This window comes from Peromyscus californicus, unplaced genomic scaffold, assembly GCF_007827085.1.
Source record: "Peromyscus californicus insignis strain IS unplaced genomic scaffold, ASM782708v3 Scaffold_14__1_contigs__length_90479793_seg_2, whole genome shotgun sequence".
In the NCBI taxonomy this organism is placed as follows: Eukaryota; Metazoa; Chordata; class Mammalia; order Rodentia; family Cricetidae; genus Peromyscus; species Peromyscus californicus.
In genome coordinates, this window is record NW_026294436.1 from 37,241,427 (window position 1) to 37,529,784 (window position 288,358).

Genomic DNA, 288,358 nt, shown 5'->3' on the forward strand with positions numbered 1-288,358 from the left:
AGTGAGCAAAGGCTTGCCTAATCTTTCTGAGGCCCTTGATATCTGAGACTCATGACAGGGCTTCTTAATGCAATCATCTATAGATACCCCCCCTTCTGTCTCTGTGTGAAACTGTGCTATAAGAAATCAAAATTCTTGTTATCTCACACTCATCAGAGAGTTTTCATAATTGAGTCTTTTTTTTAAAATGGTGTTTCTTCCAAAAATCATGGTTGTGAACGTAATGGACCAAATATCTGCCTTCATCAAGTTTATTCAATCGAGGGAGACAGACACTAAGCACAAGAAAGGAGTAATCCAGGGTCTGGAAGGAAAGGAAAATGCGGGGGCCGGAGAGCTGACTCGTGACGAGCATTTGCTGCTCTTGCAGAGGATCTGGGTTTGGTTTTCAGCACCCACATCAGGTGGCTCACAGCTTCCTGAGACTCCACTTCCGGGGGACTCAAAGCTTTCTTTTGACCTCCTTGGGCACCTGTGCAGATGAGGTGTACAAGTACACACTCAGGTGTGCACTCGGGCACACACACACACACACACACACACACATGCACACACACACAAAACAAACAAACAAAGCAATAATACAGTGGAGGGTTGGTTATAAAGGAGTGTAAAGGGAGCAATGCAATGTGGTCACAGGAAGGCGGGGCAGCATGGTTCTGGAGGGCAGCATGATTCTGGAGGGGCCGCATGGTTCTGGAGGGGCAGCATGGTTCTGGAGGCATCGTTTGAACAGAAAGGCAAAGACTGGACAATTTCACGATATGGACAAGTGCCGTGGCAGGCATTAAATGGCAGAACAGAGGCACAGGCGGGCTTCTGTGTAAGGGTTCATACGACAGATCACTGAGTTCTAGAGGTTTGGAAAAACCATCTCCATTTGTGTACTTCTATTAATAAAGAGCAGGTAGCTTCCAATGTCTGCTGTTTGGCCCGGCTGTTTCCAGAAAGCCAAATTCAGCATCTCCTGTCCTCCCCGAGGAGGTCACCAGTCTGTCTCAGGGGCTGGGAGAGGTTGCACCTGACTTCTTCTAGCAGATGAGTGAGAGAGTACATTCCTGAGGACATTCCCATTTACCCTAGACCTTCCCACATACGCTGTGCTGTTCCCCCTGCACCACCTTGAACCGACCTGCAGTGCCTGTGAGCACTAAGCTTTTACTGTTCCCCAAGGCAGATTTTGTCAGCTGCTAAATGCCCAGCAGATTCTGGGCATGAGGCCGGAGGCTGTGTAGAAAGATCCTGCCCTCAATGTGTTTCCTCACACTCCGTGACGCAGCACACATTTTTTTTTGTTTTTTTCCAAGACAGGGTTTCTCTGTGTAGTTTTGGTGCCTGTCCTGGATCTCCCTCTGTGGACCAGGCTGACCTCGAACTCACAGAGATCCGCCTGGCGTGTGCCACCACCGCCCAGCACAGCAGCACGCATTTTTAAAAAGCAAACAATCACAGAAGAATGGTGTAAACTGCCCAGAGTGTGGCAGCCCCTCCCAGGAAGGTTTTGACGGAGGAGGTGGGGAATAACCCACAGGGTCCCTTCCCATCCTCCTGATAGGACAACAGGCACATGGCCTCATTGAGAAGGATGGTGACCAGCCGAAGAGCTGGGCCCCTGCACCTCCCAGAATCAGTCCCAGGCCCCAGGAAAGCGAGAGCTGTTCTGACAGGGAAAAAAAAAAAAAGATGAAAGATGCCTCAGCCCCACATGTCCTATTTTTAATTGATTTGGACACAGACTCTTCAATCAAGGTATTAATATTTAATTGTTCTGTCAGGACAGATCCTTCCCAGCCCGACAGTTAAAAATGGCCTGGGACAGAGGAGGAGATGAGGCAGTGGGGTCTCAGGAAATGAGAAAGTGAGGCGCTGGCCCCGAAGGGTGTATGATCTTAGAGACAAGGAGGAGCAGACGCTGGCATTGGGGTCCTGGGGGGCAGACACCCACTCTTTCTTTGTCTCTGTCCGTTCCTTTTCTACATGTGTGTGGAAGAACACAGTGCTTCTTATTTATTTATTCCCTGCTCCCCAATCCATGAAGGAACTATGTTGGAATTTAGGCAGATAGGGGTCTTCAATGAAATGTCCGCAGGGGAGCTCTGGGAAAGAAGGCTGCTGGTTCATTCAACTTTGGACACAAATGGTGTCCTACTAACTTCCACCTGTTGAGTTACAACAACAACAACAACAACAACAACAACAACAACAACAACAAAAAGAAGCAGCAGCAGCAAATGATGTATTAGGTAAGTTTATGGATTTGTGTTAGGTTGCATTCACAGCTGCTACTGCTGCTGCTGCTGCTGCTGCTGCTGCTGCTGCTGCTGCTGCTGTGTGTGTGTGTGTGTGTGTGTGTGTGTGTGTGTGTGTGTGTGTGTGTGTGTGTGTGTAGCCCCCAGGCCACAGGTGCAATGTTTCCAGCAGTGGACAATGCACTCGTGCCTCTTGGTTTCTAAATTTGTGAAGAGGTCAGTGGTGGTTTGATTCCGGGTTCCAAGCAGCCCATCAGTCCCAGTGAAACCTGATTTTATATGCATGTTTCTTTGGAAACCGTGCCCACCATCTTGGCTGCCCAGTGTCAGAGTAGCAAAGAAAAATGGCTGGGGAGCTATTTTAGGTAAAAGCACTTGCAGGGGCCGCTCATAAATATTTCATTGTGACTCATTCATATGCTATTAATAGGCAGGAAATGAAAGGGGCAGGGCTAAATTCCATTCATTTTCGGTTTCTCCCTTTATTCTTCGTGTGTGTGTGTGTGTGTGTGTGTGTGTGTGTGTGTGTGTGTGTGTGTGAGAGAGAGAGAGAGAGAGAGAGAGAGAGAGAGAGAGAGAGAGAGAGAGTCACCACGTATATGTGTGCAGGTGCCCATGCATGTGCGTGGAGGCCAAAGGAAAGCCTTGGGTGTCACGCATCAGGTGCAGTTCACCTTAACACAACAACAAGGACATACCACTGGTCTCTCACAGGCCTGGAGTCCACAGCAAGCCCCAGGGATTCTCCTTTCCGGTCTCCTTGTCCTCAGTGCTACCACACCTGGCTTTTTAACATGGGTTTTTGCAATCCAGCTCAGATCTTTGTCTTGTCAAACGGATCTGTCTCCCTAGCTCTCATTCCTCCTTTTAAAAACCAGAAACCAAGAGGTAAAGTCAGTCTTGCTAGGTTCCAGTGGAGCAAAGGGCGCTGTCCTCTGAACAGTCATGCCCAGACCCTTCCTCCACAGCCCACTCACTTCTGATCTCCGCTGAACAAAATCCCATGAAGCCTGTTAGTAACAGGAAATCACACTGAGGGGTTCCTTCATTTTCACAGTGCCCTGAAGAAACAGAGCTGATTCTAATATGGCCTTCATCTCTCCAAGTCTGCAAGCTTGGGGGCATTGGTTCTCTCTTCAGTGGAGTTTGGAGATCCTGGTACAGCTGGTTGTCTGATCGGCTGGGTTGGGATGGTCCCAGCATTTAATGGGGAAAGAGGGGACTGCTCCCGAAGACCCGGTAGTGACCTCTGGGAGAACGCCTCTTCCCATCTGACAGCATGCTCCATTTGGATTCTTGATAAAATAAACTTGAACTCCACTTTGCTCACGAACATGGAGGATCTATAGCACATTTTTAAATGTAGGAAGTTTTCCAGGAATGAGCCTGTTGTGGAATCAGGGAGGGACTGCATTTTGTGTGGCTCGGAACTTTACCAAGATTTGTTTCCCCTTTGGAAAACACACACACACACACACACACACACACACTTGAGTTACTAAAAATCATGAACACCTGTGCCAAGCTTCATTTCACAGCTGTCAGGTTCTCCAAGATCCTATTTCTGCAAGCATCCAGCTGCTCCCCACTGACTCCGACTGTCACCAGGTGAGACCTTTCCACGCTGAAACATATGGCGGTTATGTCATCTTAAGTGGCGTCCTTTTATAAGTCTCTACCAACTTATTCTCTCTCTCTCTCTCTCTCTCTCTCTCTCTCTCTCTCTCTCTCTCTCTCTCTCTGTCTCTCTCTCTGTCTCTGTGTGTGTATGTCTGTGTCTGTGTCTGTGACAATTCCAGGAATATAAAGAGGGGCTTTGCAGACTCTATGTTAAGGGCAAAGCATTGGGTCCAATCCAGATCCTAAACTGGGACTTAAATCAGTTATACAATCCAAAATAGCACAAATTCCCAGAGCTGCAGAGTTGACTCATGGATTGAAAGTGCATACAGAGGACCCAGGTTTGGTTCCCAGCACCTATTTTGGGCAGCCTACAATCACCTGCAACTCCAGGGGATACCATGCTCTCTTCTGGATCCCAGCAGAACCTGTACGAGCGTGCATACTCATACCAACACACAGAAACACACATAATTTTAGAAACTGAACAGTAAAAAGTAAAACGGTACGAATTCCCCATGGGTTGTCAGCAATTAGATTTCTGAGCTCAGGGGTTCAGAACTTGAACAAGACTCAGGATAGTTCTGACAATGCAATTGTCTGCAAAAATCAAGCAGACTGGGGAGAGGGATGAAGGATCAGAAAAGCAATAATGTAAGGGGGGGGGCAGTTGCAGTGGCTCTCAGGCTCGCGGGGAATCATGGGACCCGTGACAGCCTCTTCCCTGCAGGACAGGTGCAGTGATACAAAGTCTCCTAGTGTGTCAGTGGATGCTGAAGTTCGGGGACCCTGTTAGCTGAGACCAGACTGATGCTTTGCCCAAGTCCAGTGGCTTAAGGGATTCTGGTGCACCAAATTCCTTTGCATGTCTTCACCATAATAAGAAAGGTCATGATCAGAGCAGGCTCATCACCTTGTTTGCATGTCAGTTAGGAAAGGAGGGAAAGAGCAGCCACGTGAGCACATGTGCATTGATAAAGTCACCAGTTTGGAAGTGATGATGTACCGTGACTGGAGGGGGCAAGGTCGTCTTGAGCCAGCTGCTGTCAACAGGCCACAGCTCTGACAGTTTCTACCAGGGCACCCAATTCAAACATTCAAAGTGCATCACATGGACCAGTTCTGTGCAGTCTATGGGGCTGGACTCAATACAAGGGCTGCCCATCCTGTTCACTGAATTTAAGTTCCTTGTGTGGAGAAATAATTCAGAATAGAGGCGTGCGATGGCTAATCTTGGTTATCAGCTGGACAGCTGGGAAGAGGGACCCTCCATGGAAGCACTGCCTCCCAGATTGGCCTATAGCCACGTCAGTGAGGTACTTTATTAGTTGTTAGTTGATACAGGAGAACCCAGCCTGCTGTGGGTGGTGCCATTACTGGGCAGGCAGGCCTGGGCTGTATGCAGAAGCTAGCTGAGCATGTCAGAGGACCAGGCCGGTAAGCAGCACTGCTCTGTTTGTGCTCTACGTTCCTGCTGTGAGTTCTTTCCTCATTGGTGGCCTGTAACCAGTAAGCCCAATAAACTCTTTCATTCCCATGATGCTTTGGTCCTGGGGTTTTATCACAGCAACAGAAAGCAAACTGGAACACGGTGGACAGCTATTAACATATCTCTGCACAGAAACGCTTGTAGGACTTGTTGCTTGCTTTAAGCTAGTTTGATCAAAGTAGCTCTCTTAAAAACAAAGGTATAGTGAAAGTATGATGACTTTGTTATTCTGAAACAGATAAACTGACAGTAGACGGGTGTGACAATTAGTTTTGTCAACTTGACATAACCTAGAGTCACCTGGGAAGAGAGTCTCAATAAATTGCTTGGGTCATGTTGGCTTGTGAGCATGTCTGTGGGGATTTTCTTGTTAATTTATGTGGGAGGACCCAGCCCACTGTGGGTAGCACCATGCCCTAACAAGAGTCCCTGAGTTACACAGGAGCAATCAAGTGAGCATCTGTTGACCGAAAATTCGGTTCTCTCTGCTCTTGACTGTGGATGTGATGTGACTGGCTGTCTGAAGTTCCTGCCCTGACTTCTCCACAGTTACCAACTAGATCCCACTTTCTCCCCTCAGCTGCATTGGGCAGGCATTTAATCACAGCAACGGAAATGAATCGAAAAGGAAAAGAAGGGAGAAAACCTAGATGGTCTTCTGACATTTTCTTGTAAATCTTTACAATAATTTCAGGTGAAATTGTGGACCATTTTCAACAAGCCATGTTTCCTGGAAGCTTCATACTTTGGTAAACGCCACTCCATGTTTTTTTTTTTGGAGCTCCTGGATTTCTCCTTTTCTGTCTCTTGTCTGGACAACCCCATTCAACATTGCTTCATTCCTTTTTTCTTCTTTTAGTCTTCAGTAATCGCCAAGTGTTGAGTTAGGAGCTGGAGAATGTGATACAGGGCATGCCATCCACCATTTATTCGGCAGGTATGTATGTATGTATGTATGTATGTATGTATGTATGTATGCATGTATGTATGTATGTATGTATGTATGTATGTATGTATGTATTGACTTTTTTTGTGTTCCAGTCACAGCATTACGTGGAGGGAACCCACTGGTAACAAAAATGAAATGGCACAAGTTCGCCGTGGGTCCTCAGCAATTAGACATTCCAGCCATGCTCTACTCAGGGCTTCAGGTATGTGGGCAAGACTCAGGGTGGTTTTGAACAAGACAGCATTCTTTCCCTCAGAGAATTGTCTCTTACCTGAGTTTCCCACCAGCTTGTGATTGGAATGAGAGGGGAGTGACGTCATCCTTCACCTCCTACCTCCACATGTGGAAGTATTCCAAGGACATGGTGCCTCAGTCATGGAAGACGCTGTCCGGTTGCCCAGGAAGGAAACACAGCCAGTGGGAGAAGTGACCGGGCTTCCCTAAAGCCCACTGGGATGTCTCCAGCAGAGGATATGAAGAGGATTGGAATGAAGATCCAAATACGCAGCCACCTAGACTTCAGCTATTGGGAAAGAAAGCCTGGCTTGGGAAACAGCTGTAGAGGTGGGATCCAAGGCAGGGCGGTTGTCACAGTCAGTGACGCTGTCATAAGCTTTTCCAACAAGGGGTTGGGGAGGTTGGAAACCAGTAGGACAGCTCAGGGAAGGCCAAGTGCTGGAGGCCCTGGGTGGGAGCCTCTGGGAGGTGAGGTTCCCATGCTGGGTTCCCATGAGGCTTACCTGGTGAACCAAGCTGACCACATGAATGAAAAAAATTAGCTCTCTAAGGCAGGCTAGGGAAACCCTGGCTGTTATGTCATCATGTATAGACATTTTTTAGGCTCGTTTTTCATTTTTCTTTTCCTCTCTCCCTCCCCTCTACTTCCCTCCGTTCTTCTCTCTGTCTGCACATCCCTGCACTTCTCAAGTAGAACTTACTGTCCTTCTGCCCTGGGGACTTGGATAAGTGCAGGGGATTGAGGTGAGGCCCCTAGGGTGGCTGCCACCCACGAAACTACAGGCAGGAAGATGAAAACTCTCAGGTAATTGCAGGTCAGTGTGGTCAGGCGGAACATATATGAGATCTAAGGGAACCCCCTGCCACAATTTCATTTTAGAAGAGTAGTGATGTGAAGGGTAGGGCTTTTCTCTTGTCTGTTATACCCTGAGTAACTGGGAGGACTCTACTGGTCTGTAGAGGCACCATGACAAGATACCACAGGGTAAGGGGTTCATACAGAAAACTGGTTCTTGTGTGTGTGTGTGTGTGTGTGTGTGTGTGTGTGTGTGTGTGTGTGTGTATTGAGACAGTCTCATTTGGTAGTCCATGCTAGCTTGGAATTCTGTTATCTAGGCTGACCTTGAATGTATGGCAATCCTCCTGTTTCAGGACCCCAGTAGCGTGCTGAGGTAACAATTGTGAGCTACCTAGCTTCAAGAGAGTAAATGTAACATCTGTCCCTTGTAGGTATAAATTGTCACTAATTATAAATAAAAGGATCTGAGTTTATGAGTTCCTACAAGCCAAGTTGGTCTTGAAGATTCACTTTTCAGTTAGATTTATTAAGGTATAATTAAATAACAAAATTACCTCTTAAAAATGCTTGGCATACCATTATTCTAAGAAATGGCTTTGTATCCCTTTGTAAATCCCTCACCCCAGATTCCCTGTACCACTGATCTGTTTTCTGTCATAGAAGGGGAATTGGTGACTGACACCCTTCACTTAGCCAAATGCTGTGGGTATTCTTTTTTATTGCCTCTATGAGTAGCCACCCCACCCCCACTTATCACTTTTGTTACATTATATGGCTCTACCATGACTGTTAAGCCATTTGTCAGTTGATGGACATTTGAGTAGGGTATACCTTTTGGCGATCATGAGTAGAGTTGCCATGGATATTAATATATAAGTCTTGGGTGGGTTGGTTTCTTTCTCTTGGATAACTACTTTAGTGTGGGAGTTTTGGGTAACATGCTAAGTGGATGTCCCCAATTCTGGGGTTACAGACAATTGTGGCCACATCCAGATTTTATGTGGGTGCTGGGGTTCAAACTCAGGTCCTTCTGCTTGCTCAGCAAATGTTCCTACCCACTGACCCATCTCCCCAGCCCATGATTTTATTTTTGGAGACAGGGTTTTATGTAATCCTTGCTAGATGGCTGAGGATGACTTCCGGTCTCTACCTTCTGTGTCGGGAGTCCAGGTGTGGAGCCACCACATCCAGCATCAGCACCACTTATTTAAAAGACAATCCAAACTGGATGTGGAAGCATTCACGTGTGATTTTAGCATTCCAGAGGCTGAGGCAGGAGAATCATGAGTTAGAGGACAGCCCACCCACGCTGTTAGTGAGTTTCCCCAATCACTTCAGAAACAATAGTTACTTTGTCTCAACACAAAGAACAGAGGCAATGCTTTCCCGGAATTACCTCGACACCTTTGTTTGAAAGCAATCCATCATGAATGGGTGGGTCTGTTTCTGGACTCTTATTCCTAATTACGGTAATCTTAGAAACAAGCTTTTGTTATTTCAGCCAACTGTTCAGGTCTTAAATAGACTGAACATTTAGGAACCCGCTGTGGTCAGTCTCTTGGGGTCTCAGGATTCAGTGCAAGCATGTTTTCTGGTGATGGAAACACGGAGGCGGGCATGCCAGGCTCCAGGGGCTCCCATTTTGTTCGGAGGAGAAAGCTAATGTTTGCCCCCAGGTGAGCACACATCTGTGATGGGGAGGTCAAAAAGCGAACCATTCCCACCCAGGCAAAGCAGCCTGAGGCTTTCTCCAACAGGTACCCTCCACTGTACAAAGTCCATCGGGTTCAGAAGCATTCTAACTCACAGTGAAAGAACAACTGTAGACCCCTGGACCAGAGTGTCTTCTCGGAAGAGGCTGAGGGGTGGAGAGAAAGCCAGGGTAAAGGCACAATATTCTGGAAGTTTCGCCACGGTTAGGGCAGGGTCCTCCAGCTGGACTAACAAGAGCAGAGGCCATGATTGCCACACGGCTAGCTCCCCTGGGGCTTCCCTCCAAAAGGCCGACCTTTCAGCTACAGAGCCTCCTCCTGTTCTTGGGCTTGGATTGTTAGCAGACTCTAAACAGACCATTCATTTTCTTTTTCCGTCTAGCACAGAAGGGTCTCACAACTCCAAATACCACCAGGGACTCGAGTGTTTCAAGTCAAAACATTTCCCAGACCACAGCCCTCTGGTAAGAGGAAGGGCTTTGGAGGGAAAATAACCACCCAGCAGCCTGGAGACCAGACAGCACACGGGAGACAGGGGCCTCTTGCTCTTAAATGCTAGGGGGCCTGCTGCCATTGATGCATGAACGTTATCTTCCCAGTCAACCTCTGCCTTCTCTAGGCCTCAAGAAATAGCTCTGTCTGCTAGGTGGGGGGAGTATTGATTGGCTATTAATTGTTATGCGCTCTCAGATGCTGCCGGTCACAGCCCATCGAGCAGAAGGAACCGAGCACTGGTGAGCTTGGCAGAGATGGCCCTGTGGGGAGTGGGTGCCATTCTTCAGTGTCCTTAGTACAATAAAGCATCCAGCAAATTCAAATTCACATGTGTTCCTTGGGCAGAAGGGATCGTGTGTGGCTGGGAGGAGCTACCAGAGACCTTGGGCAGACAGGGAGGGCCCCGTGGATGACAGTGGCTTTGTTATGGGACGAGTTCTCAGGAATGATCTGGGGAGAACCATGCAGAATGCCCGAGAGAGGAGATGATACTTGCAGGTCACCATCGTTTCTGTTAAGTTTCAAACCCGGGACAAATGGCTGAGGTGCCTATTTAACACACCAAAGTGGACCTGCCGCCAGGTCCTCCCAACATCCCTCAGTCCCTGTTACAGGGTATGGCTGGCATACTCTGTCCTCTACCCTGAACTTTTCAGCCCAGGGACTGCGCTGCCCTTTACCCAGAGGCTCTTCCCTATATAATCCAGAAGACACTTCGGTTACCTGCCCCTTTTTGGACCTTTGGCCTCACGGTTGCTGCACCTGGTTCCCCTCTCTCCCCTCCCCCATCTCCTCACATGGCCCAGCTCAGTCTGGTCATGTTCACTCTGGACTCTCCCAGATGTTCCTGCCTCTGGCTATGCTCTCCCACATAGCTACGATAAACTTTCTCCTCCACCACACCTAGGAGCAGTCATGTCCTGTCCTTTCCTTTCCTTTTTCAGTTCATTTTTTTTTTCCATTCAGTTTCCCATTCATCAAGCACACGAGCCTAAAAGGTGAGAAGAGAGCAGTGGGTTTAGGGAAGGCAGCGAGGGAGAAATAAAGCGAAGAAAGATGATAGACAGTAGCTGTTCTGAGGAGGGCCGCTGGAGGGTCGAACTGGCCGGGGGACAGAAACTTGGTGGTCCCGTATCTACGCCTCAAGGCAGTGTCGCTCTGCCAGCGGAGGGTTGCTGGTGGGCTGCAGGATAGGAGAGACACATTTAAGACATTCGATGCCGTGGTCCTGCGTGGCTCTGGCAAAGACTGGAGCCAAAGTGATGCCAGTGGCGTGCCATCCTGAGGTGCAGGCATGAAGGACGCTAGGAGCTGAAAGGTTCTAGGCCAAGCCTCTGAGTGGGACCGAGCATTTCCACCACTCACCGCTGTGTGACTCTGGGCAAGTCCATCTCTTTGAGGCTTAGTTTCTGTAACTATTAAACAAAGGGTCAGTAGCCGTTTCCAGGAGTTATTAGGTGGATTATCTGAGTGTCTGTTAGGAGGATCGGTCAGGGGATGGCTCTGCTGCCTGTGTGATGTGGACGTGGCCAATGTTCAAGCTTCTGCTAAGGACATCAACCGGAGACCATGTGTCATCGAGTGAGGACATTTCAGTCTTCTTCTCAGTCCTTACTCTGCATATTTACATTTTGGAGGTTCCTCAAGCTCTTCCCTTCCAGTTGTGCATGGGGGTGGGGAGAGCCCATGCACCCCTGTACCCTGTACATTTGAGGTGAGCCCTGTACCCCTTAGCAATGCCCTCTGAAGGGTCTGACACACCAGAACACCATTGTGTCAGCAGAAACACAAATGCCACCATCTCTCATTTCAAGGGTAAAGGAGGCCTCGGGAAGACTCGATTTAAAGCTTCGATTGTTTCTTGAGGCAAAGCCTGTGAGTAGAGGGTGGGAACTAAAATCAGACATGGCCAAGTTGGTGACTTCAGGTCCACTCTTCGTACAATGGAACTTGGGAAGAAGATTTCATGGTCCCGCTCCTCACATACTACCCAATCATGTCTTTAAATCGCATTTACGTTCCAGTCTGATCATGGGGCACTAGCATCCCTGTGGGCACAAGCCTGGATTTATGGTTGGCAAGAAGCATCCCTTGGAGTTTTGAGCTGACATGCAACTCTGAGGGGTCAGCCAGGATCCATCCTGCACCCCCCCACCCCCACCTCCCACCTCCCCACCCCACCCCCGTTTTCAGCGGCCCCTCACACCAGGAGGGGAAAGGTTGCTGTTGATTGGATCTTCTCTGTGCTCTTGTATCCAAGGCTCTCAGTTCTCACTAGGCTAGCAGGCTGCAGAACCCAGCATCAGACTCATGGCCAAAGGCCGAGCATACCAACAACCAGCGATCTGCAAACACCTGGAGCAAGTGCTTGACATTCCAGCCACCAGCCTGGCTCTTCTGTTCTGGGTCATACATCGGTGGCAGGCAATTCCCAAACTTACCAGATGGGCTTCCTTTGCCGGGAACTCAACCATTGCAGCCACGGTATTCGTCATGACAGCCCCTTTCACTGAAAGGCACTGGGTGTGAAAGTCCTGCTTCTCTGTGCAGTTAGCTGAGGAGACCCGGCAGGGAGTCTGAGTGGCTTCTGCCCTCAGTCCCTTGAAAACCATGATCCTTCTTCACACGGAGGCTTTTCCGAGAGTGCGGATTTGCTTGCCCTGGTTTGATGACAGCAGGATGTAAAGTCCATCTTTCTGGGTTCTGAGCTCTCGCCTCCCAGTTAGGCTTGCTGTAGGTAGCAGGGCTAGCTGGGTCGACGCAGGGATGGAGCAGGCTTAGGCTATATTGCATGAAGTTGGCTAGTAGAGTGCTATCCTGTACAGCGGTTGCCAGGAGAGGCAACAGGCTGTCATTGGATAGTCACAGAAACCCTTTCTTTACCATGGCATGAACAAAAGCATGCCTAGACACCAGGTAAGCCCTGGAGGTCTGTCCTTGTGCTGAGCTCTTGGTCATGTGGGAATTGCCCCTTATCCACAGGAGAAACTCTTCACTTGCTTCTCTAAGCCCACTGGGTCGTCTCCATCCAAGGCCTAGCCATCTCTGCTCTATCCCTTAGAGATGTTTCTGAGAAGAGCTGTTTCCCTATAGGGTCTTCACAGCCCCTTGGAGTGTACTCACCAGCCTGTACCGTTCTTCCCAGGATCCTCAGGGGTGGGCCTTTCTGGTTAGCTGTTTGCTAGTGTCCAGTCCAATAGCGGGAGAGGTGCACACCTGGATCTCCTCCAATCCCTCACCTCATAATTGTCTAGGAAGATACATGAAAATCCTAGGTAGAGTTCCACCCTCCCTCTCTGCAAGGACACTGATCGACTTGACCTGCGGTCTGGACATGGGTATTAAGGAGCGTCCCCAGTTATCCTAATGTATGGACATGGTGGAGACCCATCAGTGTGTACTGCTCATGGACCAATGAGGAAGCTCTGCCAAAGTGACACCATGTTTGCTCGTTTATTTATTTATTTGATGTGTATGACATGACAGATTCTCAACCCCTATCTACTGGAAGGAAAGCTCCTGGCAGGTATTTCTCCTCTGGTGTTTGGAAGCACTGAGTAACTCCTCACTAAGACTTAAGGAATTCCTGCCTCCATAGACTGGCGATTCCCCGTTCCCCAGCTGCTAAACTCTGTCCTCAATGTGTTCTCACCTACACGCTCTGGTCCCCCATAGTTGTCAGGCACCAATCCTGAATCTGTACATCAGTTTTGGAGGGGTCAGATGGCATAACCAATATGCATACCCATCTGTCTACCATCTATGGCTCTGCCCAGCACCGCTGCATAGTTTTTAAGCCCCCAGGTGACTCCTCTCATGCATTTGTGGTATTACTCACTGGATAGCTCATTCTACCTGACTATCCACATTGGCCAAAGTTCAGGGCCTCTTCCGCACTGAGGGTTTCTGACATTGTGGAAAGCAGTCATGGGTAAGTCTGCGGATGCCCTGTGTGAGGTTCCAGACAGCTTTTCAGCAGGCAGATGAGACGTTTTAGACCAAACTATCCACCAAATACCAATGACAGGATTAAAGTCTCATCCAAGGCAAAAGCAGCCCTGCACAGAATTTGATCTTAAAGCATCGGTCAAGGTTCAGTTCCTTTCCCAGGTCACAGGAGCTGTGAGACTTCAGGGGATCTGCCACCTCTATGGAGAAACTAGAGGAGAGGTTATAGAAACATGGTGTGAAGCAGAGATCTGACCCGAGTGCTGTCTATGTTTCCTGGTGAGAAAGCAGGGGTGACTGAAGGCTGTTCATCCTGTACCCATAACCACCAGGGAACCTGGGCAGGAAGTACAATTACACAGACTTCTGCTTGCAGAGGGAGGGGAGCGGCCTTTGTGAGGCTAAGTGGGTCTGTGCTGGAAGAAACAGGTTTGTTTCTGAAAGATCCAGCTGGGGCTCAGGATCACTCTGGGCTTGTGCTCTGGCTTTGTCTGACAGCTCATAAAACTCAGCAGTGATTCTGAACTTCTAACTTTATGGCTTGGAGGAAAATGCCAGGGGCTGGTTATCAGTGCCTTTCTCCCCCACAGCTTTCCCTCACCGCCACACCATCAGGAAATCATGAAGATACCTTATTTCTGTGAGCCAAAGGATGAGGGCCAACTGATCAGACCAGTGCTTGTAGGAGTCGGATGGACAGCGGGGGCCATGGAGACTTCAAAGCCAGTTGGGTAGCTGCAGGGTTGAGCTGGGCATGTGGGGACTGTTTGGTACAGGGCTCATTATTCATGCTGCCCCTTTGGCATGCCAGACTTTGGAGATGCAAATTCCTTAAGCCCTCCCCACACCGCTGTCCATCCTTGGGTGACTCCAGAGCTTAGCATATAGTGAACAAATAACATGTGTCAGCTAGCAGAATGAGTAGGGCAAATATCCCCTCCAGTCAAATGTATGAGGAAACTGTTGTTTTTCACCGCACTCAAAAGGGTTAAGTAAGGTCCAAGGTCTCACAGGTAAAACCTTGTGTGTGTGTGTGTGTGTGTGTGTGTGTGTGTGTGTGTGTGTGTGTGTGTGTGTGTGTGTTATAGGGCGTACATACCATACGAGATAAAGCTCAAGGTCTCATTTTGTATCATTTCTCATGTGTGCATTATCAGGTCTGTGGATTTATAAATTTTCTGAAGTGGATGGGAAAGACCGGAGATGGCAAGAGGGTCGGAGCTTCTAATGGGTATCTGATAAAATACGTGCCCTGTGGAAACAGAGGTATGTGGAAGAAAGGACACACCCTCACCAATGCGGAACCAAGACGAGAGAAAGGGAGGGGAAGGATATCAACTGGGTCTCCCATAGACATTTCTACCCCCGCCCACCCGGACCCAGGTAGGAAGAAAGGACAGAGCCAGGGAAACTGTTAAAAATTATTTAATAGAAACTCCAATGTCAAAATGTTAACAATAAACAAAAATACACATGTATAAATATGTATATATATAATTAGACCTGTATATTTTCTCAGACCTTTTTCAAAATGGAACAGAATCATCAGAACATCTCGATAGTCAAATCAAAAATAATATTCAAGCCACAGTCCACGGGTGCCATGGGATTGGTACTGCTGAAGCACTCTGAGGGTTCAAGGAATTCCATTCAGGAGAGAGTTGGGGTTTTGACAATGTCCTTTTTGGGAGACACGGGAAGAAAGGGGAAGAGCGCCCGACCCTGTACGGTGTACCTGTTCTTAGCACCGGTAGCCACGACTGTCTAGAGGCAGCTCTCCCGTCAGGGGCTCAGCTTCTTAAATCTATACTGTGTGGGTCTGCCTGCCTCAGATTCCCCAGACTCAAAGCTCTTGGGGGAGTCCCTTGTGACCTTTTCCTTCTACAGGCTGAGTGCCAAACAGTGGTTTGGGATGCCATCATGGTATACTGATTTGCACCAAAGCAGTGGTGTTCCAGTGTCCAACATACCAGGAGATCTCCATGGTCACACTTAAGAGTTCAGAGAGAAAATAATACAACCCTTGAACTGTTTTATGTATCATTGCCTTTTCTTTTCTTGCATGTCTCTTACTATAAAGTACATGGACATACATGTCAGTGGATTGATGTACAGGAGCGGATACCTCACATGGTAGCCATGTGGAGAGGTAACAGGCCCTGACTGCCTCACAGGTCCATGTGCAGGCAGCACAACCCCTCTGTGTTCCCAGGCCCCCAAGCTGATTTCTTAGGTGCTCAGGAGAGCCAACGAGGCTGAGGTTGAATGCTCCGCCAGGAGCTTTCCCTTGAATCAAGGCCATGTTCGTAAATAAACACTAATATCTATGGGAGGAGCCATTAGGCAGCCTTTGACAACTGGCGTGGAGGCTGTTTGACCATCTCTTGGCAATGTGATGGAGAGGACTGGGAAATGACCCAGCTCAGAAAACGACCAGAGGGAGCCTTCATTTTCAAGTGGGTGAGTGAGAGGCCACATGTTCCATTGGCTTCCAGCATCAGCATCAATACAGGCTAGAGGTAGGCTTGGGGGATACTACAGTGGGAACCAGAAGACACAGAACTAGAAATCCTTGGGTAAGGAGCCAGAGGACTATCTGGGAAAAGAGTGGGCATTTGAACAACAACAAGAAAAACTCCCTTCCCTCCAGTCTAGAAGGTGGGTGTGGATGTCAGGCATGTCTGGCTGCACCCAGGAGGGCCGGTGTAGGCAGCCTGAAGCTGCAAACTGGGAGAGTGGCAAGGGAGGGCTTCCTGGAGTCCCCAAGCTGAGGCCCAGCGCCATGCGGCTAGAAAAACTGCCCTCGGCCTCAAAGCCCACCAGCCTCTCGGGAACTTCACCCCGCGAGTCTTGACTTGGTTTTCCAGCCATGCTGACTAATTGCTAATATTCGAATGCATCTAATGCTGCTTCTTCTGCCTAAAATTTCATTTTTTTGTGTGTGGAGGGGGGGGGGGGGGGGAGAGAGAGAGAGAGAGAGAGAGAGAGAGAGAGAGAGAGAGAGAGAGAGAGAGAGACCAATGCTGCAAACCCTGAACAGGTTCTTTGGAAACCTAGGGCACTGCAAACAGTCAGATTCTGCTTATCTGGGGCCTTCCACGACTCACTCCAGGGGAGCTCCCCCGCAATGAAAGTCCTCACAAGGTCCTCAGTCACTGTGTGGTTTTGTGGATATTCTGCATTTGCACACAATTTATCTGTACTTTATGATTAAAAAAACAAAAAACAAACCAAAACAACGTCCACCCAAGATCCCCAACTCCTCTGTCCTTGGCAAGACTCAGGAATGTTCTTGTGACCTAGGAGAGGCCTGGCTGCTTCCCTGGGTCTGTGCAGGTGAACTAACCCTGGGAAAGGCTATGCAAAAGGTTATGCCTCTGGTTTGAACCAGACACTAAATAGGGAAGCTCTCACCACTTCCTAAATACTTATTTTAGGGTACACTCTGATCTCTGGGTCTAGGCCAACCTAGTCCCAAGAGGTATTTTTAGCCACCATGTCTCTAAAGACAGATCAGGATGAACTAGCTCTGTCTTCCACGGATCTCTAAACCAGACCCAGCCCAAGCTAAAGCCCTTGAACTCCAACAGCTTTTAGAGACAGGAAGAGAAGTTAGAGGAGGAGAAAGGATGGGTGGGCATAGACCCTTCTAGACAGCAGCTGAGTGTTTCCAAAGGAAGGCAATCCCCACTCTGATCACATCTAGCTCCCAGGGACGACACTGAGTGGAGAGTGCAGAGAAACTCTCCTTCATCTCCACGGAATCCGCAGCAAAGCCCCAGAGCCCAGTCTGCCCCCCTGTTCTCATCCTCTGTTCTTCTCTCTGCTCCTCCTAAGCTCAACCCTTTCCCTGCACGCAGGCCCCAGATGGCCCTCTCCACCCATGAGAAGTCCCATGCTGTCCTCTCAGCATGGATGACTCTTCTGGTACTTGCCCTCTGTGCCCAGACAAATATGGATTTTGCCGTTACTATCTGCAAGCTTCTATGCCCAAATCTGGTTGGCTACCGCTGCCACCTGACCCCACAGTATCCTTGATTTCCCTAAGGGAGTCCTTCGAGATTGTTCCCCTTTCATGGTAGGCTCCTGGAGGGTGGCAGCTGTGTCTGGCTCACCTCTGTATTGCTTGGCCATTGGCTCAGGGCCTGGAGCCTACCAGGTGTCCAAATAATCTGGGGAATGAACACGTCCTTAGGACTGGGAATGAGAGAGCGAAATATGCTACACCCAGGACAACCGGAAAGGGACTCTAACTCACACATCGTTAACAGACTGTCCCAGGGGAGTTGCTGCGATGTCACAGTCAAGGCCACACGGACGAATGGGAATGTATGAGCAATGCTAGGGCTGGACCTGGCATGTGTCTTCAGTTCCACTGTGGGCTGAGAAAGGACGTGAGTCAAAACACCCACCCAGAGGCCCAGAGTCATCAGGCACAGACGGGCGCAGGGTGAGAAGACCGCGCCCACACCTTGGTGCTCCCACTGGAGCTGACGCAAATTTATGCAAACGCAGTCGCTAGGGTTTCGGGTTTAAGCATCCTTACAGTTACATGGATATTCCCCCAGACATTATTGTTGTGATTACAGAAGGGTCAAACATAGCTTTTACCTCCTCCCCCAGCCTGTCTATGATTAAACATTTACGTTTTGTTTATCCGTCTATCTTTGTGTATGTGTTAAAAGAATAGATCCAAATTTAAAACCCTAATAAGGCAACTGCCTGAGTCTACTCCAGGAATTTTTAACAAATTTACGTCTTTCTTTGGATGGAAAAATATGGCTTGGAATCTCTGGCAAAACTTCCTTTGCTCACTAGCCTGTCAAAGGAGAAGAGTCCCTGAAGGTCTGGACTGAAATGCCAGGCCAGGGGCTGCCTTTTTTTTTTTTTGTTCTTTTTTTTAAACTCCTGGGTCTGAGCCAAGTGGCCTCAAGGTCTAATTTTCAACTCTGGAGAGCTGAAGGCAGGCCTGGCTAAGTTTCTGCTGTTCTTTTTACTTTAAATCTTAGTCAAATCTAAGAGCTTGGTCTAAAAATAACCCTTGGGAAGAGAAGATTCAGGGCAAAGAGACAATGTCATACAGGAGACTTCAGCCGAGTGGGACTTTCCTGACTTAAGGAATTTCTCTGACTTCCAAGAGATAAGAGCCATTCCCACATCATCTACAAGGAATCTGAAAGCTGCTCGGTTAGAAGCGATCGGGATCCTGAGACCTATTTCACAAGGAACTTGGACAGGAAATTCTTTTGAATCTTACAAGGTGAGTTAATGAGGGTGGCTGTGGGACCCCTTAAGTAACACCCTCACCAGCTGCTGTGGAGATGAGTCATCTTTTACCCCACACATTTTATGGAGCAAAAAGAGATGAACTCTGTGGAGTTCCTGAGCGGGCCTGACCTTGGACCACAGCGGCTCTCTCTAGGCCACCATTGAGAGTCCTATCAAGGTGTGGTGCTTAAACTAGCCTGGAAAATCCAGACTCCTAGCCCAGCAATCAAAGAGAAACATCCAACTGTAGCCCATGGAAGTCAGTGGTCCAGGCATTGTCTCTCCTCCTCAGAGTTTCTCAGCTCTCTCTGCAAAGGTGAGGCTTCTAGCCTTCAAAAGGCAAACCTCTGAAGAGACAAGGCTAGGAGACCCAAAGAAACCACAGCATCTCAAACGTGGTATAGATTGCATCCTTTCTCAGAAGCTGAAGGGACATGTCTAAATCACCCCAAGTCTTTTCCCTCTGTCACCAGTGGCCTCTTGGGTTTCTGTACAGCTTGTAGGATGAGGGAAAGCCAAGTAAAACTCCCCATGAGGAAAGCAAGCTGGCAAGGAGCCAAAGACAGACTCTAGAAGGTGGATGCCCCCAAAGGCTTTTTTCACAGTGTTGCAAGGTGTGTAGTAATAATAGTAATAACACACTTGGGTGACATCTTCCCTTCTTTCCACGCGAGCATTTTCATTGGACAGATGAATTCAACATGTAAGACACGCGACTCAGAACATAGAGGGTAAAAAGACCGTTTTGAAGACTACGTGAGATAAAGACAGAATGTTAAGGGCAGCATCTGGCCCAGAGTGAGCAGAAAGAATGACTGTTAGTTCCCTTGCCTCTTCCCACCCAAGATGAAATCAGATCTCAGATGTGAGAGAGGACCTTCTGAAAACCATAGCATCACTAATGGGTCCCAGGGTTTGTCACAAGGGACAGATTTTTCTCTCATAGATTTGTGATTTGTTTTCCTGGAGACATAAGAATAGAAAAGGTGACTGTGGAAATCCAAGGCGTCGTCCCCATTAGAAGAATGCATCTGTTTGTCTGCAAAAGTGATTCGCAGACCTCATTCAAGGAATTCCAGCGGTTCATCCCAGAGCAACTGTAGAGGGCTCACACAGCTTTGCGGAGGCACACGGGTGCCTGCCAATCCACCCATGACATCCTGAAGTCCACTTTCAGTCACCTTTCCATTATGCCTTTTAAACACATACTCCTTTACCCACCGACCGTACCTTATTTTTCTACTGGAGTTTTAAGCAACTTAACAAAGAGATCAACTTGTAAAGAGGTATAAAGAAATACAGCTCAGAGATAGCCTTCTGGTGGAAAAGTCAGGCCCCTCATCCCTTATTTTTGAGAGAAGGGAGAGGATTTCAATAACAATTGTTATGTCTTTTATAATGAAAATATCTGGATTTTAAAGTCTAGATTCTTTATATTGTCTTGGATTAAGAAGGTGATATTTTCTCTTATTATAAAACAAACATGTTTAATAAAGTTTCTTTTCCTGGGACCAGTAGAGACGGAACAACTTTTAAATTCTCACCCAGTGTCTAAACGGGACTTATCACCATGTCAAACTGCACTGTAGGTGAATGAGGTAAAATTCAGAAGAGGTATCATCTGTTTTAGCCGGGTTACAGGACTACTCCTGCCAAAAGAGAAACGAAAGGGTGGTGATGAGGCTGGGTGGCGGACAAAGTTACAACTCAATGTTGGAGGCCATCCGCCTGGGATCAAGGTGTGGGGCTTACCATCCCCAGGTTGTTATCTCTCCCATACGGTCACTTGAGTGCTTGAGTACACCCAAGACACAGAGAGCCTTTATACCTTACAGCGGAGGAACAGGCGGCGCCGGGCGGGGGCTGGGAACCAAGGCTATTCCTGGGGACGTATTTCTTGAGTCATCCTAGGCACAGCAGACAGGCAGAGACCAGTCACTGTGTGGCTGTTTCTGGGGGCTGACCTACTTTTCTCATCTCCGGACTTTGTACCTTCTTTGTCCCTAAATAGACCATAATGTCACTCTATGCTCCCACTTAAGCCTGAGGCTAGGAGGCCTCATGGAGGTAAAAGCTTCTTTTGAGTTTGTCTGCCAGCAAGAAACACGGATTCAATTATGAGAGCGGTACTCTGTGAGCCTGAATCTCTGCCAAGCCGAAGAAAGCTGCGCACACACTGCTGAACCTCTACAACTCTACAGAGATCTACAAAGAGGACACGAGGCATGTGTAACCCGGCTGCGGATTTCACCAGCAGACCCACTCCACCCACTGGCCACTAGACCAACTGCCTTAGCATACAGCCACACTAAAAGCTTTTCAAAATATCCTCTGTCCATTTTTCAACAATTTCCTTCCTTCCCTTCTTCCCTCCTTCCAACTCCCAAGTTCTACAGACATGCTAACTAGCAAGATATACCAGCATATATACTGGATAATTCTTTTCTTTATACCTGAGACAAACTGCTTAATGTCCTGATGTGGGGGAGGGGTAGATACTTTTAATTTAGATTCTTCCAGAAGGCATAGAAAAATAAAGTACAAACACAAATCACTTGACAACTTTATGATTCAAACCAACAAATGGAAAACAGACAGTTTTGAGTGTTGCTAACACAGTTAAGCATTTCATGCCAACCCACTCAACCATCCCATTGCATGGACCTATTTCTAGAGGTACCAAATGTGTCTGAGATGAAATCACTTCTGTTCAGCAAAGAGGTATCCAGTGTGAAACAGGGGAGACAGAACCGTGAAACACTGCCGTTTCCTGAACAGCAGTTAGGATTTTATTAACACTTAAAAGTCAGGCTCCCAAGAAACATGTGGAACACCCGAAATGCTAAACGTGACTGAGGAAAAGGACATGGGTATCATCTTTGGGTAGAGGGTGGTGATTTTCTGGGAAGACACTGTCTTAGACACCAAGGAGAGGAGTCAAATGGAAGACATCAACATTCGCTTCATTCTCGATGGACAGGAACATGAGATTCCGGAAAAGGCCATCCACAGAACAGTGTGCAACGTCTCCAGTGAACAAGCCGAGGTGGGGTTTAGCAGTTCATTTACAGTTGAGGGAAACTATTTTCATCCTTTGGCCAAAAACCATACTAGGGGAGGGAACTTAAAACCCTGGACTACTCGACTCTCCCTGCATTTTTCTGCTTGAAGCTGGATAAAAAAGCCTTAGCTTTTGGCTGCAACTCTATTTACGTAACAACCACAGCTGCTCCCCAAAATAGCTGCTGCTGGCTGCAAGAATTATGGGATTTTGTTGCTTACACTCGAGTCCATTTTCTAGAGCACTTGACTGCATTTTCTTTCCCTCACGTCTGTGGCCTTGGGCCTGACAGGGGATGAAGAGTTTTGCCATTTTGTGGACGGATTTGAAAGTCAAGGCTCATTTTGGCAAGAACCAATTTAGCTTTCTATTTTATTCTATGGTAGACAATCTTTTGACAACTGGGAACATCTTAACGATCTCCTCTGTAACTATTCCACCTTCCAAAGGTGGCAGTGGGGCTGATAGTGAGGCCCTTGAAACTCACAACCCTCAAAGAGAAAAACACAGCATTCCTGTGTGTGTGTGTGTGTGTGTGTGTAGGACAAACCCAACCCTGGACTGCTGGCATGGCATTTAATAGGGTGCCCTTCCCTGAAAGTAACAAAGAGAACCCTCGTCAAAGCTATCAAACATGATAAAAAAATACAAAAGTTATTTTCTCCTTTTGATTGCTATTTACTTGTGACAATATTTGTTAAAAATATTACTTCTGTCTTTGAGAAGAGATCATTCTCTTCATATAGTATGGAAAAATAAACTCTACTGAACACACACTCAGCACTCCCCACCACCAGGGGCTTTTGGCTTTCACAACTCCAAATAACGTCACCTGTGTCCATGTCCCGTTTTCCAGTAGGCAGACACCTTTTACCCACACTACCGGTGCTGGAAACACAATGGGAGGGAGTGGCGAGGCTCATGGAACATTTTGAAGGGGAGAATTAACAACGTGCTTTAATACCTAACAAAACCAAAGGTCACGGTGGTTTCCAGCCCTCCTAAGAAGTCACAGGGTGTCCTCTCATCACGGCCCTTCCAAACCATGGTCGATATCAACAGGAGGGTGGGGAGCCATTGAGGCCAATCGTCAGAGTCACTATGAGGAAACATTTATCTTCCACACCTAGGGTCATCTTAAAATGCTGAACTGGATGAATGGGAGAAGACAAGGATACATAAAAACAGTAAAATGTTTATTTTTTAGAAAAAAAAAAGGTGAGGAAGAGGGATTCAAAATGATTGTGGTCACACTTCCATCTGCAATCTGAGCAAAGCCAACGCTACAAGCTTAATCCTGCACTAAGAGTCCTGGTAAGTGGAACCACCTACTGCCCGCTCGTCTGTCACTTCCGGGGAGTCAGGTCACAACATGCTTTTAACCAACTGTGGCTCTTCTACAGAGAGCAGAGAAACAAGGCTCACCACGGCCACCATCCCATCTTCAAAGACCCACATTACCAGTGAGAAGCAAGGCTCAGGCCATCTCTGGACCACGCGGAAGAGATGGATAAGGAGGAAAGAGGGGAGGAGAAGCTTGACTTCAAAGCAGAACCGGGCTAGAAGTGAAGTCTGTATCAGAGTTCGTCACTACCTCATCTTATAGAAAACAGGCTGGAGAGCATCGGAAAACCAATAGGATCTTTAAGGTGAACTGCAGAATTTTGCTGCATACTTGGACACAAGAGAAGTGAAAAGTTGCAACAAGTTTTAACTAGCAGCAACAAAGAAAGTTCCAGAACAGTTTTTTTTTTTTTGTATGTGTGTGTGTGTATGTGTGTTTGTGTTTAGCAATATTCCTTTGCAGGTTCATTAAGAAACACTGTAATTTAATGGGGCATACGATATGGAACGGTCTTCGTTTGTTATAGTGCTGTTCAGTGAAGAGAACCAACCTTTGCAAAGGTTTCAACTGGGGTGTAACCTATTTACACAGTAGTAGCTCCTGGTCTGAGACGGAGAAGTGATGCTATGTGATGTCCTCTTCTTCAGAACAATAATCCCGACCCTGGGGAGAAAAAAGAAAAAGGACACATGAGTAAAAATCTCCAGCCAGGGCCTGAAACAGTTACTGGTGATCCATTGCTTCCAGCTTCAGTCTGCTTTGTAAAGGAATCTAGCCTTCACCAGCAGACATGCGCTGGGTGATTTTTAAGTTCCACTTATCTCAAGGCATGGCATTCCAAGCCTGTAATAAGCTCTTTTGAAATGCTGGCAAGAATTTATGTCAACTTATATTACAGGTGTGCACGAGATGTTGCTTACATGAAGAAGTTACGGAGATGAAGCAGCCAGGAGTCTTCTCTCTCATCAGGGAAATTCAACACTCACTTTCTGCTGTTCACATTCTACAGATCCAGCCCCACACTTGGAACTTAAAATGTCAAGGAAGGAGGAAGTGTAATCAAGGGATGCCTGAGTTTTAACTCACTCGAAAATGGTTTAAAGGAAAAGCAAACAAGGGTTTTATGAACATGTGTGACAGATCTGGGGCTGGGCCTGGTCCTCACGAATGACTTACAAGGACAAGAGGTTTTTGATGTGCCTGCCAGCAAGCAGGTTCTTGGCAGGCTTAGGGACAGTAGGGAATGGCTGCTTTGGAGCATCTTTTATCCCCTTTCCACTATGAAGACACAGCTGGGGCCAGGATTGGAGGCTCCTGGATCTGACCTGGCGGGGTTGTCTTGATCAAAGGACGTAGCTTTCCAAGGACAAGTCTCCACAAATAGCACAGGACAAAAGTACCGTCCTGTTTCATCACAATGTGGCGAAAGGTCAAGTTGGGTTATTCTGTTCGTACCCTTCACGTATTTTTCCTTTCAAATACCAACTAGATGCTCTATATTTGGGGACAGACACTCCTTTAAAAACAGAAATGTTGGCTCTATAACATATGAAAATAAGAACCTCAAATGATGTGACTAAAAGTTGTATACGCCAATGGATGCTCCTATAGCTTATCTTACTTAGATAAGCCAGCCACTTCTCCACACTATTTTCCTGTGAACTGCTTCCCAGGACATTTATTTCAGGCAAGTTCCACTGACATTTTGTTGCTTCTTTGATTTTTGTTTAGTCTATCTCATTTTTGTAGTTGAGGTGCGTGAAGTATTGGTAGCAAACAAGTCTTTGTTTACTGTGTATATACTCCTTTGATTTCAGGCTGAATTTTTAATAAGTCATAATGTATTATATTAAAAAACTAGCATTTTTGGCTATTGAAGGTACTTTTCTAACCCCTCAGCCTACTGCTACTTCCAGCATGTTCAGTAAACTTAATTTCTTTCAAACAAATAAACCCAGAATTTTCTAAATAATTGGAATAATTCTTAAAAGCACCAATGCTTACATTTTTAATGTAACTCTTCCTGAAATATATAACATGCTTATATATTTCTTTGTTATGCATCTGCATATTGGGAATATTTCCCATTTCCCTAATGCTTAAGTGTCACTATAATGAATTATTAAACACATGTCTGGATGCCAATCCTGGTTGTATTTTTTTTTTTTTTTTTTACTAATTTTGGTACTTTGTTCAAGTTACCTCTTTGAGTCTCAGTTTTCTTATTGATGAAGTAAAAATAATCACAGTCATCTGGCATGGCTGTTAAAGATTGGTATTAATAGGGTCTAAATGGTGATTGATAAATTAATTTGTTCATGATGTGTACGTACATCAAAAACGAAACAAGCAAGCAAGCAAACGCACACTGCTCTGCAATGACGCCTTGGGATCTGTACAAGCTGGGATGGTCATCCATTCCTCGCCAAACAGCCCCAGACTGCTTGTTCTGTCAGAGTGAGTCATTACATAGCCTGACTTAGTTTCTTCCATCATCAGATTGCAGGCCCATGTGCCTTACAGTGTGGAAGTCCACTGTCCCCCGAGGTTTGACTCACTGGTGACATAAAACCTCTCGAGGACAGAGAAACTGGGTAGCCAATGCTCCCAAGGAGAATATGCAAGTAGTAGTCACTCCCACGACAGCCTTCCCTGTGACATGGCCCAGACTGACACCATCCCTAGCTGTCCCAACCCAGGCAGGAGTCACTCTCTCAGCCAACAGCTGGAGAGTTATAAAGGAGACCGCCGCCCCTGACCACTGCGAGTTTATTCTCCAGCATGGGAAACAGGACACACACAAATCCGGCAGCATGAGGTTACAATCATCAAGTGATGTTCTCCTCTGTGTGGCTTCAACTTGAGGAGGCTCAGACTGGATTTGCAGATGGATGCTGGGTACACAGCTGGGCAGGATAGGCTGGGGGCAGATTCTTCACGGAGATTTTATTAGCATCGAAAAGTGGACCTGGATAAAATGGCAGGCTTTGGTTTCTTGGGCACAGCCATTTTCTCTATGCAATAGGGCTGTGATCAGGGTTATGTGCAGAAGAACACCTCATTCTGTCAGAGCGTCGATAGACTGCAGCTGTTGGCACCTACATTCTGTTGCCATCATTATAAACATTGGGTTGGTTTAGGCTCCTGGCAGGGGCAAAAAGCCTCATTTGTGAATGAGGGCTGTGATCATAAGGTGAGACCTGACAGGAGCCAGAGAACTTCCCTCCCTCCTCAGCAGTATGTCCCAGGCAGATCTGAACCCCAATCCTTGTACATAGAATACAAGTTCTATGGCAAAAACTAAAGTCCCTTCCCATCTTATGTCAAAGTTAAGGGCTCCCATCTAAGCAAAGGTTCAGATAGCTCAGGTGAGGTTGAGAGCGCCCCTCCACCATGAGGAAGCGATCACACACACACACACACACACACACACACACACACACACACACACACACACGAGACACACATTAAAAACAAAACAGAAAACCTAAAGGACCATTTCAGGCCCTCCAGCTTTACTGCCAACACACAAAGGCCCTCTCTCACACCCCGGAGGGGCAAAGCTGGATAAACCCTCTATCACACCCCTGAGGGGCAAAGCTGGATAAACCCTCTATCACACCCCTTGAGGGACGAAGCTGGATAAACCCTCTATCTAAGCCAGACCCTGAAACTTGCATTTCCCCAAGAATTTGTTCCCCTAAATTTTTCTAATTATTATGAGAAGGAGGAAAAAACCCACATGAGTTGCTTTGCAGACATCATTTCATTTATTATTCATATCAACCCTGCAGGGTAGGAGTTGAGCCTCGTGGCTTGTAAGCAAATCTCGGAGAAGCCCAAGATCCCAGAGCTAATCTCTGCCTTTCGTGGGAGGCCGCAGTGACTTGATAAGAAAATTCCAATCCCAGTCAGTTTCATTTTCCTTATCACCTGACGGCAGCTCAGAGAACCAAATACTTTGGGAACAAAGACTTCTGAGATCAGAACATACCGCAGCTAAGAGGTACCACATGGCATGCAGTCTAAGTGACCCTGAGACCTGCTGGAAGGGCTCCATTCCCCATATCCCATGAGAGTCTCCATTTGCACACTGGTCCTCCTGGGCAGGCCAGGGAACCAGCTTCTGCTAACAGGACGTCATGTCTCATTTAAATTGTTAAAGAACTTCTAAAAACAGAATCATCAAACTTTCAGCTGTCAGGGAGACAGGAAGTGGGATTGAACAGGCTGGGAGACACACAGTAAGTCTCTTGGCCAAAGCATCCCCCCCACCCCCCCCCCCCCCCCCCCCCACCCCCCCCCCCCCCCCCCCCCCCCCCCCGCATAAAGGGACCCACAGCGAGAGTCTCTGTGAAGACCTTTTATACAATTGTATGTTGGTCACACTTCCAGCCATGTGCAAAGGACCCACCCAAAGGTTCCCAGGAGGCCTCAGCACATAACAAGAATGGGAACGCCAAATGATGCTGACGAGGAAGGATTATTTCAAAGAGTCATAGGGCTATTTTGGTACAGATTCAAATGACAGGAAAAGCTGGGTCTGGTGGCACAGACCTGTCATTTTTAGCCATTTGGGAGGCTGAGGCTGGAGGTTTCCAAGTTCAAAGCCAGCCTGGGCAACTTAACAAAACCCTAAACCCAAACAGACAATAACAAAACGGGGTACATCTTAGGGGTAAAGTGTCTCTTCAGTGTGGGCCAGACCATTCACCAAACCCAAAACCAAACAAAGAGTACATACGTTGGAACAGTGCAGCGAAGTCCTGCCTTCCTGCAGCCCCCAGAGAAGGTATGCTCTTGGCTTCTGGACCCAGGGCATGTCTCTGCAGTCTGATAGCAACCTTGGTTCCGTTTCCTGAGTCTAACCTGTTTCTATATACTTCAAGTCTCCTTTAATTCCAAATCAATTTCCTCCTCCTCCTCCTCCTCCTCTTCTTCCTTTTCCCTCCTTTCCTTTCTTCTTCCTCTTCTTCTTTCTTCTTCTCCTGCTCCCCTCCTCTTTTGTTTTTTGTTTTTGTTTTTTTGAGACAGGGTTTCTCTGTGTAGTTTTGGACTCTGTCTTGGATCTCACTCTGTAGCCCAGGCTGGCCTCGAACTTGCAGAGATCCACCTGCCTCTGCCTCCCGAGTGCTGGGATTAAAGGTGTGTGCCACCGCCCAGCTCCCCCCTACCTTTTAAGAAACATCCAAGCCGGGTGGTGGTGGTGCATGCCTTTAATCCCAGCACTTTGGGAGGCAGAGGCAGGCGGATCTCTGAGAGTTCAAGGCCAGCCTGGGCTACAGAGTGAGATCCAGGACAGACACCAAAACTGCACAGAGAAACCCTGTCTCAAAAAACCAAAAAAAAAAAAAAAAAGGCACATCCAAAGCAAGCAAACACCAAGAACCCCACAGCCCAAATACAGAATGTCATATCCCAGAAATACACCTTAAGCTGCATGGAAATTAAGTATCTGACAGTGTACTAATCTTAAAAACTTACCAGAGCATAACACTGAACCTTTGTTAATTTGAGGACATGTTAACTAAACAGTTAAATATTTGTTTGTTTATTTGTTTTGGTGTGTATTTGAACATGTTAAAAACAAACCTTTTAGTGTAGGAGTTAAAACAAAGAAAAATATAAAAGCAACTTCAGGCAGAGGAAACAGTTTAATCTGTAATGCCCCTGCCTCGCAAGCAGGATTCAACCCCCAGAATCCACGTAAAAGCTGGGTGCTGGTGCTGCAGAGATGGTTCAGAGGATAAAGCCCTTGCTGCCTGAGTGTGAGGACCAGAGTTTGGATCTCCAGAACTCACTTAAAAAGCTGGGAAGGGATGATGGTCCACCTGTGACCCCAGCATTCAGCAGGCAGGCATGGGGCCTCTGGAGCAAGCTGGCTAGCCAGATTAGCCAATTTGGCAAGCTCCAGATTCAGAAAGACCGTCTCAATAAATAGAAAATGACCACGGAAGACACTGACGGCAACTTCAAGCCTCTACCTGTATGTGTGTGCGCGCACGCGCGCGCACACACACACACACACACACACACACACACACACACACACACACACACCCCTTTGTATCTGCACACACCTATACTCACACATTAAAAAAGGGAAAACTTCACACTAGCAAAAATAGCCAAAGGATTGTTGAGAAAAATTCATACAATTTTTTTTTTTTAAAAAATGAAGCCACAGAGGATCCTAAAGAGAGGTAAAGCAGAGAGTGAAAACTCATTCAAGACACAATACAAGCAAAAAGCAAACAAAGAGAAAAATAGTCTGCTTCTAGTAATTAAAAAAAACAAATAAAAATAATTAGAAATCAAACACTCGTGGCATCCAGTTCTTGAGGGGCCAGTGGGATGCAGCTCTCAGTCGGTGCTAGCCGTGAGTGACAAGTGGCCGCTTGAAAGAGGACTGCCAGTCTCTATGAAGCCAAGTGAAGATTTGCATCCCCCTTTAGAGAAACCAGAGAAATAAAACCCAGAGATACATGACTAGAGGTGGGAATGGAGACTGACTCTAAGCAAGTAGGGAAGTTATTAATCATGCAACAGAAATGTTTTAAAACTGGAGTATGCTGGTAGCCCTGCAGTTGGGCAAACTTACTAAAAACCATCGGCCCGTGCATGTAAAATCAGTTTGCTTTATGGTGCATAAATTATACCTCGATGAAGTTGTCATGTTTATAATTACAAATATTTATCTTGCAGCATTTTTATTTTTAAAAGGCATAGGAAAAAGTATTGGAAAACAGGTTACTATGACATGTTTATATAGCCAGGTGGTGGTGGCACACGCCTTTAATCCCAACGCTTAGGCGGCAGAGGTAGGCAGATCTCTGTGAGTTTGAGGCTAGCCTGGTCTACAGAGGGAGTTCCAGGACAGCCAGGGCTACATAGAGAAACCCTGTCTCGGGGAAAAAAAAAAAAAGCTATATTCATGGACTGCCTACCACTAGACAGACAGACAACTCCAGCAATGCCATGCCTCCTCTGTGCCCGAAACAGTCATTTATTCCATACACTTACTACTCTCTTCCTTCATACTTCTTCTCTAGCATTCCCTGCCTGGCTCCTTGAGTCTGTGTGACCTGGGTCTGATGTGATGTCTTCCGGTCACTCTGTGCCCAGATGCTCCAAGGAGAACCCATCTCTTCTGTTACTCCAACAGGCTGGACAGTGGTTCTGTCTACAGTGTTGGCCTCCCTTACATGAGAGGACAGGCAATGGTCATCTCTGTCCTCTGGTGTCTAATGGAGCCCTGTGTGTCACATCACTTGTGAACACTCCGCCTGGAGAGGAGGCTGGTGAGTGTCAATGATCAGAAAGTGCCCTGGCATCCTGATAGGAGAAGGAAGCTGTCAACGTATTTCAGATCCCACTGCAGGAAGCCTCGCCCCCTTTAACAATGAAACGGCATCAGCTGTAGCTCCAGCATGAGTACAGGTCAGGCCGGCTTGTGTTGCTAGAACAGTATGGAAATGAAGAAAGGGTGGGGGGTGATGAAGGAGGGGGTTAGAAGTTGATACCAGAACCCCACTGTTCACTGGTCACCATTTTTATTTATTTAAGTAATTTCTTCGTGAAGCATATGTGGAATCATGCCCAGCTGGTCTGTTTTCTTCGTCAGTCCTGAGGCAGAATCTACAGTTTCACGCACACTAGGCATGTGCTCTGCCCCAGCCACACACTCAGGTTTGAATGACTGTTACTCTTCTGTAACAGCCTCTCCCGGGCACCGTGGGACTGCACTGCTTTCCGAGTGGCAAGGAGCATTTTGATGAATACAGTGTGATTGCCCCCTCTGAATGTCTGTACAGCCACTCAATGGGAATGTCCCTTCCCTGCCGCTTGGTCACAAACTGTTCCTTCTAGGTATGGCCATTCCTGAGGCAATGGCATCCAAGTCTCTGTGGAATGCGGACATTCAGCCTTGAACCAGGAGCACGGGGCAGGAGGACCGTGCTCTACAGCATCAGCACCTAAGAACCACTAACTACCCAGAATGGGGAGGGGAGGGGAGGGGCCTGACAGTTCCCTGCAGGGCTATGGGCTGGAAGCAGACCCCTTCCTCAGGGCTGAAAATGTCGGAACCACTTCAGTCACACAGCACTTTCAGCTCTGTTTTTGTTTTTAGGCCAGTGACAGCTTACAACGACAGTTTCAATGCAGAAGAAATGCTGAGGAAAACGAAAAATAATTAGCTGCCCTGTTAAAGTCTCCTCCCCCGGCTTATTTCATTAGAAAAATCAATGGAGGCATTAATGGCTGTCTCTGTCTCTAATGAGCTTTATTCTAATTAGACTCACACATTATCATTTCAGTTGGGAAAAGGCCTGGCTGGTGAGGAGCGGCAGAGCGAGGCAGGCAGACTCTGAGTGCTGCGGTGACCGTGTTCAGGAAGGGTCACCATGATAACGTAAGCGATGACAATCCTGGTGTATAGGACTTTCCATTTTCAAGGCACAACACAAATTAAGTACCTCCCGCCCCCTTCATGGTATCCACACCACCATCCACCAACAGCAAGGACCGTTCAGGAGCTTGAAAGCTCCCATTTCCCAAGCTTAGTCTGACACTGGTACATGCAACACTTTAGTGATGCCCTTCCCACAAGGAGCAGCCACAGCCACGAGAAGGCAGGGATAAAGAACCTGGGATGTCTACGTTCTCCAGGCCATACTGAACCCATGATCTTTTGGCAGGGCCAGTGAGTAGATAGCTGAGGCTCTGTTCCATCTGGCCCCTGCTACAGCTTCTCAAGTACAGCCAAGTCCCCTTAAAACATCCGTGAGGCCGGCGGGCATGGTGGTGTGTCAATTATCCCAGCACTCAGGAGGCAGAGGCAGGAGGACTGTGAGTTTGAGGCCAGCCTGGTCTACACAGTGTGGCACTGTTTTTAAACAGCATCAACCCCCAACCCCCCCCCCCCCATCCCCCAAATGATCTGTGGCTACCAAAAATTGAATTTCATGTAATATGTCAAATACTGCAAAATCTTCTTTTGTCCCTCCATCACATAAAGACCATTCTCATCTTGTGGGCCAGATGTGGCCTGGGGGTTGTAGTTTGTCTGTTCCGGTCCCAGAAAGCACACCAATGATCCGACCCCACACCGAGAGGCCAACACTGCGTTGCTCAAGGGTTTTGCTCTTTCCCTAAGGATCAGACACCAGAGCTGATTTCTCCTCCAAGAGCTTTCCATTTCTTCCGGGATGAGCTGAGTTCTGCAAGACGCCCACTTGGAAAACATCTTCAAGATGGCAACTTATAAAACATGGTTCACAATCCACCAGGGAGAAGGTGGCAGCAATCAGAATTAAATTTAACAATTCACTTATAACCTCATCTCCCGGTTACATCTGAATTTTCAAGTTTCATCTGCATCTTCCTCCATCTGTATGTCATTCTCTTGGGGTTTCTCTTTTGTGACAGGCATGACTTTTTATGTCACTCCCCCACACCCCAACTGGACATTACCTTTCTTAAAATTTCCCTTTTGTGATTATTTGTGTGTGACGATAAATAGATGTGCCATAAATTTTTGTGGAAGATTTCCAGGCTACCTGGATGAACTTAATTCTAAGGGAGCCGTAGAGTTTTGTCAGATAGTTTCTCAGCCCAAGCCAGGAATCTAGAGCAACCGACTTGGCGCGTGGGGCTTTGTAGGTCTCCCTGAAGTTCATTCTCTTTTGTACAACTGGCAGATCTAGATTTGAATGTGTTTGCCTCTTGACAGAGATGCGATTCCAAATTCTCTAGGGCCTTTATAACCTGATGGGATGTCGTTTACCCTAGAATTGATAGTGAGGATGGATGCTTGGGAAGACAATCACATCTTTTTTTCCTTACAGATGTCACCAGCAAGAGTCCTGGGACCATCAGCTGGTTGTTGGCTTACGGATACCTCCCCTCTTCTCCCAAAGCCACGAAGGCTCTCTAGATGATGACTGGCCTAGGTCGTCACAGTGGAGAAATGGAGGCGGTTGCTTACCACTCACACTGCTCCCCAGGCTAGGCCCACTGAGGATGGTCAGTTTTTAACATGGTAGTTTTCCTTCCTCCCCTCAAGGGGTGTGTCACTGCTGGCTGGATTAGGAGGCTCAGCTTCCCTTCCGTTCTCTTGGCTTTCAAAACAGGAAGCACAGGGGACATTATGAACCGTGAAAGGTAGACTATGAGCTAACCAAGTAGGAAGTAGAGAGGCCTCTTAAATTCTGGGTTAGGAGAACTCTTCCATTCGGCTTCCTTTTCTTCCAGGGCATGGCTAAGGTGGCCAACATGCCCACATTCTAGAAAGGAAGAGGTGCAGGGTCCCCTGTATTTCACTGTATGGCTGCTGGCTAGCTTAACTGTTGCAGATTTCCTAAGGACATGCATGTTGGGAGGATGGCGACCCAGTGGATTTCAGACAAACCGTAAGAGGTTGAGCTGGCAGAATCAATTGTGTATGTGGAGACTGTTCGGTTCAATGGGTTATGAATGCTGATTAAATTAAGAGTGGCCAGACATCTGATCAACCGGCCAACAACAACAGGACTTCATAGAGGCCAGGCAATTCAGTTTTATCTGTGATTATGACTATAGGAGGCCTTGGGAATATGAGTTTCAACTGAAATCTAAAATAGGAATGTTTCAGGTGACCTAGTGCATGGCCCACTGACTGGATGTTAATGTTCCCTGGAAAGTTCCTTCCAGACAGCTGCACATACTGGGTGCAGTGGAAGATGTGAGCAAGGCCAGTGACCATTGCGTCATCTGCTTTTTTTCCACTTGACATCTTGTCATAAATATATCCCTCTTTTCAGGAACTTCTCTTGACTTTGAGAAATGTTAAGTTTCAGAACAGAACAAAGAATGGAGAGAGCACTGTATAGCTACCGCTCAGACGCAAGAACTCCTCATATTTTGTATCATGTTTCTATCTTTCACCCTCCTGCCTAGGAAACGAAATCACAATGGCCACAGGCCTGGTATTCATCCCCTCAGCTTTTTTTTTCTCTTTCTGATGCTGCACCTTGCATTCGGGCACAGGTATGTACTCAACCACCGAGCTATAGTCCCACATCAAGCTTACTGTAGAGACTTTCGTATTCCTACCATATTGACAATGTGTTAGTTATACTATATCAAATAACTTACGTGTGTCTGAACACTTAAGTACGTAGCATATAAATACTTACTACTTATAAATACTTCACAAAGAAAATCCCATACTAATGTGAATGCATGCACATGCATTTATCACATGCCTGTCAATACCTGACAGATGACTGGTATCTATTTGTTGAATGTAAGCATAAAAATATATCATAGTAATTTTTTTACAATATACTTTATACAATGACTGTATCATTTAATAATAATATTTGAAGACTGTAACCGTGCCATCTATGTATCTGGCTCATTTCTTTTGACTGCTGTGTGATCCTGGGATACACAAGATTTAACTTCTTCCCCGGAGGCTGCATGCCCAGCTCTTTCCAGCTTCTTAAATTTCCACTTTTGCTATTTAACACAGACTGCTAGAGTGAACTTTATTGTATTATGTAAGAGAATTTCAAGGGTATATACCTAGTAATGCACAAGCTTTTAATAGTTTGAATTACACATATTTCCTATTACATATGTGCACATTATATAATTTGACAACAAACCTTTTGGTGTTTTAAATCTTACAAATATATTCCAAACTAGTTCTGGATCTGTGTCTGGGAGTCACTCAGCTTATTAGTAAGGTGGATGCTGAAGGATGTTTCCCTGCTCCTTGTGTCTGTCGTCACTCATTGGTACCCAGAGAGGAGGCAGCTGTGATTGCCCAGCTCCAAACTTCCAAAAATCAAGATGGAAAATATGAGTGTAAAGCGTTGTAAAGTAGACCTGAAGTGAGAGCAGTCCAGAAGAGGCAGATTCCTCTAGACAGAGCAGACTACGTCTCGATACACTAGGTTTTCCCAGGACTAACAAGAGGCCTCAGACTAAATACTTAAGAATTATGGGAGCACAGGATGCCTCACAATTCTCTCCTGACTGACGGACACTGGCCAGCTTCACTCTTTGCCGGAGAGGAAGATGAAGTGGGAGGGCTGGGTAAGACATTCTCCAGAGTTCCTTGCACAGTTATGACTCTGGATTAGAATCGTCCAAAAGAAAGCAAGCTCTATTCTAATGCTTCACTTTGTACCTCCCTTGGTGCTGGTCCCTTCTGGTCCAGGGAACCGAGTCATGATGCTTACCTCAGAACTGAGGCTTATTAAAGGAATCCAAGAAGCCAGCCCGAGTGTCTCTTTGATGTTGACAGAGGCTGCTTTCCTCAACTTTTTTTTTTTGTCGCTATTATTGTTACAAGCATTCTGGGGGTGGTATTAGTGCACATGTTTAAAAGTCTCATAAAAGCAAGTTGCAAAAAACCTACAGGAGTTAAAAGAAGCCTCAAACAGAAAAATGTCGATGAGGATTCAGATGTACCCTGCCACTGACTGACACATTCTGCAGTCACAGTAGCACTATATGTTTTCCCAGGACTCTTAACTCCAGGACAAGGTTATGCCACAGAGCAAGATGGCCAGTGTGCTGGAGATGGCCTATTCTAATATTTTCTCTCCATGGAGAGATGCTCGCCACAGGAAGGATTGGCTTAGGCAAGATTTGAGCTCAATTCTTCATTTTCAGTTTCTACCACAGACCTCTTAAACGTTCGGTGACGCACGCGCTCAACTTCAAAAGAAAACCCGCGGAACACGGGAAATCTATGCCACAGCCATAGCTCTGTGTATGTATTTTCTTGAATTTCCCAAGTTAGTATTATGATACAAATCTCATCTGTGTGGAAATGAAGGATCAGAGAGTTTAAGTGATTAGCCAGTTCCTAGATGTGGCTCAGGTTTGAAGCTTCCTCTTGGGTCATGATCCTCCTTCCTTAGACCCAGTGGACTGTGCTCCCTGGCAATGGACCTGCTGTGTGCTCTCACGCTGCTCCACACTGCTAAAAGGATCTCCTACCCAGACTGGTCAGGGGCATCTTCCCAGCCATGTCTCCACCTCTGACAACCTTCTGCCTGTTGAAGCCCTGTGGTCTACCTGTATCGCTCACTAATCCAGCAGGTGGCCCATGTCTTACACTACCTTCTAGGGAAACAAAGACAAGGGAGACCCAGTTTTTAAGCTTAGAGATCTGCTGACTGCTTCCAATATTTTTTTACTTTTTTAAGTCCAGTACTGGCATTGACCCCCGGGCTTGGAAAATGCTAGGCCAAGTGCTCTACCCCTGGGCTACATTTCTAGCCTTCAGACTTCTGAGCAGCTGAGATTTTTTTGGTGTGTGCTACCACACCTTGCTAGGTATTCTTAAGTAATAGAGCCAAGTAGCTGCCAGGCTTGACACGCTATCCCAGAGTACTTGCTGTGAGGTGACAGTAATGCTCGGAGATGCCAGATTCAAACAGCAGAAGGGCTGCTGGGGGAGGGGGGGGGGAGCAGACAGGCAGCGGAAGAACCATGGAGGGTAGGAAGGCAATGGGACCACGACCAAGCTGTACAAGCATCCGAGTGCTACTTTGGGGCCCCCCGCCTGGTCTAGTGGCAAGATGAAGCTGTTTACTGAGGGCTTAACTGCTCTGAGACCACAGGGCTGTCAGCCATAGATTCCTCATAGCAACAGCGTGGCTTTCCTTTCATTCATCACACCATTGCTTCAGAACCCAAATGCCTCTCCTGCTACTCCCTAAGGAACCTGGCTGACAGCACCTAAGAACTCTGTGAGATTCCAACCCTGCACAGAAAAGAGAGCAGATGCTTAAGGCCTTGAAGTTTTTTCAGTCCCATTCATTCCCCTTGACTGTCCCCTTGAAGTCCCATTCATTCCCCTTGAGTCTCCCCTTGAAGTCCCATTCACTCCCCTTGAGTCTCCCCTTGAAGTCCCATTCATTCCCCTTGACTGTATAAACAGTTCCTACCAGCTAGAGGGGAATGCTGGGATTCTTAAAGGCCAGAGTGTGTTCACACATCACGAGTGGTTTCTATACCAGGGTCACTGTCATAACAATTATTAAGTCATCTGCATAAAGCTATGCAGCAGGAATAAAAACAAGACAGGCCTGAGTCATCTCCTTGCCTCTTGTAACCACAGCTTTCATTTGGCTATGCACGTGGGAGAGAGGGATGGCAAGGCAAGGTGGTGAAGGGAGGGATGCAAAGGATGATCTCTGCAGTTTTAGGACATGTTCACCATGGAGCAAGAAACTGCTGTGTGTGTGTGTGTGTGTGTGTGTGTGTGTGTGTGTGTGTGTGTGTGTGTGTGTGTATGTGCTCATGCATGCACACATGTGTAAATATGAGCAAGATACAATGATATGTCTATGTGTGAGTTTGTAATGTCATAACGAAGCCCATATTTTGAAGACTAACTATAAAAATAATTTAAAAGGAAGTGAAGACAAACCCTCAAAGCAACCTTTCCACCCTTGGGAGGTGGGTGTAACATAAAACATAGAAGAAATGAGGCTGAGGGCTAAGCTAAGGGGAAGGGAGGGGTTTTAAAACTGAAGCTTGCACGTGCTGAATCACTCTTTGAACTGTATGGGGAGGGGAGCACTAGTCAGTTCTTAGAAGGCCGGGCTCCTAACAGAGTATGAAGGTCAGCTGTGGTCCTGCTGAGCCACTCAGGGTGAGGGCAGTTCAGACACTCCACAGGGAGTTTTCTATACAGATAAATTGGGAGGCCTAGGTCTACCATACACACTGGTGTTCTTTTACATCTGTTTTGAGGGGCAGAGAGTGGAAGTTTTTGTTTGGCATCCAGAGAGTAGGATAAGGAGGAGAATTTCAACCCATGCCTTACACAATCTAGGAAATGCAACAGATGAGCCAAGGGATGACAGACTCTACCTCCCCAGGGCTGGCTTTGTGAAATTGAGAGAGACGAACTCTCAAAACTCAGCATGACTCTTAGCACAAAGCTCCAGGTGAAAGCGTATTGAATACACTCTAAAAAAAACCTTAAAGATGATTGGAGCTGGCTTATAGTTGTCTCCATGCTTGCACTGGCCACAGAGATACTTAGCAATGTTCTAAAAACCCAGGAAAATTACACGGAAGGATCCAGCTTCAATTTTGGCTACATAAATGATAGCAAGGATCGCACCAAGCCAAACACATATACTAAGAAGGAGCATTTTGGGTTTTGGATGCTTAATGCTTCAATAGTACCTAGAACAGCATACACAGAAGGATGAATTTCAGAGAGGCGAGGAGGAACAGAAAGACACAGCCTACAGGCCAGGGGATTATCTGTACAAAGCAAGCGGGTGTATGGCAGATGGAGCAACAGCTTTCTTTTACATTTAAACATCTGGGCTTGGGGCACAGCACAGAAGCAGGGCACTAACCCAGCAGGCACCATGAACGAGGCTCTGGGTTTGATTTCAGAACCAAACACAAAAGAAGAAAAAGGAAAAGACAAGGTGTCCAACAGTGGGGACATTGTTCATGTTGAATCTAAAATACTCCTTGTCTAGGGAAGGTTCTACCCAGCGCATGGTTAAGTCAGAAACGGTGTTTTGGTTGGTGCCCAACAGGTCATGCTTGATCCTAGGTGCAAGAGGAAATCTTGCTTTACACAGCAACAATGAACTTGGTTCTGAGTAAAAGGAGACAGAGTGCCAGTCATGGGAACTTGCTGGGAAGGGACGAGATCATCTTAATGCCTTGTCAGAGCTCAGAACTGTTGAAAACCTAACTTAAAATGCAGGTTTCAGATTTTCCAGTCCACCCTGAACCACTGAGCAATCTTTCTTTATTGCCAAAAGAGAGCTAGGAGTGGAAAAAGCCAAATAAACAGAAATAGAAAAGATCTTTATCATTACAGTGGGAACAATTTTTTTTTTTTTGCTATTCTTTACTAAACAAAACGGTATCAGCATGCTGAACATCTTTTGAACCAATATGTGAGACTTGGTAATTGATCTGAAATGAAGTTTTCAATGTCAAGTCAGGCATATGCCAATATTTTACTAAAAATAAAAAAACACAAAATATTTCTATACAGGCAGGGAACTCTACAGAGTACCATTTAAAATCATTATCCACCTCTAGCTTTTACATTGGTGGCAGCTGCTGGTCTTCCTTTTAAAAATTTAATTGATTTATTTATTTTACATCCCAACCCCAGTTTCCCCTCCCTCCTCTTCTCCGATTCCCTTCCCCCACTTCCCCTCCGTCACCTCCCCCACATCACTCCTCCTCTGTTTCTGTTTAGAAAGGGGCAGGCCTCCCATGGGTGTCAACAAAGTGTGGCCTATCAAGTTGCAGTAAGACTAAGCACCTCCCCTTCCATTCAGGCTGGGCAAGGCAACCCAGTATGGGGAACAGGTTCCCAACAGCCAGCCAAAGCATTAGGGACAGCCCCTGCTCCCAGTGTTAGGACCCACAAATTGACCAAGCTACACAAGTGTTGCATATATAGAGAGGGCTTAGGCAGTTCCATGCAGGCTCCCTGGCTGTTGGTTCAGACTCCGTGAGCTCCTCTGAGTAGGTTAGTTGTTTCTGTGGGTTTTCTTGTGATGTCCTTGACATTGCTGGTCTTTCAATGAGAGAGAAGACTATGAACTTACTCTTTCATAGTTCTACTTCCAAACTGGATCTACTCTGAAATCCTTATGAATTTAAGATCATCTCCATCTTGCACTAAATAGTGTAACCATAAGGCAGGATTTTAGGAAGAGCTGTCCAGATAAAACACCCACAAAAAGTAAAAGAAAACCACGTATTCTCTCTCATGAGTATCCTTGCTTCAGATCTTTGTGTTTAGCATGAGGAAATTACAAACTGCATTAGCTGGGACATGAATCTAGGAAGGGAAAATAGTCAAATGGACTCTACCTATTTGACTCACTTGAATGAGCCGGAATAGCCTACGACTCTGAGGTCTAACACATCATTTTCATATATACTCTTTTTTGTTATTGTTTTAACTTCTTGTCCAATCCTTTGCCAGAAGTTTTAGCACACAGGGGTAAAAGTATCATTATCCCAACTTAAAAATTAGTAAGATTTATCTTGAAACAATGTAGTTTATTTATTTATTTTGATATCTTACCTTTTCAATTTTCTCATCCAGCATTCTGAAGAATTCTTGTTGGCTTTCAGAGATGTGCATGCTGGAAAACAAAGAAGAGTTAGCATGTATTTCAATGCTCCCTTGAACCTCACCTTCTCAAGTTAGTGATGGTGAACCTGTAAGCTCTGAGGCAGACAGTTATTCACTGCAGACTTTCCCACCAAATACCCCCAATGCTGCTTTAGAAGATGCCATTGCCCTGATCTTGCAGACAACCCCTAAGTCTACAAGCGCTCAGGACTTAAGGAATATAACTCTCACATAAAGTGTAGGGGTCACTTATATTGATGTTCCTGGGTGGAGCCTGCCAATTTTCTTTTCTTCCAAAACACATTTGGGATTTTAAAAGAACAAAGACAAGACATGAAACATGTGGCATTGTCAGTCCTGTGTGTGACAGAGAAAATGATTCTCGGTACACTGAAGCACGTCTCCTACAGATGCTGTAGCGCCGACACAGCCAGCTGATTATATGAGTACGTAAGTACACAGGACGGGACAACTGCCTGAACCCGCCCCTGACCAGTTCCTGCACCTTTAGCAACTGAAATTCCACTGGAATACCGGGTAAATTAAGAAGTGCCTTCAAGTCACCCTCACCCCATGTATGCTTGTCCAGCTTAGTTATTTGTTGTTGGGGTTACCACAGAAGAAGTCAAAGAGGGCAGGGATCATAGTTGGGAAATGGGCCTCAAGTGCTAACGTGGTCCTTCTAGCCTGATGATACTCATTGGTACTCCATGGAGGTGAAGGGCCCTGGGTGAGAGACACACATACTACATTGGTTGCAGTGTCTGGGGACAAGGGTGGAGGGCAGGCCTAGAACAGTTTCTTTATGCTCAGTGTGGGGAGAGGCCCACCTATGTGCCCTGAGCATGACGCCTCACACCTTCGAGGCCACAGGAGGACACAAGTGTCCTGAAACCCTTCAGGCTTTCCATGAACTGGGCTCCCACGAGCAGCTCTCCTCTGGGTGTAAGGCCACGACTGGAAATCTGTGAGTACGCGCCGTCAGCCTTGCTATGAAACAAAAACAACGCACACCTGTGACGCCACTAATCGGTTCACAGTTGACAAAGTGCTTTCACACATAGCGTCTTAATTTTGCCAGCCTTTACGAAATCGCGCGAACAGGGGAAATGTTCTATTCGGGAACTGGACCCTCTCTGGGAGGCAGATTTGAAAGGCAGGGCAAGCGGCTGGGATGAAGTGAGCAAACAGTCTTCGCTCTGCAGAATCGTGAGCAGAAAAAGCCAGCGTGTGCACGGAGTTTTCCCAGCTCCCTCACGGCTTTACCTGCTTAAGTGTCAAAGCGTTTTGTTCAGCTGAGCTACTCCGGGGGCAGACCTGTCCTGCTGTACGCTCTTTCAATGGAGGGCCCACTATAACCATCGCCAGGGTTCCCTCGCTGACGAGAGGCCATTCCTGGAGTCTTCAATCACCACACTCTCCTGCCAATACTGTGACACTCAGGGCCATGAGCACGGGCAGGGCTGGCTGGCTGTCCACGAAGCGCCCGGTGCTTTAGTTCTGTACCTGATCTTGACACTGTTCTCTCGCTGTCTCTTGTGGGAGTGCTGTTGGTCTTCCCTCTGCTATGGTCCTGGATGTTACTTTACGGCAGGCTTCAGATCAGCACAGCCAGGCTCAAACTCACACAGATCCGCCTGCCTCTGCCTCCCAAGTGCTTTGATTAAAGGCGTGTGCTACCACCGCCCGGCATGAGTCTATTTTTTTATATATCTCTAAGAGCTGTAGTCCAGTCTCTCCCTGCAGACCGAGTAGCTTCCAGGTGTCAAGGTTAAATAAAGTGTTCTCTCTAGCACAGTGGTTCTCAACCTTCCTAATGTTGTAAACTTTTAATACAGTTCCTCATGTTGTGGTGACCCCCAACCATAAAATTACTTTTGTTGCTACATCGTAACTGTAATTTTGCTACTGTTACGAATCGTAATGTAATTACCTGTTTTCTGATGGTCTTGGGAGATCCCTGTGAAAGGGTCATATGACCCCAAAGGGGTCACAACCCACAGGTTGAGAACTACTGCTCTAGCAGGCTTGAGCAGCATCCATCAATGCAGTCATCCCCTAAAACTCAGAGCTAAGGGATGCTTTTTAAAAGAAGAGCCCATTTCAGGGTGCTTGCATGGAAAAGTGATTGGCTGTGTTATCAGGTGTCTTGTGGTTTCCAAAGACAAAGTGCACCTCAGTGACTAGGATCAGAGAGGCTGCCTGGGGAGGGCCTAGTGGCCAGCAGCATGGGTCTAAGTGGGAGATAATCAGCTGCACCATTACTCTGACACAGTCAACCTTAAGTGGATTTATTTATTTTCAATTAAAAAAATTTAACTTTATTTTATGTGCATTGGTATACAGGTGTCAGATCCCCTGGAGCTGCAGTTACAGACACGTTGTGAGCTGCCATGTGGGTGCTGAAAACTGAACCTGGGTCCTCTGGAAGAGCAGCCAGTGCTCTTAATGGCTCAGCCATCTCTCCAGTCCCTTAAGTGGATTTGTAAGTATTCATTTTTCTTTGAAGTGAGCATCGAATCTCTTAGTCCTTTCCCCACATGCTGAAGAGTCCTAACTGCCACCATATGGGTCTAGGCCCTAGCAACTCACAGACACTGGGCTGGGACAAAGTGATCGTATTAGTAAGGCTTCTCTAAGGAACAGAACTTATAAAATGAGTATCTATATCTATCTATCTATCGTCTGTCTATTATCTATCTATCTATCTATCTATCTATCTATCTATCTATCTACCTACCTACCTACCTACCTACCTACCTACCTATATATCTATCTATCTAAAGGGGTTTTGTTAGAATGGTTTACAGGCTGTGGTCTAGCTAATCCAACAATGCCTGCCTATGAACGGAAAGTCCAAGAATCCAGTAGTTGTTCAGTCCACAAGGCTGGATGTCTCTGCTGGTCTTCAGTATACACTGGAATCCGAAAACATAGGCTCTAATGCCCGTGGGGGAATGGACTTGCTAGCAAGGTTGAGAGCCAAGCAGACAGAGCCAAAGCTTTCTTCTTCTATGCCCTTTATACAGGCTTCCAGCAGAAGGTATGGCCCAGATTAGAGGTGTGTATTCCCAGCTCAAAGATCCAGATTAAAAGTGCGTCTTCATACTTCAAATGATTTGATCAAGAAAAAAGGCCTCACAGGTGTGTCCAGTCATTTGGGTTTTAGTTAATTCCGGATGTAGTTACATTAACAACCAAGAATAGCCATCACAGTGATCATGAAGCAGGTGGTTTACATCTCAGTTTTCCAGGAAGGCCCAGCAATAATATGTTGCTTCTTCTGCTATGGTCTTGATGTAACAGTCAGAACAGGGAGAAGATGACATATGCCAAATATGCTTGCATCCCTAGGAATTTACTCCGTCTTAAGCAGAGCACCACAGTAAAGATTAACAGCCTCTCTTAAGAAATATAACGATAGTTTCATGGTCACAAAGGGAATTTTATCATCAATATGGAGTTGGCCCTAGAACAATCTAGAAAGACAGTCAATGTTTATTTATTTATTTATTTATTTATTTTAAAAAAGATTTATTTATTTATTTATTACGTATACAGCATGTATGACTGCAGGCCAGAAGAGGGCACCAGATCTCGTTACAGATGGTTGTGAGCCACCATGTGGTTGCTGGGAATCGAACTCAGGACCTCTGGAAGAACAGTCAGTGCTCTTAACCTCTGAGCTATCTCTCCAGCCCCAATGTTTATTTTTTTTAATACACTATTTTATTTACTGCCTTTTTTTTTTTTTTAATGACAGCTTCTTGCTTTGTAGTCTGGTTTGCCTGGAAGTCACTTAGCCGACTGGCCAGGAATGTGCTGCAATCCTCCTGCCTCTGTCTCCTAAGTGCTAGGATTACACTCATGCACCACCATGCCCAGGATATTAGCTATTTTATTAAAACGATTAATGAGTGTTCATCTGTTGGAAGCCATGATAGTATCAAAATATCTTCAAGCACCCACGCCACAAGGAGACGTACTAGATACAACATATATTTAAAGATCTCTTATAATTATGTACAATCATGTAATTACCACTCAGATTAGGAGAGAGAGAGCCTCTGGGTCCAGCTGTGTCTCATCCAGTCAGGAGCCACCATTTTTGACTTATTGCTTTTCTACTTCTTGGCTCGTCTTTGTTATTTTTGCTACATACTTATACGCAAAATATTGCTTATTTATGTCTTTGATTTTAAAGGACCATCCTCCTACTTACTGTTCTGAGGATGCCCGCCCTGATGTGTGTAACATGTCCCTACCTCATTTATTTTCACTGACTGACATGTAGCACTCCCATCAGAAGAACACGCCACAGCATTGTTACCCATTATATTACTGATAGACACTTGGTTTTACTTCTAAAAGCTTATCTAAACTGCTGTTAATGAAGTTTCCAAAATGTCTCCCAGCACAAATGTGAACTGTTTCTCAAGGGCACACACCTGCCCCTGGAGTTGCTGGAAGGTAAAGTTTGCTTAGCTTCAACTTTCCTAGATAGCAAAACTGCACCCCCCCTGCCCCCGCCCCCCAGTTACACTGCTGTGTAACCCACCAGCAGGGGGTTACAGGGGATCTGGTATTCGTAGTCTGGCCAACTTCTACGTTGTCAGATTTAGACATTTTTGAGAATCTGATGGAATTAAATAACATGATTTTCAAACAGACCAGCCACTCAGGTTTCCTCTTTGGCCAAATGGCTGTTCATGTGTTAGCCTAGTCTCTGGATTTTGCAATTTTATTTTTAGAATTATTTTCTATATTCTGGAAAATCTACACTGTCATTTATACATCATTCTCTTTTTTGCAACCTCTACTGTCTTACTGTGTATTATAATGAGGATATGTTCATAATTTTAAGTATTTTCTAATGAAGATATGGTCATAATTTTAATGCAGCCATCAATTAGCAAATTTCCTTAAGGTTTGTATATGTTTTATATCTTAATGAAGCTCTCCCCATCTGAGAGCCATAAAGCTATCCCTCTTACTTATTTATTTTACTAAACGGCCTGACAGTGTCAGCTTGGAATATGCACTGAGGATGTTCTGAGAGTATGTTTTGTTTACTCTCTCAATTACTAAAGCTTTATAATAAACCTTGATTACCTGATGGGCAAAAATGGAGTTTTAAGGAAAACAGAAGGCAGAACTTACTTTGCTCTGGGTTGATGGACCAATCCAGGGATTTCTTTATTAGGTTTAAGCCTTGCATTTGAGCTGGCACTTTTTTCCTGAAACACAAGCACATATGTGAAAGACAAGATGAGAACCCGTGGTTAGGTGATAGCGAGCAATTTCATCCTGAACTTCTCTGATCTGCTGGAGCCCCTCAACTGAAGCTGGAAACGTCACAAACACAAAGGTCCTTGTAAAGATGTTACACAATACAGGCAGAACCCACCAGACACTGGAACAGGAAGTACTGTAATGAAAAGAGTTGGCTTTCTAACAGGTACCACTGTGTTTAGAAAACAGCATGTGGCTATCGGTTAAATACCCATTTGTAGTAGTAAAAAACTGGACAAGAGGTCCCCAGTGTCAGAGAGAGGAGGACAGGACAATCGCAGGCACTGTCTGCCTGTCCAGGTGAACTGGCTGTAGTGCAGAGGCGAAGACACAGAGTGTGAATAAGGCCCTCGCTGGGACAAGGACAAGGGCCTGGCTACAAATGACTAATAGTTCCACTTCACAGTAAACTTTGGGACTAGATTCTACTGGATTAATAAAAGTCATTGGCTTGTAGTGTGACATGATTTTGTATTTCCAGCACAGCAGCCACATGGGAAAGAAATACTCAGGTGTTAAAGTGTTGGTCTATCAGAAAATGTACTATCTCAAAAGGACTACCATCTCATGCTGTTAGAGACATACACAAGGTCTTTATGCGTAGCTTCAAGAACATACCCTTAAAGTGGAAGGAAAGAACATTCATTAACAGGAGGCTGTTCATCCTTGAGGAACCTGAATTGTGGCCCAAACTGAAGAGACCACTATGTAATATAGTTAAATACCACAGTGGACTAGCTTACCAGCTTCAGCACATGCAGAGTAGCCTGGATGCCATGAAACAAATGGACCCCAAATGGACTCTTTGGTGTCCCTGTTTCTCTGAAGAGAGTCGACACCATTTGAGTCAGTGAAATCCCAGCAACTTTTACATGCTCTGGCTGGTTGTTATTTACTATCAAACACGAGCGGGTCTGCATAATATCAGCGCTCTAAAAATATAGTAATTTCATAGGAAAGGAAAACAATTACCATTCTCCTACAGGCTACCTTACCTTCTTTATACCAAAATAACGTATTCACGAGCATTTAAGAAGTATAAAATACGGCTGGTGAGATGGTTCAGTGAGTAAAAGTACTGATTCCACAAGCCTGATGCCTTGAGGTGCACCCCAGAGCCCATGGTGCCAGGAGAGGACTAACTCCAAAAGCTCTCTCCACATGCGTGCTGTATTGGCCATGCTCCCCAACGATGAACAAAACACATTTAGAAAGAAGTATGGACGGTATACTGTTTGCTCTGCTGGGGCAGACAGGGATCAACAGATGGTTACTAGACCTTTCACAAGGCAGGTGGGAGAATCAGCACACTACCACAGCAGCTCCAGGAGCCCAGGCCCAATGGCCACTGTTTCCCATTGGGATTGTGCTGCCTGACAAGGGCCTCAAGCATCACACAGGGTGTTCTGCACAAGGAAGCAGAGCACCCGAACAGGGCAGTGAAGGACTCGCCTCTCTGTACATCTTAGAGAAGAAAACAGCTTAAAGGAAGCCTCCCGGCAGGGTTGAGCACACAGGTTTCTCCCAAGCGGTCACTTTCTCCTGGAAGCTGTACATTTTCTTAGACACTGAAAGTGGGCAGGTATGATCTGCCCCTCTGGTCACATAATCTCCCAAATTCCTAGAGCTCAAATGATACACCATAATTCCCAACAAACACCACAGAGGCAGGGAACTGAAATGTCACATAACTGTAACCTATTTATATTACCTCTTCAAATCTCACTTATAAAACCTATTATGCATACTTGTTAAGAACAAACTCCTATATGACAGAGACTCAATGGCAAAACTTTCTACTATGCACTTATGTCTTCATTTATTTTACAAATTATAATTCATCAAGACTAACAGTAACAACTCATTGATTACTTAAGACAGTATTTTAATTTACGTATATTGACTGACTTAGTGTTCATAAATATTTGCATACATTAACTCATTTTTACACCTACAGCATCTGAGTTAGGTACCATTTTATTTCTCTCTCTCTCTGTCTCTCTCTCTCTGTCTCTCTCTCTCTTTCTCGAGACAGTGTTGGTCTTGCAGTCTCGAGCCTCATTCCTTAGCTTTACCATGCTGTGATTACAGTGTATACCACCAGGCCTAGTCACTCAATTCCCATTTTACAGATCAGCAATCTGAAGCACTGAGAGATGAAGAACTTAACGGAGGTTATATAAGTAATGAGTGGTGATATTGGGATCCGAACCCAGGTAGCCAGACTCTAGAGTTCATACTATTAGTTACTAGGTCACAGTTCTCAAATGTTTAGGACCAATACTTCTATCTATATTCTCCAAAACTTGACATTTCATTCACATTATTTAAAAAAATGCATTTGTTGAACCCTCCACCCATACCACCAGAAATCTCTTGACTGTTGTCAAGTTCATAATTGTAGACACAAAGCTTTCCAACATTACAGTTTTTGGTTAAGGTTTGAATTTTATCACTGGCAAAACAAAAACCAAATCCCTGCCAATGATTTTCCTTGAAGTGACAATCTCTCTCATTCATTTTTTTGAGGAAATGATGTGTCAAACTCCCAGGTTTGAGCATCCAGGATCTTTGCTCTAAAGGAGCTATGCTATCCCATTTAAAGAAAGGGCTGCTAATTCTGCTAACAACTCTATCAACTGCGCAAGTGCTTTTCTTCAGGAAGACACCGTCCTTGGGTAGGCAAGGGAAATGCTTTATGCACATCTCTTACTGCCTTGCAAGGCTGTCAAAAAGAGATGCCTCCAAGCACCAGACGCAATGAAATTTAATTTATATTGCTTCATTGAGGGCAATCTTAAGTGAAAATGGAAATTAGTTTTCTACTGTGAGTCATGATGGGGTGGCCAGTACACGCTGACTACTGATCATTGTTTTCTGTTGCTATGATGAAATACCGGAAGCTCGGTAATTTGTTACAAAAGAAAACGAGGCTTATTTAGCTCAGTTTGGGGAGTAAAAGTCCAAGATCAGGCAGTCTCATCTATTTGCTCCTGGGGACTCAAGGGTTGTGCAGACCACCCTGCGAGCACACAGAAAAGGAGCTTACTGCACTGATTATGGTGCACACCGTGTAAAAAAGATGATCAGCCTCACAGGGTAAAGTCACATTCCATAAAACTCCCCTTGTATAACTGTAATGGAGTATACAGATTACCACAGTCCAGTTTGAACACTTCCAGCCTCCTTAAAACCATTTGTAGTCAACTGGATTGTAGATCCCGACAACCATAGCTCTGCTGTCTCCAAACCTGCATTTTCTAGATTCATATAGATGGAATGACACAAGGTGAGCTTTTTGTCTCAGCATCTTCACTGAGTATATTTTTAAGGTTTGTTCACATGCAGCATATATCAGAACTTCATTTTTCAATTTAAAATTACATTTCCAGTGTATGACTATACCATGTTTTGCTCACCTAGCCATCACCTAATGGACAATTTAGATTGTTTTTCAGTTTGTAGCTATTATAAAGAATAATGCCACCAACATCCACATGTGAGCTTGTGTGTACAAGTATGTCTTCATTTCTCTTGGGCAGATTCCTGGTAGTACAACTGTTAGGCTGTACAGTAAGTTTTGTTCCTCTATTGAAAATATGAACACACTATAAAGTGGCTGCATGATTTTACATTCCCATCTGCAATGCATGATGGGTCCAGTTTCTCCACATTCCACCATTAACGCTTCGAAGTTTCTCAATGCTGCTATTTCGGTGGCCATATAGTGGTATCTCACTGGGAACTTTATTATTAAAATTTGACTTTTAAGGATTTGTTCTTATTTTTTCCTATATACTTACTGGTTGCCTACATTTATCAAAGAAAGCCAGTTTGATATTTGTTTATAAACATAATTAACTTGTACCTCAGGATTTGTTTGTTGGAGTGATGAGATATGTGAAATGATTGGCCTTTTTTAAAAAGAGGGGATAGGACAGGAAACCAAAAGGGCTGGAAGAGGTTGGTGGGAGTGGTGGAGACCCATGGTCACAGCTGGTTGAGTCACTGACAGGGGGCTGAGAGCCACAAGACGCCTGCTCCAGCACTGACATTGAGAGGAGGGAGAGACCACCAGGATGCTGTTTCTCTTAAAGACAAAACCCCGCTTCAACGCTATTTCACCCTTCCACAAGGATCCCACCCAAATGAGCTGGGGACAACATGGACTGAGCAGAAGCCACGGGTCTCGCTCTCTCCACACCGGTATCCGAACCCTCTGGGAAGCTTGCTAGGACACAGACTCCGTCCGGGCCTACTCAGGACACCCTGAATAAAGTCTCTGCAGGCCAAGGCAGCTGTAACTGAAAAAGAAGTCCTCGGCGATTCTTTAACAAATCAGAGCACTTCACTTCGGAGACAAGATGCCTCCATCTCGGATTTCCCCATTTGCCCTTCACAGAGCAGTTCCTGGGGTTCTGTGCAGACAACACCTCAGGGTCATCACAGAGACCCGCCAGGGCAGCCACCCCTTCAACCTTTCTGCTCAGTGGCTCCACAGGCTGGAAGAAACATCCATTTTCCAAAAATGCTTGCAAACAACTGTCAGGTAGTGACAAGCTTAATTAAATAACTGAGTTTTCCTTTGCTTGGAATGATTTCTTTCTTTAGGAGCAGAGCATGCTTATGTCAGAGTAAACTTATCATTCCCTTCTTAGTGGCTGAAGACAGCCACAGCAACTGTATTAATGTGGCCGCCAGGAGCTCCCCTACCCCCCTGGCAACTCCCAGAGGGGAGCCAATGGTTTCCTTAAAACATTCTCTCTATCCTCCCCTCCTAGGTGCCGACAGGGGCAGCATCTGTTCAGGATGCTGACGGAAATCACCCTGCTCTGGGCTGGGATGCAGAAGAACGGGACATCTCTTCTCCATCCCCTCTTGGTCTCATACTGGGCTGACAGCAGCAGCCGTGAGGGTCTCTTTTCTAGTTGGGCCTAAAGCATAGCGAGAAGCCCTCCTGTTCTCTCCTGTCCAGCATCGGGGAGTTCTCCCTTACTTAGAAATCCCAACGGTCAGAACGTGAGATCCGAGTTCAGTACCAGCTCCTGGGACTGCCACAGTGTCCTGTACGGAGAAATGACACTGAATAAGAAGGTCCAAAGGGTCTGCCCCACCTCGTCTGTCTGTCTTTCTCCCTCCATATCTGAACCACTTTTTTTCACTTCATTTCCATTTTTGGAAACTAGGGGGAAAAACACTTTGCCAAAATCCTATAATCAAGAAGTTTTAGGGCACACCTGCACATCTGAAAACTAGGACCATATTCAGATACAAAATAATCATTTCACCTCAGAGGGATGTATTTCATAGAATGTAAACTCCTTGAAAACCATCTCAGTTGACATCGACTATTTTATTTCTCACATAACATCAAGATGATAAAGGACGCCATCTATTTTAAATAGCTTGTCTTCTGCATGATTATGATCAGCTAAACCTCATTTACTTCCCCAGCATTAGTGCATGTTTACCTATGGGGATGCCCACTCCATCAGCTGCAGCTATTAAACTCAGCCAGCCAGCATCAGAACAATAACGCGAAGCCCAAATGTCCATTATCATTACTTAGGTACAGAGATTTCTAAATTTAAATAGTATTTTGTTAAAGTCATTTACTGGTGACAAGGTTGAAATGTGAAGTCTCAGCTTTGGAGGAATTCTTTCCCCTTAAATGAAAACACTGTCCTGCATTTCATTTTACAACACAGCAATGTGAAAGGGCCAAGTCAACTTCAGAGCACCTAATGCTTTTTATGCAGTTGCTCGGTAAGGCAGACCGGAAACATTGAAAATAATCCTGTAAGTTAAACAGCCACAGGAAACAGCTCGGAACAGATTTAATTGTGTATCAACAAATTTAGAACACAGTCATTAAGTCAAGATGTTGGTAATTAAAAGATACAAGCTACAGTGTCACCAAATCCTGCTGACAGTTCTAAGTTAAGGACATTTTAAAGAGAGGATGCTTCTCTGGGTTTTTCAAGGCACACACGTACAGGGCGCCACCCGCTTTGGAACTATATTCAATATTTGCCCATGATGCTTCTATCAGCTAGGGAAAGGTAGCTTGTGCTGTGTAACAAGCGGCCTCCAGTATCAGGAGCTTAACAGAATGAAAGTTTACTTCGAGTGCATGCTACTTATCTGGTGCAGGGTGCAGAAGTCAGATACTCAGGCTAACTGAGCCCCCGTATCAATCTAACTTTCAAACTCATCATGGCTAGAGGTCAACAAGGGTTAAATCCTCATATTTACTTGGCCATATGTTACAGAACATGTAAGTCAAAAGCAGAGACAACAGGAGACCAGACAGGTCTACAATGTGAGTTCCAGGCCAGCCAGGGCTATAAAGTGAGACCTTGTCTTAAAAAAAATGTGTTGTGTGTGTGTGTGTGTGTATGTTGTATGTTTTGTGTGTGTGTGTGTGTGTGTGTGTGTGTGTGTGTGTGTGTATGAGAGAAAGAGAGGACACATTTATCAGGAGAACTGAATTATTTCCAGATAGCCCAATAACTACCACACTTCTAGTTTTTCTAAATGTACATATTCTCAGTCATGTACTACCTAATGTTAATGACAGAGTTCTCCTTTTCTGAGCAGTCTGATGCATAACAAATACCATTATTTATATTAAAAAGTGAAATTTTACCAAGTGAGTTCCAGGAGAGGCGCAAAGCTACACAGAGAAACCCTGTCTCGAAAAACCAAAAAAAAAAAAAAAAAAAAAAAGTGAAATTTTTATAGAAATACAGAAACACATTATTGAAAATTTAAACTGAATGAAAATGCCATTCAGGATTCAGAACAGGCTTAAGCTCTTGGGGGGGGGGGGGTGACCACAGTGGCTAGCATTGGTAAATGACACTACACACAATCTGGAAGTAGTTCATGCCTTCCAGAAAAAATACATGAAAAGCACACCCGATCACACCAGCTTCTCCATTGCTTCTTTTCTTCCCAACCATCAAACAAAACAAAACGCCTAGGAGTGGGAATCCCATTCACTGTGATCTTCATCAGTAAGACCAATGGTCTTAGGAATTCAACTATCTACTCTATCCCCTGTCATCCTTGTTCACAGCTGGTGTGGTGCTCAGGGTGGGATGGAAGGAAACAGGAACTGAACTTCTGCCATATTCCTCCAGGCTTGGAAGAGAAATGAAAGATTTTGGATTTTATTCTAGACATAATGGGGAATCCAGCAGAGTTTTAAGCAGGGCAGTCACATGACTAGATATAAGTTCTAGAAACATCACAGTAGAGTATGAGAAGCAGAGGCAGGCTGTCTCCTGAGGAGTGGGCTATAGTAATCCTGTGGTCTTTTGACAGACAGTATAGGGTGAGCCTGACAGCAGAGAGGATAGATTGTGGAGTGAGGAAAGATTTCAGCTCTCTAGGGCAGTCCAGTGGGAGGTGTGAATGGAGAGACTGGAGGGAAGGAGTGGAGCCAGGAGATGCTGAGAGGCCAGGGTGCTTGAGAATGTTCCCCATTACCAAGGACTCCTTCAGACACAAGTGCCAGAAAGTCCATTTGATTCCCTTCAAGCCAGTAAGGAATGTATTGGATTTACTTAAGAGGAATGATGGGTGATATCATTCTGATGCTGTGAATATGTGTTGCTCTGATTGGTTGATAAATAAAACTGTTTGGCCAATGGTGAGGCAGAATAAGGTTAGGCAGGACATTCTAAAGAGAGAGAAAGGAAGGAGAAAGAGAGCTGAGGAGACGCTTCTAGCCGCCGCCAGGAAAAACAAGATGTAAAGCACCGGTAAGCCACAAGCCATGTGGCAAAGTATAGATTTATAGAAATGGGTTAATTTAAGATATAAGAACTAGCTAGCAAGAATCCTGCCATGGCCATAGTTTAAAAGTAATATAAGCCTCTGTGTGTTTATTTGAGTCTGAGTGGCTGTGGACCAGGCAGGACACAGGAAAACTTTCAGCTACAGAGGACTGGATCTGATCTCACCCAGTTTCAGGCAGGTAGTAAAACTATGTCTACCTGTCTGTCTTTGCTTATCATCTTGGTTTAATTTATTTCATGACCCTGCCAGCTCCAGAGTCAATCCTCTCAACTCTGCTGGTTCATAGGCAAAGACTCTTTCCTTCTGGTTTCAGTTACAAGAAAGGAGGAAGACAATGAAATCAGCTGGAGAAGGAGCCAGGTGGCCACTTCTGTGGTGGTGGTGGGGTCACAGGAGGACAGAGGCCTCTGTTGGGAAAAGAGGATGCAATGGCCACCAGAACATTTGTTATTCATCTGCCTATGGGCTCTCTGTATTACAAATATTTTCTATTAGGACACATATGTGTATGTTTATGCAAAAAATACACTATTAAAATGATAATCTATGCAACACAGACCATACAGTGAGTGTATATACTCACATTTAAGAGTGTTAAGTTTTGGACTGGTAAACGAAGATTTCTCTTTTTCATTTCCTTTTCTCCCAGCCACTCTTAAATTTATTTTAACAGATAGATAAAAACATAAAACTGTGCACATTTATGAGGCGCCATTTTCTAGTACCTCTACAAAGAGATTTAGCTACTTTTCAATTTAGTTCCCCCTTCGCACATTTTCTCTATCAGAATTCTAAGCAAATGAAAAGTCCCGGTTTTAACAGCACCCTCCCTTTCTGGCTTTCTAGTTCATATAAACGTCAGGTCTGCTCTGCTGTAATTGTTTTACAGAGTGGATGGAGTCTGCCACTAGATTCCCATACAGTCCTGCACTCAATAATCAAATCTGGCATTGTTCCACTATGTAAGTACTCCAAGGCTTTAGGTAAAGACTGGTGGTAGCCTCGGTCTGGGCTGAAAAGGCTCTTCATGATTAAAATTTAGAGTGCTCAGGCCATAAAGAGCAAGCGTGACTCTTTCCCCTTTTCTTCCTTTAGAGAAGCATGCGGCCAGAAATAGCAGCATTGATCTTGACATGCTTAAAAGGTATGCTTAGCCTTGAGTTTCTTCATTAGTTTAGCTGCTCAGTCTTCTAGACGCCTTCTAGCAAAGCTTCCATATTGTCTTTTTCTATAATCACCCCTGAACTTGGTGTACATTCCCTTAAGTCTTAAGGAGGGCATTTACAGAGGGTGGAGGAACAGTGATGGGTCTATGAAGCATGGCATGGTGGCCTGTCAGGGAGAAGTCTACCACGTCTGCTGCTCACCTGAGGGTCAGTGTAGGAGAAAAACTGAGACCAGGCTTACTAAGCCAACTCCCCTGAAAAGGCTTTGGAACATCTGATCACACTGTCCTCTTCATTCTTTCTGTATGCCCTCTAGGTTCAGCTGAGGGAGGCTAGATAAGCAGAGGAAACTAATACACCAGATGAATGGTGTCAGATGGTTAATGAGATCCAGAGGCATATGACCAATGTTACCAACACGACAGACTTTGACGGTGGCTTACTGTCCTTTGCTATAATGGCACCTTCCTATCATTACCCTTGCTAACTTGCTTGTTCCCATCATGCAGCTGATTCATGACATATTTAGAAACCTTGTATAAGAATTACCCTATTTTGGGAAATCCTGACCATTCCTGGACTGTTCCCTAAAACTCATGAATATTCTCCTCCATTAGAGTTGGACCACAAATAAGCTATCCACAATCCCACCCATGCACCTGATGATGTCATTCTCTGTCCAAAACCACACTTTCCTCAAGTGTATTCTACCTTCTATCCTCCGCTCAGGTAACACCTCTCTCTCAGGGCTGGTGCTTAAGTCTTAATGTATAATAATATCTTTTTCCTTCCTTCTTTTGCGAGTGCACAGGTGCATGTGTGCATTTGTGCTAGAAGCCCAAGGTTGGCCTGGGAGTGTTCTTTAATCTTTTTCTACCTTATTTATTAAGGCAGGGCCTCTCATTTGAGCCCAGAACTCATCAATATGGCTAGTCTGGCTAGCCCAGCTTGTTCCAGGGAGCCCTGGTCTCTACCTTCCAAGTCCTGGGATTATAGGTGGGCCACCATGTATGTTTCCTTGGGTTCTGGAGACCCAAACTTTAGTTCTCATACTTGCATTGCAAGCACTTGACCTACCAAACTATCTCCTTGGCACCCTATCAAAGACTATTGAGGTCCAGCCCCTTAAGAGCCTTTTCCCAGGTGGAAGAATCTATAACCAGCTGAGGAATCTAGTCTTAAAGATATCAAATAAATCTACATACATGATACTCTTTAGTTCATACTCTTTACTCTTCTGAGTTTAAATCTATCTACACAGCTTCAATTCTGTTCTCATACTTAGCTCCTTTCTTGCCTGATACATTTCTTTTTTTTTTTTTTTTAAAGATTTTATTTATTTATTATGTATATAGTGTTCTACCTACAGGCCAGAAGAAGGCACCCGGATCTCATTACAGATGGCTGTGAGCCACCATGTGGTTGCTGGGAATTGAACTCAGGACCTCTGGAAGAGCAGCCAGTGCTCTTAACCTCTGAGCCATCTCTCCAGCCCTACAGAAACTTTTTGTTTGTTTGTTTTTTGTTTTTCAAGACAGGGTTTCTCTGTGTAGCTTTGCTCCTTTCCTAGAACTTACTCTGTAGCCCAGGCTGGCCTCGAACTCACAGAGAACCACCTGGCTCTGCCTCCCAAGTGCTGGGATTAAAGGCACCACCACCACCCAGCGCCTGATACATTTCTACATTTTTCTTCTGTACTTTCTAAATTCTGTCTTAATTCTTCCATCTCATTCTTCCCCATCCTCCATCTCATTCCTCTAGTCCTCTCAAGTCTCTGAGGTTTTCAGTTATATACCCACACCAAGCAGCAATTCTCTGGCCAAGGCAAGGTCACCCAGGCTTGAATTCTTACCGGGTCATAAAGGCAGGTAAAAGTTTACCTCAGGCAGTGACTGTCAGGCTTTCTTTTACAACCCAAAAGGGGAGTGGTTAAAGGAGGAGATCAACTAAGAGCTAAAATTGGTTAATATATCAGAAAAAGGGAATTTATGTGCTCAAACTACATTCCTAGAAGTGGTTAGGTAAAATGTTAGGAGTCTATAATGTTAGTATAAATCATGAGTAAAATAAAACTGCCTATGTTTCTTTAGGAGTCGTAACTGTCTCTGTAAAACTTGGCTGCATCATTTTCTGGCAGCATGGGGGTAGCTAGGCAGCCTGTGTCACAGCTTGAAGTACCTGGTATATAAAAGCTCCTTTGTTCTGAGTAATTGTTAAAGGGGAAGTCTAGAGAAACCATCAGGGTTAATGGGAGAAAGTGTGTGTGTGGGGGGTTAAGTTTAATTTGCACAAGAAACAAAACCTTGTACCTAACATCTGCCTGACCTTGGCAGTTGTCTCTGTATGGATATTTACCTTATTTCAGGAGACTAGCATGTGGTCTGGAATGTTTATCTGTCTGTAGTCTGTCCTTGGGATTGAGAAATATCTCAGATAAAATGCTTTTGTCTGGAGATGGCCCTGACCCTGGATACTTGCTTATGGAGATAATTACAGAAGGCAGATATTTGAGTTTAATGTTAAAAAGGGAAGACAAAAGCCTGGAAAAAGGAAGTCTTGCCTGTGTGACTGTTGGGGGAAGTATCCAAATACCTTAATAGTATGGGGAAAAATTGTGCCCAATGAATGATCAAACACACTGCAAGAAGTTCTTAGGAAAAAAAAATGAATTGGGGAAGCTATAATATCACATATGAAATTCATTGCAGGAAACGGCTGGTATTTACCAGGCTGTATCTCCTACTGCCCATGACACCAGAGAAAAATCAGTTTTCAGAGTCACTGTGCTGATTCCTCATTCTTTATCTCTAGAACTCAGCAAGAATTTCCTCCCACTTGAGTAAAAAGCAAAATTAAAATTAAAGTGCAGGCTTCTGAGCTTCAATTAACTATGTGGACTGAAGATAAGCTTGCTTGTTTTCCAAAGCATGTCCAGGCAAGCCTAACTATGCCATCCTTTGGTGTGACTGGACCTCTAGATTTCAATATAGTTTATTAATTCAGATGTACCTACAAGCATTTACAGTCACATAATATGGAAAGCCCATCTTAATTTGAAATATTTTCAATATTCAATTTCATGAAATAAACTGTTCTGGTGCCTCTGACATGGATGTTTTCAATCACTTAGTATCACAAGCATTTTCAGTGCATCTCATTTTCAGGTATATTATCCTCCCCTTAAGTATGTGAAATAAGATGCACTTTGACCTTTTATTGCTAAGCTACCAGTGTGGCAGTTTGCCACTCACCAGTACAAGCCTTTCAAAGTAACTGACAAAAAGCTGCTCGAGCCAGGTGTGGTGGTGGCTCATGAGGATAATCTGAGCACTCAGGACAGGGAGGCAAGAGGATCAGAAGTTCAAGACCTTTCTTAACTATATTTCAACTTCCAGGCCAGCCTGTGTTACATGAGACCTTACATCAGTCCCAAGACCCCCTGGGAAGGTGGTTTACGAAGACATACCAAAGTCATTACTAAATTAGAATTTTTTTTTAGGAAAAAAAAAAACAAAAAACAAAAGACCATGACCATGACACGCTGGAAAAGCTTTCCAAACTCCCAAATGAAGCACAGACATGTCAGTCTTTTAAGTTGTATCCCCCACAAACTCTGGGTTCAAAATAAATGAGTGCACCTTCCTCTGAGACTCAGAGTGGCATCCATTTTTTTCCAAACAAACATAAATCATGATGTAAAAGGAACTTACCATATAAAAGATGGCTGCAAGGATATATTTGATAAAATCCAAGGTTTTATGATAAAATTTAATTGATATGTTGGAGACCTTATGCCACTTTGCAAAATCTCATGTCAGTAATTTAATGACATGAAAGCTCACAAATAGGATTATGTCTGCTGTCTACCAGTCACTTGTCACACTGGGGGCACCCAAAGAAAACATGTATGTTGGGGTCTCTGTGCCTACTGCATGTTCTCCCTTTCCCCTCTCCTGCTCTCTCTTCCATTTCACATTACAAAAGACGAACTCCTAGATAATACTTCATTTGCCTCTGACACGACAGCATACATAGTTAACTGATGTTCCCATGAAAACTCAACAATGGAGAAACAGAGACATCGATTCTGCGTTATTGAAGGTTTCTTACAATTACAAAGGCAGTAATAAGAATAAAAAATAACAGCTAGTGTTGATGGCGTCTTCCCCTTGTTAGACATCACATTATTAGCCTGTGGGCTACAATTGATTTAGATAGAGATAAAATCCAACCACAGGCCCCAGTGGTATTAGCTCAGTAAATGTCAGCCATTATTCTTACTGCTATTATTGTTTACTTAATATGTATCAGTTAACTCTGACAGCAACTACATAAGGTGAGAATAAGGAGGAGGCCATTAAAGAAATGGAGATTCTAAGATAACTGTCATCCAGGGTGAAGGAGTGGCCGCAAATGGACATCTCCTTCAATATACCTTTGCACCATTTAAAAAGCCCACTCTACATAAATGAACGAGGATGTGGGAATTTCAAAGCTCTCTTTTATGTCCTAATATCTAAAGATGAGACCAAGGCCTGGATGGAAGGCACATGTTTAAGGACACAGTCCTGAACGCAGTGCTGTCCCTATGCCCCTGCTTAGAAACTAACTGCCCTTCCAGGCCAAAACAAGTCATGGCCCAGAACATACAGGATCAATGAGCCCCAAGGAACGAACAAGGAATGGGGACCAGGGTTCATCATAAGAGCATGCCCTCTTCAGAGACACTCAATTGAAACATTTCAAAAGTGTAACTTATGACAACCAAATACCACATAAATTATACATCTCTCCTGGGGTGTATTAGAGCTAGTTCCTAAATGTTTAGGGGTTTTGTGAGCCAACTATAGTACATAAATTGACTGACATTATAATCAATGCCTGTCTCCTCCCTCTAAGCTGTTTCATCAGCTCTTGTCATAGACATTATTTCATATATAAGATATATTTGCTCTTATTTGCCACCTAAGTTGGTGTTCTATAGTCACCAGGGAAGAGTGACTTTAAATAATTATGTGGTAATGTTTCTCTCAAGTATCCTTTCTATGTGGTCAAGAGGAAATGAAAGACGTGGCATTGGGAACTGCCTACTCTTGTCCAAATAAGGACCCACAATACTGCAGCTTCAGAATCACACAATGGTTCCACAACCTTCAGAGATTGTGAACAGTTACTGTAGAAGTGAGGCACAGTAGTCTAATCTAATGCCCCAGGCTATGAAGAAAGGTAAGAAAGACAGCAAGATGACAACGTCACCCTCCTGGGAGAACTTCTACCTCCATTATTGTCTTGGGGGCCAGCCGTCACTCTAAATTTATACATCCGTCTCCTCTTAGGGCCTGGGTTAAATGCCTGCACCCAATAAAACACAAACCCTTTAAAACAGCGATTGCATCCTTGTTTATATACAGCTGTGCCAGACTTCTGATGCTGTGACAGTTATCTGGAGGAAAGAACGTAAAGAGGAAAGATCTGTTTTGGCCCATAGTCCTAGAACCTTTAGAGCAAGGTCAGCTGAATTCATTGCTTTAGGCCGGAGGTGAGATAGAACATCATGGCAGCTGGAGTTTATGACAGAGGAAGCCAGTCGTCTCACAGGAACCAGAAAGTAGACAGGCAGGAAGGGGCAGGGACAAGGTACCTTTCAAAGACACACTCCTACTGACTACTTCCTCCCCCTAGTTCCCATCACCCACCATCTTCCATTAATACCATAAAATTAAGATCCATCATAGATAAATCCACTGGTTAGCTCAGGGTCCTGATGACCCAGTCCCCTCTCAGTGACTGGATCCACTGACTAGCTCAGGGTCCTGCTGATCCAGTTGCCTCTCAATGACTGGATCCACTGATTAGCTCAGAGTCCTGATGATCTAGTTGCCTATCAATGACTGGATCCACTGATTAACTCAGGGTCCTGATGACCCAGTCTCCTCTCAATGACTGGATCCAGCAGCTGGGAGCCAGGCTTTCAAAACATGAGCCTCTGGGAGCCAGTTCATATCCAAACCATATAGTAGACAATATCGGTAGTTACTCAGTAAGTGTTTGTTGAATGAATAAATGAATGTTTGCCTTCCTTTTTTGCTACACTGTTCAGTGACAATAATTCACTCAAAATAAAGTTGGACACAGAGAAGGCTGGAGGATCTTAAGAATGAACCTGAGAACCGAGACACAAGGGCTGGCATCTTTATTGTAGCCTTGACTAAAGCTGGGACTAAGGAGGGCAGGGTAAAAGAAAAGCCAACAAGAAACAGCATTTACCAAAACTCATGGCACCATCACTTAAAGCTGGGTTATAAGAAGTTCATGGTGGTCTTCTCCTTAAAAACACATTTTAGGTTATTTCAGGGATGGAAAAAGAACTTAATTTCACCCAAATACCTGTGAAGTATTCTCACCACAAATCTTTGGATCATATTGGTAACAAATGTCAGTTGTTACTCACTCTTTGTAGTAATAATAATCATTTGTGTAAGAGCTATAAAGCTTACAACATCGATGGAGAGGTAGAATGGCAGTGGTCAGAGGCTGGGAAGAATGGGGAGTGAGTGATTCATGGGAACAGAGTTGGAGCTTTGCAAGATGAAAAAGTTCTGGAGAGGATGCTGTGCTGGTGTGGAGCAAGTCTGATATGATGTATTAGTGTACTATACACTTAAAAATTGTTAAATGATGAGGCCTCACCCTTCTTGAGGGACTGCTGGTTCCTGGGAAGGGAGGGTCATTTTCTCCAGTGGGGTAGTCACTGATTAAGTAGCTCATGTGCTAGTAAATATGCTTTGTAAATGCTCTTGGAGGCAAGTCTAAACTCGGCGGGATGGATGGACATACACACATACACACTTGACATGAGAGTAGGAGGGTGATAAGAGAGGGTAATAGGAGTGAAAAACTACAATTCACGACACACACACACACATACACATACACACACACACACACACACACACACACACACACACACACACAAAGACTATCAAAGAATAAAAGAATTAAAAATGTCCATATGGCAAATCTCATGATATATATCTATATCTATATTCCTACATAATTTTAAAATACAGAATTTTAAAAAATACCACATTTTAAAATTCTTGATCAAATCTATTAAATGTGCTTTTTTTGTATATTTCAAAACCAACATTAAACAGAAAACATACTACATACACAGATACATACTACATACACAGATCTGTTAAAGCACTTACTCACGTCCTTACACGGTGTAATTTCAAAGGACCACTTTTGTGTCACAAAATCCACTGAACAATAGTGACCTCCAAGTCTGGCTGTGCTGGACAAACTGTTCATGCCATAAAGGCTGACATGCGAGGCATTGACAAAGTGCCATCTCACACCTTTGAGAATTCGGAGCGACGAACGTTGAGAGCAACAATGTGCGAGAAACATGGCGCGGGGTCTGTGTATGACTCCAATGCCCGACGGAGAAAAACCCCATGCAGTTTTCTAGAGCGTGGTGGCAACAGAAACCGAAAGCAGCAGAAGGAGGCAGCACAGCTCACAGCGTGCCTGGAGCTGAACCAGTGTGCAAAGGAAGCCCAGAGAGAAGCCTTGAAAGCCAGGGCTCTGAAGATCAGCTTTGGGACAGAGCTGCTGTCCGTAGTTCCCAGCCTCTGTTTGTGCACCGTGGTAAAGGATGTCTGGATAGACTAAAGGACTTGACGAATTCTGGCTCTGTGTGTCTGCCTGGTACACAGAAGAGGAATATGAGAAGGCTCATCTCACCTCTTCATCATCTCATTTCATCTCCTGGGAGTATTTACTCCTCCTTGCTAGCATTCTGGGCATCAAACTGGGGACCGACAACCACAGGTCTTGGCACTAAGAATGTAGACTTCCCCACAAGAGCTGTGATTTTAGTTTGGTATTCCTCCCTTAGAGTGCCTGCCTGCAGAAAATGAGCATGGTGACCTAGGATTTGGTGTGTCTGTGTGTGCTACTGGGTATGGATGGGTGTTGGGGTGGGGTTGAGCATGGAGGCCAGAGGTCATATTCCTCATATGCTCTTAAGCTTAGTTGTTGAGACAGGGTCTCTCACTGAGCCTGGAGCTCCAGAGACTGACAGGATCTTCTTGTCTCTTCCACCCCTCCCGAAGAGCTGGGATTACCGGGGCATGCCTGCTCTTCCATGGATGCTGGGGATCTGAACTCAGGTCCTCATACTTGCATGCCAAAGCGCTTTCCTCAGAGCTGTCTCCCCATCTTCAAATGGCTTTTAAAAATGGAATCTCAATCAACACTGTTGGTTCTAGTCCATCTTCCTTTTGGTATCTAGAGATAATCTGGCGTCAGCAATTCCTGGGCCTTTCGTCATCTGTACGGTTTAACTGGCTTCCCTGGGTTTGCTGGGTCAGTTTCTACTCTCTGCTTCTGGTTACAGAACACTGACTTTGCTGTCTCCTCGTCTTGGAGTCGCCGATGATTAATGCTGCTGTTATTCTGAAAAGCCCACCAGCTGCGTTCCGCTCGTTGTACCTGCTGCCGCTGTCTGGGCACTTTGCAGGAGTTTTCTACCTGCACCACTGTACCCAGCAGTTGTTACTACTCCACTCAGAGATGAGGAAACTGAGTTTGAAGAACCTGCCCCAAGAATTTCAGGTCGGAAATAGAAGTCCCAACGGCTGCTGCTGCTGTTCACATCCAAGCGCTCCTGGTGGAGTGACGGTAATGATAACCGATGGCCGACATGGAGCGTTTCCTCTGTGACCATTAGCTTTCAGCCGCTTAACGACATTTACACTAGTGCTGTTGCCCACTTCACGGAGGAACACAGCCTGCTGCACAGTAGTGAAGGGCTTCCCCCAAGACCACAACACCCAGAGATGGTGGCTTCCGGAGACCGTATCTCAGACATCCTCCAAAGACATTATATATGAAGCTTTCCTGCTGTGGATATCGCTCTACATAAATAAAGCACTGATTGGCCAGTGACCAGGCAGGAAGTATAAGCGGGACAAGGGGAGAGGAGAATTGAGGAAGGAGGAAGAAAAGAGGGACCGGCTGGAGCCACCGCCAAGACAAGGATGATGTAAAGTACCGGTAAGCCACGAGCCACGTGGCAAAGTAAAGATTAATAGAAATGGGCGGAATATAAGAGTGAGCGCTAGACAATGATAGGCCTGAGCTAATGGCCAAGCAGTTTAAGTAATGTAAGAGTCTGTGTGTTTATTTTATAAATGGGCTCCAGGACTGGCGGGACTTGGCGGTGGGAGCTGGAGAAAAATTCTCCAGCTACACTTTCCCTAGTCTACTTTAGGAACCTTTCCCATGCCTGGTACTTCTCTTTCCTCAATGAATGACCAAGGTAAAAACAAACACTCGCTAAGCCAGTCAATCAAAGCAGAAGTAAGGGAGAGAGGACACCCAGAGTGACAGTGATATCATTTTGAAAATATTTTAACAGGAAGTAATTTTGCTAGGTAATGCCATCCACTCTGATAGCTATCTTTGACATGCAGATTGGGAACTATGTCCAGAATTGCCCATTTAATTAGACATGGAAAAATTACACATGCTTTAGAGAGAAAATGGCAACTAGGATTTGCTTCCTATTTGCTTGTCTAGGATTACATATGCTAGGGGGTGCTGCTGAACAGTTTTGCAGGTTTAGTTCATTTGGTTCTTTGAGTTGTACACTGTGTTAGAAAATGGAGAATGTGTAGTGTTTTTTTTTTTTTTATATATAATTAAAATTTGCTTAGCTCCAGTCTGGTAAGTGTTAATTAACATGGTATTTTTACTACAGAAGACATTTAAAAATAGTTTCATTCACTATATTTACAGTGACTTCTTATTCATGCTGAAGCATTAATCACCATTTCTGTCTTTCTTCTTGTATGTCCGAGAACTTAAGGAAAAGAAAATGGCATGTAGGTGGTAAACTGAGGGCACAAAGACTTGCATCTTAAAGTAGGTTGTAGCCTGAGTTTTCTCTCTGGGTCCTGCCAAGCCCCGGCAGTCCGACAGCCCACTTATAAAATAAACATACAGACGCTTATATTATTTACAAACTGTATGGCCGTGGCAGGCTTCTTGCTAACTGTTCTTACAGCTTAAATTAACCCATTTCTATAAATCTATACCTTGCCACATGGCTCGTGGCTTACCAGCATCTTCACATGCTGCTTGTCATGGCGGTTGCTGGCAGTGTCCCCCTGACTCAGCCTTTCACTTCCCAGAATTCTCCTCTCTCCTTGTCTCGCCTATACTTCCTGCCTGGCTATTTGCCAATCAGTGTTTTATTTATACAGAACGATATCCACAGCAGTAGGTAATAGAATGTACGACATAAAAGATGAAAAGAAAATCAAATTAGTGGCACGAAAATATTAGCTGTCGGGAAATCTTGCCCTGGCCTCCTGCACAGTTGTTACTAAGTCATGAAGACGGAAATGCATGGATAAGGAGAGTAGCATGGACAGTGTGCATATGCTGAGCCTCCAGCCGGCTCTTCAAAACTGCTTTTGCCAACAAGGTCAAACGAGGCAGCCTACAACCTGGCATTCTTACACAAACCTAACCTTCTGCGTCCCTCTTTAGGGCTGAAGACCCTAGGATCAGAGTAACCCTGGTGTCTTAACCATCAGCTTTCACAGTATCCTTTTCTAGATTCCCAAAAAGATGCCAACGATTTTGAGTTGTCCTAAATTTGCAGTTACCCAGGATTCCAGGAGCAACACAGCCAGGAAAGACAGCCCTCTCCTGCAGATAAGGGTAATTACCTACTAAGAATGTGACTGGTTATCTTCTGAGAACCATCCTGTCCCTTCTTTGGACCACCGCATAGAACTAGCATGAAAACAAGGACCAGCCAGACTACATCTTGATATAACATACTGGCTAATTATGGACATTTTCTGACCTCCTGTCTGCATTCTTCCAGTTGAAACCTAACGCTCATGCCAGTATCCTGAAGATGAGTTTAGACACATTTGTGCCCTTTATCTGTCCTCTTCCCCAGGTGCACTGATTAAATCCCCACTCTGTGTTTCATATTACCTCAGTGGCTATCAAGACGGCTGAGTCTAGTCCTACAAAACCCCTAAAGCTGGTGTTGCCTTAAAACTTTGGTTACAAATGACACAAGTTTAATTACATGGCCTCATTCTTAATTGGAAAACATCCTGCACACATCGGAGGCTGAACAAGGAGTGCGATTACCATGAAGACCAAACAGCTAGGAATTACGCACACATACGAACTCACATCTGTCTCTGAAGTTTCACTGGTGGTATAAGGAATTATTTGTTGTAGAACTGAAAGTTCCAGGTAAAATAATTTTAGTAGCTCATGCTTAGTGTTTTTTCTTAATTAGCAAAGATAATTGATTCCATAGTTATATATTTTTAGCACTTCCTCAAAAGTAAATGAGGAAGGATCACTGGTGTACTCAAAGGCACTGTGTGACAGATAAATGACGGCATCCTATGGCATTGTCAGGTGCAAAGGAAACTCCATTTCCCCAAATTCCCAAAGGCAGAAGGGACACAGGGCTAGCCTGTGGTGCTTATTAGCATATCAAAGCACATGCTGACCTCCAGGCTCCCTCAGTATCACAAGTACCTGTTGCACAAAAATTGTAAAGTCCAGGTTAGCATCCTAGCTCTTCTCACCTCCTCCTCCCCTACCCTAAAGTTCCCCAGCTCACGGGCTTCCCTACCCCAGCTACTCATTCTCCTATAACCCTGAGAGTTGGGCCATGCTCACTCGCTCTATCTCCCTCTTCCCCTCCACTCACTCTCCCCAAGCTCTCCTCTCCTTCTCTCTAACCTCCCCCTCCACCCAGCTTCTCTCATGGCCAGGTCCAGTCTGCAGGCCATGTTCACTCTACTATTTTCTCTCTGTGCTCTGGACTCTTCCAGATGCCTCTGGCTGTTCTCTGTCTCATATCATCTTCCTCCTCCTCCTCCTCCTCCTCCTCCTCCTCCTCCTCCTCCTCCTCCACCACCTTCTCCTTAACTAGACCATGGAGTGGTCACATCATCAGTTTACACAGGTTTCACTATCATACCTTAGTGGAAGTAATGTCCTTCCACGCATTATTACTTTATGTAGTTGGTAAAGCGGTGCTGGGCAAAAGGCGCCCAGTGAACATGTGTTGGTGGATACCCTGTCTAGACAGATTCAGATACTTCCAAGTTCACAGAGACATGCCTCTGTAGTGCAGGAGAGCTGTTATTAGATCACTCTGACTAAGGTGGGAGTGACAGCAATACTTTATCTCTTTTACTTTCCATTCATGAAGTCCGAGATCATTTTTGCTGAGATCCACGGCTTCTGGAACACGGAGGCACAGTGGGCCTCCGCCCTATGCTCCAGGACACCTCGGAGCCACTTCCTGTACGGCTTTGTGTGGAATGCTTCAGTTTGTTCTTGGAAATGGTTTTCCCCAGCATACGCAACACACAGTCCTTTTTCAGAGGGCAATAATAACACTTCTATTTTTTTTTTTTTTTTTTTTGGTTTTTTCGAGACAGGGTTTCTCTGTGTAGCTTTGCGCCTTTCCTGGAACTTTGGAGACCAGGCTGGCCTCGAACTCACAGAGATCCACCTGCCTCTGCCTCCCGAGTGCTGGGATTAAAGGCGTGTGCCACCACCGCCTGGCTAACATTTCTATTTTGAAGGGTATACTAAAAAATGGGAGGACTTTAGAAGGGTTGTGGTGTGTAAAAGCTGCTCCTAGACGATTAAAGAAAGAAAAAGTAAGAAAAATAGAAAGGAAGAAAAAAAGAAAGAAGGAAAGATAGAAAGGAGGAAAGAAAGGAAGGAAGAGAAAGAGGGGGGAACTGTAGGGGGAAATCTCCCAGAAAAGGGTCATATTTCAAGAAATTCTGAAAAATATAGCTACTCAATAGACAAAATTAGAATTTTTAGAACCTGAAGTGACTTTTAAGGGAGTTGCTTAGAAAATTTAGGAGAGAAGTAACTGGATGGGGACTGGGAAGAGGGCTTGTGGTAAGATTACGCCTGTGACCAAATCATAAAAGAGTTGATCCTAAAATGCCAAGTGGTATTGCCTCCATACTGCCACTGGGAGTATTTGCCATCCAGGTTACAGCTGGCCAGACACTGGGTGTCCTCTCATTCCCCACTCTGAGGGCATCAAATTAGGGGCAGGGCCGTGCTCATGGTGTGTTTCTCAGCTGGGCACAGGGATGGGTATCAGAACTCTGTGGGCTAAGCAAAGCCGGTATGCCACAGTTTATTCTATCTTATAATTAGCAACAATTATTGTTGTTATTTGTGGTGTGTGTGTGTGTGTGTGTGTGTGCACATTTATATGTATAAATGTCAGGGCATGTGTGTCATGGCTCATGTGTATGGGTCACAGGATAAGTATGGGTCACAGGATAACTTTGGGTGTTGGTCCTTGTCCTCCACCTTGTTTGACAAAAGATCTCTGCTGTTTTCCACAGCTAGGGGCTGGTAAACTTCTGGGGATTGTCTCCACCTCCCGTCTTCTCCTAGGAAGAATGGGTTTACAGACTCCTTTCTGCATGTCCAGCTTTTACATGGGAGCTAGGGCTTTGAACTCAGGATCCCATGCTTGCATGGCAAGCACTTTTACCCACTGAACCATCTCCTCAGCCCCACAATTTATTTTAAATCTGGCAGACGCCTCTGTCAAAGCAACCTCCAGGACAATCAGAGATTTCTCAAAAGGCTGGAAGTGTATCTCTCCTTATCAAGGGTTCTCACAGAGAACACTGGAAATCTGAGAGCTCAAAAATGCTTGCTTAGCAGAAGTAAGGGAAAAAAAAGTGTTTTCAAAAGGCCCCTAAGCACACCAGAGGTTGACATTCACACACAGATAATTGGAGAGCACTAATTAAAAACAATTCCCATCTATGCTTTAAAACGGCAATTTAGGAGCTGCCTTTCACCACCAGCTCTTCCATCCATGATCAAAGGGTCATTCAGGGTGAAGAAAAGGATTCATTTCATAGTGGCTCTATGCCAGCGAGAGATAGCCTGTTAGGGACTGTGTCTTCTGGAGGTGGTGTGCTAGAGATTGTACTGGTTACACTGTGTGTGCGTGTGCGTGCGTGTGATGCTGGAGAGAATGGGAACTTTCTGTTAAGTGTCGGGGTCACAGGCTGCAAGGAAGCAGCCTCCCTTTCCTCAATCCTGACCCCACCCTCTCTCCACCTTCTTCATCTGCAGGAAAGACACTGCACTAGGATTCTTTGGACCCACTGGCTTTTCAGGAACCGGAAGGGAAGTTATATCCAAATGAAAAACTGAAGAACGCGTGAGTTTCTTTGAAATGATTCTGATGTGTCATTCCCCCCGCCCCTGCCCCGTCCCCCACCACCGCCCTTTCTGGATCAACAGACCGAGAGATGTTTGCTAGCAGTCAAGTTTATACAAACCATCTTATTTATTCTAGAAGGTTAGTGTAAAATGTTGGCTCTCCAGGCTTATGAAAAGCTCACAGGGTCCTTTCTTTGGTTCCTAGAAATCCCAAATCTGAAATAACTTCCAAGTTAATGTACTAAGGATGTCATGTGCAAAGCAAAGCAAGTAGACCCTTCTGTTTTTGTCTTTCTACTGAACCAAGAGCGAAATGTGGCTAATCACAACTGTCCCGTGCCCTCCTGCTTGAAAGCAGGCATCTGCTGTGAGTTCTTGCTAGCCCAAATGACCTGGCATTTTACCGACTGCCTTCCCCAGCAAGTGCTCCCTGAGGGTGAAATCTTTACCCACGTTTTATGGAAAGGGAAACTTGAACTTGGACAAGAGTAAGTAACCTACCTCACTGTCACGTCTCGGTGTAATATTGGCACATGGTAGATTTTTACTGAGTAGGCCCAACTCAGCCCCAGCCTCTTGCTCTGCAATTCCACGAACAGAGCGTTTAATAGAGTCCAAAGGACTTAGCATGTCATGTATTAACTGATTTAACACTTGCAACTTGTCTGCGAGGAAGTAATGATATATTACTGCCAACACCATTTAGGAGGAAGAAATGGAGCCTAACTTCACACTAAGGATTTGACTCCTGATGTGCAGCTAGCCGGGTGGAGAGCCTAATGACCCAGGAGACGTCTTCTCACATGGGATGTGCTGACAGTCATTGGACCTTGTGCTGGGAGGCTAGAGAAGGACAGACAGCTGTACTCGATTTCTTACTTTATTCTTAACGGTTTCTTAATACTTCTTGTTCGTAACTGAATGGTTTATGCATACTTTAACTTTGGAATTTCTGTTAAAAAGTTGAGTATTTAAAAAAAAAATCCCAAGAATGACTACTCTGAGAAACAAAAGAAATGCACGACTTGCCAAGGCCAAGTTCTGAAAGCCCTGTGAGTGAAATTAGCAGTTGACTCACACAAATGGGGCCACAGAAATCATCAGCGTTGTTATTTACCGATGCACACTGACGGTTTATACGCCGTAACACACACGGCGAAGCCTTCTCAAGGGTGAGTGTTAGGACAGACCTGAGAGGGAGTGGGAAAACACAGCTAAGACCACCTCTACTTTAAGGGCTGCTAATGAGTCCACGAGAAGTGGGGAGAAAGGGGAGCCGGGAAATGACTGGAGTAACCCTGTCCTTGGAAAGCTGCCTGTGGACACTGGTGCAGCTGCCCTTTCCTCTTATCATTTTGAATGCCAAACAGATAAAGCAGGGCACACAGGAGGCTTTGTATGCAGATGCATGCCTGAATTCCTATCAAACAAAGGGCTCAACTCAAGGAAGCCTAAGGACAATTGCATTCTGGGAAGTTCCCTGAAGTCCCCCACATCGAACAGGTGTGTCCAATCGCTCATCTGATTTAGAGAAAAGGCTCCACCAGCTAATCGGAAGCAGAACTGCCAAGCTATTTTAAGTTAAAATAGTTAAAAATTAATACATATTCAAAAAGCACCCAAATAATATAAATACTTTAAAAACAGAAATTAAATCACGAAGGGAATATTTTCAAGTTGAGTTCCTCAGACCAACCCAACACACTAAGAACAATAATGATTAATTCATGATTCCCTCATTGGTATTCATGAGTCAGGAGGCTTAGATGCTTACACTGTGGTTTCCAATCTGAGAGAGCACGGGAAGAGAGGGCAGCTGATACGCATGCAAACAAATCAGAGATAATTCCTAAGTCCGTGTAATGCCTGCCAGTGCGGAGAAAATGCACATTGTTTAGAGCAAGATAAAAACCGATAGGGGGGAAAAAGCCATTTCAGGAAGAGAGTGGGAGGGAGAATGACATAAAGGTTAGTAAGTCTTGTGATGCCCAGGGCTGCTTTTATCACAGAGTGATTCAGCTGGACAAAAAATAGAAGTGGATCCTTTAAGCCAAGACGGTCTTCCATTCATTGTTTCCTTTCTAAAATTATAACAACCTTCTGTAACAAGAAGGCTCGGGCATTTAAGAAGGGAGTGTGGCGTATGTGTCCCCCCCTGGCCTGGTGGCATGCAGCCCAGCCACTCTTGCAGGTATCACCTTCCCAGGATCCGTAAATCCACGTCCGTTTGTCTTTGCGTTCAACACCCCCAACTACAGTGGTTTTAAGAATTCCTGGCTGAAATCATTACATGACCACACAAACCTGACAAGTCAATGAGCAGCCATTCCAGAGGCCCTGCCCTGAACCAGAAGCAGCCTGCCTTCCTGTTGTGTTTACAAACGCAGAAGGGGCGGTCCCTGGGACTTCTCTGGCCTTCTGGAACAAAAGGTTCCTCCCACAGAGGCCGGGGCTCTCCTGAGCTCTGGAGCAGGAGGGAGCTGCTGGATAGAGGGTCAACGTGTCAGGAGCTTGCAGTGAGGGAGTGGGCCCCTCGGGGGCTCATCTGAGGGGGGCTCATCTGAGGGGGGCTCACCAGTGGGACGACTGCTGCTGACCACCCGACTTCAGCTAGCATTTACTTCTGCAGTGCGTAGGGCCAGCACCCCAAAGTGAGAGGTGATAACCTCGAACACTGTGAAAACACCGTGTGTGTGTGTGTGTGTGTGTGTGTGTGTGTGTGTGTGTGTGTGTGTGTGTGTGTGTGTGTGTGTGTAGGTGTGTAGGTGTGTGTGCGTGTGTTCCTGGGGTGGGGAGGGCAAGGACCCCAAGAAAGAGAAAAGGCAATTACTGATTAGGATAATGTTTCTTACAGATCCAGAGTCCAGTTGGGAACAAAGCCAAATGAAACAGCAAAGCTTTGTTCTTTGCAGGGGTCCTCTCTGGGTCTACAACAAGTCTCCCTGGGGGCCCAGGGGTCTTTCCTGGGTCCACAGTTAGTCCCCTGAGGAGTCCATGGAGGACCAGTGGGCTGCTCCACACAGTGCCAATTTGTGTGAGGCTCCCGTTGCTCAGCAGCAAGATGAAAATTATTCTTCCCGCCAGAGGCACACTTAGCTAAGCCAGAAGAATGTCTCTGTGGTGGAGGGAAGTCCTCCTGAGTCTGGACTTCTGACTCGGCCAAGCCTTCCCTCTTGTCTTAATGTCACCCTCTGGACTGAGGGTAAAGCCAGAAAGCGAGGTTTTACGGAAAAGAACAATTTAGGAGCACTGGAGGTCTGACTAGGAAGCTAACAGGTGTTGGTGCACGCTTGAGTGTGTGCTCACACGTGTGTACACTGGCCTGCAATGCCAAAATTCAGCTTTTCACTCAAAAAGGAAAAGAGATAATTTATTCTGGAGGCAAATCTGAGTGACCATGGCCTAGAAACAAGGACTTAGGTTACCCCAGGTTCCACTGCTCCAACACGGACGTTTTTATGGTAACAGAACATAGAAAGCTATGAATCAAGGCATTTCTAAAATATGTTGAGTGTGGTGGCGCGCGCCTTTAATTCCAGCACTTGGGAGGCAGAGGCAGGAGAATCTTTGAGTTCAAGGCCAGCCTGGTCTACAGAGTTCTAGGACATCCAGGACTACATAGAGAGACCCTGTCTCAAAAAAGTAAACAAAGTAAAACACAGTGGTGGAAACATTTGAAGAATAGCTTGGTCAGCAGGCGCAATCTGAGCTATAAACCTCAGATGCTGGCGAACAGTACTGAGTCCTGGGGTTGGTGGAGAATGGGGTTTTGTTAGGTTAATACATTCCAAAGGATTTTACCTGTTTATCAGGATGGTAAATTTATCTGACGTGGATGTGGGCAAGGAATGGCTCTTGAGGGGGCTGAAGACCAAGGCCAATTGTAATTAGTCCCTGGAACTGTGACATTCTAATCGCTCCACTGTCACCGACGTTTGAATCAGCCTTTGCAGACACAGCTTTTATGTCAGGAATTCTCCTTCAGGCCCTAAGTGTGAGTCCAAGAGCCCATTCCCACATCACACCAAAGTTCTACAGAAGGGTGGGCTCCGGTGAGCAGTCTTCCATGTCACAAGCGGTGGCATATGGACACTCATCTCCCTCAGCAGGGACCCTGAGGGGCTGCCTTGGTGAGGACATCAGCAGCCTCTGACACAGCCTCTGCTTGGCATCAATGGCTACTTGGGTAAAGAAAGCCCAGACACAGATCCCATGGAAGGGGAAGAGCTGGGTGGGGGAGGGGCTGAGGGAGCAGAGGGCCACCCGACAGTGTGTGCGAGGTATGTATCTTTGGCACAAAGAGCAGATATGTGGCTACTGATGTTGTTTTGATAGTCAAAGTAATATTTTCACTGTAGTAAAGAAATCAACTATTATTATATTATTAAGTGCTGTTAAAACGCAGACTATTGTCTGTAAAAGTTTTGCTTCTCTGCCTCCTACCCATTTGCGAAGTTGGAATTATGAAATTAGACATCTTTGTTTGAATGATTTTTAGTGGCAGATGCCATTTCAATACCTGGACATCCTGCTTATTAGTCACTGAAGTAATGCTGGCTGCTCCCAGTTTTCACCATTACTGACCCCCAAAAAGGTATACCCTTCCATGGCTGTGTTCTTTGACTTTCCTTCTTAGAACTGCTGGCCAATTTGAACAGGATCATCTCTTTGGCTTGCGATATCTTTACCCAGAAAGTGTGTACTTATTTATATTCTCAACAGCAGAATATGAGGGTGACTCACTTTTTGCCAAAATTAACAGTATGATTTTAAAAACAAACAAAAACAAAAAGCCCCACAAAAGTGCTGCCGACTCCCTAAGCAAAAGCATCCCTTTGTTTTTTATTAAATCTGTGTCTTTTATACCTCTGCTGAAGCCAAACTTCTCTATTCTCTCCTTCCATGCATCTCATTTCCTCCTGCAAACTGTCCATCATCCCCTTTGCCCACTTACAGGCTGTTCCGAGCTAGGTATTTTGCGACTGTCAAAACTGTCTTCTTTGTTAGAGGTATCCATCATTTTTGCATGACACTTGCCATAAATATTTTTCTCAGGCAGTATTTGCCTTTTTAAGTGTTTGTGTGTTATCCAATCTATGACATTTCAAATTCACACACACTCGGCATGAATCACTCTTGCCTTGCCCAGAGCCGCTTTCTGTCCAATGCACTCCTGCCCAGAGGAGGCAGCGGGCTCACCCTCCCACCAGGTAACAGACTGCAACAGGAAGAGCAGCTAGCCAGAAGGAGAACCAACCCAGTTAAGCAACTGAGTGTCATTAATGATGAGCCCAGCAGGGGGGCAGCTGCAGATACAGCGCTCAGGTCCTTCCAGAATCTAGAACTACTTCCCTTTGGACCCTGGGAAGGTCTGCCCCAGCCCTGGCCCTGCCCTTGGGGTAACCTGAGATCTGGCTAGGTGATGTCTTGGTTTATTTATGGTAATTTGAGTTGGTTTTGTTCCTCATAATTAGGGCTTTCTTTACTAAGGCAGGATGGAGCATAACTGTGGTTTCTTCTGCTTTTTATTCCAAACACTACCCCATTCCAATATGGGCTAAAGACTTACCAATTGTTAAGTTGTAGATTTGAATAACATGATTAAAAATGACGATTCTCTAACTCATCTGTATTCACTGGGATGTGACCATCAATCCATCTCCCCCCACTGGGTTGCGGGGTGCTCAGACACTGGCGCAACAGTATCTGTGTGTGCGTCTCGGGGCTCTTGGGTCAGTTCCACTTGATCCCATGTCTGTTCTCATATTCACTTCGTTGTATTGTTTTTTAGGGTTTGCGATCGCACGTTCCCCTTTATTGCTCTTTAAATTATTTTGCAGCTCTCTTCTGCAAAGCATGTTATTAATTTCTTCTATCATGTCACCAGCCTCGAGCTATGGTTCAGATCCATCCAGTAAATCCGTCCCACCAAAGCAGCGGGAACTAAACTCCTGGAGGGCAGACTGCCTGCCTGAACTCCTGCTTATCTGCCCTGCCTGGCTATGTAAGTAAGGCAGCTAAGAGAATTTGATAAATAAGTTCTATGTGGCACTATAATTTGCCTTTAAAAAGTGGGTAAAGAAAACCGGGCAGCCTACAAAATTGCAGCAAATTCATTTACTCTCCTTTCAAAATACTTTTCTAAAGCAAGCAATCCCACCTAGCACTGTGCTTTGCTATTTGTTTTTAGAATGTAATATTTAGTACTTCTAGGGACCTCAAGGAAGGTCATTTTAAAAATCTTAGTCAACCGTTGGTTACATTGTGCCCTTTAGTCACAATTCTGAAGGCACCTTCTGCAGACATGTGGTACTTTGGTGAAATAGAAAGGATTTATACACTTACCTAAATTAGCACCATTTGTGAACATAACGGTAAACACAGAAACGAATTATTTTGGTACCTCAGTGGTATTTTCCATTAATTTGACAAGTGATGGCTCAGGGTGAGAACACCAGACCGGACCATTCCAGGACCGTGCGGTGGGTTCCCTTTCTTACCTACCTGTAAATTTTCACACACCACGAAAGCAAGAAGACAACAGCAAACCTCTCGGTGAATCAGCACAGCTACTGCGGAAATCTTCAGGAAGTCGCTCAGAAAACTAAAATAGAATTACTACATGGAGCAGCAAAATGGCTCAGTGAGTGAGGCTCTTGTCAAGACTTACAACCCGAGTTCCGCCCCCGTGGAACCACACAGTGGGAGGAGACAAGAACTCTGGAAGCTGACCTCTGATCTCAAGAATTCACAACAAATAAAGGCAATAGAACTACTGTACAATCCAATTACCTCTCATTTGGGCATCTGCCTAAAAGATGCGACATCAGTTTGTCAAAGGGTCTCCTGGACACTCATGCTCATGGTGAACATTCCTATCAATGGATGAACAGATAAAGAAAATGTGGCACATGTACACCATGGAATACAATTCAGCCTTTTACAAAGAATGATGTTGTGGGGGACAACACAGATGTGGAGATCATTAAGCTAAGTGAAATAAATTAAACACCGAAAGATGTGGAATCTAAAACTATCAAACGCACATCAGCAATCACTACCAGGACCTGAAAGGTGGGAGGGATGCAGACATGATATTCAAAGGGCACCAGGCCACAGTTAGACGTGAGGAGTATGGATTCTTTACATCTGTACCGCACATTGTACTGAACATAGCTTGTTGTTAGTACTGCAGATTTCAGTATCATATGTTCACCACAAAAATACCAAATACTTGAAGTAACGGGTAGGCTAGCCAGCTTCATTTTAGTCTTCTGTGCTTTATTAAAAATCGTAACATCCGTTCGTATCTCATAAGTGACACCCCTGTGATAACTCTGATTTGTCATTACATAATTTAAAAAGAAGACACACGCACAGAAATGCTACCTCACAGGCAAAGAATGTATAGAGAACACACTGTTTTATGAACAGAAAACAGGAGAAAAAACATTTAAGTCCAACAACTAAAAAGAGGTGTAACTGTTGTATCCGACATTCCTTCATTTTGCAGATTCAAGTATAGACTTCTTATATTTTAATACACTGCCATTAACAGAGACGCAAACTGCAAAGAACAAGGCCTCATACTTTTATGTATAAAACTAAAGGGTGAAGAGTGAGTCCCTCCACTGAGATTCCTAGTCGTGATTAAACTGTTTCACAAGTGGGGAAACTGAGTCCCAGTTTAGTGTTCTAAAGTTACACAGTGGGGTGGCTGTCTATCCCATCAGGCGTGCCTTACTTGTGCATGTATATGTGTGTGTGTGTGTGAGTGTGAACACTAATATTTCAACAACTTTAATATTATATGGAAATATTTGTGACTTACAGAGCTCCAAGTGCATAGGCCCTGTTACCATATCACACCCATGTTCATAATCAGGGTGTTTGCAGGGCACTGTATTCCTTCCTCTAAAGAGAGGTGTCCTGAAATGGGTCAAAATTAGAAGCCGAAATTCTGCTACAGGTTAGTAAAAGTCTAGTTTTTTGGGTTTTTTTGAGTACAATGCATTTCATATTCAAGTTCACAGACTTCCTGAAAGTTCACAGACTTCCTGAGCAGTGTCTAAAGACCCTGTGGGTTTACAGTGCGACACCAGGACGCTAAGGACTCAGTGTACACTGCTAAGTGTACAGTGCAATACTTGCTAAGGACTTAGTCTTCTCTAATGAGTCTGGGAGGAGTGTGGATCAAATGAATAATTAAAGGGAAGTTCCCACTCAACCCTGATCTGAATCACTTATAGGTTAACTGTATACTTCCTCTTTTTCTGAGACAGGATCTCATTTTGTAGACCAGGCTGGCCTTGAACTCACAGAGATCTGTTTGCCTCTGTCTCCCAAGTGCCGGGATTAAAGGTGTGTGCCACTAGGCCTGGCCTAATTCATGTCCTCTATTAGGACCAATTTAACCTGCCCAGGTCCTCACGTTCATTCAGCAAGCACTTTACTGTGGGATCTATCTCCCTGGCCCAACTCTGTTGACTCTCACTGTCCTTCGCCTGAAAGGCTATAGATGGCCGCCTTCACCACCCCCTCTAACGACTACCAGTTCATCCTGAGGTCTTCTCTTAGGCCTGCTTTGGTCCTCCAGGTTAGCCAGTGCCCAGAGCCTGGGCTGGCAGCGGGGTGGAAACTGTCGTCAAGGTACCGGGGTGGGGAGGCTGATCTGCCAGCTAAGGGTGGAGTGCTGGGGCTGGGCTGTGTCCAGCTGGCAAAAAGAAAGCCTTTGTGAGAACCAGAAAAGGGGCCCATCAACCTGCCAGACTATGCCAGCAAGTCTGCATGTACCTGGAGGCTGCCTTTCAATTTGTCCACACAGAGGGCATTTTTCTCGCTAATTTGCACAAAGGCAATACATAATCTTTCACTGATCCTGCAGGTTGAGCCTTGCACATACAACAGTCCTTTTCATTCCCAGCACTTAAGGCAGTATGGAGTCATTTATGCTTAACTGGGTAGCATCAGGCCTGCCTACTGGACAGCAAGAGCCTCCACAGCAGGAACCGGGCTTTTTGCCACTGCTAAAGAAAATGCTAAAATGTATATTTAAGGAACGCATTAATGAAAAGGACAGCCGTGGAGATGTTATACTGAAGGAAACGCTCAACTTGGGGCATGAAGGCAATGCCTAGAAGATTTACATACACAACACCGTCTGTGGGATCCTCATTTTTTGGCAGACTAAAAGATGGATTCATCCGTTCAAAATCGGAAGGAGGATTTTCATTGAAACATTTTCCTCTAGGGCTGGAAAGAAACACGCTGCTTCTAGAAAACAGCAGAGTCAGGCTGGCTGTGCCTCAAGGCCAGCTTGGAGCTGAAGGGGCTTTGAGACAGCATCCTCGCGCTGGCAGCCTGCTCAGCAAAGACAGCGCTCCAGTGACTCAGGAGATTCCAGACAGACCAGGCATCTCGGGACTTGAAGTCCTCGTTGATACAAAAATTGCTGCCCAGTTATCTGAGGACACACAGGCAATTCACCTACCTGTGACTCAGGCTGCAAACCGAGTGACAGGAACCCTGCAAATGAGAAGCTGAGGTGGGGCAGGAACAGTTACAGCCCGAGCAGTAGCTGCCAGCAGACTCTGCACTGGAAAAGGAGAGATGTGTGTGGGAAGGAGCGAAATGCTCAGAGTAGACAGGGGATAGTCACCCCTGCAGACAGAGGTGTCTCAGCTCTGAAGTTCTAAAAATTCCCAACCAGAGAAAGGAAGGGAAAGAAAGAGGTGGAGGAGTTAATCGCTGGTAAGAGTTTTCCATTCTTATAAAAAGAGTAGTATACCAGATTGTATGCACATCTAATTTTAAATTTACGTAAAATACAGGCAGTGATACATCACTTCCTATCACAATTCCTTACTTACTATTATATAATTTAGATATTTTCATGTCTGCATATAGAGATCTTCTTAACAGCTTGTAACACAGTCTACAATATAATGCATCATCATACCACGGGCAGATGGCCAGGTAGCTCGGTGGCGCTTCCCTGGGGTTTGTATTGAGAGCAACCTAATGAGGCTGGTAACCTCTAAGGTGGCCTCCTGGAATCCCAGCCTCCAGAGTTCACACCTTTTGGTAGTCTCTCCCTACGGGATTGGCCTATGTAAGCAATGGTCTGTGGCAGAAGCGTGGGCATGTCACTTCGAAGATTAGATTATAAAAGATGGATGCTTTTCACTCAGTAGCCCTCTGGCTTGCTGGCTCTGTCTCTGGGAGTATACTCTGACAGAAGCCAGCAGCTTTGTTGTGAGAACATATAGGCTGCCTATGGAAGGCCTCTATACAGCCATGAAGGAGCTCGGAAATGAACCCTCTAGTTCCAGCTGTATCTTGAGACAATGGAAACCTTTGGTCAACAGCAATCTCATGAAATACCCGGAACCTGCACCTCCAGCTAAACTGCCCTGATTCTGAACTCAGAAACTGTGACAGGAGTTAAGTACTTGTTTTAAGGTAACTTCTGTGGCAATTCCTAACGCTGGTGTAATAAACAACTAGTATACCACATATGATAAAGGCCTAATGGTGAATTACCAAGATCAAAAGAGTCCATATAAGCCAGACATGGTAATACATGCCTAGGAGCTCAGTACTTGAGAGGTAGAGGCAGAAGAATCAGGGGTTAAAGGGCAGCTTTGGCTATGGAGGGAGTTTTAGGCAGCCCTGACTAGGCTAGACCCGATCTCAACCACCTCCACCCCGCCCCTGCCCCACCCTGCTGCAAGTAATATGCGGTAAAATTCGAAAAGATTTGGCCCAAACTTTGGCCAAGGAATGTGATACCAATACAGCAGGAGAGCTCTGATTTCCCCCGAGTCCTCAGACAAGCGTGTTCAACAAGTGGGGGAGACACCATCCAGTTGCTTTGACTAGGGTTTCTTTTAACTCACAAGTTCTTAGGACACACCCAGGACATCGTCGGGGATGTGGAAGGAAAGGTTCTTCGTAAGGAGCCAAACGGCTTATTACTAGAGACTGGAAGCTAGCATGCACGCCTCAACCTCCACACCACCACCACGACACTTAAAATCTGCCCGCCACAATCAATGCTGCAAAATAATACCTGCTGAAGTTGGGTTTGACCATAGACAGAGCTCCTTCTGAATGCACTCTACACAGAACAGTAAGTGGTCACCCGAGGCTGACGTGCGAACATCCTGCTATGAACATCTGAAGTGACCTATATATCCAAACACTGATTTCCTCCACTCCTACCCCACCAGAAGTTTCACAAGGAAGAGAGAGAGGAGGGGGGGTCAGACAAGAACTCAATGTCTTGTGTTTTAAAACGCCGCAGAACTTGAGGGAACCATCACAATAGTCAAATACAACCCAACAGTTCTTGGGGAGAGTAAATGGATCTCGGGGGAGAAAATACTTTATCTTTTATGAAAAGTCATAAAAAGACTGGAACTCAGTTACATTCCAGAGAAGCAAGAGTACCTGAAATCATGAAAAAACCCCACCCCCACCTAGCCCTAGAACCACACTCATGACAATAAATGGGTGCTTACTGCTTTAAAACAATTATTCTCAAGGATATTTCACTAAATTGTCCATCACATGTATTAATACTGTCAGAAGTCATTGAAAACATTCTTTTAAATGAAAACAAATATACCTGATGCAGTAGACACACCACATCAGGGAAATTGTAGTTTCAGAAAGCATTTTCTAAACATCTAGGGTTCCAAACCAATGGGTTGTATGGTGTGAAATGATCACTTTAATCTCTTAAAGGAGCAAGCGAGAAGGCCTTGTCTGGCTGCTAGACTGACTTGCTGATTCTTCACTTAGTACACCATGAACAAGTAACAGTCTAATCCAAGAGTCACTGTTACTTTCCCAGACTGGTCTGTGGTGGGAAAATCAAAGAGCATTTGGGGGATGAGTGTAAGGTGATGCTCTCCAAGGCTTAGGAAGGTGTTTCACTTGCACTCATCCCCCAAAGAGAGTTCTCCTTTCTTTCCAAGGACAAAGATGGCTTCGGATGAAGCCATGGGCTATTTCCACCCCCACCCTCGTCCCTTTGCCCCAAGGAATGCTGTACTCTTGGGAGGCGGGACATCTTTGAGAAATGCAATTGTGAGCTTTGGGCCCATCAATGTGAACCTCCCTCCCACCCAAAGCTCTCCTGAGTCCTCAGGCAGACACCAAGGGTATGGCCTCTCTCTTGTTACTGGTACTTGCTCCACACATACTGTGCCACACACATGCATTTCCTCCTACTCTATCTGGGAGCAGGCGCTGCCTCTTACTGTACTTAGGATCTGCGTCCTTGTCTAAGCAGGGAGGGTTAATGGTTTCTCCTATGAGGAGATCTCTCCTCCGGTTAAACAGCTCAGAATTCTGACATGCTGGTCACAAGTATCGCCCGGAACTTCCCATAATAAAAAGCAATGACGTATTTTGCTACAACATGCATTCCTTCTTCGAAACCACTATTCATCCTGTAATTTACTATCCTGAGTGAATACTACTGTGGACTATGCTCAAGTCATGCCAGTCCCTCCTGCCAGGCTGCTCACCTCCATGATCCCAGACAAGCTGCCTAAGTACTTAAGAGTTCTTCCTCCGTGAGGTAGGAATACTGCAAACACAGTCATTTGTAGTCAGTGAATAGAGGCATGTAAAGTGCTTGGCCTGTGGCAGGTACACAGTGTTTGCTCTTGGGTTTTATTCTATGAATTCCCTGGTCCTATTCCTCAGTATCTCCACACCCACCAGAGATCCAGCAGAAGGGCTGGGGTTTCTGCTCAGTTAAGCAGCTGCAAGTGGCAAAGGCACTGACTGAGCCTCCCGACAAGTTGTGACAACATCATGACAGGCTAAATACGACTGCACCCTGTGTCGGGGAGGAATCTGCCTGAGGACAGAAACAAGAACATGGTTTGTGCAATTAATCACATTCGTCTCTCTCCACAACATTCAACTCTGGAAAGTCAGGAACTCCATCCTTACAAAAGTGTAAATGGAGAGCTGGCCAAGGTGCTATAGCCCTTACACTTGAAAACACATTATAGGCCCTCATCATCCCACTGAAGTTCAGAGGATTCATCTTGAGCATCTCCGCACAAACTGTCCACGATGCCACTGGGTCCCACTCCCGGGCACACCTTTTCCAAAGAGCAAGTCAAGAGGAGCAACTCACTGGCACTTCCATGTCTACTCCACTTGCCATGCAGGAGCATGCCAGGGCACTGCTGTTAACATTTCAGGCTCTTGGCATTGTCCGGGGACCACCATGAGCTCTCTGGGTAAATATGTCATGGTCAGATGACATTCTGCAGGGTCTGGGAGAAAAGGTTCTGCACCCTTTTCTGTTACCTTAAGACACCCAGATAGATACTTGTAAACAGTCCTAGCCTGGGACCAAAAGAAGAGATGAGGTCATGATTGTTGTGTTAGGAGGGAAAAGAGGAGGGCGGACAGGCAATCATCAACTAGGTGGTCCACTGGGGTTCTTCTGACCATCACAGAAAACTCGGTCGGTTAATAGGATGCTTGAAGTGGAAACTAATGACGTTTGCCAAACAGACAAAACAAACCCTTGTGTCTCCTGAGTTTAAAAAAGTATCACATGCTAACTGTGGTAGGAAACACACACAATTTATATTCTATCTGTGCTGCCACCACTGCCCACTCGGGCATAAACTTCAGAGGACACGGTAATCTGGGGCTCCCACTCAAGTGGGAGTTGAGTACAGATAGAGGCTCAGGCCGGACAACATGGTTTCAAACCCCACTTCTTCCATTCTCCAGTGACGAATGTCTTAGCAAACTTCGTGATTTTCCTACTCCCGTTTGCTTATGCATAAGATGATTGTTATGAAGATTTTATGAGCTAATTTATGTGCATCACTTAGAATATGTAACAGATAGGAGCACATAAGTAATGTTATTTATTCTTGTAATTGGCTTTCAGATGGATGGATTTATCCTTTAAAAAAAGTCTTTTTTAAAAAAAATGAACCAATATAGTTTTAAATAGTCAGACATGATAAATTCTTGGAGTGGAAAGTTGGTATGATGGCATTTAACACGTGACCATTTACAGTTTACAGAACAGAAAGTCACTTATTATGAGACTACATATGGAATGTTCTAGCACATTGGACTTTTCTCAAAGTTAATTTAGAAACTGCTACATCCCCAAATAGTAACAACTGCCACATTCAAGAATACACTATGTCTGTCAATTTCTTTTAGAATCTTGATACACCTCTAAGATGCTCAAAACATAAGATGTTCAGGGACACACATTCACTTAAAAACTAGTGAGAATACTTAGGAATAACTGCTAGGAAAAGACAGCAAATAAGACAAGAAAGTAATTAGAGCACTACTGATTAGCATTTGGATAAAAGTGTTTTAGACAGTACAGAAGGATACATACACTGTATACAAGATTTATTGGTACTTATTAACCACAATGGACACTGCAGAGTGACTACCTCAACTCCCATTGCTTACCATTCATGGGGAGGGGTATCTGTTTCTCTCAGAGGGAGCTTAAGTTGTGCTAACACATTCCTAAACTCAATAGTTTCAAACAACAACTCAGTTTTCATGTCCATCATCACTGGGGACACTGCTGCAAAAGTCATGTTCTCACTCAGAGGCACAGACGAAGAGACTAACAATCCAGACCTTTATCGGTCATGACACTAAGCAGGAGAAATCTGTAGAATTTTGCATTGGCTCAAGGGATTTCCTGGGATGTAACACATGTCACCTCCACTGTCATTCCCGGTAAAAGAAGCATATAGTGACAGGGGCAAAGAAGTTCCCATGAGCCCCGTGGGAGAAGACTGAGAATGCTAGTAGTGAGCATCCCCAGTGACTGCAATACTGTACAAGGAGCTTTTCACTGTAATTTAAAGGGCAAAATATAGTGTGTGAAATGTCACAGGCCCGAGGCTTTGCTGGTGAATTCAAACAAACAGAGAAGGATGAATGCCGGTCTTAATCAAACTTTTCCAAAAAATTAAAAAAAGGAACACTTTCTAACTCATTCTGTAAGACTAAAACGACTCTAATTCCAAAGCTACACAAAAGCAAATTACAGACTAGTATCTTTTACCAACAGTGACATCAAATTTTTAACAAAATATTAGCAAACTTAATTTAATGCCATCGAGGGAGAAAGGATTACACACTGTAACCAAGTTGGGTTGACTCCTAGAATACAAGGATGGTTTGTTCAGCCATGTATGGATGATGAGTAAGAGAGCGTCAGCTATGACAACACGTATTAACAGAAGGAAGGAACCAGCCTCGTATTGTCAGCTTAGCCAATGCAGAAAAAGCACCTGGCAAAATCCAACACTGACTCATGATTTAAAGGTCAACAAATTAGGAAAAGAAGATAAAACACGATAAAAGCTACATATAAACCCCACAGCAAACATCAGACTCAATGGCCGATAACTCTTCTCTAATATTCAGAACAAAGAACAAAGAATAAAATAAATGTCAGCTTTCACCACTTCTATTTGGCACAGAACTTGAAGTTCTAGCCAGGGCAACAACGTAAGGAAGAGAAAGAAGAAAAAGTATCAAAATTGTAAAATGATCTGTTTGCAGATGACATAACCTAATATGTACAAAAACCTGGAAAAACATCACAAAATAAATTGTTAAAACTAATAAGTTATTTCAAAAACAAAAACAAAAAAACACTACCAGCACAGTATGACATAAAGAAAGACCCAGAGAACAATGCAATGGAACGGAAGGCCCGGAAATAAGCTCTTGCGTGTTCAGTCGAGCGGTTTTTGGCGAAGGTGCCGAGGCGGTTCAACAAGGACTTGTATTTTCTTTGAACAGCTGCTGCTAGGAAAGCTGGATATCTGCATGCAAAAAGATGCCACTGGGCCTTGATACCACACACAAACTTCAGTCGAACGGACGAGGGTTGTAAGGCCTAGAGCTACAGACCTCTTAGGAGGCAGCCGAAGAAAACCCCAAACGCAGCACGCAGGCACACCAGAGCCACACAGAACACTGAGGCTCCAAGGACCAGCGGCTCCCACTTGCCGCTCGTCTCCGCATTGCCACAGCTGTCCTCTGGGCAGCTGTCAGTGATATCTGTTCTGCACTTGACCTCAGACACAACTGGGATCTGGCTTTGACTGTGAAAACAAGCAGCTTTTGGTGAACATAGAGAAAACTCAGCCTCACCTAAGGTCGAGTCCAGCCGAGAGGCGAGGGGCCACATTTGTTTTGGGTTAACGTTTTCATCAGAACGGAGATTTCACCGTTTCTTTGGTTTGCTCGCTTGTTTGGAAGTGACATTCCACAGGAAAAGGTCCTGCCTGCTGTCTCTCCTGCATCTGAGGCTGTGTGTGTAAGAAGTTGTGAAATGGCTGGGAACTGCTTCTGGAGGTAACTCACCTACCCACTTACTACACTCTGGACCCAGCCTATGGAAGCAGGGACAAGCAGGGCTTCTTTCTCCCTGCTGGAACATTTCTTTGGAGGTTGTTCTTGGGAGCTCCTTGTGGAGAGAGCGAATTCCAAATCACCTGACAGCTGAAGTCACAGCTTTCCCTGTCTTTCCATGTCCTCTCAGAGCTGTCCCGAGTCATTTCCATGCGAGCAGGAATGAAGGACGGCAGGAATGAAGGACGGCATTGGGAGCGGGGCTTACTTTCCTATGACACATTGCTGTTCTGCTTCACTGAACTGTGGAGGGCTCAGACTCTTCAGTCTCGTTACCGTTTCAAAGCTGATGTCACGTACTGGATTTCAACCGCCGCCCCCCCCCCCCCCCCCCCCCGGGGGTTTCTGTCGCCTGACAAATCCTGAGCTTTTACTTTGTAAGACTCCCCCCTCCCCCAAGCCAATCTTTCTAGATTCTTCGCCCCCACAGCTCCCTTTGTTGGCCAACCTAGGCCTACCCTCCCTTCCGGAGGTATCTCTCTTCATCCTTCTGTGCACATGCTCTCACTATCTCCCCAGGGCCTCTTGAGTGTCCTCGCCCGCTCGCTCCCTGACTCTGAGGGAAAATACTCTGTATCGAGGATCTCCACAGCATCGTCTGTTTAACCATATTTTAGTTTTCCATGTTTCCAAACCATCCCGACGAGCTGTAAGCATCTTGGGGGAAATGGGCTTCTCCCCTCACTTTACTCCTCACGCATGGGGGCCGTTCTAATTGGAAGCTGTTCTATTAATATATATGCTTCATGAATGACTAAGGAAGGAAAATGAGCCCTGAAATACAGTGTAAAAAATGAATTAAACGGAGAAGTCATGGTTTGTAATAACGTCGTTTGCTCCATCTTCTGTGCTGAGACAGAAACAAAACATTTATAATGGAGAAAAGCTGAGAGAGAGGCCTACACCTGGGCTCCGGAGACCCGGCAGGGCCACCGTCCATCTCCTTAAAGCTGTGCGACCGACATTCAGGAAATTCAGACAGAAATTCCACTTCACTCCAGAGTAAATTGCAGGTGCTAGCTGGCAAGGAACACTCCTCTATGCTTCTTGTCGAAAGTCATTCAAAGCTACATGACAATACCCAGGCATGGACTTCCTAATGCATGCCACTCCAAGGAGCCTGTGGCTAGGAATGTGCTGCATAAACTAAGGTGACCAGCAGTGAAAGGCTATGCTAGGAGAGAGGGTGAAGAGGGATTCTCTTGAGATTGCTTACCATGGGCCAGGCAAGTGGCTCAGGGATTCAAAGAAAACCTCAGGGCTCAGAGAGGGTGGACCAAGGCCCAAAGACGGGCTCACCTGATCAAGGATAAGACAATAGCCACAAGAAACCACTGTCTTTGCTCAAGGCATGTTCAGCTCTGCATTAAGACACAGCTCTAATACCCAGGGCAGTGGTAGCAATGGAGCAGGCAGGGTGGGACAGAGGAGTGGTCATCACAGAGGGCCAGCGAAGAGCCACATGGTCCCCATCTAGTGTTTTATATTCTTTTTTTTTTTTTTGGTTTTTTCGAGACAGGGTTTCTCTGTGTAGTTTTGCGCCTTTTCCTGGAACTCACTTGGTAGCCCAGGCTGGCCTCGAACTCACAGAGATCCGCCTGCCTCTGCCTCCCGAGTGCTGGGATTAAAGGCGTGTGCCACCACCGCCCGGCTGTGTTTTATATTCTTAATGATAACAACCTTGCCCATGAGCTCTCCCTAGGTCTGACTCAGATCTGCACTGTAGAACTGGCTTTGCTTTCCAACCACTTGGAGTTCAATGACACTGAGAACAGCAGCCATCATTTCCTAGGAGCCTGTGAGGGGCAGCACCTTAGATGTTTCTGTCTAATCTTTGTAGCCCTCTTGGAAGACTTACAGCATGACCGCTTCTGTCTTACAGCTGAGAAACTGAGGCTCACGTTGACGTTTTTGACTTGTCTGAGGCCAGACAGGCAACGCCGTGGTATCAAGTCCACTCCCTCTGTCTCTAACCTTCCCCACTCCACCAGAACTCACTCGAGACTTTTGTCATCATCAGAGGCAAAACTCAGTTTGTTGAGGAAAATGAGAAGAAGAGAGACTTTTCTCTAAACACAAAAACCCCACATAAAATTATCTGAGTATTAATTCAATCAGTTACACACATGCTCACAAAGAATAAGTCAAGACAAGAAAATTTTTATTTCTAAACTAACACACTGACGACACGAAATGTGAACCGTGCCCATGCATCTGCTGTTGTGAAGATAAACACTGGCGCTGATCAGCTGGCTTGGGAAAGATCAACATGTTCCCTGAAATTGCCCTGAACTACAACCTCAGCTGTGCCCTGCTGACTCCCGGGCAGGGCTGGGAAAAGACCTGCTCTTAGCCCCCATGCTGGCGGACGTGGACCTGAAACTCCATTCTCTTATAACTGACACTCAAAACCTAAGAGAGAAGAGGGAGGAATCTGGCCCTAATGAGACAGCTATGTAGCACTAATGAAAAAGAAAAGCTTGGAAGATCTGAGAAGCAATTATAAATCCCTTGAAGTAAACAGAGCACATCATGTGAAAAATACCCAGGAAGCAGACGTTATTCATTCTCCGGGGACGGGAAGACACACTCTCATTAAGAGGCGACCAGAGCAGGACGGACGCACTTACTCTGTAACAGCAGCAGGATGGATGCTCATGGCCTAGTCAACAGTAAGGTCAGTGCTGCAGGCTGGAGGGCTAGCGAGGAAGACACAGGCATGAGAGACAGACACAGAACAGTGAGAAATCAGCAGACATTGGGAAGGGGTGATCATGGCAGACACAGACAACACAGCACCGAGAGATGAGTGAAGGGCGAGGGACGGACAGTCGGTGTCTAAAACTCAAGGCCAAAGGCAAATACAACACCGACAAGAACCTCTGTTGTGTTATGTGTGGCAACAAAAAACATTCTTAAGTCTCAAACCAGGTAGACAATTGTATAGGCCCAGTTATTCCCACTGTAGGCAACGTTGAGAGGAAATGAGAAGGGATGGAGGAGGAGTTAGGGTCTGGAGGGAGAAAGTCTACAGAATATTTAAGTGTCTGCATGTGTCCCGTCAGCCTTCTGTGCACACCAATATTACCCCCACACCAGATCTACAAAAATCAGACCGTTTGCCCCCAATACCAGGGACGGAAGGAGAGAGGAATATCCTTGTGGGGAGATGCTGATTGTGACAGGGCTGGGTGACCACAGAATCACTCCTGCCTGAGGAACACGTAAGTATGACAAGTGATACGATCTCTGATTTAAGAGAAGGCAGTAACTATTACAAAGGACATATGGGTAGGTATGGTGGCATTTGACTGTAATCCTAGCACTCGGGAAGCAGAAGCAGGAGTGTCCAAAGTTCAAGGTCAGCTTAGGCTACTGTGTGAGTCTGAGATCAGGTCAGGCTGTATGGGGAGACCCTGTATTTAAAAAAAAAAAAGTTATTTAGCATTGACCATGATGGATCAAATAGCCTGACTGGGACAAAAGGAGCAGAAGATTAAATACAAGTGAACCCCGAAAAAGAAAGAGAATTTAAGACCCCTAAGGACAAAGTAATGAAGTAATGGGTAACGGAGGGATTGAAATGTCAGAAGCCATAGAATTAGTTTATGCTGAAAGGGGAATGAAACGACTTTATCCAGAGGCAGTTACTACGGTCAACACCATCATTATAAAGACCATCATCTTCTTCATCCTTGTCAAAGCCGTCTCCAGTCGCCAATGCTACCAATGATTCGGCACTTATTATGAGGTCCGTACCATTCCTGTTTTAAACTTCAAAAGGAATCTATGTGCTGGGTGTTAATTATTGTCTCCATTTCCCAGATGTGGAAACTGAGATCTAGGGTGATCAAGTTAATCACCAAAGACCCATAGTTAAGTAGTTAGGTCCTTAACTGCTTCGCTTCCCTGTCTCTATGACTAGCTGTGACCAGAAGAAAAGGGTATGTATATAATACATCTTTTAAAAAAAATCACGGCCGGGCGGTGGTGGCGCACACCTTTAATCCCAGCACTCGGGAGGCAGAGGCAGGCGGATCTCTGTAAGTTCGAGGCCAGTCTGGGCTACCAAGTGAGTTCCAGGAAAGGCACAAAGCTACACAGAGAAACCCTGTCTCAAAAAACCAAAAAAAAAAAAAAAAAAAAAAAAAAAAATCACTATTATATCTATGAACATATAAATTCTTTTACTTATAAAGTTGCTAGGGATGGAACTCAGGGCCTCATTCATGTTAGAAAAAAAATGCTCTACCTCTGGGCAATCTACACTGAATGTATATCCCCTATACAAGGAATAGTAACCATCACAGCAGCTGCTATATACAAAGGATCCACATGTGCTAGGCATTGCATTAAGCATCTTGTATCTGACCATTCCATTCTAACAGCTCCACAAAATACGAAGGTGAAGGTACAGAAACTGTAACTCTTAAGATGGCATTAGCATTGCACAGAGTCACCGAACTAGCAGGCTGCAGAGCCCGATGTGAAGAGTGTCTATTTGGCTCTGACACACAGACCACTGCTCTGCCATGCTGCCCTTCTGCACTAGAAACACAAGAGCATGGGGTTGGCTTTAGTTTTGACAAGACCCAGGGACTGCTTCAGCCAACTTTACTGAGGACCTCCAGGAGGGAGCCCAACTGAGCAAATGCCTCCCCAGGCACCTGAGAGGCTAACTCTTTCTGTAACCTCCTTCATGCTGTGTCTTCCAACGCTCCGCTCCTCCATGACTGACTTGTTCTTTTCATTCCCTTTTGCTGGGCTAGGTCCTTCCATCTCTTTCCTGGGAGGTGCTCTTATCTTATGACAAGCATTCTTCTTGCCATACCATACCATGATAATGAGTAATTACTATAAATTCACAGCTATTAAAAACACTCACACATACATCTATGCATGCATATGCATACCTCAATAACATCTTTGGAGATGGTTCAGCAGCTGTTTTATTCGATAAGCACCTGTTATTCCTGCCTCTGGTGTCTTATTCAGACCACACGTGGACACTTCTTGGGAAGCTAAAACTGTGTATGCATTCACACACCATCACTAGCAAAGTATAAAACCCCACGTCTTTCACTCCTTTCTGCATCTAAAGACTTATGTCTGGCAAAGAGTAGGTACTCAAGCCACACTTGGTAACTGAGTAAGAACAAGGAGATCAGGGAGAAAAGAGAGGGGTTATTAAATTAGGTGAAAACGTATTTCAAAGCGTTAGTAATCAAAACATGCAGAGCAAAATGGCCTTGAGGTATCACTTGCATTTATCATGAAATCTGTAAAAGTTATTTAAAACATAAACTACTCATCTTCCATCAGTGTTGAAACGGGCAGTCTCCCAACCAGTGGAAGAGTCTAGGCAGTGAATGTCAAAAACAATAAAACTGTTCATGACCATCAAGTCAGTGATCCCACTTCTGAAAACGTATCTAAGGAAATAAAAGTCAACAGAAGAGGTTGGCTGTATCTGGGGACATGCTTATAGAAACACTATGAACTACGAATGATGAATAACAGGAAGTAGACTAATACTCAGGATAAAAGCGAAGGAAAATCAATTTGAAGTACTTTTACACCCATTAAAATTTAACATGATGATGAGAAAGGAAAATGGAAAATGATATAATGCTAAAAAAAAAAGCCTGAAATGCAAAATTCATGCCAGCCATGACTGTGCATCTACAAAAGCTATTACTCGAATCTAATCAAGATTGACAGCATTCTCCCCGAATGAAAAATGTATTATGATGACAGGACTACAGATGTTCTTTAAATCAAATTTTAAGATGTAGTTGCCTCCAAAATGGAGTCGGACATCTACTGAATACTCATTTACATTTTATTAAATGAACCACCTCAGGCAAGAAGCTCTGCTTCTCTGAATTTACCCAATTCATTGCCAAGTAAAGAAACGTTTTCTATTCCTTCACATACTTCATTAAATATATGTACACACATGTACCCAGCACGTCACATGCACCTAGCCGTGATGCATAATGTTCCTCATTAACATGACTGGATTTAGAGAATAACCAAGGAAACACACTTGCCGTTGGGCCTATTGGGACGCTTTCATAAAGGTTTAACCGAGGGAGGAAAGCCGGCCCTAGTATGTGCAGTACCATCTCATAGGCTGGGGTCCCCCAGAGAAAGAGGAGGGAGCGAGCTGAGCATTGGCGTTCATCTCTCCCTCCGTCCTGACTTCAGATGTGACAGGAACAAGTGTCTCATGGTCCTCCAGCTGCTCTCCACTACCCTTTCCCCTGTGGTGACAGATAGTACCCTCTACCAGGAGCCCAAATAAAGCCTCCCTTCCTTAATTAAGCTGCTTTTGCCAGGTTAGTCTGACCAATGAGAAAAGTGACTAATACACCGGCAGTTAGAAACCCTTCACACAGGTTGATCTTGCTGAACCCTCAAAATAACCCTTGAAGATAATGTATAGTGGTTCGGCAGGCTGGAGTAGCTATAGCAAGACAATGACTTTCAAAGGCTCCCAAATGGCCATGGGATACAAAGAGTCAGCAACAGCAACGGTAACAGTCACTCCCCATCTGCTACTTCAGGCTTTCCTGGCACTCTCTCATGGAGCCATCACAACAGCCCTGTTAGCAAGACCTTGTGATCATGTCCTCAAGGAACTCAGGCTCAGAGAGGTAAGTACACACGAGTAAGGGGGTGCAGAGGTCTGAACCTGGGTATCTGAAGTCACAGGCAGGTATTCCACCATCACGTGACAATGTGTCCAGTTTTGTCAGGGTGTGCTCAAAGCCCTTCAGATACTGAATCTTATACTCCGTCATGTCAGGCCCCAGAGGCTCTGATTGGCCACCATGATTTAAGTCCTTGGCCTTTGCTCCTGCTATCCCTCACCTGACGTTTTCAACACTGCCCTGCAGCCTTCCCACAGCTCCTCACACATAACTGACTGTCCCCATGACCTGCTGCTCATGTAGTCTGTAGTTAGAGCTTTAACATTAGTAGGTTCTTTACCAGTCTGTTTCTTCTGGGATACAGGCATCACACAGAGGTCATATTTCTTACAACTTTGCAAACCCTTTTATGGCTACTCTAGGCATAATTCCTATACATGATTACTTGTAGAATAAACAAAATAACCCAGCGCAGAGGCGACTCCCATGAATGAGGCCAACACTGCAGCATCACTCATCATACATAGAATGACAGGGGCATGTGGCTCTCCACAGTGGTTTCCACAGGACTCTTGAGACTCAAGCTCAATGAAAACAGTGGAGAGGGGGTGTCTCTCTCCCATGAAGGCTTCCTTAATGTACTGTTAAGAGTCAGGTGCACACAGTGCCATATGCTCACACTTTAGACCCATCAGGAGGTCCCATGGAAACAGGTTGCTCATGGGTTTGCCTCCCAGGAGCAGACAGAGGACTCTGGGTATTCCTGATCACACCCAAAACCATGCCAGGAACTGAGATGTAATCTGTGATTCATGAATACTTACTCTGCGAGCGAGGGAAAGAATGGATAGATGGATGGGGCTGGGGCTTTCTTTTTTTCTGGGTCTGTGTTCCATTTGTTTGTGTGTTTTAGATTTACTGTGGTGTATGTGTGTGAGTGAGTGTGTGTGTGTGTGTGTGTGTGTGTGTGTGTGTGCGTGTGTGTGTGTGTGTGTGTGTTTTGCCTACATGTGTATATGTGCACCACAAGTATGCCTGGTGGTCAGAAGCACACCTGCAGAGGTCTGAAGAGGGCATTGATCCCCTGGAATAGAAGTTATGGATGGCTGTGATAACCAGGAAGATGTTGGAAACCAAACCCAGGTCCTACTCAAGAGCAACAAGCGGCTTCAGCACTGAGCCATCTCTCCAGCCCCTGATACCTCCGTTGGTAACATGCTACATCACATCAGTCTCAGACTGTGGGATTTCTCAATTTCATGAAACTCTTTGAATTTTTGTGTAAAAAAAAAAAAAATGAAGTTTGAACAATGGGGTCAACCACTGGTCCCTTAATCTTTCTCTTTCTTGTCAAAGACTGAGGCGTTACCAAGAGCTTTAACCCTGGAGAGATTTCCCCTCCCCCCCAAAAAAAAAACAGAAATTGTACTTTTGAGAAAGTGAAAGGCTATCTGTAACTTAAGGGTTCTTTCAAAGTGTGAAAAGTGTGATAAACTTGGTGAACCCACTCTCTCTGCTCATCTCGGGAGCGAACCACTACCATGAAACAGCTCAGTGGATGAGGATGCCTTCAAAAGCAGAGATAAGACATGGAAGACTGTTGAGTTCAAAGCTGACTTTAATTATCCGGGCCACCAGGGTGACAGAGATATGCCAAACATTTAGCTAATTAGCAGACTCTTGAGACAAGAGCACTGCCTAAAGATAGACACAGCTTTTCCTCATTAATGCGTGATGGCACATTCTAGTAAAACAAGCAGTATCGTTCACTACAAACTCTCTGAATCTGTTCTTTCTCCAATTTCAGATGCAACATGGGCTAATCTACACTTGAAGGTTGGGGGTTAAGATGTGCAGTCTTCCACTTTAAACCCAACAACTCAACAATGACCACCGTATTAGGATTCTTAGAAGACTAAACAATTATTAATACTGGTTACAGTACTGTATCTATGTTAACAGACTAAAATTGGAATTAGAAACCTTAGTTTTAAGAGTCTACGGGCTATGTTCAACAAAACTGTAAAACTGTGAGTCACAAGCATATAAATGCCTGGAATTTTTCTAGAAACTTTTGAAGGCATATGCTGTCGATGGAAATCAAAAAATAAAGATGGAGTAATAACCACTACCTTTTATTAAGAACTTACTGTGGCCAGGCAGTGGTGGCGCACACCTTTAACCCCAGCACTCAGGAGGCAGAGGCAGGCAGATCTCACTGAGTTTGAGGCCAGCCCGGTCTAAAAAGCGAGTTTCAGGACAGCCAGGACTGTCTATTACACAGAGAAACCCTGTCTCAAAAACCAAATAAAAACAACAACAACAACAACAAAAACCCCAAACCAAAACAAAAACTTACTGCGTTGTTGACTAGGTGTTTACAAAGAACATGGAGCTTATTCCTCAAAATAACCCAGACCTGTGATAATCATTCCTGTTATAGGTAGAGCGGCAAGGGTTGGAGTTTGCGGAGTTAGAAGCAAGGTTAATGTTTTTCTCAGGATCACTGTGTCTGACTTGATGGACAACAGGACTTGTCCCCTGGGGTAGATAGTGTGCTGTGGGTACCTAAGGGGTAGATAGTGTGCCTGTGAGTACCTAAGGGGTAGATAGTATGCCTGTGGGTACCTAAAGGGTAGATAGTGTGCTGTGGGTACCTAATGGGTAGATAGTATGCCTGTGGGTACCTAAGGGGTAGATAGTGTGCCTGTGGGTACCTAAGGGGTAGATAGTGTGCTGTGGGTACCTAAGGGGTAGATAGTGTGCCTGTGAGTACCTAAGGGGTAGATAGTGTGCTGTGGGTACCTAAGGGGTAGATAGTGTGCTGTGGGTACCTAAGGGGTAGATAGTGTGCCTGTGAGTACCTAAGGGGTAGATAGTGTGCCTGTGGTACCCAATGCTTACAAGAGTATTTCCTTCGGGACAGAAGCTCAAGGTTGTTTTTCTTGGTCAGCTTTTGTTTTTGAACAGGAATTAGATCGAAGGGCTCCATCCAGATGTCTACAGTCAGTGAGGTTTCCTGCAATGTTTTCCCCATAGAGCACTCCTTAACTACCCAGAAACCTGAGCGAGTTGTGATTATAGTTCCCAAAGGTGGCTGGGGCATTCTCCCCCATCCCCTGGGTTCCTTTGCCATGAAGAGGTGGGGTCTATTTTCTACTTCTTTACATCTGGGTAGGCTCTGTGACAATTACAGGAAGCGTCACCACTGCCTGTACAAAGCCAATTATCAGGAGATACATGTGAGTATCACTAGCCTACCAGCTGCAAGAATCCTGTAACATGTAGAGAAGTCCCGTGTGGACACTTTGGTCGTCCACCTGAGCTCACAGCCTCTATAGACTGCCATCTTGGTCATCTAGTCAAGCACAGCCCATACCCATCCTAAGCAGGTGCCCTTGGGATCTCAGCAGAATCGTGTGTCAAGCAATCTGCAGAAGCTTCCAAACATAAGGAGGGCAGGAAACAGTGCAGAGGTCCTGCTATATCATAACAGTTCATCAGAAGGATGCCAATGGCGAAGCCTTCCAGGCTGAAACAACTGTACTTTTCTGAAGCAACTAGAACTTTATCTTGGGGACAGGGTGCACACACTAAAATACCATATGTACTTCAAGTGGTGGCTAAGCTGTAGGCCTCACACTCTCTTATTGAGAATTAACTTCTTAAAAATTCGGGGGACTACAAAAATGTCCCCATGTAAGCATTTTACTTACTGTTTGGGCTACTTATCAACGAAGAGAGGTAGGATCTTGCAAAGTGTTTGCCTTTATTTTTAATCCAGAAACAAGAGTAGGGCTTACAAAATGATTAAATACACTGGGAGTTAGTTTATCTCAGAACAGCAAACAATTCTGATTTTCTTTCTTTTTTCTTAAATATTTTTTAAGCCGGGCGGTGGTGGCGCACGCCTTAAATCCCAGCACTCGGGAGGCAGAGCCAGGCGGATCTCTGTGAGTTCGAGGCCAGCCTGGGCTACCAAGTGAGTTCCAGGAAAGGCGCAAAGCTACACAGAGAAACCCTGTCTCGAAAAAACAAAAACAAAAAAAAAATTTAAACTTTTATTGTTTTATTTTATGGGTGTTTTGCTTGCTTGTATATCTATGCACTATGTGTGTGCAGTGTCTGTGGAAGCCAGAAGAGGGTGTCAGATACCCTGGAACTGGAGTTGCAGATGGCTGTGCTGGGATCGAACCCAGGTCCTCTTTAAGAGTAGCCAGTGCTCTTAACCCCTAAGCCGTCTTTCCAGCCCCACAATTCTTATTTTCTAAAGCAACAGTCCCAATGTAAGTCTGTCCATGGTGAGCTTTAGAATAGTAATAGCTGGATTTATTTTTATATTCCATGTCAAGTTCTACCCAAGACAGCAAGAGAGAATTCAAATCACTAATGATCCCAAGTAAAAGCCCAGCTAATTTAAAGAGTTAGCAATATGAATATGAATTTACGATTCATTAAAATTTCCTGTTGCCTGGCAGCTCATTCATTTTCATCACTGAGTAATATTCTACTGTACGGATATGCCATAGTTTGTCCATTCATCTACCAAGGACATCTTGGCTTCTTCCAGTTTTGGATGATTATGAATGGAACTGCTATCAGGAGTCACATGGTTTCTGTATGGTCACAGGTTTTTCAATCAGTTCGGAAAAGAACCTAGAAGCATGATTGCTGGACATATGGTTAGACTATATTTAGCCTTGTAAAGTCTATTTTTTGCTTGGGAATGTTACATTTCTGTGCCTATGAGGTATAAAAACATAAATGGTTCTCGTGGGACTTGTAAATGATTTTATTTATTTTTATTCACTTCTTTCTTTTGCCAAGTGTGTTTTAAAGTAATTCAAGTAAGTAGTACATTTATGAAGAAGGAAAAGTTAATTTTGGAAGCACAGCTAAACACCAGGAGTGAACACGTGGCACTTGCTACATGTTGGCTCAGCCCCTCTCCCTGGCTGGCCAACAAGGATCCTGGATAAGGAACTGAAGCATTATGGGGGTTAAGGTGCCATGGCAGGGCACTGACCGGAGCACGCTTTCCCCTTCTGGTCTCCAGCTGCTGTCTCCTGCTGTCCTTTGCATGTTAGCATGCTGCAGACTCCAGAGGAATACGGAGCCCCTGGGCAGCATTTGGGAGACCCAGAATCATGTCAGTCTTGTGGTGTCTCTGTTCTCATAGTGAGCCTTCTGCTTCATTTCTGGGACTAATCCTTTCTTCATATGCCAGTTCCCTTCCGCAGAATACCATCTCATGTCTGGTTAAGTTCCCTTAACCATAAAGATCCACCAAAGAAGTATTTATCTGGGATTAACCAAGCCCTTAAATTACTGCGTTATGGGAAGTGTGTCCACGAATTAAAATCTGTTAGGTAACTGCCCACTCAGACAGAAAACAGAAAACCAAGACAACTGACTGAGTTTGGAAAAATATTGTTGTCACTATCAATTGTTTTATTTTTCAAAGAAGGAGGAAATCTGGCATCAACTATCATACAGAACACAGAGTAAATAAATCAAATTAGCCCTATTAAGCATGTAAGGCAGGCTGTTAGAGCAGTATTTTCACATGCCTATTATGATATTGACAGGTTAAGCAACACACCCCCCTCGCTCTTAAAGGAGATGGATGAATATTTTATGCCTTGTTCGTTTATTCTTTCTACTCCCTCGCTTCCTTGCTCCCTCCCTCCCTCTTCTGAAAGATCACACATTTGCAGGATTACCAAGAACCCTTTGAAGATAAAAACTATGAAGCCAGTGAATCCTTCGTCTCTGCAAATTCTGGATATCATCTTCTCACAAATGAAGGAGAGATGCTGACCAGAGCCCAGCTTTGGGAAACATCATGGCTTCTTTGGATACTCTCCCTTCCATGGCATACATTATTAAACTGAGGTGAGGCCAGCTCACTGAGTTCATCAACAGACGAATGAAACTTATACACTCTGGTTTTATTTTTAGCCTCTCATAGGTTATAGGAGAGAAATCTGAAGAGCCCACAGAACAGGCACACCACTATACTATGGCTTGACACGCTCTAACGATGGCGGCCATCTCAGCTGTCACTCATTTCCCAGAATGCACTGGTGTAACTCAGCCACTTGCACGCACAATGTCCATGTGTTAGAGATGAAAAGATACCCAAAGTGACACGGGCAGAATTTTGCCTTGAAGATGGCGCCTGTCGACTTCTACTTAAAACATTGGGGTTACAGTTGGAAAAGAGACCAGAAATCTAAATCTAAGCATTGCTTGTGTGCACTCTATCATTTCCGGGGCTAGTCCAGAGGCTGTCCACTACTGCGTAGAAGGAGACCGAGAGCAGACTTGTCTAAGACCATTCAAGGAAAGCATCTTGAAAAGTGATCACACTGCTAACAATGCTGGGAACAGGAAGTCACCAACACCCTCCATCATTAACTTCGACCAGTGGGGTCTGCCTTGTTTAGTCTGTAGATACAAATGCTGTGGGAGACTACACAAGGTGACTCCTAGTAAACCAGGAACTAATGTGTCACCATGGGAAAAAGATAAAAGCTAAAACATAAAACTAGTTGCTATGTCAACTCGTCACGGAAAAACGTCCTAATGTACCCCATCAGCCTCCCAAGGCACTAATCATTCCTGCCACGCTCCCACAATTGTCTCACACGTTCCCTTCTGCTGAAAATCTTTCCAGTCTCCTTTGCTAGTGACAAGCTGGCCTCACTCAGGCCTTGCTACAACGCTGGCCCACTGTGACTCTTCCTAAGATCCCCAGCGAGGGCCCACCGCTTCACCCTAGTTCTCCCCAGTCTTCTCAAGGTCTCACTAAGAGGCTTCATCACTTCTCTTTGCACTGTGCACATCTGTCTCCCTTTAAGTTTCCTGAGAGGTACCACTTGACCTTGTCAAACCTCCTATTCCTTCGGTGTGCCTCAAGTGCCTAACTGATGGTCAGAACGGAGTTCATTGAAATGGGATATATTCAAGAGGGTTCTGGGACCCAAACACGATGCTCACTCTCACCTTGTTAGTGTATGTATCAGGATGGGAGAGAGAAAAAGTCCCCTGAAACAGGACTTCAGTCACGTTCCTCTACGCTTTCCTTTTGGTATGGTCTTGCTGTTGTTTCAGAAACATTTTTGAGGAACTGGGGTGTGGATCAGTGGTATAGCACCTGTCTTACATGTGTGGGGCTCTGGGCCCAATACCCAGCACCCCTGTTCCCCAGCACCATTTAAGTCATTGATTTCTGTGTATGGTGTGTGCAGTGTTGTATATAACTGACCCTTTGTTTCCTGGAAGCACACCACAATAAGAGGTCTTTCTTCAAGGGTAGTGGGTAAAATGCTTACTTAGAACCTACCTTTGTTTCTGCCATAAAATACCAACAATGGCAATGGATCCCGGTGACTGTTTAACTAGGCATGGCAGTGATGGTCTGTGATGGTCTGTAGGGTACAGAACACCTGTCAGTACTGTTTTAATCTCATAACATGCTGTTCCCAAATCAGGAGCCAGCCTTCTGCTAATCACAGGACACTCAGAAGGCTGAGTCAACAAATCCCTCCTCCTTAGAAATTAAACTCCACTTCTGTTCTACTGGAAAACAAATGATCACAGTGCTAGAATCATCTGTAAGAGCTTGAATGTGCTTGGCTCACGTGACACAAAAAATACCAGCTGGGAAAAGGAAGTCTTCCAGGATCGACGAAGAGGGTCTGTCCTTCCAGCCACTCTTTCTCCATAAAACAGAGTGGGAGAGAAGGCTGCCAAAGCCTCTGCTCACACATTCTGCTCTCCTCTGGCTGACAATTACCTGAAAGAACTTTAGGCTGATGTCAACCCATATGACGAAGAAGGAAGAGGATTCCTCATCCTTAGAATACTTAAACTCTGTATGGCCTTGGACTAAGTCTAATGACAAAGCAATAACTACGTTATAGGAAAGTCTGTATCCTGCTGTTGTGGTTGAAATGTGAAATCTCCTCCACAGGTTCACGTGTTTGAACGCTTCAATCCTTAACTGGTGGTGCTGCTCCGGAAGGTTGTGGAACATTCAGGGGGTGAGATACTGCTGAAGGAAGTAGGTCACTGGAGGGCAGGCCCTAAGGTTTGATAGCCTGCCCACTTCCTGTCTGATCTCTGCTTCCTGTTGTACCAAGTGTGCAGGAGTCTCAGTGGGGCACTCCTGTCACCCTGGAACTGCCCAGTGTCTTTCTTCCTCTCCGTGATGGACACGATCCCCGCAAACTGTGAACCAGAATGAACTCTCCTTCCCTTATGTGGCCTTCTCTTGGGTAGTTGGTTACATCAAGACAGGTAACTCATTTCCTCATGGAAATAAGCTACCAAGCATGTCTTCTTTTGCTTCGTTGTGGTAATTTTTCAGTCTCTATAGGTCCTTAAGCCAGGAAGCAAGTCCCTCCAAGTTCAGACCTCAGCTATCCCCAACAACTCACCTAAGCCCCAACCTGAGGGCAATCCGAGCTGCAGCTGGAGCAGAGGTGGTCCATACGGTGCCCCACTTCTCTATCAGTACCACCTTAGCCACGGGCAGTTCACGTACCCCCTTCTAAAATGTACTAGCGATGTTGGAACACGGGACAATTCAAAGTCGGAGCGTTTTACATTATTTGGTTTCTAAAAAGAATGATCTAACATTGCCTTTGAGGACAAGCGGTCGAAAACAGTCATCTCTAAGATCAGCAGGCCAAACTTTAAGCAGAAAAGTCAGTTTGCTATTGTATTAGCTGCTCTGAAAGTCACATTGGTACTACAAGTTAAACCAATGCGGTCCCCGTGGACTTCTGCATTGCCGATTATGAGACCATCTCTATGGGGGTGCTTATCTGATTAGAACAAACATTGTGTTAGCACCAGAAAGTTTACAACCTTCATTCAGAGGCCCTTTATTTCTTACAAAGTAGATACTGATAATTAGAGTGATTTGGTAACTGGTCTGGAGCACTTGACTTTCCTGTTGACCTAAATCACTCAGTGGAATCACAGACATTCTCTGGTTCATGTTCCCAGCTGTTCCTCACTTCCATTCTTTGCAGAAAAGGAGCCCTCTTGCTAGGGGCACTTCCTTACTTAGCAGCTGGATGATGTCACCGCTCCTAACACTTTCACGTACTTCTAGTACTCTGTACACTGTGTCTCATCACAGGTATTTCCTAATGTCAAGCCTTCTCTGCAATCCAATGCCCTGATATTGTTGGGAAATTTAGTGCACTGGGGATATGCTTGGAAACTCACAGACTTAAGAGGGGTGTATGTGTGTGTGTGTGTGGGGTCACTCATAAAACTAAATTCCACTTCCATTTCCCTGATGAAGCACATCAGAACATTTCATTTAAAAAATTCTGTTCCTTGGCTGTGCTTAGGAACTAGTGATTTAGATACGGGTGTTTTTGTTTTTGGTTTTTTTTTATAAATTTGCTTTTTTATCTTTAATTATGTGCACAGATACATGTCTGTGTGTGGGTATGTGCACATGAGTGCACTTTCCTGAGGCAGCCAGAAGAGGGCGTGGAGTTCTTTGGAGCTGTAGTTAACAGCTGGTTGTGAGCTACCTGACACTGTTGCTGGAGAGGACCCTAAGTAAACCCAAGAGTAAACTCTCTTAACCAAGCACCGAGTCCTCTCTCTAGCACCATAGAGAGGTGTTTTAAATCATCCTTCAATGCCAAGGACAAGACAGAAATCAAAAACTCGTGTTGTGTATCATTTGAGAGAAAAGGATCTTCTCATTTATACCAAGATATCTTCATAGAGTGAATAAAAATAAATGCAACACATGTAAATCTAGGAAGCACATACCCTAAACAAACAAAGTAAACAAATTGGCATGAAATGATTTCACATCTCTTGGGGGAGGATGTCCTCAGAATAGTAAGTGTTAACTAAAGCAAACCAGACAATGTTTTATTAAACAGTGAGGAGGGCTTCCAAACTACACATGGAATGTTCTTTGTTAAGACACTAGCAGAGGGAAGGTCTGGATACTGCCAAGTCTAGAGTAATACCCGTTTAAATTATTTACGTGCAAAATTATGAACCTCCATAGCATAAGACTTGATGATTCTCGTGTTTCCCTCTGGCTGACTTCCAGCCCTCCCTCACACGGACTCTATCTACCCAAGACAACAAGAAAATGTCATGATCCTACTTAAGATTCTGAAGTAGTCAAAACTAGGAACTTGTTATTTTACCCCCTTAGAATAAATGCATTTTCAATCAAAGTTTAAATACTAAAAATCTCCCTTGAACAAATAATTAATTCTTTCTCATCTGCTCCTAAGCAACACAACTCCATTAACAAAAGTTAAATAACAATAGCCAATATGGCATGGTCTTTGCCAGGAACTGTGCTAATCTTATGTAATTGGCACAACTTCTCACTAAAGTGAGTGCCACGATCATGCCCATTTTGCCAATCAGTTAGCTGAACTTTGTGTGCTGCTAGTCTGGAACACATCTATCACAGCTTTCTGAAATATCTCTAAGTTTTTGCATATACATGGATATTTGTGGGAAAACACAGGGCTTTCTTGTTTTGGGTTCATTTTAAAAATATCTTAAATGGCATCACAGTACATATATCAGGGCTGAAATTGGCATGGTTTCTCCCATAACAGTTCCAACTCATTCTTTTTAATTGTTGCTTAGTGGGATGTAACTACTGGTCTCTTACTGACAGGAAGATAATTTTTCGTTCAATTTTTTTTTTAAACCAATATAAACAGCACTAGTGGTGAATGTCTTGTGCAAGCTTCCACATGCACTCAGGCAACTGCTCACTGGATACCAGCCGTGGAAGTGCTGAGCCATGGATATGCATGCTTCGACGTTCACAGACACCAACCACGACGCTGTCCTCGGAGAGAGGAGTTTACTATTGGTATGCGAACACATATTTTCCTACAACCCTGCCAAAGTCTATTATCCAACTTCAACTTTTCCCCAATCTAATGAGTGAAAAAAAATGGGACCACCTTTTAATTTGTATTTTCCTAATTACAGTTAAGTCGTATTAGGTGACACCATTCCAACTGGCAATTAAAGTCATTAAATCAAAGTAGGGGCATATAAAATGTGTATGTACACTAAACATATTTTATTTTAAAATATCAAGATTACCATCCTTTGTCACAAGAACATGGCTTCTCCTTTCTGTGAGGATCAGCGAGAGAGGACTACCTCTGCACCTCCTTCACTGACCATGTCCTCAAAGACAGCTGTGACTCCTGCTTGGTTTCTTAAGTGAAGCGAGAAAGTAAAGACCTTGTAAAGGAGTCTGAATGCAGAATTCAATTAAACAGCAAGCTTTTAATAACCTGCCTTCATCAAGACGTTTCAAAGCACTCCATTTAAATTTCACTGTAACAGCTCTCTCCACGCCGGGTGTTTCACTGGCTTGCATATTATTTAACTAAATTACATAATTACAATGACATTCGACCAGCACAAACCGGTTTGAGAACCGGCACACCTCTGGCTCTGGGAAAATACAAAATCAGATGAACAAAAAGCACAAGTGTTTTTAGAGAGCAGCCCACCAGAAACCCAGGCAAGCATGCCGTGGCGGGAGTGGAGGACAGCATTCTTCAGAGACAGAGAGAGAACTGGTGTCTCCGAGAGAATGCGCACAGCCCGAGTGATGGAGTACAACTTTTTGTATGCCGACGGCCTTAGATAGCTTACAATGAACTGCTTGGTCTATTCATTTCTCTATTTTTCTAACAGATCACCCCTTTCTTTCTTATCTAGAGGTCTATTTTATGTATCTCAGATGTGAGCCTCACTGTTCATTATCACAGATGTTTTCTCCCAGGCTCTTACGTCTCTATTACCCATCTATGTCTTGCAGCTGTTCTGTTTCACAAAAGTACCTGACTTTGCTGTCAGGAAAGAAAGTTCTCTCTTTACAGATTCTGTTATCTTTGCCTTCATTAAGAAAGGTTCCCTTTACAAAGACCTTAAATAATGAGAAGCAGAGTGGAATATGTAGACGCAAAAGAATGACAGAAACCAGAATATATTTCTGTCTGTGAATTTAGAGGACATCAGTGACGCATGGACACGACTCCTCAGCCATGGAAACTGTGGCCAAAAGGCTCAAGACTGGAGAGCGAAAGCATTTATTGAGCAACTACTGGGTAGCATGCACCACTAAGATTAGACACTGACTTATAAACTAACAGCCATAACATACTGACAGATAACTGAAAATCACTTTTCACTTTGGAAAGCAGCCTGCTCATTTCAGAATCAAAGGCATCTATCTCCTCCCCATTCCCATGCAAATGTCTACACACTGGAAAACTGTCATTGGCAGTATGGACCCTGAGCATCTGGTCAAATACAGGAGTAGGGGTTGGCATACATGCCACACCCATCAGCCAGACTGACCAGAAGTCTCTCTCTCTTCAAAGGTGTGTCTGGTCTGCACAGGTCACTCACTACTGCCAATTCTGATGAGTTGACGAGGAACACATCAGAAGAGTCAACAGATTGCAACGATTTGGTGGTGGGAGTGGGGTGGGGAGGGTTCTGGCCTCAGCAGGATGAGCAGTGAGGGCAACTCTGTCTCTGGCTTCCTCAGGATCCCAAGAGACCAGCACACCACACAGGGGAAACCAAGGCCAGGCTGTCCCAGGCAAGTGTCCTTCCACGGACAGTCCTTTATTTTCACTACTTAAGATGTCAAATATTCACTTGCTGACATTTTACTATTTAGGGCTGTTGTTCACATGTTTAGAAGAGAATGAAGGAAACAAACAAAGCCTCTAAACACCCCCTGGAGTCTGATGGAAACGACAGCCACGGGTAGTGGGGTAGTGGCTCGTACCACGTCAGTCCCTGTTGCTGCAGCGGAAGTCACCAAAGGACAAAATATGTATTAGAAAAAAATGTCAGTGAAGCAAAAATACTTAACGTTACACAAAATTCTAAAAAATACATTCGCTCAATCATAGAGGCAAATAATCTAAATATAAAATATATGCAAAATATGAACAAAGCCCATTTGGTACCAAGGCAACTGAATAAATGTACATTCTTAACTATTTTAACCTCTTAAAAATCAATTAAGATGATAACTGCCTAAATATTTCATAGCGGTGGGTTGCCAGGGAAGAATGTGTACAGTAATTTGTAACAGAGCAAGAAGCTCTTTAACATCATATTATTACGATTCTCATATTAACTCAAATGTGCGATACCTTTAAAACCACGAACGTGAAGAACAGGCTCTCTGGATGGAGACCTATTTTAGAAGTATGAGGTTTTCCTTTGAAAGGCAGCCTCCTCATTACACGTTTCGAATAATGAAACACTACTATTCATCCTGACCTGAATATGTGTCGGTGGGGGGAAGTTGGGGGGGGGGGTCCTCCTCCAGTACATCTCAATCCTACATCAGGCTTTTTTTTTAACTCCCTCCAACTTGACTTTTAGAAAATTCTGCTGTGTTTTCCCTGGAGCCTTTCTTATCAGGATTAAAAAGGGACCTATTCTGAGACAAACAGGATACAGGGTAATGGCGCAGCTTCCAGGTAAGCTAAGAATAGCTACAGCGTTTTCCAGAAATCTTGTCCCGGGGTGTGAGCCTCAGCTCAATGTGCAATGCAGGTTTTCTTCCAACAGTCCCCACAAGTCATTGTTAACAGAGAACTTCAGTTCTTACCAGGTTTTCTTGGTTCCTGGCTGCGATTTTCTGTTCCTCTTCTGCCCCATTTTTCATGTATTTGACCTCTTCCACGGGTTTGATTCTATACTCATCTAAAAAAAAAAAAAAAAGGAAGGAATTTACCATAACGGCAGAAAAGTGTCAGCAAAGGCAAAGCCATACATTAGACCCTTTCTCTTGTAGCCTTCACTTTCCATGTGGCTCATCTGGGACAATCTGGAAGAAGCATGCATGCGTATCTTGGGTTCTTTCTAGCAGGTGCTCTGCCTTGTCTGCACTGCAGACCTTAGACAGTGAGGAAACACTGGATCAGAAACAGGGTCTTCTGTCTAAAAGGCTCTGGAATCCAGACACGCTGGGAAACACCTCAGCCTAAGAAGACTGGGGAGAATGTCCTCATCTATCCCCAGGAGACGACTCGTCCGGAGTGCCTATAGCAGCAATTTTCAGCTCTATGTTCACACATTCAATCTGTCCCCCTTTTGAAAAATCTGGTGCCGTTTATGACTACAGAGTTGTACGGATGAACAAATAAAATCAATTGGAAACTGAATTTTTTTTCCTTTTAGGGCTCTTACATTAAATTCGGACAGTTACTTAAAGTGTCTATACTTTAACTTCTGTAAAGTTACATGCACAGAGGCAAATATCATCTAGCTCTCAATGGGCTGGTAAGGCCCCAAGGCAAATATCACTAGTTCTCAATGGGCTGGTAAGGCCCCGAGGCTGCACAGTACAGAAGGTTGTACAAGGAACCTAGACTTGTCAACAGCCAGAGAAGAGAAGACGGATCTCAGTATCAATATCCCTCATGGAACAAACTTGGAAAGAGGGCAGCCAAAGTTCTCCTCTAGGACGGAGGTTTGGCGATGGCAAGAATGACGTTTTCACCAGATTCCTGTCAACAGGAAATGACTTGGGTATACTAGTTAAAAAACAGGTGTGATTTTGACTCATCTTTGGTCTAACCTGTGGAGGTAGAAAGATCACAGAAATGATGGAATTAGAAAATTTCATCAGCAAACTGCTTTGAAAATGTTATGGACTCACCTCTAAGAAAGATAGCTGTCTATCACTAAGAAAGTTTGTGTTTCAAGCTAAGAAGCTGTAACATGTTTTCTTATGGCCTATGATTGAGTACAATGAGTATATTCCTTAAAATGTCTTTTGTATAAAGTGTTTTGGTATTTACAACTTTCTAATGTAGTTAGAATGTAGCCTACCTCTTAATACAATATTTCTAAAAACTAGCTACAGTAACACTCAAGAAGTTGTGCTGGTCAAATGTTTCTCTCCTCCTTATGAAGCTAATGTATTATGCAAATGTGTATAAAAGACCCAATGTTTATGACTAGGCCATTTGTGTGTGTGTGTGTGTGTGTGTGTGTGTGTGTGTGTTTTTCCAATTGGCAACTCAAGGTAGATATTGATTCTATTAATTTTTCTTTATTTCTATGTTGTGGAATATTCCTTTACACTGTGTGAAGATCTGTCACTGTGGTTGGTTTAATAAAAAGCTAACTGGCCAATAGCCAGGCAGGAGGTACAGGCAGGACTTCTGGACAGGGAGAGCTCTGGGAAGAAGAAAGGCAGAGTCTCCAGCCAGACCCAGAATAACCAGGATGGGCAAAATGGAGATGAGCTAACAAACAAGCATGTGGAGGAATGTAGATTTAAAAAATATGGGCTAATTTAAGTTATAAGAGCTACTTAGAAACAAGCCTAAGCTAAGGATGAGCTTTCATAATTAGTAAATCTCCATGTTGTTTTTTTGTGAGCTGGCAGCCCAAAGAAAAATCCATTTACATTTCTATTGTACGCTTGTGGATGAGTGGTGTGTGTGTGTGTGTGTGTGTGTGTGTGTGTGTGTGTGTGTGTGTGTTGGGTTCTTGTGCATACATGTGGAAGCCAGAGGCCAATGTCTAGTGTCTTCCCGTATCACTCATTTCTTGCAGAAACTGGGCTTGATAATTCAGTTAGACTGCCTGACCAGCCAAGTCCCAAGGATACCCCTATCTCTGCTTCCCCAGCACTGAGATTACAGGGGTGCACTCTCCCACCTGGCTTTTTACACCAGTGCTGAGGATTTGAACTTGGGTCCTAATGCTTATGTGGCAAGCACTTTACCAACTGAGCCGTCTCCCCAGCCACATTTCTACTTCTTTCCAAAGAAATCTGAGAGATTTAGATACAATTTCAGTAACAAGCCCTTCAGGAATCCCAAGTCTAAAATTATCAAGTTAATAGATGGATTTCAATCTACAAATACAAAGTAAAAGTATTTCACTGCCTATAATGATGATCTGTGTGTAATCCCAGCACACAGGAGACCGAGATGGGAAGGTCTTGGTATTTGGGACAGCCTAAGCTACATTGTGAGTTTGAGGCCCGTCTGGGCAGCACAGCAAATGCTATCTCAAAATAAAAAAGTAAACAAGAGAATCTCATACTCTGATTTGGTATTCAGATGAAAAAAGGAAGTTAATAATACCAACACATTTAATTAAGGATTGTTTACTCATAAATAGCAAAAACCATTGCTAATTAAAAAAGAACAGGTATAATTATGCCCCCGGCATCATTAGAAAGAGAACAAAATATGGGTAAAATCATAAAAATTTAAAAATGGGCATCCCAACCTGAGTTTGAGGCATCAATGGTCCTAAATCCCGGCACAATGACACAATTGCTATGGTTTAACTGAGCAAATGCACACTTAGTTGAGCCTTCGATTATTAAATGTAACATCACATCTGGTAGATTCTATAACGTTCTACCCAAGGACTCCAAACCTCATGTAATCACACCTCATTATAGGACATGAACAGAGACTTCTGGAAGAGCGAGCGGGCAGTCCTCTGCACACCACAAAGCACAGGTGTCCCCAAGAAAGGGCCACCCCCTCTTCCCTGACCCACTTCCCTCTCCCATCTGACCTACCACACAACAGTGTAATCACACGCTGAGCAGCGTGGAGAAGTAAACATTCACTCTCTATTTCTCAGCCCTCCAGGGATCACAACTGAATTGAAAGTAATGGACAAACTATGAATATTTTTCTCCAATGAATGGAAAAGCTCCTGGTATCGTGACTTTCAAAATAGCATTACTTCAAACATGGGCTTTTTTTTTTTTTTTTTCATGAAGACAGAACTCTGACCAATTTAGACAGCAGAGAGGTTTGATGGTGTCATTAGCAGCCAGGGTAAGGTCAGGACAATACAATGTGACCAAGTATGAAGAATGAGAAAACCACCACCCAAGGCTACAAGCTTGGCCAGTCATCACCACTTATACAACCCAGGATGCAAAACCCACCCTGGCCTCAGTCAGTAAGACCCTCCCAGCAGCAACGATTTCTTAAAAACAATACTTAATAAAAGAAAATACAAAAAATAAAAGAAATACAGATTTCTGAAGGCTGGTGCCTGAAAGGAAGATGTCCGTCTGGAGACAGACAGCCCATCAATGAAGAGGTCATGCCTTTCCATAGAGATGCGGCCTGCAGGGAAAGTCTTCAGGCCTCAGGGGGGGGAACCCAGCATTTTGGGTTATAGCGGCAGTGAGAGAATCACTACTGAAATCTAGATTTCCTTTCGTCAGAGGCACAGGGGAATAAATTTACGACCTTAGCCTCCTTTTACCGGAGCCCACACTGGGGGGCAACCACCACTACAAGCCAGAGTCCTGGCATCGGTGGGTATGGTGTGGCGGCTCGCGGAAGAGCAGAAGCAAGGCTGTCTTCCTCCCCACACCAGCAGTCTTGACTTTCATCCTGTTGTCTTGTCAGGTGGTTTATTAAAATGCAAGTCAGGAACACAGGCCGACTGCGCCTCTGTAAACAGTTTCAGGCTTCAGTCAAAACAGATCGGGGATGGGATTTTTAGCCTCTAATTCAAGGTAACAGCAGAGGAGGTGGGGCTTGCTGGGTAGCAGCCATTGATGAAAAGAAGAAAAGGAATGTCCAAGTAGGCTCAGATTTCCAGTCCTTCTTAGCTGGAATGCCCTTCCCAGAGATCTTCAGACATTCCTTCTCCATCTACTAAGCTTGTGAAAATTCTGACTTTTAATAATCCTGGAATTAAAAAAAAAGCACCCATCTCCTTCTAGTTGATTAACGTCAGGGTGTTAGTTTTGGGGGGAGATGTTTATTTTCACTTTATATGAATGGGTATTTTGTCTGCATGTATGTCTGTGCATCACATTAATAATATGATGAGCGGCCTTTAGGCAGAAGAGGGTGTCAGATGCCCTGGGAATGGAGTCACAGAGAGCTGTGAGCCACTACGCGGGTGCTGGAAATGGAACTTGGGTCCTCTGATCTCTCCTAACCCTAACCCTAACCCCTCACCTCACAGAGTCTGACAGCATCTCACTGCCAAGGTTCACTATATACAATCACATGTACACAAAAGTAAAAATAAGTAAATCTTAAAAAAAAATTGATTCTTCCTTATCTCACTAATGACTGTCAACCTTTTCTAATAATGAGAACTCAAAGTAAACAACAATCTCTCCTCTCTCTCTCTCTCTCTCTCTCTCTCTCTCTCTCTCTCTCACACACACACACACACACACACACACACACACACACACACACACACACGAATGATCTGTCCTTAAAAGCACATGTCTGCACAGAAAATACAGAAGAGATGGTTTTCTTTTCCGCTTCCTCCCTAGAAGCCCCTTTAATTTAATGGAGCTGAGCCAGGCCATGAAGAGCTCAGAAAGCCTCATGGTAGGTCTCAGGAGGAGGCAGCCTTGTGATGTTGGTTGGAGGAGACATGAAGCATTTCCTCTCCTGTTCCTGGGCAGAAGGCTGGAGCTGGGCCAATAGTCTAAGCGGACAAAAAGTATGTTTGATGTCAAAGAGCCTCTTCTTCAACTGCCTCCCTCCACTCTGCCACTCCACAAGCCTCCCCTGCTCTATGTCCTACCCCGCCCCGCCCACGGCAGCATTCCACTAAGGCACGTCTCCAAGGCCATTTCTCAAACTCTCCCTCCTACACAATCAAGGGGTTATTTTTCTTATTTACTTGGTGTGTTCAAAAGTATGAACCACAAAGAGAGAAACTGAGGCTGGATGTGTGCTAAGAACAGGAGCGGAGGAAGTCAACAACATACCAGTCCTACTTGAACCCTGGGTCACTGCTTTAATTAAATTTGAATTTTTTTTTAAATCAGATACACCATCCCCTCTCCCTCCCTTCTCTCCTTCCTCCTCTTCATCTCCCATTCCCTCTCCCTTTTATTATGTACACACCTTAGAAACAGTAGAGCTGGGAACCCAGACATTCTAACTTCTATACACAACTCCTACATCATCATGGTTTTAAACTTCTCTCTCTTACCATCCTAGTCTCTAAAATGTAACATTATGTCCCCTTTTTGTAGCAATAGCCAGTGGGTGACATTCGTTGGACTGACAGACGTTTAACCGCAGAGGTATAAAGTGCACAAAACAGTGAAGGTTTTGATCATGTCGGCATATCTAAGTTCACTTTGAATCATCCCTCATCTGGAAAACGCCTATCAATACAGACTACATTCTGTGATAAGCTTTGCAGGGGAGAAGGGGGGAGGGATACAGAAGGTGTCCCTAGGGAAACAGCTGTCTCGAGGCAGGGGAGGAACGGCTCCCTCTCTGAGAACCTGTCTGTCTCCTGCATACCCCTCAACCTCACCGAGTCTGACAGCATCTCACTGCCAAGGTTCACTAGATGGACCCTAAATTCGGAACAATGTTATGCATGAACTGTCATCAAGTCCTGAGTCAGGAAGTTCCTAACCATGACTTCTGTAAATGCACCTGGATCACGGGATCTCATCAGCGCTAATGTGGTTATTAGCGAATAATTTCTAGGATAGTTATACATGGCCTGCTCCCAAGAAAATCCCTAACACAAGGCTTCTGCTCATTTACAGAAAGGTTTTGTTTTTGTTTTTTTTCCAGAGTTTATGTCAAATAATCCTGATAAATAAAACCACTTTCAAAATGAAACCATTTAAGGTTTAATAAGATCTCAGTTGCTCAAAAATAACAAGGAGAAATATTTTTGGACTTAAACTTTGTGGAGATTGGACATGAGTAGTATCTAGACCTTGGGAGTCTACTAGAGAAAGTACAGAGATTGTTCATATACATATATATATGTATGTATATGTATATATATCTATATCTCCCTGTTAAGATACAACATAATCTAAGTATGTGAATGTCACTAAGATACAAATCCCTCGTGCCTTTTGTGTGTTTATTCAATAATGAAACCTAATGTTTGTTTATATTTAAACAAAAGGTAAGCAAAAATCAGAGTCAATATTCCTCATAGTGGCATAATGGTCCTATTTCACGGGACACTGGCTGGGTTTTTGTATGGCAGAGTTTCAGATCTGGGTCTGTAACAATTTACACAATGTATGTGTTTATGTTTTGTGTAAAATCTAGAATAAATACAAACACTGGCAGATTATAGAACAATGAGGGACAAATACGCAAGATAAGGCAGCACTGTCACACGTGTCCTTCTTTGTATATAGGACTGGGGACCCCACCACTCACTATCTGCGGGGCCAGAAGCACAAGTTGTTTTTCTAGTCTGTTTCAGCTGTTACATCTGCAGTAGCTTCCTCCGCTGACCACAGCCATGAATTTATAGGACGGCTGATTAGTAGGAGAGTGCGTGGTCATCCAGTGTGAAGGTCTCTGAGGATGATGACCCTACAGACTGTATAGAATGCCACGATGGTAGCGAGACGGAATGCTGCAGAGGCATCATTAGGCCTCTCAACAAACACTACCAACCTCTGTATCTGACTGAATGTCTTTGTCACTATTAGGTACAACATCTGAAATGCCACTATTACATCGTAGACCATTCGCTTCTGTCAACTGTTGTAGACTATTACCTTAAGGTGTGTTACTTTTGTTTATGCTGCATTTGTTTAACTCTGTGAAGCTGTGTTACTGTGCCTGTCTAAAACACCTGATGGTCTAATAAAGAACTGAACGGCCAATAGCAAGGCAGGAGAAAGGATAGGCAGGACTGGCAGGCAGAGAGAATATATAGAAGGAGAAAGCTGGGTGGAAAGGTGGAGGAGTCAGAGAGGGAGGTGGACTCCAGGGGCCAGCCACCTAGCTACACAGCAAGCCACGGAGTAAGAGTAAGATTTGCAGAAGTAAGAGAACAGGAAAAGCCCAGAAGCAAAAGGTAGGTGGGATAATTTAAGTTAAAAGCTGGCTAGAAACAAACCAAGCTAAGGCCAGATGTTCATAATTAAGAATAAGCCTCTATGTGTGATTTATCTGGGAGCTGGGTGGTGGGCCCCGCAAATGAGTAAAAAAACAGCTAACAATAGTCAACTCTACAACTAAGGGTGGCATCTGAGACACACACACACACACACACCACCATCACCACCACCACCACCACCACCACCCCTGCTCTGCTGTAACAAGCCTACCTGATGTCACCCCCATCAATGAATTGGTCAAACATTGATTAATGGCTTTGTTTTGTTCTGTGCCTGTGAAAGTTCAAGCAACCTCTGCTCCAGTGGAACTCATCACTCAGGGTAACTTAATCCTTGCACCACAGCCATGGCCACTCATGTTTGCTTCAGAATAATCTCCTACTCTTTCGGGAGTAGGCACTGTGTTTTGAGTCAACACCATGAACTCCGCTTAACTAGTGCGGCTACCTTTTGTTTGGGCAAAGGTAGGTGTGAATGTGTGTGTGTGCGTGCACATGCATGTGCACCTGAGTGTGTGTATGTCTGTGAAAACCCACAATCTAATGACTATGTCCATCTGACTCAATTCCTCTCACTGGGTCCTGACTCAAGTGAATTTCTGGTAGAGGAAAGATTCTCAGATAATCATGACAGAATGCTGAGAAATGTCTCTCTCCTGTGTCCAGGAGTTAAGCACCTGGCCTCCTGGGACTCAGCAGAAGGCTGGCTTTGACTAGGGCAGAGGAGCTAGGGAGATCTGTGGTACAGGCTGAGCGGGGTAAGGAGGTTAACCCCAGGAACCAGGCCAGTCTTCATGACACCTGAGTTGCAGGGCTTAAGAGAGGCAAACAGATGTAAGAAGAAGCAGGAAGCCCTAAGCAGGCTGGTCTAGAGGGATAGTTGCAGGACATTCAAGAGAAGAGTGAGTTTTGAGGTTGTTCAAAAGAAGAAAGATGGGAACAGGCAATGGCGGAAATTCATGGAGGAGTAAGTTTCAATGTGCTGTTCATGAATGAGATGGCTTTTCAGGTCTTAGGGGTCATTCAGTAAAAGTTTAAATAGCCTTTCAATGATGTCAGGTGTTCCTTTTAATATGTCTCTGGACTGATGCTGGCTTCTAGGAGCCTGGCTTTACCTGGGTTATAGAACTATTAAAAAGACTTCAGCAGCCACGAAGTCATTATTAGAAAGAACGGGAAGAAAATGGATAGAGTCATTTTCAGCTGAAGTAATTCCCTGATACGAGCAGTGTGACTGGACTTTTAAAATGGGAAAACACATCTGAACTAAACTTCATGGCAAAATAATATCATTTCCTTACTTTTGAAAATATTCCCTGCTTACCCTCATCTGTTGAGTTTTGGAAATGAGTGATGGGAATGCTGGGAGTCTGAGGGAGGCCTGCTGGCTCTGCTCTCCCTTCCTTTGGTAAGTCTTCCCACAAGGACAGCATCTTCGCAGAACAAAAGATCATCTCCGGTTGTCCTTGTGTCTCCTTCAAGATGCTCTATGGGTGGGCCTGGCTTTGGCTGACTTGACCCCATTTTAATCATCTCAGTCTCCTGCTTCCTCCTCCAGCCTTTCCACTTGGCCATCTGACTATGCCTACTACCTCATCTCCCAAGATTCACCTTCTGCTGACTGCTCCCCACAATCTGTAGAAGTCAAGCCAACCAGCACTGACCACCTTTGTACAAACGTAACTGGGTCTACACATATACTGTATCTTGCTTATAGGGCACTTTTTCATGCTGTGAGATTCTGTGGTGCACAGAAACACTTTTTGCTGGGCACCCTAAAGACTCCTGATGATGTTATGGTGGGAATAGAGGGAGGGCAGATGAAAGAGCACAATGGAGATTCCCAATGGGAAGTTATTTTGGTGCTTGGTTAGCTTCCATAGAAAGCTATGCTTTAAACACAGACCCCTCCTCTCGGAGCATAGGGTGTTGCTGCTATCTGGAGAGGATGCAGAGAATGCATCTTAAGTGGAGAGACTGGGAACACAGGCCAATGCTGAGGGCAAATGGGGAGGAGATAGACAGGAACTCAGAAGGATGAGGAACAAGAAAGAGCGGAAGAATCAGAGACCGTGGCAGAAATGATTTCTATGGGGAGGGAGGTGAGAACACCAGCATGCCTCTTTGGGAGCACTGGCCCTCAGCCAGGGAACATACTCCAGTTAAACCAACGCTGCATGTCTAAAACTCCCCTCTCCTGCTCAGGCTGAATGAATGGAAGCATAACCGGGTTCTGTGGGTTCTGAGACCAGAAGTGACTCTCTACCTTGTGCCTGGGCACTGCCGAGCCCTGGACAAAGTGACTCCCTACCTTGTGCCTGGGCACTGCCCAGCCCTGGACACTCAAGCACATTGTCATCACCTCTAATTCTACTCTTCGTGTCTCAGCCAGAATCCAATGTAAAAACAAGGCAAAGACATTAACATCTGAGAGTCCTGACCATATTAATCTCTCAGCCGAGTTTGATACACTTTCTGAACACTCACGTTTCTTGCTCATCCCACAGTGTGAAGCTTTAGAGGATGCCACTGGTTGGTGTGTGTGTGTGTGTGTGTGTGTGTGTGTGTGTGTGTGTGTGTGTGTGTGTGTGTATGTGTGTGTGTAGAGAGAGCTTCTGTTGGTACAAACTTCTACCACTCCCATCCTCGTGGAGAAAGCCACAGATAAAGAGTGCTGTGATGAAGCCCATGCTTCATCATTCTCCACATGACCCCAAATCTGGCTTTGGGTTCCCCATCTCCACTGACAGCTCTAGTTCAGACCCCATCACCGTGACTCACTAGAACAGTGAGGTAGAGCTCTTAACCACCCATCTGCTCTCATTCTCACACAGACACACACCTTTTTTTCTTTTTTCAGATAGAGTCTTGCTGCATAGCCCTGGCTGGTTTAGAACTCACTATATAGACTGGGGTGTCCTCAACTCACAGAGAAACACTTGTCTCTGCACCCTAGGAGCAGAGATTAAAAGCGTACTATATTATGTCTCACTCTCACCTTCTTCAGTTAATTCCCCACATGACAGCCAGGACAGTGCTTTAAAAAAACTTCTCCACCAGGTGGTGGTGGCGCACGCCTTTAATCCCAGCACTCCGGAGGAGAGGCAGACGGATCTCTGTGAGTTCGAGGCCAGCCTGGTCTACAGAGCGAGATCCAGGAAAGGCGCAAAGCTACACAGAGAAACCCTGTCTTGAAAAACCAAAAAAGAAAACAAAAACAAACAAACAAAAAAACCCAAAACTTCTCTATAAATTTCTGATTAGCATACAATACTTGCAAACATTTACAGGGTGTTTTTCCTATATATGTGCATTGTGCAATGATCAAATTAGGGTTATTAGTCCATTTTAAACACCATTTATTTGTGTTAGAAACATTCAAATATCCCTTCTACTTATCTGAAACACAGATGACATTATTATTAACTCTAGTCACCCTACCGTGTGTCAGAATATCAGATTTTTCTTCTAATTGACTGTGACACCGCACCCACTGCCCCATCCCTTCTCACCCTAGGGAATTCTTTAAGTTTAAAAACAAAAGTCAGACTTCATCCACTGGGAACCCTCTCCTGACCATTTCGACAGGATGCTGCATTTTGCCCTCAGCTGCTGGGCCTGGCTGCCCCTCTCTGTTTATCCCCACCCCCGGGTACCAAGGTCTCAAGCTTCCCTCCTGGAACCTACTAGGCAGTCCTTCTCAAATGTCTGGCCAGCCCTCCTCTTCTGTAAACACTCTGTCTCAAGGGTTCTCCTGGCTCACTTCCTTAGATGTGTGCAAAGGCCAACTCCTTGACTTTCCTGCCCAGTGAATGTGAACAAGCCATCCTGTTACCTCCCTTTTCTTTCTCCGTGTGGCGCTCATCTCTGTCTGACCACACACATCTGTCTTTCCAGCTACTGCCTGGCTCATCTCCTATGGCACAGGCAAAACAGGCAGCCATGGTCTAATTACATCCTTTATCTGCTAGCAAAGGCCAGGCTTTTCTTTAAATAATATTTGCACAGTTAGTATTTCTTCAAAGAGTAATTCCGATTTTCAGAGTTCCATTAGAACGGAAAGCACACTGTTTTCTCTCCTAAACCTTGGCAATCTCACAGCTACATCAGGGAAACTTGGTCAGGCACAAGGAGGAAAGCCATTCTCTCAAGACACGAGCACTGTGAAGTAAAGACATTTCCTGAGTCAAAGGAGGTAATCAGAACTAAAAGATTAATGGAAAAATACTGCCACACGGATGACATAATAAATGCAAGGGAGCTCGGTACATTAAAACTAAACTCTCATAGTCATATATAAATTGAGAATTTCTTCTGTGGTTGCATATCAAGATCAGCAGTGACATTTACATAGTAAAGCATGGATATCCACGGCTGGGAGAGAATTCAAATGTAATTTAGTTTGTTTTGAATGTGGTTTTCAAAATGGAAATGCAACGTGGTCTGGATAGAGATTTGGGCCCGCATGGCTTTGCTTGCAGCTTGAGGGAACTGTTCCGTTTTACTTGCAGCTTGAGGGAATTGCTTGGTCTGGTAGCCAACGCACTCTTTATAGTTTGTAGATATGCTATTTCTACTCTGCCTTTTACCTTCAATTCTTTTTTGGCTTTTATATTTTACTTGTGTATGTGTATGTGCACCACCTGAGTGCAGTGCCCGAGGAGGCCAGAAGAGGGCGCTACATCCACTGGAATGGAAGTCTCAGGCTCTTGTGAGCCACTAGATGGGGGTGCTGAGAATGGAGAGCCTATGCAAAAGCAGCAAGTACTCTTAACTACTGAGTTCTCTCTCCAGCCCTGCTTTCTTTCTTCATAGTCATATATAAAAGCCTGTGAAAACATTTTAAGTGAAAATTTATTCACACACAATATAACTTCAAATGTGGGTTGTGAGTTAAAAGGATGTGAACTGCAAAAATTACGTTTGTCCCTCATCGTCTTCATCCCTGCACAGGGGCCCCTTCCCTTCTTACAGCCCCTTTAGTTAAAATTTATGAAAAACCTTAAGAACATTCAAAGATAATTTCTATTCATGTTTAAATATTAATTGTTATATGTTAGCAGAAAATGTATCCACATACTACTATTGTGACATTAATTATTTGGTGCACAGTTTTCATTTGGTCCAAGGAGTTCAAGGGCCAGGCAGAGCCCAGCATGCCAGACTAGTCTCTAGCAATCAACTCCAAACACAAGTACCTCTGGCCTTCCTTGGGATCAAGTTGCCTAGAGTCTAGCAGCTAGAGTTGGCCCAGGAGGAGGTTATAATAAGAGGGCACATCTTCAGAGCCCTGATGTCACTGTCATCTGAAAAGTCACAGTAGGTCAGCACTAGGAATAGGAGCCAGAGTAACGTAGCTATCTCTCCCTGCACACTCGGCAGACCAGGGCCAAAACGGCCTCACACACACAGTGCTCAATAAATCAGCATCTGGTCAATCAAAACTCTTGTCAAGCAAGGGACAGGTGACCCAAGGTTTTGTTCTTCCATTGAACTGGAAGCTTCTAGAACAAAGGCACTGTTTCTGGAAGTTTTCCCAACCCCTCTCCAGGCCTAGCAGCCTAACTTCTTTGCCTCTCCTTTCCATAGCACACGCTGTTCATTGACTGAGGTTTGGGAATCAAAAACAGGAGTGTGTCTGACCAGATGCTGTAAGACACGACCTGTGTGAACCTTCAGAAGTCACCTTGCTTCTCATAATCTCGGCTCCCTCACTTGAGTGTGAGCAACAGCACCCAGTAAACCATTTATACCCTCTTTAAGCAGATCACAACCAGTGGTTGTAAAATAACGATAATTCCCTGATTTGGAGCTAGATTTTTCTCCAAGTAGGGAAAGTCTATCTCATCTCATTTGACTCTTCTCCCTACTTCTAAAGCAGGAGACACTGCAGTTTCCTATCACAGGTAGCTCATCTGCTAGAACAGAATACTTCCATGTGGATTAGCTCCTCTGCTAGAACAGAATACTTCCATGTGGATTATCTCCTCTGCTAGAACAGAATACTTCCATGTGGATTATCTCCTCTGCTAGAACAGAATACTTCTATGTGGATTATCTCATCTGCTAGAACAGAATACTTCTATGTGGATTATCTCCTCTGCTAGAACAGAATACTTCTATGTGGATTATCTCATCTGCTAGAACAGAATAATTCCACGTGGATGATTTCTCACAATTTTGGAAGCTGAGAAGTCTAGGATCAGTGTGCCAGCAGGTGTCTGGTGAGGCCTGTTTTCTCACAAATGGTTCCTTCTTCATGTATCATTACAGGCAGAAAGTTCAGGCCAGCTGTCCTGGGACTCTCTGATAAGGGTACTGAGAACATTCATGAGTGATGCCTCTCAGGACCTAGCCACCTCCTCAAAGATCTGCCTCTTAACATCATTGAACTGGGAGTTAGACTCTCATCATATTAACTTGGAGAGGTGACATGAACATTCAGAGCACAGCATCCGGGCACTGGTGGACATTTGGGCCACAGGACATTTGCTACCTTTTAGTGCCTGCTTTTGAGCCTCAGTTTCTTGCTGAATGTTTCTTACACACTGATGTCTTCTCTTGTAAAACAGTTTAAAGACCCAGTGCAGGACACCTAAATCTGCACCTCTGGCATCCACTGCCAGCCAGCACACACTGCCTTCTCACATAGACTCGTTCCCATGGGACACTCTTAACCTTGTCACTAGCCAATCAACACCCTCACAGAGGATTATTAGCTGAGGAGCCCTTAATTGGTTGGGGCAATTTTCCTCACAGTTTGGAATATTGTTATCAGAAACACCATTAAACTGTGACACCAATTTCTGATCACAAACCGCTGAAATGAAAAGAGTTCATAGCTAAGGAACACTGAGGGGAGGGCAGGCGGCTTAAAGCTAGGCTGCGGTATCGCACTTTTGCTGTCTGAGGGAGGTGGATGTCTCACGGACACTTGGCACCATGCCTTTTCTCCTGCTGTCCCATGGGCATGGATGTACTACAGATATCACCCACCCTGTCCCCGTCTTCCCCTCTGAAAACAGGTACTTACCTTTGTAAGCAGGGCTGACCTGCAGCAATGACAAACATTTAAAGCAACTTAAACCTCAAGGCAGCAGTGACTCCCAAAAGCTCACCCCGACAGTCTAAGAACCATGTTACAGATCTGGAAATTAGCTGAACATTTGGAAAATGCCAGAAAAAGAGGCTAAAAGATTGGAAGCTAATTCCTCAGATGGTCGCCTTTACCTCATATTAGGTAATCATGGACCCTAAAATAGTAATTCCAGAGCACGGGCTCATATGTATGCTGAGTGTGTGTGTGTGTGTGTGTGTGTGTGTGTGTGTGTGTGTGTGTGTGCGCGCGCGTGCACATGTATGCATCCACATATGTCTACATGCATTTATAGAGGTCAGAGGTCGATGCTGGGTGTCTCTCAATCACCCTCCACCTATTTTCCGAAACAGGGTATGTCTCTGCATGTCGAGTTCACAATTTTGACTAGACTGCTGCCCAGTGAGCCCCAGGGATCCACTTGTCTCTACCTCTCCAGTACTATACCTGGTTTTTATGTGCGTGCCAGCATTGAACTCAGGACACTTACCATCTCACCAGCCCCTTTCGTAACATATGATGCACTGACTGCATGCATCATTTCCTTGGAGACACCGGCAAGTCACAAAAGTAAGTATGTCGTGTCCAATCCCACAAAGGACAAAGGCCACACTATCATACCATGACTCACCTGGTTCTGTCACAGGTTAGCGACAATGCAGTCTCAGCAGACATGTGAGCCCATGCTCTGCAATTACTATTTCAGGGTCCATAATTATCTAATATGAGGTAAGGGCAACCATCTGAGGAATTAGCTTCCAATCTTCTGGCCTCTTTTTCTAGCATTTTCCAAATGTTCAGCCAATTTCCAGATCTGTAACATGATTCTTAGACTGTCTGGGTGAGCATTTTAGTGTTGTTTTGGGGAAAATTGGTATGAAATTGCCCAATACTTAGGGCTCCTTTCCTAACGTGAGACTGTCTAGCTAATTTCTTGGTGATTTGCTCAGCCCCCAGCCTCCTCTAGACATACCTTGTACGCACCATCTTTGAGCCGTCCGCCCATGCTGTCGCCATGCCTCAGCCCCACCAGCTCCTTTGTTTGCCCATCTTTTAAGCAAAGACGTTAATCATCCTCTGTGTGTGTCTTCCCCTGCTCCTGTGATGGGGCACCCTTCTGCAGGATCACCACAGGGTACTGACAGTACGCTGAGATAGCCATCTGTCACCCATTTATTAGTGTATGAAAGGCAGAGATTAGGTTTGCCTGTCTGTATGAGCCGTGATGTCTAGCATGGTGTCCAAAGCCCGCCGACAGTCAGCAAATGTTTTGCAGACGGACAAGGAATCCTTAGGTTTGACTGAGGCAAGCACCAGGGATCAGAGCCCATCTGTTTACCTGCGCAAACATGCCACTGCGCAGCTCCCTATGGCGCAGAGCTATTTCCAGTCACACCACACTTTCCTCAGGGAGCAAACTCGCATTGCCCAGAAATTCAACCAAAGCCCTTTGGAGATTGGAAACGTCTGAATTATATTTATCAAAATAAATAGTTGCACTGAATATAAGTGTTAATTATAAATACAAAGAAGAAACTCAAAATCACCTGAAACCATCGCTCATGTTTGTAGAAGGCTCCTAAATACCTTCTTCATGCATTGATGCAGAATTTTACATATATCAAAAACAAAACTTACCGCCAGATATGGTGCCATATGCTTCTAATCCAAGCAGAAACAGAGGTTTGCCATGAATACGAGACCAGCTGGGGTAGATAAAGGGGCTGTAGGCCAGCCTGGGCTACACTGTGAGGCTCAGAAACCAAAACAAAGGTCCAGCAAGTTACCTCAGTTGGTAAAGGTGCTTTCTGCCAGGCCTGATCACCTTGTTCAATCTCAGGGTCTGTGGAGAAGGGGAAAACTGACTCCCACAAGCTGTCCTGACCTCCACGTGTGCACTCTGGCATGTATACACACAAATAAATCAGTAGACAGCCACGCAAACAGACAAACAAGTAAATATAACTGAACACAAACTCTTGAGAAGCCAGTATAAATAAGACGTGCTGTGTAAAAATCTCTTTGCACTTGTCTCTTTAGAACACTCGGCAGGGTCACACTCATCTTTAGTGGTTCAACTGCACACATGTTCTGGTAGTGAGGAAGCCCTTTGAGCACTTAGGTGTGTGCCACATCTGCTTGCCTAGCTCTCTCCAGACAATACACTGCAGGAGTCAAAGGCATACTTAGTTAAATCCCAAATGCATACTGCTATTTTGTGCTCCGGAGAAACTGTTCTGGGTTGGCATTACTCAGTAGAACATGAGACAGATGTCTATTCCTGCCTAGTTTGAGGGGGTCAAGACTGCTTGGTTTTGCTTTCTTTTTGTGTGTGTTGTGGGGATGGGGTGGGAGTTAGGGTTACTTATGACTGAGCAGTTGAAGATTTTTTCTGTCTGCTTTTATTGAACTTCTGTAAACTTTTCTTCTTTAAACTGCTTGGTCACAAATTCAGTCCAGTTTTCAATTAGCACGTTCTTTGCTTTTAGATTTCAAGTCTTTTTTATATTTCTCACATTTACCTTATTTGTTTTGCAAATATTATTCATGGTTTGACAGTTGTCTTTTAACTTCACTGAGAGTGGTTTGTTTAGTTAATGCCATGCAGAAGTTTTAGATTTTTATGCAGTCAAATTTACCCACTTGTTTTTATGAGATCAGATTTCACAGCATTATATGGAAGACATTTTGCAACCTCAGATCATAAAAACACTTGCTAATATCTTTACAGGCCAGGCTGGCTGGTCAGTGAGTCCCTTTCTTCTTCCTCAGCATTGAGCTTACAAAGCACACGCCATCACAGCTGGCACGTTGGAAAAACTACTTTTTAAAATTTATTTTTATTCTTAGTTTCATGGCATGCATAGAATGGATTTTATTCATTTTTCACCCTCCATGATCCCCATCTCGCTCCTTCTTGCTCCCAAACACTTCTAACCAGAAGGCTCACTCCCTACTTTCCTGTCTTTTGTGTGTGACCCACTGTGTTTAATTAAGTTTTCTGCATGAGCATAGGTGGGAGGTTATTACTGGAGCACGGGCAACTCCCTAGTAGCTACACCACTACAGAAAGTATCAACAGACCCTCAGGGAGTGGTGGGGCCTCCTAAGCTCCTCCCACTTCCATGATGGAATGCTGACTGGCCCAATCTTGCGCATGTCTCGTGTGAGTACCCAGAGCTATGGCGAGTTTATGAGTGCAACCCCATGTCTCACCCAGAAGTCTTCTGGAAACACACCTCCCCATCTTCCAACTCTTCCATCCTCACCCACTCTTCCGTCACGTTCTCTGAGCCTTGGAGGGGTGATCTATATGTTACTTTTTACATGGATCTTAGGGATGGACCCTTCTTCATGCTTGTGTGGTAAGTGCTGAGCTTAGTTCTTCCGCTCCTGGTTTCTTGTCTTATACTTAAATCTTTAGAGTCGCCTCTAAAATGAGCCAGGGAGATGACTTAGAAGGAAATGGTACCTGCAGCCAAGCCTGGACAGATGACCTGAGTTCTACTGCTGGGACCTACAGGGTGACACAGTGGGAAGAGAGAGGCAACTCCTGCAAGTTGTCCTCTGGCTTCCACCAATATGCCATAATGTGTGCAGTGGTACACAAGCACCCACATACACATACATACACACACACACACACACACACACACACAGAGTAAGTAACACTTTAACAGATTCATCTGGAAATTCCTAATATAAAGCAAGGAATTCAATTTTAATATTATGAATAATAATATCTCTCAAAAATAAAAATAAAATAGGAAATAATGCCTACTTGGCACATCATTTTAAAATTTCACTTAGTTCTAGATGCAGCTCTCTCTCCAATGGCAGCCACAGGCATCATCAGTGTCTGCTTCCTCTTGGTCTCTCTACCGTGCTTCACAAAGAAATATCCTTTTAGAAACATCCTTGGTCCACACATACATGAAGAGCTGGAAAATTATAGGCTATGAAACACACACCCACACCCACACCCACCCACCCACCCACCCACCCACCCACACACACACACACACACTGTCTGGTAATAAGGACTGAAGTCTTCTGAAGGCTCCCATGTTGAAGGCTCAGTTCATAGGTGGGGCATGTGGAAGCTGATGGTGTCACGAGGGCTTTCACCTAAATCTGTGGACTCGTAATTCAGTGGAACCACTGGGAGGCGGTGGAAACTAGGGGGCGGGGCCTAGTCTGAGGAAGTGTGCTGTCGGTCCTTCCTCATTCTCTCTTGGCTTCCCTGTCCTCAGGAATGAGCAGCCTTCTCTGCCCCAAGCTTCCACGGCATGATGTCTATCTGATCTCAGGCCCAATGTACGAACGGGAGCCAGCCAGCAAGGGCTGAAACGGTGAGCCCAAGTAAGTCCCTACACCCTTTGTTCACTCGTGTGCTCTGTCACAGCGATAAAAACGAACACAACAAATAAAGCCCACGCTTGTTAAAGCTCTATGGGGGTGGGAGATTTTTAAAACCACACTTTCACAGAAACGGACCACCCTATCAAATTTGTCATTTCTAAGTCATATCCTTTGTCTTATTTAAAACACACACACGCACACACATGCACGCACGCACGCACCCCTTATACAGACAGAAGTTCTGACTAGGTCAAGACAGAAAGGGAACAAATCATAGTAACACAAATACTCAGAAATCTAAAATAAAAAGATAAGGATCATTAGGCTAATGGATCAGTTGCTCGAGTTTGACGAATCTGACATCTGTAAGAAAATGATAATGATTCTCCCAAGTTTCATCACAGAGGACCGATCAACAACTTCAAGAAGTCTCAGCTGCATATGTAAGAGATGTGTGTCTCCGGGCTGCCAACAGGATGACGGAGACTAGCAGTTGGCACCTACTCAGTGCTTATCATGTGTCACCAAGTAGTATTCAAAAGTTGAACACACAACAATACATCTGAGGCCCACAGCTCCATGGTACCCCCCACGTTGCACAGAGGAGGAGGAACTAACTCACTAGCCTGACAAGTCTGTTTGTGAGGAGCTCAACCAGGCTTTGAACCAGTTTACCAGACTTCACGGCTGTGTGGTCAACATAACTGTGTTTCAAGTCCACCGAAAATAACCCTAATTACCACAATAGAATCTCCAGACATCCTCATTTAACAGCCAAGGCTGATTTAAAGCAGGCAGTTAGCAATTACTTCCCCAACGCTCCTAAGCAAAGGCTGGCTTAGATCTAATGCCGCCCAACACATAAGTTCGTTCCTGAAGAGGGAATCCCCTCCGTCAAGCTACCCTCCTCATTATACAAACAACCCCACTTCTTTAGTTAAGTGGCCAGAGATGGGTTTCAGCTTTAGCCTCCTCCTCTCTTACACAGAGGGGATAGTGGTAACGGTTGCGTGGGAACAAGCCTTATCAACTGTAACGCAAGAGTCCAACACTATGTTTTTGATGCCATGTCATAATTCAGTGGCAAAACCAGCAGCGGCCCCACGCATGCCCTCGGTGCTGCATTTTACACAGGAACATCAGAGATTACATGAGGCCAACCTGCCAGGTGGGCAATGCTAGGTGGAGACTGTCTGAAGACAGGCAGGTGCCTAGGAAACATCCTTTCGTTACACCAGCCAGGATTCCAGGAAGAAGCCACAGTTTCAGATCCTTTGATGTCATTTGGGAAGGAAACACTGAGAACTGCCAAGGGTAGAGACTCTCCCACTTCCACTCTTGATGAGTCACTGTCTTAGAACGTCCCCCAGCACCAAGCAAGCCTTGGCTGCAGCTCCAGCGTTCTGTGCGTCTCACCGGGGGATGCCAGAAGTACCAGCAGCGGCTCCCGTGCCTTGCCTACGGCCGAGCTCACTTCAGGTCAGCCAGGGGGATCCAAGCAGCTACAGAAAGACAAGACTCCTGGAGAGGCAACTGAGTAACTGAAGGAAACTGCGGGGGAGCCCCCAGGGCTCTGCCAGGAACCCAGTAAGGGGTTCTGCCAAGTCAGGGGCTTCTTCCTCTTGTTGTCAGTCTGCCTGGAACAGAGTGAGAAGTGATCCTATCTTTCCCTTATCGCCATAGCCAACACCAAGAGAACAGGCTCAGAGCAGGCGCATGGTACTGGTTGACAAATGAAGGAAAATTAGCATTTGTGTGTGTGTGTGTGTGTGTGTGTGTGTGTGTGTGTGTGTGTGTGTGTGTGTATGTGTGTATGTGTGTATGCACTTGTGGTGGCCAAGGGGGCAAGAATGAAAAAGCCAAGTCAGTCAACTGAAACAAATCTACTGAGTGACAATTGAGAGCTACTTGAGAGCTACTTCTGCATAGGGCCCTCACCTATTCTTTCTACACACACTTCCGGGCAATCGGCACCACGAATATCTCTATGTTACAGATATGGCACAGACAGGGCTAAGATCCTCTTCAAAGGCAATTCAATCAGTGGTGAAGGCGGAATCAAACTCCTGCTGGCACCTGTACATGGCAACCTGGGTCACTTCTCAAGACTAACGAACATCAGAAGGAACTAGAAAACATTCAAAGAAGAAACGAATTCCTCAACATTTTCTCTGCATTGGACACTGAGCTAAGGAGAGTGTGTGTGTGTGTGTGGTATACAAGTTTGTTGAAAGACATTGCAAAAGGCATATTGAGAGATAAAACATTCACTGTGATAGGTGTTCTGTACCTCTCCGAGATGTCCCCATAAAGTGTGCAAACTCCTTTCCAATGAATCTATAGATTGACTGCAATTCATATATAAGATTTTACCCAGTTATTTCATGGCACTCCATATGCTGATTAAAAATGTTTACACATACAGTTGATCAAGAATCTCCGTGCCTCCATGAAGAAGTGCAAGTGGAAATACAGACAGAATAGGTGATGAAAGAACCCAGTATCACCAAAGCGATGCCTGCAATATTGAAGCTTTTAAGGCTAACATGGACGGGCTCTAGGGCAAGTGGAGAGGCTGCCTTTTTCCAACAGAACAACTGGAAGGAAGTCAGAGAATGGCGATGAGGAGGCGCGAGACGGGATGAGGTAGAGGGTGTTGGAAACAAAAACGTTCTGAGCACAGTCCTCTCCTAAATATGTATCAGCCCCACCTCCTTATTCCTTGGGAACCTCTCCAAGAAGTGACAACAGCATAGTACATATTAGAAGCTATTAGTAGTGGTGCTGGGAACTGAGTGCCAGAGTCCCAGATGAGCAAACTAATGCTGTATGACCCTGGATAAATAAGGCCTTGGTTTCCTCATTTTAAAATGATCATGGAATCCACAGACAGGGCAGGGTGTGTGTGTGTGTGTGTGTGTGTGTGTGTGTGTGTGTGTGTGTGTGTGTGTGTGTGTGAGAGACAGAGAGAGAGAGAGAGAGAGAGAGAGAGAGAGAGAGAGAGAGAGATCGATCTATCACTGGGTAGTAGCCTGGCACATTAGAGGCCCTGTTTTTTTCTTGCAGGTTGTTTTGAAGATGAAGTAAGATAATACACGTGTCATGTGCTTATCATGGTGCCCAGCACACTGGAGAAACTCAACTGTCATTGGCTACTTGGTAGCAGTCTGTAAGAAAACACTGACTGAATTAACGATTGGTCAAGGTCTCCAGAAACAGCTTCCCTCAGGCAGAAGAGTATGGCTCTCAAAGGCTTTAGTAACCAAGCAGGCTGCACTTTTAACACAGAAGCATGGAGCTCAAACTCTTGGCCAGGGTGCCAGGCTTCTATAATTTATGAGGCCTGTGTGGGCTTCTCGCCACGCAAAGCTTTCTGAGCCCTTATTTGAAACATCGTAATATCTTCCAAGACTACTCTAGGATATGTTCTTCATATCTGGAGTTTAAAGGCTTTTTTGTTTTGTTTTGAAGTTTCTTATTGGCAAGCAGAAATTATACAAGGTAGATTTTACTGTGGCATTTCCACGCATGTGTCTGTAATATAGTTTAGTCATAGTCATGACCTCTATTACCCCATCTGATCCTCCCGTCTCCTCCATCTTTTTCAGTCCCCCTCTTTTTACTTTTAAGTCTCTTTCCCTAAAATTCCACAGATGACAGAAAACATGTCTGTGTGCAAATGGATTATTTTGTTTACTATAAAGATCTCAAGTTTCATTCATTTTTCTACAAACAACCTCATTTTGTTCTTTGTGATTAAATAAAACCCCACTGTCTGTGTAGACTACCTTTTCTTTATTCATTCATCCATTTAAGGGGACCTTGGCTACTTCCATGGTGTGGCTATTGTGGACAGTGCCACAATACACATAGGCATGCAGGTTTTCTCTGTTCTTTCTGGTAATATACACGGTGGCCGGATAGCTAGATCATATGGTCGTTCCTTTTTAGTGTTTTGGAGAAACCTCCAAACCATTTTCCATAGAGGCGGGTCTAGTTTACACGATTAACAGCCGTGTTATAAGGGGTCCTTTCCCTGCACCCAGCCTTGACAGTGTTTGTTGGTCTTTTCTCTGGTCTGGTGCGACACTGAATCACAATGTAGTTAAGCTGTGTTCCCTTGATGGCTAACGATGTTGATCCTGTTTTTATATATTGGCCCCCTGTGTTTCTTTTTATTGTTATTATTAATATACACTGATTATATGAAAGGGTGGGTTTTGTGGTATTTTTATACATGTGCATAAAGTATTTTGATTATACTGAACACTTCATTGCCCACATTTATACCACCTCCAACTCCCAATACTCCTTCCTATTGCCTAATAGTTCCTCTTCCTACATTACTGTCTTTTTTAAGAAGATATTCCACACACAGAAAACAAGTGATATATCTGAAAAGCATCTGTTTATTTCATTTGCCGACTTTCGGACTGGATTATTAGCTCTTTTGGGGTGTAGTGTTTTGAGTTCTTAGCTTCCAAACCATCACCGAGCCCTATCGAAGTCCTCCTACAAACCTCCAGCTTTAACATTCTGGCTTTGTTGGTGGTGGGGTTTCTGATGCAGGCTCTCACTATCAGCTGGCAGCTCCTGGAACTCACTCTGTAGACCAGGCTGGCCTCGAACTCAGGAGATCCATCTGTCTCTGCCTCCTGAATGCTGGGGTTAAAAGTGTGTGCCGCCACGCCCGGCCCGGCCCGGCCTCTCAGTATTTCTAGTGGCTGCATGAAAAAACAGCAGGTGCAGGCTGGAGAGCTGGCTCAGTGGTTAAGAGCACTGACTGCTTTTCTAAAGGTCCTGAGTTCAATTCCCAGCAACCACATGGTGGCTCACAACCATCTGTAATGAGATCTGGTGCCCTCTTCTGGCCTGCAGGGACACATGCAGGCAGAACACTGTATACATAATAAATAAATAAATCTTAAAAAAAAAAAAAAAAACCAGCAGGTGCAAGTAATTTTAATAATACAATTGACTTAATCCGGTAGATCCAAATTATGATTTTAACATGTGATCAATAGCAGAGTTTTTAATGAGCTAGTTTATATTACTTTCCATATTAACTCTTCATTTAGTACAAAATGTACAAGTATCTCAGGCCTAGCCACATCATCCATACGCCACAGCCAAGCGTGGCAAATCCGTACCACACAGATGATACACATTATCCTCTCTGTAATCATCTCAGGAGCCAAGTGTCCTTAATGACTCTTCACTTTGTGCAATCGAAATTATGAGGGATATACAATGAATTATTACTTTGCCTCCCACTGCTTTGCATTCTAAATACATCAGAAGCATTTTATCACTGCCCTGAGAAGTTGGCCCCTACAGAGTTTTAGACCATGGCACATTGGTATAAGATCCCGGCCCCACCCCCCATTCATACACACACACACACACACACACACACACACACACACACACACACACACACACACACACACCCCGTTTCAGGTTGCTGGTTTATGTACCACCCAGGATAGAGTATAACTAAGTCCATATAAAGGATAGGTTCCTGATTGCTTGCCAGCTGTTCGGTCTTACAATGCCATGCAAAAATTTTTACTACAATAATCTATGCGCCTCTGTTTAAAGAGCTGGTATAAACATCAGGTGCTCTTTAAACCAAACTCAGCAGCAGTTAGAGCCAGTTTTGTCTGGCTGGTATGGTCAGTGTTCAACTTGAGCTCTGGGCATTCCCTCTCTACCCTGCTCCTTGGCTCTCTACAGACCATGCATTTCCTGCCCACAGCTCACTAACCAACTGATAACAGAGATTAGACCTATCAACAAATATACGACCTACTTCAAAAAACAAAACCAAAACAAAACAAAAAAACTGGGATGACCAGAAAGAGAAGCTTTCTGCAGACCTCAGGAATGGTTCATGCAAGAGTTTACCTTTGGAAAACTGAAAGGATTGGAAGAGAAGAAGGTAGGAGAAAAGACCTCGGCACCCTTCTCTTCCTCATGTGGACGGGAGACACCATTTGAAAAGTTTGGCAACTACATGAGAGGAGAGAGGTCTGCAGCAGAGGCTTGAAGACAGCTTGGACAGTAGAGCTCAGATCAGATCCTAGCTAAAAGAAGGTGTATGATTGAGCCTGGGAAGACAGCAGACAGACCCCAGAGAGTGATTCACCAAACTGAGAACGCGTCAGTACTGTGTTGCACTACTGAGTTGGAGGTTGTTTACTGGACAATAACAGAACCGTGAAACTGTCGTGACAAGACGTATCAGATGGCTAATAACAAACGCTTACCTTGTACTATCTGTGAGAATAATGGGAGGGGGGTTCCTCCCTGCAAACTAATTCCAGTAGAGAGAGAGAGGCAGGTTGTATCTTGTCAAATTTAAACTACAGCATTCAGTAACATATAGGGTCCAGAACTTACTGCAATACTAACTTCTGGAAATTTTACTGCCAGACCCGGATAGGGCTAAAAAAATAATGTAAGAACCTTATATTCTTGCTTTAAAATTATACCACAAACTTGCAAATGTTTATGCTAGAAAAACTAACAAGATAATAGGTACTGGGATAAATAAAACTTCAATGAGTGTTAGGGAGATGAAAAATCAAATAAACAAAAAACACCCCAGCAGATTCCATAACCACACTTCCTAGATTTGGACCACATGGATACAGAGCCAGCGAGGAACACGTAGACCTGGAAGAGTCTCATTACCCAAACTCTAGCTGTGCTCTGCATGGACATCCCTGCCATGCACGCAATGCGGTCAGCATGTACTTTTCCTCCTCTTGACTTTGGGCCTCTGTCACCTGCTTTGGCTAGTGCGCTGTGGTGCACAGCTATCCATCCATCCTTAGGAACCAGACTATGTGGGGCTCGGACTCTTGCTCTTCTTAGGAAGAATGGTTTGCCCTCAGTGGCTCATGGTTGTGTAGGACCAGGGAGACGAGAGGTGAGTGAAGGAGCATCCCAGCTGCCCCAGCAGCTCAAGATCCGAAACAAGCGCTCGCTGTTGCATACCCCCGAGACGGAGCGTCTACCCGGCAACAGCTGACTCACACAAGGCTTCTCTATCAAAGGCTGACATCTGAGAAATACACACGGTACACTAGAAAAACAGTCCTTCTGCATATTCAAGCTACAACTAAATTTAAAAAAAAAAGATGGTTAGCTGGTACAGATTATCAACACTCTATACTAATATCACCAAACCTTGCCCTTGCAGACTAAGATCTTTCTGAAGATTGTAATTTGATATTCATTTTTTCCTATAATTTAACCCTGACTTGGATTTCATTTATATTTTATTCTCAAACTGGATTTTTTTTATAATCCTTTTTGTTTGTTTGTTTCTTGAAACAGGGTTTCTCTGGGTAGCTTTGGAGCCTATCCTGAAACTCGTTCTGTAGACCAGGCTGGCCTTGAACTCACAGAGATCCGCCTGCCTCTGCCTCCCAAGTGCTGGGATTAAAGGTGTGCGCCGCCACCACCCAGTGTTGGATTTTTTTTTATAATTCTTGAGTATGTCTTACATTACTTCCAGTCTTTTCTCATCTAGCTCTCTCCTGAACTCTTATCCGACAAGTTTAGACTCTTTCAGGCCAGGTTCACATGCTACTTTCTGTAAAGAATCCATCCTGATTCTGCCTCTAAAGTTAAGACAGTCCATCCCCCCGGTCTGACCACGATAGGTATCTTCTGGTATTTGGCTTATTCTGCCTCAAAACACTTCCCTGTCCTCTCACAAAGTTGAAGATAGCAGATCTGTGCAGTACTTACCTCTTTCACCTCCATGAGGCTTAGCCAAAGGCCTTGAACAGTATACAGCAATGGGAAACAGCCATATACTAGGGAATGGCATGGGATAAAGAGGTGAGCCAGGGCCTGAGAGGTGTGGATGCTGACGCTGAATGGCTGGGCAGCTTTGAAGCAGTCAGCTTTTTGTGATTCAGCCTCTACATATGCAAATTGAGACAGCACATATTTCACAGGGTTGTTGTGTAAATTCAACACGAAAATGAATGCAAATGCCTCCCGGTATTGACATATGGTGGCAGCTCCATCTGAGGTAGCTCCATTACAAAATTGATCATGACAGACTGTCACACAGAGGCAAGTTTAAACGAATCCTTGACAGTGGATCATTTCCTCTTAGCAGTTAAGTATCTGAGGGTCACAACGATGACTTCAGTTACAATTAGCTGTTTTCCCAGTATCTGCGGTTTCAGCGAGCTGGTGTCTGGCTTTGTTAAGATGCTCAAATATCCATTATTTCCCTACATTCCTAAATCCTCCAGGTAGTCACCACAACCAGCAAATTTGTTATGGGGACAAAACTTCTCATTGACGAGAGTACATTTTAATATAGCAGTAGAAATTCCAGCTCAAAACCAATCATTACCATGGATCAAACCCTGGGGCTGGGAGATGGCCCAGTCAGTTTAGAGCTTGCCTTACCCGACAGAGACACAGCTAGACATTCATTGTACAAGTGACAGCACCGTTTGAGAGTGACTGGGGGATGAGACATTTCTCAGTGAGAGTCCTTATCCGGGAAGAGAGGAAACGGCATTTTTGTAAATAAAAGCTATTCTTTTAATTTATATTTTCAGGTAGTAGATATTACTGTTGATGTCATTTAGCAAAAACTGCTTCATATGTTCCATACTAACTTGGATTTGAAATATTCACATTCCATCACAGCAGAAACTGATCTTTCAAGGGACAAACCCAAGGTCAAGAAGCTCAAAATCCAGTAAGTGACGAGGTAATAAATGCCACAGAGTGACCTAGGCTTGGTGCGTTGCTGTGGGATGGTCTGTATGGCAAATGTGTTGCCAGTGGCCAGGCAGGAAGTATAGGCAGGACAAGGAGGAGAATAAAGCTGGGAAGTGGAAGGCTGAGTCAGAGAGACACTGCCAGCCGCCACGATGACAAACAGCATATGAAGATGCCAGTAAGCCACAAGCCATGTGGCAAGGTATAGATTAATGGAAATGGATTAATTTAAGCTGTAAGAACAGTTAGCAAGAAGTCTGCCACGGCCATACAGTTTGTAACCAATATAAGTCTCTGTGTTTACTTGGTCGGGTCTGAGCATCTGTGGGACTGGCAGGTGAGAGAGATTTGTCCTGACTGTGGGCCAGGCAGGAAAACTCTAGCTACAGTGCGTATTGATGGGCAAGGGTCTGTGGTTGAACAGAGGCCACAGGCTGACTGAAGGGGCAAAGAGCACCCTCCCCTGCTCATCCCCCAAGTAAAGAAGACCCAGAGCTGCCAGCGCTCCTGAAGACATCTGAGTTCTTTAAGTGAAGCATCTGAATTTTTTGTTTTGTTTTTTGAGACAACGTTTCTCTGTGTAGCTTTGGAGCCTTTCCTGGAACTCACTGTGTAGCCCAGGCTGGCCTTGAACTCACAGAGATCCACCTGCCTCTGCCTCCCGAGTGCTAGGATTAAAGGCGTGTGCCACCATCACCTGGCCAGCATCTGGATTTTTAAAGGCTGCTTTATTTACTTTTTTAACTCTTTGGGGTCAGAGGGGAGGCCATGAACCTGCAATCTGTGTGACTTTTGTACTAGTACACCATAATTACTCTTCATTGTGTTTTTGAATATGAATTCACTCTATTAACCCTAACACACACCCACATTCTCCTTTATAAACCTCCATTCACTCCACTTTTGGCTTGCATTTTCAGTTGTCACCCACCAGAACACACATGTCATTGCCGGATGTACCGACTTAACCCTCTTTGGTTCTTTAGGCTGAATGTGAACTCGTGTATAAAACCTCTATGATCCTCGCCAAGCCTCCCTGGGTACACACGCTACAAACCAACAATAGGAAAAAAAAAAAAAAAAAAAAAAAGGTCGGCGCTGATTTCACTCAAGTCTCACCCATCACGTTGACCAAACAGCGGGAGACAAGAATCAGTCCAGGGGCTCACTGTCACCTAAGTGAAAGGCCTGGAAGCCCCAGGCCAAGGAGGAAAAGTGTTCGAGCACTCACCGCCAAACACATCTCCGTTCTGGTAGTTCTTCCCTTTCTGAGCTTCCTCTTCATTTTGAACAGTGGCAACATGCTTGGCGGAGGCACAGCCCATAGTCTCATTCGGGGAGCTTCAGCCGGGCTGGACTGCAAATCATCGCTACAGACACGGGGACATGCTTCTTTTTCTCTCTTTAAACACAACGGAAATCCACCTCGCTGCTGCTGCTGCTGCTGCGTCGATCACAGTGCCTGCACCTGCCAGAAGAGAAAGCCGGATCAAGAAGGAGACTCCATACCTGGGATTGCTCCCTGCAGGGGTTGGGAGGGGCGGGTAGATCACACAGTCCAATCCCTGGCTTCCACACTCAGTGCTGAAGAAAGAAGCACAATGTGGCCATCGCCTCTTGATCCCTGGCTCAGAAAGCAATGTAGCAAGGCATGCCGCACACAATGCATGCTGGGAAGGAGACATTTTCAAAGAGATGTAGAAGACATGCATTTTTTTCAAGGAACTATTGACTGTCACACAGGGATCCACGGGTTTATGAACTTGCTGATGTTCTGGAACCTCAAAACTTCTTATTTCTAGAGTAAATAAAACACCGTGCCTCTCTCCATCCCTCCCTGCAGGCCAGCGCTCACACAGGTTTTGTTCGGGGAGATCATCTCCCTCCTCAGACTGACTCATAGACTAGGTTATGCATCTGGAGTCTACCGGAGTCAAGAATTAGACTTACTTGTGTAGACTTTGGGCTCAGCTCTCGCTGTTTGAAGGACTGAGTAGAAAAGGTAGGAAAACACACAGCTCGGTCAGTTGTCCAGTTCCTCGCCTTGGCCTCTGTGTGCCAACTGGTCTCTCAGAAAGGCATAAGGACTGCTCATGAGTAAGTCACGCAGACCTAAACCTCACTCTCCTGAGGTGAGATTCCCTTCCCTGCCACACTGATGGTAGCTGCCCCAGATTCCCAGGGTTGGCTGTGCCCAGTGCTCTGATATTTTCATTTTGTTTTGTTCTTGCTGTATTTTTATCAGTCTTATCCAGCCATTCTAGTCCTGCGAATGAGGAGCTACAATCGTGAAGCTGTTTCTGTTAAAATATCTCTTATCTGCCCCACCCCTACCCCTTACCAACATAACCCCTACCTCCTCAAGCCCCTTGGCAGCACCAACAAAGTACCATTCTTCTTTCAACCTTCACCAACACCCACATCCCACCATTTCTGCTTTGAACCATTGAGCCTGTCAAGTCTCACAGATGGGGCTGCCGAAACATAGCGAGCGGCAAGCTTCATTTTCAACAAGACTGCCTGGGCCCTTCTTAGAATGCAAAGGACATCGATGGGTATAGCAATCTGATCATTTAAGCCATAAAACCCCAGCAAAGAGCATTTTCCCAACAACCTGACTAATTTAATAAATGAGAGTAAATACAAAGGTAGTGGTCCAAACAATAACTGCAATAAATATTATGACTATAATATATACTATGACATATAATATTATGATAATAAATACTAGGTTGCCTGTATATAATCCCTCAAGATTATTCTCTTATCACTGATTGTGAGAAGAAAGTATAAGGCTGCTTACAGAAATATTACCAACCATGTTTTGGCATTAACTCTCTAACATCTCCTTCACATATCAAGTCACCTTATGTTAACACATTTTCATCTTCTTAAGGCTATATGAAATCTAGGTCTATGGGTGAACACACTAATACGCATACACACAAGCTATTCTATTACTTAGCGGTTATGTCTTTGAAACAATTATATGCCTCAGGAGCCTGATGGGGAAGAGCTTCTGACAATAAAAAAGAATATCCACACACAATAAGGGCTGTGGTAGAACCTACAGCAATGTAGAATTCAAAAGAGTAGGTCAAATTCGGACTGGGTGGGGGCAGCGACGAGACAGAGGAGGTGGTATTTCTGTGCGGTAGTGAAGATTCGGTAGAAACAGTGACGGCATACAGACATGAGGAGCAGCTGAGTAAGAACCGGGCTAAGGAAAGACAGAGCACATGTGTGCATTTGCTCCAGGAGGGTCGGGGCAGGAAGAGGCTGGCATGGCTGGTGCTTTGTGAAGAGCCTGGAGAAGGCGGAGCTTGCCAACTCCATCCAGCTTAATAGAGTTAGTATCATCATCACCGGAGGGCTTCCTGCGAGATATATTAAACCAGCAGCATAGTTATCCACTCTGCCTACCTCGTCTAGTTTCTGAACAATCATCACTGAAAGATGAGCCTGGTTTCTATGGGGAGGAGAAAGGAGGTGAAAAACCCTCCCCAGCCCACAGCAGGGGAGTTCTTGCTGTTCTCCTCCCTGCCTGCGCTGCTGTGGTTTCTGGTTTCTGTGGGCACTTCCTTGGGCCAGCATCTCCTCCATCTGCATCTCGGCAGCCAAGGGGAAGGTCACAGGTGTGGAGGGAAGCCCCCTCCTTTCCAAATAGGAAGTCTACAGGCAGACCACCTCCCACAGGCCCAGGGAGACAACCCACTCAGACAGGAACCTCTCCTTGCCTCCTGTCCCCTCTTCAGAATCAAGGCAGTGAAAACAGGAGAAAGGAAGGGGAATGAACTAACCCAGTCACCCAGGAGTCCTGAGGAGGGAGAGACAACTCATCACGTCCTCTGTTTTGTTTTGTTTTGTTTTTCATTCTAATTTGCAATTTGCAATTTCACGCTTCCTGTGTAGTTTCTCACCAAGACTGAAGCCTCACTCCTGCCCAGGTGTGTATGTTTCCAGACCCTCAACAGATGCAAAGAGAGTAGAATCAATGCTGCATATGCTATGTTTTCCCTTAGATATTTATTTGTGATAAAAAAATTTACAAATCAGACACTGTGAGGGAGTGGTGGCGATTATTAATAAAAACAGAACCATTATACGGCGCTAAAACGCACGTGAATGTGTTATTCTCTTTGGAACGAGTCAAGAATATTAGTATCTTCAAGGACTTCAACTAACAAAAACCATGGAAGCAGAAGCCACAGGTTTAGAGACCTCTGCCATGTCAGAACCTCTGACAGGAAAGAACCTTCTGACCCTGAGAAGCGTTTCACATTGTTTCTCATTCATAAAAGCTGTGCTTAAGTTAAAAATGTACTTGGATGTAAAAAGTTAAGGTTATATGAAAAAGAACATGTTGCTTCAGGCTAACAAAGATAAAACAATGTAAGATGGTTTTTAAAAGGATGTCTCTACTATTCAAGTATTGGAGTGAGGGTCAGGTTAATAGGTACAGTAGACATAATTTATATCCAATTCAAACAATTCCATAGGAAGTTGCAGTTTAGTTAGATATATATTTAGTATATATCATATCAGGTGATATCAGAGAGAAAGAGAGAGAGAGAGAGAGAGAGAGAGAGAGAGAGAGAGAGAGAGAGAGAGAGAGGGAGGAGGGGGAAGGGGAAAGGGGAGGAGGAAGAGGTGAGGGAGAGGGGAGAGAGACCTTGAACTCCTGGGCTCAAGTGATCTTCCTGTTTCAGCCTCTCACGTAGCTAGGACTGTGGCATGAACCACCACCTCCAGGTAATCATGTTTTAACAAGCACTGTAACTAAACAGGGGCTCGCTCTCCATCATCAGTGTAGAGTTTATTTTTGAAATACACCATATTATATAGCTTACAGCATTGATTTGATTTCAAAAGTGACATTTTCAAGTTTTACAATCTTATTAGAAATATATTTTAATAAGTTTACCCCGTTGGTGGTGATGGAGTCCTTTGAGGGGCAGATCCAATTCATAAAGTTAATCATGCACGGATCACCGAAGAAAAGTTTTGACTATGTCATAAGCACTTGTCCAATCATTCAATCATTTAATTAGCAGTTGTTAATTGAAAACTCCTTAGTAATAGACTGTGATTGGTAGGTACCAAGCACACAATGATAAGCAAGATGAGATAAGATTTTCCTCTCTGCCTCCAAAGAATATAAGTGATCAGTGAAGGAGGTAATTAGACCAGTTTCTGAGCAAGCAATGTGATCCAGCTACTGTAGACGAAATACAGGGTGTTCACTGCAGGGGCACCCAACTCGGCTTTGAGAAAGTGAGTCTAGAGAGCTGTTGGGGCTGAGACCAGACCACAACTAAGGAGCCATCATTAAAACACCTTTGAACTGCATAATCTTTTCTACTAATGTGCCATGTCAAGGATTCATCTCCACTTAACGATTCTTTCACTCAACCTAAATTCAGCTTAGACTTCCTTCAGAGCAAACTTGAAGAAATGTCTCCCTAAAGACTGCTAGAATCACCTGCTCAGGAAAACTCCCCTTCAGTTTGGACCTTCACATACACACTAGCTTCCTTTCAGCTTCCAATTATTTCCTCCTTTCGCTTTGCTTGGGTTCCTCCCCGCCCCCAACCTGTCCTACTCATTTATAAATGTCTCTGAAACCACAGCACTCAGAGGCAAGGCTCACGGTGCAAACCAGCACGCAGAGTTCACATTTTCACATATCATTATTAACAGCATGCTACTGCTTGAAGTTGCAGATCACAGTGTGAGAACTGAACTGAAGCATCTCTTTGAAGTTTGATGGGCACTTCTAAAAGTGACTCACAGGTTGATTTGTTTTCAAGCTAAATAATCTATGAGATAGGACCATCAGGCATCTCAGAAAACACAGAGCCAAATTAATTGCTTATGGCTTTGTGTATAATTCTCCCCAGATGACTAGGAGCCTACAGAAGACGTGCAATGTCCTCAAAATGTGGAAACCACATACCATGACCTAACCTAATCGAATGCTACCTTTATAGACCATTTCCCCATTTTTTTTTTTTATAAAATGCATCAGCAGATCTATAAACCCAATTCAATTTTTTTATGAAGGACTTAAAAGATGTGTGACCATGAGTGTGCATCCTTTCCCTACACCCTGACAGAAGGCTCTTGCAACATCATAAGGAGCATTATTACTCCATCTTAACTCATATATACCGTGGGAAATTCTGTCTATGTGCACACCTATCCCATACTGCATAAGTGAGCCCTCTTAAAAGGAAAAACAGGAGAGTCAGGGTTTCATTTTAAAAATCACTTTCATAAAACTGAAAAGTAAAACAATAAAGATTCTATTTTTGAGGAAAACCAAAGCAACAAATGATCTTTTTGTTTAAACAAAAAGGCTAAAGATTTCTGATTACATAATGTTATAGGTAACCTTATCTCCCACTACTTAATCAAAGGCCTTTTCATTTTGGATAAAAATGCCAAAGTATTTGAGACAATTTTCTTGTGAAGAAAAACACATCTGAAAAAAATAAATTAAAAAAAATTGAGAAAAACCCATAAAGAAATCCTAGGCCAGAAAGACCATGGACATGAAGGCTCCCACAAGGCTTGAAGGACTGGAAAGAAATCCAAGTGTGATTGCAATAGGCACACAGAGGGCTATGAAAGCCGCAATTAAGAGAAGGATGTAGTTGCATTATTAATAGACCAGAGTGAAGTGGTCCCTTTTGTACTTTTGATTAAAAAGGGAAGCAAGACAAGTCAACATTTAGAAGCTCCTACTTTTCCTGAAGGAAGAGCCAGTATCTAAGCTTCATAGAGAAAAAAATATATATATATATCCACAAAACTATATATATACACATTATATATACACACATATACATTATATATATATATATATCTATATATATATATTTGAGATCAGTCTGTTTGCCCATCTGCTGTGTTTCCCAATAATGAGCGTTAATACAAAAGCCCACTAGGTGTGGGGGGGGGGGGGAAGAAAACTTAAAAGTGATTTCTAATCTTAAGAACTTAAAAGTGATTTCTAATCTTGAAGCTTTGGTATCCTCAAGCTACTGTTAACACCTTTTCACATTTCACTGTGATTGCTAAAAATACACAGAGATGTCACATTTGACATGAAGGTATCTGGAAGTCAAATCTTCCTGTTAGCATCAAAGAACATTCTCATCCTTCCCCTCACACTCACCTGGTATCATGGCAATTGATGAAATGCTAGTAACTCCCAAGACACATGAATTTTGACTTCTGTTTTCCTAATGGGAAAACTTGCATCTCTGCAAATAATAGTTGGACAGAGGGAGCTCACAGAAATATAGGAGTAGCAGGCTTTACACAAGAGGACACATTTCTGTGGGCTTGTCCAAGTGAGCCAGTGAGACAAGGTGAAAGTGGAAACAGAGGACCTGAGACTAACAACCTCTGGTCCCAGCCGTCACAGGCCTGCCCTTGGACCAACGCCAAGCTTCATACTGCTAAGCTTCTTTCTTGATTCTGTGACCTACCTGAACATACACCCAAGACACAATGGTAAGGATAAAATGACTAGTTAAATCTCACCTAGATTTAATTCGTTGACACACTTTTTCTAAAACACTTTCTCCATTAGCAGATGCTTTTAAGTCTAAAGCCTGGACATCTGTCCGAAGTGCTACAGGGTAGCACGATTATTTCTGATAATGTTTAGCCCAGGGGTGGTGGCTTCAATGTGTAAAAACTGAAAAGCAGAGCACTCAGCTCCTTTTTCCCTTTCTCTGTCCCAGCTTTAATAATTAAATCTTGCAACGCTTCTTGTAGGGAACTGGTTGGGGAAAAAAAGCTGTGTAATGACTCTCCTTTGAGCTAAGCATAAGAACTCTGTGCCATTATAGTGTGCCCCAAACCTCTATTGCTGTGTTACATGTATCGGTAAATCAAAGTTCCTGAGTAGTGGACATGGCTTCTGGGAAGGCAGGCAGCCAAAGAGGTCTTGCAGAAGACCCGAATTCAGTTCCTAGTACCCATACTGGGTGGTTCACAACTGCCTTTAACTCTGGCTCCAGGAGACCCAACCACTTCTGACCTCTGCAGCCCCTCCCCCACCTACGCACAGGGCACACACACAAACTCTCTCTCCTCTCCCCTCTCTCTCTCACTCATACATTTACAGAAATAAAAATAAATCTTAAAAAAATATTAAACCAAACAAGCATGAACCAGAAGCAAATGAGTCTTCATACTTGGAAACATTAAGGACTGCACGGATTTTATTTGAGAGCTTAATTTGGTATTGATATTTGAGAATGGATATATTTAATGTCGCCAGAATTAGTATTACTTTTAATAAAGTAAGAACACTGAAAAGATCTTAGTCATACAATTTCAAAGTGCCGTTTCTCTAAAAATATAAATATATATAAAATAAATATAAATAAAAAATATAAACACACCTCTCACCTTTTCCCTCCCAAAATAACCCCCTCTCTTCCTTCTAGTGCCTGGACCAAAATAAGTGGACTGCCCCCACAAGAGGCTGGGGCTTCCCCTGGCCTAGGAGCTCTTGTTTTGGGATCTCAGCCACACAATCCAAATGTGCGTGGAGTCTGGGAGGGCCAATGGCTCACTAACCTCAGACTGCGGGGCAGGCAGCTGCTCACTGAGCCACACCTCTGCAGGAAGCCTTGGCTACTTCAAACCCCGTCTTCTGGAATCTTTACACTTTCTCTTAGTGTTTGTCATCTGAAAAGGCCTTGAAAGCTTGGAGAATGTCAACAGGTAAAACCTCCTCGTGGGGGGGAAGATGTTTCTCTCACAGGTTTCTATCACATCCTAATGAGGTAGAAATTTACAGTCTCGTGGGAAAGGACGTTTGGGCACGTTCCTTACTTCACCACGTCTTGAGCCTCATCTGTACGATGGGATCAGGCCTTGTCAACACAGACAGAAGAGGCGACCTGTGGCAAGCACCTAAGATGATACCTGGCGGGAAGAAACCAACCACTAAGTGAGGACCTATTGTCACAGTCCTCACTATTAATGGCACACCGATGAACTTGAGAAGAAGAGAGTCAAAAACCCGGAAAGAATCCGCAGAGGGGAAGTAAGCTGTGGCAGGTTATTGGTTTTAGTAAACAAAGGTTGGCAGCCTGTCCCAACAAGAAGAGAAAAGTGGGAGAGAGAGAGTTTTCCTCAGAAGGAGAAGCACGGGGCCCCTGGGTAGCACAAATCAAGAGCCCTGAGCAGTGCCAGGTGCCCTAGTTAGGGGTTCTATCGCTGTGACCAAACACCATGACCAAAAACAAGTTGGGCGACGAAAGGGTTTATTTGGCTTACACTTCCAGATCATAGTCCATCGCTGGGGCTGGAACCTGGAGGCAGGAGCTGATGCAGAGGCCATGGAGGGGTGCTGCTTACTGGCTTGCTTCCCCTGGCTCGCTCAGCCTGCTTTCTCATAGAACCCAGGAACAGCACCACCCACCATGGTCTGGGTCCTCCCTCCCTGATCACTAAATGAGAAAATGCCTTACAGCTGGATCTCATGGAGGCATTTCCTCAACTGAGGCTCCTTCCTCTCTGATGACTCTAGCTTGTGTCAAGTTGACACAAACCAGCCAGTACACCCAGTGTTTCTGTTGTGCTGAGTTCGGGGCAGTTAGTCTCTCTGTAACATTCCCCAAGGCTCTACAGGCAAGGGCTGTGTACAAACACACTGTAGGTCAGGAAGCCACACTTGGCCTCAGCTCCAGGGAACATGAAGCGTACTGTTACCAGCTTATGTACCTGTCTCTTTCACCAGGGGGATTTCCAAGATTACAACCCGTCCGAATAATTTATCTTTGTATTCTGCCCACCACACTGGCAGGCCAACAGTGGGTAAATAAATGGCCCATGGATGAAATATCTTAGAAATCTCTTTTCACAGAGATATGGCACATAATGCTTTTAAGGAAGAGATCTGCCTTCAGCTCCATCTCTTAGTTTACCTTCATGGACAGTGACATCTTTATTATCTCACCAATGATTAAAGTTCAAAATGTTCATCTGGGCCATCAGAGAACGTAAAATGTTCAGTACATCCCACCCCCACCCCCCAGAGACAGGAGAGGAGCAGTGAAGACTTTCCAAAGATTCAGGCACTAGAATGTTGGCCCTAATCTGTCCTGGGAAAATGTGCTATTATTTTGACAATACTTGTTTTTACAACCTGCCTTATTTTCCGCCTTCCACTAGGGTCCAGACGTTCAAAATAAGATATCCAGCCTCCCGCAAGTATTTCCCCATTTGTAATCAGAATCAATCCATGAGCTGCAGCACTTCCAAAATGGATCCGATACATTCAAAGTCTTCGATGGTTTGTTCCTGCTGGAATTTAAGTCCTTGGTTGGTTTTCCACAGCAGACAACGACTTAAGGATGGCGTCTTCTGAAGGTTAAATGATAAACATCATTTCCAGGTCGCATAAGCCAGACCCTTCCACCTACTAAGTTGGATTTTGTTAAGAATCTCAATTTTCTTTCATATTTTTTCTCAAGGAAACTTCACTGATTTTGCAGCATTCGGCCAAAAAAGCCATTCTGTGCAAACACTGTTATACTCTTATAGGAGAATAGACCCAAGAGGACAAGACAAAGTCACAGAGTGATGGCCAGGCCCTAGATCAGCTGGCCCTGCCACTGCTACATTTACCCTTAACTCTGGGCTGAAGGGTCTTTTCCATGCACCTGCAGTTGGTCTTTGATGGCCACTGTGGCCCTTGATGCTCCCCTTTAGCCCGGATGCTCTTATCTGGCCACCGAGAAGCTATTAAAGAGCATGTAGGGTTAAAGGTCTCAAGCTGGGGTGACCTTGTAAATGTTACCAGAAATTGCGACTGACTGAAATAATCCTTCTGAATCAATCCAATGTTCCCCCCCTTGATGCCGTCTTGTTTGTGAACATGGTGTTCTCTCCTACTCATCCCCAGCATGGACTGAGAGAAAGAGACCATGTGACAAGCTCCATAGGCATGCACAACACGAGCCAGAAGGCCCACAGGGCAGCATCAAGACAGGCTTGGCTACAGGCAGTTCTCACTGGAGACGTGGAGGCTGTATCTGAAACAGAGCACTCGACACTGGGCTCAGGGACTGCTATTCTACCGGAGAGGTCTTGAAGAAGTCAAATGAGGATCTGACTACATGCTAGTCCAGCAAGACCTTGTCCTGAGAGGTTTCTGTAAAACTATCCAATGGGCAGCTCACCCGCAGTGACTATATATGCTTAAAAATGGCAGACATACACAGGGCAAGCTGTTCATGATTGCTGTGCTGTGAGGACTGCCACCACACTGTCCCCTAGTCCTGCTTCATCCTTGTTATTGCCACCCCAGGCTGGAAAAAAAAAAATAAGACAAAATGTGTCAAGATATCTCATTGAAAACATTTTTTTAAAATTAGGATACAAATTAAAATTAGTATTTCTAGATCATCTCCGGACCTGGCCTTCAAGCTTCAGTTTTTTAACTATAGAGTATTCCTTTGTTTATATTTTGCTTTGCCTGAAAGAGGGAAACTGGAAGGTCATGTCCAATGGACGTCAGTCAGCGTGGCAGTTCTGAAAGCATCAGAAAATGACTCCAATTTTTACTAAAAAAATTTTGCTTCTCATACATTCGCAAGAATCTCATCAACTTTCCATGACAAAGACAAATTCAGGCCTTCCTCTAGCTTCACATCCACCGATATTCACTAATGCTTCCAAGGGTAAAGACTTTAAGATACACAGATTTTCAAGGGAGACAGATACATCCCCAGGCTAATTAAGGCCAGGTTCCTAAAGTCACAGATGAGAACATGGAATGCTGGGGAATTTGGAGTACTCTCACCCAGACCTGCTAAACCACTGCTGTTTCTTCCTACTGCTTCAGAATGACGAGCACCCATCGCATGGGTCTCACCAAATGCCCTTCTTCCTCAATATCCTATCCTCTGGGCACCACTGCTCTAGCCCACACACTTGTGGAGGAAGCCTGGATGTACGTCATGGTGGCGTTCCTTAGACATGTCAGTCTGGCAGACACACTGAGGGCAGTGGTCCTTTGAAGGTAGACCCCCATCTCTGTATTTCCCACTGCTACGTTGGGAGCTCTGACTGGGAGAGGACAGAAACTCAACACACCTTCAAAATGCCAAGCCGCCGGCTGTGGTGTCTCCTCACCTCTATGTCCGCTGCTGTTCCGCCTTGCACAGAAAACGGTCCCCCTGCCTCACCTTTGCCTGACTGTTGGCATATGTAAGCAAACCTTCCCAAAAGGTGCTGGAGCCACTGATGGTCACCCATCTCAGAGCCACCATATGGGCAAAATAGCTTTCACTCTCAATCACCTATCATTGACAGAAATATGAAGTATAGACTCCTTGAGAGACACAGTCTATGACATTTCTTGTTTCTTGTATCTTTTTTTTTTTTTAAGGCAGAGTCTTGCTGTGTAACCAAAGCTGGTCTCAAACTTGCCACCCTCCTGCCTCAGTTTCCTGAGTGCTGGGGTTATAATCAACAGTCATAGGCCATCATACCTCACACTAGCCCCAGCTTCTAATAGAGCTTAGCTTAGAATATGTGCTCACCAAACAAGTAGTTAGGGCTAGAGAGACGGCTCAGTGGCTAAGAGCCTCTCGCAGAGGATCTGAGTTTCACTAGCACCCAGGGGTGTCTGATGCTTCTGGCCTCTAAAGGCACTTGCACACACAGTATATATTCCACACATAAACACACACATATACACAATTAAACACATCTTTCTCAAAAAGTAGTAAATAAATTTCTCCAAGAGAAAGCTTAAATCCTTGTCACATGACTTAAGGTTTTCCATACACATACGCCATCCCATCTAGCTTTTACAGGTGCCTTGATGCCTAAGTGTAGTGTCTAGCTACAAAACCCTGTGTTCTCAGTCGTACCCTTAACTAAAACTCCACCTACAATCTCTGCCTGCTGTCAAGGCCTGCCCACCCTTTAAAGGCCAGAACACATCTTAGCATCTCTAGGCAATGTTGCTCTAAGCCACAGAACTTCCTTTTCCCTGACGTCATTGGTATGGGTCTACCAGACCCACTCAGCCTGGGTCTACTGGGCCCACTCATCACCCTCCGAGCTGCCAAGCGTCTGCACTTATCTTTCCATCTCCATCTACTGTGGATCTTTTGGAGTCTTCTCTCTGAAGTTAGCATTGAACTCTCATTAGGAAATAATTATACACAGCCTTGGGGCATCACCCATCCTGCCGTCTTACAATGTGAACTTTTGTCTTGGTGTCATTTACAAATTTTGAGGGCCAGTTGTGCTTTCGATAAGTCTGATACTGTGCGAACCTTTGCAAAAAAAAAAAGTAGGAGGCTAGCAAACGTTTGTTACCTTCTACGCTAGTTAGAAGTGTTTAGGAAGAGAAAACTATAGTAATTTCAGCTTTAAAATCTTTTATGAGGAGAGCTGAAAAATCACTATCCCAGGCCGTTTAAAGTGGTCAAATGTTGATTATTTAATTGTACCACAATTTGGTAAATATATTCTCTGAATAAGGGGTTTTCTTTTTAAACATTGCCCACATGATTAAAAATATGAACAAAGGAGAAATTTCAGTGGAAAGAATAAAAGGGGAGAAATTTAAAGACTCTATATCCAAAATTGACGCTTTTAATCCCACCTCTAGCCCAGGAGCACTGGACTGCAGCATTCCACAGGCTCATCATCTAGCTCTTATTACCGGATTCAAGTTCATGACCGAGTTAACACCACAGCTCTGCAAAGGTAGCCCCCAACTCCCTGAGCATAAACAGTAACTTCAAATCAGTCTCCTTCACCGAGCATATCCTAGACATCTGCTTGTAGTTATTTGTTGAGGTGGTGTGTCTAACTATTTGGTCTTATTCATTTTGTATCTCATTGTTTACCCTCCAAAATATGAACAGCAGCTGCTTGCAACCATAAATAACAAATCTGGAGCATAGACGGTATGTTCAGGGTTCAGTAACCTAGCAACAGAGCAGTGAGAGACTTTCTCCTAAACTGTGCCTACATCTACATACCTGCCTGGCACAGACTTGGAAACCCACTGCTCAAGTCAGGCTTGGCTAATGACAAATTGAATCCGGCAGATAGATCAGAAAAACAACTGGGAGGTTACAGGAACCTTGATGCCAGACTCCAAAAACCTGAGCATCGGGACTATGAAGAGGAAGATTACACACTACTTGCGACCAGTTGCCAACTACTCTTTTGCCTTGGCACAACTCTACTAAGAATCTAGAAGCTCTTAACAGCCAACACCTAACGTTTTTATGTTATGGGTTCTGTAGGCTGATGTGCACGTTTAAGGAAAACAAACAAAGGTACTCATTACTACCTACATTCTGACAGATAAAGGAGACAAGGAACAGAGAAGAGGGCATTCTAATGCTTTCTTTTAATGGATGGATGAAAGTTGAATCCTCATGATAAAGATGCTGCCCCCGTCTCCTCCCTGCTCAGCTGACTTCAGAGGGCCTCTGGTTTCTAGTGGTCACTTGTAGTTAAGAGCCCTTCACTTCCTGTATAATAAAATATAGATATATTTATTGTTTTTTTTTCTTCCCATCCAAAAATGAAGGTCAAAAGATAGTAAGGCGACACAACAATGTGGTTTGTAAAAGCTAATGGTTCCAGCAGTGATAAAAATAAATAAATCACTCAGCCTCGGGAGGCTGTTTACTTGTACGTCAAAGAGAAAGTGGAATTCCCTATAGGATGACACAGTCATTTGTTTTCCCCCAATGAAGCAGGCAAATCAAACGGGAGCCAGCCAGGAGCCTACCCTTCATCCCTCAAGGGGTAATGAGTTCTTGCTAGATCAAAACCACCCTCCTCCCCTGTTGCACTCACTTTGAAACACAGATGCCCAATGACATCAGCAGAACAGCTAGACACCATCAATCTATCAGACAGGAAAGGCTGCAGCCAGACCTGCAGCCTTTCCAAACATTAGCTGCCTCCTCTTCTGCCTGTGGCTCCGTTCTGTGATGCAGGAAGGGTTGCTGAGGAGACCCATCACTGGGAGGCAACGTTGATCAGACACAGACCTATAGGTGCCAGTGCCCAAGACACAGCTTCTTAAACCATGGGTCAGAGCCCCACGTGGGGTCAAATGACTGAAGGTGGGGGTTCGGAACATACGACGCATAGACTTTGTACTGCATGTGCGGTCATGCCAGGCAGTGGTAAGAACTCTGCCTGCAATGGCCTGCTTCAGATTAGAGACTACTGTAAAGTGCAGTATGTGATTTGCTTATTTACCACTCACACCAAGTCTTCTGCTCTTACAGAAGCATAATGGCTTAAATATGTAAGACGAAGATTTTCTGTATGTGTGAGTGTTTATGTGTGTGTTCATGTGCATGCAGGTGTGTGTGTGTGTATCTTCTTGCTTCTGTCACCCCAGTACTAGGATTACAGACACATGTCACCATACCTGGCTTTTTATGTATGTGCTGGAAACCTAAAATCTTCGAGCCTGTTCTGTGTGACAGCTGACCTTGGCTGTCAACTTGACACATCCAGGAAAGGCGAATCTCGTTTGTAGAACTGCCTCCATCCGACTAGCCTGTGGACAGTCTGTGGGCATTTTCTTGATGGCTAATTGATGTAGGAAGGCCCCCAGCCACTGTGGGCAGTACCAGCACAAGGCAACTGAACCTGTGCTATAAAGAAAGGCAGCTGAACGGGCATCTGGGAGCAGGTCAGGGAGCAGCTGTTCTCCATGGTCCCTCCTTAAGTTCCCACCCTATCACATCCCTCAATGGCGGACTGTGATGTATGAGATGAGATAACCCCTCCCCCCAAAAGCTGCTTCTTGTCATGGTGTTCATCACTGCAACAGAAAGACTTTACAAACTAAGCCATCTTCCCAGGACAGGAAAACAAAGATCTCATTTTTTTTTTTTCCAACCGCTATCGCTCAGCATGCATCAAATCAGTGTATTTTGACTGTATTGTGTCAAAATGTTTGATTGTACAAGTTGATGTTTGGGTTGCTGACTTGAGTTTCATTTAAAGATCATTAAATGAATTTTGGGTTGGATTAGAACAGAATTTCCAACAGTTTCTGAAGTAAATATTTCTAAACATACTTCCGCCGTTTTATGCTACATAATCACGTGACATGGTATTCTGAACACTGACAACGATAAAACCCCAAAAAGCCATCAACTCTGAAAAACACTGAAGATGTTCTGCTTCCTACAGAATCAAATACTGAGCCAAGATTTAACTGTGTGGGTAAAAGCAATCACACCAATCTCATTAGTAAACAAATCTGTTTACTAATTAAGTCCTTAATAAATGGTAAAATTCTACGCATACCAAAGAATTGCTTTAAAATAAATTTTCTGATGATTTGTTATCAGTAAATGACTGGTTTATAAATCTATCAATTCCTGTAAGAATTTTTTAGTAAAAAAGGATCAAGAGTGGGAAAAGTTTAAAAAGCTCTGCCTTGGAAACAGAAAGCCAAACTTCCCAAGGTACCTGAGGTCAGGCACTGAGATGCGGATGGAATGCGTCAGGTCGAAAATCCTACATCGGTTTTGTGGTTTCCTGTCAACTCCATTATTAGAAGCTGGCCATCCACAACTCCGTCAAGAGGATGGTGTGTTATATAAGGCTTAGGGAAATCCTGTCCACTGGCATTAGAAGAGATGGAACACACTGTCCACAGGCGCAGGCCAGTTCAGAGCCTGTCTGGCTGAGTAAGCTCTTTGAGGCCCTAACCAGAGGTACAAACAATGGAGCAGATGCATTGAGTGTTCCAGGTCCCAGCAGGAAGGGAGATGTGGATACCAGGCTATCTCCAGCAGTGAGGCAAAGACCAGTGACAGCAGGTGATCCACAGCGGGAGAAGAGGAAAGATACCTATTCTTCCTCAATGTCACGTGGGGATGGACAGCTACAAAATCCAGAGGCACAGTTACAGATTCGACTGATATTTATGCAGCCCCCCGCCCCCCATCATACACAGTGCCTTTCAAACCCGGCCCGGTCAGTTTGCCAGGCTCATCCAGCAACTTAGAGGACAAATAACAGCATGGTTCTGGATGCCAGTAAAGCCAACCCAGAGCTAGGTGCCCAGGCAGAGCGAGGGGGAAGCATACTTTTACAAGGGGAGTAGCTACCTTAACTTGATTTCTGGTAGAGTATTTTTGTTTTTTAAGTATCGGATAATAGTCAGTGCTGTTTGTAACATCTTTAACCTTGGTTTCTCATGTTAGCATGTATGTAAGTCAAGTTCTTTTTCTCTGGGGAGAGGTGATGGAAATAGGACTGTCCTGGTCAGTTTTATGTCAATTTAGGACAAACCTAGAGATACCTGGGAAGAGGGAACCTCACATGATGCTGCCCACCAGGCGGCCTCTAGGGAAGTCTGTAGGGCCTTCTCTTGGTTAATGATTGGTGTTGGCGGGCCTAGCTCACTGGAGGCCGTGCCACCCTGGGATGGTGGTCCTGGATCCTAGAAGAAAGCAATCTGCGCACACCACGGACAGCAAGCCAGTAACAGTGTTCTATGGCTTCTGTTTCGGTTCCTGCCTCCAGGTTCCTGCCTGAAGTTCCTGCCCTGACTTCCCTCAGTAATGGAGCATGATCTGAGAGTTTTAAGTAAAAATAAACTCTTTCCCCCCAAGTCGCTTTTGGTTATGGTGTTTTTATCACAGCGGTAGAAACCCTAACAAGACAAGAACACGGGGATTTAGAGACGCTAAGCATGTGCTCTACCCCTGAACAACATCCCCAACTTCAACACAACCCCATTTCCGCTTCCCGTCCACTGAAGCTGCACACTGTCTGTGATGCCAACAGCCACACAGGGAACGTGACCCACCTGACGGTGGCAGTGGGTTCTCACGTCAATGGGAAAAATACTGGCATCTGAGGGCTCACCGAGGGACTTTCTCCCGACCTTTTACTCATCTCCACTTAACTATTTTGATCACCACATACCAAGAAGAGTGTGAATTAAATCTGTGACTAAATACCTATAGAGAAACAATAATGACTTCTATCCACAGTGGAGCCGGTTTCTCCCAGGCCACTTGCTGGCTTTGCCGTCCGGGATCTAGAAAGGGCCATGTTTAGAGTTCTAGCAGGAAAAAGTCTGAAATGGCTACAAACAAGCTGGAGAGTGAAAAAAAAAAAAAAAAACCATGTGCTAAGGGGTTGTGGGAGACTGGGAAAACTGAAGAAAACCAGAGGACGAGAGAAATGAAATAAAGAGAAGCGAACGGATGCAAAGGTTTGGGGGGGGGGTGTTCTTTTTCCCCGCCAGGTCAATTCTTTTTGTTTGCTGTCCTTTCTGATACAGCGTCTCACAGGGTAGCACAGCTGGCCTAGAACTCACGATATAGCCCAAGCTTCCCTCAAACTCAAGGCAATCCTCCTGCCCCAGTCTTCAGAGTGCTGGGATTACAAGCACGCGACTGCGTAAGCAGCTCACGTCAACCTCTTACACTCAGCTCCAAGCATCTGGTTCCTGGGGCCTTCGCTGACCTCCGCCCTCCAGTACATTCACAGCCCCCGTCTGCAACTCCCTGCCCACTATTCTCAGTTCTTTCTTAAGTGTCTGACCCTTCAGCCACGAGTGAGGGACAGAAGCTAGCACACCTCTCCTCACTTTTAAATGATGCCTTGTACTGTGACTGAGGCACAGGCGTCCAAAGCATGCTGCCTGAGTATCAGATAAGACTTTTTTTTTTTAAAAAAAAAATGTAGACAAGGCCAATAAACAGAGACAGGCTATCACGATCCTGGGGCAGCACTGGGATCTTAAGCCAACACACAGCACAAGGAACACCAATAAAATCTCTTTTATGAGAAATTCAGGGAGTCATTCATTCACAGGGAAATAAAAAAAGAAAGGTGCATGCTGTTTCAGTGTTCTGTGAGGCCAAATTAGGCACTTTCCCACCGGTGCCAGTTCCTTACTGGTACACATTTAATACCTGACAGTATTGGCCCTGAATCCATGAAAGCCAAGCTGAAGAGCCTGACAGAGCTGGGGAGCTGGAAGGGGAGCTAGGTGGTCTGGGTGACTGTCTCACACTCATGAGGACCTGGGTTTGATCACCAAAAAAAAAGGTTTTAGGAGTCTGATTTAGCCTCTACCCTCTCCAGAAGGAAAAAAAAGAGACATAATTAGAGAAATACAGTTTACTTTATTATGAACTCCTTCCTCGGACGTCTGGCTGTTTAGAAAACAGGTTACTCTCCACAAGTTATCGACTCAGCCGGTGAAGAGGATGGAAGCTGACGTGGAGGTTTAGGACTCTGGGAAAGCCCCTGTTGTCCCTGTTGCCTAGAAAAGGACAGACATACTGACACACTGAAGCAAAGACGCAGCCTAACACACAGCCTCGTGTGACACCCTGAGAGCAGCTCCCGACCACAAGTATAAAAAGTACTCCGGGGTTGCTTTTTAAAACCCAAAGTTTCCTCGAGGAAAATCACCTCTATAACACAGAAGTTTAATAAAGACATAGATAAACTCCGACTTCCAGCCATTCCAGTTTGAGGGCCTTTATGAAAGCATTCGTTTCTCACTGTTTTCGACGTACTATCATTTCACCGCTGTTTGGTGTCCTGACACAAATTCTAATGCCCAAGCGCTCAATTAGTCTCCGTCTCTTAAGTTCCTTTTATGGCATATATTTAACAATGAATTAAAATGAACTTTGTTATGAGATAATTTCCAAATCTCTTGTGATAACTGGCGGCAAGCCAGGTGGCTGTAAAAGTCAGACTTGGTGTACGCGGATGGAGACGTTAAATTGAATTACTGTGGAGTTGTTTCAAATTACAGCCGACTGGATAGCATCTCCATTTACTTCGGTACACATGGGCCAGGCATAAAATGCAGTTCTTTTATTGTCTAGATCTTTAATTATACAGGTTAACTTCTTTAGAGAAGCATCCTCTAATCTATTTTCCAAGGGACCCAACACAGTCAAATGAACGACTATGGATTGTGACAAACTCCTCCTAACTTCTAGCTGAACTCCTGAAGAGAGGCAAACTGGACAGTGGACAGACCTAGGCAGAGCTAATCTCCCTACACATATTTCCTCTCCCATAAAGTAGGTATAACAGCATTTACTTTGTAGGACCCTTTGGAGGATCTGAGGCAAAATAGGCAAAGCAAAGGCATATTATCAAGAACTTAGTAGGTCTTTTACAGGAGGTAAGGATCATTTAAAAAAAAAATGTGCCTGTCTATGAGGAAGTACACACACCCTTCAATGATGAAAGGCTGTTACTGCCTTAGTGGACTTTATCCTAAGTGTTCCTCCCAGCAAGGTGTCTCAGGGCATTCACAGTTGAGACAAGCTCACTTTACCTGTGTGAAGGCCCAAAGCCAATCAGATAGAGGAAAGAGAACGTGGATACAAGCACAACAGTAGCTAGTGTGGTGTATTGTGTTCCCCAAAATATTGTTCACCCTAATAAACTTATCTGGGGTCAGAGACAGAACAGCCACTAGATACAAAGGCTAGAAAATGGTGGCATTCACACCTTTAATCCGAGCATTCCTCTGGATCTCTGTGAGTTCAAGGCCACATTAAAAACAGCCAGGCATGTGACACACGTCTTTAATCCCAAGAAGTGAGCCTTTAATCCCAGGGAGTGATGGCAGATAGCAGAAAGGTATATAAGGCGTGAAGACCAGGAACTAGAAGCATTTGGCTGGTTAAGCATTCAGGCTTCCGAGCAGCAGTTCAGCTGAGATTCATTCTGGATGAGGACTCAGAGGCTTCCAGTCTGAGGAAACAGGATCGGCTGAGAAGTTGGCCAGGTGAGGTTAGCTGTGGCTTGTTCTGTCTCTCTGACCTTCCAGCATTCACCCCAATAACTGGCGCCAGGTTCATTCTTATTAATAAGACTCTTTAAGATTCATGCTACAAGCTAGCATGACATCTACGAATGTAAGAACAAAAGAACCATAAGCATGTGCAAGAGGCCACAAGAGCTTAGTCCATGACAGTACAGGGACCGTGGCTTTCAGTGCAGGGCTCGGAAGCCCATGCGTCTCAGCTACTTTTCTATCGCCGTGATGGAACACCATGAGCAAAAGCAACTTGAGGAGGAAAGGCTAAGTCCATCTTCCATTTCCAGGTACCAATCCATCACTGAGGGAAGAGGGGGCAGGAACTCGGGGCAGGAACTCAGGGCAGGAACTGAAGCAGAAGCCTTGGGAAGAAGCTGCTGCTTTGCTCCTTAGGACTCACCTGGCCTGCTTTCTTACACAACTCAAGACTACCTGCCCAGGGAAGGCACTACCCACAGTGGCCTGAGCCCTCCCACGTCAATCCTTAATCAAGAAAATGCTGGAGAGACCTGCCTATAGGCCAGTCTTCTGGAGGAACTTTCTGAATTGAGAGTTCCTCTTCCCAAATGACTAAACTGTGTCATTGACAAAAACTAACCAGGATATCATGATACTGTATCCACAGACATCAGACTGTCTGCAACTTACTCAATCTGCTTAAGTAGTAGAGAGAAATAGAATCTATGCTAAAAAAAAAAAATAGTTATAGCTGTGCATAGTTGCACATGCCTTTAATCTCAACACTCAGGGGGCAGAGGCAGGAGGATCTCTGGTCTACCTAGTGAGTCTCTGGCCAGCCAAGGCTATACAGTGAAACCCTATCAAAAATAGATAGATAGAAAGATAGATGACAGATAAATAGAGACAGAAAGACCGAAAAGAAAGAAATGTTTCTTTGCAATTATTAGCCTGAACTCCCTTCAGCCAGGATCCAGGTCTCCTCCATTTAGATTTTCATAGCATTTTGCTTGTGTCTGTCTCAACTGGCCAGTCCTGTCCACCTACACTGGTCTAGTACTACGCAACATATGCCCCGAGAAGGCAGGTCAAGTGCTACTCATCCTTGTTCAGTATTTGTTGAGCATGCTAATTTACCTCTCAAGATGACAGATGTAATCCTGGTCATTCTATGTCCTGAATACCTTCCTTCCTTCAAGAATTTCTAGACTGCTCAAAGATCTTCGTTGATTACTGTACACAAGGCAATATTGTTTTGTGAAGAATGTGTTCACAACACTAAAATACAAATGGCAATGTTACCATACTTATGGCCAAGAGAGAGCTGATGCTAATGACCCTTTGACATCCTCGCCAGAAGGGTGCCCCAGGCGATTTTCTGTCTGTGCTGAGTCTTTTATTCTTTAATTTTTCTCGGTATACATTCATTGTTAGACTAGCATAATATAAGCCATACCTGGATATATACAGAATATATATGAATATATATATATATATATATATATATATATATATATATTTAAAATCTGACTTCATTGGAGCAATTTTCAGAGAGCAGAAGGTGAGGGATGAGAAACTGCACGGTATACTGGCTTCTAAATACATAATCTTGATATCCACAAACTAGTGAAGCCCTTGGCCTTCATCAAAGAAACTTCTTTTCGCAGTGGATGGTGGGTAACAGAGACTTACAACTGATAAAGTGCAGAGAACAAGACCTACAACATGCTCAATTGTGGAACATCCAGCCTTCTCCCCAAAACTCAGGGAACACTGCAGAAGATGAGGTAGACAGAGAGTAAGGGCCAGAGGTTTGGGAAGATGCCAGAAGTGTCATCTCGCTATGACATGGCGGGCGCAGTCATGACCTGACTGCATCTGTGGTCACCTGCACAATTCTGGGCCAGTCAGCATTTCCTCGTGGGAGAAGGCTCCAGGAGACTCCACCTTCCCTGAGAAACTATAGAAAGTTAAAGGTGGCTGGTACCACAACATATATTCTGTATACGTCCAGGTATGGTTTACATTATGCTAGTCTTACAATGAATGTAGACCAAGAAAAATTAAAGAATAAAAGACTCAGCACAGACAGAAAATCGCCTGGGGCACCCTTCTGGCGAGGATGTCAAAGGGTCATTAGCATCAGCTCTCTCTTGGCCATAAGTATGGTAACATTGCCATTTGTCTTTTAGTGTTGTGAGAGGAGTACCACTCTCTTCAGTGATGTCATCGATAAATTGACCGTGCTCCAGTCAACAAGCTCCCATGAACGCTTGCTTAAATGGGTAACCATAACCAAATCCAGTGGGTCACATGCACAAAAGGGCCATAAAAGTAAGAGGCTGACTTGCTGGGAAGAGGATTTCAGTGGAAGAAAGAGGGAGATTAGACAGGGTAATAAGGGCTGAAAGAGACTAAAATTCATTATATGAATGAAAATATCAAAGAATAAAACAGATATATAAAGAACTTTATGGTAAAAGGGGGGAGGGATAGGGGAGAGGGACTTGAACAGCCTTATTTCTAGATAGGGCACATACAAAGAGCTAACAGACATCTGATAAGGTCCTGGCATCCCTGGTTCCTGGGAAGTGCCCGTGAAGACCATAATGAGATACACGGCACATCTGCTACAACGGCCATTTTTTTTACGGTTAACTGAGCGACAAGTGTTAGTGAGAAGGTGAAGAGTGGGAACCTCCGTGCACTGTTAGCAAGAATGGAACTTCGTGCGGCTACTCTGAACAGCAGGGTGGGTGGTTCTCAGACATTAATACTAGAACTACCAGATGAGCTGGCAATCCTCTTTCTCAACACGTACTCAAAGCCAGTGGAATGGGCACTCCACCTAGATACCTCATGCTGCCTGGAGCACTGTTCACAGGAGCTGTATTACAGGAAAACCCCAGTGTCTGAATGGATGGATAAAAGAAAGTATTATTAAATGGAGTGTTATTCACTCTTATAAAAGAAAGATTCCACATGAACAAAGATATGGATTAAACTGGGCGATATCAAACTAAGTGAAATAAGCTAAGTACAGAAAAACAAATACGGCCTGGCCTCACCTCTTTTAAATGCACTGGGATGCGTGTCTAAAAGAAAGTTAAATACACAGAAACAGGGACTTGAACAGTGATTACCAAACGAGATGTGTGGCTTGGGAGAAGTAACTCAAAGAGCACAGGGCTGGAGTTATGGAGGATAAGTAAATTACATTGTATTTTACACTGTAAAGTTGCTGACAGGAGAGTTCAGGTACTGTTGCTAGACACAAACACACACACCCATATACGCCCCATATACACTCACATATCCACACACACGCGCACGCGCGCACACACACACACCATATATGTGCACACATATATATATGTATACACCCCATATACACTTACATATCCACACACACACACCATATATGTGCACACACACATATATATGTATACACACAAGCATAAACACATATACACCCCATACACATGCACATATACACACACATATACACACCCCATATACATGTACATATATATACACACAAGCATAAACACATATGTACCGCATATACGTGCATACACACACACACACACACACACACACGCACACACACACCGTACACATGCACATATACGCACAAACATACACACATACACACACCCTCTAGAAGGTAACTTGATGTGAAGGTGTCCTAGACATGTTACTTTATTAGAACATTGTGGCCATTTCAGTAGGCATACATATATCAAGACATCATGTTATATACACTCTAAACATACAATAAAAACCTTAATTCAAATAAAAACCCTGTGATACAATAAGGTAATTGATTGAATTAGCAGAAAACCAAGTATCAAAGATAAAGCCACAAGGTCCGTTTGGATGGAGTCGGGGAAGACTGTATAGAGAAGGTAGGGCTTGAATTGGAGCCTGGAGAATTCTAGCATGAAAATTCTAAGATCTTGAGTATGGGCCACCACACTCGCTCAAGAGGAATGGGAGCCAGGGGTGCCCTAAGAGAACATGAGAAAAAACATCATCTTCCCAGGGATCAAGTTTCTATACCTTGAACTTAAACCACAGTGTCTTTAACCTACTGATTTTGATTTGGCTAATCAAACGCAAGCACCAAGCCTTGCAAGGAGACCAGGCGCTGTCACTGACACCCTCCAACAGACAAGAACCGGGTCTCAGCACATGTAATACTCATCTCTACTCACGCATTATCACATTATCAGACACACTCCGCGGTGTGTCTGATCCCAGAGACCACCACTGACAATCAAAAGTGGACAATACTCCTAAGATCCCCAGTCTCAGAGTTACATGGTTATTCACTAATAATCTCACTTGGCAGACACGTACTCAAGGCCTGGTGTGTGTAGGTACTGTAGATGCTGGAAACAGGACGGGAAAGCAAAAGACAGGAATTTTAAGTAGCTATTTAGTAAATCTCAACATTAGCAATTACCTTGAAAGGTAGTCATGTGTGATACTATTTTCATTGCTGTCCCCAAAGGGGGAGATAGTGCTGCCCAAAGGACACGCTGTATCCAGTTGTGGGATATGCAGAGCATGACTGTGTCACAGCCACTTCCTAAGACTAGTTTTCAAGGTGTGATCTGGGAACCAACAAGACCTCGAAGGATTCGGGCTTATTTTAGGAATGCAGATGCTGGGCCTTACCCAGGACTCTGAATCTGACTGCTGAAAACCTCACATGTACACGGAAGGTGCAGAAATGCTGCTGGGATTGGGTTTATTTATAAGTTCAGCTGCTAGACAGCTCACCTAGCAAGTGGCAAATCAGACATCTAAGGCTCTTTCCAAACTTCTGGGAGAGCCAGGGTCTGAACTTGACTTCGGTGAAGTAAAGTTACCAGTGCGGCATTGCTGTGTTCTTAACTGGCCTTAATTCTCATTAGGCTCAGAGTATGCAATTCTCTTTGAACAGATTTGGTCTATCTTAATAAAGGGGTGAGGAGGTCTCTACACAGGGACAATTGCTATAAAAGAAAAACAAGTTGAAAGACCCCCTAAACCACCCAAGATCAGCTCTGCATCTCTTATCTAACCCAGTACCATGGCAATGCCACCAAAAGTCTGGAGGGAGCCCAGGTGCCCTTCACACACGCCAGGTCATAAGGTTGGGGACAAAACTTCAAATAGCTCAGCATCTTTAACAACCGAACTTTGAGAAACTCAAAATTCAGATGTCAGAACAGATCTATTATTAGATACCCATGACATATCACACCTCATTAAACTTTAATTCCCACTTTCAAAATCTAGACTGTTTTGAAACAAGGACATAATTCATTTAAAATTCTTTAAATAGGAGAAAATATGTACTGTTCTCCATTTCCTTCAAAGAATGCAGGTGTCTGAGACGAGTACAGTACTCGCTTGGGACCAATGTCTTCTAAGAAACGTAGGGAAATCCAATTGCAGTTTTAGGTACCCGTTGAAGGACCCGGCCTCTTCCATAAACATGTGACTAGAAGGTGATGGTGCATGCTGCTGTCGGACACACCATTAAACCTCCCGCTAAGAATCGTGACTGTAATTACCGATTCCTTTTATACCCGTCCTGACAACAGATCACTCATACAAAATAAAGTATCTACTTGTCCCTTTGTCCCAACTGTATCATACTGAAGTAGATTAAATGTGGAACATTTGAACCACTCCGATCCTTTTCTGTAGTTTCAGTAACTAAAAAGGCTAAGTTCCAGACATACAAAATTCCTTACTTACTGTCTTTCCAAAAGAAATAGAATTTACCCTGTGTGTGTGTGTGTGTGTGTGTGTGTGTGTGTGTGTGTGTGTGTGTGTGTGAGTGTGTATCTATGTGTGGCTAGGTGTGTCTGTATATGTCTATGGGTGGCTAGGTGTGTCTGTGTATGAGAAATGTTCCACCAAAATCTGTAGGCCTCACACTACGCAGGTTAAATTCTCATCCACAAAACGTATTTGTTTTTAATTTCAGAAACACAGTTCCATCGATCTTTCCAAAGACTCACTGTAATGAGTCTTCTCTGTGGCCCACGTTTCAACCTGTAATTCTAAAGCTCATCCTAGGCAAAGCAAAGGTAGGAGCTTCCTTTAGAGGAATTCTAACTTAAACGGACAAAGGCAGGAATACCTGGCCCTCTCTGCCCCCTCATCTCGGAGAAAACCAGCTATTTCCTCAAGAACAGGCCAAACATTGTAATAACAGAAAATAACTTTATCTGAAAAAAATTTTTAAAAAATCATCTTTAAAAATTAGTTCTAGTACAGATTTCTTCAGAGAGTAAAAACAGAACCAGGTGCCAGCGACTAAGGAAGTCTTGGAGCGCAGAGAGAGCATTAAAATCAGGCCGTTCATCGGGCTGAAGCAACAGAGCCGTGAACACCGAGTTGCTGCCTTCTGGAAAATGAAGCATCAGTTTCCGGAGAAAGCTGGTTCTAGATTTTTAGATGTGTTACTACACTGGATGTTACGCAACACTTCAAACTAAAATTTTGTCAATGGCCAAGGAAGAACGGCAAAACAAGAGCAGGCTGTCAAAAGGGGCGCTTCCGGCGGCCCCTGTACCCAAGGCAACACTCTAAGTCCTTGGGGTGCCCCACGCAAGCTGCCGCTCACACTGCATGGGACCTGCAGAAAGGGATGGGGCTCTGACCCACAGGGACAGACTGGCTAGAACACAACACCGGCTCCTTCTCCCCACACCGATGGCTTCTTCATTACTTAGAGACATTTCATAGTGTGCTTTCCCACCAGAAGGTCATTCTAGAAGTACACCGCGGCTCCGGTTCACTGTTTAAGAGGAAAACTGCTCAATAAAAACAATCCATGGCTTCTGGAAGACAGCAGTCCTCTCAGCAAAAGGCTCTATGCTTCCTTCTAAGTGACTTTTCCACCCCGGAGGCCAGTGAAAGCTTTTAAGGTACAAACAATGGAGACAAGGAAAAGCTACTAAATTTTTTAAAGGCCTTAAAAACTCCCTCATCAAACAGGGCAGTTTCCAGTAAAACTATGCTGGGTCACAGAAAGACAACACTCCAAGGGGGTCAAGGCAGGGAATAAACAGGGAAGACACAACACAGGTTTTGTTCCTGCCCCGGAGAATACAGTTTCACCAGTTCTGTGTGACACTGTAAATAAAGGGATTCACAGAACTTTTTTTTTTTGGTATTTGTTGATTTAAAGAGGCAAACCAACGCTTGCTTGGAGACACCAATCACAAAGGAACACAGTGAAAAGGTACAAGTCCAGCAAATATGGTGGCCAAAACGCCTCTCTCCTCTTTGTGATGATGGAGTCACACTACTATTGAATGGGGCATATGGGACATGACTTTGTCACAAACAGAAAACTCAGAGGTCATTTGCAGAGCAACTCCTAACTCAGTTGTTTGTTATTAACACAACAGACCCAGGGCCTCTCGAGTGGTGACCCCACTAATGATGGGGAGCTGAGGAGGTCTACTCCGCCTTCGGTCTGTGATCTTAGTCTGAGGTAGGTTGACTGCCTTGAATTTGATGGCAGCCTGGACTACAGCTTGAAACCCTGTTTCAAAACAGTCAGCCGTTCCTAGGGGGCGAGGAGGTGATACATCAGCCTTCCTTCACAGTTCTGTCAGCCAACCTTCTACCTTGTCGATACTGAGATCCCAAACTGTCTATGGAGAGTACTCCTCCAGAGTGCTTCCATACCACATGGGCAGCTGTCCAGGGATTTAGGAGGAATTCCATATGTCACCCCAGGGAGAAATTTATTTACGCCCCTGGCCTGAGCTTTGCCTTGTCATTTCAATACCACGAAATATTTGCCTTGAAGGGAGGGAGCGAGAGATCGTTTTGGGGGGACTCATTAGCACTTCTATTCGTTCGTGTCCAACAACAAACTAACATTAACAGTGATTTCTAAAATCCAAACAATTTACAAAGGATGTAATCAGTCAGGGGAGCACTTGCTCATCCAGTTTATAAACACGGGAAGCTGAGTTTTCTAATGCCCGGCTTTCACTCCTGCCCTTTCTGTGAACTTGGAGCAAAGGAGGCCTTCAATGTGCCAAATGCTCATCGGGAGGAAACTACACAATGAGCTTTAAAGAAAAAAGTAATTTTTTCTTTTCTTTTTTTCTTTTTTCTTTTTCTTTTCTTTTTTTTCTTTTTCTTTTTTTTGAGACAGGGTCTCACTGTGTTGCTGAGGCTGGCTTTGAACTCTCGATCCTCCCAAATGCTTGGAATGATAGGCATGTGCCACCAGACCAGGCCCAACACATTTTGTTTGGGGGCATGCTTTGCCACCATGCTTCTTAAACCTTTAGAGATACCTTTCTCCCCTCGCACCCCCAATTCACCAGAGACACAAGACATGAAGCAAATGTTGATGGGCAGGTTGAGATCCAAACCAATGTTCAAAACCTGAATTAAAAAACAACCTTAAAATTATACTTCATGTATAATATGCACTTGTATAAAAATGTCTTTCCATAACACAGTGGTTACCATGTAAAAATGAATATAGCAACATAAATACCTTAAGATCTATTTATTTTTCATCATGTGTGTTTATGGAGGGGTTGTGCAGCTGAGCACAGTGCCTGCAGAGGCTGGACAGGGGGGTCAGATCCTATGGGCTGGAGTTACAGGCAGTTGTGATTCACCCTAAATAAAGTGCTGGTTATAAAGACTAAAATAATTCATTAACTGGAAAAAAATAGGTTCTATTCTATGTTGACCTTTCGAAAACCTTTCATGAACATCAAATTTCATTAATTTTAATGCTGATGTGGAAAAAGCAGAGTATATAGAAGTTATAGAAAAAAAAACAGGCAATCTAGCTATAGTCTCTCCCCTACCCCTGTGTGTCGGGATGGGGGGGGTAGGGGCCATATATCTTTGTGGTATGCCAAACCTACAATTCAGATACTCCATCACTTACCACCATATAGCTCACAGATTTCTCGCTCACTGTATTAAGATATTGCTAGCATCCATTTAAATGTATGTCTACTGGACAAATAACATTCTACCATCTGCACCGTTCCGTATACCATTTACCTCTGGTTATTTACCTAGCAAGCTGCAATGGGACCAGGGGAGTCCAGGAAATGGCAGCAGGTAGAAGCTTGCCTGGAGGGCCCCTGGGCCTGGCTGGCTCTAGCAAAGCCCACACCTCCCATGCTCTGCATTTCACTGATTCTAGCAAGTTTAGTAAGTAAAATGGGACTTCTTGAACTGGAGCTTGGGTGACCCTTTGTAAAAGTCCTCAGCAAGGTGACAGCTGTACCAGGTATCCACTCAGGACCCCACCATGCTGTCTTCAAGGCTGTAACACACTGTACACCCAATCTCAACATAAAAGTCCTCCCTCAATTTCCATGCTCTGTACCCACGCCCTAGGCACCGCCCGTTAGGGGGACTTAAGATTTCTAAAGTTAAGCATTCCTTTCCTACTTACAGAACTACTAAGGGCCAGCATGCCCTGCCTCTTGGTCCAACCCCCTGGCGTGAGGAAGTTGCTAAGCACCGAAAGGAAGCTATGCAGAGATACATGATCACACAATTAGATACAAGCTCACCGTGGCTAATCCTTGGCTTATAAATATATTAAACACAGGGATCTTAATTATGACTGGTATTATGTGTATAATGCTGAGATACCTGGGAAAGCCTCTTCTGTCTAAAACTGTTCTCAGAAGAATTAAATTATTAGTTTCTGGGAAAAGCGGGGTCTACTATCAATGCTGAGGTCAGCAGCTCACGGGTATTAAGAAATCCAGTTAGAGCTGGTGACACACAGTGTCAGTCTGGTGACCTGAGTTTGAGCCCCAGAACCCGTGTGAAGGTAAAGGGAGAGAAGTGACTTTACAAAGTCGTCCTCTGGCCTACGCAGGCACCAGAGAAGGCACGGTGCACGCATGCACACATAACACACAATCATAATAAAATAAAATCAAAGTTAAAAATAAATCCAGCTAAACTCTTCGTATTGTCAAAAGTCGTATATGGTAAAGTTAAAATAACATCATCTTACTGGTTTCAAAAGATACGGTTAAACAGAATGATTAGGAAGAGAATGGTTTTACCACACATGCTTTACCCCCATATTTTATAGAAGTCACAAAAAAAGGGAAGGGGGAGAAAACAGGGGAACTTAGGAGGGCAGAGAGACACTCAGGTCACTAAAGAAAACTACGTTTAAACATGCTTTCACCTCCCCTCCAGCACAGCCTCCCATCTCTCCTCTCTTGGGGAAATGAAAGCCAACGGAAAAGGGTCCATGCAGTCTCCTGGCCACCATCTCCAGGCAGAGCGGGAAGTGAGGTCCGCAGTGAGGAAGAACAGTGCTTGGAGACTCAGGGCAACATCTAAGCATTCTCTAAGATGCTATCAAAGTCCTAACAGGTGAGTGCACAGCCCTGGAATCACACAATCAAAACCCACAATAGTCCTGGGTGGGGGGTGATGTCTGCAAATGGTAGCACCTGAGGGACACAGCAGAGCCTTCCCATCAAATGGGAAGGATAAAGAGACATTTTTCACATTAACAGCAGGGCGGCAGGGCAGGGTGCTGGGAAAAGGTGGGGGTTTGACTCCTCATGCTCTAAACAGGTTTGGGGAGGAAATGTCAGAAATGAGACTGATAGTGAAGACAGGAGCTGGTTAATGAAGAGCTTTACTATAAGACCCTATAAACCACTGTTATCGATAGAGAAGCAGAGCAAGCAGATTTGGTTAGTGTCCCATTCCCAGGGACAGAAGAAACGGGGCTGGGAGCGGAGGCAGTGGGCACACTGTATTGTGCATAGTGGAGGTCTGACGAGCAAGGGCAAGGCGGTGAGGATCCGGACTAGGACAACGTTCCAAATAAGAAGAGGGCACAGCAGACTTAAGAGATGTTAGGGGAGGAAAAGACTAGGCTAATTCAGAGGTGTGTGACCCGAGCAGAAATTACCCACATACAGTCTCGGAGGTGTTAATGCAGACGAGGAAAATAAGGAGTAGATAAAAGATGCCCAGGGCTGTTGAGAAGGGCAGACCTGCAGGCCAGAATCCAGAGATGAAGATCCAAACGTGCAGTGGAAGGTAAACATAATAACTGAGGATGGCGTGAGGCAGCCTGCAACGTTCTTAAATTATGAACAGCTCAACTAAGATAAAAGTCAAAAGCCGCCGGGCGGTGGTGGCGCACGCCTTTAATCCCAGCACTCGGGAGGCAGAGGCCGGCGGATCTCTGTGAGTTCGAGGCCAGCCTGGGCTACCAAGTGAGTCCCAGGAAAGGCGCAAAGCTACACAGAGAAACCCTGTCTCGAAAAACGAAAAAAAAAAAAAAAAAAAAAAAAAAAAAAAAAAAAGTCAAAAGCCAAGCCGGGCGGTGGTGGCGCACGCCTTTAATCCCAGCACTCGGGAGGCAGAGCCAGGCGGATCTCTGTGAGTTCGAGGCCAGCCTGGACTACCAAGTGAGTTCCAGGAAAGGCGCAAAGCTACACAGAGAAACCCTGTCTCGAAAAACCAAAAAAAAAAAAAAAAAAAAAACCAAAAAAAAAAGTCAAAAGCCTGACTGCTAAAAAAAAAAAAAAAAATACACATTTGCATACACAAAGCACTACACCTCAGAGGAATCAATTATTCTTTGAAGCTCAACTATGAACTGATTAAGAATTCTAGACTAAAGCAAGAATTGAAGAGAACGGCAGTTAAGACACGGATAGCCAGCTGGAGAGCTGGTTGAGAGCACCCACGGCTCCTGCAGAGGACCCAGCCACCTCACAGCTGCTCACAACTGTCTCCAACTCAAATTCCAAAAGATTCAACGCATCCTCTGATCTCCATGGGCACCAAGCATGCACAGGGTGCACACGCATACATGCAGGTAAAACTCATACTCATAAAATAAAAATGAAATTTTAAAAACAGGCAACAGAAGAAAACGCTGGATCAATAACCAAGAACTAAGTCTAGACCATGATTGCAGACCACCCTTTTCTACAACTGTATGGCGGGGATCCTGGGAAGGGCAGAGAAACAGGAGCTCATTGCAAAGCCAGGTTTTGATGTGTGGCTGTGTTTTAATATTACTTCTGGAAACTTCAAATAAATAAATATATGAATATACATATGAAGTCACTAAAGCTTGGTGCAGCAGCACACAAATCCGTAATCCCTGTGCTCCTAAGCAAAGTGAGAGGTGGAGCGCTTGGGCCAGATAACCTAGGGTAGGCAACACTGGACCATGATGAACCTCATCTCAACAAGTGAAAAAGCAGGAAATGACACTCACGGTTGTCCTCTGACCTGCAGATGCACTCTGTGCAACACTCTTCAACACACACACACACACACACACACACACACACACACACACACTCACGACAACAACAAAAACCCACAGTCTTTTATTTTTGTGTTTACTTCCACAGGAAGTTTCAAACATGTCCTGAATTTTACAAAATCTGACATTAAAACTGTCAAAATTAGAAATTTCTGTGCTTTCTTCCAAGAAAACTCATAGAAAAGAATTCTCTACTGTCAACTCAAGGGATAACTATCTTTATCTTGTAAACAGAGTCTTGTAAACAGATAAAGAAATCACATCTCTTTATCTTGCAAGAAAAATATTTAGCCAATGGCAGCACCAATGTAACTATGAACATAAAATAACAGAGTGACTCAAGGCTGTATGTGACATTGTAATTCTCACCATTATCCCCACATGACACCTTTTTCATAGGAACACACTCAATACATCAACCGCCCCTCTTCTGAAAACCTACCTCATGCCTTTCTCTTGTCTATACCCTTAAGGAATAAATTTTCCTTCAACATTTCTATCCAATAGTTCCAAAGCATTAAGTGTCCCTGTGTATTATAATTACTCTGTCATTAGAAATAAACACCATGTCTAAAACAAGGCAAGTTTTGATTTACGGCATAGTAGTCTAAGCCAAACTGACCCAGAAAAGTAAACAGCCTTTTCATTATAAAAGTGAATATCCAGAAACCGACAGTTGAGAACAAGCCTGCTTTCAGTGCATTTGTAAGCACACCTATAAAGTGACTTTTGTTAGGATGATTGCTAACTCAAAGCCAGCAAGTGATGCCAGTACACAGACTAGAGACACACAACCACGGCAGAGAACAAAGAGTAAAGGCCACATAATCAGCTTTTTCATGAAGTTTTGTTAACCAAAAGGCCCAGCTCAAACATTACCTCTGCTAGAAGGTTTTTTCCACACCTCATGGATGCAGTAACCCACCATACTTTGCTAATTTCTCATTTGCATCCTATTTCAGCATAAATCATATTCCACATGACCCCTGAACAAATGCTTGATCGTTCTAGGTGTTTCCATGCTGAGAACTCAACAGGTATGACAGCATTTTCTTAGCTTGGAGACTCTTTTTTTTTTACCCTCCGTGTCTGCTTCCACACCTGGCTAACCCCCTCTTTGTGAGAATTGAATGTTTCCTGAGTGACAGCATGGATCATTTCATTCATTCTCCTCATAATAATCATGTGCCCTGCACAGGAAAGCTAGATATGATCGCTTCATGTTTACATTAAAAAGAACTAGATTAGAATGTAATATGACAACATCCCCTGGCCCCCGCCAAAGTCTCTCAGCTAGTAAGTGGGTGCTCTGGAGCCCACTGTACTTGAGAATGATGCTGATGAGAATAACAGACTGAGGCGATTATTAGCATAACCCTGGGGATGAAACATAGAAAGAAAAAAGCCAAGCTCTTCCTTTGCTGAGATCTGGATCACTAAGCCTGTGATCTCTATGTAAACTGGCTTCATGGGAAGGAAGAAGCTCCTATGAGATAGGGCTAACACCTTCAGATGAAAGGCACCTTAGGAGCCTGCACTCCCTGAGAAACAAGAATTCTTTCACTGAAAGAACTTTCATACCTGCTTATTCTAGAAAGTCATGCTGTGTCTCCATTCACTATGGAAAACGCTGCCTGTGTGCAGTCCCCACTGGGGATGGCACATTGCACTTCCTGCTCAAGCAGGACATCAGGCTCCAGATACACTAGAATCAGGTGCCTTTTAGACTCTGCTTAGCTAGCTTAGCCCAGTGATTCAGCCACCACGTCAGCAGGAACCTACCGCGGCCCTGCCATCTCTTCCGCCATCCCACAAAGGCCAGCAAGACAAATGGAACTGATGGGATAATGAAGTTCTAGAGAGTTCACTAGTGTCCCTCCAGGGATGCTCGGGACAGCTTTAGGAAGAAGGGACGCAGCACCCAAAGAAACAAATCAAGTCTAATTACAGGGAAAGAAATTGGAAGTGAATTTTCCCAATATGCCAAAACGCCCTGGGTGGTGGCATAGGCCTGTAATATCTCAACACTTCGGAGGCTGAGGCAGGAGGATGCTGAGTTTGAGGCCAATCTGGGCTACTGAGTGAAACTATGGGCTCAGAAAAAGAAGCAAAACTAAAAGTGGACATAATGGACAGGTACAGTATTTGCAAAAATAATTTAGCTTGCAGGCTCTGAGACACAAGCAGGAACTCATGATACTGCCGCAGGAGGTGGAGTCCCCTGTGACAGAAGAGAGGAACGCTGTTCCGGCATTTATAGACTTTCATCTGGTGGAATATAAAGTCCAGTACCCAGTGGTGAGCAAAACCAGACTGTCAAACCAGATAACAATGCACATCAGCACAATTCTTATCATCCCGGCTCCCAAAGTGTGAGACAGCTACAGAAGAAGAGCCTAGCTTCCGCATAGTAGTCTCTCCCAGAGCTGTGCACCCAGAGCACACCAAGAGCCTACGGAAATAAAACAGACCGCAGTAAAAATAGAAGCACTAAGTCAATGATTACGGGACTTCACACCTAAGTCTTAGGGAAGCACCTGTGAGCAAGGGATCTCCAGGAAAAAGGCACAGAGCCATTCTCCATCTGGCGTGGCTCACCTTCTCTTCACAGTCTAAGCCCAGACACTACTGCTGCTATTACCAACTTCAAACTACAAGGCTTCCTACAGAATTGGATGGGGAGGACGAAGCAAATTCTTTTAAAATTAAAAATGTCACATGTTGTCTTTGGATTGTTTAAAACACTGCTGGTCTCTTACCAAATTCTGACTCACAACAATCACACCTGGAAACATCCAACTCACATGGTAACGCTATAAACTGGCACACTCAATGTCATAATCCCTTCATCTGGGGCTTCCTTTTTCATACACAGAAACTTTTTTCATCACGGAATATATCCAAGAAGATGGAGCTAGGGACCACCTATCATGTGACATGAAAGCAGAGGTGGGGGGGTGCTATTTGCTGGGGGGGAGGGGACCCACGAACAGGGATGGGGGAGGGCAGTGTAGAGAAGGATGCAAACAAGGTATAATGATATATACATATTAAAATGCCATAATGAAACCAGTTAATATGTATCCTAACTCGAAATTAATTTAAAACCGAAAAGGAAGAGATTTTCCAAAGACTACCAACTCCAGAAGAATAAAGACTTTAATCCTCACAATCAAACGAGTTCAGATCCTCAAAGTATTTAAAGATCTAATCCAAGTCTTGACCCAGAAAGCATATGTCAATCACTGGAAACATGGGATGGGAGCGAAACTGCTAAGTGCCATCAGGAAACTAATGGCCAGTGTAAATAAATCCCTAGTAATTCTAGGTGCCTAGAGCAGCCCCACCAGGGGCCTGACAGCCCAAGGGTTGGGTCATCAGCATTTATGAAGATCAATTAATGCTCTATATTTTCAGATGTCACATTTCTCATAAGGTTTGCTATAATCCTCTTTTAAATATCCCCATCATACAAATCAAGAAAGTCAGAGACAAAGGGACTTAATGGAGTTTCTATTGCTAAGAGACTCAGAACTTACACTCCTCACCTAACTTACAGTCTACGGCTGCATCCATTGTTGTGAGCAGCTGTCATTTGAATGTATATTTATTATGTGTCCAGCTCTAAGCAATTTACAAACATTTTCCATTTAATCGGACCACTGCCACCTAAGAGCCTACTGTCTCCACTCTACAGCTGACGATCCTAAAGTCAGAGGAGCTGAGTAACTTGACAGATCATCCAAGAGTAAGGGGAAAGTCAGGACCTGACTCACGCGCCACGTGACCCCACAGTCCAAGGTGCATTTCCTTATCAGCCTCTTCTATTTACCAATCACACCATAACTGAACAGAATCCAAAGGCTGGGCTGTGACAGTCATTGCCAGCTTCCGTCTTACCAGTGGACATCAGGCCCTGTCCACATTCATACCTGCTGGACATGAAATACTGCAAAAAACAGACTAACCAATTACTTTAATTATTGTCCAATTCTTTGACAACCTTCTCCAATAATGACAAATTTTAGATCATCTTGGGGTTTAGAGCAGTTTTCAATACACTAATAAGTTTCCAAGATGCTCAGAAGGATCCATTTATTCCACAATGCTTAAACTGCTAGCTCTGCCCAGTCATTGATAAAATAGAAAACACAACAACCTATCTCCCAGGGCTTCAGTATAGGATTTAAGGAAGGTCATGTATGAGCTTAGCTTCAATGCATATAATCGCTCAAAACTGTTAAAATCACACAGCACTGCTTTGGAATTGGATCTAAAAAGTAAGAAGGTCCTTTTAGGTTCACTGAGAATAAAATAATAAACTCCCCAGGGAATAAATTCTAATTGTGTTGTGCTAAATTAAATCCAGCCCTGGAAACCAGCTCCTAAAGTTAGGGCAGATCTGATATGCTACCTGATTTCCAAACAAAACGGATGCCCCCTCCCACCTTTTCCTAAAAAGAAACAAAAAAATTACAAAGTATCTCTCAGCCTAGGAAAGGTTTAAGAAAGAGCTGCGGGAATTAATTAATGGTAAAAGAGAAGGAACAGATACAGGATAGTCAAACAGGGAATAGGAGAAACATGGTAACTCACTAAAAATAACTCCATCACAAAAATTAAGAGGAAGCTGTACTGAGGTGAAATGTCTAGTTAGCTCGGGATGGAAATTTCCACAAACCAAAAGAGGAAGACTCTAGCAGAAGACGTGCCTATTTAGAAGGTACCTCTCTCCTCTAAGCCACTCCAAAGGAAGCAAGCGGAACTGCTGAGGAGGCTGAGCTAAACAGACAGACAGCACCGAGACTCTTTTTTATGTTCAAACATAAGGAGACACCTCTCCAGGTCTCTGACATCGGTATTCTAACGGAAATGCTAAGCCACTCCAGGACTCGACCTTTTTAGAGAAGCTGGAAGCTGGCTAGCCTCTTAGCCAGGTCTCTTTCATTGAACAAAGGAAGAAAAGGTTTCTGTTGTATGACAAAACTTTTTCTGGGGAGACACAACCCATATGTCTACATACCCCAGACAGGGATCCCACAACAGACCAAAGTATGGATACCACCTGAGTCCTGCGTGGTGGTGAACTGGTAAGTTTTACTGGGGTTACTTACAGGAGTATGGATGAGGAGTTACTTACAGGGGCAGACATGACTCACCAAGGCCCACCCCAGCATGGATGACAGCTCACGATGCTGGGAAACCTGAAGCACACTGCACAGCCTGCAGGCAGCTCGACAGGTCGTAAAGTGTCCCTTCCAAGTGACTGGTCTAACTCTGACAGGCAGCTCTGTTGGTTTCTTGTCACAGCTTGGCTTATCTGAGAGTTGTCCTCTGCTTAGCTGGTCTGAGTCGTCTTTGCAGCTTTTATTGCTGACTCTAGCAGGGAGGAGCCGAGTGAATCTGGTCAGTTTCAGGGACTTCCACAGGAGCTATTTATACCTTCCTGTTTAAAGAGCTTCCCTGGAGGATGGAAGGTTTCAATCTCAGTTTCTTAGTAATGTTTACCAGAGTTAAGAGTAATTGCTGAATGCATAACTTAAGGGTACCTTTAAGTGACACACTCTTCACAATCCCCGCTCCCCACGCTATCCTGTCTACACACACACACACACACACACACACACACACACACACACACACACACACAATTACACACAGTTTTGGAATTGTAGCCTTGCAAGTATTAGAAACATTTCTCCTACTGCCTTGCTATACAGAAGCAAGTATAATTTCTTAGTAAGTTTCTTTGAAGAAAACTTACTTTGCTCAAGGCAAGTATGTAGACAAATTCTTTAATTAAACAAACAAACAAAGTAAGTGGAAGTGTTTTCTGATGCTGCTGATTTTGAAGCAAGTTTTCCAAAGCCATCAGTATCTACTGTGGAGGAATCAGAAATCACGTCCTATCACTCTATCCCCCCAAATCATTCTAAAATCCATCTTAGTGTCCTCAAAAGACTCAGCCCCACCAGAACTGGGGGAGCAGAACCAGGAAACATGTCTAATATGATTCCTCAAGTCATGGTATCTGGAGAAACCAATTGACTACACCAAATGAGCGAACTCTTAATTTCCTTTTTTTTCTAAATCAACCACAAGAAAGAAAAACCCTTAAGGGATCATTAGATTCCATTTTTATGCTACTTTTCTTTGCATCATAACCTTAACTGCCCTTGTAACTCTGAACACATAAAATGATGTCCCATTACAAATGCTGAATGACCTGTCTCTGCTCACAAACTGTCGAATTGGTCTCAAGTAGTTTACAAATCTTATTAACAGTTTCTATTTTAACTAAATCACAGAATGTAATCCTGCCTTCCTGGGTGTAATACATATAGCAGAGAGTAGGTTTAGAAAAGGAGGGAGGGAGGGAGGGAGGGAGGGAGGAAAGGAGGGAGAGAGGGAGGGAGGGAGGAGGGAGGAAAAGGAAAAGAAAAGCTTTTCAGGGGAATGTGATAATCAGGTCAAACAGTGCTTTAGAGTCTGGGCAGCCCTGGAGTAAGGTCCAGCTCATCACACACAATCCTAGCACCCTCATTAGTGTTGATGCAGAAACCAGGGCCTCCAGAGATGAGGCAAACCTGTCTGTACTGGTTCTTCTCCTCAGTGCTGTGACATTATCTGGGGGGAACGACTTAAGGGCAGGAGTGCATCATGACGAGAAAAGCATGACGACAGCAGCACGTTAGCCCACGGCAACAAGAGCATGAAACTGTTGATGGATGGGAAAGCAGAGAACGGGACCATAGGTGAAACCAGGCTACGGCCTGTACAGGGAGCCTCTACTGGCCCATCCATAAGCTAGGCCCTGTCTCCCACAGCTTCCATGATCTTCTCTGACAGAACCACCACAACCCTGCTCCAGATCCAAGAGTTAACCAGTGTCTGAACCAGGATTCAAGCCAGACTGATGTGCAGAAACAAGCCAGGGACAGAAAAATAACATTCTTGATGATGTGTCGTGATTGCAACCCAATGACTAGCCTCTGTCATCTGTGTTTGTTTTGGGGTGTTTTTTTTTTTTTTTCGTCAGTGCTAAGATCCTTGTCGCATTTAAGGTGATCATGTTCTCGTGCCTCTCTTCCAGGTGCAGAAAGCTTTGCAAGGGACTAAGGTACTACAGTTTGGGTCTGGAATGCCTCCCAAACACCTACATTTTAAAGGATTAATCCCAGCCTGGCACTACAGGGAGGTGGTAGATACTTTAGGAGGTGGGGCCTAGGTGAAGGTTTTAAGGTATTTATGCCTTGGAAGGGATTGTGGGATCACAGCTCCTTCCTCTTTCTGTCTCTCACATGAGTCATGAGGAGAATGAGCCTTGTTTACCATGTGCTCTTGCCGGTTAGAACTGCTTACCTCAAGCAACAGTGATCATCACCAGTGGACTGAAGCCTCCCAGACTCTGGGCCAAAATAACTCTCTTCATACGTTGACTGTTGTGTTCTTTTTATAGCACAAAGGTATTCAAGAACAAAGCACCGTCCCTATCCTCAAGGGGTGCACCGCCTAAAACAGGGGTGCATCTCATCCTCAGTGCTTCCAACCAGAGGGCCACCAAGAGATGTGCAGACGTATCACCCTCTGCAACTTGTACCCTAGTCCTGGAGGCCAATCCGTGCCTGGCCTTGAGCAATCTTGCCCACTCACTCAATACATCATGCTAGGATAACTGCTCTCTGTGTATGTGTGCTGTGTGGTGAACGCTGGAAGCGTTACACATGCAGAGGGACCCATCTACCCTTCCAATACCATGTCATCCGAAAAGAGAAAGGCAGGGGCTTCCCTGGGCAACAATAGAAGCCCCGAGACGGCTTCCAGCTCTTGAACTCCCAGCACAAGGGGAAAATAAAACTGGCCTCTCCATGTGGCACCCCCTGAAAGCCAGCAAGTACGGAGTGTTGAAATGAGCAAAGCCCTTCGTCACACTGACCTGGAGGAACAAGTCAGCTCCTCGGCGCTACTAAGAACGTGAACTCTAACCTTCTCCTTTTATTTGAGTTTAATTTTTAAAATTTACAGTTATTTATTTATGGTGTGTGTGCCTACACGCACTTGAATAATCATTTCATCAGAGGCCAGCTTGAGGGAGGTAGTTCTCTCCTTCTACCATGGGGGCTCCAAGGATCGAAACTCAAGTTGTTAGGCTGGGTGGCAAGTACCTTCCTTGGCTTGTTGAACCATCTCTCTAACATTTCTTCTTTTTGATCACCGGGGAAAGTTCATAAGATGGTGCTGGTGTTGTAGATTACATGTAAGCTCCCACTGGCCCCCACCAAGCAAGCATACATGCAGCCTGACACCTCCACGTCTCCTGTCCAGCCTCACCCACAGCTGCTCAGTCTTTACACTCAGGGTGTGACACCAGGAGACAAGGTTCTCAAGCAATAGAGGCACCAAACCCAGGGCGTTCGGACATGAGGTGAAGCCAGCCGAGGGAGGTGTGGGAGAAAGCTCGAGTTAGACAAGGAGTGCCTTATCTCCTCCTGCTGTTTCAATAACAAGAGCTATCACGGCTCTTGATTTCATACTTCAGGTCAATTCTCTGGGTTCCCTTTAGGGAAAGCTTGATTCAAATACCAAATCCCATTTATGCTTACAGGACAGTGTTTGTATCCTGAAATGAACAACTGTTGAAATGCATGTGTGTGGTTGTGTGTAATGGGGCGGGGGGGTTACTGAAATCCTTTTCATGGTGAGATTCAAACATCCTGGTATTCTGAACAACAACAACAAAAAAACAAAAACAAAAACAAAAAAATTCAAGTGGATCCCATTGCCACACTCCCATCTAGTCTCTTCTTTTCTACAATGGGCAAAAGAGGCTCCAGGTAGCCAATTTCCCATGGCTAACTTTCCCCTACCCTTCAGGTCTCAATACAAAACTCCTGGCTGAGAAGGACCTTCCAAAGCATGTACCTCAGCAACTGGGCCAGACAATCTACTGCCCTAGTCTGTTGACCCTACAGCACTTACCAGTTCTGAAATGTTTATATGAAAATAGTTCTTCTCTGGGTTATGGCTGCCACTCACTCTTAGGACAAGGTGTCCCACGACACCAAGACCTTCTGTGTTGTTCTCAGCTGTATTCCCAACCCAGAGATTGGTGTCTGCCATTGGGATGTGTTCAATAGAATGTTTACAGAGTGTACACATGAGTGACCATCATGTACACAGACTACACTCTACCCCTGCCTGCCACCAGAGAGGAACCAGCAGACCTCGGACACCAGTAGAGGTCAAGAAGAAATAGGAAAGCGGTGCTGCCTGTGCCTCGTCACCCTTCAGACTTCACAGGATAGAAGCACACACTTTGTGGTCTGCCTTAGGCAGCATTGATCCTGAACAGCAGTGCAGAAATTCTGAAGTTGAACAAAGGTTTAAAAAATAAAGATTCTAAACCCTGTCTTTGGATGCCAACTAGGATCATGAAAACATCAAATTTGGACTCAAGACTCTTGTTCTCATCACTAAATGTAGCAAAAGCAGAAACGGGAAATTCCTAATTACCTCAAGGATTTGGCAAACCTCTCATGTTTTCCATGCAGGACTACAGCGCATACCTTAAATCACCAAAAGCCTATGCATTCTGCAAAGGCATGGGGCTGTATTTTTCCTCCTTCCTCACACAGGCACCAGATCTTAAAAGAAGGAGTGATGAATGGGCATAGTTATAAATATTCCAAGGCTAATGGGAACAAAGATGGACTGCAGAACACTGTTTGGGGGACAGATGCTGGTGTGAATGTAGTTAACAGGTCCTGACCCCTATAAATTCCAGACCTGTTTTATTAGATAAGAAAAACAAAACCAAGAAGCATTCATAAATTACTTTACAAACTCAAACTTCACCAGATATTAATTTTAAAAAATCTGCTTTTCAAAATCCTAAGTAACTGACTAATAATTAAAATATATGTTACTTTTATGGTCCTTTTAATGAAAGGATTGTTACTTCATTAGCAGTGAGAGAAAAAGAAACATTAAGTTCCTACGAATAATATGATATATCATGCCTGAATGACAATTAGCAAGTCCTCTGAGTAAGGACTTAGAATGGAGGAATCCACTAGAATTGAGTGAAAAGTTTCTCATTATATGATAAACATTCACAAGATCACAGATTATAAACTGATGCTGCCTAGGGTTGTCAAATTTGGCACACATACACACACACACACACACACAAATCTCCAGATAATTTGAATAATGAGTGTATTAATGGTAGAAAATGCTTTAAGTATAAGTATATCCTAAAGCAGATCCTACTGGATAGACCTACATAAAAAATTACTTTCTAACTAATATAAGTAAAAACATATTTGTATTTTTTATATATATACTGTACATTGCCTGCTAAGCTTAGTGCTGTCCGATGGCTACGCTAAGCTGCTAGAACATTCTAACATTTCAGCTGAATATTAGGACAGCAGATCCCTGTCAGTGCCTTGAGTTGCCCTCAGACCAAAATCCAGCAATTCTCTAATGACAGATGGCAACAAATGTGACTAGGCAGACACCTCAGCATAACATCCACAGTGTCCATGGAAACACATTCAAAACTGCCTGCCTACTTTCCTAAATTAATTTAGAATCATATAATCAGAGAATTTTAGAATTGGAAACCTTCACAGATTCTTTTTTTAAGAAAGGAAAATTATGTCACTTGCAAATGCAAAGAACTTTCCTATGACCGAAGTCGGCATGGGGGGCGAGGGGGGGGGGAGGGCCCGGATGTGCTCAGCACATTTAACTTCACAGGAGCCAGATGCCAGGCCTCCGTGGCCTCAGATGATCTCCCAGTGTCAGCAGCTCAGAGGCCACCTTTCTGAGTGGGCCTTAGATAGAAAAGAAATGGACTATGAGCTTCTCTAGACTTCATGGGCATCAAATTCATCTGAGTGTTGGGCACATCGATGGGTGTTTAAGTTATGTCTGATGAACAGCTGAGTGACTATGTTGTCTGGAGTCAATGGGACCAAATATGGAGGGACCTAGGTGAGGGAAACACCTAGGTAAGGGTAGACCTATGTGTACAGTGACCAGAGCCCTGGCCCAAGTTCTCCCTACCTGGGTCCTCTGCTTGTGATCACAGTCCTGCCTGAAGTCTTCCCTACCTGGGTCCTCTGCTTGTGACCGGAGCCCTGCCTGAAGTCCTCCCTAAATGGGTCCTCTGCTTGTGACCAGAGCCCTACCCCAAATCCTCCCTAACTGGGTCCTCTGCTTGTGACATCCTGATAATAAAACAGAGCTCTCGTCACTCCCACATCTGGAGCCCACAAAAACAGATCTCACACCTTATGCTCTTCAGACCCTGCCACTTCCTCTCTGTCTATCTATTTCATCTATCTACTCAGGACACAGGCCAGTAGACCACAGGCTTTTCAGGAACCAACAGAAACATCATCTATGTCCTTAGGAAGGAATGATTATCACCAGACACAAAAGGATACTGGGACAAGCAGAGCCCGGAAGACAGGAGAACAAGGAACTCAAGGCCAGCCCTGGCTACATAAGAAACCAAGGCCAACCTGGGCTCCATGAGACCTTGTCTCAAAGCAACAAAACTAAATAAATAAATCATTAGTTGGATGCCTGGAAAGTATTAACACAACTCGATGCTCATATAGTTAAATGTGTGTGTATACTTCATTACTTCTGACCCATGAGGTACAGCTAGCCTTGTCCAAGCAGAGTATTTCCCCTCCCCATCTACAGCTGCTCTGACCATGTCTCCTGCAGCACTTAGGAAAAGAGTCTTTCCTTCTGGGCCCTGGTTTCTATCTACAGTTTTCCTTCTACAGCTGGCCACTGCTGTCAGGTTTCTCTTTATGTGGCAAACTTGTTGACCTGCAAAGTTTCACCCATAGTCCCCTACACGGTGACGTGCTGTGTGAGCAAGAAAGAATCCAATGGAGGTCTGCTGGGAGGGCGGGGGAGTTCAATGGTTGAAATTTGAAGAGAGAAATATTTAGAAGGGCTAATGCTGAACAGTCGCTCACCAGAAAAAAATGACTCAACTCCAAGCAAGCTCCTGACACCTCACAGCGTCCACAGAAGGGGGCTCTATCATCGCTCACATTCCATAGATAAGGAATGTGAGGTGAAACCCAGAAAGGTAAAGTGTCCAACCCAAAGCCAAACTGCTGGAGCCGAGGTTAAGCATGGACACTCAATAGAGTTCTAGTCACATCAGTGAGCCGTAGAATGGAGTGGACAAAATTATTTCCAAGTGCAAAATTATTTCCAAGATGGTCACGCCCAAGGTAAGCTAAATCTAGGAGAAAGGGCTAGAAGGCTAAAGGAGAAGGAAGACAACAAACCAGCCTTCGCAGTCATGGAGGACAGGAGAGGATGGGAAAGGTCAGACACGGAAGCCTTGAACTGGAGCAGAAGAGTTGCTCGGCCTGTATTCTGGAGATGGAAGGTTGGAACCTCAGGAAGTGGAGCTGCCTGGGGCCAAGAGCTGGAAGGAGACACCAAGCTCATCCACATCAACTAGACTCAACAGGTGGGAGCCAAAGCCTGCCCAGGACCACCCGGCTGAAGAGAACAGCTTTCAGAGACCGTCACTCCGTTTCCTGCCCAAAAACACCTCCCTGGGCTCGCTAGTGAAAAGAATAAGGGAAAATAACAAACGTCTAAAAAGGGGGAAGGCAGTGGAGGGCAGAGGGCCTTCCTGGACCCCAAGCCTCTCTGGGAGTCTTTGGGGATTCACAGAGTTCACACAGTAGCTGTAAACACAAGGAGACAGATCAGCTTACTTTTTTCTCTTTCTTTCTTTCCAAATGGGGATAGATTCAGGAAACTAAGGTAGTGGCCAGGTTTCTGTCAAAGCTAAAACGGAGTTTTAGTAGAGATTTTTATAATCACAAGACACTAACAGGGACTCACTAGGAATATTATGTCAAGTTAACTTTGATATTCTGTTTCTGACAGAGCTGTAGGTGAGCAGAGAAAGTCTGGTCCACTGGGGATGTCAAGAGTCTTGACACCTGAATCATAAAATAGCAAATTAAGAGCTGAACTCTGCTCTAACAGAGTTCTTGAGATACCTTCGCCAGCGGCCCTCCGAATCCCTTAGCCAGCATCTCTACTCCTGGGGAACTTGCTGGGCTAAAGGTAACACCCCAATGGTTCCTTTATCTGCCTGAAGAACCCAAGTCATTAGGTAGTTACCCAGCCCAGCACACAGCAGGACCTCAGTGTCGCCTGAGTGGGGGGGACTGATATGCGCCCACTGTGTGAGGAGCACACAGTATATCTTGCTTAGGAGACAGACGAGGTCCTGGCCTCTCCTCGAAGAACTTTGAGTTGAGGGACAGTGTTGTAGTTTGAATGAGAAATGTCCCCTATCAGCTCATGTACTTAAAGACTTGGTCCTCAGTCAGTGTTGTTTGAGGAGGTTACGGGACCTTTGGAATGTAGAGCCTTGCTGGAGGAAGCATGTCGCTGGGAATGGGCTTTGAGGAGTCTTAGCCTGCTCCATTTACACTTAGCTTCCTCTGCTTCCCGTGCGTGACTAAAACATGATCAGTCCGTTTCCCGCTCCTCGCCTGCTGCCAATGCCTTCTCCGCCACTCTGGACATCCAGCCCTTTAGAACTTGAGCCACAACACATTGTTTTCTTCTTTACAGTCACGTTTTTTTTTTTTCACAGCAACAGAGCAGCACAGACAGGGGTTAAATGAATCAGCAAGCTCAAAGATGGTGTCAGTGTTAAGAGGGGCTGGTACTGGATGCTGTGAGAGGAGCCATTCGGCAAGACTTCCCTAACCAAATCGCACCGAACGGCACTGAAGGCACGCATCGAGACAGGGTTAGAAAATGAAAAGCGAGGAGAAGATAGTTCCAGAAGAAGAAACATCTTGTCAGTCTCAGCGAGCGGAAAGAAGGCCTGTGAAGCACGAACAAAGCATGGTGTGCCCACAAGATAGGCTGTGGAGAAGGCCAAGCCTGAGTGGAGGACGGGATGCTGGATGACACCTGCTCCAAGAGCAAGGGGCCGGGAGCTGAAGGGTTGGCAACAGGGGAACAACCATTCTGCCTGTGTGTGGAACAAACTGGGGGATGTGGAGATGGGGGGTAGAAGCCCCCAGGTAGGAGAGTCCCTGTAGCAATCCTGGCAGTTTCAGTCAGCATGGACAGACCTGGATCACACCTGGGTCTGAGGGTTCACAGTTTCATAACAGCAACCAAGTTCATTCATGCTCTGGTAACAACGTGGAGGAATCACTCCTCGGGGCCACATTTTTTCCTTGGCTCTGCCCTTGGTCCCTGTCCTTTCCAACATCTTTATCTTGATGGGGATGAAGCCAGAGGGAAAACAGCAAAGCCTCCCAGGATGTAACTCTGGGAGGGATGTTCAACACCACAGTCAACTGAAGCATACTGTGACCCCTCTATAGGATCAGGCAAAGGTGGGGTTCGTAAGACTGAACCCCTCTGGCCTCTGTTCTCAAGGAATTCTCGGGCTGGGGGTACATCTGGGCAAAGCAAACGTTCATCGGGCTGTGATAACGACTTCCACAGCACTGTAAACACGTTTGTCAGAACGTGTACTGACAAGAAAAGTTCATTCTAATCCAGAAAATATGAGTTGTTTTTCAGAAGTGGCCTCTGGCCTTGCCCTTACAGGCTGGTAACATCATGAGCGGTGGGAGAGGAAAAGGGAGGGTTCTCCTCACAGCATGGAAAGCCTGGGGAAGGTGAGAACAGAGAACCAACATTTAGCAGGAGCTCAAGGACAAGACAGGCCTCATCCTCACCGCAGTATCAGCGTTCACACGCTGGCGTACAAGTCACTCCACACACACTGGCCTGCTTAATCTCACATCTTGATTGATTGATTTCTAAGAATGTAGCTAGCCCTCCTCCCACATCCACCCACAAAGGACAGAGCCATAAGACACGGCCAGGAAAGCAGGTTCCTCTCAAGAACGTTCTACTCCACTCTAGATCTACGAGAGTGTGTAAACCGGATGGCGTGACATTTAAATGAAGGTGACGGTCCTCCGTTCAGATTTTAAGACTCTTCCAGAGGTGGAAGAATGGAGAACATCTGTCCTGCTTGAGGAACAAAGGGGTAAAAGCATCTGATGATGGCCATTCAACACAGGCTCACAAATACTCGCTTCATTGAGTGTATCTTGGTTATGATATGATATATGACCCTTCTCTAGGAAGAGGTCAATGAACTGATACTGAGATCAGTGCTTTCCACCATGTCCATGCTCTAGCTCTGTGGCCAAGGGCTAGAAAGCACTTCATTCCTACAAGGTTCAGTTTTGGTCATCTGGAAACTGGTCCAACAAACCCACAGTGGCCACTTGGGGGACTGAAGGAGAAAATACAGACATGAGGTTCACATGAGGCTGGAACATTCCACTAAGGGCCTTTCCAACTCTAACTCAGTTCTCTATCCAGACCAGAACACAACTGCATCAGGACTCTCAACTTTCGCTTCCAGACTTTTGAGAGATATGAAAACTGTGTAGAACATCTGGGAGGAGTTACGAGACAGACAGCTGGAGAGTCTTGCAAGTCCGGACACTGGGAAGCCTGGGTTCCTGCCCTGCTTCTGTCACTCAGCAGCTGTGGGATCGCAGGCAAGTCACAACGGATCTGTGACTCAAACCTTACCTCAAGAGTGATGAGGGCTGAGATACAGGTTCTAAACGACTTCCAAAGCCTCACTCAGCGTCTTACCATTTTACAGTCTGCCATATGAGTCCCTCAGAAAGGTGCTCCTTTCCCAGAGAAGAGAGAAAGTTCCCTGACACAAGTCTGTGACCGTGAAAGATGCACGCCATGGGATGAGGGTGCACAATGAGGAAAACAAACAAAAGGACCAACAAAACAACAACCACAAACAAACAAACAAAAACAGGACTAGCAAGACAAAGGCTCAAGGAGCAGACTCAGGCTCAAGCTACAAAGAAACAACTTCCAACCATCAGGATTATTCAGCAAAGACAAAACCAAACAAACAAAAACATCACTACTGGCCTGTGAGATTCTCAAGGCAGGGATACTCAGCTTTACACTCCCAGGACCTCGCCTCGTAAGGCACGTAGGACACATTTCAACGAAGAGTGCGTGGATGGATGGTGGGAACGGATGGGGAAGAGCGAAGGAGAGGGGAATAGGAAAAGAGGGAGCTGTCGGATGGGGTAGTGAACTTTCCATTGCTGGGCGGTTCAGGCATCAGCTGGATGACCATCTGTACGGGCTGCTGCAGAGTGGATTTCCATCCCGTGTAGGAGGTTCCACTAAAGGTCTATGTGGTATTTATTTCCTCGCTTCTCTCTCCACTAACTCATCCTACATATTTTTGTCAGATTAATCTCCCTAAAGGACAGCTCTGTTGTTGTCACCCTCCCACTCAGAAACTTTCGATGACTTCCCATTCCCTAGTCAATTAAATCCACAATCCTGGCATTTGAGGACCCTATTCCTGCGCTGTCTTAAGAATTTTATTATTCGTCTGTCAAAACCCAGCTTCTCTATCTCTCCACCATAGTGTTGACTATTCTCCTCCTTTCCTGCAGTTTACCCACACTGTCTACTGTGACCTTACTGTACATGATTATATAACTAGTGATAATTCTGTCTTGTGATAGGTGAAGTTCCTGGATGAGAAAACAATCTTTATCTCTATACCTCTAACATGAGGCAGAGCACTTAACTTTAAGCAATAATTCACTAAAAATAATGGGAACTGTTGACATACCATATGCTGAACATTCTGTCAAGCCCCTGATAGGCATTATCCCCTTGCTTTTTATAACAAATACATTATCCCCTTTACATAAACAAGGAAGTGGAGCCTTAAGGGAGGATAACCAATGTGCATAAGACACAAAGGCAATGGTTGATAGGGGCTGTCTTCAAACCCAGCAAGTGCATGCCTGGAAGTCCTAGATATGAGCCACTCCACAGAGCTGGTTTTCCATAACAGGATTAAAATAATTCATGTGTTTACTCATTCGGCAAACATTTACTGCACTACTAGGGGACCCATGATACGTGGAGTTTCTGTCTTCAAGACGCTTCCAGCCTAAGGTATGAAATCTGCATCAATCACTCCCTGAGAAAAATGTACAAGAAGAAAAATCTCTCGGTCAAATGAAAGGATGGAGAATACGACCACCACGCCTTCCAATTCTGAGTAGCTACTGCATGCTGAGCACTGGTGAAAAGCACAAGGCTTTGCAAATAAACACAGAGCGGTGTAACCTGGCTATCTAGAGTAAAGAGGGCCATTTTTAAAGTCAAAGGGTCAGGGTCCAGCTCCCAGTACCGCCACATTCTTGCTGCGTGCCTCTGAGCAATCCACTTGTTTCTTTCTACACATCAGTTCCCTCAGTCTATGAAATGAGACCGACAGTATTTCCTGCCTCCTGAGGATAGCGTAGAGCTGAAAGACTGAACCAACAGTGAAGACCACTAACATTGCTACCACGCAGCGTTGCTATACATTTCACTATTCAGTAACTTGCCCAAGAGCACAGCAAGTGAGAGTCTGATCCCAATACCCATATGCAGTTCAAGTAGCCTTTGTAATCACACTCTCAACGCTGGGACAAGAAACACAAGAGAAAGGAGGAACAACCTACTTTTGCTCATGGTCTCAGAGGCTGCAGTCTGTGGCCAGCTGGTTTCACTGCTTTCAGCCCTGTGGTAAGGCAGATCGTCATGGTACAGAGGGTGTGGCAGAGAAGACCCACTCACCTCATAGTGGCCATTAAGTGAAGAGACTGAGAGGCCTAGAAGAAGGAAGAGGCCCCAAGGCCATGCCCCAGGGACCGCCTTCTCACAACTAGGTCCCACCTCTCAAAGTCTCCATCACCCCCATATCAGACCATTAAATTATGTCTCACTCAGTGGATTCAACCATTGTAAGTTAGAGCCCTCATAATTGCCTCTCAAGATTGAGTCCACCAATTGGGGACCAAGCCACCATAATGAGTCTTTGGGGGAACACTTCATGTCCAAACCATAAGTCTTCCTCAGGAAGGACATGGTGAGATTTGAACTAAGTTTTGAAAGGCAAATAAAAGGACAGCATAGAGGTGGGGGATGAATGTCTGGCAGTGGGGGTCATCAGCACCCATGCTGCCTTGTCCCTGTACTGCTGCTCATTCTTTTCTCTGTCTGACATGCATGCTCTAGCACACGACCCACGAACTCTTACCCATCCTTCAGCGCCAGCCCATTTGACTCCTAAGACTGCCCCCAACCCCCATCCACTTCCCACGGGCTCGGCTGACACATCGCTTGCCCAGGTTAGCGTTCAAAGCATTTGGTGTTTTTCCACACTTCGGTCCATATACATATTTGCACACACAGTGTGTGAACAGATCTCCATGGGGCTCCTGGGGTGCTTATCTTATACCCACGAAGCAGCTTATTTTATGAAGCACCAGACAGAGCTTGTTATACTAATTACCACTTCGAGGCTGAAATTAGAAAGCATCCTCAACCTGTAGACAGCACCACTGTGAACAGAACTTCCTACTTGTCATCTTGAATGCCTGACCAATGGGGAAGGAAGCTGTGATTTATTATTGAGAACTGCCACTCTTAGTAGAAAAAGAGAATTGATAACCCAAAGAAACTCCACCCTGCAGTGTACATATTTCCTGGCAACTGATCCATAGGATTTTTTGATTCCCTCATTAAAGTGGAATGAATAAAGCAAGACTGGGAAGGGTTGTATGGTTTTGGGGGTTTTGTTTGTTTGTTTGTTTGTTTGTTTTGAGACAGGGTCTCTCTATGTATCCCTAGCTGTCCTGGAACTCACTCTGTAGACCAGGCTGGCCTCAAACTCACAGAGATCTGCCTGCCTCTGGCTCCTGAGTGTTGGGATTAAAGGTGTGCACCACCACTGCCCAGCAGGTTATATTTAAAATGATCAAAAGCATATAAAAAGTTTCCTAATGTCAGCACACATCAACCACCATTGCAGTGTTTTCAAGCTTGAAGGAATTTTATTTTTCTCCTGGTTAAGCTTTGGTTTGATCAAACACAGTGCAGGAATGTATTTAAGTTATCAGAGGACATGCATGGAAAACGAACCTATCAATGGTGAGCCCAACCACAGAGAGAGAGAGAGAGAGATCTGCAATCATGAGGCAAAACTCAAAAAAACTAAAACGAAGACAAACGTATCCAAAACCTAGATAATCATCCTTTCTCCACATCATCCGATTGTTATCTGTACAGTGAGTAATCTTCATTTGCTGCAGATCTCACTTTTTAATTATTAGCTTAAAATATTAAGAAAATTTTATCTGAAGATTAGTGTGTTAAAGGGTTATTTTATATACCAACCTACTCTTAAATTTTAATTATTTTGTGTGTGTAGTTGTTCTGCCTGCATGTATGTCTACATACCATGTCCATGCCTGTGCCCAACCAAGGCCAGAAGAGGTCACTAGATCCCTTGGAACTGGAGCTACAGATGGTTGTAAGCCACCACAGGGGTGCTAGAACTCAAACACAGGACCTCTGGAAGAGCAACAATTGCTCTTAAATACTGATGATACATCTCTCCAGTCCCATACTAACTGATTTTAACAACTCCAGTTTAACATCAGGAAGACTACAAGTGTATTTCAATCCCAAATATGATATTTTTAGGGAAAGGCAGAAAGCCAAGGGCTACATCAGCACTGACTACTACTAAAAACAAAAGGGCCTAATGGGAGACAAACCCAAGACAAATGAGTTTTTCCCTCCTAACAGTTAAAATTAGATGACTTCGCAATGTTACCCTTCTCTAGGTAAAAAACGATCCATGATCACAGGTCTTATTTTAACACGACTGACATTGCCATCCCATGACTGTCTGGTGGCTAACTTCACAGTTGGCCAGACCTAGGGAATTTAACTCTAATAACATCTCACAGCCAAAATAATGAACTCCTGCTTCCTACATGAAGTATCCATCCATAACCCAAATACAGACAAACACCCCCAAGCTAATTTGGACAAACAACTCAGAAGTACTTTTGGGTTACAAAATTGCTTCAGCTTTCATCCCCAAAGATACATTGTTAGTGAAATAAACAAGATCAGCACATTTCCCTCCAGTACAGCCTAAATCCTGTCTCTCAGAGTGTAAACAACAGTCTCACAATTTCCCCAAAGAGTCTCTCCAATTTGTTGTTATTTATTACTTTTGTGTGTGTGTGTGTGTGTGTGTGTGTGTGTGTGTGTGTGTGTGTGTGTGTGTGTGTGAGAGAGAGAGAGAGAGAGAGAGAGAGAGAGAGAGAGAGAGAGAGAGAGAGAGAGAGAGAGAGAGACCTGACGCAGGTCATCAGGTTTGGTGACAAGAACCCTTACACACCTGCCTTGTCATCTCATCAACATCCCTTCAATTCTGAATTTGAATAACACACACAATGATCTGTAGGCAGACCTACAATTTACACCTGGACTCCAACTTAAGGGTCAAAGGTATGCTTGGCAATCCACAAGCTCGAGCTCCTCTGCTCACTCCAACGTGGCCAGTGAGCCTGTGCCAGTGTCAGATCCTGAACAATAAAGGAAATGCTAGAGCCATCACCATGCCCAACCCCCAACTGTACTACAGAGCTATAGTAGCGATTGGCACAAAAACAGACATGCTGATCAACGGATTCGAAATGAAGACCCGGACGTAAATCCACACACCTATGGATACCTGATTTCTGATAAAGAAACCAGAAATACACACTGGAAAATAGGCAGCATCTTCAACAAATGTTGCTAGTCAAACTGGATGGCTGCACGTAGAAGAATCCAGATAGATTTATACTTGTCACCCTGCATAAAACTCAAGTCCAAATGGATCAAAGGCCTCAACAGAAAACCAGATACACTAAACCTGATAGAAGAAAAAGTGGGAAACAGCCCTGAACTCATTGGCACAGGAGAAGACTTTCTGAACTGAATACTGTTAGCACAGGCACTAAGATCAACAATTAATAAATGGGACCTCATAAAACTGAGAAGTGTCTGTATAATAAAGACCAACAACATTCAGACAAAGCAGCAGCCTACAGAATGGGAAAAGATTTTTTTTACCAACTCCACATCTGATAGAAGACTAATATTCAAAATATATAAAGAACTCAAGAAACTAGGTATCAAGAAAACAAGTAACCCAATTAAAAACTGGGGTACAGATATAAACAGAATTCTCAAGAGAAGAATCTCAAATGGCTGAGAAACAAAGAAATGTTCAACATCCTTAGTCATCGGGAAAATACAAACCAAAACTACTTTGAGATTCCATCTTACATCCATCAGAATGGCTGAGATTAATAAAACAAACGACAGCTCATGCTGGTGAGGATGTGGAGCAAGGGGAACACTCCTCCACTGCTGGTAAAACTCAAACTTGGACAGCCACTGCGCAAGTCAATGTGGCAGTTCCTCAAGAAGATGGGACTAGATCTATGTCAAGATCCAGCTCTACTACTCTTGGGAATATATCCAAAGGACACTTCATCCTACCAAAGAGACACTCGCTCGACCATGTTCATTGCTGCTGTACTCATAAAAGCCAGAAACTGTAAACAACCTAGATGTCCCTCAACAGATGAATGGATAAAGAAAATATGGTATATTTATACAATGGAATATTATTCAGCCATTAAAAAAATAAAACTATGAAATTCACAGGAAAATGGATGGAACTAGAAAAATCATCCTGAGTAAGGTGACCCCCAAAAGACAAATAGGCTTTGCACTCACTTATATGTGGATATTAACTGTTATAAAACCACAGAGGTTAGGAAAGGGAAATAGATTAGAAAGTTACAGATGAATAGGGGGCCTGGAATAGAAGGATCAAGTGGAGATGGGGAGCAAAAGGGAACAAGGGAGGGAACACAGGGAGAGACCCCTAAAATTAGGGGCCATTTGAAGGGTAGTATGGAAACATAATACAGTAGAAGCTTCCTAAAATATATACATATATGAATATCTAAATGAAATAACCAAATAATGGGGAAGACAGAGACCCACCTGGACATCTTGTCACCAAATGAAGCTTCCAGTACCAGAACTGGGTTACATTTAATTGAGTTGTTGGCCAAAGGGTTCCCAAACAACCCAGACTTTTGCCAAGACTATATAGGTTGCTCTCCACAAATGGACAGCAAGGCCCTGTTGCTGAAAACAACATCTATACAACTCAATGAACACGGAGAAGTTGAGCTGGTGCCTACATGGAGCTTTCACCCCTATGCTAGTGTCTTTGGTACAGGAAGGTACTCTGCACAGCACTAAAGGAGAAATGTAAACACGAAGCCAGCCATAAACCCTTTGTTCCACAATGATGTCTTGCCTGCAAGATACGCTAGGGCAATGGTAGCACAAAGCTTGTGGGAGTAACGAACCAATATTTGACTTGATTTAAAGCCCACTTGACAAGATGGAACCCATATCCAACACTGCATGGGTGGCCACGAACCTGAGACAAGATATCCCAGGGACTTAGGGGAAAATCAAATACTACTGTTCTAAGAAAAAAAAAAAATTAAGTAGCAATAAAATGATTCCCAAAGACATTCCGTTATACTTATAGATCAGTCTCTTGCTCAGCCATCGTCAGAGAAGCTTCCTCTTGCAGCACATGGGAACAAACACAGAAACCCACAGCCAGACTTTATGCAGAGTGAGAGACCTTGGAATATTCAGGCCTAAAAGGGATGTCTCCATCAAATCCCTCCCCTCAAGGCTCAGGTTACCCTGCAGAAGAGGAAGCAGAAAGAGAGTATATGAACCAGAGGGGATGGGGGACACCAAGGAATCAAAGCCCACTAAATCAACATGATCAACACACATATGAACTCACAGAGACCGTGGCAGCATGTACAGGGTCTGCACCAGATAGAGTCCTAGAGCTGAAAGGAGAAGTGGACACACGCCCCCATCCCTAATCCAGAAGTTACCTCCATTTGATAAGCACTTGCAAACAAAAGTTTAGTTTTCTCCAAGGGAATCTCACTTGGGGAAGCAAATCACTCTTAAGGACAGGCTGCATGACCAGCACTAGCTAGTCAATAGAAAATGAACACAAGGGCATCTTTGGAAGTCCCTTGTCTCATAATGCCATGTCAGGCCTCTTTTTTAAAAAAAATCTTGTTTTTATTTTAACACACACACACACACACACACACACACACACACACACACACACACACACATACACACACAATGGCTTCTGATTTAGTGTTTTCATGGGATTTCTCTGTGCAAATGAGTGGAGCTCTGCATCTACATGTTTCTTGTACCTTTTCTTGGGGCTCTTTTCCCTTTTTTTAGGGGGGGTGCTATACTGCTGTGTTAAGTTTTTGTTTTATCTTATTATTATGTCTTAGATATCTGTTTGTTTTCTAATGAGAGACAGGAAGGGGGTAGATCCAGATGGGAGGCGAGGCGGGAAGAACCAGGAGGAGTAGAGGGAAGGGAAACAGTAATCGGGATGGATTATGTGAGGGGGGGGGAGCTATTTTCAAAAATCGGGGAGGGTGTCAGATCATGTCATCCTTCTGCAGATAACCCTCCCCTTCCTCTGACAGCAAAAATCAGAGCCCTGGGCCCCTCTGTAGTCTAGCCCCTGGACCCTCATCTCCCATCTCTCTCTCTCCTTTTTATCACCTCTCTGGTCAAGCTGGTCTGGATGCCTAGGGCTGCCCTGCCTTGAATGATCCCACACAACTATATGGTTACCTTCCCCTGAAATCTTCCAATAATGCCTCCCTCCCAACTAGACTCCTTTACAATAACATGTCCTTTAGCTCTACTTTTTCTCTCCTTTCTCTCCCATGGTACTCATGCTTTCAAAACTGACATGATTCATTAATTTACTATATTTATTGTCTGCTTCCCCAGCTGGGTGGAGGATATACTCAGGGATGGCCGGAATTTGTCTAGGTTGTCCACCCAGTGGAATCTTGAGTGCTAGGGATATTAGAGCTGTTTAATGAATATTTGTGGGATAGGTGACCATGATCTTTGGTTGCCTCGCTTCCTCTGATTCTATGAGGTACTCATGACTCCCTTGAATGGTAAATTGGTAATTGTGTATTCTCCCACAGAATCCAACCCAAGCAACTGAACTGTTAAAAATGCTATGGCTGCCGGGCGGTGGTGGCGCACGCCTTTAATCCCAGCACTCGGGAGGCAGAGCCAGGCGGATCTCTGTGAGTTCGAGGCCAGCCTGGGCTACCAAGTGAGTCCCAGGAAAGGCGCAAAGCTACACAGAGAAACCCTGTCTCGAAAAACCAAAAAAAAAAAAAAAAAAAAATGCTATGGCTAAGAATCTGATGTCCCCTAAAGGTTCTCGTGCTGGAAGGATGGACCCCAGTACAGCAATGTTGCAAAGTGGCAACTCAGAAGTGTCAGAGCCTTCGGGAATAATTGGTGTGCTTCCTGGTGCATCCTGGCTATTGTAGGACTGGACTGGCCACTCAGGAGTGGACTATTTTAAACCAAGGTTACCCAAATATTCGGCCTCTTCCACATGCACCTACTCATCACACTTGAACCTGCTCCCGCATGCTCTCTACCATCTGGTGGATACCCTCAAAAGACTCCAGCACCACACTGCTTAAGACTCTCCAGCCATGAGAGTCATGAGCTAAATAAATCTTCTGTTTTTAAATTACTCTGCCTTAGCTACTTTGTCACAGCAAGAAAGAAAAAAAAAATGAACAAAGATACTAAAGTACAAAAGTGCCTGACTGCCACCATTTAGTGAATGTTTACTATGCAGCGGGCATGGTGTGTTGTATTTCATTTCCTCCTCACCAAAGCCGACGAACAAGGCATTATTGTCCTTCTTTTGCACAGCAGCAAATTGGGCTCAGAAAGACTACACAGACTGCACAGTCTAAGAACACACCACTGCAAATGCCCAGGTGGGCTCTCTGCACAGCCAGGGCTGAGTCCCACTTGGTCTCTTTGATTATTAACACTGACTCACGTCTTCAACAGTGCCGAACACTAAGACCTCCAGCCATGGTTTTTGAAAGGCTCTGGGGCACAGTTAGTGATAGAAAAGCAAGACTCAAGGAAGTGAACAGGAAGAATACTGTAAAAGAGTCTGCACTCTTCTTGATTGTTTTATGAGACCTGTTCACACTACATAGCCCAGGCTAGCCTTGAACTTGCAATCTGCCTTCCTCAACCTCCACAGTGCTGGAATTGTAGGAATGCAACATGCCTGATTTAAAGCTGTACTTTTATAATAACATGTCTGGTCATCTTGCAAAATCATCCTGACACCCTGACAGACAAACCACCAATAACAGAACACAGACAGACAGCCCAGCCTACTGAAGTCAGCCCTGGTCTGTCTAAAGGCTTGCTGTGACCAGGACAACCCCTAACCTCTTTACTGGTCTTTTCAAACTGGCATCATGCTGCCCCAGCTACTGTAGTCCCTGCAGATCTTGACATCCCGTAACTGAAGCCTATAAATGCATCAAGAGAAAAAAATGATCCTCAGTTAAGTGCTGTTGCTTGACCGTAGCTTCCGGCATTAGGAAGTTTGACAGTCAGGCACAAGCCCAGCAAAGCAAAGCCTAACTCAACTAGGTCAGGGGGTCCAGGAGGTCCCACAGAGCCGCAGAAAAAGTTATGAGTCTACTGGAAGTTCACACCTGGGAATCACCACAGTGGTAGGTCAAGGTCTTGGTCAACATCTAGACACAAAGGAGACAGAGTCTGCGAGCAAGGACTACCAGAAGGGCCAACCACTCTTCAGAGCGTGGGAGGCTTCCAAATCAATCAGTCACCCACTTGTCTGACTTAGAAGAGGCTAGGTATGAAGACAGAGCTGGGAATGCCCTGTCTGAGGCAACTGGTGCCACCTCACCCAACTCTCGAACCAAAGATGGTGGAGACCAAGGAGGGGAAGCACAGTCCCCACCTAAGAAGTATGACCAAGGTTTGTCACCTGCCAGGCCTAGACTTCTTCCTGCACAGGTTACTTTGTCTTTTCATCTAAATTCGCCTATGGTTTCTCCCCCAAACAACAAACACTATGTAAGAAAATAGATGTTTTTACTCTTTCCAGACAGATGGTGGCCATCTCACAAACGAGGTGCGGAGGTTAAAGGAGAGGCTAATACTTCAACAATAGAAATTGCCAGGTTTTTATGAAATATCTCATACATGGCCAACTGAAGTTTCCCTCTTGCTTATTAATTCTCTATTTTGAGCTCAAAGATCTAAAAATTAGATTACACACAAATGACAAAAATTCCTTTTCTAGTAACTGTTGACTCCTCCCCCTAATTTTAAATCCCTACTAAATGGTTTTAATCATGTAACAATCCTAGTCTTAATTTTTGAGATCTACAATTTGTAACAATTTTAGTAATCAAATAAACAAGCTGTCCTTAGGGGGAAAAGATTAATTAAAAGCCTTCCCCAACTGCAACCACTATCAGAGTTGTCCTGACACATGAATGTCTTTGGGGGAAGGGCGTTCTTAGGATGAGACTATACTTAAAAAATAGCATTGTTGCTATGGAAGCAGCTCTATATTTTGACTGTTTTTTTTTTCTCTGATGGCAGCAAAGGCCATATTCTTTATATGCAGCTTTTCTCTTTACTTCGAAGTGCTGTGACAGTAATCCACCTCACATGTAGCATGCCCTGCCTTGCCCAGGCAGTCACCCTTCCTTCATGCACCGCTGAGCTCAAAACACTGAGGGCAGAGCATAAATCAACTGGATTACACACACAAGTGCGAGCACAGGCACATGCACGTGCATGAGTGCGCGCGCGTGCGCGCGCGCACACACACACACACACACACACACACACACATAACTCAGTCCTGCACTTCATGAAGGAATCACAGAGGAGACCACCCAGCTCCTTGTCATAGTTCGCCTGGCCAAACTCTAGCCTCTCAGCTTTCAGGCATTTCACTGACAACTACTAATCAAATCATGAACTCGGGAGTGAATAATTTTTGCTTTACACTGAGTGCTTCAAAAATTTTCCATTTCAGTGTGCTGGCCTTTCTTAATGGTCATCTTGGGAATCTAACACTTCTTCCAGAAGCCCAGGAAGACTGCTCTGATGTACTAAATCTCCCTGCTACGGCACCTTCTGAGCTCCCATGCCACCCCAACAGCCCAGAGGCTGCAAACTGTCATCCTCTGAAGGACTGAACTCAGAGAAGCAACCAGCAGGCATGCAGAGCCAAGCCTGCCAAACAGGGTAGGTAATCACATTGAGTAATGCTGGATTTCATAAAAATGAGGTGTAACCCTGAAGTCATGAAACTGGTTTTCTCCTGCGGATCATAATCTCACTTTGAAGGGAAATTCTAAAGAGGAGCTCCACATACGCAGGGTGATGGATGTGCCTGGGTTTGGTTTGTTTTTGCACCATGACAAGGCTTTTCTTTGGAATTAGTACACAATCGCCAAAGGCACCATAGAGATGGTTCCCACCGAGATATACATGCAGATCGAGAATGAAGGTGATTTCAGCCAATTTTCTCCTAATCTAGCAATTCGGTTAATTTCCACAAACGTCATCCTTTTCGTCATCTGCTTGATGGAAACAAAACATTAAAATATGATTCTTCAAAGAATCTTCAAAGATGACTGAATAAATAAAAGTCCTACTTAAATATCTAAAGTGACATGAGAGAACCTTCACCCAAAAATAGTTATTGAGCAAATACCAGCAAAGAGAGGGATATATTAGTCCACAGGGAGTGACTCTTCAATTGACAATCTCTTTAGGAAAATGATTTTGTTTCTGTGAAGATTTAGTTTCTCCCTGGCAATCTTTCTGGTCTGGGATGTATTTTAAATCAGTAGATGAGAAACTGGGATTCCTATTACAGTAACCCCCTTGTCCTCAGTAGCTATATTCCAAGATGTCCAGAGAATGCCTGAACTACTTAAACTAGCCCATTTTCTGTTGCTACGACAAAATACTAGAAGCTGGACATTTTATAAAGAAGATCATTTAGCTCATCGCACTAGAAATCTAAGCACATAAACTAGCATCCTGGCAAGTCCCCCAACCCACCCAGCTGCATTACAGTAAGACAAGAAGCCAAGCATGTCAATTTTTATATTTATTTATTTATTTATTTATTTATTTATTTATTTATTTATTTAATTTTTCTGTATGAGTGTTTCGCCTCCATGAATACATGTGTACCACTTTGGTGTCTCGTGTCCTTGGAGGCCAACAAAGTCTCCTGGAACTGGAGTTACAGAAGGTTGTGAGTCACCATGTCGGTGCTAGGAACTGAACCCAGATTCCCACGAGCGCAGTAAGTGCTCTTAACCACTAAGCATCTCTCCCGCCCCAACCACGTCACTTTAAAACAATATGCTCTTAAGAGAAGTAACTACATGTGAGCCCGCCCACCATTAATGTTTGAGGACAAGGCCCTCAAAAACCTAATTAGTCTTCACCAGGTCTACCTACCTCTTAAAATTTCCATCACTGCAACTCTGCTAGAGTGGTGAGCACACGTCTAACATGTGAACTTGTGAGAGACAAACTGTATCCAAATCACAGTGTATGAACCACGGCTTTTTTCTCAAAGGGTAACATCTACAATAAAGTGCTTCCAACAGTATGTTCTTAGGATAACTTTACCCACACTGTTGATTTGACACCTGGCATGGCTACAAAATGATTATCAGGTGAGTAGAGTATACAGTCTGGATACACTGGACAAATGGTTCATTCATAATCCAGTGGAACAGAACAAGACGGCACATGATTTCAGCACACTCATCCAGAATGGCATGTACTCTGAAATTACAGCTTCTTTATTCCTGGAATTTTCTACTTAATCTCTGTTGACTGCAGTTGGTAATGAATAAATAGAACCATGTAGGAGCAGCTTTTAGTGTGTGCTCCTGAGTAATGGACTTAGGAATGATCTTCTTACTCTACGTTATGACAGGGAGAACCACCTCCTTACGGTTGTGAAATCAACCCACTTATCCTATGACAGATCAGGTTGCACCATCAGCGCCCAAACCCTTATGCCATGCAAGTGCACCCTCCTCAAAGAACCAGTGCTTCAAGAGAAAGATGAGCTCCCAGTGTCCTACCTGTTGGAGTTGACTGGCAGTGAGGAGATAGGCTGGTGTTTTCCAGCATGTGTGAGAGTAACGTGTGCCTAAAAACACAGACAGTACCCTTCTAACTTAGCTACTTTTTACTCTCTTATGCCTCTGGTACTTTCTCTTCTCTTGTTCAACATTTAAACGGCTTCCCAATTTCTACTCAAGACCATTAGTGGGTCACCTCCCCCAGTTAGGAAAGTGCTGACCCACACCATATGTTTGTGACCATGCGGGCCACAGTCCAAGCTCTATCAGAACAGAACACACAAAAAATGGGCATGTTGCCGGGCGGTTTAATCCCAGCACTTGGGAGGCAGAGGCAGGCGGATCTCTGTGAGTTCGAGGCCAGCCTGGGCTACCAAGTGAGTTCCAGGAAAGGTGCAAAGCTACACAGAGAAACCCTGTCACGAAAAACCAAAAAAAAGAAAAAAAAAAAAAAAAAGGGCATGTTGCTGGTTTTCATTCCAGGCCTCCCGCAGCAGAGCATCATCAGCTGGGAAAACCAATGGACTGTCACTTCAGTGAGCTGAAGAGCCTGGCGTGTGCTCTGAAGTCTGAATCTGTTCTAGTCATTAGGCCTCAAGAAGCGGCTAAATGATTTTTCAAGGTCATATTTCTAACGCTCTAGGGGATTGAACTCAGGTCCTTAAGCTTGTAAGGCAAACACTTTATCAACTGAGTGATTTCCCTAGCCCTATTTACTTGTTTCTTTAAAAAAAAATCACAATAATAAAGACAAAACCTAAAAATTCTATATGGCATCAGTCACGTGAAACCAGAACATTCGTATCTAGAAATGCACTGTGTAAGGCCTGCCTAAGGACATTAAAGGTAGTCTACAAAGCTGGCCCCGAGTGTCCCTGCAGCACTTGAAAAGAAGAAGCACAATTGGTTACAAAACTCAGTTATAAGGTAAAAATATATCATTGTTCTCGACAAATGCGGCTATTTCTGTTACTACGCAGGGGGAAGTTCTCCTTCTGAAGGGACTTTGAGCCTTGGCGGTCTGATTTCACCTGGGAAAAGCCCTGGAGTGTTCCCCAGGTTGTCTAAAGATAGTTCTGTTGCTGAGTGTAAGCAGGAGCTTTGAAGGACACCACTTCTGTCCACCCGGAGGCATTAACTCAGGATGGGCTCGGCACAAGCTCCCCAAAGCACGTCAACGGGGTCTAGTCTCGGCAGTTCCTCCTGACATCTGCTGCGTAGAACTATGTTGCTGGAGCGACCCTGCAGTGGCCACCGTGAGCAGCAGATTTTGAACTCTTCAATCAAGAGACTGATGCGAGGCTTCCATATGCCATGGTGTATGAGCATTACAAAAAATACGTGAGAGAAATTCTTAAAATGCTAGTGTCCGGGGCTGGGGGTGTAGCTCAGTAGAAGAGCATATGTGGGCCCAGACTCAATCCTCAACTTAACAAAAACTCCCCAGCACCAAAGAATGGAAAAATCTAATATGCACCATCCAACTCCTGAGGTAAAAACTCATCTTCAAATCCCCATAAAGATTATAGCATATTTATAGTCAATGCCAGCATTCATTTGAACTAAATCTGACAGTGTTAAGAATGACTGGAAATAAGGGACTGAGGAGTTGCTTTGGATTAGCATCCTGGGTAGACAAGTGAGTGATGTCGGAGTTGGTTATATCAGGTTCATTCATGTGTAGGAAGTCTGGAGACTATTCCCTTCCTGTGTTGGTTGCTCTAACGCTCGTCAGTGAGTCTCTGTGGTAGCTATGCTAGACCTCCCCATACCAGGTGAGTCTTTCTAAAAAGCACCCAGGAGGCTGAGAGTGCAAGCGCGCACACACACACACACAGAGTTCACTGTCATAGAAAACAAAGTGACAGCTTTCTTCATCTTAGCCCTTCTTCCCAGAGTTCCGGGAAAAGATGTCTCTACCATTGAAAATATGGCTGTGTGTGGCCAAGTTCTCTCCCGGCCTGCTTTTCTTACTTGTATTTTGTAAATAAGGAAGGTCGGAGGAAAGGATGGGTGTCCTGGTTTGCTTTCTGTTGCTGGGATTGAGACCATGACCAAGAGCAACCTGGGGAAGAAAAGGAATGGTTCAACTTCTATTTGCAGTCCGTTCCTGGGGGAAGTCAGGACCGGAAGCTGGAGGCAGGAGCTGCTGCAGAGGCCGTGGAGGAGTGCTGCTTACTGGCTTGTTCTCCATAACTTGCTTAGCCTGCTTCCTTATATCACTCATGACCACCTGCCCTGGGGTGACACTGTCCCCCGTGAGCTGGATCTTTTCCCATGAATCATTAATCAAGAAAATGCCCTCCAGACTTGCCTACAGGCCAGTATTAGGGAAACATTTCCTTAGTAAGATGATTCCCTCTTCCCAGATATGTCTAGGTTTGCGCTAAACTGACAAAAACAACCAGCACAAAGGGGACAGGGACATGTCAGATCTAGAGAGGCGGAGCAGGGAAGTTCTCTGACTTTGTTTCTCTGTCTGCACACTGCGGGTATTTCATCGGTCAGGTGAATCCCAGGTACCATCATGAACCTTCCTGTGTGATTTACTATAACAATGCTGACAGGCCAACAGAGGACTTTTGTAGTAGAACACATGAACTATAGAGTGTCTCTTCCTACCCTGTACAGCCTGACACTGGACCAGAAGTTAACAGCTCCTCCCTGAATTAATTTGGTTAGACACTAGGAAATAGGCTTTGGGTTGTAAATATCACGTTGGTCTTTCTATGGGAATCACTATGTGGTCCACAGTTGACCCTATAAACCTGAACCAAGTGGAAAAGGCCTCTTGGTGGTGGTGGTGGTGGTGGTGAGATGTTATTAGAAATGCAAAATCAAAAGCCTAACTATGCTATCAATTGGCAATAACTGTTTCAACCTCATGTTGAATTTCTGGCCAACCAATCTATTCCTACTGAATAAGTCCTAGTCCAGTGAGACCCTGTCTCAAAAACAAAGTTGGTAGTGCCTGAGGAACAGCAGCTGAGGTTGATCTCTGGCATGCACACACACACACACACACACACACACACACACACACACACACACAAAGCAAATAATAGTAAGTGCCTAGGCATAGTTTATTTGACTCAGGCTCCTCCTAAGAGATGCTTACCTCCTGTCAGAACATTCTCAAGCATGGAAATATGTTCTAGATCCAAGTCCATAAGCTACACTTTCAAGTACACATTCCTCACACAAGAAGCCCCATTGCAGGCCTGCAGCCCAACACTGAGCAATGACCTAGCTTCATTACTTCCGAAGAAAAGTTTTGTTTTATCTCACAGGAATAATGTTTAAATATGGGTGACATAAACAAAGTAACTGAACTGAACAGAAATCTGAAAACTATCTAATGATATAGTCATCACATAACCCATCACTTACAGAAAGACAGGAGTGAATTGCAAAACAAATCCATTTCCTTTGAGGTTCTATATGATGATGGATAGCTCTATCAAATAATTTCTAAATATACAATGATCTTGCAAATGTTCCCAGAACATATTTCCATGCTTAAGAATGTTCTGACAGGAGGTAAGCATCTCTTAGGAGGAGCCTGAGTCAAATAAACTATGCCTAGGCACTTACTATTACTTGCTTAGTGTGTGTGTGTGTGTGTGTGTGTGTGTGTGCATGCCAGAGATCAACCTCAGCTGCTGTTCCTCATTGGCATCAGGAGAACATCAAGTAAGTTTTGTGTCTCACACTGGGGCTCCAAACTCAGTGAAGAAAACCAGGTGGGCCGGAACTAAACTTGGGCTTATGACAGAAACAAATAGCCTCTGAAGAAATACATATAGCTAACCCTCTTCACTTATGCTGGATTAAGGGAAAGACAGCACTCACTTTCCACACCTAGTGTGAAAGCCCCAAGAGGTGTTCAGCAGCTTACTACAAAGAACAAATTAGCATCCTCACTTGTCAGTCAGGAACAAGGAGCCCTCTGGTCCTGTAGCGTAGAACTCTAGAGCCTCAAAGCAAGGTTCTCAAAGCAAGCACACTTAGCATCTAAATCCTGAAAACTAGACGGACCCTCAGATCTTGGACTTGATCGTAAACTGTCCCTTAAGTAAAAAGATTCAAATTTAAACAAAAACATATTGTCAGTAGAATACAGAGAATCAATGAGAGAATTTCTCCAAACTGGAAATATTTCATTTACATTACCTATGTAGGGTTTTATGACTGCCCAAGAGAAGCAATTATTATTTGACAGAGATTTCGAGAGAAGTATTTTTGGACAATTAAACTTTCATTGTGTCAAGTAAAATAAATCCAAAGGATATGTTAGAAAAAAAATCTAAAACCTGATTACAAATTCTTGTTCAATACTATCATAAACCATTAGCAAGTTTTAGCTATGTAGATCCCATTGTAATCCATTTCAATTGCAGAAATACGTCCACCTGGAAATGAATGGCTCTCACTGTTGTTTCAACACCGCATAGCAACCCACAGTCCAATCTGCACTACGCCTTGTGCTATTACAAACTTGGTAATTCAGCATCTTCAGAAGTTAGAGTGAAGGCATAATATCCTAGACATCTATCCAAAAATCATCCTCTATTTCAAGATAACCTTCCCAAGACAATTCCCAACCTCTTTAGTCATCTTCGTCTATACAATTATCAAAACATTGCTTCCGATGCTGTGTTTCCGAGACAAATTATTCACAGATTTTTTAGCTTACATAGCATTTTCTTTCTTACTGGCCATATCAATAAATTCTGAAATAAGAAGAAACTTGCAGCTTATTTTTCTAGATACAAAACTTTTTTCCTAGATGCTTTTGCTAAAAAAGTATTGATTCTTCCCTTGGCCCACAGTTGAGCTGAGAGACATTTGCCGGCATTTTGTGTCTATACCCTTTACTTTGGCTGAAGGCACAGGGCTGTCATTGTCCGTAATCTTTCCTCCTGAGTCACCTTGGATTCCAGGAACTTCAAAACCACCCAGGGCAGACCACCCAGCAGATGAGAGTAACTACCCACTGGAGAGAAGCTATATCCAGGAATGTCTCTTGGGAACCACCTTACCATCTCAAGCAATAAAGAGTTCTTTATTACTAATAATTTTAATTATATGTATAGAGGGTGGTTGGTGCACACGAGTGCATGTGTCTGCAGAAGTCGGAGGCATCAGATCTGGAGCTGGAGTTTCAACCAAACTCAGATCCTCTACAAGAGCAGTACACACTCTTCTCCAGAACCAATAAGGCCTTCTTTGATCACTTTTCTGAACCAGAATTGAGAAAATGATCAACCAGACTCCACCTTGACCAGAAGGACACTTAAGTACTCAGATCTCTTGTCTATGCCCCAGTTCTTTCTCTAAAGCATACACGGGTAGCATGAGGATGGGCTTGGGGGTCAGTGGACCCCTTTATTTGTTCCCACTTACTGATGTAGCCACAACGAACAAAACTCCCCGTCCCCACTGCTCATCTCTTTAACTGCATACAGGGAAGAGGTGACCAAGACCAGCCTGCTGGGGCCGCTGGAGAAAGGATTTTGCTATAGAAATTCTGTTGTAGATGCTATTTTAAATTTTTAGATAAATCTTATTTCAGTTAATATTGAAAAAATAAATTTCCTACCATCTCTATAAATTCTTCTCCACAGAGAATGTTTAGTATATCATTTTTATCTCTCATAAGCTTGCCAATTTTTCATCCTTTATCCCCATTCTGCTATATCTCTTTCCCTGCCTTTACATAAATTTATATAAATGTTTTGATTCTCTTTTGCCGGTAGCTACTCTGCTGCCCTGCTAGGGAGAAGGCATAAATAAGAGTAAAGCCAACTGGGGGCATGGATAGAACGTGGGATATTACTCAGTAACTCAGAGAGATGGGAAATGAAACAAGTCCCTGGGGCTCCTGGAGTCGCCACAACATTTAATTCAATTCAGTATATATTTGTCAAGCCCACTGTGAGCCTGGCATGGGGCAAGCAAGGGGATGAGAGATGAGCTACCCACATGGGCAGGGTATATAGACCAAAGTCCTCAATCATCAAGGAATTAATTGTTGTTCTGTAAGGAGTTGGTAATTCATGACCAAGAGAATTCTAATACTTTGGCAAAGACTGTTCTCTTCTTTCTGTTTGAATTTGCCAGGACCCATGAGGAAACCCTTCACTGAAGAAACCCTTCACACTAGGCCACATGGGACAGAACTTGCCTTTAGATTCCACTGAGCTCATTTTCTGCAGATACCCCCTCCCTTTCCTCAAGTCTGCTGTCCACATCCTCGCCCTCCAGGGTCCCTGCTCGGTTTCATTTACTGCCTCCCAGTACTGTGAAGTGATTTCATCCTACAGTAGGTAAAGATCAGAATCAAATCCAACATGCGAGGACCTAAACAGCAAAGAACAAAGAAGAGGTTGTGGGATGGGGGGCGGGGATGCTCAGCTATGACTCATCCCGACCAAGGAGAAAGCACAGTGAGAGCCTTTCAATTTTAGTCAACTTCAGGTTGAGGTGCCCCCCCCCCATTACAAAGGGGTCTGTTTTTGTAAACTGAGTAAAAATAAAGGCAAAGACAAAAAACAAAAACGTGCTGAGCATGAGATGGCTGTGTTGGGGGCTGAAGAGATGGCTGAGCAATTAAAGAGCACATTGTTCTTGCGGAGGACTGTAGTTTGGTTCCCAGCATCCAAGTTAGGCAGGTCACAACTGCCTGTAACATCAGCTCCCGAGGAATCCAGTACCAAAGACCTCTGTGGTCACCTGCACTCATGTGCACAAACCCACCCCTGAACCCACCCACACACAGAATTTAAAATAATAAATTTAAATAAATAAATATATAATAAAATAATATAATTTAAAATCCTAAAAGAGAGAAGAGACTGGTGGGGACTACCCATGTCTCACCGTCGTGCCCAGTCAGTCTAGGCAGTTTCCAGTAGAAAGAACGCTGACATCCAAGGCCACCGGGCCACTGTGAGAACAGCAAAAGGCACAGACTTTCTTCTGGGGTTTCTGAATGAGCACTGTCAGCATTAGATAAAAAGGCTCTCAGGTGTTATTTTTGTTATGCAGGAGACTGCATCAGATTGGGATGTAAGAGAAAGGATGGCGAAATCTGACCAGTTTACAACTGCTATTTCAAATGTCAGAGAATCCCCTAAGGGTGGTAGAGTCCTCAGGAGAACATGCCTTCGCTTTCTGTCCCATTAGTCCTACCTGTGACTTTACCCATTTCTAAGCTCTGATCAGGGATTCCTTTCCTTAAGATACTCAACAGGTTTTTAATTTTTGATTGTTAGCTTTTTTTTTTTTTTTTTTTTTTGAAACAAGGTCTCTCTATGTAGGCCTGGCTACCCTGGAACTCTCTATGTAGACTAGGCTGGCCTCAAACTTACAAAAATCCATGTCTACCTCTGCCTCCCAAGTGCTGGATTAAAGGTATATAACACCATGCCTGGTGATAGCCAACATTTAATTTAAAGCTCAATTTAACAAAGCCCCAGGTCCTAGCAAATGGCCCAATGACGATCCACTGTTGATCTGGATTTGAATGAATGAAAGAATGAATGAATGAATGAAAAGCCAAGGCAATACAGCAGTGTTTTCCCACCACTAGGAGGGGTTCTGCTATGGAATGCTGGGGTCTCTGCATGGGCAGGAGCTCACTATAAGCACAAACCTTCTCAACTCTGGGGCTGCTAAAGAATCAATTAACCGGGCTTTTGTGTTCACTCAGCTGCCCATCTAGTCAGTGAAAAGTAATGTTTCAGTTCAGGATTTATGTTTGATTTGCAGACACACCACCAACAAAAACAAGCCATTCCCCACTGTGATGTAATAATATTAACATTCACACACTTCCCAGTTTTAATGGAGCAATTTTCATGTTTTACCCAGGGTACTGAGTCATCTACCTACTCAGCAAGGAGATGCTGAATTCTACCATTTCTAGTCTTCCCCTCCCCAGCTGCCTAGTCTTAGCATTATTATTGGTCTGTTAATCCTCCAGCTACTCTGAGTTCTATCAGGCATTAGCGCTAACCAAGCTAGAGGCCAGCTTAATAAGATGTGAGAATGAGAAGCCGGATTCCCAGAGCTACCTACTGGTCCCCAACTCTCTTCCTCTCCTGATATCCATTAACCTATCTGCCCAAGCAGTGCAGGAAACGGACCCTGCATCTGTAAACTCCCCCTTTCATCGTGACTCTTAGTGCAGCCAGCACACACACACACACACACACACACACACACACACACACACACACACCACATACCACACACATACCACACATGCACACACACACATACCACACATACCACACACACCACACACATGTGCACACACATACCACACATACCACATACACACATAAATACCACACACACACACACACACACACATACCACACACACACCACACACACACCACACATGCACACACAGATACCACACACATCACATACACACATAAACACCACACACACACACACACACACACACACACACACACCACGTACACACATAAACACCAGACACATACACACACACACACACACCACACATGCCACACACTACACACACACACACACAAACCACATACACACATAAACACCACACACATACACACACTGCACACACACCACACAGGCACACACATACACACACACACCACACACACACATCATACATGCCACACACTACACACACACCACACAGGCACACAGGCACACATACATACACACACACACCCCCAAACACAATTGCTGCATACCTGATAAAAAAGGAATAAAAAGATACCTACGTCAAATATAACGTGCATCTGACAGCCCAGTAGCCATGAATCATTTGCCAGAGATCTCATAGACTGCCTTAAATGTCCTTGTCTGCCTTTCCTCACTCCCACAAAAGTCAGGATGCTTCAAAGGAAACAGGGAGTTATTAAAAACCATTTATTAAAGCTATCGAAGCTTTTAAATAAACCCAAGATGGTGTATGCTGTTTGAGAGGGAAATGCGTCCATGTGTATCTAGATGAACGTGCAGCGGGCTAGCAGACGCTAACCCAGAGCGTGCAGTGGGCTAGCACACTGCACAAATGGATGGAGCGGAGCTTGACATGGCCCTCTTGGGGCTGGACTCAAAAGAAAGAAGATAGCTTAGAAAGAAATTATCACCTAGAGATGCTCTGAGGTTTTCACATTCAAAGCTGCCTGATAAATGTATATTCATTCAATTACAGGAAATACCATCTAGGTAGGCATTTAATTTTTTTTCCCACTTATTTTAGACACGAAAAACATGAAAACCACAGTTAGTATTGCATCAAAGACTCAACTCCACGGTGAAATAGGGGGCATAGGGACCAAGAAAAAGGGGGGAAACTCATTTACTGTGTCATGTGCATCCAGAATTGAACCGAAGTCTCCACAAGTTTCTCTTACTCCTCACACATGCAGCTGGCTCCTTACAGCATGGTGAAAAGGGGCCAGAACGAGGCTCAAGTCCTTCCTGAATAGCCCTTGAATGGAGCAATTGCTGGAAAAAGCATCCTGGATGTATTTCCTACATTGCGGGAATGTCTTCAGGAGCTACGAAGGCGGACAGAGCTAGCCCATCGAATCCTTTCTCCACCGCGATCCTCCTGGCCATTTAACAAGCAACCCGGCCACACCTTAAAAAGAATCACACTTCCCAAAGAACAGTACCTGATCGTAAGGATTGGGGCTGCTTTTCCTTCTCCGTCACTGACATTGATTCCCAGACCTCGCTTGAATCCTTCCTTTGTGACATTTAAGATCCAAAGAAAGGGTTCCAAAACGGTGAGTGCATGTTCTAACAGGGTAGTAGAAACCCAAGCTGGAGCTCCCATGCACTTCCTTTCCATGTTTACACACTGGGCCTCTTTGTCAATCACATGAGTTCGTTGAAGGGAAAATGTGGTTAGTTTTGAACTTAGTTAATCATGATTTTTTTTTTTTTTAGTGAAAGAGAAAAATGAAGATTTCATCCTCACACACAGCACCATAAAACTATCATGTGAGAGATTATATCATGAGGTAGTTTCCTGATACTTGAACCTAAAGCTGACGTGGCAAAGACTCAAACCAGTGAAAACCGGAAGAAATATATGGCTGGTGGGTTCGTTCTAAAAGTGCGTCCTTGGTCATCAAGAGACACACAAAGACCCTACAGAGCAGAAGAGACAGGCGGCCATTTTCACTCCTACACTGACTTTCTCTGTCTGATTACAAAATGTCACTGCCTTCTACCAGTGCTGGGGATGGAAACCGTGCATCCTGTATGCTAATCAGGCACTCTACCACTGACCTACATCCCTAGCTCTTCCCCTCTCCCCCCCCCCCCCCACTTTTACTTCCTCGAAAAAGCTCGTATACCAGCTCCCATGGCAAGAGGCTCAGTGGCCATGGGGGCATAAATCAAGAGGAAAGGACACCAGTTCCCAAGCAGTTCTCCTGCGGCTTCTACAGAATTTTTGGAAGTCTTAATTTCTGAGTAAACCAGGTTCCCTAGCAACCAAATGCTCATCTGAATTTTCTTTCCACCCTGCCACCCAGTCCCCCTTAACCGCAGTTGCTAATGGAAGTATCAGTGAAAAGGATGGAGAAGCAGACCTGGGGACTTGAGAAGATACACATCTGTATCGCCAAGACAAAGTAAGAATTGTCACGACTCTCTCTGCTTTAGGAAAACTGCAATACCAAAGATAAGTCATCCGGGAACGCGTTTGATTTACAATTCTCAACTTGAACGTGTCGGTCCTTTAAGAAGCAGGAAACCATCACAGGCACTAAAACTCGACAAGCTGGAGAGCGGCCCAGGTGGGGTTTGTACCTAAGGAAGGTTTGGGAGTTCACCCTAGTCTTGGGGACACAAACTAGGGACAGCTTCGTATTTAAAAACAAGGAACTGGCATCAGAGACAGGTCTGCCACTGAATCCAATCCACTCACACCAACGAAGCCCTGAAAGGCAGAGGGGCGGGAAATAGCCACTCAGCAGTTCTACAGGGAAGCATCTACAACTGATGTTAAACATTCACTTAGATATTACGAAGAACTGGGCCCCGGGAGCCTGAGGGATTTCCCTGTCTACAATTTTAACAGGCAGAAATTCAGTCTTTCTGGGATGGATTGCCATAATGCAAAAAGGGATAGAGGAGATGCCAAAGCTCTCAGCAAATAACACAGAGCAGAAGTTAGCATGCTCTGCAACCGAAATTATGAATGTGGATTCAGGGGCCAGAAAACCTGTGTTAAAACTCCACCATGTACTTACTTCCTGTGGGATTTCAGACAAGTCCCTTAGGCATCAGTTTATTAGTCTGCAAAAGGGAAGCCATATCTAGTTTTCCACAGGGCTGCTTTTCAAACTAACTGAGCTCTATCCACACTGTGTCTGGCATATAACGTGCTTAATAAGAGTTTGCGAAAATTCGCTCGTCAGGCAAGATGGTGCATGCCTATGATCTCAGCCTTTGGGAGGTGGAGGCAGGAGGATTAATAATAGTTCAAGACCAGACTTAGCTACATGGTGAGTTTGAGACCAGCCTGAGGTACCTAAGATCCCGACTAAGAAGAGAGGAAGAAAGAAGGAGAAAAGGAAAGGAGGGAGGGAGGGAGGATGGATCTGCTCTCACTCGATAAAATTTTAAATGGTCATGAGGATAATTTAACGAAGTAGTACAATTTCTTTTGCTTAGCATGGGAGGGCTGACAGGTCTACATATATCACACTTGATGATGACACAGTCGACTGTGTGCACACACTACATGAGAACATAGTTCCTGCCGCTTGACACAGACACTAAATGCAACTTTTTTTTGCCTTCAGGTTTTCATACAATCGAGAAGTTTTTGCTATGACCTAAGAAACAAAAAGAGCCCGGGCTTCACACCTGCGGCCTTTCTCCAGCGCGCACTGACTCAGAGCTTCCTGTAGTCTCTGGGTCTGTATGTGCGCCTTCGCTGTTGGGCTCTTCTTTTGCAATGAAATTACCAATAATGCATGTAGATTTTTAAAGTGTGAGCGCAAATGAACATCTGTATGCCTATCTCATGACCATGCAAGTACCCATGAAATTTCCCATGTGCCCTTTCCCAAGCACAACCTGCCTTCACCCTGAAGACCTACAGCCCTCATACCCTATTACCGCCACCCCCTTGCTTTCCTGAATACACGTTCCTACCAGCGAATCTCTCGTTAAACAAAAGGGTGCTTTAACCGAACATTTCTGAACTTCACACACATGGAGCCCTGCCATACTGCAGTCCCATCTTGCTTGGCCCCTCAGACACAATGACTTGAGAAGCAGGCAGGCCTGTGGTGATTTACAGCCACGGAGGTTCTTCTCAGGACTGTCTGTATGCCCGCAAAGCTGCCTTACTCAGCACACTGTTGGCAGATGCGCTAGCCATTTCAAGAGTTTTGCTACCATGAACAGCAGGGCTCTGGGCATTCTTGTACATGTTGGAGAGTTTCTCAGTGGGAAATCAGCCCAACTCATATAAAAACTGGTAAAGCGGGTACGGCAAACTGAAGTTTCTGCTCCCTCTCCAGTCCTGCTTCATACTCGAAGGGGACCCCAGTCTGCTATCCTGACAGCTAAGGGAACAGTGCGTTCCAAACCATCCTCCCATAATCCCTGGATCAATTTATTATCACCAGTGCCGTAAGCATGGCCCCTCTGTGCCATGTCTTTGCCTAACATTTGACATCGACAGATTTGCCAAGCATGAGATGGTACTGCACCATGAGTGGTTTTAATATTAAAATATATTCTACATTCACTATGATTAAACAGAGGGGTACCGGAGCATGAAGGGACAGAGCTGAATAGAAACTGTAGAAATACAACTGATTACTAATGGAAATTAATTCTATAATTGGGGCCTATCTAAAATTAATGGGCAAAACGGACTTTTTAAGCAGGGGTTTGCAATACCCAGATAACCGTGTTGGAAGAAGAGGAAATTGGATCCAGTCTCTACAGCATCCACTAGGATAAACGCATAGTAAAATGTTAATGACACAACTACTAAAAGACAATAGAGGTGAGCCTCCCAATGACAGGGCTCTCCAAAATGGCAGCTCCCAACCACACACGGTTACTGAGTACTTGGGAAGTAAATATTTGATTTACTCTTAACTAAATGATATCGAAGTTCAAACACTCATACTCAATTCAGTTTTGGGGGAACTCTCAGGTACACTTGGGACATAGTTTTATGAAACTCCTCTTTTTCAACTGCAAATGGGTGAAATCTAAATACGGATCAAGTATTTTACAATAAAAGCTAGCGCCCAAGTTGAGATATGTTAACATATTAAAAACTGGGATGAACAGATGCTCAGACATTAAGGCCAGTTACTGCTGTTGCAAAGGTCCTAGGCTCAATTCCTAACACCAACACGGTGGCTAACAACTGCCTGTAACTCCAGTTCCAGGGGTCTGATGTTTTCTTCTGGCCTCCAAGTCCTCCTGTACACGTGGTACATATAACTCATGCACACATACATCCACAAAATTCTTTTTAAATCTTTTTAAGTTAAGACACACACAAATTGTTACAAATTTTAGGATGGGCATGAATATGATCAAAATACATTCTACATATGTATGAAATTTAATGAAACATTATTTTTGAATAATATGCACTAATAAAAATTCAAATATTAGTAACTTTTAAACACTGATTACTTATTAAAATAGTATTTTTAGTTAAAAGAAATATATTACAATTAATTTCATCTACATATTTATCATAGCTACTAACAAGTTATATGCATGGCTCATAGTATATTATTACAAAATATTACTCTGAAGCCTGGAAAATAAGGACAGTTTTTCCAAAGTCTGACTCAAAATCACAAAGCAATAAAACAGACAAAAATCATTTATATAATAATAGTGTAATCAGTGAAAATTGACAAATGGTAAACTCAAAAAAGTTCATAAACATTAAGAATCATATCTGCAATATAACATAAAGAGGGAAATATTAAGAGATGAATCATGGGGGGAGGGACAATTGAGGCAGGATCATGAGAAGAAGAGTTCAAGCCAACTCATTATAAGAAAAATATAAAGAGGGCTGGGATGAAGTTCGGCTGGGAGAGTGTGCACCTGAACTCATGAAGCCATGGGTTTGATCACCAGCACCACCCAAACTGGGCACAATGGTGCAAGAGCTGTTATCCATCACTTGGAAAGTGAAAGCAGGAAGATCAGAAGTTCAAGGTCATCCTCAGCTACAAAGATCCTGGGACTGGATAGACCCTGATTCACGAGGATGGGAGTACTGAATTATATCACATACTTAATCATCTCTCACTATTTAGATAACAAAAATACTAAGGCTTTACAGTATATCTGTTAGTATGGATCTGAAAATGCTAAATGGAAACTTCCAGAAATACGTAACTCATGTTTTAAATAACTTTAATTACAGCATAGTGTCATGATTGTTTAGTTTTAACCTCTTACTATGCCAAATTTATAAAGTAAGTTTTATCAAAGGTATAGGAAGAAGACAGGCTTTGGCATGGCCTGCCACTTGAGGGTATCCATTGGGGAGCTTGCAGCATCTCTGAAGGGGCTACTACATTGAGCAAAACTGCACAGTATTTATTCCTTGACCCAGTGATTCTACTGCTGAGGACCCATCGTAAAGATGAGCCATGGAAAACACTAACAAATATTCCTAAGGCTTTCCACTCTAGCCCTGTACACTCAAATTTTTTGTTTGACTTGCAACTAAATCTCCATCAACAGAAACAAACCAGTCCCCATGACAATGGAAGGGCAGAGGACCAGAAGCAGCCATATATTCAAATGGATAATTTAGATACTTTGACACAGCAGAGTCACAGTTGTAAGACGTAATGAGAAAACTCCAAAGTGATCCCTCACATACACTCGTCAGTGAAAAAAGGAATGAATGGAACTACAGGATGCTACTGTTTTTCTAAGAGGAAAAAAAACCCAAAAGTTTGATTACCTTAAATAAAATAATGAATAAATATGCACTGCACATATGCATATTAATTAGTGTCTTGCATCTGCATATATACACGTATTTATATCCATATCTCAGTAGATATGTATATACATATATACCTTCCTAATTCTGCCCACTGGAAAAAAACAAGCAATAAGGTCTAGAGGCAGCAAGAAGCCTTAATATCTAGGCTCTGGAATAGCAAATATCTCTAAATACCATTTATCACTAATGAAGATCTGAGGCAGGAAAAACGCAACATAAATCTTAAATACCTTGTTAAACCAGAAAGTAATGAATCTATCAATGACTTCCTAGTCTTGTCAAGCAGATTCAGAAACCAATTTAAAGACTCTCCCACTGGAAAAACGTAGAAAGAACGTCAAAATAAATAACAATCTGGAGGCTGAGGCAGGAAGATTGCCAATTGGAGGCCAGCCTGGTCTAAAAGCAAGACCCTATCTACAAAAAAAAAAAAAAAAAAAAAAAAAAAAAAAAAAAAATGGATGAAAATCAATAAAGAATCGCAGGGGTTTAAGTACAAACTGCATTAAAATCCATGTGTTCATAATGATATTTACATAAACAATATAACAAAAATACTTCACTGGTCTCATTTGGAAGATACTAGAAAATTAAGTCATTATTTTGAACATTAATTAAAAGAGAGGGAAGGAAACCAATCATTAACTATACCAAAAAGCATACACCTCAAGGTAACCAAATGGTTGATATGCTTCAGAGAGAAAAGTTCTAGCCAGTGAGTGCAGATCCAAGGCTATCCTGATTTTATAACCTATTCTGCGGTGACAGCGACCCTCAGCACCTGGCAGGGCCTGGGATAACTCGATCAATGAAGGAATAGGCTGACAACAACAAAGCCCACTGACTAATCACCCACTAGAGCCAGGATTACAGTCTCAGCACATCACTCAGTACCAGGAGACCTCAGTCAAGGTCCTTTCTCTTAACTCCTTCTCCAAAGAAGCAGGGTGTCTGTGACCTCATGGAGTGGGCTGGGTACCAGTGTGCAGGAAAAACGGTAAAGAATAGAATGTAAAGATGCAACCAGGAGCCGGGCGGTGGTGGCGCACGCCTTTAATCCCAGCACTCGGGAGGCAGAGGCAGGCGGATCTCTGTGAGTTCAAGGCCAGCCTGGGCTACAAAGTGAGTTCCAGGAAAGGCGCAAAGCTACACAGAGAAACCCCGTCTTGAAAAAACAAAAAAAACAAAAAGATGCAACCAGAAAAGTCACAGAATGCAGAAACCTCACGGGACATGCTGTTGTCTCTTCAGCAAAGAGACAGACTCTAGGGAGGAAAATGAGGAAGGGATGCAGATAAAGAGAGAGGAAACCTATCTATAAAAACAGATGCATCCCTCAGCTGTGAACATCGTTTGGATCCTGAATGTCACAAAGGAATCACTAAAAAAACAGAAAGAAACAATCAAGAGAATCTGCTCTTGAGATATTTGATTTAAAAAAAAAATGAACTGCTGTTGAAACAAGTTTAGACACGATAATATTATGGTTATATGAAAAAATGGTCCCTTATCTTTTAGAAACAGTAATCTAGTAGGAACAGACAAGATGATAATCTGGTCTGTAATGCTTCAAAAAGAAACAGAGGTGGGGGGATAGGCAGAGGGGAGGACACAGCTGGCAAGGAGTAAATTATCCAAAAACCTTATATGGCGGCAGGGAAATTAATTCTGGTCTCATCACCATGACTTGTTACCCACAAGACTTTGGTGAAGGTCCCAAGCAAGCATGCTGCCTCTCAATTTTTCCTATTTACAAGGCAGAAGTAAGGGTAATTGTTGCAGCTAGCTATTACAAACACCAAAGAAGAGAATCTATACAACGTACTCAGTCCAGTACCTGAGAGCAGAGTCAATACAGTACACATTAGCTTCAATTAATACTCTGGTCAAGTATTGCTGCTGTAAGTCAAGATCACAAGCTAGAAGTGGAGGGATCGGAATAGAGTCTGTGACTCAAAAGCCGATACCCTTCCCACTATATTAGGATGTATCACCCGCCTCTACATCCAGTCTCTCTACATCAAGAGACCAAAACCAAGAAGATCAGACTTTCCCTGGGCTTCCCTACTTACACTACAGATCTTTAATGACAGGGCTTCCCAGCCTCCACTTGTGCAGAAAAGAGACAATTCACCATCTTTTGTGGTAACATTGCAACCGTGTGGCTAGTTGTAATGGCTATTCAGCTGCAGGGTGTATTTTTATCCCCTTATAAATCAATACATACACTCGTAAATTCGCAATGCTTAAACATTGTGCTGTTCCATCCTCCTTCCAAAACACAGCTCCAATTTGTTACCACCTCATCAGGTGCTGGCAGAGGTTAGACAGTGTTTCACTGAGATTTCTGAACACCCAAATTAACACAGTGATAGAACGTGAAGCTTCGCATGAAGCATACCCTAGCGTAACAATGGCAAGTTGCCAGCGTTTTCTGAAGAATGGGGAGATACTTGATAGTATTCAATGAAGTAGATATTCCCAGCTCTCATTAATAACAGACATCACAAATCCTGAGTAATCATCAGTATTATTTTACTTCCTCATGCAAGAATTCTGACCAAACACCACTGCTGGATCCTTCACTGCTGGATCCTCTCTTCCCCCTCTCTTCCCTAGTTTGCTTGCCTCTTTGAGAATCTCCATGTTGCAATTTTCTTCTCTGTCCTTTCAATTGCACATCTTGAAGGCTGAAGTTTCCCAGAATTCAATGTTCTGTTTTCTCCTACATATATTCCCAGGGCAATCTCATATCAAATCACAGTAGCACCTACCACATTTCATCCACTCATTCATCCATCTATCATCTATCCATCCATCTATCATCCATCCATCCACATACCTACTCAACAAACATGTGCCCTACCCTCCATGTATGATAGGATTTTTTTAAAACAGGGAAGGATCAAAGAGATAAGTCTTGCCCTCATGTGCTTTACACTGGGGTTGGGGTGTAGTATTACTGTGAATCCAAAGATCACCAAGATGAACATGCAATCGCAACATTGAGATGGTGTACACGGGAGGAGTCGCATGGTACAGTAAGAAGGTAGAGTAGAGGGATTGAACCTTGCCGTGGAAATTGCAAAATGATTCCCTAAGAAATGATGACTGAGCGGAGATCAAACCTGTAATTCTATCCCAACCGCTCTTCTGAAAGCCAGGCCAGAATTTCAGCTGCTATTAGGCCACTCCATCCAAGAGAACACACACACCTGAAACACAGTCTATTTAAAACTGACTCGGTCCCTTTTTCCCTCGGTGCTTGGATTTTCATCTCTGTGAGCATGATCCATTCAGAAAATATTAGCAGTTACCCTTCATTCTCTTTCATCATTTTCCCTCCCAATTTCACTGGTTCTCTCCGATTCTGTTGTTGTTTTTCATCCTCCCCCTATACCGAGATTCTCCAGGCTTAGGCATGAACTTAGCTCTCAGCATACCTCACCAGGCTGGCACTAATACCACAACTGTCTCTTCTCTACACTTAAGAAATGACAATGAAAAAAAAAAAAAAAAAAAAAAAAAAAAAAGATGTGTCTTCCCTCTTCCAATGACTCCCACTGCTTAGACACTGGGTAAAAGTCCAAACTACAGTGAACGCTAGACAGTTCATCAGCCTCAGCTTCCAGCTCTCCATCACCTGGAAAGAGCAGCCACACAGAGCCATACCGACCTGGCTCCTCACCACAGAGGCTCTTCTGCCTACAGTGGCCTGCCTCATCTTCCCCCTGCTCCCAGACCTGTGTGTCCCAGAATGCCAATCTCTAAACGGGCCTACGAGTCAATGAATGAGTACAGTCAGAAAAATAAAAACGTATCAAGCTGTAATTTATTGTCCAACCTAAGACCTTTAGAGGGGTGATGGGGTACTTTGTAGCAGTGTTCAGCAGTAGGAGTAAACCAAGGCTGTTCCCAGGGAAAATGGGTGTCCTGTGGGCCTGTCTCCCAGAGCACCTTCTTATCTCAGCTCCCAAAGCACCTTTGTGTATTCACCACAGATCATGTGCTCACGTGACAATTCCCCTGCTTGCCTGGGAACTAGCGACACAAAGCCAGGGCCAGGCCTCTTGGTCTCCGGATCTCCAGCATCTCCCTGGTGCCAGGCACTTCAATGACACAAATCGTCATCAACAAAAGCAAATGTTTGTTCAATAAATTACTGAAGCAAATAAGAAAGATTAGTTGCCTTAACCTTGGCCAACAACTCTATCTTTCTCCATCCAGACTAGACTTCCTCATTTAGTTAAAGAGAATTTTTAATGGGAGCACCATTTTCATAAAAAAAAAAAAAAAAAAATTCCAAGCTTCACATCAATTACTAGCTGTCACTCAACCAATAACTACTTACACAACACAATCAACTCTTTTGGCTTGGTGGGCAGGACAGAAGAGCATATATTTGGCTGGGACCAAGAAAGTACATAAATGATGGGTGGGGGATATAACTCAGTGGTAGGGAGGCTTGTCTAGCATAACATGCTGGGTTCCATTCTCTGCACTGAAAAAAAAAATTATCTAACCTAAAACCAAAAGTTATAATAAAATATGTGCTACAGGAATACATGGAAGGCAAGGGACAAACTACCCTTAGAGCAGAGAGAGTTCCTTGGAGCATGAAGGATTTGAACTCAGACTTAAGAAAGGGCTTCAGTCTCAAGAGAAACAGTAAGGGGGAGGCCATCCCAAGGCTGGCCTGAGGAAGCCACAAAGGTAAGCAGATTTGCTTTGGGGGAGCTTTCTCAGAGTGTCTGTCACAGGTCTCTAGCAAAGAAAACCGAACGTTCGAACTTTCAGGAGACATTAAGCAACCCCGAGAGATTCCTAGATTGTGAATTCCTCCATCCAAGTATCTGTGTGAGATACACAATGAGGTACATGTTGCTTATCCCCTCGTAACCTTCTAATGCTAGGAACTGGATTGTCCAGGACTATTTTAGGAGAACTGCTTCTGATAGAACTCGCAGACAGAACTGAAGTCACCTCTTGGCATACAGAAACCATCTCTGTATGGTCACCTTACCCCACCCAGGGCCCTCGGGTCTGCTCACAAGAAGCCATGTGAATGCAAGGCCTCTACCATACTGGAGACAATGAACGCAGTCCTCTTTCTCAACCCCGAAGTTCAAGGAGAAGCTGCCAGGAGTGGCTGGGATGCCCACAGCACCTCTCAGGCTGTTAGGAGACCCACTTCACTTACCACTTACCTCTCTGAGAACGGGTATGAAAAACGTCCCCACATTCCAGGGCAACAATGTACTTCTCAGGCAGGAAAAGCCGTAAGTCACCAGTGAAGAGGGGTATATAGGTTTGAACTCAAACCAGTGGGCTATCTGCCACCATCAAATAAAGCAGAGGGCCATCAGAGGGGGAATTGTGACTTAACCCCACGGTCTCCCTGTTACACAGAGCACCTTCTTCCAAAGTGCTCACTCACTGCACTACTTCTCAAGTCCAATGTTCTAATAAGGCCAGTCCTGCATTAACGGGTCAATGGCTTATGTGGCTTTGCTTTTTTCTTTATTATTTTTTTTCCCCTGGCTCTGAGAATCAAACCTAGGACCTCAGACCTGTTAGAAAAGTGCCCTACCTACCACTGGGCTGCATTTCATTTCATTCATGGAGGTCGTAGTCCTCACCCGAACACCTTTTCCACTTGCTCTAATCTCCCTGGTAAGGTCAACATAGACTAGAGGCTTACGGGTGAACTCGACAACGTGAGGTGTTTGCTACAGAGCCTCTGCTTGGCAGAAATGTGTCCCGGGAGCTTATCAAACTCTCATAGAGAACTATAAAATGATAGCAAATGGAGAGGGTGTGTGTGTTTTAAGGTATAGCAGTGTTTATTTAACCAAAGGAGAAGAAAAGATAAAGAAGATGAAATGATGAAACCATTCTACTTGTGATTAGGGAGGAGAAGCTGGTGCGTAATAAAGCCTTTGAATGGGACCATCACGGAAAGCTGTGAGATGCTTTCCGAGATCTGTTGATCAAACTTTTAAAAATAGCAGTCATCATCAGGATATTTCCTCTCGCTACGATCCAGCGAAGGATGGAATCTCGAAGTGATTAGTAAAAAAGCGCAGTGCTCCATAAATGGCCTAGGAGCCTTTCAAGTCTACAATATAGCACCGTGGAATCAAAAGTGAAAACGAGTCCGAAAGTTCCCTGAACTTCTATGACTGTCGACTCACGAATCCTGTAAACACATCTGTAGAGATGGCAGGAGGCTGTGAGACAGGCAGAGGCAGGTATGTGCTGGAAGATCTAAGGCTTGAGGGGGAAAAGAGAGGGTGGGAGGGATGAGGAGGAGTAGGGCAAAGTTGGACGCCAGCAGAGGGGCCCTGAGGGCAGAGGGGAGGAGCTGGGTTTGGGCAGCAGGTGGGAGGCTCATGGAGAAAGTGGCTCCTGGTTAAGAAACTAGTGCAGCCCATTCTCAAAGGAACCTTGTCTTGCAGGTAAAAATACAGAGGCAGGAGGAGAAAGCCCGAGGGCCTGTGGGTGGACATCTATGCACAGAAAAGCATGGAAAAGCTCCAGGAAGAACAGGAAAGTGAAAGGGATATTTGGCAGAGGAACTGGAGCCTAGCAAGGCCAGCCCAAGAGAACAGATTTCCGAGAGAGCCCCAGGATGCTGGGAGCCTGAGTGAGCTCACTGCACTGGGCAAGACTCCATGTCGCTTTTTTCCAGGTTATTTTGGAGGAAGCAGCTGCGGACCCAATAAACTGAGAGTTGGGAGTGCTAGAGCTCTCCCGGGACCTCGCCACCAGGAGAGACGCCAGCATGGAAGCCCCGACTGCTACCACTGCAGCTGAATGTCCAAGGAGACTACAGACACGAAAAGAAACCCCTAAGAGAGAGATGATGAAGCATAGGAGGTATAGGTGTCGGCTGAGCTCCTCAGACAAATAAGCTGAAGATCATAGGACAGAAGGATTCATCAGCTATGGAAAGGATTCATCCTGGCTATTCCAAGTGAAGACGACCCTAGCTCAGAGCTGAGGTTATCTGTTCCAGGATCGCGTTCGCCCTGTTTACTTCCCTGCCAAGTATGTTTCAAAAACTCCACCCCGACGCAGAACACGCAATCTTAATAAACTATCACACAGATTTATTAAAAACTCTATCTGTGTCTAATGTATTTCTCCGAGGTTTTAACACATGACAGACCTGAACTAATGAAGTTAATTCCTTCAGTTTGATCACTATTTGAGTGACTTCCAAGTGCCAAGTGGTATGCCCTGCCAGCTGCCAGGGGGGCTTCTGTCTTCCAGTAGCTCGGTCAGTAGTTGGCATTCAGATTAGGGAAGCTGTTCTCTTTCCCAAGGGTAAGGAACAGAGCAACTTACCGCCGAGGAAATACATCTTTCCAGCTACACGTTCATAGCAAAGCAAGGCTCATATTAATAGCTGGTGACTGTGGACACTGCTGCGCATTCATCTCCATGTTTATCCTATCCTGCTTTACCCCCAGGCACTCTGTCACGACGGCAGAACCGCAGCATGTCATGCTGTTACTTACTGCAACTGTAACTTGTAAAATTAAACTTCAGAACTGAGACAGGCTAAATGATTGCCTACTTTAAAAAATATGTGTATGTATAATTTACATACCACTTCAGATAAGCTCTTAAATCATGAGCCCTAAAAGTCAAAACTGTCACCATTTTTAAAAATCAGTTTTAGTATTGCAGTTCTTCCTGCACAAAAAGACGTGTGTGTGTGTGTGTGTGTGTGTGTGTGTGTGTGTGTGTGTGCGCAGTTTTCTAAACAGCATTTTGCACTGTCTGTTACAATCTGCTTTTCAGGTTTTATGGAGAACAATTTACTTCTCCCACACTATATTTCTATGCTCTAAGAAGGACCATGAAATAGGCTAAAACTCACATATTTGCTAAAAACAGATTAGTAATATAAAATTATTTCTACTTGGGTCAGTGACATGGCTCACCGGATAAGGGTACAAGCTACCATGCCTGACAACCTGAGTTTGACCCTTGGGACCCACATGGTGCAGGAAGAAAATGGACTCCTGCAAGCATGCACATATATATATATATATATATATATATATATATATATATATATATATATATATATACATGTGTTCACATACACATGAACACACAATAAATAAAAAGGTTATTAAAATACTTTTACATACTAGAGAATGATCAGAGAAACATCTGAACACCTACCGTGTACACTGTAGGGGGTCTTCACACCTGTATCATCTCCCACAACCCTCCACTCACTGGAGGGTGGAGTCTGCCCTGTAATCATTTCCAAAATAGTATTTTTGAAGAGATGTACTTTTTCATGAAACTGTCTAAGCCCTCCATTATCAGAGTGGATTCTTATTTACTAGATGTCTGGGTGGCTTTACACAGTCAATTGGGTCCTGAAAAGTTGGAGGCAAATCAACTTTTATGTGAAAATCATTTTCACATAAAATTGCATTATAAGAGCAAATATGCCAAGCCTCACCTCTGACTGACAATCGGCAGAGGGCTTGCTGAAACTCTCCTGTTCAGTCCCGTGCACAGCCTCAACCCCACAACTCTGGTGAGTTTAGGTTTCATGAGTTTAGCCATGAGGAGATCCAGAAGTAAACAGTTTAAACCAGTACCCACAGCCTGAGACATCAGCAACACAGCAGGAAGAAAAAAATACATTCAGGACACACAAAGCGATGCCACGCCCCCCTTGTACTCAATTCTAACAAGCTGACGGAAAACAAAGCATTGTCTTATAAGACCATTCTGTTAACTCACATTCTTCTTCCACAGTGTCTGGCCAGAATTACCATCATAGTCTATCCTCAAACTAGGGCTAGAAGAAAACTTGGAAGGATACAAAAGCTCATGACCTTTGTATTCAAATGTGCTTGCCACAAAAGGTGTTTATATGGCTACCAGTTATATATATGAGCTCAAATGAAGCCTGTGGTAATCGGTACACTTAGGTCTCACTGTATAAATGTCCTCTGCATCTTTCTGACTTAAGGGAGGCATGGGAACACTTGGCTTTTGACATCTTCCCTGATAAAGACCAGGCATTAGAAGTGGTGAAACAAAAGCCTAGAGCAAGCCACTCGGACACAACCTTGAGCAAAGGTTGCTCAGTGCCAAATCCAACATCATACTAAAGCGCCGCAGCCTGGACATGGTACGAGGTGTGAACCATCTTCGTCCTTGGTGGCGTGCTTGAATCAGTCACAACAGACAGAACCAATGAATGGAGAAGTTCTTCATTCATATCTTGTGACTCTTCAAGAGATTCAAGTCACTTCTTTTAAGTGTGTGTGTGGTGGTGGTGGTTCTGGGTGTGTGTGTGTGTGTGTGTGTGTGTGTGTGTGTGTGTGTGTGTGCACAAGAGACAGAGAGAGGGCCCAAGCACATCTGAAGGAATGGAAGACAACCTGACAACCTCAGGTGTCATCTTAAGGAACTTTGTCCCCCTCCTTTGACAAGATCTCATCAACCACTTTATATGGTGCCCTATCAGCTCCCAGAAATCCATGCAAAATGACTAAGGGAGGTAGGTTGGAGAAGAGTAAATTACTAGTCAAGAAAGCAAAATTATCAGGTTTTTCTGTTGTTGTTGTTTTTGGGGTTTTTTTTGTTGTTGTTGTTTGTTTGTTTTCAGCTAAAGAAGGAAGGAGGAAGCTAAGGACACTGGGATCCTTCTGGAATGAACTTTTTCCGGCTGGAGGATGTGGATCCTCTCTACCACCCAAGTGGACGGAGGGCAAGTGGAATGTATGTTCTAAGTGAGAAGGGGTGTATGGGTACAGTTTATACAAACTAGATAAGAGCTGGAGGACAGAGGGACCTCAGCCCCCCTGAGACATTCTCCCATCAAGGGGTCCAGAGCACGTGTTTCCGTTGCCTTCCTAGCAGTCCTGCTCTCTAAGCCTAGTCTGCCCAGTACCAAACGTTAGAAGAGATTACGTTTCAGTGCTGCACCTCTGGTCTCCGAAGTGCTAATTCCAGCGTAGTTTCCAATGCCTTTAAATACGCTGGCTTGTGTTCTCCCACCGACCCTCCCTTCCTTAGAAGTAGGAAAACAAACAGATGATGGCGTCCAGATTAATTTCCAAATCCTATCAACTGGATTTCCAGACAGCCAACACAGCACACATCCCAGCTCAAGTAGGGAAAAGGGTGGAAACCCCGAATTCTGCACTGAGGACTTCACCCACCCTTCCTAACCACCACCCCATCTTCCCCCATCAGAGCTGAAGTAGTCCAGGCCCACTCCACGCGTGTGTCATCCTGGTCTATCCCAATTCAACCAAACTCAAAGGTTATTCTCCTTAGGTAGAAAGTGAGCCCATCGCTCCCTTGAATTGGAAGGCGTTCCTTAGAACCATGTGTGTATTGAGCTTGTCAGTTCCCCCACGCGTCTAAAAAGGAAGAAAAAAAAAAAAGTCCTGCAGGAAATCTGTGGCCAAGCGGCCCCCTCCCAATGTCTGAGTCAGAGTAAAGCGTCTTCACCGAGCTTCTGGTTGATCAGGGTGTATCACTTTCAGAGCAGCTCAGCAACTGAACTTATGGCTGTCTTCCAGCCACGCAGAACATAAGCTCTATTTTAAAACTCTTTTCCTAACTCACAGACGAGGAAGGTATCTCATAGGTTGTCAACTTCCTACTGGAAACAAATCACTTCCCTCTCAAACTGCGCTTGCTATCTCTCAAGATGAATGCGTGTTCGGGTGTGTGTATTTTTATCTTTGGCCAAGCAACTCTATAAAGCAAAGAAAGGCACCCCCAAATGTTATTATCAACATGCCTGAGCCATTCAGGGCCTTCACAAGAGGAATGAATGGGCGATGGAAGCCCTTCAGCCTAAGGACTTCTCCCACACAAACATTAAATATGGGCAAAAAGGGGGAAAAAAAAGGATCTATCTCTGGAGGGAGGGGGGCAGGGTGGATGATAAGGAAGGACATTAAGCAGCTGAGCAAAGGCAGCCCAGGCGCCGCCGCCGCGGCACTTCCCGAACTGCCTGCAGAGGGGAGAGAAATCTGCTCATGTAATATAAGCAAGCACCCTCGGGCGGCCGCGCAAGGGCACAAATAATAAATACACCCAGGAAGGCAAACAGATGTACAGAAAACAAGCCACCCCGAAAAGGTCAAAACTTCAGAAATCCCGGGGATCACATCACCCACATAAACGCACCATCAGTGGGAGCGAGAGAAGGGACTTGGAGACTTAGCAAAAGATTCTAAATTTGGGTTTTGTTTTTTTTTTCTCTCTCTCTCTTCCCAGCTCCTGCTTGCAAAGTAACAGTGGCTACAGGCAAAGCTAGAGAGAGCAGGAAGGCTGAGGGCGGCGCGGGGTGCGGGTGGGAAGGGAGGGGTGTCTCACACCAGCCACCCAGGCCTCGATGTGACGAAAGTCGTCAGCAGCCCTAACCGCATCCCAGCCCCTCCACCCAGCAAGCAGACGCCCCCCCTTGCAGCTCCCCCAGCCTGGCTCCGGTCCCTTGCAGCGGGCAGCCCCAGCAGCCCCGCAGCGGCAGCAAGCAGCAAGCAGCAAGCAGCAGCAGAAGCAGAAGCAGAAGCAGCAACCCAGCCCGGGCAGAGTGCCGGCAAACGCCAGGATCGCGGCTCCCATCCTTTCGGCAGACAACCGCCCCCCCCCCCCCCAGGCCTCCCTCCTCGCCCACCCGGGATGCCCAGCGCGCCGGCGGTGGCTCCCGCTTACCTTGGGCGCTCGCGGGGGGGGGCTGAAGGTGGCAAGCCCCCCGCCCCCCGCCCCTGGCCTCCTCGCCTGCGCTCTTCCTCCCTCCTCCACGTCCTCCTCCTTCCTACAGTGTGGCCGGGGCTCCCCCTCCTCCCCGCCGCCTGGAGTAAAAGCAGAAAACCCCGGAGCCGGGCCCGCGTGCGTGCGTGCGGGAAGGCGGCGTGCGGCCAGCTCTCCAGTCACTGAGCGCGGCGCGCCCGCTCGCAACTAAAGTGTGAAAGAAGCGGTGGCCGCGGCGGCCGCGCCACGGAACAGCCCCCCGGGAGTGGGCAGGGAGCGAGCGGGAGCTGGCAGACTCGGAGCGAGGAGGGAGGGGACCTCCGCGCCCAGTCGCTCACTCGAGGGGCGGGGGCAGCCAGACACTCCCCCGCCGCCCGTCCCCTCCCCTCCCCTCCCCGGCTCCCGCGCGCGTCCGGCTCTCCTCCCCCGGGGCGGGGCCTGCGGGGGCCGCCGGGCGCGGCGCTCCGGGAAGAGGGGCCCCGGGCGGCCGGGACTGCGGGGAGGGAGGAGGGTAGGCAAGCTGGAGGATGTCTGTCTGCTTGTGTGTGTGTGTGTGTGTGTGTGTGTGTGTGTGTGTGTGTTTTGCAGGAAGGGGCCGACTGCGTGTCTGTGGCGGGTGTGGGTGCAGCGGGAGGGTGGTGTGTGTGTGTGTGTGTGTTGCATGGAGGGCGAGGTGTGTCTGTGTGTGTGTGATTTCGCGCGCACCCATGCTGGAGGGAGGGCAGACCCAGATAGGAAGGCTATGTCTTGGCTGGCCTTCCCGGGGCCTGTCACTCGGTCGGTGGCATGGGAACCGAGGGAGGCTTCCTGGGAGAGGGGGAGGGGAGACGTCTGTCCTGCAGATCCGGAGACCTGGGCGCCCTACAAGAGGGGCTGTGCCTGCTCAAAGCTGACTGGGGGAGGCTGCACCGCCTCGCCCTACCCCTCCCAAGCCGGGCTGGGACGGCCGCAGCCAAGGCCACGAGGCCCGCCTCTGAACGTCCCCACCTTGCCTCGGAGCTGCAGCGCCTGCAAGATGAATGAAGGAAGCTTCTGCGACTTAGGAAAAGCCAAAAGCTGCTGGGAAAGGCGCGGATGCCCTGCTCTGCTTTCCCCCACCCTCCCGGGCCTCCTAGGGCAGAAAGGGCGAGGCCGGGCCATCTGAGAGATTGACAAGGGACCCAGAAAGATCGTCCCCCCGCTAGCGGGCCGGTTCTTTATGGACCCCCACAGGTCAACCAATTTCCTTCCTTGGGAAAGGAATATTTGTCTCCTCATCCCAGGCATACTGGGCATTTCGTGTGCACACTGAATAATTGATCTTTCTGCACTGATAGCCTTTGCCTGTCTTTTGTGCAGCCTCCCCGCGCTTCACTGCTCCTTCATTGCCTTAGACACGTGAGGAATGCCAGGCGCCCAGAGCGAGGACACCCAGGAAAACAATGGGGGTAAAAGATCCTCCCCAGACCTCCCCGATTACACACACAACCGAATCGCTTTCCACATTCAGCCAGGATGAAGTTGGAAGACAGACGGAACAAGACACAGCTGTGACAGTGATAGGACCCTTAATTGAAAAGTAAATTCGTAATTTGGCTTAATGAAATGAGCTGAAAACCCACCCATTAGTGTCTGGAAAACCGGCCTCTTTATTTTTAAACACAATTCTTTTTTCATCTCTTTTTCGACTTCAAAGGCTAATGTTGCAACTCAACTTGGATTGCGTTTTTTTTTTTGTTTTTGTTGTTGTTTTGTACCTATATTTTAGTTTATTTTTCTTCCTGTAACCTGGATTTGTAGCTAGCTCCTTGGAAGGGAGTGGCTAGGAAAGGACCGTGCTTGTGGGAATTTTTATCAGCTTTTCTTTCTGCAAAATGGGATTGATAGTAGCCTCTTTCTCATAAGAAAATAAACAAGGCAAGACAAAAACAAAGTGCGGCGGCATTTCAAGTCAGACACTTTGTGTCTAACATAAGAAATAAACAGGAGTGGTCACTTTTCAATAACATTAGAAACGTTCACCCCAAATTTAGCATGCTTCTTTTTGTCCTCTCCAAGTGCCTTCTTGAAGTGGGTGGGTATTGCTGCTGAGTTTATCCAAATGTAGTCCACCATTCTCTGGGATGTTTAGGACATTCCCCACAGCTTCTCTAACAATAAAATCAAAGAAATATATAACCAGTGTGCAGATGTATGTGTGTGTCCATGCCAACATTTACATAAAAGGAACTGTTAATATTCTGATTTATCCCTTGAAATCCCACCCCTTGGCGCCGCCATGTGTCCTGACATAAAAGCCTCATTCTAAGGGAAAACTCCTCTTCCTCTGTCTCTCTTTTCTGCTTTTCCTCCCATGAGGTGCGTACCCTTGACCTCTTTCTCTTCCTCTCTTGTTTCTTCTCCCCCTCTTTCCTATCTTTCTCTTCATTTCTCTATTATAATAAACTCTCCATGTGGATGCAGGGTCTGGGTTGTGAATTACTGGCCGCAGCCACAGCCCTGCCCACGTGGCATGCATCTGCCCAGCCCATCACTGCATCTTCCCAGCATGCCAGCATGTTTCCCTGCACGTGCGGGATACCCTTGCGGGGGTCCCCCATACAATAATTCATAACATTGGCGCTCAACCTCGCCCGGCAATCCCACTGCTTTCTCCTGCCTGCTGGCGATCTGAGGAGCTCTGGGATCCTGGACCACCCACCATTTTTCAGGCTCTTCAGGTGAACAGCACAGCAGGGGACTCTTCACCCTACTGGACTGGTAAGATTCCTCCCTTCCCTTCTGGCCATTTTCCCACAAGTGAGGATTTATCTTGTTTTGCTAGCTGGTACCATGTGTCTTTGGGCTCTAAGCCCTTCGGCCCCTGTCCCTATGCAATGGCATATGGAGATGGCCTGTGCCCTCTCAATTCCACGGCCCATAGCCTTTGTGACGATGGTTCATTGGCTATCTTGCACTGTTATTGTTGGCCCTCGCTGACCCTCTGGGACGCCGGAGGTCGGTCCAATAGGCCTTATACCTCATTGTGTAAAAATGTGCCTACGGCCCCCCACCCCCACCACTGCCGCTGACCCATGGCTTGGGTTCACTCCCCTGTGGCTGCTTACACATGCTGCAACCCCAGGGTGGGGGGGTGGGGGGGTTCCTTTCTCCCGTCCAGCTGCACTGCTACTTCGCCATCTTTCCTTCACAAAGTCTATTTCCTATGTGCAAATGAAAATGTATGATTGATATGGCCATCTATATTTACTTCTGACTGACTTTTAAATACTTCAATTATCTGTTCCTTATCTGCTCAGTTTATTTTGTGAAAAAAAAAAAAACCCACATGAACAGGCGGTCAGGCACCATATTTGATAGGGGAGATCACATGATCAGGCTGTGCCATCTTAAGGGCAATCACATGATCAGGGTGTCATCTTCAATAAGGGCATCCACATGGTCTAGCCACCATCTTGGCTAAGGTCAAAACAGCCAGGTCATGTGACCTAACCACCATCTTTACCAAGAGCAGCATGGGCGGGCCACCCAGCACTCAGGCCATCAGTATGGAGGGAGGTTAGGGAATTGCCTCCCCCTGTGCATTGTTTTACTATCATTTATGGGCCAAAGAAAAGTCCTCTGTCCTTGGCCTGATGTCCCCAGCTGCCTCCCTCTGGCTTGAGCCCTCTGGGCCAGGCAGAGGTCCAGTCACGGCCTGGTGTTCATTCCAGCTGCTCGTGTGGGTGGGGCGTGGAGACGTATGTGCTCCCCTCCAGGGCATCAGTGGAACCACATGCAGGCTGTTTCATTATATTAAGACTTTAAATTTCAGATTTTAGCATTAATACAATTTTGATACACTTCGGGTCACAAAATCATGATTTTTAATTTTCCTTGGTTACTCATTATTTGATTTTCTACTATATGATTTCGGTACTGATTAATGATACTAATTTATCTAAACACTTTTATTTTTTTCCTCACCTGTCTATTCCTGAGGATGATATTTCTCACCCTCCTGGTCTCCCTTTCCCAATCACTAAGACCATGGGCCAAAAGATTTTTTAAAAGTTCAAATATTAACTCTGTCTCTAGTCTATATCTGTTCCAGTGAGCTTCCATCTGGCTGACTAACTTCAACCTGTGACACATGGACTTGCTAAAGGTGAAATGGTCCAGCCAAACGTAATTATTTCTTTTCTCTACAGCTAGGTCAGAGTCCTGACCACCTGAATCCTGTTTCAGCTTGAAGCAGCTATGGAGAATATGTTGTCCTGTGCTTCCTGTTCCCAGGACAGGCTGTGGGGCTAGGTTAGGGATGGAAACTGATGAGGGAATATCTTTCTTTATGCTGTGAATATGTATTGCTCTGATTGGTTGATAAAGCCATTTGGCCTATGGCAAGACAGCTTGGAGGCAGGTGGGAAATTCAAAGAGAGAGAGAGGAAGAAGGTGGGGGGAGACGCCAGCAAGCCACCTAAGGAGCAACATGTAATGGGACGTAGGTAAAACCATGGAACATGTGGCAATACATAGATTAATAGTTATGGGCTAATTTAAGATATAAGAGCTAGCTAGCAAAAAGCTTGAGCCATGTCCATGCAGTTATAATCAATATAAGCCTCTGTGTGTTTACTTGGGTGGCTGCAGGACTGGCAGATGACGGAGATTTATCCTGACCTGGACTAGGCAGGACACAGGAAAACTTCTAGCTACAGAAAACCTTGGCATAGAGTCCACCAAGAGGGTCCTTTTCCTCTTCTTGGAGGCTCCTTTTCTCAGAGCTGGGCTGCACCCTGACTCACAAGCCCCTTTTCTTCTGTTCTCATTTGGCCCTGGGATCTTTCCCCTGTCGCTCTTCTTTGCCTTCTCAGGAGACAGCAAGTCCTAGTCTTATGGAAGCTGCTAAGATATGGGAGACTTAGGGAATACAAGCTGATAGTCAGCCATTCATACCTAATAGACAGGCAGTCCTCAAATGCTCAGAGATCTGCAGAATATGGCATTTAAAATGTTAATCAAAAAAAGCTTATTATATCAGGCAGAGACTCCCAGATCCTAACAGTGACCAAAGGTCTCCGAAAAGATGCCGACAATGGGCAACACTGACCTCTGGGCAAGTTGCCCAAATGAGACACCTGCCATCAGTATCCAGCCCAGACTGAGGACAAACAGCAGGATATCGGGGAATTGATTGCACCCCTCTTTGCCTAGATAAAACAAGATCAGTCTTCCCTATGTTCCTCTTCCATAGGAAAAACTCCCACCTCATGGCCCTGATGGCTTGAAGAGTGATGCTGTTCTGATACTTCTGCTAACGATGTGGAGACCTGGGTATGGCTAACTGGGTATGGACTGGTCCCTGTCATTTTTAACAGATTCAAAAGCTGCTCAGTCTGCACTAAGATATGATTTATCCTTCTCAGATCTCTGATTCCATTTGACGACCAGGCTTTGCTTCAGCTGCCTTCTCAATTCTCTGTGTAAAATTCACAGGTCCTCTTCCCTCCTACAGCTACTACTAACCTTGTTACCGGATCAGATAAACTCACAGAACAAATGTCAGTGTAACTTTTTACTACTGACTGCTCTCAGTGGATCCTGGTTTATTTACATGAAGATAGGAAAGCTGTCTCATTTCTTAAGTTTATCCTCAGATCTGACGGTGTTTGATGACCCAAGACTACAAGCACCTTGATAGCTTATTAGTAAGGTTCCTGTGAAAAATCTATTCCAGCTGTCTTACAGATACCTACAGGTTCCTGGGAAAAGTTCTGCTACTGTACCAAAAAATCTGGTCTGAAAAAAATTAGCAATCTCCAGAGCCCATTTCTGACCCCACCTATTTTTCAAGCATATTTTGCAGATTCATTGTTCCCACCTGGTCTCCAGAGAAACAGCAGATGTCATGGCTTCTATACTCCTGATTTGGCATGCCATTCCCCCCCACCCAAGCTCCTGGAACACCACTGCTGCAACCTGCCTCCTCAGCTCCCTCAAGGAACGTTCCTGAGATCTTCCATTGTGCGTGACTCCCATTTCCCCCTTCCCCACTTCACCCCATGTCAGCTTGAAGTAGCATCGAGAATTCAGCTCCCTTCTTCCCCCACTTGCTCCCATAACTCACCTCTTTTTATAACAATCAAAACAGAGGAATGTTAACATTCTGATCCGCCCCTGGTGCCACCCTGCATCCTGAAGTAAAAGCCTCATTCTGCCGGGCGGTGGTGATGCATGCCTTTAATCCCAGCACTCGGGAGGCAGAGCCAGGTGGATCTCTGTGAGTTCGAGGCCAGCCTGGTCTCCAAAGCGAGTTCCAGGAAAGGCGCAAAGCTACACAGAGAAACCCTGTCTCGAAAAACCAAAAAAAAAAAAAAAAAAAAAAAAAGCCTCATTCTAAGGAAAAACTCCTCTCCTTTCTCTCTCTCTCTCTCTCTCTCTCTCTCTCTCTCTCTCTCTCTCTCTCTCTCTCTCTCTCTCTTCCACTTTTCCTCCCATGAGGTACTCACCCTCAACCTCTCCCTCCCTCTCCCTCTCTCTCTCTCTCTCTCTTCTCTCTCTTTCTCTCTGTCTCTCTCTTTCTATCATCTCTTTCCTTCATCTCTCTATTATAATAAACTTTCCACATGGATTCAGTGTATGAGTTGTGAATTACTGGCTGCCGCCGCCATGCCTTCATGGCGTGCATCTGCCCAGCATGTTTCCCTGCACACACAGGATACCCTCGGGGTCCCCCCCAGCAATAATTCATAGCAGGAACATTGAGGACCACGTACTCTATTCTTCTCCTCCCCTCTCCTTCCCTTATCTGCCACCCTAGGGGGACCGAGCTCTCTGTTGTAGACATGTCTTGTATCCTCTTTCTTCTGGTCTCAGACATGGGCTGGTACTGGAGATTTCCTGAGCTGAAAGCTCTGAGGTTGGCCCATGACCTGAAATCCTCAGAAGTAACAGAAGGCCACAGAGCAAACACTTCCGTACATGTACCTCTGAAAGCCCACCCCATTGTGTGAACTTTTAAAGCTGGTTTGAAAATTAGTCAAGCTAGTATAGGTCTCTTGTGATTTTGTTGTTGTTGTGAATGTCTCATGTAGCCTGTTTGCCTTAAATTATCTTCCAACTTCTTCCCAAATGCTGAGATCTCTGCCTTGTGTCACCACACCAGGATGTGACATTTTTTTTTTGAATGTGAAAAACTTAGCTAGATATGAAGAAAATAAAAACCGTCATACTTCCACCATCCAGAGAGAAGCACTTGGTAAGTTCTTCAAGCATGACAATTTCCCTTTTGTTTATTTTACTGTTATTCGATCAACACATATTTAGTAAGCACCTAACGAGGGCCAGATAATTTTTCAGGTCCCAGTTACAATACACCATTAGAGTTATTTGTTCCTCAGAGAAACTACTCATTTGAATCTCATTATTAAATGTCCATACTGACCACAGGCAATCTAGTTTCCTAGTGCATGAAGAGTTACAATTTCGAGCCATTTTTAAGAATAACATTTTAAAAAATCACTAAAAACTCCTTAAGAAGGGTTCATATACATGGAGGTCATATGTAAGTCTCATGAGGGTTTTAGCAAGCTTACCTATTGGTAGAATTCTTACAGAAACTAACGTCTTTGGTAAACAGTACTTCAAAGTACACACCAATTCCTTATTTTGCATGGGGTCTCTAAACACCTACCTCATCTCCCTTGAACCACAAATTTGAGAGTGATAAGAGTAGAGAGCACCATCACCTCATCACACGCAGCCATCACAGTGACAGGGAGGAAGAACGGCATGTGGGAGGAGGAAGCAGAAAGGATTGCCATCAGGGACGGGAGGCAAACATGCTACTAACCCATGGAACAGTAATAACTGCAAAACTGCTCGCCCAGGGCCTGGAGAGACTACTCAGCAACATGAAGAGCTCTTGGTGATCTTGCAGAGGGTCCATGTTTGGTTCCTAATACTCACATAGTGGCTCACAAACCACCTATACACCTGACATACAATTCCAGGGGATCTATCACTCTCTTCTGGTACCAGGCATACACATATATGGTGCAAATACATGCATGCAGGCAAAGCACACACACACACACACACACACACACACACACACACACACACACACACACATTTTCTTTTAAACTCTGCTTGTACCAGGTATAGTGGTGACCACCTTTAATCCCAGCACTCAGGAGGCAGAGGGAGGTCGATCTCTGTGGGTGTGAGGCCAGCCTGGTCTACATAGCAACTTATAGGCCAGCCAGGACTATATAGACCCTGCCTCAAAAATAAATAAATAAACAACAACAAAAAAACAACTGCTTGGTCAGTCCAATCTACTAGAGATTTCATCACAAAATAACTTCTCTACTGACCCACAATTACTAAGATGAAGATATACAGACTGACATACAAAGGATGAAACATCTTCCTGCCATCCCTCTGTTGCTCTTCCATATATCACCAGGAAATCTAAATTCCATACCATCTAACACTATAAATAGAACTTTCCAGAAGATGGCCTTTTTTCCCAGAAAAGCTACATCTTAATCGTGAAAGATGGGGCCAGATGACAGAAGCAAGTAACAGCACATGCTGCACCAGACGACCTCAGTTCAGCCCCAGGATCAACGCAGAAGGCCAGATGCCTGTGATCCCCGAACACCTACCTTCAGGAGACAGGAAAACCAGTGGAAGCTCCCAGGCCAGTAGGCGGCAGAAACAAGAGAGACCCTGCCTCAAAATAAGGTAGGGAGCCTGGCCTTCAAGCCTGATGACTTGAGTTTGGTCCTAGAAACTCAGGTGGCGGAAGGAGAGAGATGACTCACAAGTTGTCCTCTTACTCCCTGGGGTAAGCTGTGTCCTGAGCCTGTACACATAAGTAAATACGAATAAGTAAATAATGGAAAGAGAGAACTGACTTCTGGAAGTTGTCCTCTGATCTCAGGACATACATGAACACACACACACACACACACACACACACACACACACACACACACACACAAATGAATGAATCTTTTTTTAAAAACTTCAAAGATGCAATCATCATCGTCATAATTTTTCCTGTTCCTAAAACTTTTGCTTACGAATATTTAGCTTCATACAGCCATTCCTATAACACATCTTCTTAAATTTCTTTCTTGTTTTTAAATATAATTGTATCATGGACTGTGTGGTTTTTCAAAATTCATATATTGAACCTAACTCCTGATGTGACGGTATTAGAAGGTAGGACCTTTGGGAGGTGGTTGGACATAGATGAGGTCTTCAAGGCAGCCTCCTAATGCTCAAGATGGGATCAGTGCCCTGACAGGAACAACCAAGCATTCTGCTCTCTCCCCTCCCCCATAGGAGCACAGCAAGAAGGCACCTATTTAAGCCCCAGGGAAGGTTCCTATCAAAATCCTGGCCATACTGGTATCATGATCTTGGGACTTGAGCCCCCAAAACAATGAGAAGTTAATTTTTGACATCTAAGTCACCCAGTCTATGATGTTTTGCTACAGTACACTGAGCTGACTATGACACGCAGATTCCCTTTCCCTTTGAATACAAAAAGGAAACCCAGAGAAATATATAAGATGAAGAAAAGATAGTAAAGCAATGCCCTGTTCTTCTAGAGCATCTCATAACAAGGAATTGGTTTTATGTGGTTTAGTTTCAAGAGGCTTTTTCCAATACAGTTAATTTTTCAGAATAATCAGAGGTAGGTAGCTTTGGTAGGATAATTCAAACACAAATGATCCTCAAATGTCCTGAAATTTTCTCTCCTCATGTTTGCCCCCATGTTGTGGCAGTAAGCCTTGATTACGTGCTGTGTGTCATGTGTACATTGTGTAATCCATAATGACTGTGGACTAACTCCCTGCTCCCTCCCATCACCACAGTCAGATGCTAATGTGTCCAACCTTCCCAAGCAGATACAAAGACAAGTTTGGGAAGGTGGAGTGAAGGGGAGTGAAGTCATAAAGTGGCCAAATCTTATTATATCCGTGCCTGACTGAGCCCATGCTTCAAGAAACATATTTTCTTTTCCTTCTGATCTATTTTTCTGTCTCATTTTTATTTGCCCTCCAAAGCCAAATTCAGACTCTTGAGTCAAAGAAGAAGAAGACAAAGAAGAAAAGAAAAAAAGAGAAAAAGTGCTATCTGAGTGATTACCATCCTTCCAGTATCATCCACTGTCCCCCTTTCCACTTGCTGAATGGTACAGCTTTACACTCCTGGGAAACTTTCACACACATCTTTTATATTAGTCTCACCCTCAAAATCAGCAGTTAGAGTCTTAAGAATGGGAGTATGGTATAAAATTTATACACACAGACAAAGTGACCTATGTGCAGTTGAAGATTGGGAGCTGCTTATGTGTTTTGATTATAATGCATCATGTGAAGGACACGCAGCTCCCGCATGGCTCCAGGTTAAATCAGCATAGAGAGTTTAAAGTCAGTGCCAACAACTTGTTAATGGCTCTCTAATTGGCCTTTCAACAATGTGTGAATTACTCTGAGTAACCTGCTCTTCTAGATCTGAAAATTATAGCTCTTATATTTATTTTTCCTTGGGTTTCTCCTTAGGGTATATATTTTCTTTTATCTTGTTTTCACAAGTTGGGTAAGGTAGACCAAAATATCCATACTTGAAGCCAGGAGTTTCAGAGTGGTAATCAGGACTGAGATTCAAGCAAGGGTGGGTGTGAGGTGCAGAAGGAGGGCCGACCTGAATTCTCAGGACTGCCTGCTTCCTTCCTTTTGTGCTTCATGGCTTTAGCTTTGCTCAGATGTTGGAGGTTGGTGAGGTTAGCTTTCCAGTACAGAGCCTCTTTCTCCCAGGTTATGCAGATCCGCTCTTCTCTCTTGAGTTTGACAAGGATCCCTGGATGCCCGAGTCATTTGGTTCTTGCAAATCTTTGCTGAGGGAATGTCCTGCTTCCGTTTTACTTGTGCCAATAGCATTCCTATTTCACCTGTTTGGTCTCACGCTCCAGGCTACTGAAGTCTGTGAGGCAGGCTGTGTGATTCCCACAATGCTCTCTCTGGCTCAACGCACCTTTAAGGAGGCTCTGGGGGATTTACCCATGAAGTTGCCGTGTTCCTCTAGTCTTAATGGCAACAGCAAATACCAGCACTCATAAAGCTAAGCAATTATGACACAGCCCAAAGAATGTAAGATAAAGAAGAGAAATTGGGAGAGAAGAACAGGAAACAGAAACAAGCCCCCAACTTTGCCTCTTTGCAAATGCCCTCCCCTCTCTCTCCTCTGTTCCAGAAAGGGGCCCAGTGACAAAACAGAGGAAGATAGCCACAGTCCTGCTAACGCAATGAAACAGCAACCTCCAACATAGCTAAGTCACTGGTTCTGATGGTGAGAGCTGATTTGTGATACAGTTCTGTGTTACGTTTTGTCTTTGGTGATTTTTAGAAATTATACTTTAAATACATATTATTTGTATAATTAGTGGAATTTTGTGTAATTAGTGGAATTCTTGACGGTGATCGTTCCTCGCTGCATACATTGTGCATTCACTCTGTGCATCCTGCTGCTTCTACTCAAGGACCAATCCCCTCCCTGGTGTCTACTCGAGGATCATGCCCCAGCATCTTCCCAGTGTCTACAAGTCCCTCTTAATTTTTTTTCTGTCCTCCTACTCTCTTCCTCCTCACATCTCGTAACCGCTGTTTGCTCCAGGTTTCTACAAGCTTGGCTTTTTGATCCTGAAATGAGTGGGAACACATGGCGTTTGTTTTTCTGTGTCTGGCTTGTTTCACTTAACACGGTGACCTCCAGTTCTACCCACAATTCTTTATGGCTGAGTAGTATTCCACTGTATAAACACACCACATTCTCTTTATTCTCTCACCCAGTGAAGGGAAGGACATCCAGATGGGATTCCCTATTTCAGCTATTGTGAACAGTGCTTGCAAAATTGTCCAGGCATAGTGACTGAGAACTTGACCATTTAAGACCTAATGGAAAATATTGCTACCAGAGAAAAATCAGCAAAGTATTATTTTGCTGGCTGTTTCTGAGAGGGAAAAGAAATTAATTGGGAAATCTCAAAACAGGATTCCAAAATGTTCAGAGTATTGGTATGTATAATGTAATTTCTAAATTCTCCTAATTCATATTTCAGCTCATTAAAGCTTCCAACAATGCCGTGAAGTAACTCCTCTTCACTCTATTTTCTAGGTATGAAATTTAAGGAACACAACAGTTAAGTGCATACACCCCAAACCATACCATTCAGATGATAAATGATAGAGCTGAGATTTGGTCATAGACAGGATTCTTCACCACTTATCCATCTTGTGGTGCCTGCCAAGATAATTTGACTTAGCACAGCAAAGAACCTTTTTTATGTCTGGAATCTACTGAACAGTAGGCATCCTCAGTATGTTTCCCTGCATCTCCTGCATAAGGGGCCAGGACAGGAAGAGGAGCTTGCTGCTCTAGGGCTGTGGAGCTGCTGGCTGGCCAGGAGTTTCCTGTACCTTTAGCCAAGAGGCCATTAAACAAAGGTGACTAGCCGGCTTGGGGCAAGACATCAGCCTTATGCTTCAGCACTCCCTTTACTTAAACCTGAATAACTGTTGGTGAAAAATAGTTTGACCGTTTTCAAAATGCTAGATGTCAATGGCAAGTTAAGTCTAAACACAAGCAGTTACATTGCTCCCAACAAGGCTGGAGATATATGTGAGTCAGAGGTGAACTCTTGCCTATGGTGCAGAAGGCCCTGCTGTCAGTACCTAATACAGCAAAAACAAGTAAATAACTAAAATGATCCAGCAGTTGGGGGTGGTGGTTTATTTCCTTCTCGCCTCCTTGTTTAGTTCTACAACCCCAATCCAAGCTCAATCCTTTCCATCCTAGATTTGGACCCAGTTTTTTCTGTGTCTGGTTTCACGTAAGTCTTCCTGTTGGGAGTGTTCTCTCTACAGCATAGACATTTTATTCCTGTGTCACCTCTCCTGGGCTAACGCACCAGAACACCTATTCGTGTGGTAGGAAGGACCACCACAGGCCAAAGGAATGTTCTACACAAGTCCAGCCTGGCGAAACAATGAGTTTATTTGTCAATACAGTTGACTTGGGCAACGGCATTATAAAAAAGCAGATCCAAGCATGGTGACAGCTCACAAAACTTGTGTCACTGAAGTTTCTTGTGCACTCCCGAGGAAGCTACCCCACCATAGTTTCAGCTACCCCACCATAGTCTCATCTACCCTACCATAGTCTCATCTACCCCACAACTGTTTACTGCTTGACAGGGCGACGCTTGTGAAGCCTGTAAGTTTACTGAGGTTCCTGTGTCTTGGACATTTTGTGGGGGCTTTTCTCTCTCCTTTTCATCCTGGAAGAAACCACTACATAACCCTTATTTTAGTTTAAAAGGCGCCAGCTCATTGGAGAGTCTAGAAGGAAGTCTGTCTGAAGTGCCGGCTGGGCATATGAGTCCTCGCACAGTTTGGTCCCTAATTGCTTTTCTAGACTGGTCCTCATTCCCAAGTGCTGGCCAGTTCCCACCCACACTGTGTGGTTTTCTCTCCTGGAGTGTAGACCACGCAAACTCCCATAGAACACTCAGGTCTCAGAGCAACCTCTCAACCAATCCTCTTGCCCTGCCATTTGCTTATTGTGTGGCCATGGGTAAGGCAGCTTGACCTCTCTTGACCTCGAGATCGTGTGTGTGTGTGTGGGGGGGGGGTCATTGTGTGTGAGCACTCGTGTGCGCACGTAGAGACACGAGAAGGAAAGACACCAGGTGTCCTTTCTACCACTCTCTGGCTTTCTCTCCTTAGACGAAGAGCCTCACTGAACCTGGAGCTAGACTGAGCCAGCCAGCACCAGTGATCCTCCAGTCTCTGTGGCGTTACAGGGGCAACGCAACCTCACGTGACTTGTGACTTTTGAAGGTGGGTTCTGGGTATTCGAATTCAAGTCCTCATGCTTGTGTACCAAGTACTCTTACCCACTGAGCCCTTGCTCCAGCCTCAAGTTCCTCCCCTGCAACAGAGATCGGATTGCGGAGAGCGCTGGGAAAGGCCTAGCTGACAGAGAGGACCCGGGCGCGTTGTTAGGCTAAGTAAGCTCTGTTCTTTACGGTCCGGATACAGTGTTGTGTCTCCAGAGAATTTCTCCCTTGCCTGAATGGAGCTCTTCTTCCCTCACCTCTTCTTCTTAAAGTTTGAGGTAAATAAAAAAGACTTTGGAATGTGGTGTATTCCTTGCACTAGCCAATCCATTTTTACTATTATAAAGCATACATGGATTGTTTTTTGTTGTTGTTGTTGTTGTTGTTGGTTTTTCGAGACAGGGTTTCTCTGTAGTTTTGCGCCTTTCCTGGAACTCACTTTGTAGACCAGGCTGGCCTCGAACTCACAGAGATCCTCCTGCCTCTGCCTCCCGAGTGCTGGGATTAAAGGCGTGCACCACCACCGCCCGGCTGGATTGTTTTTTTAAAGTCATATAGTTCAGTGGCTTTTGGTATATTCACACGATTGTACAGTCATCATTACTACTAATTCTAGCATGTTTGTGGTGATAATGTGTTCCCCAAAATGTTGTGCACTCTAATAAACTTACTGGAGTCAGAGAACAGAACAGCCACCAGATACAGAGGCTAGAAAATGGTGGCACTCATGCCTTTAATCCTAGCATTCCAGAGGCAGAAATCCGTCTGGATCTCTGTGAGTTCAAGGCCACATTGGAAACAGCCAGGCGTGGTGACACACATCTTTAATCCCAGAAAGTGAGCCTTTAATCCCAGGAAGTGAGGGCAGAAAGCAGAAAGGTATATAAGGCGTGAAAACCAGGAACTAGGCTGGTTAAGCATTCAGGCTTTGGAGAAGCAGTTCAGCTGAGATTCATTTCGATAAGGACTCAGAGGCTCCCAGTCTGAGGAAACAGGATCAGCTGAGGAACTGGTGAGGTGAGTGAGGTTAGCTGTGGCTTGTTCTGCTTCTCTGATCTTCCAGCATCCACCCCAATACCTGGCTCCAGGTTTGATTTTATTAATAAGACCTTTAAGATTCATGCTACACAGGTTCCCTGAATCCTGGACAATACATTTTCAACATTTGCATGTCTTCATAGAGACTTTTACTGTTTGCTTTTGAAATTCCCACTCCCCGTGGATGTCACTTATTGTGCTCTGAGTTTTCACTTACCTAGTGACAAACCATGTTGTGTCTTTTCATCTGCTCCGCCTTTTGAAGTCTGCTTACAGTTTTACAGTAGCCACTGTGGTGGCCAGCACTGGCTTTCCTTTGGAATTTCCTACAAGCCTTTGCACAGAGCTGGGTGGTGAGGGTCAACTGTGGTAATCGAATGAGTTCATTCCTCAGACCCACTGAGTACCCTTGAACAACCTGACCGTAAAGGAGAAGACAGAGGTAAAAGAAAGTGTGAAACTGGGGCATGACTGTAATCCCAGCACTTGGGAAATGGAGACAGGACGATCAGGAATCAAAAATCATCCTTGCTTCAGAGTTCAAAACCAGCCTCTGCCACATGAACCCCTGATTCAAACAAGTGAACAGCAACAGATGAGAAAATAGAATGGGAGGAAGAATACATCAGTCTGAAAAGATGGAAGGGGCCGGCGGTGGTGGCGCACGCCTTTAATCCCAGCACTTGGGAGGCAGAGGCAGGTGGATCTCTGTGAGTTCGAGGCCAGCCTGGTTTTCAAAGCGAGTTCCAGGAAAGGCGCAAAGCTACACAGAGAAACCCTGTCTCGAAAAAACCAAAAAAAAAAAAAAAAAAAAAAGATGGAAGGGAATGAAAAAAAAGAAGGAAGGAAGGAAGAAAGGAAGGGAGGGAGGGAAGGAGGGAGGAAGTACAGATAATAGTCTGAGAGGATTCAAAGTATATATTGAATAATATTTTCAGCTATTGAAAATGTCCTCGCATTTTTACTAATAAATCTCTGTTCTTTTGCATTTCTCCCCATGATTATTTTTTGGCAGAATCAGTAAGGAAATATTATTATTAATTATTATTATCATCATCATCATCATCGTTGTTGTTGTTGTTGTTATTTGAGACAGGATCCTACTATGCATCCCTAGCTGACCTGGAACTGGATATATAGACCAGGCCAGTCTCAAACTCAGTGGTCTGCCTGCCATCACTTCCTGAGTACTGGGAATAAAAGGCCTGGCCACTGTACTTTACCAAGGAAGTTTCATTTTAAAATTAATTCTTTTTCAGTTTTTAAATAAGAAAAAGAATTAAATAATCAAGAAGCAATTTCTTCCTCATGAAGGTAGTTGGAGCACAAAAGCCTAATTCTCCCATGTTCCTTTGAAACTCTACTTTCAAAGGAATTAAAACAATAGGGCAATTCTGAAAACTTAGACACTCAGCTCTGGTGCTGCTACATTGTAGATCTAAGAAATACTGGTTAGACACTGCTTTGATGAAGCAGGACTCGTTCTAAAGAAAAGAATAGGAGCCCTAAATTCAGTACTTGCAAAACAAAGACCTGAGAAACAGGAGAAAGGAGTGAGGAGTGGACACTGACTGCAGGAGAGAGGGGTGTGCAGTGGACACTGACTGCGGGAGAGAGGGGTGTGCAGTGGACACTGACTGTGGGAGAGAGGGGTGTGCAGTGGACACTGACTGTGGGAGAGAGGGGTGTGCAGTGGACACTGACTGTGGGAGAGAGGGGTGTGCAGTGGACACTGACTGTGGGAGAGAGGGGTGTGCAGTGGACACTGACTGTGGGAGAGAGGGGTGTGCAGTGGACACTGACTGTGGGAGAGAGGGGTGCAGTGGACACTCACTGTGGGAGAGAGGGGTGCAGTGGACAGTCAATGTGGGAGAGAGGGGTGCAGTGGACAGTCAATGTGGGAGAGAGGGGTGCAGTGGGCACTGACTGTGGGAGAGAGGGGTGTGCAGTGGACACTGACTGCAGGAGAGAGGGGTGCAGTGGGCACTCACTGTGGGAGAGAGGGGTGTGCAGTGGACACTGACTGTGGGAGAGAGAGGTGCAGTGGACAGTGACTGCAGGAGAGAGGGGTGCAGTGGACACTCACTGTGGGAGAGAGGGGTGTGTGCAGTGGACACTGACTGCAGGAGAGAGGGGTGCAGTGGACACTGACTGCAGGAGAGAGGGGTGCAGTGGACACTGACTGCAGGAGAGAGGGGTGCAGTGGACACTGACTGCGGGAGAGAGGTGTGCAGTGGACACTCACTGCAGGAGAGAGGTGTGCAGTGGACAGTCAATGTGGGAGAGAGGTGTGCAGTGGACAGTCAATGTGAAAGAGAGGGGTGTGCAGTGGACACTGACTGTGGGAGAGAGGGGTGTGCAGTGGACACTGACTGCAGGAGAGAGGTGTGCAGTGGACAGTCAATGTGGGAGAGAGGTGTGCAGTGGACAGTCAATGTGGAAGAGAGGGGTGTGCAGTGGACACTGACTGTGGGAGAGAGGGGTGTGCAGTGGACACTGACTGCAGGAGAGAGGTGTGCAGTGGACAGTCAATGTGGGAGAGAGGGGTGCAGTGGGCACTGACTGCGGGAGAGAGGGGTGTGCAGTGGACGCTGACTGGGAGAGAGGGGTGTGCAGTGGACACTGACTGCAGGAGAGAGGTGTGCAGTGGACAGTCAATGTGGAAGAGAGGGGTGTGCAGTGGACACTGACTGTGGGAGAGAGGGGTGTGCAGTGGACACTCACTGTGAGAGAGAGAGGGGTGTGCAGTGGACACTCACTGTGGGAGAGAGAGGGGTGTGCAGTAGACACTGACTGTGGGAGAGAGAGGGGTGTGCAGTGGACACTGACTGGGAGAGAGGTGTGTGCAGTGGACACTGACTGTGGGAGAGAGGGGTGTGCAGTGGACACTCACTGCAGGAAAGAGGGGTGTGCAGTGGACACTGACTGAACAGTGGCTGAAAGGCTGGAGAGGTCAAAGCTACAGCAGTCAGGGAGGTGGGATGAGGCACTTACTAATCCCTTGAGAATGCACTGGCTACAAAACCCAGAGTGCCAGAGTGTAGCCCCCATCACAGTGCTAGGGCCACTGTTAAAGCGGAGAAAGAAAGCATCTAGCCCAGCTAATCTTGGGTCACTCTCAACAGCTTTTCTAGGGCAGCTGCTCAGTAGAGGGTACCCCCACTGCTAGGACTGCCCGCCTCCCTTAGACATCCAGTTGGATTTCCAGGCGCACCCCCTCATTTGAAGAACTAGTTTCTTCTTTAGCCCTGAAGGAAATGCACAATGTTCCAAGTAGGTTTATTTATTTTTTAATTGTAAGAAATAGAGGCTTAATCGTCGCTGCTTGAGTCAGAAGGACCAAGAAGAATTACTGTAATTACTTTCTGAAGCATAATGGAAAACAGAAACCTTCTGGAAATGCAAGATCAGAAATCTCAGAATGGCCAGGCCTTGTGAATACCAACGCAAAGGAAGCTGGGAAGACACAGCCCAGCACTGACGTGCAGAGAACCACCATCAGTCTGCAACACACTGCAACATCACTAAATGCTACTGCAAATGAAATGGCAAAACCGTTCTAATTTATAAAAAGAAACAAACATCATTCATAAGCTTAAATAGCTTATTGGTCACGAACATTCATTTTGCAACACCACATGGTAGCTCACAGAGACTGAGACCTGCAGTACTTGGGAAAGCAGAAATGTGAATGCATTTCCTCACGTGGAAAAACTGCGTCAGCTGCATTATCTGATGCAACAAAACTAGGAATGAACCTGTGCTAAAGGGGAAAAAGGAAAGAACAGGGCACACTGTGGTGATTGCTGGGACAAGCTGTAGTAACTGTGAAATAAAAAAAAAAAAAAGTGCTTACTTTGAGCAAAACATAAAATGAAATTCCAGTGGGCTGGTGACATACTTAAAAGTGAAAAGTAAAAAAGCACTTCTGAGTTTTTTTAGTAGAAGACCAACATGGGAGAAATCTTTACATGATATGAAACCAGGCAAGCATTATCTGAGCAGAAATCATGAATGAAACAAAAAAGACTTTTAGATTTGAATGTCCGAAACAGTTAATTACCACAAAACGTCATAAATGAAATAATAAATGACACACAAGTAATATTTGTAATCCATTTGAGAAACAAATTGTAGTTATCTTAATATGTAAAGTGTACTATAAATGGAAAAGACACTTTTCAACCGAAAATTGATCAAAGATATGAAGAAATAACTCAAAATGAAGGGAAATAGATTATTAAGAATACAAATGAAAAAGTTCAATGTTACTAGTAATTAAAACACACTGAAATATGATTTTTCATTCTATTCATTTAGGAATGATTTTTTAAAATTATTATCTGTGGAGCTGACAAAAATTTAGACCACTTGACACTGTCTTCTCTTGGTGCCAAGGTAATTGATTAATATATGATCAAAAACATTGGAAGAGTTGTGGCCTTACCTTCAACAGTTATTCATTTTGTAGGAACTTACTGTAAGGAAATGACCAAAGACCTTCACTAGAATGCACTAGTTCAAGGGCTTGAAGATGATAGGGAATGTTTGTGACTATACTGCAAACAGTGTGAAAACACGCTACTGTGAGAAGGGCACACTTTGACATTCCTCCCCTGGAAACAGAGAAGGGATAACGGTGTGGAAGCGGAAGTGACCTTTGAGATTTTCATTTCAAACCCCTATTAGACTCACTGGGAGCTAGCCCAGCCCTTCAATTTACACTATAGCTAATTATATACCACACTTGCTCTTTTCCTTTAAGTATATGAGAGAAAAGAATGGTTATTTTAGGGCTCTGATCTCTTGCCAGTAATATACTGGCCATGCTTTTTCTAAATTGCCCAACTAGCTGATGTGTCATCGGGGCTGGCCTCTGTGGTATGCCCGCAGACCTCCACTAGGGAGAAGCAATGACCCAGGACCTTGTGACTGCACCCTGAAACACACTGCTAATACCTGTACAAAGCTCGATTCCCAGCCATCGTTTCCAGGCCCCGACTATGTACAACTGGGCTGCTAAAACCCACTCCTGTGAGCCACGGTGGTTTGAATGAGAATGGCCTCAGAGGCTCATACATTTGAATGTTTGATTCCCAGTTGGTGGACTGCCTAGGAAGGATTAGATGTGGCTTGTTGGAGGAGGTGTGTCACTGGTGCTGAGGGGAAAGGCTCCCCCAGTGGAGGTGTCACAGCTCTGAAGGGAAAGGTATCCTGGCAGTCAGGAGCCGAGGACTACCACAACAAACCTTACACAAGAGATTGATTGGGAAGGACACAGGAGGGTGGCCGCCTCTGCTAGGGTGGGCAGCGGCAGAGACATGAACGGGAGGCAGGCTTTATACAGGGTTTCTAGGAGGCAGAGTTTTCCAGGGTGGAGATTTCCAGAGTGGGGATTGGTGGGATTTCAAGGCAAGCCCAGGGATTTGTGAGGTTTTAAGCTTGGGCATTGGTGGGTCTTGGGGCTCAGGTATTGGTAGGTTTTGGGGTTCAGGGATTGGTGGGATTTCAAGGCAAGCCCAGGGGTTTGTGGGGTTTTAAGCTTGGGGTTGGTATGCTTGGGGACTCAGGGATTGATAAATTTGGGGGTTCAGGGGTTGGTGGGATTTGTGCGAGTATTCAAACCCAGAAGTGGGCTTGGATAGCCTACACACACCAGACCCAGCTCCCCACCGCCATCCTCTGCCTCCTGCCTGTAGACTAGGGTAAAAGTTCTCAACTACCGCTCCAGTACAGTTCCTACCTGCCTGTTGCCATGATTCCATGATGCTATTGGACTAACTCTCTAAAACTGTAAGCAAGCCCTCAATTAAACACTTTCTTCTATAAGCTTCCGTAGTTATGGTGTCTCTTCACAGCAACAGAGCAGTAACTAAGCCAGACACAGACACTCTGGGCTCTTTGGAGAGCTTTTCTTAGACTATGAGGACCCAAGGATCCTTCCTCCTCTTCTCTTCCTCTTTCCCACCTGTGTCTCAGACCTGCTGGCCCAGCCTCCCGGGAGTCTTGTCTCTTCTTTCGCGAGCATTTCCCTTAATGAAATCCTTGCACATTCGAGCTCCCCTTGACATTGCTCCTCAGAAGACAAATCCGGACAAACACGACTTCTCAGCAGTCTTGAATCCTAAACCTTGCAGTCTCGCCCCACCTTTCCATCCTCACCACCACCACCACCACCACCACCACCACCACCACCACCACCACCACCACCACCACCACCACCTTCACCTTTCCGGCTGTGGCAGAAGAAATAGATTAGAATAGAAGGAAAGAGCAAACAGGCCACTTCAGCTCCAGTTCTGGCAGGTGACAGATGCAGACCGGGTCACATTTCACCTCTTAAGATTCATGCTACATTTTCATTAAAGTGACTCTTTCACTCCTCACACATGGGAGTTGGGTAAATGTCTGCCAACCCCACATTCAGTCAAGATCAGGTCTACCCAATAAGACAGATAAGGCAAACAACCTTGTGTAATTTAAATTTCTCTAACACCTGCATTGGCAACTGAAAAGAAAGAGTGGAAACTATTTTCATAAGAAATTACATTTCACCCATGATGTCAAAATATTATCACTTTAACATGGAGCCAATATAAAAATGTTAATAATGATGTTGCTTATCATTGAGCCAAATGTGATATCCAGTATTGTAGTTTACACTTACAGCACATCTTGATTGAGTCTAACTGTATTTTGGAAGTTCAGTGACCTCAGGTGGCTAGAGGCTGTGCAGCTAGGTGCCATGTGCCATATAACTAGATCGTAAGTACCTCAAGTGTAATAAGGGTGTCTCTTATTTTGAATTAGGAGAACAATGAAGACCATTATAAGCATTTAGGATGCTTCATAAATACTCCTTAGCTTGTTATTAGCATATGAAAGGGTGCAGAATGTGTATGGTGTAAGTGTACCCTTATTTGGAAGTAATTTGAGTGGTAGGGCAGGCTGGGTAAGAACTGAGGTATATTGGGGTACACCCATCTGAAGGAGGTGGCCATCTTAGCTACCTATGTGCTTTATCAAGAGAAAAAAAAAGCAGGATTTTACATGAAATCTCATTTTTTAAATTAGATTTTTATTGGCCATGTATGGTGTGGAGGCCCACAAAGATTCCTAGCGAGATCTGAGCTTGCTTTACCCAGCAGGGCTGCATTAGAGGATTGCTTGACCAAATGCGTGGTGACCAGGTGATTGGAAGGGTCTGCACTTGGCTGTGCTAGGGGGAGGTCTTTTGCTCCACCCCTTGACATTCCTTTAAAAAGCCCTTTAGAAGAGATAGAAGGGCCCTATGGATAAGGATCCAAGCCCTCCTGAGGCTCTCCTGTGTTTCTATTTGTCTCTCTCCCCTCTACATTTCTATCTAAATCTCTTATCCCTCACTCCTCAAGAGTACCCTGGGGAAAAAAGGTGGGGGCAGGTCCCCCACAGTATGGATGTTTTGCCTGCATGTATTTCTAGGCATCACACACATGCAGTGCCTGTGAAGGACAGAAGAGGTCACAGGATACCCAGGGACGGGAGTTCCAGAAGGTTGCAAACCATCCCCCCACGTGGGTGCTGGTAACTAAATCTGGGTCCTCTGCAAGAGCAGCAAGTGCTCTCAACAGAGGAGCCTTCTCTCTTCCAGTCTTTAATATCAGATATTAACTTAGAAGTACGTAGGTCAGTGATAGCTCATGGGACGCATAACCGTAACCTCCACTGTTAGAGTTCCTCTTTGGAAGGCAGGCCCATCATAAAATTGTCATGGTTTTGGGAGGAAGAGGGGCAGAGTTATGTGTCCCTGAAGTTTGGGTCACCCTATTTCAAAAACATAAAAATTCTCTGGTGTTTCTTAAAATCTCCCCCCCCCCCAACCCTCCCTTCCTCTCCCTCTTTCTCTTTATCATCCACCCCTCCCTCCCATCTCCACATGCATGAAGAGAGTCAAGAGATGACAGGACCCTGCAGCTAGATTTGAAGGAGAGCAAGCAACCACTAATTCCATGGGACAGAAAGCATTTGTGGAAATTCTTCCTGCTCTCTGTTCCAGAGAGTGGTGGCCTCATTTGCAGAGGGGCTGACAGGAAGTCACCTTGTGAGGCACTGTCAGGGAAGTGCAGCCACCAAGCTGAGGATTCAGCCCCTACCCTGCCTATGGGTCATCACCTTCCCTATAATGACTGGTAGACTCCAACAGGGACTAAGCCTTCAGTACCAAAAACCATTTGTGCAATTCCAAGTATCCACCAGGTAACATCTGAACACTAAGGGAGTAGTGGATGGGATGGAATACCGTTGGAGATGGTCAAAACACAAGGACTAAACTTTTGAAGGGTGCTGGGATCAACATTCCCTTCACCACTTGGACTGGCTGTTATATCTCTCAGATTTTAAGTAGAAGAGGCAAGAACCTAGTGTGTGTGTGTGTGTGTGTGTGTGTGTGTGTGTGTGTGTGTGTGTGTGTGTGTGTGTGTGTGTGTGTATGCTGCAGGCCACAGGAATATATCCTAAGAACTCAGCTGGTTATGGCAAAGTCACTACCTGGAGGGATCAAGGATTCCCTCCAGAGGAAGCCAAATTCCAAGGAGCTTTTAGTGTTACTTGGCTTGTCATATATCAGCTGTCTTCTATTATGAAAATCATGTGTGCCTTCATAGTTTTCCCAATTGACTTTTCCCTAAGAAGGGCTAACAGTGTGGACTGATCACTCTCTGGACATAAACATTTCAGGTATTTGGAGAACAGCCTCAGGAAAGGCTTTCTCTGGAATCAGATATCTCCCTTGGCCACTTTCAAGGACTAGCAGTAATAACAGTCCATATGCAAATCTCCTGATTTAAGGTAAATTCCACAAGGAGATACCACCTAGGTCAGATGGACGTTAAGTAATATCTTTACACAATTTAGCTCAGACCCTCTTTTCTTACATCCTTACTAACTTTTTAGACCTCTAACTCCTTACCTAACCACTTCTAGGAATATTTGGATAACCTTCTGTGCTGACAGCTATGCTCAGCCAGAACCCCAGTTCAAGCCTCCCTGTAATTATCATCATTAGCAGCATCCGGCCAGGTCCATCCCCAGATGGAGGAGAGTACCTTATCAGAGATACCTCTGTACTCTCTAAGAACAGACTTAAGCATCCAGGCTACCCATTTGAGAAGGCCTGGCGGATGTGCCAATTAAGCCTGACTTCCTCCTTTCCCAAACCTTGCCTCTAGTTCCAGATCTCCCTTTAACTATCATCAGGGGCATCTAGCTGTACACAGGTTGCCTAGCAACTGAGCACACTTTCCCCCACCCTGCAGAAAAACGGCAGATAACTTGGACAGATAGGAGCCACAGGAAAAAAGACAGTTTTATTTTCTCCCATTGACCTAGCAACTTATAGAGTCTTAACATTTTCTACTAATCATGTTTAAGACTGTAGTTGAGCACATAAGATTCCCTCTTCTTAGATATTTAGCCTTTAGTTAATTCATTTCGCCATTGGTCACTTCCCTTTGGGGTTGCAAATGATAATTAATGGTTATTGCCTCTCAGTGTGATTCTTATCACCCCTCCATTTGACCCTGGAAGCCTGGCTTTATGTACCAGGACTTCCAGGGCACAAGGGACGGAGAAGAGAAAGGAGAATGGAAGAACTAGGCAGGTAAGGACTTGAGAGGAACAAACTGAGATGGGGAAGAACTAGATTGAAGGGCTAGAAGAGAGTACTAGAGGAATGAGATGGAAGATGAAGAAGAGCCAGATGGGGAAGTACTAGCTGGGTAAGAACAAGCTGAAAAGGACCTAGATGAGGCAGAATTAAGACGAGAGAATTAAGATAGAACTTAGAAGGAGCAATAGGTAAGTATAGAGAGAAATCAGGCAAGAAAGGAGCTAGGCACGAGAACAGAACTGAAGCTGTGTATAAAGGATGTTATGCCAGAGGTATTAAAGCAAGTGGACTATAGAGCTCGGTGTGCTGAGATTCTATTTCCTGAAAATAGTCCTCGCCGTTAGTAGTTCTCCTTCCTGAGCCCCTGGGATGTATATTATTAAGGCTGGTCCCTCTAATATTATACAAGATGTACACCCATACATGAGCTTGTACAGGTCAGTTGTCCTCTGTTGCTTTCCACCATAGTCTTAAAAAATATTTTATTCTTTGCTTACACGCATGTGTGTGTGTGTGTGTGTGTGTGTGTGTGTGTGTGTGTGTGTGCCCCCTTGTGTGTACAGCTGCTCGAAGAGGACCCTGGATGCCCTAGAGCTGGAGATACAGACTTTTGTGAACTGTCTTACCTGGATACTGGAAACTTAACTATGGTTCTCTATAAGAGCAGCAAGTGCTCTTAACCACGGAGCCATCTCCACAGTCTCTCCTTGGACCTGGAGTTCCCTGATTACTCAGACTAGCAGGATCCTCCTGTCTCCTCCAAACGCTGGGGTCACAGGGACATGCTGCAGTGCTTAGCTATTTAGATGTGTGTGGGGGGGGGGACGAGGGGGTAGGGATCCAAACCCATGTTCTCGTGTTTGCACAATAGGTTCTTTATGCACGAAGTCAGAGCTAGGATTCTTCTAGCACCTTCCTGGAGCACAGGAGACAACTGTGAACATGGCCTTCACTTACCAAGGTTTTCTGAGTGCCAGGTCCAGTGTTGACTGTTACACGGGAACCATTTTTCATTTGACCCTCAAACCACCCCTGGGTTCTTGTTATCCCTACTTGACCGGCAAGGGTGTGGAAGGTAATGGAGTTTAGGACATATACTCAAAGTACTAGTACTTGCAAATGGCAATGCAGATTTGAATGTGGGTCTCTTTTTCACATTTATTTATTGCCCTATAGCCTTCCTAACATCCAGTCCAGTCTGTGTCAAAGATGAATTTCATTTAGGTTGTTAACAGTAAACTAAGGTGATGTGTTTACGGAATTGTTGAAGGCCAGGACCATCCATCCCTTCACCTAGCTCCACCTCATCCTACCCATTTGAACTTCCTCTTCTCAACCGTCCTTGCCCCCTTGTTTGCCCTTACCTCCACTCCCTCAGGAGGGATGTAGTTATCTCTTGCTGACTATCCAAATAGTTTTTAGCACGCCCTCCCCCATTTGCCTACCCACTTTCCCTTAGCTGTGTAGCTATTTGCTCTGAAACATTTCCTCCAGGAGACATGGGAAAGTAAACAAAGCGTACAAAGCCCAGAAGTACATGAAACTTACAAGACTCAGAGAGCTCCTGATTTGCAAGGCTCTTCCCCAAGGTTATACAAGCAGTAATACACAAGGCTACACAAGGAGTAGCAATTGCTGGGGAGAGGAGGCTCCCTCTGGAGAACTGCCTGGGATGTGTTCTGGGAGCATCCAGAACATACCTGTTTTTGAGTTGTCACTCATGCGGGGTGAGTTCTTCAGTGATGTGGCTACCTTTGAGTCATCTATGCTTCTAGAGGTAAACTTTTACCCATTCTTTACTAACCCCATAAACCCACTGGTTCACTGATCAGAAATTTCAGTGGAATAGTTTCTTTGGCCTGTCATCATTGCATACGCGAGGTGTTGAGACATCACTAGGAAAAGTCATACAACAGAATTCATCCTTTCTGTTCTCTCATTCTTTCTGTCCTGCATGCATATTTGTGTTGTATGCATGCATATGTATATACATGTTTGTGTGTGTGTGTGTGTGTGTGTGTGTGTGTGTGTGTGTGTGTGTGTACATAAAAGCATGTGCATGCTGAGGCCAGAGGTTAACATCAGGTGTCTTCCTTGACTGCTCACCATTTCTTGGGTCTCAGGTGAACCAAGAGCTCACCAATTCAACTGGTATAGCTAACCAGCTTCCCCCTGCCTTACTCCGTCTCTCTCTTGAGTTGGGCTACAGGTGGACGACCATGCCCACCAAGAATTTACATGGGTTCTGGGAATTCAAATGCTAGTCCTAATACTTACATGGCAAGCACTTTGCTAAAGGAACCATCTCCTCCCCCAACCATTATATATACCATAATATATTATAATTAATATATACTAATATATTAATTATTATATATACTAATTAATATATTAATAGAATAAAATATACAATGGCATATGAATAGACCCTTCTCCAAAGAAGACATACATGAGACCATTAACACATGAAAGAAGGCCCAACATCAACTAACCATTAGAGAAATGCAGATCTGAAGCTCAGTGATGAATCAGAGAGATGGTTCAACAGGTGAGGTGTTTGCCTCCACAGGGGAGAAGTTAAAACTGACAAGTTGTCCTCTATTTTCCATGCATACATTGTTGCACGCATGAGCCACTTCCCCCAAAAATTAAATGTTAAAAAAAAAAAACAACCCACAGTAGGATGCCACTTTATCCTTATTAGGACGGCTACTATTCATGACCACTCCACAACAGAAAGTAAGAGATACTGTCAAAGACATGGAATGTTTGAAAGCCTGTGCATTGTTTATGGGAACATAGACCAGAATAATTGCTATGACAAACTAGTTTGCTCCCCATGAAGTTAAATATAGAATTACTGTATGGCCTGTCACTACTTCCCTGGAGAACTTAGAAGCAAGGACTCAGACAGGTAGCTACAGACCATTGTTCATGGCTTCAGTCTTCATAGGAGCCAAAAGACAAAAGCAGCCCTAAGGGCCACCAACAGATGAATGCATCAACAAGGTGTGGCATACCCACAGCAGAATATTATGTAGCCTTACAAAAAGAGTGGAATTCTTAAGCATGCTATTAATAGATGAACCTCAAAAACTTTATGCTAAGTGAACCAGGCCAGAAGATAAAGGACAAATAGGGAATGATTCCATTCATATAAGACACCTGGAATAGATACATTTGCAGAGATGGCAGGTGGAATTGTGGTTTCCAAGGCCTCAAGAGGAGGGTGGGGTAACTGGGTAGAATACTTAGTTACCACAACATCTGAAGTGGTAAGAAAGTTCTGGAAACTTGCAGTGAGTGGTGACAGTTGTGTAATATGATGGATGCACTTAATGTCACTGAATTACAGACTAAAACATTACTAAGATGATAAATTTTGTTATGTATATTTTCTCACAATAAAAAAATCTCATTTATTGCAAAGGGATAAAATAAAGATTGCTTAGCATGGTCAATAAGAGTTTTTATGGTCTCAGGTCTGGGGAAATTTCTCAGTCGTTAAAGCACTTACCTCACAGACAAGGGCACTGGAGTTCGGATGGGATCCCCAGAACCCATGTAAATGCCAGGTGGGTTTGGCACCCTGCCTGTAATTCCAAGGCAGAGGGCTGAGACAGGATACCCTGAGCAAGCTGCCTAGCAAGCTCCTGCCTTAAAAGGATAAAGTGGGAGAGTGATTTAGGAAAATTCCTGTCATCGACCTTGGGCCTCCACACAAAACCACACACCCATGTCTCACACAGTGCCATCTCTACAAATATATCTATTCCAGGTGCCTACACATACATGCACACACACATACACACACACATACACACACACATACACACACACATACACACACACATACACACACACACACACACACACACACACACACACACACACACACACCACATGCATAGCTGGGTAGGAGATTTCACGATCCCCTCCCCGCCAGTACCTCCAGCCTCATCTCCTCTCATTGCCGGGCCTTGCAAGGCCTTGAGCTCTTTTGCTTGCACTGTGGAGATCCAGACCTCTCTTTCTCTTCCACTCTCAATTCAGACTTGTTTCAGGGAAGGAATCTCTTCCTTATGTTAGACCAGGCACCTGTGCACTGGGACTCACAGACCAGCTCCTGCTCATCCCTGGAAACAGGGCTCTCCTGGGGCCCCAGAAAGTCCCCCTGCCCTCTTCCATTAGTGCCAGTTCTCCCCAGCATCATCCCTCAACGTTCCTGAATCTTGGGGTGCTCTTTTCTCTTTCCGTGACGATGGTTAGCTTGTCTGTTCATCTCTCACTAGCTCTTCTCAAGGGAGACCACAGCACCCCAGGCTGCGGCACTGCTGGAGTTAAAAGGCCCACTCAGAATCCCCTGCTGGATGAATGGATGTCTATGAATAGCCCACTGTTTTTAAACTTGGACACGGGAAGAAATGGCCTTTTTTAAAAATTGGGGAATAAAGGAAGAATTTACTGTAAATTTCCAACTAAAGCCACAGTGGTTTTATTCTAAACAGTTAAGAGTAAGTATTTGAAGGCATCTGTGATGTATTTGATTTCAGTTTGGGCGAGCTGGTTTTCTCTTAGCTTCAAAGACACACTGTGAAGACAGTCACAGTGCAGCTATGGTTTAGTTTTGTCCACCACAGTCTCACGCTTTGAGAAGCTCGAGCATCCTGTCGTGATGTGTGAGTCACGGTAAGAACGTTTAAGTGGCGGGACTTAAAGCAAGGTAATTAAGTCGTTGGAGGTACAGCTCATGAAAGAAGTTAGTATAGTTAGAGTGGTTGGTTCTCACAAGAGGGAGTCGCTCTAAAAAGAGCCGGCCTTGTGTCTCCACAGTGGCCTCTTCCACACTCACTCCTGCCATTGTGATGTCATGTACCACAGGGCCCTAACTGAACCCCAGGAGAAGCTGGTGGCATGCTCTTCAAGTGCAGAACCGTGAGTTAAACAAACTTCTGTTACCTGTTTCAGTTACTTCATTACAGCACCAAAAAGGAGCAGACTACAAAGGCGCTCTCCATTTATGAGCATCTTCAGTTTTAAAATGAAAAAAAAAATCACCTTTTTTGTTGTATAAAGAAAAATGAGGGGCTGGAGAGATGGCTCAGAGGTTAAGAGCACTGGTTGCTCTTCCAAAGGTCCTGAGTTCAATTCCCAGCAACCACATGTTGGCTCACAACCATCTGTAATGAGATCTGGTGCCCTCTTCTGGCCTGCAGGGATACACGCAGACAGAGCACTGTATACATAATTAATAAATAAAATGTTTTTTTTAAAAAAAAAAAGAAAGAAAAATGAAAAAGAAGAACACTGAGAAAAAAGAGAAATTCCTAATAAGCTCCTGAAAATGTGGTTCTCTAGAGAGCAACATTTCACTTACAGTACATACCATTGCCCCTACCTATTACCATTTATCCACATAAATGTGGGATGTTCTATATGTCAAATGTGTTGCTGATTAGTCAATAATTAAAACACTGATTGGCCATTGGCTAGGCAGGAAGTGTAGGCGGGACAAGGAGGAGAATAAAGCTGGGAAGTGGAAGGCTGAGTCAGAGAGACACACTGCCAGCCGCCACTATGAGAAACAGAATGTGAAGATACCGGTAAGCCACGAGCCATGTGGCAAGGTATAGATTTATAAAAATGGATTAATTTAAGCTGAAAGAACAGTTAGCAAGAAGCCTGCCATGGCCATACAGTTTGAAACCAATACAAGTCTCTGTGTTTACTTGGTTGGGTCTGATAGGCTGTGGGACTGGCAGGTGAGAGAGATTTGCCCTGACTGTGGGCCAGGCAGGAAAACTCTAGCAACAAATGGCGCCCAACGTGGTGGCAAGAGTTTCCACCTAAAAACCTGAGAAAAGATTCTAAAACGGAGCTAAAAACAGTTCCTAATTGTCTCTCTCAAATGAGCGGCAGCTGCTGGTTTGAGCTACTGGTGGGTTCCTAGCGTGCGTGCTCGACCTGCCTATGGTGGGAATGAGGCCTTTGCAAGTGGCACTTTGAGCTGCATGGTGGATTTAGCCTTTGCTGGTGCAGAGCAAAAGGGGAGGTTTCTGGGCTACACGCTGCTTGGCTAAAAGCATAGACCCCCGATAGCTCCCAGAGCTGGCGGTAAACCATGGCCATGTTGGGAAGCTGAGGTGGGTGGAGCCAGCAGCCACAGCTGCTGCAGTTTAAGGCAATAGATTCACAATAAGACAGATTCAGATGTAATAGTTTACAATGTGTGTAAAAGATACGTAGGCTTGAAAGAGACAAAAAAGATGATATATAGAGTTATAGAAACATAGTTTTAAAAAATAAAGTCTTTAAAGAGACAGTAAAGGTAGTATAAAAAATAAGCCACGTAAAAATGGATATTACACAGAGAATCTGCATTGTGTTGTCTTTGGGACTTTTAACTGCAGAAAAATATTTGATTGTAAAAGCTGTTGAGTTATGCCAAAATGTGTATTTTAAAGGTGCCTTGACTTCAAAATTTGGATATAAGGATATGTTACTTTGGAAAGGAGACTCTGCTTTTGTTCCCACAGAAAGCCAAAGGCTATGGATTTGTTCCAGATTAAGATACATCAGGTTTGACCAGCCAAGACCCCCTGAAAGGTCTCCGATGACACCATGGCCCAGATGATCCAACATCCAGAATGGTTTGAAGGCAACTGGCTCAGACGATACACCCTCATGGACTTTTCCATGATCCTAAAATTTTCTTTGTATCCCCATAAGATACAGCGCCCCCCTCCAGCAGGAAGTAGTAAGAGAAGCTACGCCCAAATTCCCAAATTATATGTAATTTTACTTTGTTAAGGTTAAAACCTTCCTTTTTTTTTTTTAAAAAAAAGGGGGGAAGTGCTGTGGGATGTTCTATATGTCAAATGTGTTGCTGATTAGTCAATAATTAAAACACTGATTGGCCATTGGCTAGGCAGGAAGTGTAGGCGGGACAAGGAGGAGAATAAAGCTGGGAAGTGGAAGGCTGAGTCAGAGAGACACACTGCCAGCCGCCACTATGAGAAACAGAATGTGAAGATACCGGTAAGCCACGAGCCATGTGGCAAGGTATAGATTTATAAAAATGGATTAATTTAAGCTGAAAGAACAGTTAGCAAGAAGCCTGCCATGGCCATACAGTTTGAAACCAATACAAGTCTCTGTGTTTACTTGGTTGGGTCTGATAGGCTGTGGGACTGGCAGGTGAGAGAGATTTGCCCTGACTGTGGGCCAGGCAGGAAAACTCTAGCAACATTATTCTAACTCGTATCAGCCAGTATCGACCTTTCTAGCATAAATCATGATGTTATCCATTACTGTTGTGTTCAGTGGTCCCCCATAACCATCAAATGTTTACCTCCCGCCAAAGTCCGTCTTAAGCATAAACTCCCAGGAAAGTATAACACATATGTCAAATAATAAATACAAAATCTGGACATGTGTATGGGTTTACCAGGACTGTCTTAACAAAATGCCATGAAAAGAGTTGCTTAAGCACCAGAGACCCATTACCTGTTCTGGAGCCTGGCTGGATGGCTGGCAGGGCTGGTGCCTTCTGAGAGCTGTGAGGAAGAATCCATCCCACCGCACTCCCTTACATCTGGTGGGTTCTTGGCTTACAGAAGCATCACTCAATGTTTGCCTTAATCTCCCATTGTTTCTCTCTGTGTGCAGGTCGGTCTTCTAAAGTTTCCACTTCACCCAAGACACCAGCCTACTCTAGTCGGATGCGTACACCCGAGCTGATTTTAACTAATTACATCTACAGTGTCCTTGTTTCCAAAGGTCACACTGTGAGGTACTGAGGATTTGAACTTCAACATATAAATTTGAAAGGGGCCACGATTCAACCTATGACAGAACCTTGAAATTTGATGTCTTCGTTTTCTCAAGGAGGAAACTGAGGCTCGGTGAGCTAGCACCTGCTACTAGAACAATTGGTGAATGGAGAAGCTGGGATTCAAAACAAAGTTTATCTGACTCCAGATCCCAGTCTTTTTCTATTATATAAGCAAAATATCTTTATTTCCAGCACCTGCCTTATTTCTTCTAGGCTTAGTAAATATCTGTCAGCTGATGGAGTCTGGACCTTTTCACCATTAAATACTGATTTAGTTCCATTTCAAAACATTTACCAAGTGCCTGCTACTAGAAGTATTTTAGGCTGCTGAGGTCTAAAGACAACTCAAAACATGGACCAAGTCTTAAGATACTTAAAATGTGATGGAAAAGACAGACGTACAAGCAAGTCACTATTTTGCTATGGGATGTTCTGTGTGCTATGAATGTGTTGCTCTGATTGGTTAATAAATAAAGTGCTGATTGGCCAATAGCCGGGCAGGAAGTATAGGCGGGACAAAGAGAGAGGAGAATTCTGGGAACAGGAGGGCTGAGTGAGGAGACGCTGCCAGCCACCGCCATGAGAAGCATGATGTAAGATACCGATAAGCCACGAGCCATGTGGTAAGGTACAGATTTATAGAAATGGGTTAATTTAAGATGTAAGAACTAGATAACAAGAAGCCTGAGCCATTAGGACAAACAGTTTAACTAATATAAGCGCCTGCGTGTTTATTTGGGTCTGAGTGGCTGCAGGCCCGGGCGGGACTGGAGATAACTCTAGCTACACTATTTTATAAGGGCTACTAAGTGTTGCGCAAGGAGTCCAACAGTGCTTCGGCCTTCATACCAATATTGGTATCAGTTATTCAGCCAACAGTTTTTGCATGTTTACATGGATGGCCAAGATCTACAAGAAGCGTCTTTAATATGTGTGTTTGCTTTGTTCTAGCATGTTCTCTTATATTGAACTCCTGAGGGTGCGCTGTCCACAAAGGGTCCAATTTCAAAAAGCAGAGTCGGCTTCAGGTTACCCAGGTCTCCGGTGACACACCTTTCTCTTGCTTGAAGTCATTCATGCCCTTTCAATGGTTCTTGTGACATTTGGTCCTAGCATGAAGCAGCCTCCCTTCTCTGAGGTAGATAATGATGTTTCCATATGAAAGCAAGAGACCATGTTCTCCTGTGTCCACACCCCCAGTCCCACAAATCTGCCTTTTTCGAGGGGGGGGGATGGAGAAGAGGGTACCTAGGAGGTGGATTAAGCCAGTCTCTTTTGACAGCTACCAGATGCTGGATGAGGCATTTCCCTTGAAGGCACTTTTTTTTTTTTTTTTTTAGTTTTTCGAGACAGGGTTTCTCTGTGTAGCTTTGCGCCTTTCCTGGAACTCACTTGGTAGTCCAGGCTGGCCTCGAACTCACAGAGATCCGCCTGGCTCTGCCTCCCGAGTGCTGGGATTAAAGGCGTGTGCCACCACCGCCCGGCAAAGGCACTTTTTAAAGCAGTGCTGTGTTCAGATTCAGTCCATCCCTTTGAAGTTTCCCTATAAACTTGTTACTGTAGAATAGGTATAATTGGTCACCCCTCTCAAAAGTATGCATGTGTGCACACTTATAGGCAAGCACACATATGTACACACACACACACACACACACAAACACACACACACACACACAAACACACACACACACACACACACACACATGCTGCAATGATGAAATTCTTAGGGCTTAAATATCCATAGGATTCAATCACTTAGTTCAGAAATGTCCATGGTGAGCAGGTAAGGGAAAAGAAAGGATGTATTGTGCTCTTCAAAATGAGCTACGGCACTTTTCACTCTGAGTTTTAACTAGATGTGAGAAGAAGAGGTTAGCTCGTGCTCAGGGTTCTGTCTCCAAGATAGAACCAGAAATATGTTCAAGTTCTCCAACTCCTCCTTGGCCTTTTATTTGCAAACAGAGTCAGCTCACTTATGCATTCATCTGATGGTTACAGAATTCCTATGACATGTAAAGTAATGGACATGTAGGGGAAGCCTTCAGGCAGCTCAGACTGTGGCCATGGTAACAACAATGTAAAACACTGATGGCGTGGCCAGTCCATTGTGCCAGTGTCTGGCATGGATGGGACCACAAAGCTAAGAACTCCATTGGTTCTTCATGTATAAGCATGGCAAATACATATTCAAGGAGATGGAGCCTGTGATAGAGAGAATTTACATCCTAAGGCCGGAAACTAAGAAAGGAATGAGTGTTTACAAAGGCAGACTCCCAAGAGTGCTAATAAGCATATTCTTGAGCAGTCATAACAAACAGTGACACAGGACCCTTTCACACCTGCTTATATGACTAAGAGTCCCTTGGATGCTGGATTTTCTGGTACCCAGTCTGTCTGTCCAAGACTTAATGCTTGCACCCAGCCTGCTTCTCAGACCTTTGACCTTGGACTGAAAGTTACAGCACCAGCTTTCTGGGCCCTGAAGCTTGTAGGTGGCAGATTGGGAGATTTCCTGGACTCCATAATTGTACTAGCCAAATGCATCTCTCTTTATCTAGTGATATATGCATATACACATATATATCCTGTTGGTTTTCTTTCCTTCCTTCCTTCTTTTCTTCCTTCCTTCTTTTCTTCCTTCCTTCTTTTCTTCCTTCCTTCTTTTCTTCCTTCCTTCCTTCCTTCCTTCCTTCCTTCCTTCCTTCCTTCCTTCCTTCCTTCCTTCCTTCTTTCTTTCTTTCTTTCTTTCTTTCTTTCTTTCTTTCTTTCTTTCTTTCTTTCTTTCTTTCTTCTATATCCACACTTGCCAGACTTTATTTCATTGAAGTCCACCTCCCAGTAGGTTCCAGGTTTTTTTTTCTAGAAGTCTTGTTCCAGGATTCTTCGAATTTGCAACAGCATTGGTTAGTTGACAGGCTTTACATTTGGAAACAATATCTGGGACCTTCTGGTATCCATCCTTGATTTTTTACTCGAGACTGCCTCAATAAGTCCTGCCTTCTCCAGGCTCCCATACGAGAGACATGATGAATTTCTCATAGCATCTTTTGATCCAGTTATTCAGGCAAAATGACCTTGCTGTTTGCTGACTGCCACCATGCCTCTATGCACTGCACCATGGGAAAGGAGACGGACAAATTCCAAAGGGCAATAATTTGGCAGATCAAACTGCCAGGGAGGTGGCACTACAGAGTAGTCCAGTTCTGGCCCCAGTCCTGGTGGGTCCAGGACCCCCTGATTTGCCTGAAACTCCTTAATACACTGAGGAGGACCTTGCCTGTTGGTTTTATTTCTATAGAGAATCCCAGTTAACATGCTGTATTCCATTGCAACATGGCTGCATTGGCTCCCAGCAGTCCATTTTCACAGAACTCCATGCTGTGACTGGAGATATAACTCATGGGCAGAGCACTTGCTATGCTAGACTCAGTCCCCAACAATGAAAAGAAGAAGAAAGAAGAAAGGCTCTTTGTTTGCATTCTTTTGAATGGCAAAGAGAACTTCTGGAAGGTCTTCTTACGCACTTCATCTGAGACTTCATTGGCCAAAACTGTGGTTCCTTTTTTGCTTGTTTTTTGAGACAGGGTTTCTCCATGTAGTTTTGGTGCCTGCCCTGGATCTCTCTCTGTAGACCAGGCTGGCCTCGAACTCACAGAGATCCGCCTGCCTCTGCCTCCCGAGTGCTGGGATTAAAGGTGTGCACTACCGCTGCCCGGCTGTGGTTCCAGTTTTATTCCAAACAATTATCACAGCAGTGGAATTACCACAGTTTGTGTCACCACCAAGAATCAACTGGGAAGGAGGCCACAGTTCACTGGAGAACATGTTCCTGAACAAAAACGGACATTCCTGTAACAAAGAAGGCAGAGTAGTGGTGAGTGGCCAGAGCGGGTGATGACAGAGGAAGGAAGCATGGAGGGAGCCTGCTGCAGAAAAGACAGAACCCAGAACCTCCTCCAGGCAAGAAACAATTCCAGGCAAAGGATCCTACCCTGATGACCACAGGACTTGACCTCACAGGGTGAGCTTCTCTTACAGGAATCAGTTTTGCTGATCTCTAGCATAGCTGCTAAGGACACTCTGTGCTGTGTATCCTGTTGGTTCATATTACACCACCTTGACCTGAAGCCAAATTATGCATAAGCGTTCTAAATTGGTTTATGGCTACAGCAGACTAGCTGATGTCATTTGTCAAATGTGACACTCGAGAATTATCTTACCAGTATGAAACCATGCGAATGTTTCTCCACATAATACTTACAGGAAAACTGTGTTTTTGAAACAGAAATGAAACGTGCCACAGTGTACTCTTCACAGGAATAATGTGGAGCAGTAGAATAATGGATCAGACCCACTGTGGTGAGACATGGGGTCTAGAAAGATGTCCTTCTGATTTGACCTCAGGAAATTTGGGAGAAGACACTTGAACAGTGCTTCTAGATGGATTCTTCCTGTAAAACTGAAACTGTGGGCCTCTTTCCAATGAAAAGGATTCTTTTTCATATGCAAATTATTCAAATGTAGCTAGGAATCTATACATTTTTTTTTTTTTTTTTTTTTTTTTTTTTTTTTTTTTGGTTTTTCGAGACAGGGTTTCTCTGTGTAGCTTTGCGCCTTTCCTGGAACTCACTTGGTAGCCCAGGCTGACCTCGAACTCACAGAGATCCGCCTGGCTCTGCCTCCCGAGTGCTGGGATTAAAGGCGTGCGCCACCACCGCCCGGCCAACATATTATTTTATTTGAGACAGAGTTTCTCAAGTTGAATCCCTGGCTGACCATGAACTCTGTATAGAGGGGGATGACCTTGAACTTTTGATCTTCTACCTTCTCAATGCTCACCATTCCTGGTTTATGTGTTGGGGACTGAACCCAGGACTTTGTGAATGTTAAACATGCACTACACCCACAGTGTTCCAACCAAATTTGACACCCACTTATTCTGTCCCAGTTTCTCTTAGCCACTGTGATTTGTCATAATGCTTGTAATTAGTAGGAACCCAATATGTCTGCAATAATCAATACCATCCTTGATCCCCAACCTGGGTGCTAGGATTATGGGTATGTCTCACCACACTACACTGAGCTCAACTCTCAGCCTTCAACTAATACATTTTTAAAATGCCAAGTATATCTAATATTGCGCTTTATATGTAGCTCCAGATAGCTGTCTTCTGATCAACTGTTTGTAGTGAGACCCCTTCAAGAACTATCAAAACAAAGACTCTGAAGTATTACATACTCTTGGCAACATTATTAGTACTAAATTTTTCTTTGCAGATGTGAAAGCTGTCGCCTGGGTTTATATAGCCATTCTCAATAGAAGCTGCAAACTCAATCACCTGAAGCATTTTTTAAACAGCACCCAAGCCTTGGTCCCACCCCCAGAGTTTCTGACTTGGTATCCAAGGAAGTTTGGGTACCAACATTCTTTAAAGCTCTTTTGGTGAGTCTGATATGCAGGCTAGCTTGACAACTTGCCTTGAAATTACCTGGAGGGCTTCTTGTGGCACAGATTGCTAGGCACAAGTTGGAAGTTTCTGATGCAGTAGGCAGTGGGGACGGAGGAGCTAGAAGAATGTGCATTATTAATGAGTTCTCAAAACATGCTGATGCTGCCGGTCAGGAGACCATTGCTTGACAGTGAGTTCAGCAGGCTAGAGGTTATAGGTCTAAGCTGACTGGAAACCTACTTTTGTACAGAATATATACCAAGAATCATCTTATATCTTAAGAAGATTGTATTGAAAGGAAAACAAAGCACACCACAGAGACCGTGAAGCTTTTAAAACATGAAATAGCTATTATCTGACTTTCACACAGAACATATTTGTTGAGCACTGCTCTAGAGTATCAAAGGGGTCGATGTGAAAAACTTAAGAATCTTACAGAAAAAAACAAAGAAAATATTGGTGGTAAAATTTGTTCTTACAAGTGTAGGGTAAATGCCAATCATAGATAAGAGATTATTAATCCCTCCAGTGTCAGGAAAATGACACTATCTCATTTAGTCTTGACCAGTACAGCTAAGAGACTAGGAAACTGAGGCTCAAGAGGAATTAACTCGCCAGTATAGAGAGCTAGGGAACTGACAAAACTCTAATTTGAAGATTTCCAATGATCACCCAGTGTAGAGGGACATGCATGAGAATGTCCCTCACAGGCTCCTGTAGTAGAATACTTCTTTCTCAGTTGGTGGTGCTGTTTGAGGAGATTATAGGGAAGTGTGGACTTGCTGGAGGAAGTGTGTTACTGGGAGTGAGGCTTTGAGAGTTAAAACCTTGAGCCACTTCCATGCAGTTTGCTCTCTGGGCTTCATGCTTGTGTTTGAAGAGCTCTCAGCTTCCTGCTCTTACTATGCGTCTAGCCATGCTGGAACAATGAGCCCTAATAAACTCTTCCTTCTATATGTTGCCCTGACACACACACACACACACACACACACACACACACACACACACAGACACACACACACACACACACACACACACACACACACAGACACACACACACACACACACACACACACACACATATATATATATATATATATATATATATATATATATATATATATATATATATATATACACCTATGTCCCAGAAAAGCTTAGCATTCTGTTTAGATGACATTAATTCCCAGAGAGACTATAAAAATACAACAAACATCTAAAAGCATAGTCCCCCACCCCCACCCCAGTGGTTCAGTTCCATTAGAATGGTTCCATTTTAGGCACTGTGCTTGACCGCCATGCTACAAAAACATATGTGATCTCTTGCCTGCCCTCACAGAATTTCAAGTCAAGCAGATGTGGGAAGCAGCCCATACCCAGTCCGGCAGGGGCTTAAAGGGAAAAGTGGTCAGGCAAGGCTTCCCCTAAAAGGATGTCAGATCTCCAGCCAAGGAGATCATAGGAAGTACTGACATGCCAATGAATGTATGTTCCAGATGGAAGGCTTTGCCCAGCTCAGAGAATCTCACAGGATTCTGGAAGACTGTACCATCCAACTTTTCCTGTGCCTTCCAGCTCTACAAGTAACAAACAACCAGAGAGCTAACAGAGGAACCTGGCCAGTCCGTGAGCACAGCACTCTGTTCGCCAATTGATTCAATTTCAGTGAAACAAGAAACTTTCAATTCTATTTCATGGTTTTATGCAGTCATTTCCAAGCAAAGTTATTAAAAGAAATGCTTATTTGAGTGAATGCTCCATCTGTTGATGGACAAGGAGTCTTGTAAGAGAAATGTGCTAATACACAAGAGTTGGGTTTCATGCAGCTACTTTGGGGTCAAATGATCTGCAGTCACTTATACATGTGACTTCAGACAGCTTGAGGAGGCAATCAGCATCTATTGGTCTTACTTCAAGAGTTTAATATTTTAATTCTTAATTAGAATTCATTTAAGGACAAGGTTCAGCTGAGACCCCTAGACTAGAAATACCTCTGGTTGCTCAGCAGTGTCTTTTAAAGGCCCAGAAATGAATAAAACAGACATTTATGCTTCAGGGAGTCACAGGTCAGCTGGGTGTTGGTTCAGGCAGGGAACTGACACATGATCAGTGCTGATAATACCGAGGTCCTATCAGGACAATCTGAGTGGGCACAAAAGGCACAGGGACCCCACTACGGGTTTACAGAGGGTGTCTCAAGGAGACTGCATGTAGAACGTTTCTTTTCTTTCGAAGACTGATGGTAACATCTTTGGCTATTTCTTTAGGATAGACTGTGTTCCCCCCTACTTTTTTGATGCTAGAGATTGAACCCGTGGCCTCTCACACGTCAGGCATATGCTATACCACTGAGCCAATGCCCTCAGTCCCAGGCTATTTTTCTTCTTAGTACAAACGGAACATCTGATCCATCAGATGCGACCTGGCTCTCAGGTATGGTCTGAAAGGACTGCCAGCAGCTGTCACTGAAGTATACCTGTCCCGGAGATGTAAGCTGAGCGCGTTTTAAAAGTATGATATAGCATCAGACCACAGAGCCCAGGGAATATGCCGAGGCTGCTCACCTAGGAAAAGAGTTTAGACCAGGCATTCTACTTCTTTTAACTGTAGAAGCAACTTTTTAAAGCCCAAGTTAATAATATATGATCATGGTAGAAAGTGTGTGAAGGAAAGAAGCACAAAGAAGAAAAACATCCATCATATCAGCACTACCCAGAGTCGATATTTTAATATTTAAAATTCCTTTAAAGGTTCTTTTCTCTTTATTTCTTTTGTTTAGTTTTTGCTTTTGCTTTTTCAAGTAACAGGGTTTCTCTGTGTAGCCCTGGCTGTCCTGAAACTCACTCTAGACTAGGCTGGCCTCGAACTCACAGAGATCTGCCTGCCTCTGCCTCCTGAGTGCTAGGACTAAATGCATTAGCTAAAATTGTACTGTACATATAGCTAGGAGTCATTTTGTTTTCATTTAATATTACTTCATATGAATTGTCTCATGATTTCACAATTTGGTGAATTTTTTTTTTTTTTTTTGTTTTTTGTTTTTTGTTTTTTCGAGACAGGGTTTCTCTGTGTAGTTTTGCGCCTTTCCTGGGACTCACTTGGTAGCCCAGGCTGGCCTCGAACTCACAGAGATCCGCCTGGCTCTGCCTCCCGAGTGCTGGGATTAAAGGCGTGCGCCACCACCGCCCGGCCACAATTTGGTGAATTTTATTCCACTGCATGCTTACATTACTTTAACTATTCCTTTTCTCTTTAAATCTCTATTTTTCCAGTTCTAGCTATTAAAAGCAATGTAATGAAAAATAACATAAGTATAATATTTCCTTTGTTTGACCGAGAACATCAAAGCATTTTTTAAATCTTTTTTTTCTTTGGCATGTATTGTGAAAATGCTTTCCAGAAAGTTTCTACTTTTGCCAATAATAAACATATTCGTGAAATATCTATTAAAGTGACAGATAAAACCAAGGTTCCAATTTTAATTTTTATCTCTGTATTATTACAAATGCTGACCATTAAAATGTTTTAAAGCTATTTTTACGTTTTCTTTTTAAAATTATCAGGGATTTTGCATTTCTTTCTATTGAGGAATTGATTTTCTTACTGATTATATTGGTGATTAATTATATTTATATAATAATAATATATATTTACTTTGTATACATAAAGGCTACTGAATCTTTATACATTAATAAAGGATATATTATTAATTTTATTTACCTTTAATTTTTCATGTACAGAGAAACTAAACTTAAAAATCTATAATTTCCCAACATTGCCATGTTTAGATTCCTTTCTTGAGTGTATAATACACATTCATCTAAAAATTATTCTAATTTTTAAATTTAATGCTAAATTTTTCTATAATTATCTCGTCCATTGGGCTGGGGATTTGTCTGGGTTTATGGTGTGAGGTAGGAATCATACACACAGCAATGTGAAAAGCTTTCCAACTAAGGCAATATTTAAGCAGAAAGTATCCTTTGGGGTAGCAAGATGGTTCAGTGGTTAAGAGCATTTATTCCTCTTCCAGGGGATTGATTCCCAGCACCCACCTGATGGATCACAACCATCTGTAACTCCAGTTATAGGGAGATCCAACACCCTCTTCTGACCTCCACAGACATCAGGAATACACGTAGTTCACAGACATACATGTAGGCAAAACACACATACATATAAAATAAATAAACAATTTAAAAGAATAAAAGAGGATTTTTTTTTATTTTCTTGAAGTGAAACTCAGCATGAGTCAAAGAGCATGCATAAACTAATCTAAATCAACAGGGCCAAAAGCAATCTCTGGAAGTCTCTCAATTTCTAGAGCTCAGTGACATCAGTCTGCTGTGGTTCCTTTGCAGTAGACTGTATTAAATCCAGGAAGTAAAACTCATTATCTCCTGGCCTGAAATGACAAACATATTAAAACAGACACTGTCTACCAGACAAGCTCTTTCTGAACATGAAACACATAGCAGAAAATGATATTGGTGACCTTGACCTCCATTGATTTCAAACTTAGCTGTTGAGCACCAATGCACAGGTATGTTCTAGATTGTGAAGTAACTGGAATTAGAATGGCCATACTTAAGGATGCATCCTTGGTATGTCTTACAAGGTGGATCCAAGAAACAGTGTCAGTTTAATATGTTTTCTATATTTGAAAGAAGCAGTTCTTGTAAAACATAATTAATCCAGAAATGCCTTAACATGGAACACAGCAGCGTTGTGAAGGAATGTGATGGTGGAAGTTTCTGGCATGCTCAAATGACTGCTAAAGGGACAGAAGAGGAGCAAGATTGTCTTGGCCGGGCGGTGGGGGTGCGTGCCTTTAATCCCAGCACTCGGGAGGCAGAGACAGGCAGAGCTCTCTGAGTTCTCACTCAAGGGTATTGGTCGTTTGGGGGTATTGCAGTCTTTAGGAGGCTATCCTATGTTGTGGGCTGGCAGTAATATTCAGAACTGAAAAATAGTCTGCAAAGCTATCAAATTCCCTTTCCTACCCACACATTTGATTTAGTAGCCTATGTTCTTTTTCTGGGATCAAATTAGAACATATAATCTTGTTTGTCTTCTGAAACTGCCTGTGTGGAATTATGCCTGAGGCCTGTGCCCTTGGCCTTGCCTGAGGGATAGCATGTATAGCCAATAGCTTTGTGACATTCACTGCCATCGAAATAAGGACATTGCTTAATATGCCACTTGTCCTCTTTCCTGTTGACAGTCTACTAAAACTGTTTTTCTGGCTGAGGATGTAGCTTAGGGTAGAGCAGACACAGAGCATGCAGGGGGCCTGAATATGATTCCAGACCCTTCACCATAAACAATAAAGACACAAAATACATTTCCCTCCTTTTCTACCCTTCCTTTTTTTTCTTACTCCATTTTTTTTATCTTTTAAAAAATTCTGAAGCAAATAAACATTAAATTCTGGTGACATTAATTATGTAGAAGTCCATCCCTTCCATAACCTAACCTCCAATTTCCTTTAATAATCTCTTAGATCTGACTTATTATTTGTGCTGCTTTCATTCCTAATTGTGTGTTTTGATAACTGATCAATTGTTCTTATTCCATCTCGAGAAACAGTAGTCCAATGAATTATTAATTCCTAGGTCCCTTGGTATCATGAAAAACAACAGCCAAGAAAAGTCTCCTCACGCAGAGAGCATAGCTCGACAGTAATGGCTGCCTGCCTGCTACGCTAAGCTCTCTGCTGAGCTGAGGGGATGTTTTTGGCGCTTCTACCAGATGTTTGACACCTAGTTCTTAAAGAAAATTTATGAATATTATAACAAGGAAAACGAAAACATGCTAATTACTTTTTGACTTATAAATTAGTGATTTGAGAGTTCCATTAGTTCAAATCCATTTCCCCAAAGCATAAATACGCCTGTGCAAAAATTAAAAAAATACATTTTAAATTTGCACGTAGACATAGGATCTTTTTCACAAACCTTGCAAGCACTGGCTTTACGACTGGGTGAAGCAACCTTTTCAGGAACTCAGTCACTAAGTGTCTACTCCCACTGTTATCCAAGATAGGAAGTTTATGATTCTAAGTTAACTTCTCTAGATGCTAAAAGCCCACTCTTTATAAATTCTTAACTAAAAGAAAAATTGCCCAAAAGATGTAATACTTCATATAATGGTATATATATACATATATACATATACATATATATAAAATAGTTCTCACTAGCTATTTAATTGGCTGACAACTAGTTAAGAGAAGATGGTGAATGAGGCTAGAGGGATGGGCAAGCTGGGAGCAGCCTTAAGAAGGAAGGATAGGAGAGCTAAAATTGTGTATTTCTCGGGCTTGTCTGGGTCAGCCTCACACTTCACTTGAGATAAGCAGCCAGTAGGCTCATAGAAGCATCTCTGTGGGCAGCAGGCAGTGGGTACACAGCAATTCTCTAAAGAGGAGTTGAAAGGAACATGCAGGCAATCACTAATGACAAATAAAACACATTGTCAAAAGCAGATGGCAATCTGCAATTCCTTCTAAATCATTTACTACTCCTCTCAAATCCAAGACATCTGCTTTTGAAAAGATTTTTTTATTGGCATGCCAAGAGACATAGGCACTATCCATCCATCCATCCATCCATCCATCCACCCATCCATCCCCTACACTCCACATGCTGGATAAATCAAGCATGAGGGTGTTTAGTTCAGACTATAAGCACTAAGGAAACTGAGAGGCAAGAAAGCACACCACGAGGGTGGCCTGTAAGAAGCCACTCTTCCTGGGTCAGATGAGAGCCAAAGCCCTGAGAAAAACTGGACAGAAGACGATGATCCACACCTGCCCTGAACTTCCCAGGATCCCAGTCTGAGAACATCCAGTTAACCACCTGGAGATGAAAATCAATCACAGGCTCTTAAAAGTTCTGAAATGGCCAGGCTCACACCTTTATCCCAGTCAGAGACAGGTAGATCTCTATGAGTTCAAGGCCAGCCTGGTCTACACAGGGAGTTCCAAGCAAGCCAGGGCTACATAGTAAGTCTCTGTCTAACCCCCCAACCCCAGAGATCTAAAATGGCCCAAATCTGAACAAGTCAGCAATTCCCATTCTTTCTGATATGGAAGTTCTTTTTGTTGAATTGTGAGATTTGCCATCTGGTCATCACCATTCTGGAGAGCACAATCTATATAAGGCTATGGTTGTGACAATAGCAAATACTAATCTGGCTATCAAAATGAGGTCTATTTCTGTCCAAATTTTGGAAACCACTGAATCAACTCCATAACCTACTACACAGCTCTTCCTCGAGTGTTCGGGTCAGCCATCCTTAATAATGTCATTCTGGGTTTCTTGAATTGTTTCTTCATGATTAGTCATTTAGAAAAAAATAATAAATTTCTACTTGGTGTCCCTAGCAAGATAGCTGTATAAATGAAGAACTGAGGTGGCACTTCAGGTCTACATTTGAAGAGTTTGTTGTGAGGCTCAAGGTTCATATTTCCTAATGGAAATAAAATTTCCAAATTTCTATCTCAAACAATATCCCAAAGAGTTAATGAAAGGTCCAGCAAAGATGCCTTTCCAGGGCACTATCCAGGTTTCTGTATTTGTCTTCTGTTTAGGTCTATGTTCTGGAATCTTCCCTTGTACTGAGTTCTCAAAGAGGCTAGTATAAAGAGGAGCTCTTGTTCATAAATTCCAGTCTCTAGGTGGGTATCTACTGACATGTCATCACCATAGTTGGACCTTGGGCATTTGATCCCACAAGCCTTTCTAGTATTCTCACACCCTGAAAGCAGAGAACTCGGTGAGTGAACTACATAGGCCTGAGTCAACTAGGCTTTTCCACCCACTCCAGGACTCAAAGGGTACAGAGCCTTATATCTCTGTGGGCATCACTTCCCATCCTCCATAGCCTCCAACACCTCAGTTCAGACAATCTTTTCCTAGTCAGGGGCCAAGGACCTCTTCCACCTACACAGAGCTTTTTTGTAGACAGATGGTTCTCCAGGACCAACAACAGTACCTAGGAACCTGTTAGAAATGTAGATTGTCCCATGCCTATCCATTCTGAATCTTAAACTTTTAAGGTTGATAGAGTGTCTTTTGTTTTAATGTGTTCTCCCAATGATTCTGATGGGAGATATTACCCAATAACGTTCTAGTTGATGCTACTGGTTCTGCTGATCTGGAACCAACGATTCAGAGAGCCATTGCCCAGAAGTCATACTTCTATGACTATCAATTATTTTCTGTGTTCTCCAAGAGGATCCATCTGATTTGTGTTAGTTTCATCAAGACGGGGTCTCACTATGAAGTTCAGGCTGGCTTGGAATGTGCTATATGGTCCAGGCTGGCCTCAAACTCCAGGTTTCCTTCTTCAGGCTCCTGACTCCTGGTATTAAAGGCATGAGTGCCCATAGTCAGCTGTTTATCTGATTCTTATTGCCAGTCTAGTGAAATATATTTTCTAGAAATTTATGTAGACAATTACAGTTCAGAACCAATCATTATTAACTTGACATGGGCATATGTTAATGTTTTTAGAAACTAAGATCCATTGTGGGTTAGAAACCCCTAAGCTTGTCACCCTAGGTCCCTGTAGCTGATTCATCGGTAGAAGAACATTCTTCAAAAGTGAGAAGAAGAAAAGCTCACTGTTCATCTTGTAAGTATGTTGTTCAAAGAGCAGATCAGGGTTCTGTTGGAAACCAAGGCGTCATCCCTGAGCCTTGGGGACAGCTCTTAAGGACATACAAGAGGATCAGATGAAGGAGATGGGCAGGAAGGTCGGGGAAAGGAGTAAGCAAATGCCATGAGAGTCAAAGCAGTTTCTTTGAAGTGTAGACTTTTGTCATGGTTAGAGACACGCGGCCTGAGTGGGATATGTCCACCATGGATTCTGGTGTTTAAACATTTGCTTTTCAACTGGTGGTGCTGCTTTGGAAGGACATGGAACCTTTAGAAGGTAGTCTTGCTGCGGGGAGGGTGTCACTAGGGGTAGGGCTTGAGGCTTGAGAGCCCAGCCCCACTTCCTGTCTGTTCTCTGCTTCCTACTGCAGAGACAAGATGAGCAGCTGCCTCAGGGGCCTGTCAAGACTTCCTGGCCATGGTGGACTGTGTCCCTTCGTAAATCATGAGTGCACATAAGCACTTTCCTTCTTAAGTTGATTCTTGCCTGTTACTTGGTCACAGCAACAATAAAAGTAACAGATATAGGGCAGGGAACTCAGAAGTCCTTCAACTTAATTCTTGGCAACAATATCCTCAGACTTACAGAGAATAAAAGGCCGCCTCTTACTCCTACTTAGTTATATTTAAATTCACTGCTTTCGCATGCAGCAGCATCAGGGTCCTCAAAGGTCTTGATCTCATTTACCTTCTGTTCTCTGTCTCTTTGAAGAGACAAAGCGGGGGGGGGGGGGGGGGGGGGGGGGGGGGAGGTTGTCTCCTGCCCTTAATTACCATAGAACAATTACTTTAAGTCTATGGGGTATAGCCTGCTCTCAGCCACATAAGGGCTGGTCTAGAGCTTTTTTAACCATGAATATATGCGTGCGTGCGTGCGTGCATGCGTGTGTGTGTGTGTGTGTGTGTGTGTGTGTGTATTTACATGTTTGTGAGTGCAGGCACACATGTGTTACCATATGTGAGTAGAGGTCAGAGGATAACCTTAGAGTTTGGTTCTTGCTATTATCTTGTTTGAAACAGGTTTTGTTGGTTTGGTTGTTGCAAACACCACCCTAGCTGACTCACGAGCTTCCAGGGATTCTCCTGTCTCCACTGGAACACACACTGGGATTACAGAAACAGCTACTGCACCTGTGGATTTGTAGGGATTTGAACTCAGGTCCCCCAGCTTGCATGGCAAGGGCTTTTACCTCCCCGCCCCACCAGAAGGCCTTGTGAATCTTGTGAAGTTCAGTGCCTTCCTGAGCCTCCCAAGTTTTATTTACTCCCTGAGTCTTTTACATTTTCTCTGCTGGAGTCCTAAAGAGTCTCCCGCCTCCTTCCAAGATGGAATATTTCAATTCAGAGAAAACAGCTATAAAATAACTACGTTCTTGAAATATTTGTTTAGATTTTCTACTTCTGTCTCTGGAAATACTTGTTTAGATTTTTCTACTGCCTTTTGTTCTTCCCAGGACCAAATATAGTACTTCGTCTTTCATTGGCCCCAAGCACTTAAACTGAATTAAAGTAGAAGCTATCAGTTAATGATTAGAAAGAAGGCTGTGCCATTTTACTGTTCTCTCTAAAATCAGAAACAGCAACAGGAAGGTACAAATCACTATGAAATAAGAGAGACTGTGCCTGCTTTTTGTGCTGTTAAAGCCGTGGAAGGGAGTAATTAAGAAAATAAAAGCAGCGAGGAGCAGGAGAAGAGAAGGGAACAAGGTGTAGAAATAAAAGAGGAAGCCGACGAGATACCCCTGGGAGATGTAACAGATGCTCTGTGGTTGACCAGTGGAGAAACACACAGGAAGGAAAGCGGGACCCAGCAACCTACAGATAAAAACAAAACTACCTGAGATGTATTCAAGAGTGGAGACCGAAGTGGGGAAAATGAGGAGTCCAAAGAGTGCTTGGAGAGTGACCTGCCGGCTCAGCTGAATTGAGTCCAAAGGGGAAGTTCTCGATCTTAAGGGCTTCCAAATTCTAGAATTTAAAGTGATTGCTCCTGATGACTTTGTTCAGTTTTATTACTATTTGGGGGAAGAGAACTTACCATACTCGTCACTCCACCCTTCTGGAGTCCCCGCTCCCTAGTTAGAATACGATGACTGTTGAATTTATGAAGTGACATTTCAGCACCTCTAATACAAAATTTTCACTTTATTACATTTCCTGAAGTACAGTGACCTTGGCATATTGTCATCAGCCCTTAATTATTCGTGAAATTTTAAAGAAAAACACTTACCATTTCATTGATGCGTTCAATAAACATTTGCATGACAACCAAAAAATAATTTGTATGTATTAGATGCTATTTGCTAATTTAAAAACTAATTTTCATATTCATGTATGTAAATGAGACTAGTTATCTTCTTTAGTTTTAGTACTTCTTTATCATTTTTTTGTGTGTGTGTTAAAATTGCAAAGGTGGCCGGGCGGTGGTGGCACATGTCTTTAATCTCAGCACTCGGGAGGCAGAGCCAGGTGGATCTCTGTGAGTTCGAGGCCAGCCTGGTCTACAGAGTGAGATCCAGGACAGGCACCAAAACTACACAGAGAAACCCTGTCTCGAAAAAAACAACAAACAAACAAACAAAAAACTGCAAAGGTTTTATAAAATGAGTTTTATAAATTTTTCCTGTGGCCTAGAATCATTTAAATTACTTAGGAACTCACTGTTCTCTAAAGCCTGGTTAGATTAAAGCTTTGAAACAGTAGTGGACATTTTTTAGTGAAAATGTCCTTCTCATAGACCTTCTCAATAACTTCTATAGCAATCAACTTTATTAAAGGTTTTTCATATTTTTTTGGGGGGGAATGTTAATTTTGGTGATTTGTATTTTACTAAGAAGTTAAAAATTTTTCCTAGATTTGAAAACTTGTTGCCATGAAGTTGCATGCAGTTATGTTATGATTTTTAAAAGTTTTTTTATCGGTTGCAGTTTATAATCTTTTCTTATTCTTTAAATTTATCTCAATTTATTGTTTTTATGGCGTGTGTGTGTGTGTGTGTGTGTGCACGTGCAAGAGATATGTGGGTCACTGTGCCACTGCGTGCATGTGGAAGTCAGAGGACACACTGTGGAACTGGTTTTCTCTCTCCTGTGGGTGGGTCCCAGGCTTCAAACCTAGATTACTAGGCCTCCACAGCAAACGTCTTTACCCTGAGCCACCTCACTGGCCCTTCTCATTTCCAACCATCTATATTTTTACTTTCTCTTATTGCCTTGCTCAAGTTTGCAATAGATCATGTATTTCATTGACTTTTAAAAAATACTACTGTTTTGATTAATTTATTGTTCTCTCAATATTTGTTTCTCATTTGGTTACACTAAAGCTTTATCTCTATACATTTTCTATACCTAACTTGAAAAAAATATTCTAGATAGATGCTACATTTTTAAATGTTTATTTTCACTGTTGAAAAACAGTAGAGGCATTATAACCTTTTATTGTCAGTTTTGATGGCATCTTCAGTTACATCCCATCCACTGATGTGTGAGTATATTCTCCTTTTTCATTGCTTATTATGGAGTTAAAATTTTAGTTTTGAGATCTTCTTGATCAAATGTCTTTTTAAAAATGTTCCATATTTCTTAATTTCTAAGTAGTTAACTTAAATGTTTTGGCTAATATTTCATAGTGCATTCTTAATTTCTTGGATTATTCATAATTTTAATGTGTAAAGTTTTCTTTATAGATATATGTGTGTGATTTTTGCCAACATTGTGTTGCTTTACCAAAATTGCATTTTACAGAATAATTTTAATATATTCTAAATATTTTATCCATTTTAGTTTTTTTTTTTAAATAATATTCAGCTGTTTTCACTTGGGTACCATGTTATCTCATTCTAAAAGAAGCACTATGGTATATTATTTGATTTGGTCTCATCTTGTTTGGGACACACCCGTAGCGCTTAGTTATCCCATTGTGACAATAACTGTCTCATTATAAATGTTTTATTGGAGCCATTTGGCAGTACAGTTTCCAATTAAATATGCAAGATGACCCAGCCGTGTCACCGACAAAGTAACACCCACACAGGGCCACAGCAATGAGATGTTTATGATTTGTGGGTTTGGAGAGTGGGAACCAACCTAACCTGGATGATCACCCCTCTAGGGCTGAATTGTCAAACAGTGGCTGCACCAGACTCTTGGATAGCTGTTACCCGGCGGACAGTGCACGTGACATGCTCCATGGATGCATCTTTATGACACTGAGTGAAAACATGAGCGCAGAATGTGGCTTAGCGCAGCTTCACTTTCATAACTGAAAACAAACTATGTCCCCAGGAGAAGGGCTGTTCACTTCCGGTGTAGTTCCTCCAAGGGCCGAGGTGGAAGGACCAGTTGGAGCTTAGAAGTTTGAGTGGAGCCTGGACAACACAGCGATTCCATCATCTCAAAGCAAACAAGAAATGCGTTGAAGACATCAGTACGCAGTTTGCAGTAGCATACAAGTGAAACGCACTGGAGTGGTTGCATACACTGGGTTGAGGAAATGTAGGTGAGGAATTTGTGTAAAAGGAAATAAGCTACCTAACAAGCAAGGGAGGCGTCTAGTGCGGAGCACAGGTGATGATGATTGACATGACTCTGCTTGGGCCCCCTCCCTTTCTGAAAACACTTGCAGCAACGATCGATCACAAAAATGATGAATACAATGAGAAACTAAAAAGTGGCAGGGTGCCACGTTTTGTATGTTACTGCCAGGATTCTGTCTGTCATAAGAGTGTGTAATGTAAGGTGATCACCGTATGGGGGCGTGTTGTAAGAAGTGATAACTCCTTACACACTCCACTGTGGTCTCTGTATGCAGAGCTGAAGCTCTTGTTGTGTTTGTGGGGATGGAGAGGGCTCAGATGAACGCAGTAACAATGGAAGCCCACCGAACTGGGCAGCTGCTGTGGGGAAACCGTGACCAATGAAAGATGGCGTTTACGCTTCTGTCTTCAACAACTGGATTTAGCCATTGACTGAGGTCGGGGGAAGGGGGGTGAAAGGGAAATAAAAGAACTTCTGATCAGATGATTTATCAAGTTGCATTTCACATGCCTGGTAGGTGCTCAGTGAAAATAGCAATCATGCAATTGTTCCATGACTTGAAGATGCACATTTGGGGGCTGAATTTAGTATACAGAGGCTTAACCATCTGGCTCCAACACTCTATTCAGGTCACCTTGGCCCAGTCACACAATTTCTGGATCTTTATGTATAAAATGACAACACTATCTCTTTCTTGGGGCTATTATGAATATTAAATTGAGTAATTAATGCATCTAAAACATGGCATACAATACACCACATAATAAGTGCTTAATAAAGGCCCCTGTGCCTGGGGAACAGTGACAGCATCATGTGAAGGAAGTTGACAGTGAGAAGGTCATGACAAAGTTTTAGGCCATTGTAAATAACTCACAGTAAGTAACCATTATAGTCTTATTCAGGAGGAGGCATAATTGGGTAGTCCTAATGTCATTGGCAGATTACTTAAGTATTAGCATCTGGCCTTGATTTTTCAGACCATAGACACACAGGTTATTATGACAAACACCAAACAATCAGCAAAACTGGGATTCTGTAAGAATATGCTTAGACGTGATGACGAATGGAGTCTTGTGGTCTGAAAGGCATTTGGATTAGTCTCAACAACTCTTGAATCTGCCCTATTCCCTGGGGTTCACTGCCAGCTTGTGCACACTCCTCTTTTCTCTCTGGTACTCAGACTCTGTTCTTGAGTAGTAAGCAATTGGAGCCTCGGGGACAGCTGGCATTTTGTAGCTAAGCAAAGTTCCAGAGCCACAAAGTGAAGTATCAGTATTTTATATTTATCCAAATGCGTCTGCACAGATGCTGAAGTCAGCGACCGTCCAGCATTTCAGCAGATCTCTCCCTTCTGCTGCACCCAATAGCTTACCTGTGATTGCAAGTACAGATTCAGCATTTCAAAGAGATTACCTTGCATAGGGGAGGAGTTATCTAAACATCTACAGAAACCTTGAGATTATTTTATTTGGGGGTCAGTTGTACTGTGGACGATCTGTATTTTATCCTTACATGCTGTAAAGTATCCATCCACAGCACAGACTCCGTGACAGGAGCCAGGGCTGCTGGTGATTCTGACTTGACAGCCCTTTTTATTTTTTTATTAAATTGATTTGACAATTTAATAAAGAATGGGCCTTTATGAGTCTTTTAGCTATTCATCCTGTCTTAATCCCTTGAGTAGAATAATTATGGCACAGGTATTGGTTCTGACATAGCAGAGAAAGGAACTTTTGAAAAATAAAAATATGGGCAGCAGCAGAATGGCAATGGGCTTTTATGGATTTGGAGTTAACGATTACTATATAGTACAAAGTTTTAAAACAAGCACTTTTTAATTACTGTTCTGATGCTGTGGGTCCAGATTAAGGTCAGGGTTTGATTGGCTGAGTCTACGGCTTCGTGTGGTGTGTGGTGTGTGGTGGGGTCCCTGAGTAGTGCTCCTGCAGTGCCTGGTCTAGTCTTCAGGTCTGAAGCATCTTCACTTACATTTCTGGTATCTCTGGGGTGTTGTCAGAAAACTTGGCTCAGTGAAGCCCGTGACTCCCCCACAACCCCTTGAATTCTCTTAGGCAGGGGAATAGGAGATGTTTCAAGGCTTTAGAAAAACAAAATCCATAGAGGTCAGGACTGAAACCGAAGCAGCATTATTTCTGCTTTGTCTCATTGGTCCAGAGGTTATAAACCAGCGTTTTTCTCCACAAAGACATCAAGACTCCAGCTCTGAAATAGTGAGAGTCTAAGAATATGAACCACACAGTGCCGGGCTATTCTGTGGATTGTTACAGTGTCCCAGTGGCACGCACAGGTGGCATTATCTTCTTGTAACGGTAGAGTTGGGCTGTGTGGTTTTAAGTAGAAGCCCATGATCTTAACAATAGGAGTCCATAGACATTTTTTTAAAAATCATAAATTATAAATCAAAATACACTTAGGTATATTTACATCTTAAAATGAACAAAAACCATGTCCCTGTAACTTTGTACCTCCAGTGAAAGTTCTTTATCAAATTTTAAAACAAGTTAATTTAGCATGTAATGTTTTTTCTTATGGAGTATAATAATGCAGTGTTGCTTAAATTATGCTATATTTATGTCATCTTAAATGAGCAAGAGACTATGTATCCTGGGTTCTTTACAGCTAATAAAAGTTCCTGTCAGAAAAATTTTTACCAACCTTAAAAAAAAATCAGTGCTTTTTTGAAGAAGTGCTTTAAATGCAGTAATGTGCAAATAACTTTAGAATTCAGTTCTGCACATTTTGGTAAATACCTATACCTGCATGAGCATGAATACAGCTAAGACAAAGAGGGATTGCACTCCCTAAAGCATGCACTACTTCCTTGTACCTGCTTTTCTAGTTAGTTTCATCTAAACTCCAACCCAGGCAAACACCGAACTGCTAACCCCATGGCTGAGAACTGTCCCCTGCAGAGCATCCCACAAATGGCCACGGGAAGCACACACTTTCCCATGTCTGACTTCAATCATTCAGCGTGTCTTTGAGATTCATCCATCTTTCCTTCCTGACCCAAATTATTTTTCACTGGTCAGAAACATTCCATTATAGGGTTATAACTAAAATCCGTCTGTACATTTCCATGCTGATAGAGTTTGGCTCTACCATTTCTAGGCTAGGCTCTCCTGAACCAACCGTTGGGTACACAAGTCCATTTGTGGACATGTTTGTCTGTCTCTCCGTGAAATACCTAGGAATAAGAACACTGGGTGTTAGAAACAGGAGGTCAATACAATTACTTTTAAAGCAATTATGAAAATGACTTCATAGTGATTTTATCATATCACACTATGTGTTCAGCAAGCTTGCCAATATTTAATATTGGCTTATGTGTATATATGCATGTTGATTTGTGTGAGTGCCTCTGTGTGTCTCTGTGTCTGTCTGTCTCTTTCTCATTCCATGAGTGTATGAGAGCACAGATGTATTTGTGTGTTCATGCATGTGGAAGCCAGAGGTCAATACTGAGTGTCAATCCTTAGGAGCATCCCACCTTCTATTTTGAGGCTGGGTTTTTACTGGGATCTAGGGCTCTCTAAGCAGGCTAGGCTGGCTGGCTAACGAGCTCTGAGGATCTACCTGTCTTCATCTCCCCAGTGCTGAGATTTTTAAAAGAAGTTTCTTACCTGGTTGCTGAAGATTGAACTCAGGCTCTCAAGCTTGCATGGGAAACATTTTGCTGACTGAGCCATTTCCCCATGCCTTGTCTTTCAAATACTTAGACATTCAATGCGTATGTAAGGTACCTCTCTTTATTTTTAAATTACATGTCCCTGATAATCATAATAGGGAGCACTAACACCTCCCAAAAAATGTCTATTCAGACATATTGTGGAACATTAGTTTAAGGTGTGTTGCATTTGTTTAATGATGCAAAGATGTGCTGCATTCTTTTATGTTGCATTTGTTTAACTCTGTGAAGCTGTGTTACTTTGCCTGCCTAAAACACCTGATTGGTCTAATGAAGATCTGAAGGGCCAATAGCAAGGCAGGAGAGATACAGGTGGGGCTGCCAGGCAGAGAGGATAAACAGGAGGAGGAATCTAGGCTCGAGAAAAGGGAGAGGAGTGAGAGAAGGAGAAGAAGAGGAAGACATCACAGGCCAGCCACACAGCCACACAGCCACACATCACACAGCCAGCCACAGAGTAAGAAGGAAAGAAAGGTATATAAAATAGAGAAAGGTAAAAAGTCCAGAGGCAAAATGTAGAAGAAGAGAAGTGGGATAATTTAAGTTAGAAAAGCTGGTTAGAAACAAGCCAAGCTAAGGCCAGGCATTCATAAGAAAGAATAAGCCTCTGTGTATTTATTTAGGAGCTGGATATCAGGCCCCCAAAGAATAATAATAATAAAAGAACTACACAGATACTTTCTATGTCTGTTTCCTCATTAGAAAACAAAAAAAGGGAGGAGGTATAATATTAAATGCACATATACCTCAGAGAGTTTTCACTGAATAATGCAAGGTAAATAAGAGTGAGTGTTGTATACCTCACCCCAAACAAATGTATCATTCACAATTAAGCTTCTAAACACACAAAGTTGTCTTAGCTTCCCATAGGAACTCTAGTAAGGAATAGGTAAAGGAATCAAAACGTGAAAACTAAACACCAGCCAGTGATTTGTTCACAGATAGAGGCCAGTGGTAAAAAGGGTTGAAAGGGTGCAGTGATGATCTGTGCCTTACTCATAATATGGACAGTCAAGTGCTGTGGGATGTTCTGTATGGCAAATGTGTTGCTAATTAGTCAATAAATAAAACACTGATTGGCCATTGGCTAGGCAGGAAGTGTAGGCGGGGCAAAGAGGAGAATAAAGCTGGGAAGTGGAAGGCTGAGTCAGAGAGACACTGCCAGCCGCCATGATGACAAACAGCATGTGAAGATGCCGGTAAGCCACGAGCCACGTGGCAAGGTATAGATTAATGGAAATGGATTAATTTAAGCTATAAGAACAGTTAGCAAGAAGCCTGCCACGGCCATACAGTTTGTAACCAATATAAGTCTCTGTGTTTACTTGGTCGGGTCTGAGGGGCTGTGGAACTGGCAGGTGACAGAGATTTGTCCTGACTGTGGGCCAGGCAGGAAAACTCCAGCTACAGTCAAGGGTCACAGACATGTGCAGATTTGCAATTGGAGGGGCAGAGAAGAAACTCAGAGCCTGGAAAGAAGGACTCGTGCAAAACAGAGGCCAGGTCACAATGGTGTAAAACCAAGACTGTTGTAAGCACATCCCCAGGGAGCAAAGAGAGACTGTGTGTCAACTGGATCCGCCTACTGGTCCCAACAGAAAAGTCAGAGAGTGAGAAAGGGTTCCTGGAGACAGAATAAAAGCAGAACTCTGTTCTTATCTACTACAATGAGGAGTCAATAGGAAATGCCAAGGCTTATAAATGGGTGGGTGACAGGACACAACAAACATATTATTTGGAAATATGACGGAAACATCAGCTGTTAGAAAATCAGGCAACACTAACGAATTTCAGCCCTCACATTCAGACCTGGAAATTCAAGATGAATGGAGGGAGTTATGCCTAAAATGTTTTTCATGTTGACTTAAAAAAAAAAAACCCAAACTTGCTTCATCTCATTTTTATCCTTCCCTCCTCCCTCCCTCCTTCCCTCCCTTCCTTCCTTCCTTCCTTCTTTCCTTCCTTCCTTCCTTCCTTCCTTCCTTCCTTCCTTCCTTCCTTCCTTCCTTCTCTCCTCCCTCCCTCCCTTCCTTCCTTCCTAACTTTCCTTCTTTTAAAGACAGGGTCTTGCCATGTATTCCACTCTGACTTAGAACTCATTATCCTCCTGCCTTAACCTCCCAAGAGCTAAAATTACAGGTATTTACTACTATGTCCAGCTCTAAATACATTTTAAGAATTTTTGTCATTGTGGTAAAATATATGATTTTAAAATGTACCAATAGTGATATTTAGTGCATTCACAATGTTATATAAATATTGTCAATGTCTTGTTCCAGAATATTGTATTGGCTTGGAGTAGCACGTAGCTCGGTGGCAAAGCTCTCTTGACTAGCATTCACATAGCTCATGGTTCAATCTTCAGTATCAAAAAAATTGAAATAGTTTATTAGTATGAAAGAAAACCCTGTGCCCCCTGAACAGTCACTCAAGTTCCCTACTGACCGAGCCACTGACAACCAGTGGGCTTTTGCCTCTATAAAGTTGCTGACTGTAGACATATACAAATGAGATCATATGGAAATGACTTGTATTGTTCTATTTTCCACTTCCACCAGCAAAAGATTCTGCTTCATTTTGTCCTTGCCTGCCTCTCTGTGGCCCCACCCCTGTGCTAAGGATGGAACCAAGGGTCTTGCACATATTAGGCAAATTGCCCTACTACTGAGCTGTCTCCATCCTTCCCCATTTTCTTTAATGGAGCTAAAAGCTTACGGAAGTTTTAATCAAACTAAAATCTATGCATATATAGCAAATGGTTCTCAATCTTCCTAATGCTGTGACCCTTTAATACAGTTCCTCATGTTGTTGTGACCCCCAGCCATAACATTATTTTCTTTGCTACTTCATTACTGTAATTTTGCTACTGCTTTGAATCATAATGTAAATATCTGATACACAGGATATATAATTATGCAACCCCTGTGAAAGGGTCTTTTGACCCTCAAAGCAATTGAGACCCGCTGGTTGAGAACCACTAATATATAGTACTGTGATAAAACTATTAGACTAAGACCATCAGGTGATCCAGGAATGGTCACAAAGAATGAGAGAAAACAGAATCTGAGGACTATTAAAGTCTTACTAGGCATACTTATTTCTTATTTTATTTCATATTTATAACTTACTGCTCCCATAGCAAATTATCACAAGCTCAGAGACATAAATCAAATTTAGTCTCCTATCGTTCTGTAGGTGGCAAGGCCAAAATGAGTCATGTTGAATTAAAAATTAAGATGCTGCCATGGACTATTATTCCCTTTAGGGCCCTAGGGAAAATCAATTATCCCCTAACCCAGCTTTTAGAGGTTGCTAATATTCCTTAGTTTGTATCCTTTTCTTCCAGACTCAAACTGTGACATCCTCACTCCTCTCTGGCCTGTTTTCTGTCCTTACTTTTATGTCCCCCTCTTTGACTCTGATCCTTCAGCCTCCCATGCACCCTAGGACTGCACTAGAACCAGAGAACTAGAGGGGGCCTTGTCAGTGCCAAAGTGCCAAAGGTTGAACCTACTAAACATTGACCTTTCCCTTTTAGGCAATAATGGCAAACATGTTGCTTAGGGTCTGTTTTAGGGCTTGGGGGGCAAAGTGAGAGAAAATGCTTCCCTCTGCTATTCAAGTTTCTCCAGAACCTTACATGCCCAAGATACTACAGTCAAAGCTCACAGTAAACTGTAGACGGATGTTTCCTGTCCTGACCTCCTGCTGCTTATCCCAGTAGCTGCTTCCAAGTTACCACGCAGAGACTTAATATTATTTGTCAATGCTCGGCTGATGGCTCAGGCTTATTACTAACTAGCTTTTACTCTTAAATTAACCCATTTTTATTCATCTGTGTTTTGCCATGCAGCTCATGGCTTTACCTGTCCTCTAGCATGTCTTACCTCCTGGGCAGCTGGCTGGCATCTCCTCTGACCCCGCCCTCCTTCTTCCCATCATTCTCAGTTTGGCTTTCCCACCTAATTTCCTGCCCAGCTACCGGCCTGTCAGCTTTTTATTATCCAGTGAGAGTAATACATATTCATAGTGTAGAAAAGGATTATTCCACAGCAATATAATTTTTAAAATTAATTATTTTATATGTATAAGCATTTTTCCTGCATGCACATATGTGTACCATGTGTGGGCCCAGTGCTCATGGAGAATAGTGGACCCCCTAGAACTACACATGGAGTTGCACATGGCTGTGAACCACCGCGCAGATGCTTAGAACTTAACCCTGGTCTTCTGGAAGAGCAACTCATGCTCTTAACTGCTGAGCCATCTTCCTAGTCCTTTGTAGTATGCTTTTCAGGCATGACGTTTCTTCAGGGTTGCACAACTTTTCTGAGGAATTCATGTGAATAATATATTATCCTTATTTTGGTTGTGAGCCTAGCCTTTAACGGCTGAGCTATTCCTCCAGCCCTATTATCCTTAATAATAGATGTGTGTTTGTTTTTAACCCATAAATAACATTTTCAATGTCTTGCCTGCAGGATCAATTAGTTGCTGTTCCTTACTCTTTAATCTTCTGTACCTCTCTTGTCACATCTCAGGTTCTCTCTCTGAGAAGCATCATTGAATAAAAGAAAGCACGTTGTAAATTACATTGAGTAAGGAAGACTTCCATTATATTTTAGATTCAGATGTGAAATACTGAAAAACATCACTTCAGCCTTCATCCTATGTGCTGAACTCAGGGAGAAAAGGAAGCTTTTAAAAGGTGGATGCGGCAGAACTCTGCCCAGCATCTGATCCCAGGAGTTGATATTCTCCTAATATTGCCTGTCCCGTTCTTCAAGCTGTAGTGATACCATTTTCTATCTGACTGACTGGGTGTGAAGTGCAAGGCGGGAGGTTTATTATGGAGGAGCAGGAGGTAACGGGGAGGAAACACCACTGTGTATAGGAACTGACTACATCAGGGTCTCTACCACTGTAACATCCACAAGCTTCTCAAGGATCATTCTTTGAGGTTTTCTGAATATTTATGCATCCTCAAAAAGGAAAAGCATCGCTCCTTCCAAAAAGACCAGCATTCATTAGAAACGGCAGCAATGCTATCCTTCAGTCTTTGTGTTCGTAGCTCTGGGGACTGAACCCAGGCCCTTACATTTCCTAAGCAAGCACTCTAGCATTTGAGTGAAGTCCCAGATTGATATCACTTTTAGATCAGTAAGGTTCATATTCACAGTGGCACTATGTAGAGAGGGTCTGGGTTCTCTGAGACCTCCCATGTAATACCAAGGATTTGATGATGAAGGAATGTTGGAGAACCTTCTAAATAATTGTGGAAGACTTGTGTTATTTTTCTTTCACTCAATTCATAAAGTGGTCTTGGGTCTAGTTACTTAATTTGCATGAAAGTAAGCAGGTCTATGCGAGGTCCCAGAATGACTCCCATGATTAATACTATGGTGGCAGGACAGCGCTTCTATATCTGCTTTCAAGTTCTTTTTGTTCCTCCCATTTCTGTTGAATAGTGTTGAAAGGACTTGGGACATGGCTCCCTTTCAAGGAACCCTTAAAGGAAATTATACCCTTCCCGTCTCTATCAGCAACTGATATAGATGTCTATGGATATTTCTTCGAGAATTTTATCTAACATGTATAAATGCAAAACCATACCACAATTATACCCATTATGAGAAACAGAGCATCTAATTCTGTCAAGTAGACAAGCCAGACAATATTCAAAGTGGTGTAGCTTTCAGGGTATAAGTGACTGAAAAGTTGGAATGTAATGAAAATTTGTTGGAGGAAAGGATGAAGTTGGGCAATGTATCACAAAAAAAGACTACTTCAAAACAAGTGTCCATCATGAAACCTGGCCAAGAATCTGCAGTAGAGAGTGGTGGATAGAGGCCTTGTGGGTTCATGTGATCAAACAGTTCCAGGGCAGGGGCATCGGGTCTCCTGTGAAAGCCAAGGCTGTGTAAGAAGCAAAAATGATGCAGGTTAAGGTGGGACTTTAATATCCCTGCAAAGTAGCTCTGGTTACATTTTGTGACAGCGTGAACGGCTACGTGTTTTTATTCTCACGTCACACGGAATGCTGTCGTTACCTTCTCTTCTCTAGTATATTATCATCCGCTTTGTCTCTTTTTGGTAAAATAAACAAGTTCTATATTATAGTGAGTTCCCTTCTGAATTGAACTGTTTTTTTCTTTGTTTGGTTTTATGTGTTTGAGGCATATCCTAGCTAAGATGTATTGCATGGCCTTGAACTTGCTGTGGAGCCCACACGGGCTCCAAATTTGCCATCCTTCCTGTGTGCTGGGATTGTAGATGTGTGGCCATGAACTATTCTCAAACAAAACAAACACTCCTTCCCTTTGTCTTCCAGTAACTTGACCTGACCTGTGTCTTTGCCTCTTATTCCTCAAATGACCTCGTGTCTTAATTTGACTCTTGCTTGTCTCGTATGGTACGTGTTCCCTGTGAGCTTTGGCGCTTTGCTTTCTCCTCATTAGGAGCAACACAGTTCTCATACCCTGCAACTGCTTTGAGCTTTGACTTGAGTTTCCATTAGTCATGTGTTAAATTGCTTCTGGCAGTATGACACTTTGGATGTGTCTGGAAGGCTAAATGAAAAACATTTAGCAGTCTCATATGACAGGGCCACTTGGACAAGAGTCACTTTGTAGACGTGACTTTGCACAGTGGGAAATCATGAACTTTTCCTTACCTCTGTGTGGCGTGGTGCCAGAGTAAACTTGGGTGGGTTCTTGGATGTGTCCAGAAATTTTTTTGCTTCTCATAGCTGGAGTTCTTATACTAAAATATTAATTACTATTCAGGAGAACTGAATTTTTTAGGGATAAATATTAAGTAGGTTTCTAAATCTTGTTCAAAAACTTTAGCTTTATTACAGGCTAGAAATATCATCCTGTGCTAACATTTTGTTTGTTTGTGGAACATGTTGCCACATATGGGAATTCATGTAAAAGATAAGTGAATGAAAAACATGAGAACAGATTTGAATTCATTGCTCATTTAAATCCATGACGTTCTTCACTTAATGTCAACCAAATAATACATAGGATGAAAAGTATTTCTGGGGCTCCCACTCTGTACTCTGCACAGGGCTACATGTTATGGTTACTTGTTATGGAGGGTTAACACCTATCCTGCTTTCAAAAGATTACAGTCCTGTAGAAAGAGGCAGAAGAATAAAGTCAAGAAGGAAATAGGTCAAAGTTAGAATGCATCACCATTTCCTTCAACCCCTACTATCACAACAATCTTGCAAAGATTATCTCGCCCAACTTGTAAGTAGAGAAAAGTGATCCAGGAAGACGGGTTGTGCATCTGAGGTCAAGGAGAACATTGCCAAGGCAGGATTCTCACTTGTGTGTTTCTAACTTTAGAGAATCAAATGCTTTTCACTAAGTCTCAGTGGTCAGGATGGGTGCATCTAGGCTCTTGGCATCTAATCCAGAGAACTGAAAATAAGGCCTCCCAGATTAGCAAGAGAAGGGTGACAGCTTTATCCAGAGCGAAGTGATGGTGTGCATTATAGAGGGATACACCGTCAAGATTGGCAGCAGGCTGCATGAGGGGGAGCACTCAAGGGCCCAGTTATTCTTTGGGTTTCCTTTTATGGAGTTCAAGAGAAGGAGGTCCTGGTCACAAAGGGGTAGCTCTTAATTTTGATTAATAGATCAGATAATATATTCATTTTTCTTACTGAACATGTCCCTTCCCATAATGCATCTGATTTTAATTGTATGCTTGTGTAACTAAGCACAGTTATCAGGTAATAAATGGGGAAATCCTCCCTAAAAGTTAACTAGAGGACATAATGTTGTCTTACTGTGCATGTGTTCAAAACTAATTCAGGCCTAGTTGACTGGTCTGGTCTTTGCACAAAGGTACATTGAGAATGTACTCGAACAGAAGCTCTCTAAATCTGATTGTTATTAAGGGTAGAATTGAGAGACTACATAGTTCAGTTGAGGTGAGAGATCCTGAGATTAAAGGCCAGGGCCACCACTCTCTTCTGTCTTTTTCTTGATGGCTTTAGTTTTAGAGCAAAAGCTGTCACCAGGTATAGACCTTCCAAATCCCTGTCCCCTGAAGCTGCTTAACTATCTTTACTGTATAAGATGTTTCTCAATATAAAAATATAAAGTTTAGAAACAGTCTGCTAAGTCCCATGAAACTCTCTGCATATATCCATAGATCAGTCTGAGAAGAAAGCACATTTCAGAAACAACGCCTCTTCTTATACAGTTATAGGAAGCTTCTTTCTTCCCAGACTTTAAATGTTTTATCTCTATAATTTCTTTATAAGGCACCAAGAGGGTCTGAAATGTATTTTATTACGATTATTTTGTCACTTTGGTTTCTATGTCAATGCTATTTATTTCAAAACCATATTTTTCAAATGTTTATTTCTCCTAGATATCTTGAATTCCTTTTGTATATTGAATTTTCTAAAATCTATCAAGTAATTCATGAATTCAGGTAGTCACATCTATACTTCTGGAGGCATTTCTTGGGGGCCATGTCATCCTGGAGCAGTAAGTCACAGGATGTTTTCATCTGTAACAGGATGATTGGCCATGTCTGAAAGTCATCATACTCCTGCTGTATGAGAAGATAGAGGTTTGTGATATTAAAACAGACATATTTGCATGCACTGCAAAACTCAGGGTCCAGTTTATACCCTGCCAACAGAAAACACAAGTTCTTTTGAAGTATTTGTGGACTATTTGCAGAAAGCAATCGTATAAAAAAGCCAAATTAGAAATTGACAATGTTCCAAGATAAAAAAGTTATATAAATTCCATTCTTTTACCACTGAGTTACAGATACGGGAATCAATAACAAGTGTTTAAGAACAACTTGCCAAATGGAGACCTTATCTTCTTAAATGCTTTATGTATTACAAATAACAATAATAAATTGACTTAGGATTGAACTCAAGAGGTGAGAAAGATAACAGAAAAGGAACAATAAGAACGATGAAGTCAAGTCTAAAGCTGAGAAATAGTAGGACTAAAAGGCATTTTTAAAAGCTCCTTGTTGGTAAAACAATGGTCAGAGCAAGAGAAACAGCACAGTGAGCACACGGGCAAGCACACACACACCTTCGGCAGACGACAGCAGCTGGTGCTAACAGTGCTGAGCCATGCGGGGTAGGATGAGATGACACTCTATCTCAGTGACCTTCATTCCCCACATCCCTGATCCAGGGCTCATGTGGGGAACACTAAGTAAGTCCCCACTGAGGGGAATTTAAGATAACACCCGACGGAGTGTGAAGTCAGCCTAAACAAGACGGTCTGAGGACCACCAGGCGATGGCAACAAGATGACCAGAGGACGTGAGAGAGCCTAAAGCAGTGGTTCTCAACCTGTGGGTCGTAACCCCTTTGGGAAGGTCAAATGACCCTTTCAGAGGGGTCACATATCAGATGGCCTCCATATCAAATACTTACATTATGACTCATAACTAGCAAAATTACAGTTATGAAGTAGCAACGAAAATAACTTTATAGTTGAGGGTCACCACAACATGAGGAACTATATTAAAGGGTCACAGCATTAGGAAGGTTGAGACCCACTGTTGTAGAGTAAGGTTGGGACCAGAGAAAACTTGTGAAAAAACTAAAGAAGTTCAATGAAGTTAACAGTTCCGCACCTCCACACCGGCACATTAGTTGTGACAAATATGCTGTACTCATACGTCACCAGTGGGATAGATGGAGACTCCTGCCATCCTTACAGTCTCTCCGAAGATGTTTTCTACTTCCGCTGCAGCAGATTACGGCAACTCAGTGCCTCAGCACAGCACGGATCTACTCTCTTACAGGTCTAAGGGTCAGAAATTCAAAAGGAGTCTTAGAGGGTTAAAGTGGAGGACTGGGCAGTCACCAGGGAGACTCCATTCCTGTTTCCCAGCTTCAGGGGCCTGCTAGCACTCCTCGGCTGGGGCAGCACATGTTGTCTCCTTTTGCTGCCATAGTGCCTCCTCTAACTGACCTCCCAAGGGTCTATGATTAAGCACACCTTGTCAACTCAGATAATCTAGGACAATCTCCCCATAAAATCCTTGATTCAATCATACCTGCACAGTACTTTTTGCCAGGTAACATTCCGGAGATGAGACCAGAGCAGGGTGTTATCATTCCATCTACGATGCTATTCTACGATTAAAAACAAAAGTGTGTCCATATGTGGGTATATGCATGTGAATACAGGTGCCCACAGAGGCCTGGGGGTCAGATTCCCCTGAAGCTGGAGTTATAGGGTGTTGTTAGCCACCTGTGATGGGTGCGGAGAACCGAACCAGGTCCTCCACAAGAACAGTACTTGCTCTTAACTGCTGAGCCAATTCTCCAGTGCCCTGCTACACTATTTTTTAAAAAGGAAAGAAACATAGGGGAGATGGCTAAGTAATTAAAATACTTGTCACTCAAGCGTGAAGATCCAAGTTTGACGATCCAGAATCCACATTTAAAAAAAAATCAGGCATGCAAATTTGTAATCCCAATGTTGGGGAGATGGAGGCAGGAGGATCCATAGGGCTTACTGGCCAGCTAGTCTAGCCCAGTCAGTGAGCTCGAGGTTCAGCGAGAGACCTTAATTAATATGGAGTGTAACCGAGGAAGATACCTGGTGTTGACCTTTGACCTCCATTTGCACAGGCACACATGTACATCTGTGTGCATGCATGCAGGTTCAAAAGTTTGGAAAATTCAACTGAGATAAAACAGGGAGCACAAGAAAGATATGATAATGAGCATAGGTGCTTTCTGAGAGCATAATAGGCATGATTGTTTAGTGAGGCACCTCACTATTTAGATGAGATGCATGGTTTCTTGGGACAAGAGGACAGAGTAAATAGATTAGGTAAAGACTCAGGCAAAAAGTGAAAGAAGTTTCTGGGAGGAGCGGTCCTGCTAATGGCAACAGCTATTAGCTGAGCACTTCCGAGTAACAGGTGAGCTAGAATTTGAAGTAAACTTTGTGTGGCTCCAAAGCCCAGGGTACTCATAGCATCCTTTTGCCTCCTATGAATGGTGGCTTGATTTTCTCACACCTCCAAAAGGCAGAATTTTTTTTTTCTCTTCCATGTGAACTATTCTGAAGTGTGGAAAGCTACGTGGTTCATGAGTAAACCCGCAGAGCAACAAACACATGCTCTCCTCACCACCTGTATGACTTTGGCTCAGCCAGGAAGCTCTCTGGCCTTATAGGTAAAATACAAGTTCCTTGTAGGTAAAATACAGACCATGTTGTAGTGTGTTGATATAGATATGATAAGATAAAAGGGTAGACTAATGAACCTACTTTTAAAGAGCAGCAACTTGTTTAAAATGTTTTATATTGCTATGGATTTTAGTTTATTGATACAAGTTTAAACTTAATTTTGTTATACTGTATATATATTTCTATTCTTGTTTGAGGTATTATGTTTATGTAACTCATTTAAAATTGTAATAGATAATTAAAAAT

At 44.3% G+C, this 288,358-nt stretch overlaps 1 protein-coding gene across 4 annotated transcripts; it reads right to left on the reverse strand.

Annotated features, from left to right (window-relative positions):
- Positions 1-14,907: 14,907 nt before the first annotated feature.
- On the reverse strand, positions 14,908-222,458 carry CUNH1orf21 (chromosome unknown C1orf21 homolog). 4 transcript variants are annotated; one of them, XM_052737175.1, is made up of 7 exons: positions 222,116-222,458; positions 171,413-171,632; positions 134,348-134,584; positions 105,640-105,734; positions 45,473-45,549; positions 40,262-40,322; positions 14,908-23,835 (listed from the first exon to the last, which is right to left on the reverse strand). In XM_052737175.1, the coding sequence occupies exons 3-7, from the start codon at positions 134,439-134,441 to the stop codon at positions 23,797-23,799; spliced, it is 366 nt and encodes a 121-aa protein (XP_052593135.1). In that variant the 5' UTR covers positions 134,442-134,584; positions 171,413-171,632; positions 222,116-222,458; the 3' UTR covers positions 14,908-23,796. The 4 variants fall into 4 exon arrangements, with proteins under 4 accessions (XP_052593135.1, XP_052593137.1, XP_052593136.1 ...); XM_052737177.1 differs by having other exon boundaries at positions 171,394-171,632; XM_052737176.1 differs by having other exon boundaries at positions 171,413-171,716.
- Positions 222,459-288,358: the final 65,900 nt, after the last annotated feature.

Bases quoted from the DNA above. Each gene is read 5' to 3' on its own strand.
- CUNH1orf21 (XM_052737174.1), bottom strand. From the start codon at position 134,441: ATGGGCTGTGCCTCCGCCAAGCATGTTGCCACTGTTCAAAATGAAGAG. The intron at 40,323-45,472 runs GTAAGTTCTGCC...TTTGTTTTCCAG, and splicing joins GTCCATCAACCCAGAGCAAA to CATGCACATCTCTGAAAGCC. The intron at 23,836-40,261 runs GTAAGATATCAA...TTTTCTCCCCAG, and splicing joins TGGATGAGAAAATTGAAAAG to GGTCGGGATTATTGTTCTGA.